At 44.1% G+C, this 262,594-nt stretch overlaps 9 protein-coding genes and 1 long non-coding RNA gene across 17 annotated transcripts; 4 read left to right on the plus strand and 6 right to left on the minus strand.

The window, feature by feature from the left end:
* Positions 1 to 772: 772 nt before the first annotated feature.
* Positions 773 to 1,375, minus strand: tmem229b (transmembrane protein 229B). The gene has a single exon (XM_030117003.1). It carries the CDS (start codon positions 1,370 to 1,372, stop codon positions 800 to 802), a length of 573 nt encoding a protein of 190 aa, XP_029972863.1. The 5' UTR covers positions 1,373 to 1,375; the 3' UTR covers positions 773 to 799.
* A 16,546-nt stretch (positions 1,376 to 17,921) lies between these two features.
* mta1 (metastasis associated 1) lies at positions 17,922 to 52,965 on the minus strand. The gene is made up of 17 exons (XM_030116798.1): positions 52,606 to 52,965; positions 42,813 to 42,880; positions 40,291 to 40,384; positions 30,672 to 30,798; positions 28,072 to 28,135; positions 27,754 to 27,871; positions 26,364 to 26,466; positions 24,844 to 24,943; positions 24,414 to 24,602; positions 22,761 to 22,835; positions 22,541 to 22,599; positions 22,081 to 22,259; positions 21,024 to 21,175; positions 20,408 to 20,597; positions 20,049 to 20,138; positions 19,733 to 19,888; positions 17,922 to 18,057 (listed from the first exon to the last, which is right to left on the minus strand). The coding sequence occupies exons 1-17, from the start codon at positions 52,631 to 52,633 to the stop codon at positions 17,948 to 17,950; spliced, it is 1,902 nt and encodes a 633-aa protein (XP_029972658.1). The 5' UTR covers positions 52,634 to 52,965; the 3' UTR covers positions 17,922 to 17,947.
* A 166-nt stretch (positions 52,966 to 53,131) lies between these two features.
* Positions 53,132 to 86,769, plus strand: crip2 (cysteine-rich protein 2). Its single transcript, XM_030116563.1, has 9 exons — positions 53,132 to 53,138; positions 68,508 to 68,591; positions 79,736 to 79,830; positions 83,348 to 83,405; positions 84,264 to 84,395; positions 84,668 to 84,736; positions 84,852 to 84,946; positions 85,165 to 85,222; positions 85,421 to 86,769. The coding sequence occupies exons 2-9, from the start codon at positions 68,549 to 68,551 to the stop codon at positions 85,486 to 85,488; spliced, it is 618 nt and encodes a 205-aa protein (XP_029972423.1). The 5' UTR covers positions 53,132 to 53,138; positions 68,508 to 68,548; the 3' UTR covers positions 85,489 to 86,769.
* LOC115406489 (uncharacterized) lies at positions 85,547 to 109,942 on the minus strand. Its single transcript, XR_003933542.1, has 3 exons — positions 109,915 to 109,942; positions 106,360 to 106,362; positions 85,547 to 85,640 (listed from the first exon to the last, which is right to left on the minus strand). It is a non-coding gene; the product is annotated as an uncharacterized LOC115406489 (long non-coding RNA).
* On the plus strand, positions 109,828 to 114,135 carry crip1 (cysteine-rich protein 1). The gene is made up of 5 exons (XM_030116564.1): positions 109,828 to 110,016; positions 113,116 to 113,210; positions 113,333 to 113,390; positions 113,774 to 113,817; positions 113,934 to 114,135. Exons 1-4 carry the CDS (start codon positions 109,977 to 109,979, stop codon positions 113,812 to 113,814), a joined length of 234 nt encoding a protein of 77 aa, XP_029972424.1. The 5' UTR covers positions 109,828 to 109,976; the 3' UTR covers positions 113,815 to 113,817; positions 113,934 to 114,135.
* A 16,341-nt stretch (positions 114,136 to 130,476) lies between these two features.
* Positions 130,477 to 150,137, minus strand: mideasb (mitotic deacetylase associated SANT domain protein b). Of its 7 annotated transcripts, none has more exons than XM_030116704.1 (13): positions 150,070 to 150,137; positions 145,900 to 147,731; positions 144,262 to 144,534; positions 143,463 to 143,802; positions 143,299 to 143,365; positions 140,682 to 140,824; positions 140,418 to 140,521; positions 138,002 to 138,077; positions 137,302 to 137,390; positions 136,741 to 136,884; positions 135,854 to 135,973; positions 134,420 to 134,619; positions 130,477 to 133,425 (listed from the first exon to the last, which is right to left on the minus strand). In XM_030116704.1, exons 2-13 carry the CDS (start codon positions 147,448 to 147,450, stop codon positions 133,188 to 133,190), a joined length of 3,345 nt encoding a protein of 1,114 aa, XP_029972564.1. In that variant the 5' UTR covers positions 147,451 to 147,731; positions 150,070 to 150,137; the 3' UTR covers positions 130,477 to 133,187. The 7 variants fall into 7 exon arrangements, with proteins under 7 accessions (XP_029972564.1, XP_029972561.1, XP_029972563.1 ...); XM_030116701.1 differs by having other exon boundaries at positions 134,420 to 134,622; positions 135,854 to 135,976; XM_030116703.1 differs by having other exon boundaries at positions 144,262 to 144,537.
* A 5,075-nt stretch (positions 150,138 to 155,212) lies between these two features.
* Positions 155,213 to 159,311, plus strand: LOC115406408 (lysophosphatidylserine lipase ABHD12-like). The gene is made up of 12 exons (XM_030116424.1): positions 155,213 to 155,516; positions 156,104 to 156,206; positions 156,325 to 156,444; positions 156,553 to 156,583; positions 156,656 to 156,701; positions 156,845 to 156,974; positions 157,074 to 157,111; positions 157,194 to 157,273; positions 158,016 to 158,098; positions 158,191 to 158,269; positions 158,362 to 158,495; positions 159,174 to 159,311. The coding sequence occupies exons 1-12, from the start codon at positions 155,408 to 155,410 to the stop codon at positions 159,199 to 159,201; spliced, it is 981 nt and encodes a 326-aa protein (XP_029972284.1). The 5' UTR covers positions 155,213 to 155,407; the 3' UTR covers positions 159,202 to 159,311.
* pygl (phosphorylase, glycogen, liver) lies at positions 158,527 to 166,991 on the minus strand. Its single transcript, XM_030116420.1, has 20 exons — positions 166,663 to 166,991; positions 166,100 to 166,201; positions 165,924 to 166,002; positions 165,507 to 165,610; positions 164,815 to 164,946; positions 164,524 to 164,635; positions 164,261 to 164,343; positions 164,022 to 164,159; positions 163,615 to 163,707; positions 163,395 to 163,541; positions 163,135 to 163,298; positions 162,826 to 162,940; positions 162,488 to 162,589; positions 161,577 to 161,724; positions 161,340 to 161,398; positions 161,127 to 161,268; positions 160,839 to 161,046; positions 160,622 to 160,756; positions 160,465 to 160,531; positions 158,527 to 159,835 (listed from the first exon to the last, which is right to left on the minus strand). Exons 1-20 carry the CDS (start codon positions 166,903 to 166,905, stop codon positions 159,647 to 159,649), a joined length of 2,562 nt encoding a protein of 853 aa, XP_029972280.1. The 5' UTR covers positions 166,906 to 166,991; the 3' UTR covers positions 158,527 to 159,646.
* Positions 166,992 to 172,756: 5,765 nt separating this feature from the next.
* On the minus strand, positions 172,757 to 202,054 carry trim9 (tripartite motif containing 9). Of its 2 annotated transcripts, XM_030116421.1 has the most exons (11): positions 201,112 to 202,054; positions 191,475 to 191,570; positions 190,922 to 191,044; positions 182,315 to 182,425; positions 182,058 to 182,211; positions 181,704 to 181,849; positions 178,228 to 178,366; positions 176,802 to 176,840; positions 175,104 to 175,407; positions 173,410 to 173,572; positions 172,757 to 173,009 (listed from the first exon to the last, which is right to left on the minus strand). In XM_030116421.1, exons 1-11 carry the CDS (start codon positions 201,946 to 201,948, stop codon positions 172,932 to 172,934), a joined length of 2,190 nt encoding a protein of 729 aa, XP_029972281.1. In that variant the 5' UTR covers positions 201,949 to 202,054; the 3' UTR covers positions 172,757 to 172,931. The 2 variants fall into 2 exon arrangements, with proteins under 2 accessions (XP_029972281.1, XP_029972282.1); XM_030116422.1 differs by lacking the exon at positions 176,802 to 176,840.
* Positions 202,055 to 232,870: 30,816 nt separating this feature from the next.
* Positions 232,871 to 242,071, plus strand: tmx1 (thioredoxin-related transmembrane protein 1). The gene is made up of 9 exons (XM_030117481.1): positions 232,871 to 232,899; positions 235,399 to 235,617; positions 235,934 to 236,049; positions 236,873 to 236,918; positions 238,269 to 238,397; positions 238,508 to 238,553; positions 239,362 to 239,463; positions 239,816 to 239,882; positions 240,040 to 242,071. The coding sequence occupies exons 1-9, from the start codon at positions 232,871 to 232,873 to the stop codon at positions 240,285 to 240,287; spliced, it is 1,002 nt and encodes a 333-aa protein (XP_029973341.1). The 3' UTR covers positions 240,288 to 242,071.
* Positions 242,072 to 262,594: the final 20,523 nt, after the last annotated feature.

Raw genomic sequence — 262,594 nt, forward strand, 5'->3', positions numbered from 1 at the left:
CAGTGTGGCTGCTAAATGAGCTCCGTAAAAAAATGCAGATTACACTGGAAGACTCTTTTTCTTTTTTCTTTTTTGTTCATGCACTTTTTTCCCAGGCATTGTGGGTAATTAAATCGACTGCAGGAAAACATTCTTCATGGCATATAAGCGGACACGGGATGCATTGCTTCTGGGCGGACGGGATGTTTTCAGGAGCCTCTTGTAGCTACATTACTACAGTACTTCGATTAATAGTATTAAGGACATTATGTACATGTTAAAGACATTTTGCAACTGCAGCTACTTTTATTTATTTTGATCCCTATGCAGCAAGCGCTTTGCTATATTTTAAACCGATGTGCCCTTGAATAGAATAGAAATCCTTCTTGATCCCTAACAGGACAATAATGCTAATCTTTTTATATACTCTTAATTATTTTCATTCTGCTGGAGTCTGTGGAACGGAGGAGGGGGGGTTGAAAGTGGCTGTAAGAAGACGGGGACGTCAGCACCCAGCGTGGAAACGGGTGAATTATGAGATGCAGCAAACGCAGCAGCAGCAGCAGCAGCAGCAGCATGGAGTCACTGCGCCACCGTGCTAACAGTGAAGGACACAGTGAGTGATTTGGGCATTTTGAAACCCCCAGTTAGGCATTTTGTTTTCCAGCTCTTTACACCTCTGCACACCAGCCCAGTCTGCACAGCTGTCCGTCTTCGCCCCACCTGAAGGGGGGGCTGCTTATGAAGAGTGGCTGGGGACGGTCGAAGAGGTGCAGCAGAGTGATCGAGCTGGTTTTTGTCTTTGCATCTATTTGTCGACTCAGTCAACTTTAAGGTAGCCGTTCGCGCTGTTTTCCACCCCTCTTCTCCTCCCGCCTCCTCCTCCTCCTCCGCCCCCGGCGTCGGACCGGTGCTGGGACCACCCGTCCTCGGGCCCCTCGTGGAAGCGCAGCCGCAGGGTCTTGCGGATGACCAGGCGCTCCACGATGAAGGAGGCGCAGAACCACGGCACGGCGTACTCAGCCGTGATCAGCCCCATGAAGTTGTAGCGGAACTGGGAGTAGTCCCAGGGGCAGGCGTCGAACTGGCGCAGCAGCAGCCCCGTGCCGAACTCCCACAGGTACGTCCACAGCGTGTAGATGGTGCAGCGCAGCAGCACGGGGCAGCGGCCGCGCAGCCGCAGGTACATGCGCTCCACGATGAGGATGCAGGTGCCGTAGATGAAGAGCGCCCACACGCTGGTCACGCCGGGGAACTTCCAGTTGCAGTTGACCACGAACTCCCAGGCGGCGGTGAACATCACCTCGCAGAAGTAGCCGTGGATGGCGTAGAGGTACCAGCGCGAGAGCGCTGTCAGAGGAACCGGAGCCTCCGGGTTTTCTGCCGTCACCATCCTTCCGCTAAAGTTCTACGCCTTTCGGATCTACAGGGGGAAGAAAGAGAAAGCTGTAAAGGACGGATGTGATCGTGAAGGCAGAACAGATAACCAAAAAAAAAAGAACAGAATAGGCTGTGAGAGGCACAATCACGGTAAACTGGAGATGACGTGTTGGTAAATAGAAGAGTCCATAAATCTGATGAAACGGCAGGGATCGGCTCGTACGTCCACGCCATCGTTTGTGACTTTCTGATGACAGGACGTCCGCACACACTTATCCACCAGAGAGGAGGCGACGGAGCAGCCGGGCCACACACTTCTCCTCCGGCTCTCCTCCTCCATTGTTACAACGCGATTAGGGGCACTTTCCATGAGTGCAACCCTTCGCAAAACTATCAGTGTCTCCCTGCAGAGAGTTCCTGACAATGTTACGCTGCGATTATAGAAAACTAAACAGCCGAAAAATACTGCCTCCTGAGTTAATGTCCTGATGTCTACAGTAATAACAGTTCTACCAAAATTCTTCAGGATTACAGCTTTAATTGACATTTAGCTGTAGTTCAGCTCAGGACAGGGAAAGGAAACACTCTCCTGACATCAGAAAGATGAAATTAGACACCGGCGGAGCGGAGAGCACTTAAACTGAGCGGCCTTTCCTCAGTTGGAGCTATTTACTGACTGAGGGGGGGGTTCTTATGTAAGGTATAGCTTTATCATCTGACTGCCTACATCATGCGCTCTTTTTCCAAATCCTGCAGCTTGACACGCAACAGGCTTTGGTATCGCGTATCAGAAGGCCCACGCAGGGTCGGACGCTTCCTCTACTTGACTTATCGCACTACGTGTACCATAAAAAAACAACAACACAGCAATGCACCAACAGGTTTGAAGAAACACACCACAGAGTATATGAATATACTACACAATGCCTCCAGAGGAAACTGTGTCATAGCAGCAACCATTATACAATGGATCATAACTGCTCTGTAAAATGCAAGCTCTGAGAGGTTAGGAGTACAAAAGCGTGTTTGAAGAACAAAAGCAGATTTTTTTTTTTTTTCAGGCTCGTTTTGTCTTCAAAGGCTGGCTGGGGCCCAGAGTGGGTCCATGGGGATTAGCACATTTCTGCCAAACAAGGAACAAGGGTTTCATGTGAGGAACTGGGCCACAGCAGTGGACCAACTGACCTCCCTAAACCCCCTTATACCATCCTTTCAGAGGCTCCCTGGGAAACTCGCTCCGTCTCATCTTTCCAAGCAGGACCGGGTCGGGCAGAACTTCTCCAATCTCGTGAGCGTGACGCTTTGGCCTGTTATGAGAACCGAATGCTGTCAGTGGGTTCACTACAGTCTTTTAACCACACTGTTCCTCTCTGTTTACTGCACGGTGTTTTGATTTCTTGCTTGTAAAGCACATTGTGAGTCTGTCTGTACAAACTACCGCACTGAATAAATATATAGAAATACACGAGCTGGATGGTTTGTGATGGGTTGGTGGTGCACTCTGCCTTTTAATCAGCTTGGATCGGCTCCAGCGTCTTGTGACCTCCAACTTGGGGTGAAGGGATTCTACGGCAAACATCGTGTGAAACAGAGAGAGATGGAATTTCCTTTAGGGATGAATAAAATATTTCTATTCTGTTCCATTCATATATTGGCAAGTTTAAGTCAGAAATTCACCTAATATGCATATCGCTGGGATTATATGAGGATTTTAGAAGAGAAAATCCATGCAAAAAATCCATGCATCTACAAGAAAGGAACCTAAGCTTGGAATTGAACCGAGGATGGTTTTCCTGTGAGGCAAAAGAGCAAACCACTACACCAAGTGTACAGCAGTTCCAAGGCCCCTTTGCAGCCACACAGGATTTGTCATCTGTCCTACTGGCACTGCAGTAGGACGCATTTCACCCTAGTGTGAAATGCGAAATCCAGTTCGATAAATGAGTGGATAAAAACTGTATTTTCACAATTTCAAGCAGAAACAAAGGTCATGTGACCTTATGATACCGAGGTCTTTGTCAGACCTGGCCTCGCGGTGAGAACAATGCATCTGCTCGCTGTACGTCTGCTTCTTTACACATTTCAAGACCGTGTGTTTGAGGTTAATTACTGACTCCTAATTGTTCCTATATTTGAAAATGGGTGTGTGTTTGCCCTCACACCCGTCACCGACCTGCCCCGGCTTGGCTCGGATGGGTCCCAGCTCCTCTTGACACTTGATGGTACAGACCGAGAGTATACGTCTGGTTGTTTTCTTTTACGTTACATAAACTGCTGTTGCACAAGATTCGCCCCTCGTGGATCAAACACGACTGAACTCGAGCTCTTCTCAGACTCTCCGCATCGCTTGCAAATTCCACAAACAGTCAAGCAGACCCTTCAAACCGTTCAGCGAGATAATATTTGCTTTGTATCAGACTTGTGTAATAGATCCAGGCACGCTGTTCCCCACCTGATGCGTGTCCCTTCGCTTCCATCTCTCACCAAAGGATCACATGCCTCCAGTCTCCCTCCCACTGCTTTCACACTTCAGTTCCCCCCTCGATTTTTCCCTGCTCGTCTCCTCACCCATCGCCTGCACACACACACACACACACACACACACACACACACACACACACACACGCACCATTTATTCGGCACTCGCACGCCCACTAACCTGCTAATGATGAAAAATTTGGACTGCGATAATCAGCCGTCTAACACCCGACCTCCTGCCAAAAAAACCCCCATTGACAGATAATAGGAGGTGGGAGAAGACGGCTCCTAGCGTGGCACAGCAATCACAATCTAATGCGTGTTGGATGTTTGCACTCCAGTGCTTGATGACAATTACATTGAATTGGTATTTCAGGTAAAATTAAGTTGAAATTGCAGGAGCCTTCTGCAGGAAAAAAAGAATTTTTACAGCACGCATTGAAAAAAATGTGAGAGATTTCTTTCACTTTTTGACATCTGCTTTAACTAATATTCACTTTGTATACCTGCATCTCATGTCTTTAGCATTTCTTGCATGTAAATCAAAACACATCAAGATTATCAGAGTAAACACTATCAGGAGATCTGAAGGCTCTGCCGTTTGTTTCATGCTCACTGTATTTCATCTTATCAAAATGCAGATTAACGCTGACATAAAATACTGACAAGCAAAAACATGACACACTCCGTTCTACGGGAAAAAACTGACACCAGCCATTGTTTTTATGATCTAAAGAGGATTTTAAAAGCTGAATTTACTTGATCTCTTTGTTTCTGTTGCACATTCTGCAAATTAGGATCCGTTTTGCTCGTTACATAGCTTCATAAGGTGTCATGCATTTGGCTGTAGAACTGCATTTGTGAGATTAAAAAAACACGAAAACCAAAACTGCATCTACACATTGTCAGATTTGATGAAACCTTGCATATCACAGCTATTTTAGATGGATACAAAATTGACGGATCTCTATTAACTTCTATAAAGGTGTTGCTAATTTGAGAAAATTTGTGCAAGCAAAGAGAAACCATGCAAACTCCAAAGAATGGTTAAATCAGCCGGCAGACAGAATCTTGCACTGATGCAGCAGTGTCAATCCCTGACACACTGCACTGCTTTAATACACACTATTTGTCCATAATTTACCTGCAAGCAGCTCGAGCCCATAGACCTCTCCTGCAGAGCGTTTAGTCTCAACAACAGTAACATACATCTTCTAAAAAACAGGTAGAACATGTAAACGCCACACAGACGTGTCTGAAGCCCAAAATTCATTTGTCTCATCAGTTTATAGATAAAGATGTCTGAAGTAAATTAAACTGAAGATGAAGACTGTGTTTATTATACCCCCAATAAATTCTAATCCACAGCAGTTTTGGGTTGTTTTTAAAGTTAATTTAGCCTCTTTGGTTCGACTTAATAACTGACCATGCATCTCATGAACAGAATAACGTCTCTATCAATACCTCTAAATTTTAAAGCACATGCAGGCAGCGGGTTGTTGTGGTGTGAAGCTAAAAGCTCCCGTCGGACGCCCCGGGCGTTGTTCCCTAACCTCCACTCTCTCTTTTTCTCACAGCAGGGAGCTGACAGGAACTCATGAGGGAAATATTGACGGTGACACGTCCAGGCGTCCCCGGCTGGACTCTAACGGGGGAGTTTTCCTTGATCACACGGTCATCCTCTAAAGACCAAAACGCTGACCGGACTCCCCTCCTCGACCTTCGGAGGTGTGTATCCAGGCACATCTATCGACCTGTTGCCGCAGCGTGGGACGGTCCTCGCCGGCTGTTATTTGATTCTGCCGTTGTTGCAGCTGTTGCAGGATCCCGCCCGCCAACCCGCCGCCCCGCCGGCTCTCTCGTCGGCCTGAGGTATCGATCGGCGTGGCTCCCGCCAGCTCCCGCTGCGGCGACCCGCTTCGCCACCGCGCTGTATTGACCCTCGCTGTGGAGCGTCACAGGGCTGAGCTGCCCGCACAGGCGGAGTTAATCTGTGCATGTTCAAATGAAGAGGTCAGAGGTCATGAGCGAAAAACAAAGAAACCCATAAAGAATATATATATATCCACGCCAGAGGTTGAACGCCTTTACAGAGCTAAAGATAATCTCTCCTCATGTGCTCCGTCTGTCTGGCTGCTGCTCGGATTTCACTGCAGACTTTTGAAAGGTCGTTTCAGGAGGTCGAAGCGTTGTGGTATAGAAAAACACCGTCGTCCATTGTGACCGAGCACGGTCACCTGATCACCAGGAAAAAGCAAGCAGCCTGACCTTCATTAATTACTGATGCAAAGAAAAAAAAAAAGGCTCGTACTTTCTGGTTGCTAAAATACCTTCAGTTTCAGGTTATTCATGGAGCAGCGGGTGCAAATTCATCCATTTTTCTTTACCCCATTTTGTCCATTTAAGGGCAAGCTGGAGCCGCCGCTCTCTTAAAATAGATGAGAAGTCAGGCTCGTAAAGTGAGACACATAATCCCACCTAATGGAGAGAATCTCGAAATAATCAGACAGTCATAAAAAAAAATCCACTCATGCATATAGGAGGAACTTGCAAACTCCACAGTGACGGAGGCCGTGGACGCGTGGCGGAGGGCAGAGAGGAACGGGAAGTTTCTGAGGCAGCACAAAATAAACTGATAGCGATCCATAGCAGAGACAGGTCCATTATCCCTGAAGCAGCAGGCTGGCACTCACTCCTAATGACAGCTCATCACCCCCCCGCACCCACAGGGAGCCGCGGCCAAAAAGAGCCCGCTGCATCCCTCTGAAGGCTGAATCTGCGTGAAAAGAACAGCCGCTGTCATCAAGTCGCTTCTGAGTGCATCAAACTGCTCGTAGCTGAAAGCGTGGAGGCGGGGGGAGGGGGGCTGAGACAGACTCCATAAACGCCCTAAACCTGAGGCTCAATGGCGCTCAATGAGCTGAACTAGTTTGTAAACACAGGTGGAAACTGAAGGTGTTAAAAAAAAGAAATCATACAGCCATTCAGGTCATCCTTTTTCACACACATTCATGCAAAGCACTCGCTCAGCTTTAGAAGCAATTTAGGGTTCAGTGTAAAGACCGAGATCGAACTTCCAGCCCTGGGATTAGAAAACAACCAGCCATGTCACCATGTATCTATACCTACTGAAAAAGTGCGCTCAAACCTCAACCCTGATCAAACATTCTCTGGTGAAAAGCCGCCTGAGTAATAAACACAAAGGGAAAACAGGAATTTCAATGTAAATCTCGGATGTTTCACCAAATCTTATACCACGTATCTGACTGTAAACCTGCTGAACACGTCAGATGCTGCGGTCATTCACATGTGGAGTTAATCCTGCGAGAGGAAAGCTCAGATTGGAGCAGATCCCCGTCAGCTGGCGGCAGCGTGACACCGATTTCTTTAAGAGTAATCTAGTAATCTGCTCTCGGCACAGCGGCAGCTGGCAAGATGAGGCTGGAGTCAAATTACGGGCGTTTGGGGTTGGCAAGTGGAATTGAAGAATTAAAGCAGGGAGGAGCATCTGGAAGCGACTGGACAGACAAGCTAAATACTGGAATTTTAATCCGGGGTGTAAACATGATTAAAGAAGGAAATCAGACAGAATTTATCAATCACTTTCAACATGATCAGCCCTCTGACGCCAATGAAGATAAAGTTAGAAGTTGAAACCTCAAACAGCCATCTGATCCTAATGCAGATTACCAATGAAAATATACTTCCTGTTCTAAGGATATCTTCTTGTGTCGCTTATGTAATGGTTATAAATCCACAGCAGGCCACAGATCCGCACGTGGAATGACGTTTATTCTCGATATTTGTTTTCCTTTCATCTTGAAATGTGTGATCGGAGCATAATGAGCTGAGACAAAAGAGCAGCGTCCCATGACTCATTGTTTTATCTGTCTTTGTTTTCAAGACACGAGCTGCAGCCTCTTGTTTTTGTACTTTCAGCTCACTTTCTCTTTCTCAGAAAATGCTCAAGTTAGTTGAAAATTCAGGTGATTTAATTGTAATTCTACTAGAGAAAAGTCTGATAACTCATCTGTTGATCCAGGAACTGATGAAGACTCATGTTGTGTAACCTCACATGAAGACAAACAGCAGCTTTGACACAATGAAGCTTATTTTTGTCGATGATTATTGCGAGAAAGACGAGGTGGGGATAACCGTAAAGAATCAAAGAGAGAATTTTCATGTTTTTGTCAAAGTCTGTAGCTTTCCTCATACTGAAGTAGAAGTATCTCAATGAAATCTTTCATAATCACAAGTTTCAACAGTTAATTTCAAATGTGTATTTAAACATTTCAATCAGCAATTCTGCAGCCACCTTGTTCATTTTTTTTAATCTTTTATGAGTCATATATTTCATAGAACAGTAATGAGGTTGATTTCATCCTTGTGACTGTTTACAGCTGCTAAAATTGACTATTTTAGACCATTAATAGAACATGAAATCAGTTTCATGGTGAGGAATTGGCCAAATTCCTCACCTTTTTCCACCTTGTGTGAGCTAAAAACTAAACCAAATGCTCCTTCTGACGGCGTCTTGGTGCTTTAGGCGAACGCTCACGACGTTCCCAGCACGCGTTCGCCACAGCTCCTCCCCCTCCATCCACACACTCCCCCCCGAGGCCCGTAAAGTATCTGAGCTTCACAAACAAGTGGAGTTTCTGACGGAGCTGCAGAGACGGCAGCAGGGCTGAGACTAAAAGCCTGACGGCAGAGGCTCATATAACTTTATAGGAGGCTTCTTTTCTATATATGAACGGTGAAAGCAAAACAAGAGGAGGAAGACTGTGTGTAAACAGACGCACTTTGAAAAGTTTGTGTCCAAAAACGGCTGTATTGATCTGAAAGAATTAAAACCAGAGGTCATAAGAGGTTTTATATTACCTCTAAAGCAGTGTGGGAGATGCATCAGTGAGACTTGAATGCATTAATCTATATTAGCTGTCAAAATAACTGTTATATCACTTCATCAGTCAATTCACTGGGAGGGAAAAGGGAGAGTCATTCTATAAGATTGGTTGAGGAATTTTGTTATTATGTCAAATGTTGCAAAATTTGTTCAAGTAAAATTGAAAAATGCTTTGAGAATGCTGCTTGGGGTGTTTTTTGAAATATGGTCTCCCTTGTCACATCAAAATAAAACACTATTCAAAGTTTATTTAAGGCTTCTCGTGGGTGAGATTTGATCATGAAAGTGCAACAAGCTGATAAAAGATCAAAAACTGTGCAGTTTTCATTTATTTATTAATATAAATTGTAATTTCTGCCGTCGTTCCTCCAGCCGCCTGCTGTTTTCTGCACATCGTAAAGACTCGACAGCCGTGCAGCCGCGGCGCACACTCCCTCCTGGAAAGCATCCGTGGTGGCGTCCTCGGTTGTACTCATGAAAAGTGACAGAAATAGCTGAGGAGCGTCGAGAATGAAACCAGAGATGACACTTCCAATCCTTCCTTTCCATTCTCACCTCCGTCTAACGCGTGACTTCCAAAGCCGACTCTCCGCAGAGAGGTTCTGCATGGAGGAGCGTTCCTTCAAGTTTTCACATTATAAACAGCACAAAAAATAAAGGCAATATGTGGTAGTTCTTCTAAAACTGTTGCCACATTCGTAAGGAGCCATAAACTCTTGAACGAGGGGTTTTCCTTGCAGGAGAGAAGAACACTCAGCGAACACTACACCGGCTACATACTTCCTCTTCTGCATAATTACTTTTACTGCAGACAGGGAATAAAAAGCATCTCCTCTGCAGAGTGATTAAGGCCACTTCAGCAGCGGACCGGACAGAAGACGGCATCATGAAACCTTTCCCAATCAAACTCACCTGATTAACTCAAAACTCTGCACATCCCAAAAAATGCATGCTCTCTACACTGTGTATCTCAACTACTCGCACTCCTTCCAGCTCTTGAGCTGTTTGCAGTTTAATGACAGACTCTAAGATGTGGGAGCTAAGCCCTCTGTCCTGAATAGCCATGTGGGTCATGCCCGTAGATTAGAAATCTTGGAGCAGCTACAGACAGAGAGAGCAGATTTACTGACATGGTGACGGCGGCGCGGCGGGGAGTAATGCCTCTAATGGAGGGATGCATGTGCATGTTAATCTGCTATCAGAGAAAGAAGCTTTATAATCAATCATTGACAATGCATAATTGATGCGGGCCGCTGTGTGAAGGTTTCCAGTGCAACAGATCTTTGCAATAACAAAAGCTGGCGAGAAGTGGATAGTGCGGGAAGTGATTTTTGCCCCAAAATCTGGAGGTATGGTTTGATTTTGGTTGGAAAAAGTTATAGAGGTGAAGGTCAAAAAAATGTAATCATTCCAGTTAACAATCTATGTAATGATTGTTTCCCATAATATTTTTTTTTTTGACAGATTTGCAAAGTAGTCATAATAAAATGTGATAATATAGCATTAAGCAGCTATTTTAGAAGTATTATCAATGTAAATATAATGAAGACAGATTAGAATTATGAATGAAACAGATCCAGCAGTAACTGTGTGACTTTTCACTTTCACACATTCAACCTAACTTTACGACACTGAAGTGAAAGTTACTGACAACTAACTTTAACGACTGAATACTAATTTAACTTTTGTGCATATTCAGGTGTGAGTTGTGATTTCTTCGTGTAGTAAAGGAGATCACGTGGTGTGAATTGTTTCTTAATGTTTCATAATAATCTCAAAAACAGTTGAGTTGATTTGAGTTGTGGTTTGTTGGATGCACCTCTGAATATCCTGCCCATGCATCGCCACAAAGAAGAAATAAGTAAAAAAAAAAAAAAATTGAATCATTCAGACCTGTATTTCTTAATCAGAACTAATCAAGACCACAAAACACAGTTTACTAAGGTGCATAACTACTTTTCCTTTCTTTTCAGGACAGATAAGAGCTTGCATTCCTGCATACTGTCAGGTACCAGCCTCCTTCAGTGCATTAGAGCTATAATGTCCAGACAGCTGAGGAATGTTTTTCTTTTAAATCGGTGTTTCTATTATGGGGTCATTTTGGGAATCCTTGGAGGCTGCTGCAGTTTATAAATAGGTCCAAAATGTCAATACTGTCTAGGCTGAGGGGGATATAGGCTACAGAGGCAACACGGCAGCAGGGATTATCTCTCACCCCTCAAATGATAGTGAACCGAAGGCCTTATATGGAATAAATCGATGAGGGATTTTAGAAATCCAAAACCCTCCAGCAGCAGACACTGGAACTTTTCAGCTAAAAGAAAAAAAACAAAACAGAAAAACAGACAGAAACAACTCTGTGCTGCACAAGTGAGAGCATGACAGGAATAAATCTGACTCTCTGCGTGAACTCTGCAGGTTGTAATTACCCTGGATGGCCGAAGTCATCACGTTTGGTCCCTGGAAGCTCGGGGCCGCGCAGTGCGCAGGCCCGGCCGCCGGCCGGGACTCCGCTGCAGCATCACGGAGCAGTGCGGTGCGCCTACCCTCCGCACGGGATGCCGTCCGGAAAAATAACCTCACACCCGGCGCAACGAGCTTAAATACACTTTTACGTTGCCCACGGGCCATTTCTGAACGCAGGAAAACACGTTTACACGCGCAGCAAATCCATCTGGGCTTATCCATATTTTAACAGGTGCAGGAGCCGCACGGTGAACCGAACATGCCAAATAACCAAACACTGCAACCTGTTTCATCTTTTAAAAGAAGAAAACAAACAGTTTTATTTACAGCACCTGCAGAGGAATGAAGTGAACGACACGGCTTTGCGCGACCGCCAACCCGGGCGCAATGCAATGTTGATTTATGGTGAGCTAAGTTTGGAAAATCCACTCAAATACGCACCGGTGTGAATGGATTGTGACACGCTGGCCCTGTGTCGCAGAGTCGGCTCATAAGAACGCGTCGTGAATCATCCTCCGCAGTTGGTTTTACCTTCAGACGGAGCTCTGCGGCGTCTCCCTCAGCTCACAGGCCGGCTGATGAAGCGCATCCCCCGGTGCGATGGTCCTGATGCCTCCGTGGTTGTCTGCGTCTCTCTCTCTCTCTCTCTCTCTCTCTCTCTCGCTCTCTCTCTCTCTCTCTCATTCTCTCTCTCTCTCCGATGGAAATTGACACATTTTCCTTCACTGCAGCAGCGGCACCAGCAGCACATGCTCAGACCGACTCTTCTTGCATCTTGGGTTAACCCTGTGCGCGCCGGAGCGCAGTGCGCACACTTGTTTACAGGACCGGAGGGTTTCTCTGTCACTCAGCCTCCACCTGCACATATGTTGATGGAGGAAACCTCAGTTCGAAGCCTCAGAATAATCACACACACAAACAGGACGTATCTATGAAAAAAAAAAAACTTTTCTCCACAGAGTCAATGCGTTTTACTTATTTTAAAAGACTGTTAATGTTTCAAATGCAATACGCTTTTCATTACAATTGATGATTTGATCATTGCAACATGTTTTAGTCCAGGGGTGTCAAAGCTACGGTCCGTGGCCTGCCAGATGGCCCTTTACGTGAAATTCCAAAGACAACAACGTCAGCTTGTCGTTTCCAGGAGTAGAAACTGTGAAAAGACAAAAAAATCTTTCATTAATCAGAATATACAAATAAAAGCATTTTTAGGAGGCAAATATTTTCTTTTGTTTTGGTTCGTTAGTTTGTTCGTCTGATCACTCAAAATCTTTCCGACAGATTTCAGTCAAATTTGGCAGACTAACAGATATGCAAAGGAAGAAGTCAGTTATTTGTGATGAAGATCTGGAATATATTCCAGTGGTGTTAAGCTCTGTGGCAACATACACGTGAAGTGATACAGTTATGTAGCTTGGAGCTTATAAATAGGCTCAACTTCTGCTTATAGATGAAGGACACTCAATTCTCAGGAAGCAAACACATTGTTCAAACATCCATTGTTTATATTCACACTGAGACTCTTGATCTCACAAGGAATTTACAGGAAAGATATTTATATATTTATATGTCGCTTTCCTGCATTTCTGGATGCATGTTTATGTTCATTCTTGGCCAGAACAGTCACACCTGAGCTAATAATAGTGTGTTCTTGTTCTACATTGACTTTCTTTTATGAAATTTACTGCCAGATGACTTTCAGCAGAACGAGTTCGACTACAAACAAAACGTCGGGTCAGTCACTGCAGGATGGGTTTGATAAACTGTGCAATAACACAAGGAATATTGTGTTGAATTATTAAAGTAGATGGCATAATGCAACCAGGATGGTGAGATCCATTGTGCGGTGGTGAAAACTCATCTGAACCAGCCTGAGTGATCCATCACTTGGTGATTGGACCAACTTGATTGGATCATTATTGTAATGTTATCTGTATTCTCGGGAACATCGCCGACCAGCTGCAACTCATCCTGGACATTAATGGGAGATCCTGAAAAGCCTCATAAAACTGAGAGACGAGAGCTCGGCCACAGGCATTACCAGCATCGTCCTGCATGTGAGACGTCTGCAGTTGGAAACTCCTCCATGATGAGCAACAGTCTGCAGGTTCAAGAAATATTGAGTTTGTCTGATGCATCTGCAGCCTCAGACTGAAAGGTGGCACTTGTAGTCACCAGAAAAGCTCAAATCGGACAGTAAAGAACTTCAGAAAAAGATCCACGGGCTAAAAAAATTAAATAAAATAAAAAAAAAACAGCAGCATAATTGTGTTTTTACGTCGTGACGGATTCTGCAAGAAAATCTGGAACTTAAGGAACTTGTAAAGGGAAATCTCTTTCAAAACCCACAAGAGCAGCATGCCTTGCAGTGCAGACCTGTGAGAACATGCAAACTCTACACAGAAATAGCCAGCAGGAACAATCCCTGTGCAGCTGACAGTGTTGTCAATTGCCCCACTCCATTGCCTGTAATCATTATCCATCCATCCATCCATCTTCCTTATCCGGGACCGGGTCATGGGGGCAGCAGTCTGAGCAGGGATGCCCAGAGTTCCCTGTGCCTAGACACTTCCTCCAGCTCTTCCGGGAGGATCCCAAGGAGTTCCCAGGCCAGTCGAGAGACAAAGTCTCTCCAGCGTGTCCTCTGTGCTCCCCAGGACCTCCTCCCGATGGGACATGCTGAAACACCTCCCCGGGGAAGCATCCAGGAGACATCCTAAACCGATGCCTGAGTAACCTCAGCTAGCTCCTCGAGATGTGGAAGAGTGGAAGAGTGGCTGTTCTACTCCGAGCTCCTCCCTGGTGACGGAGCTAATCACCCTATCGCTCAGGGAGCGCTCAGCCACCCTACGAAGGAAGCCAATTTCAGCTTCTATCCGTGATCTTGTCCTTTCGGTGAAGGTATGGGAACGTAAACTGGTCAGTAAATTGACAGCTTTGCCTTTTGGCTCAGCTCCCTCTTCACCACGCTTCATCCTTCCCACTCATGAACAAGACCCCGAGACACTTACGGTAATCTCCTCCACTTTTTCGGTTTCTCCACCAACCTGTAGGGGGCAGACCACCTTGTTATGGTCAAGGATCATGGACTCGGATTTGGAGCCGCTGATCCTCATCCCCATCATTTCACACTCGGCAGTGCATGCTGTAAGTCCACGCTCGATGAAGTCAACAGGACGATATCATCTGCAAAAAGCAGAGATGAAATCCTGTGGTCCCCAAACCGGACCCCCTCCGGCCCTTAGCTGCACCTGTCGATAAAAATTCTGAACAGAACTGGTGACAAAGGGCAGCCCTGCTGGAGTCCGACATGCACCGGGAACAGGTCCGACTTACTGCTGGCAGTGCGGACCAGACTCCTGCTTCGGTCATAGAGAGTCCGGACGAAGAACCTGGAGAACCTACAGAGGTTCATGCATGCACAGGGATAACATGCAGTTTGCTCATAAAACATCCCTCAAACGTGTTTCTTAAGGTCATTCTCAGGTCACTTCCTGTTTGTAAAAGTCAGATTAGAAGCGCGACTGATGTGCTTTCTTCTCGTGGCTGTGTGACCTACTTCTTGGTGATTCATAAGTAACGTTCTGCAGCTGGTGCTTCCACTGAGGCGTGGCTTTCAGATGTTGATCCTGGAAACCGGTTGAAACTCGCTGTGGATTAACTTTTTAAGAATGAGATCTTTCATTCACAAGATAGATGACGTGATCCCTCATCTCACCCTGAACATTGGGGGAAGACACCGAATCCGAATTTGCTCCTGAGCAGGTGGAGCACCGTGCGTGGGAGCCACCGTCACTGACGTGTGTGAATAAGACGACGACGGCGGTTCAAGAAGGGCTTCCTCTCTGTTGAACTCTCACCAGAAGCTGCCGTGACGGTTCACAGCTACACACACTAATACCGAGTAAACGCAGATTTAGCTCCCTGGGTTTTTGACAGGTGACCGATGTTGAGCCGACTCTGTTTTTAGAGCACGAGTTCAAGCAGGCGTCAGTTACAGAAGAGGTTTGGTTTGTTCAAAAATTAAAAAATCTAAATCTTCAAACAGAAATAGTTTGAATCAGAGCCTTACAACTCCTCTTAAAGACACAAGAGTTTGGATTGAATAGCAGTATTTTGAACCCACCAGTGGAATTTTTGTAACACCCACCGAAAAAAGAAGACAAAAAAAAACCTTTTGGGTATTATATGGGATAAAATCACCAGCAAATATGCATAAAATGTGAAAGGAAATATATATTTTCATTCTAATCAAACATAAGTTTGTCTTTTTATCAGATTTGGTGATGGGAAGTAGGTACATTGTGTCTGAGGCCTCTGTTCTATGTTATGCTTCTTTTTCTGTGAACAAATGTTTGTTTATGAATCAAATCTCTTCAATTTTCTCCAAAAAAAAATAGAAGATAAAATGAGTCTCTCCTGACATGCCTGAGAATACTGTTTCATGGCCACAGCATGCTAACCTTGCTATATCTTCATCTCCAGGGTCAAACTGTTGATGTGAACTCACATTACCAGGTGTTCGTACCACCTACTGTTAAGAAGCATGAATATCTTTTTCCTTGTTTTTAGTTTGCTGTGGAAAAGGCCAGAAGTGAGCCAGAGACCCACTTTAGGGCCATGACCCACCAGTTGAGAATCACTGATCTAAATAATTAATAAAACAACTGGAGTGGAGCCAAGGAGGATAAAGGATAAACGGTTTCCATAAGTTCAGATGCAGCTTGACCACTTGCCACTAAACTACTTGATCTTTTTTTTTTTTTTTTTAATCTGTGCCACATATCTGTCAATGACATTATCAGTGAACTATTTCCTTCACTTTCTATCTTCCAGTGCCAGGAGCAGGATGAACCATCCTATCAAAACTCTGACATGCTTTGATGCCTTTTCAACCACTGAGGCAAAAACGTATTTAGTCAGCCACCGATTGTGCAAGTTCTCCCTCTTAACATGATGACAGAGTGAGAGAATGAGGAATCAAAAACAACAACCAGGAAATCACACTGGAGGATTTTTGAAGAATTTATTTGCAAATTACGATGGGATATTTGGTCAAGAAAAAAAGTTCAACTCAATACTTTGTAATATAACCTCTATTGGCAATGACAGAGGTCAAAGGTTGACTGTGGGTCTTCAGCAGGTTTCACACACTCCAGCTGGTCTTTTTGGCGCGTTCCTCGACGCCGGAAAACACCGACTTTCAACTCCCTTCACAGATTTTCTCTGGAGAAAAATCCCTCCGTCTTCATTTTAAGTGCCAGAACTTGCACAATCGGTGGCGCTTGTTTGCCCCACTGTTGGGTGAATATGAGGAAGTCTGATACGACTCCGGACAGTTTCACAGGGTCTTTTTGAGCAGGATTTACTTTCAAAAACTGTTGGAGCCACTTTGACCGGCGTGTTCAGTGCATTCAGAAAGTACCGGTGCCCCCTTAACGTTTCTCTATTTTTGTATTTTTACAGTTTTAGCATCAGGCTGCAAAGAAAAAAAAAAAACTAAGAAAAGTGAAGAGTGAGTGAGTTTTGGTGTTCATGAGTTGGACGTCAAATAAACACACCGACAACCGATTGAACATGGAAAGCAGGCCGCATTCCTGCTTTTTAGTTGTTTTGCTTACAAAAAAAAAAAAAAAAAGAACACATTTCCTGTTTGTGCAGTAATTCTTTTCTAATACTGATAACGTAACATAGAAAGCAATAAAGGAATGAAAAGTTTCCGTTATTTTGCATATACCCTGTTTGCATACCTGCGCGAGTAAGAAAAACAGGTAAACACCAGCTTGAAAATAGATCATTCAGTGCAAGTTTAGACACCTTTCACCTCCGTGCACGGACACCAAAAAGATGGGGGGGAGGGGGGGAGGGGGGGAGGGTCAATTAACTTCTTTTCTTTTTAATTACAGTATTGAAGCATAGATGCATTACTTGTGAAAAAGGTAGAAAAAACACCCAAGTCTTTCTCAATAACTTAAACCTGTCTGGCCACAGAGCGGCGTCGGCTCGAGCGACAGAAACGTTCAAATTCAGTGAACTCAAAAGACAAGTCGGACTCGTGTCGCTGAGGAAAAAAAAAAAAAAAAAAAAAAAAAAGTGCGTCTTCTTTTTGACTTTTAACTCGTTCGAACAAACGAACCAAAAAAAATAAAAACAAAAAAAAAAAAAAAAAGAGGAAAAAACACAGAAGATGCAAGTGGCTTATGTTACTTTTCCTTCCACCCTTCTCCACAGGGTTTCTGCAAGCAGGTTTCATGAAACTTCACAAGTTCCACCGTTTGATCGACAAACAATAAGCTGAGTTATAGTTGGTAAAAAAAAAAAAAAAAGAAAAAAAAAATTATAATAACAATAACAATAATTACAAAGACAGTAATAACGAGAAATGTAAGTAATAAACACAGTCCTGTACAGTCAGGCTGGTGGACCTCAGCCACGCCGATCCTTTCAGGGCCTGCTCCTCAGCAGACCGACCGACGAGCCGGCTGAAGGAAAGCGGCCGACGCGTCGCCTCCTCGTCGTCTTCAACTCCTCTCAGCTGCCCTCAGCCATGGGTTAGTGGAAAAAGCCTTTTCCATTCTGCCTCCCTCTGCTGCCGGAGGGAAAAAAAAAAGAAAAACACTGAGGAAAATGTTGCTGTCATCACGGCAGATCAAAAACATGCGTATCCAAAAAAAAAAGGAAAAACGGCCGGTTCTCACCTCGCGGGGGGTTTTTTTTTTTTGCAGCGGAGGCCGTTCAGTCCAGCTCGTGCACCTCGTCCTGGAACGAGGCCGAGGCTCGCGCCGCCTCGCTCACCCGTTTGGCCATGATGTCCCACTGTGGAGTCAGAGCTTTGGATTTAGTACCTGGAGGAGGAAGAGGAGGAAAGAGAACACATGAGGATGGAGCAGGAAACACAATCATGACCTCCCCTCTGAAGAGCGCGTTTCTTCTGCCACCTGGTGGCTGCACTGAGTACTTCTAGAGGCAAAAGACAAAAGAAAAGGCTTCAGCTTCATTACATTAATCTGTCATCATACTCCAAGGATGACAAAGACAAAGATTCAAGGTGAACTGGTGACTCATGTGATCAGAGTTCACCCTGTGACGGGTTTATATGAAGGCTGTAAACTGTGTAATAATGAGTTTGATGCACATTCGATGTCAATGGCGAACAATAACTTCACCCACAGTCAGCTGGGATCTACTCTCAGGGCTCGTTTCCATGACAACGATCGATTAGAAATAGCATCATCTTTCGCATTTCAGCTTCAGGATGATTTCACATCAAGACTGGAATTAAAAAAAAAAAAAAAAAAACTAAATAAATCAACACTGCTGTACGCAGAGCCCAGGACGATGTAAACATTCACGCTGAAGCTGCATTTCGTGGCGTAAGCAAACAAGTTTACAGCTTTCACCTGAAAACAGTCGAGGTAGAGCGGCACAGACGATGGACGGATTACTCTCGACTTCTTCTTTAATACATAGTTTGGTTCTGTCTCTGTGACTGTGCAGCCTTCACCGTGTGAGACTGGACTGAAACGGCGCCAACGCAGGTCGGACGGCTTCACAATGAGCCGCGCGAACCCGGGGAAAAGCGGCTCGGTTCCCCGAGTTCATCGCTGCCGGCCAACTCTCCGACACTTGTTATTCATGATGGCGGCTTTTACTCGGAGCACGAGGAGAGATGGCCTTAATTCTGAGCGAACGGGGAGGAGCCTGATATCAATAAAGACGACTGCGGCGCTAACACCGATCTGTCAACGCGGAGCAGTAATTACACGGCAGACCTCCAATTTAATTAGTAGGACAAAGGAATGACACATTATCTGAAAATAATATTAAGAAACCATTTCCTATCATTCGGTTAATTACAAGAGATGAATAACTAAGTCTGTAAGTGTAAAAAAAAAAAAAGTAACAAATCAAATAAAAGCTGCGTATCTTTGTTTCGGTCTGGTTTCAAACTCAGATCTCCGTCTGGTGTGTGTTATTATCCCAGCCCGGGCCCGAGGTGGGCTCACAGACCAGTGGAGATCCTCTCCCTCAGGATACACTTACCGAGCCCCTCTTCCTCTTCCTCCTCCTCCTCCTCTCCGCTGTTACCATGACAACACAGACCGTAGCCTCCAGCTACAGCACAAGGCCGATCCGATCCTCCCGCAGTCTCCCTGCCGCTCCCTCTCCTCCCTCGTCTTTCTCTGGCGAGCTCTCGCTCTCTTGATCTCCCAGTCTGTCTCTACCCCTCGCCCGTTGCACGGGGAGTGCGAAAGTGGGACGTAACCCAAAAAAATATGAGCCCCACAAAAAATAGAAAAAAAAAAAAAAAAAAAAACTCCTCGCTCGCCGGCGTTGGGTCTCCACTGCGAGCTCCAGCCACCGAGCGAAAAGAGCCGAGAAGCTCGTTCACGTCCTCCGAATTAAATATTCAAATCGTCTCTGCTGAACGTTATTGAGGCGGAATGCTAAAGTTTTACACTGACTTGTGTGTGCGTGTGTGTGTGTGTGCGTGTGTGTGTGCGTGTGTGTGTGGCTCACCGTCCAGCCCGTTGTGCTGCTCGTAGGTGCGTTTGCCCAGGATGGTGGGTGAGCCGTTGTTGAGGATGGGGGAGGACTTGATGGGCGTCAGGCTGGCGGTGGAGATGGACGGTCCACGAGGCGGCGGGTCGGGCTTGGCTGGACGCGGATGTGCTTCTAAAAACAGGACCGGAGGCGGAAAGAGACATGAAATTCATGCCAGTGCAATAAAAACAAGTTTAAACGATAATTAAGAAAGCTCTGGTCCAAAACCACAACAATACACTGAATCCCAGACGACAAGCTTTCCAAACACGTCGCCTTTATGTCCTGTTACCTAAATATCGAACCACAGACTCCAGAGGTTTGCGGTCCACGGGCTTCAGCGGCGAAGGCTTTTTGGGCTTGTCTGGTAACCGCAGGGCGCCTGCGGAGAACAGCGGAGAGGAAACACGTGTCACAAGCTTCATCTGAGCTCTAAACTTTGGCTGGGGTCGTCGTTACACAGGAGGCCACTGCTCCTGGAAGAAGGGATGGAACGGTGTAAACGACGCTGTCTTTACACTTCCATGTGTCCAGTGGAAGGAGTGTTTGGCAATCACTCCACTAGAGGGCGCAGCAGGCCAACTGCCAACAGGAAGAGACAGTTTTTGTTTTCTTTTTAAAGAAGAAAAAAAGTTGACAATGCCGTCTCACATTCTGCTTTGATGGCTGCTGTGTTGACGGGGAGGTAGGGGTGCCGGGCCAGATATCGCGGCCGGATGATGTCCTGGCAGAGGCGGCGAGCGACCCGCGTCAGGGCGGTGGTCTGCAGGTAGAACGCCTGCCGGGTCTTCACGGCGAACTTGGGGCTGCCGCTGTGCCTCAGGGGCAGGCCGTGCGGGCTCTGAGTCAAACACACACACACACACACACTTTACACTGAGATTATGATCGTGAGGAAGAAGACGGCAAAAAGAAAACATCTGGACGGCGCCGACGTCTGGAACGGATCTGCCGCCGTTGGTAGGAGCGGTGGAGCCACCTGGAAAGCTTCCCAAAAATACACCGGCCTTTTAACACACTGCTCAGACTAATGTGAGCCACACAAGTCAATTTAATAGCTCCCAATTTACTTCAGCGCAGATCGATAAGATTCCTTCATCAGATTGTCAACTGGAGCACTTAATCTGATTCTCCTGCTTACAACGTCAAAGTGTAGGACCACCGTTACTGTGTTACCAAACTGTTTGCAGGCTTCGATCAACATCTATTTAATACAGAACCGACCTAGCTTCTACGTTTCAGTGCGTTTTAAAGCGTGGGCTCGTACCAGGTTGTTGCGGTTGGGCCCGGGCCGCTCGCCGTCCAGCCTCGTCGGCATCTTCAGGCCTCCGTACTTCTTCCAGTAGGTCCAGCAGGAGGCGCACAGGCGACACTGCATGTTCGGCGGCCCCCACGAGTACCACTGGTAGGAGCTGCTGGCTGCGTTGGGCGAACACAGAGACGATCACTGCCATCTACTGATGAAGACTGAGTGGTTTGAATTTTTTTTTCTATTGAGCAGGAAAACCCAAAGAAAAGTTGAGAATCGTTGCTCTAAATCAAGCCTGAATACAGAGATGTTTGGAAAACCGTTGATGGCATGTTTGGTAAAGATGTCTGGCTGAGGATCAGCTGCGTTTTTTCTTGTATTCATCAATAAAGGTAAAGTCATCAGTAAAGGCCAAACGCTGCAGGAACGGCACAGACTGGAACCGAACACGGGATGCGAGTGTTTTGTAAACCATCGTCTTTCTGCCTTTTTGCCTCATTTATACACACAAAAATACCAGCACAGTAACACAATGGGTGTATTTAACCCAGCTCACAGCGTGGTAGAGAAGAATAACTGTTCACCAGGAGCGAAACGAGAGTTTCTGGCTCAGCGTTGAAACTAAGATTAAAACATCCCCAACATGTTTGAAAAGAAACTTAATATGCATCCATATCGCACAGGTTAGAAAGTCACACATTTTAATCAAAAATCCTTTAAAACTTATGTTGAAGTGGATAAAGCAGAGCAGACGGATGCCTTTCAGTGCATTTGTGAGAGCAGCCTTGCTGCCTTTAGCTCTCTTTGTGATATTAAGCATCCATACGGTTCAATACACGGCTCTGTGATGAGAAGTATGGATGTTTTGAAAGCCGTGCTTATGGGACGGTAAATTACACTTTTGAGCAGGAAGAAAAGTCAAAACTTGTAAAGAATCTACTTTTAATTCAGGCACTGAACATGAGTGCGCCCGTGAATGCCACAGCGATCATTCTGCCTCCGTCAGGTGCGGCTGGATCACCGGGTTTGTGTTTTATCACGGTATCAAACCCCGCAGTGTGAGCGAATGGCTTACTGTAGCAGCTCTCGCAGGCTCGGCCCAGCCCGGGGGTCGGCACGGAGCCCGGGGGTCCCGGGACCGCCGCCGCCGCCGCCGCTGTCGTTGCCGTCGCCGCTGCTGCTGCCGCGCCCGCCGCTCCGTTGACCAGCGCCGGCTTCACATTGTTGCTCAGCTGGTTGGGGTTTGGCTTGTTACTGGAAGAAGGACACGTGGACAGAGGCCGAGTCAGCGTCGCAGCGCCGAGAGAATAGATTACATTCATCAGCCGGCCGCCGTCGGAGACAGCCGTTACACCAAGACTGTACGGAGAGCCGGGCTGAATACTAATACGCTGAAAGGAGAGTCTGTGCAAACAGCGGCAACTTTAATGTAGCAGACAGGCTACTGAAACTTACTGAGCCACGCTAACTTAGTGAATATTTCATGACTTCTGCTAAAAATCCACGAATCAAACAGGTTTTCACTCGGTACTCACTAGTTTGGGATGTAAACCTGCTTCAGTTTGCTTTCCGCTTCAGCTGCTTTTAATCGTTTCTGGAGTGAAGACAGATGACGGGGAGCAGGAGGTGGAGAAGAAGAAAGATCCAGGATTAGGCTTCAACGGATCCAAACTGCCATGAGACGTCATTTTGGAAGAGCTAGCACGTGACAGTGACAGTTTGACTGAGGCCCTGCTGAATAACGGAAGCCGTTACCTGCTGTACGTATCTATCTGTGGTCTTCCACATGTAGTAATACTCGATGATGCTCGTCAGAGACTTCCAGGGCAGCTGCAGGGGGGAGAGAGAGGACCAGACCGTTACTCGCTCTGGGGTTTATTAAAGCGGCGGCAGTAGATTTCCGTCGATTACATCCCCAGACTGGGAGAGTAAATCTCGATGAAGCAGAGGAACAGGAAATTAGAAGTGAAACAATTAGCTGTTGAGATGATGAAGCGACTCAACAGAAAGGTTATTTGCAATTAGCGTGATATTTGAGGAACAGCTTTAATTAACTGTGAAAGTCAGGTCAGGCTCCACCTCCTCAGACTGAAGGATCTGCTGTTTGCTGAACGCTAAATATCAGGTTCTTTAAATGTTGTGTCATCCAGACACAACATGTGATCGCTGCTGTCGGAGTGTCTCAGTGAGACGCTAAAGCAGCAGAATTGTTCAGAAGTTCGAGCGGCAAACGAGCTGTCAAGCGGTGGCCCCACCCATGATGGCGGCGCGGTCCTGTTGGTGGGAAAAAAGGCCTGAATGGGGGGGGAAGCAGAGCGGGCGGCACTGGCGGCGGCCGGCCACCAGGTGGAGGAGTGGCGCTCACGGTGGACTGCTCAGCACAAAGAGAGTGAGGGAAGTCCAGAAGGGAACCTGCAGCGCCATTCTCCTCCAGGCTGAAGGCCCAGAGGAGTGCGAGCGAGCGAGCGAGCGAGCGAGCGAGCGGCTCCGGCAGACAGGCATCGCTCTGTTGGCCGCTTGCGTGCGTTCAACACTCCTGACCACGGGGACGGCTGCAGCGCCGCTTCACAACACTGCTGTTTGTTGTGGAAAAAAAAAAAAGTTGCATAAAGGCTAAATCAGCTAAATGAAGTCCAAATGTGTGGCGCAGGCGCTCGGCCTCTGAATCTGAGGTTTCTTCTCTGGGAAACTGTAATTACAGGGGCGCTAAACGCCAAACAAACACATCTTTGAGTTAGATTGCGGGCATCTAAGATTCTCAGTGGGGCTTCCCGTCACAAGGACACAGTTTGAAATCTGTTCATCTGATATACCAATAACGGCTTTACATCTTCACACTGTGAGATCAACGAGGGTCACAGCAGGACATTCCCCTCATGTTTCAACAGGTTCAACAATGTGCTACTAAATAATCTTTCAATATTTTCTCTCTTTGTATTTTTTTGTTGATTTACAGGCTGTTTTTTTCACTAGTCATCATATTTTATGGTGAATATTTGTGGTCCTTATATATATTTTTGCAAAACTAGATCTGACTTGACAAAATCTGTATTCTATTAAATGCAATTTCCATCATTCTGATACTATTATCACACTGAAAGTGACTCGTTAAACCCCTTTCAGGAGGAAACGCTGCTCTGATCTTCACATAAATCCTCTCTTTTAGATTTTTCCTCAGCCGACCGAGGTTGATAATCATGCTCACCTTCAGTAGCACCTAAATAATTAAAGTGGAGCCATGAAATTAGGTTTTTAATGACTCTCGTGATATTTTGGGGGAAATTCGAGAATTTATTCAAGCTGTAAAATGTATTTTTTTCTTAAAAGATTATTCCTTGGCTCTTGTCTCTGTGAAGTTAATGGCTTGTCGTTTGTATGCCGTCCGCCCTGAGCCGGGTCCATACTCACGAAGTCCTGCTGGATGTCGGTGAAGTCTTTGCCGTACTTCTCCAGCGCCTCCTCGAACAGGTTGGCCTCCGAGGCGCTCCACTCCTCCATCTCGTCCCTGCAGAGGACGGGCCCGCCCTGGGGCACCAGCGCCGCGATGGCTCGGGTCATGTCGTAGCCCGTGGCGTGGAGCGTGTCCATCGCGTGGAACTGAAACACAAGGCGGAGAGATCTGCGTTGGCGAGGGGCGTTTCCGGGCGTCTTCAGACCGGGCCGCTCTCCCATCTCATGTTTTATATATGAGGATGAGATCTAGGGCAGAAAAGAAACCCGCTCCGGGGTTTCAACAGTCCCTAGAAGAGGAGCAAACACACACACTTCTCCCTGATTCAGAGCAGGTCTTCTGCGCTACACACACGTTGTAATGCCGATTGAACTCTGAGCGTCTCACCAGGGTGATGTCTCTGGAGGCCGCCGCCGCGCTCATGTGGAGGCTGGGCTGCCGGACAGAACTGCTGCAGTCCAGAGCTCTGGCGAACGTCCCCACCGACCTGAAGCACACAGATGTGATGCAAAACATCGCAGTTTATCCGCCACGGACAATTCGGCAGGAAAGAAATACCAAGTGAACCAGCAAAGTCATCATTCCGCCGCTTCCTGATGAATAAAATATTCCGTCTCTAAGTTAGACCAGGAAAATAAAGCACCTCCAGTGAAATCACACAGCAGACGCAAACCGCTGAGCAGATATGTCCAGTTAGGAAAACAAGAACATTTACAGGATTTTCCTGTACAGACACATTGCGACAAAAAATAATATTGATTAAGATATTTTTGAAAAGTTTCAAGCATTTTCAAATTTTCATTGTGGTAGTAATGACATCTGGCGAAAAAAATATGAAATTTGAAACAGAATTAAATTTTTTCAAAATGAACTTCCAATAAATGTCTTTGAGATGCACCGTTAAACTCACTGCTTATTTAGAGTTTGTAAAGATTTATCTTTTTACTGTAATAGTAAAAGAAAAAATTAAAACGCCGTTGCATACCAATTATTGTCTGATAAAACTGTAGAGTAAAAATTATGAAAATTGAGCCACTTTTACCCTAAAATGTACAGAAATGGTCTGAATTTGATATTTTAAAGATCATACAACGTTCACTGATTTACTAGTGTCAGTTTGGGATCAATTAAAGTTACTAAAAATAGACGCTTGAATGAAAATAGCTTCAATGGAAGACTGAAGCTCAAAAATGTGGTTGAAAACAGGCTGAAATGATGCAGTTTGCAAATTGCATTCAATTTTTTTTTGTTTAAGACTCACTTGCATTTTCAGTGGTCCTATTTCGTTAAGTCAATGAAAACAATCCTGATTTCAAATCTGCAGCCTTGGTAGTTTTCAAAGAATTGCAGTTTAAGGTTGACAAATACGGTCCAACTGGACTCAGTTCAAATTTTTCCACACCGCGGGATGCGTCACGTCCTCCTGTCCAGCTGCCTTTTAATGCAGCTGACTTGATGTTGACCTCTGACCTCGGTAAACTAACTGTGGATGAAGCCCAAAGAAACTCAAAAGGCTCAGAGGAAAACGGAGAGCTCAATTTAACCGACTCATTTACTGTTTCCTTTGTTTTGACGGTTAAATACGTTCTGCCCGGCGGGTCGGGGGCCGGAATGAAGGCCGCTCCAGGTTACTCCAGGCCTTCCTGGACTAAAAGGTATGGATTTGCTGAATCGTGCTGTTCACTCGCTTGCAGAAAATTTAGATGAGATGACAGATGTTGCTGGACTGAATTGCTCAGCATAACTTCCAAGTTGTTGGTTGGACTTTATTTTTAATATATCCATAAACCTTAAAATGTCCCAAATGGACTTCAAAAGCTGTGGCTGGCTTGAGATTCACAGGTTCTGTTCCTTTTCTGTTACTCCTTCGTGTGTGCGTGTGCATGTGTGCGTGTGTGCTCACGTACCGAGCGACCACTAGAAACTGGTCGATCTGTTTCTCTGTGAGCGAGCTGTTGGGGTCCCACACCTTCTCCTCCAGTTTCTCCAGGTCTCTGCAGTCCTCCTCATCTGAACGGAAACACAGACGATTCTCACACGACGTCCAAGACCGCCGCGCTTCCTCGATACATGCAGAGAGTTCGTCAAAGCCCCGAGCAGATCCCACTTTCCCTCTTTATTTTTTATTTATTTTTTTTTTTGAGCAGTGCCTTGTGTGAAGCTTTAATGAATCCCAGAGTTGAAGAGGTGGGCCCTGTCAGGCTGCCAGCCTGTACGCAAGCAGCCAACCTGCCTAACACATGTACAAGAATTTCATTAACATGGGTTTAATTAGAGAGCTTATTGTCCCGCAGTGCCTTAATTGCAATTTCAGAGGTTTTCCACCTGCTAAGAATAAAATCCTGGCAGAACACCGAGCCCTAAAAATCTGGCGGCGAAATAGTCACTTTTTGAAAATGATTGTCTGCGGAGGTTATTGGCAAACGAAAGTCTGGAAATATCTGTCGAACTGTTTGAATAGAAATACTGACGGATTTCAATAGTTCAGACATGTGGCAAAGCAAAAAATAGAAAAAAAAAAAACATGCGCAGGGTAGAATTTGTTTACTGAAAGCTAAACATAGAACGGTAATCATTCATATTTATGCACACATATAAATGTGTGTAATATCAACATTAATAAAAATGTAATGGGAATGGTTTCTTTGTGTCAATACTTAACACTGAAAGATGAATGTTTCAAACTATTTACACAGAAAGAGAAATATTTAAAGCCTTGTTTTGTTTTTAATTCTATTAATTAACTCGTCAAGGTTTCCATTTTTTGAGACGTATCTTTCCATACTTCACATTTCATTGAGTTTAAAGTTTATTTTTTATCTGAAATCAGAAATGGCATGTGTGCATGTGTTTTGTTTAGGACAGAGAAAAGTGTGGAGCATTACCGCTGCCAAAAAAGCAGTTGTTTCTCTGTGGGTGACTGTAAATTCATCATTTGTGTAACACACAAGTGAAAATCTGCTATTTTAAATGCTTTGATTATACATAATCACAGAGCTGCACTGTGATTGCTATGGTAACCCAGGTTAGGGTTTTTTCCCCCCCCCATGATGTTACTTGTTGAAGAAAAAAAAAAAAAAAAGCCTGATGTAAGTGGTGGCTTGGGGCTGAAAAGTTACAAAAGTTCATGAAATGTTCCCTGAGATTTGAGAAGCTGAAGAGCTCCGGCGGCTCAGACGGCTCTACTCCTGCATAAAAAGAATCGGTCGGCAGCCGGGTGAGCGGGTTCCCCACAGGAGAACCGTAATGTGCTTTTCTGTGAATAAAGTTGTCACAGAGCGCTGCAGTCGGGTCTACCTTCCTTCAGGAGGTCGGTGATGTCTGCCTGGTATTTGTTCCCCACGCGGATCTCCCCCTTGTCCGCCAGCAGGGTCTTTTGTTGAGGGTCGTACACCAGAGAGTAGAAGAAGGCGTCCTGGGAGAAACACAAACTGTGAGAGCGCGTTTGCCTATTTTCCCCCCCTGCACTACTGGTCTCTGGTCTCCTCATTACTGTACGTGCAGAGAACATTCTGGGTCAACACGCTGAATAATTCATCTGGAAACAAGAATCTTTAAACTTATAGCGCTCATCGAGACAGGCCCGGAAATCTAAGACCCGGCGCGCAAACGTACCTCTCTGTCCAGGTAGGATTTGAGGGCTTCCGTCTCGTTCAGCAGCGTCACGCAGCACTTCCCTCTGGAGTCCAGAAAGAGGGACAAAAGACGGTGAGACGGAGCGGATATTTAACATGTGAAGCACAGAGGAGCCGACAGGACTCGGGAGTCGTTGGGACGGCTGGTTACATAAGAGTGAGATGAAAGCTGCTGCTGCTTTGGCCCCGACTCCTCTGCAGGAAAGGAGCCGAGACGAGAAGGTGTTTGTTGTAGGATGCGGCTCAGAATCTGCAACGGCGATATTGATCGGGCTCCAGCTCTACCCTGCCCGTCATTTGGCTAAACCTGGTCCGGCGTATTGACAACCGGCGGCGCCCGTCTCCGTCCCCTCACCGCCACCGTCTGAATTCTGATCATTTACCAGCTAATTAGTCAAACCTCCTAGCTAGAAGCAAGCGCCACTTGGCAGGGTGATAAATTCAGACACATCGTGCAACCTTGCTCCACACTGGTGTTGAGTTCTTCTCCTTCTTCTTCTTTTTTTTTTTTTTTAACTTAATTAAGCTTGAATCCTCACCAAGCAAACAAACTGCTCTTCGGAGTGTTTTTTTCCACGAGCAGATGTCAGTTTGCTCTTCCTGCTACTCCTCAGAAATGTCAAGTAATAATGTGGTAATGATTAGGTGGGCGTGTCTGGAGTCAACTGATGAGCAGCGGCTGGTCTATATGTAGAAACAGCTTTCTGATCACTGTAACAGACCAAACACTGGCACCCGTGAAATTCTTTTAACACTGGCTGTTCCATATATTTACAGTCTCCAAAATATGTTATTTTTATGTATTTACTTAAATCCGTAGGAACAGAATCTACCTTTCCTCTGCGTGATTTAAACTACATTAAAATGCAATGCTGCTGCATGGAACGTAATCCAGGTTAACTATATCTCATTGACATCAGCCCCGCTGTTCAATTTCATTCTTTTGCTCGTCTAAATTGACCATTTCACTGGGCGAAAACAGATTTGTAGCAAAACTTGTGAAAGAGTGCAGAAAATATCTAATTCCTCGCCTTAACTCGTGGTGTGATTCCCAAATGTGTGGCCCGAATGTTCAGACATTTGCATGCCTTCTCTCTCCCCCCCCCCCTGCAAAAACAGTCTGACGACTGTCTGAACAACCGTCTCAGACTTCTTTCACATTACTTTCTACAAATTGAAAAGACGGAGAAATGAGCGTGGTCTGGATGCAGGTGGAGGTCGTCACCCGGCAGCTTCTGGACCAACATGAGCCTCATCCTGTTTGACATGTGTTGACTGAACGATCGCGGGACCGGAGAAACCCCGTATTTATTCTGTCAACGATTCTCAGCCGTGTCGTTTAGCCGTGACCGTGACATGACGTGTGTGACTGTAGCGAAGCGTCAGTGCGAACGATTTGTGATTTTGTCAGATGAATGCTGGAATTTTCCTATTCAAGTGAAAAGGAAGCTTCTCAATAGACACAGAAACCATCAATTACAGGCTGATGCACTGGGTTTGTGGGATCAGAGCTAATCTTGAGTAACCAGGGTGCACCAACTTCTTGGAGACGCAATAAAAAAAATGAAAAAAATTAGGGATCGCGCTAAATTTGCTCTTCGCAACTATCAAGTCAATATTGTGGAATTGTCCAATATTGTGTGAAAGTCCAGCGAACATCATGCAAATGTCAAGCAAACAGCGTGGAAATGTTGACCGAATATCAAGAAACTATCGTGCAAATGTTAAGAGAATATTCTGCAAATGCCGATTGATTATCATGCAAACGTCGATCAAATTCCTTCCATACGTTCAGCAAATATCGCGCAAAGTTCAAGTAGTGACCAACCGAACATTGTGCAAATGTCAAGAGTGTTGTTTGACCAAGTGTGTGTTTTTTCAGGTTTGCAACTTAGTCTCCGGGTCGTTGCAGCCCAGAAGCACAGGGCTCAAGTGCAAGTGTGTAAGTTGAGCTCACTTAAGCTCATTGGAAAAATCCCCCGTTCACGAGGAGGAGAGAGTCCCGGTGGAATGTGCACGGCCGTGCTGAGAGGGAACGGCGTGGAGAGGAGCCAGAGGAGCTCACCTGAACAGAGCTGGAAACACAGCTCACATACGCTGCACTTTTCGCACCTTTATTCATTCACTTTATAATATTTGCTGCTGTGTCAGTTTTATTGCATGCCTTCTTGTTTCGTTTTTACAATGTATTTCTTGAATAAACTCAGATTTCTGCAGTGTAAACTCCACCCATCTCCATCAAAACCAGAGAGAAGTAGCTTTTATTCTTTATTACGGTGTAGCTGTCACTCCAGTCTGAGTCGGCTGTGATCATTCATCAAAACCATGTCAGTAAGACAAGACATGAGGTCTTCTTCTGTCAACAAATCCTAAAACTGTACGTTTATATTCTATCACCACTGTCAAATGTGTGTTTTTAAAACAAACGCACTGTGATGAAAGTGGGATATACTGACTGCTATTGAGGGATTTTAAAAGACATTTTCGTGTTGGTGAGTCGGTTTATTAGAGCAAAAAAAAAAGTGAAAAGAAGGATCAGTTCTGTAAACAGAGGTAGGGTGGCGGTGTAATGGAGTGTACCTGATGTGTGTGGCTGGTAACGACTCCAGCTGGCGGGACAGGAAGAGCTCTCGGTGCCTGAGCTGGTGTTTCTGTTTCTCAGGGAGATCCGTCATCTCTGGATTCTCCATCTCTTCCTCCAGCTCCCCTAGGTGGCAGAGAGGGGGGGGGTAAAGGTCAATTACATGAGGCAGAACAATGGCGTCCACAGGGGGACGACGGCGGGGAACGCAAATGTATCTGCTGCAGCCACACACACTCGGTCTCAGGTGCACAACAAGCCGGCGCAAAACACCAAAGTGCACACTTGATGAGCTGGAACAATGAAGTCCCCGGGGAGAGCCAGGGGAGCGGATACATACAAAAGTATTTTACATAAATATCGCAGCCTTTTGTCCACATGAAAGATGTATAAAGAAAACAAGCAGGACCCTTATGTCTAATTCTGCATTTCTAGCCTTTACAGTTTGGGTTTCACATTTCTCTTTGCACCCGCAGGATTCCCCTCCCACTGCGTCGCCGCTATATTACATTTCTATTATCTCTAACGCTTTAACCACGCAGGCTCCAATAACAAGGCAAACAACACTTTAAATACAGCATTGTTCAGTGTACTCTTTGTGAAAACAGAACAGCGAGAAATCTCACAATGGGGGACTAAAGTATCGTCATTCAAACGCTGAACGATTAACATATGTCCATCAATCAATCTAACATTTCTCAAGCTATTTTAGAATGAGCATATATACATATAATATAAAACATGTAGACTTTATTCCTTGGATATTTTAGAATAGCTACAAATAATAATTTTAAATATTTTTAAGCTTCCGTCTTTGTATTATTTCTAATAGTGTCTGAAAATATAAGAATATTTCATGTGATCAGAAGCCGTTTCCTCTATTATCTAATTGGAGGACATAACACAAAAAGAGTAGCTGAGCGGTATCTGAGCTAACTATTCATGCTGGGGATGTAGACATTAATATTAATTTTTTTTGGAGCAGAAAGAAAAGAAAATCACAGAAAATGCAAACTGTCAGAAACTAAGCCTGGCTGGCTTTGTTTCTCACACCGGCTTTTCTATTGAGTCGTTAGTAGCTTCTCAGTTCATTTAAGGCAAAATAAGCATATATTTTGTGTGTATCCTCCACATTTAGAGAAAGATTTGATTATTTGTGGGCTCTGATATAGAAGGATCATAGAGGACGTGGTGCTGAAATAGGAATGTTTTAACATCTTTGATTAACAACAACACAGGTGTTCCAATATTAGAAAATTTTGCTGAGTCCACGAAACAATAAATCATTTAAATGCACATTAAAAATCAAATCAAGACCCAAACTTTTGTACTTATCACACTGCTGAAGTGATTATGCAAACAGCATAATGTGATACCCTTGATCAGATAACTGCTGTCATCTGATTATGAAAAATCAGATTAACACCTAGATTGCTTCCCATTGGCAAGACATCTCTGTGCCTGTGTAATCTGATTCATATCAGTCTTTTATATGTGTGCATTTGCAAGCAGCCAACACAACAACAACAACAAAAAAAAAATCATTTCAGACTCGTGTTGGTGATGAAACTAAATTTCGAATTCAGGTGTTTCTGCGTATTGTCTTGGATCATCTCTGCGACCCACATTTAAAATCCAGAAAAAAAAAAAAAAAAGAGAAAAAGAATGAATGGACAGAGTGACTGCTGAGGAGATAACGGCTCATTTGAGTGGGTCACGCGTCTGAGTCATTCTTGGAGAACGGATTCAGATGCCGCTGGAAGACGACGTCCCCGCCGCAAAATTCCTCCCCTGGTCGGCGCACGAGGAAGACGCAGGGGGGGGGGAAACAAATGGGAGGCGCGCAGCGCGGGGGAGAGGAGGGGAAGAGGAGAGGAGGTGAGACGGACGGGGAAAACAGATAAACAGAGAGGCAGATAAAACAGCCCGGGAGAGCACCGAGGGGGGAATGTGTGACAAAAGTGATAAAGAGAAAAGGAGCATAAAATGAAGACGGAGAGACATAAAGACAGCAAGAATGACAGAGGGCGAGGAGGAAGGGGAGCAATAGAGAAATCAGTGGGGAGAAGGAGAGAGGGAGAGCGGGAGGAGGCCGGCGAGAGAGAGCAGTCGCTACGTGCTCCAATTCATTTGGAGTTTCATTAGAGGGAGCGAGACAGAAAGAGGGAGACGGGGAGCAGAACAAAAGCAATCAAGGGATTTTCAGGAGAAGAGATGTGTGGCCAAAATCAATAAGTACTCCTTCACTCCCTCACTCTGCCCGGCGCTCAGCACCCGGCAGACGCGCCGTCAATGCCCGGGCAGGGACGCGCGTACGCATGCGCACGCACACACGCAATTCCGCCTTCTTCTTCCATGTGAAAGCAGCGGAACCGGAGCGGAGAGACAAAATACCAGGTTCTGAAGTGCAACAGCGAGCTGCCGCCACACGGAGCAGAAGCGGTCTGATTAAACGCCAGTCCGATTACAAGTGCGTCATGTAAACTCTTCCAACAGTGTAACCTGTTCATAATCCCGTCGCAATCCCTGGAAGGGGCAAATCAATTCCCAGCTCTCGGGGCTTCTCGTACAGGTCTGCTAAGTAATGTCAAGACGCAACGCTTAATGTGAGGCGTTTGTTTATAATTTGAGAAACAGCAGTCGAAATGCGTGCGTGTGTGTCATGCATATAGATAATTCCTTAATTTCTCTTCAATCTGAACACCAGTTAAACTGAAGCATGACAGAGTCTTAAAGAAACAAATGACAATGTTAAATTCCTGGTGAGCAGACGCTGCTGCCTTTTTGACTCTCCCCTTCAAAGCTCGTCCGGAGTCGGCGCCACACTGCTCTGATTAACAAACACAAAGTTAACTAACAGTGCGATGGATCGATCACTCATCTGATGAGCTGAATCAGACACATCCACACACACACACACACACACACACACACATCTCGCCGTCCCGTCCATGTTGTCACCGCACAGCTGCTGCCGGGGCTCCTCTCTTTTACTGACGGCTGTTAGTAAAGATGTGACACAGAGTCGGAGGAGAGGGATGATATGCAACAAAGCACAGCAGCCAGACACAAAGCAGGGGCTCTGCGGTTCAGGGTCTGACCGGGATGACAGATCAAATATTCCCCTGTTATACGGCAGAGGAAAAAAAAGGATGGCAACGCTTAGGAAACCGTCTTTTTTTTTTAATTATTTGGACATAAAATGGGATCTGATCTGTATTCATGTCTCAGGTATGAACAAACAAATGAGGGAATATGGAGGTGAATTCCATGAATTCACAAAGCGTAAAAAAAAAAAAAACCAAAGCGTAATGATATCAGGGATTAGGAAATCTGCAGTGCAATAAGACGGGCTGAGGTTTAGATTAAGTTTGGACCAATCCCATTCAAACTTTATAAACCACGCCTCATTAGAATGAGATGAGACGTCAAGAATTGTTGATCTGCATGAAGATGAATGACTTTTCAAAGAATCGTGGCACTCCCTTGTCCAGTTTAGATGATTTGCCTACTAACAAAAATGATTTAGCATTGTGGCTCCTCTCAACCGGCTCACAGGCAGGCCGAGGCCATACAGGACGCTTGGTACGGCAAATAAAGTTGAAATATATGCAGAGGAAACAGAACGTGTAGGAGGATTTAAAACAATTACATTTTCAACATAGTTCCAACATATAGACTAAAAATATAATTAATCTGTATTTTTTTTTCTAAATTAAAAAAAACAAAAACAAAAAAAAAAAACAAAGGATACGTTTAGAAAAGACTCTCAGGAGGCGCCACAGCAGACCATGTGATCGACATGTTTGATTTGGTGTAAGTTTACACACCAACAGTGCGCCAGCCGCCTGACTCGGGGCTCTACAGGGACTTTTCTCTAACGTGGGATTCAAACTACCAAACTTCTTGTTAGCTCACTGCTGCCACAGCTTCATGAAGCATCTCTGCCCATTTCAGCTTGAAAACTGAAAATGATGGATGAAAAAAAAATAAAATCACAGATCGCCTGAAATATCTTTGTGTCAGGGCTGACCTCTCGGCTGTGAGTCACTCTGCTGCTGTGTGTGTGTGTGTGTGTGTACATACACACACTTACATGGATACAAGCACATGGGCAGGACTGGATTATGTAGCGGTCCATAAGCAGGCCGGCCCTGCCGGTCGGCCCCCCGGCCGCGAGTCCTTCAGCGGCGACTCAACTCCCCGGCCTCCGCCGCCGAGCCAATCTCCTGGCGCTGCAGCCGCACCGTACTCTGGACAAATTGCCTCTCCATCTCACCTGTCCCAGGCAATTATCAATTATTGATGAATGGGTCGCCTTACTGGGCTGAGAGACGGCGAGGGGGGGAGGTAAGGCAGAGGAGAGAGGAGGCCTCGGGGCGAGGAGAGCGCCGCTGACTGTTATTACCTTAACAAACCCACTGCTCCTCTATGATATGGCGAGTATTTACGTCGTGACGGACGAACTCCTGCTGCCTCTCAAATATCAACACGTTTACTCAGAACTCTGACTGGATCCGTCTACCCTGTCCACATGAGCAGCGCTCGTTTTTTTTTTGTTTTTTTTCTCCTTCAGTAAGCAAATTTATGGAACTTTCCCCCCACCAGCTTTAATTCCTGTGTTCTAAACAACAAACACCTTTAAGTCTAGTCAAGGGCGACATAAGCAAACAAACAACAAAGAAAAGGGATTTTCAACACCTTTCCTCCTCGCCGGAGTGCACGGTGGAGATATTTCTTTCCGTTCGCAGCGTGCTCTGAACAAGAGCGAGACAGTCCGCAACTAGAAAAACAAGACGGCGCGCTGCCGGAGTGCCAATCATTTTTTTTTTCCTACCTTGCATCACGATGACAATGAGAGTCAAACACCGGTCTGCATTCACTGGAGTTTTTCCTGGCGTTTTTTGCCCTCTGGCTTCAAAACCGTTGGAGCAGAGCACCTCCTAAACTAATCAATGCCCTTGGGGCAAACTGTTTTTTCTGCATTGACCGTCCGATTTCTAGAATGCGGAGGTCCGGCCGCATTACGGCGCTCCGGGGAGCCGATGGGTGTCAAGGGTCGTGCTCAGCGGTGACCCGTCAGCTGTGGGATTTCAACCTGCAATCGCAGGTCCGCCCCTCTAAACCCTGGGTTCTCCACTGCCGTGTGAGGTTAACAGTCATACAGGAGGCCTCTCAATTTTAGGTTTGTGAAGTGAATTACAAATACCCAATGTAATTCAGTCTAAAGTCCGTAATGTCTACTGGGATTTCCTTGTCTCTGTAGATCTTATTGAAAAGTAAAAAACTAAGATTTTATTTACTGACACAACCTGTTTTCTGACAGAGACTTTCCAGCTGTGGGGCAGGGTCACGTTCACAAACAGAGCTGACAGATGCCGGTGCCAGCCGTAGAGAAATGCGTTCAGTAGTAGGAGAGGAAAGTGCTGAGTAGCCAGCAGTTTGTAAACATGAGGGAGCGAGAGCGGAAAATCACACACGTTGTCACGTCCTCAAAACTACCTGCTTTATCGCGATTTCAGAAAGTAGTCTGGCTCAGTAGTCTCAGAAAACTTTAGCGCTCGCACGTCAACGTTGTCAAAACGCCACGTGTTTGACACCGCTGCAAAAAAAGACAAATTCATCCCGTCACTGCAGGCCTTCGTCGCGCAAAGCGTGGAACAACACATCATGATTCTGTCGAATAGAAAACAGCTGTATAAACGGTACAGCGTGGCCCCAGGTAACTTGACAGGTTGAGTGGGTTGTTTCCACATAAGGGACTCCCCATGCTGACAATGTCTTCACTACATTCAAAACAATGAATGCAGCACAAAGAGAGACGTGGGGCAGGCTTGTGACGCCCTTTCCCGCCACACGCATCGCTGTAACGGGATGTACTGAAGGCCTCGGTCGAACTTGCTCAACCTTTGTGCGTCGCTTCACGGCCGATTGTTTATAGGAGTGAGGAACCACATCTCAAAAATAGAAAAAGGTTTTGAGTCATGGCAAAATTCATATGGCTGAGAGGAGGGGGAGGGGCCGGGGAGGTGAGATGCCAAGTCCGCCACGGGAACTGACCACTCAGGAGGCTGCTTCAGGAGCAGGGGAGGGGCCAACGCCGGAGACGGAGGCCCCGGCGAGGGAGCGCTCCGAATCTCTGCAAGCAAAATATTTGATCAATGAGTCACAGCAGACACACATGAAGACACACACTGTGTTACAATCACACACTCACACACACACCAGACACACACGGCTGCCATTCTCCGCTGATCCATAACGAAGCCGAATTAAAAACGGCCCTCCAGCAATTCCTCAGACATGGCCCAGAGCTAAGAACTCCAAGTCCATCATGCAAATACAAGAACATGTGTATATACGTGCGCACAGACGTGCACACACACACACACACACACACACACACAGACACACACACACCATTCGCTCAGAGAAAGCTCGACTGCAGCTACACGAACGCAGACAGGATGCAGCCCACACCCATGCGGTGCACAGCCATTCCTTTTTTTTTTTTTTTCTTCTTAAATTTAACATATTGCAAATGTCTAGAAGCCCCTCACCGATCTGCAGCTGGCAAAGCACAGGCAAAACCCAAAGGCCTGTGTAGGAACAACCTGTGCAAACATCACTCCACCCCAAGATACGGCGCCCTGCGACATCTGCCGGCGCGCCGACACTTTCAGGTGAAGACGTCTTTGTTGCATCTGCTTTTATTCCTGCCTTAATTGTAGCTAAAATACCCATGTTTACTGAATAAACAACTAGAAGGAAAACACAGGAAAATCACTGCCACAGAGAGTTGTCTTTTTTTTTTTTCTCTATGTAACACAGGGAGATTTCTTATTAAATAAAAAAACTAAGTAACAAAATAATGTGATGTGCAGATTAAGTAGCACCATGTCCGAATCCATCTGCACACAGACGCTGCTCGAAAAGAATCACAGACTTTCTTAAAGGGACACACACACACACTGACGAGCGGATGATGTGTGGTCCAGCAGAACAAACAGTCCTGCTTCGCCATGGATACACCCCCCCACCCCCACCACCCCACCCCCAAACCCCCCTCAGGCCTCCTCCGTGGACTCCGCGGTTGGGAGTCATACAAACACACATGCGCACTTTGTATCGCTTAAACACACACACACACACACAACGAGATACTTGCATAAAAGATACACTTTCACACCCAGCAGGCCGACGTGGAGCCGGCCACACCCAGCCCGAGTGGAGGAGCTGGTCTGCACCGTTAGCCAGACTGCAGCTTTATAAACGGTGGAGTTTAATCACACTGTGCTAGAATCAACCAAATGTGTGTGCAGAGTCGGTGTGTTTGATGCAGGCTTGTGTAGAAACGCCAGCGGTTCACTGGGCTTACTTCTGTCTGTATGTACTATACCGTCAAGACTCTCTGATCCTGTTCTGAAACTTAACAACAAAAAGGACAAAACGACAGTATGATTGAGATTTTATCTTCTTGTGAGTTTTAAAAGCCTTATAACCGACGATCAGATGAATCAGAAGCTGGACATTCAGGGGAGTGCTTCCAGATCCCGCTGGAGAAGCAAGCAAACAGGAGATCGAGCCCAGAGCAAGCGACTTTCTCTGCAAAGTACAATAGAAAATTAACTGCTAATAAAAATAAAAGATGAATAAGGAAATAAAGCACAATTACCATGAGGGAGACTTCCTCAGAGCATAAAACCATTAAAACATTTAACATTTCACAAACAATATAAAACAGAATAGCAAATCAAGCTTGGAGTCCTGCTCAGAGTAATCTGCTGATTACTTTTGTTTACCAAAAAAAAAAAAAAAAAAAAAATCACCCTGAATCCTCATTAAACCATTTTCATGTGCACCACTTCCTTTTTTCTTTCAGTTCCAGTAAGTCAAACCGTCATATTGTTCACCCAGTGTGTTCCTGTCATTTCTCATTTAAAAACCCTCCCTATTGGTGAAAGACGGGCTGCGAGATATGAGGTGAACATCTGATGAAAGATAATGATGCTAATGGTTATAGCTCTGTTAAAAAAAAATAAACCCGTTTGCTGTTCACTGTGCAGCCATTTACCAACATTATTAAGTTGTGCAACTTAAAAAACATTCCCTACGCGGCTTCTTTCTTACACATGATTTTACCTTACACTCATTTACTTTACCATTACTAAATGACTTTATTTTAAACTTTTCTTTTTACCCTGAAGGGGATTCTTATGCTCAACGTGGCTTAAATAAATTAAATACTTCTATGCATAATATAACCGTGATAAATATAATGCATGCAAAATTCATGTTAGTACCAGTGCCGAATAAAATATTGCATGAAAAATACATTTAGTGTAATAATGCAGCTGAGTTCATGAGTTATTGAAAATATATTCTGGTGAAAATGATTTCAGGGTCTGAAACATCAGGATGAACTGTGATACAGCATGTGAACACATGCAGAGTCTGTGTATTCATCCATTCTTCACTAAATATAGCACAATTCTAAATAAAAGAAGTTCAGTAAGTCTGATTCAATCAATCAATTTTATTGTTTTGGAAAAATTACAAAATCTGTCAGGATGTGAACAGAGGGTGAGTTTCCTTCTAATTTCACATAAATATCAATATATTTTCCAAGACAAGGCTTCCCAGCTCATCAGTGACCACAATTAACATCCTGCTGGCATGAAAATATCAGATGACGGTTGTTAAAGAAGGAACTTTTGGAGGTCAGAAGAGCGGACTGGAAGGGAAGCAGCAGCACCATAAAAGAAGGCAACCCCTTCAAGTGGAAATAAATCCTGTATCCCTCTCTGCTTCTTTGAATCCAGGCGCTCTGGAACGGCGCCCTGAAGGCATCGTTTCCACCTGACCACCGGGGAGGCGACCCAACAGCCCAGATGGCCGCGGCCTTCAAGCGACACACTTTTCGTTAGCCCTTCCACAAATCTCCACGGAAGTCCCTCGGAGCCTCTGTATTTCTATTTCCCTTTCGCCATTTTTAAAACCATTGTCTGACGGCTTCTCCGTGTCTCGGGGAAAAAAAAAAAAAAACAGCGAGAGAAAAGGAACGTCCTCGCACCCTGAACATCAAAAGGCCATATAATACAGCTGGAGGTAGAGCCCATTCAAAGTCTGCCAGCTGTTCCAGACATTACACAGCTCGCTCCGAGCTCCGGAGGATAGCAGCACATTCAAGTAAAAGGCTACACACCCACGCCTCGACAGAAAGCGCGCACACACACACACACACACACACGCTTGTGCACAAAAGGTGTCGCCATATTGATATCAGAGCAGATCGAACTCTGTCTGCAGCGAGGTCTGCCAGAGGAGGGGTTGGAGTCTGGAACAGCTTGGTGAGCAAAGCGAATAAACTTTAATTTTGTTTCACCCTGTGATAAAAACAAGCCGCACAGCCGAGCCAGGCGGCGGGGAGAGTTGACGGAAATCTGGTTCCGTTGGATGTGAAGGCACGGCAACTTTTGCAAGCAGAGGAAAAATAAAAAGCGGGCGGCTGCCAAAAAGAACAGTTGTCTGTTCTGGTTGGCGTGCGCTTTGCTGTGTTTTTTTTTTTTTCCCGGCGACGTCTGATGCTGGCGGGCGGGGTTACGGTCGGTCACTCACTTGCATGTTTGTCTGCCAGAGCGATGAGTGTGCTGGAGATGTCCCTGCGCCGGTAAAAACACACCACTTTGGCCTCCACGTTCCCATTGGCTGTCTGCAAAACCGGAGACAATCAGCGTTACCACGGCAACAAGTTGGTGCCGCACACTGAGCAGCCAGCACGCGCATGCACGCACACACACAGATGAAAAACCCATGGCTGAGGCGAGCTTTTTTTTTTTTTTTCCTCCTCCGAACTTTGCCTGAAAACAAAGTGTGAGCCTCTAAAATCATGTGTTGCAGCGTGAAGCGCCTCTTCCCAATAACACTTCATTAGTACGGCGATACGAGACGGATTTTAGATTAGAGGCTGCTTGACAACGTTTTACTGGACACTTTCAAAAGAGGAGGAAACTAATTCTCGGTGTGCCTCATTCATATCGTTTTCAATCTTAATAGTTCAGCGTTAAAGAAAAAGCAAAACCCTCATTACGACGACCAGTGAGGCTCAAAAACCAGAGCCACGTTTCAAGGAAAGAGAGCAAATATTCAGCAGTGTAGACATATAATATTACATCTTTACATTCTGGAGGCATTTCAACACTGCAGACATCCCACTTTGAATTTCATCAAATAATAATTAAAACCCAATTTTCCGTTTCTGTTTTAGAAAAAGGCTGCAGAACAGACGCAGGATAATTGGCTCATTTATGACTGTTTTCGAGAGCAAACTGGAACACTCTTCTCTACAAATGAATTAAGTTTTTAATGAAATTTAGATGATCTATTCATCAACTTTTGCTTAAATGCGTTCTTTTTGTTTACAGGACATCCAGCCTCAGATCATCTTAGCATTTTAATCATCAATTCCGAAGATAAAAGGACAGTAGAGCCTAATTTAGGCCTCCTAATATTCACAGAGAAACGTGTTAGAACAGGAACAAGACATATCTGTGATCATCTGCACCATGTGCATCGATGAAGCCCAGATTCATTTTAATTCGTCTACAGGAACGTATTATTCCTTTACATTTCAACATTTCCTAAGAGGTTTAACCAGGTACAGCAGGATGACGGAAAAGTAGATATCGGCTGCAAAAAAGGTAAAAAATTACAAGATTACTGATGTGTGTGTTCAACCATGTGCATGCAATCGTAATGGATGCTTTAGGAGGGACAAGAAAAGAGTAAGAAAACACCCAAAAAGAGTCTGAAACTCCCCTGCTCTGAGCAGGCTTTGGGAATAAGAAGCTCTGCCTGCCGCCTGGACGGGCTGCTGTGTGCGGACTGGGTCAGCCGTGGCGCTTCTGGGTGGAGGAGAACTTTATCTGGCAGCAGCCTGCACTTATTGCAGCACGATCCAAGCAAGAGGCTTGAATATAAAGTTTGAAAGGATGAAAATAAAGTGAAAACGGAATATAAAGCTTTCAGTTCCACCAACTTCTTTTCAAAAACAAGTTTTTTTTTGTTTGTTTTTTTTTAATTTGGCTAATTATCATTCATTTTATGTCTCTAGCTGATTTTGAGTGTATCGCTGTTTTACAGTTTCCTTGCAGCTTCCACAAATTTACATGAACATAGATTTTTACTTAAACCTTTACCTTCTTTAACAATGATTCACCTGTTTGCCTGATATGAGAAGGAAGGAATTTTAACCATGTTGAAAGAAACACGCAATGGAAATAGCTAAAACTGGTAAAACTGTTTAGTAGGAGTCACTGTTATTTGAAGTTCTTACATTTGTAGTGTAAAAAAAAAAATGGTGGAAAGAGGGCAGAAATTGAGGCTGCAGGCTTCTGGTTCAGAGTGAAGTCCAGCAACTCCTGAGTCTATTAGAAGCTATAATCACTTGGTTCAGTTATTAAGTTTTTGATTGCTTTTTTCTAACGAACTTCTTGTCTATACAAAATCAGTCATTCTTTAGGGGAATCTCCCTTTTGATGTGCTAAGATTCACATTTCCTTATATTTCTTCCACATTGTCAATTAAGAGTAATCAAAGTGATGGTGTATTATTACTGGCTGCTTTGAAGCTAAATCATTAATCTTTGCTTTGCTGGTGTTTCTCTTTACAGACTGAAGTGTTGATTTTTCACTTTTGCAGTTGGAACTTGTCGAGTGTTTTTTTTTCTCCCCCCCCCCCCCCCCCCCACTCGCGCTGCTGTACGTCCTTAACCTGCAATTCAGATCTTATAGAGGAGAAACCCAGAGATCCCCGAGGAGCGGAGAGACTGACAGTGACAGGCAGAATAGAGGGCTGACTCTGAGCTCGGTGTCAATCACATTAAACAGCCGCTGTATTATCCAGCACAGGCCTGCAACGGGGGACAGACAGCGGGCACCTGTAAGCAGTCTGCAGAGACAAGACTCTCCTCCTGCTGGTTTGACTGAACGATGCGCGAGGCAGTGGGACGGGAGCGACCCGGCGCCTTCTAGAGGCGAACAGTTAATGCAACTAACGTTGAAAGATCGAAACGGGAGTGCGGAAGCAGAGGCGCCGCACTGAAGGGGAAAACTTAACCTCGCACACCCACACTCACTCACCTTATTCAGCTCCTCTATCCTCCTGATCAGCAGTGGGTTACTGGACGAGTTCTCAAAATAAACATAATCTGCAGAGGAACAGCCAGAAAGAGCGGGAGGAGGAGGAGGAGGAGGAAGAGGAGGGGAGAGAAAGAGTGGTGAATGGGAAGGGGAAAGAAAAACAAAAACAAAAAAAAAAAAAAAAAAAAGATGTGTCAGTCAACATTGCAAGGTCATTCAGACACGCGGGGCAATTTCCAGCAGGACCGCACAATGACGGCTTAATTAGTCAACAGGAAAGTGCAGCGCAGACGTCCACGAAATGTTGATTTGACTCGATTAGGCTAATTTCATACACAGCGGAGACTGTTGTAGTTGGGAGGTCTGACTGAATGAGATGTTGATGTGCTCATGTGGACACATACACGCACGCACACACAGTCACAGGCGCGCGAGCGCGCACACACACACACACACACACACACACACACACACACCAAATCTGGCTCTCCAGACCCTCCATTCAGGCTGCAAACCCTGTATTTCCTCAGCCCGCATGGTCCCTTTGTCTTATTGCTCCATTCATTCTCCCCATGTGTGGTGTTGTTTGCATGCACAATGTGTCTGCATTTGTGTGGGTGTGTATTAGAGACTGCACGAGATTTACCACGCGTGTGTGGCTCCACTCTGCATTCACGTAGTGTGTGTGTGTGTGTGTGTGTGTGTGTGTGTGTGTGTGTGTGTGTGTGTGTGTGTGTGTGTGTGTGTGTGTGCTGGCATGATTCCAGACCCATTGGAGGCTTAGCTCTCACCAGGATGTCCCCACAGGCCCCAGTCTTGGTAGGGTGCCTGGTCTTAGCCCTGCATGTGTCTTGGCTGAGTGCTGTCAGATTATACCCCACACTTGGTAGGTTGCCTGGAGCTTGGAGCTATCCTCCCCTCACCCTGGATCTTGCCCCCTCCCATCCCCCCAACGCTCAACGCTTCCCCCGGGACCCGGCTTCTTGACCGACTAGGCCGGAGATCGCCCGAAATTCCACCAGCCCGACCACGGCACGCACTTGACTCTTGCATCCATTTCCTGATTCTCATGTGTTTCACGCTAACTGGTTTGGGCATAGAACCATCACGTCAGTACAGCCGGGATCTGCGCTGACATCCACATTTATTCTGTTATTCCGTCGCTGTCTGGGTTAATCAATTCGCTACAATACAAAAGCTGCTAAAAGTGTAAAACACTGTGGATAGAAGTCTCAAATAAACTCAGACGTGAGCCCACAGAGTTATAACCTCATTGTAAATAAATTATAATGAAACCCAGACCCAGGTTAACCTTTAAGCTTGTAAACCAATACACCTCTGAAGGCGGCTATACTGAGGCTCTGCTTATACAACATTTTCAAGTTAAAATGGAAAACTTGAGCCACTGGTATTGCAACTTTTTGAAAGCGGCTCGCAACATGGAGCTTTCTGAAAACGTCCTGAATCCATCTCCATGAAAACAAAGGAAACAGCGACTTTTAATAACCTTAATAAAGAGTTCTTCCACACATGTGCGAGTAGCTGGACAATAACATCGACAACCTCCAGAGTGGCACGACTTGAGGTCTGGATTGAAACGAGAAAAAGTGTTTTGTTACACAGTGAGTCTCACAGAAAGCCAAAGATAATCTTCTAAAAGTATGAAAAAAGGATAAACCTGCCTCAGTGTGGATGAGGCAAGAGTAGAGAACAAACCCAAATATAAAACCCCTAAAACTCCAGTCTGCTGGAGCCTCAAACAAAGCATCTATATGGCTTCTGTGATCCAATGCTGTTCATCTAATGACATCAAATTACAGCTTTCACAAAGTCTAAACACACATGACGACCCAAAGTCAAACTGTCTACACATTTTACCCGTAAATGATGATTATTAGCAGATTTCAATACTCAGTCAGACGGTGAGAAGTCGAGTAGCTGCAGATACACTAATCTCTCCGCCTACACTGATCTTCAGCAGGCTATAATGCAAAGCAGTCTGTGCATGCCAGTAAGGGGCAAACCTTGACTTCTCCAATGGAAAACCTTTCGACTCCACCATTCCAATTGGTATTCCTCTCCCCGCCCACACACATACACAAACATATTGAATCAAAGAGGTTCACACCCATTCTTTGGAAATTTCCCAACCAAAACTACAACCCGTCTCCGTCTCCGGCTGCTAAAAGCTGACAGCGGGTCGCTCCGGTATAAACGTAACCGAACAACTCTTCCATATGTGCTGCGCAGTGAACCACCAAATCATTACACTCTGTATGAATATATAAGGATTTAACACTTCCTCTGGTGGGTTAACCGAAGCAGCAGCAGCAGTTCAGGAGGCATGTAGGGTGCAATTTCTATGACAGCTTCTTCAGGCAACCGCAGACACCGATTCAGCGCGGAACATCGCTACGAGATGGGAAACGATCGTCACATCACGCCTGTCTACTCTTCACCCTGTAACAGCTTGTTACTAGACTCCACTGCCACTGTGACAACTTCGTCCTGCTGCTGAATATCAAACAGGCCAAATTGAAATTGAGCAGCGCTGACACAGAAAATGAAGACAAGATATTGGACTTGCTCGTTTTTTTTTTTGTTTTGTTTTTTTTTCCCCCAGACGTACAGGCGAAGGCAGCAGCCTGGAGGTCAATGGTGGAAGAAACTGGCTTAAGCCGAGCTGTGATCGCCAGACTGGCTGTGAAACTGTGGGAATGTGACTGTCCTTCGAGCGCGCGTGGTCGAGGCGTCCTTGAGCAACGCATTTACTTAGCAGTAACACAATAAAGTAACTGCACAGCCGACTGAATTCATCAGGAGACGTGTTTTTAAATAGCAGCTTGTCCAATAATGCACTGAAATACATGTGGCTCCAGCTTAGAGTTTCAGACACCATCATAAACTGGATGAAGTGGAAAAGTTTCTGCATTAAACATATTTGAAATGATTAGAAATGACACTAAAGACCTTATCAAACAACTTCACAGGTGTCACAATGAAATGTGGGAGGCACAGAGAGCGGTGAATTGAGCATCTCGTACAAAGTAACTGATACAAAAATCAATTTTCTAAATTCTTATTGATTTGTTTTAATCTTGTGAAGTGAGCTAATCATATATTTCACTCATCTCTTTATTTTGGGATGAAATCAATATTGCTGAATTCCCATAAGGAGACACAAGTCTGAAGACTAAATCATAACTGAAACACACGAGGAAGACACAAATCAGCGCTGATCCCAAACATCCATTCAGGTCCTGAAGGTGGGACTGCTCCGGACAGACTGTGGCCTTCGAATGTTCGTCAGCTCTGAGGGGAGGAGAGCCAAACTGCGTCACCACCGTTTCAACATGGAGTTTTGATGTGGCGTTGGGTGTGAACCCGCGCCACACACCGAGACTTTCTCTATGTCGGCGACAGAACGCTCGATTTGGAGAAGGTGGGACACTGGGCACGGCTCGCCGTCTTCCTTTTTACTGGCCCGGGAACTTAAATAACCAAGAATGGAATCACTTTCAACTTCAACCCGCGTCTCCGGCAAGAAAAAAAAAAAAAAAAAAAAAGGGAAGAAAATGGTTAAATGAGTGTCAACGGCGGGCTGTGAGAGTTGGAGTTTCCACCATGCGAGGAGCTGAAGCCTGGTGGAGAAAAAGCTGGAGAGAAACTCAAAATGAGAGCAACAGAGAGAGAGAGAGAGGGAGAGAGAGAGAGAGAAGGCCTGTAGGCACTGAGCAGCGTCACTCAGTCTCTCCGTTCCCCATCAGCCCTCCTGCCGCCTCAACCCGCATACAGCCGCCCCGCTCTCCATCCCCCACTCCCGGCGTCCCAACCAATCAGGGGGCTCCGGCGGCCGCCACGTCACAGTGCAGTCAAATTTGGTGTGAGCCAATCAAGGCATGTTACCGAGCCCCAAAAGAGAGAGTCTGCTGGGCTGATTCAAACCAGGCCAGAGAGAGACAGACAGGCACGGAGGCAAAGTGATGAGAGGGAGAAAACAGGAGATAACCGATAATCAGCCGGGGCTGGGCGCGCACGGGCGGAGGAGATCCTGCGAAGGGTCACATCCGTGGAGGTCTGCTCGCAAAAAATCACGTCACAACTCCACACGGCAAAGTCACACTGGCTTTAATCCCGTCTGAACTCATCCACAGAGGCCCGATCAAGCACTTCCTTCAATCATGATCCGTGTATCGTTACCTCTGCATCGTCAACGCAGTGTTTTCAGAAACAAAGCCGTTTCCACCGTATTTATATTCAGCACGTAAAGCAGCACATGTGTCTCCTTTAAAAAGACAAAGTACCTGATATACAAACGACAGCAGACAGGAGGCCATTAAAGCGCATCTTTTAGAGGCTCGGCGAGGAAAATATATTGTGTTGTCGCTCCTAATTCTTACAAGTTGTTAGACGATGAATTTTAAGCGTGGCCTGAATGATGGGCCGCCTTGCAGAATAGGAGTTTTATATGCTGATTGCGTTGTAATAGCTGATGCTGGTACACCTTCGAGCAGCTGTTCCCAAACTGGTAGCTGGGAAGTCCCACAAGGAGCAGCGAGATGCACAATAATTCCCCCCACAACCCCCCCCCACTTTTCTAAAATCTCTGTTTATTGTTTTTTTCTTTTCCCTCTGGGACTCTAAACACGTTTAAACTGAAGCAGGTCCTGGAAGGAACGCTATGTTTTGGTAGTGGAGCTGTTCACAGCTCATAAAAACACGCATCTGTGATGAAAAGTTGAGGGCCAATGGGCCGAAGCCAAGAACCTACACACACCTCAAACACACCTCTCGTGGCATTTGGGGTTTTTGCGCACCGTATTTATCTACGACCAAACTGCTTTTTCCATTTCATTCATCCAACAACTGAAACCCTCACAAACGGCCTGCCTCTGCATTTTTCTCTGGTCTCAGTCAAAACTCTGCTAAGTTCAGGTGTCAATAAACTAGAAGTTTTGCAGAAAATGTTATAATATAAAGATATGATTTAACCGTCATTTCTGATGTCAAAATTGGGTAAAATCGTAAAACAACAGCTTTCTAGAATTCAATTTACTGCAGAACGGAGACCAATTTTCTCAACAGTTTTCACTCATTTCAGTCCTTTTTTTTTTTAAACAGTTGATCACCTTCCCATAAATATTATTACTTGAAATTTCATGGTATTATTTTACTGCCAAATTTCAGATCTGAGGCAGTAATAGAAGAGCAGTGACTAGGTAAATAAACATTTCACTCAGTCAATCAAAATAATTAGCAAACAAACGTCCCCGAATTTTCTAAAACACAAAAACAAAATAAAGGGATCTGCTGTTTCTTCAGATGTCACTGAAAGGTGTTTTTCACGGCGCGACCCTGAAAGGAAATATAATCAAAAATATAATCAGCAGATAAATTGATATTTTTAAACAAAGCCGGAGCCTCACTTGTCTGCACGTGAGAAGCAGTTCCACTTCAGCATCTGCCGCTCTGTCTGGCAACATCTGATCACCTGACAGAGCGTCGGCACAGCACAGTTCCTGCCACCGGCGTTCCAATTAAACAGTTGTCTCCCTCATTACTGCTGCACAATATGCTAAAATTTTAAGAAACGGCCGCCAAATTAAAGAGGGACGACGGCACGGGTGGGTTAGTCAAAGCTCCTCGGAAAGCGATCAATACGACGGGGTGGGTCGTTTGTTCCAAAAAAAGTGCAATCAAGTTGAGACCTGAGAGTGGAGAAGTACTGAAGCTCCACATGCATCTCGAGACAGGACAGCTTCTGCATGCGGCACGGTGTGCTATGACCATAATGAGAGACGGGCTGGGTTAGCGCCGAGCAGGGAGACGGAGAAGCAGGAAACGAAGAGCATGAACATCCGCCCACACTTGCCCATGCACACAAACCCCCCTCCACGGCCCACACCCCACCCTGTGCTTACTCACACACTGAGAGGCGTGTCTGTTGTCGTGAGCGGCTGCAGCTCAGACTGCCGTGGCATGAATTGGGGTTTCTATGGTAATGGCAGGTAATTTATTCTCCCGTTATCAAACTCGCACCTTATTTTTCGCACTTTGATAACAGCAGCGACCCCCCCCCCCCCCCCCCCCCCCCCGCCTTGAGACTTGATCAATGCCACTGAAGCTGTGCACATCTGTTCAGAGTGGGACCTTAGCATTCATCCACTGACCCACCTTTATCTTAAGTGGGCTCTGGCTCTATTGACAGACGCCAGAAATATGTCTTTTCATATATTTCCTTTCAGTCTTATAACGTGACAATATTTCATATTCAAGACAAGAACGCGAAAATATTAATTTCCCATAAATGTCAGTAGTCGCAATGAGGATGAGATGGAGTCAAGCTCATAAACAAGTAGTAGCAACTCCCATCTGTCTGGCACTCGCGCTGGAGAAATCACTGCAGCTTCTTCGAATGTGATAAATCAGCAGACCTGCACAGCATTTACACACAAACAAACGAAAAAAAAAAACATCCATTTCGGACCAGTTTGAAGTCCAACCATGTGTGGTCCTGCAAAACGGCACTCTGCAGATTGCCGGCAGCAACACTCTTTGACCGATATGTGTGCTGTTGGTGCTTTTAAGAAATGTGATGATGGGTACACTTTGTCGAATGGCTGTAATAGCCGTCATTCATCGACCAACCGGCCTTCCCGGGCCGAGCGGGACGGCAGCAGAGACGCCTCAGACCCCCGCTCGGCGAGCGCACCCACCGGACCCGCGAGGGAGAGACAACTGCCAGCGTGGGAAATCAACACCACCCAGCAGCTAAACAAAGTGTGGGCACTTGTCAAAGTTTGTGAGTTAGTCAGTTTGTGTATTAGTAAACAGTGCGACGCCTTTGAGCGCATGATGAATCATAACTGGCAGCCGGGAGAAAATCCTCAACCAGCCAAAAGAAATGTGGGCATTGACACCTAAGTTTGTCACTTTTTAAGTTAGTAAACACTACAACACATTTAGCACACTCTGTACACGAGCTGTCACACTCCAACACCCTCAGTAATTAAGCCAAAGTATTTATATAAGGGATAGCCTCGCAATCTTTTCGCATTATCTTTGAATATTGAATATTATTAATTGATGAAGCTCATGAAAACATTGTCTACTATGCACTTTGCTGCTGGTGATGGTAATATTTCTTGTGCAAATATAAGTTGGGAAATGTATGTGAAACTACAGCGTGCTTCCCCCCCGAGGCAGAAACACAGTCTGGGGAAGCGCAAAAAGGGAATTTTTCATGAAAAGAAAAAAATAAAAACGTTTGTTTTGGCTACACTCAAATCAAACTGAATGGAAGCAGTCAGCAACGCAACATTAAACGGGTTAAAAAAAAAAATGTAAAAAAAGAGAGATTTTGGCCTTATCCACTGCAACACAATGTCACCCAATAAAGCACGGCGATGGCCAATCACATTCAAGCCAACACACATCCATGGCAATGGCAGCCCTCTGGAGAATTGTCCGTCCTCCACCGACACTAATTCAAGAGCGTGGTTGTGTTTTAATTTTTGGAAGAGTGCAAACAAAAACTAGTGTGAAGATTTTTGTCCGTCTGCAGAGCATGCAGAATGCTTCAAATAGCGCGATCTTTTTACAATACACGGCAATTGCAGTGAAAGCAACATCCATTTGGAATGAATAACATCCATGCGTAAGAGAACATTAGATGCCATTTATATCTGGGGTTTTCATTAATGAGCTAAAAAATTATTTCAGTACCAGCGTTTTTCAGATTCCCATCCCATTTTGACAATATCATGATAATACAATGAACTATAACAGCTTTGATTGCAAAATACATAACTTTAGAATTTTTACATTATATGAAGCTGCTTTAGCAGCCAATCTGAAGGAAAGTCAAAATTCTAACTGTCATCTGATGAAGATTCTTGCATTTTACCAATAACACAAATGAAAGTCTCTCCTGACCTGGAGAGGCCCCAAAAACTACAGACTAGCTGCTCCAACATGCCCACCAATGATTAGTCACAAGTTAAGTCCATAGTCTGTACTCGGTATCCAACACTGCTCTGCATGTCGAAGAGGAAAGCAGTTGGAGAAAGCACTACAGGCACCGGATGAGTGGCTTGTGGCCTGCTCGGTAAAAACAAAGACATCAAGGCCCACGGAGCCAGCTTTTGTCCACTTCTCATTCCAGGGAAGTCATTGCTTTTCTAAGATGATCCTGTATTGTCTTGCAAAGTAGCAGCCATCTTTTTCAAGGGGGCTGCTTTGTTCTGACGTTGGCCTGAGGTGCTCCCAGGAGGCTCGCTGCTGAATTATGAGGCTCATTCTTGGCCCAAACCGTGGTTATTTACTGTTTAAATTATCACTGAAACCACAGAAGAACAATTTAACGTATTGTTTATTCAATACTGTGATTATATTAACTTATGTGATTTAAAAAAAAAAGAAAAACAAAGTTTATAGAACTGGTGAGATTAGCAGGACCCATTGTGATTAATTAAATGACTTTTTTTCTGGAGTCATAAAGTTTGGAGGCGAGAACATACCATCCTTAATCTACCAGGTAGACAAGCAGGGATAATCACCCATTTTCACTTCAAATTACTCCACTAAAACACAATGGGTGAGTTTATTTCAGTGTATGAGGCTGACAGAGCGGAGAGAAACTAAATGAAGCAACATTTGGCTGGTTAAGTGTTAACTTTCAGCCGCGGCCTGGACATAATCCTGCTGTCACCCAGGTAGGCCTCGATTCATTTAACTAAATACGAAGGCCGTGACGCTCACTGTGGGCTATTTCTGATGCTTGCATTGAAGCAGAGGAGACATTGCATGTAGGTATATTGCAAGTATATGTCGCATTCCCTCCTTTTTTCTTAGACAGTCTGACACACGTCAACAAAATCATAAGGAGACAGAGGGCCACCCTGCAAACTGATAGTCTATCGATATTCGTTAATACCTACATTAAAGCTATAGTGGTCTGCACTGCACATGAAAATGTCCTACGCTTGAAGCGACTTTTACAAAGATCTGACTCTCAAAGAAAGTAACCCCGCTGTATTTAAAGTGCAATACAGCTGCAGCAACTTTACTGGGACTATTTTTACACTGTACCTACAGGATGTGAATCAGAGCAGCATGGACACAAAATGAGTGGGAGGGGGAATCAGGAATCTTAATTAGACATTAGGAGGGGTTGCCTATAGGAAAATGGAAGAGATGCCCTGATGCTGGATTTAGATGCATCTCTTCTGCGAGCTCGTGCAAAATTTCAAAGTCCCCATTCTGCGTTTCACTTCATGCAGGTTAAATGTAACGCCTTTAACTTTCTGCTCACTTTAAAAGACTACGGTTCTTGCTGCTTTCCCATGAGGCTGAAGCGGTTTCTGCAGGTCACTCGGAGTCGAACTGGGTTGCAATAGTTGAATGGCAAAACTTTTACAATATGTTCGCCGCGCTCACCTTAAATCTATACAGGCGCAATGCACGGCGGCTCGAGGTGCAACCTTACAATCAAGTAGTTGTGTTTAAGTTACTGGGAAAAGGCAAAAAAGAAGCGAGGGAAACGCAGCTTTGTAAGAGAGCGACTACTCTTCATCGCCATCCTCCTCTTCATCACCATCATCATCATCATCATCATCTGTGAAGCACAAGGCTCTTTAGCTTTAGGGAAATAAAAGGAAAGAGCGACCACGCTCTCAATACAGAGAAAGATCCGCGGTGAATAACGGCGAGCCGTTATTTAGAAAAGAAAAAAAGAAAAGAAAAGAACAATCCCTTCGGTAAGGTCCCGACAATGTTACCCCGTCCGACTTACCTCCAACCCGGTACATGTTCGCTGCCATGACTGCCCCCGGTCCCTGGCTTCCTCTCCAGGTAGAGGGCTGGCTCTCTTCTCCGTGGCGCTGCCGGAGCTGTGTGTTAGCACTGCCGCCGCTGTGTGTTGGAAAATGGTGGATTGATCAATACGAAACAGACTGGCCGAGGGATCTTAAAGAGACAGTGCGCCTCTTTCTGAAAAAAAAAAGCTCCTCACCCAGATGGAAACGAGCCGTGAGAGAAATTAGCACCGTAACTCGGCTAATTTGGTTTAGCCGTCGTTTTCAAAAAACCGGACGACGTCATTATTTACCCAACGTCCGCGAGGAGAAGCCGCGCTCCCTCTGACGTCACCGGCTCGAGCAAAACCAATGGTTACCGTGGTTACTGAATTAAGATGTTTTGTCAATGTTTACGTGACAGAAAACAGTTTGAAACAACAGAAAGTCTGCATTTTGTTGTTTTTGAAGCGGTGACTTGGGGTTTGAAAGTTTGAGAAATAACTTGTTTTCAATTTGAAAAGTGAAAACCGTTAAAGAAACTGTCAATACCACGATGGACTGACCAAGAAAATGAAGATGTTTAGTTGTTTCAGTTGTTGCACAATAAGACGATATGACACGTTTTATATTTTATTTGTATTGTATCTGAAACAAAAGTAAAATCACTGACAAGAAGGTCACACATACAGGTTTAGACCGACTAGTATGGAATCTTATGAAATTTCAAAAATAAATTATTTTTAAGTGTATTTATCACTCCACTCCAGAATACAAGGGAAATAAAGTTGAAATTCAACTAAGACATGATACAATTAAATAAGTAGTAATAAATATTAATATGTACATGCTAATTTGAAGAAGCAAAGAAAGGATGGAATTAGAGGAAAACACAGCAAGCACTATTTATAGGGAGTAGTTAAAGAGTCTTATGGCCACAGGAAGGAAGCATCTCTTGTGTCGATCTGTAGTGCACTTGGGTGGTCTGAGTCTGTTGCTGGAGGTGCTCCTGCTGCTGACCGGGGCATCATGGAGATGAGAGACATTGCTCAGGATGAACCTCAGTCTGGACTGAATCCCTTTCTCAACAAATAAACTATTCACATCTATGTACACAACGTATCCGTCCGTCCATCCATCCTTCCAACTTTTAGGGTCACAGTGGCTGTAAGAAAAGCACATTGCTCAGAGATCCCTCTCCCCTGAAACTTCCCTATTTCTTCTTTGGGGACCCGGAGTTTCTTTCAGACGATCAGTCCTGTGTACCGTCCCAATTGGACATGTCTGATAGATCAGATGTCTGAACCATGTCAGCACAATATATCAAACATATAAACATGTTTATTACACACAAAAAAAGTACCCTGTTGTGTCAAAAAACTCCATCAATCTAAAGTAATGCACCAGACTTCCACAATCCATAACATCTATGCATCCACCTTTGACTCTGTTTCAACCAGTCTAATTTCACAAGGTACAGGAGGCACCCTGCAGGATACACCCTGCAGGTCATCAGGTCATCACAAGGCAAACACAGGCAGCCTAATTCCCACATCGTGTTAAGTGACGTACACATAGTTACTAAGCTAAGTGGATACTGTTATTCCATGGTCCAGCACCAAACCAGTATTAGAAAAATGAGTGTGTGTTTTTTTCTGATGAACCTTCAACAAGTAATGTGTTGTGTCCACTGTGGATAAATTCTGAGTTGGGGAGAATTGTTTGAATTGTTATTTCATCACATTATCTCATTGAGACAGTCAGAGAGACATATTATTACTGACATAATGAAACCTGTTAGAAATCAAATTATAAGAAGAACCAGAAATGGAAGTAGGCTATGTGTCTACAGTCTCTCACACTATTAGCTTTAGCAGGTATTTTTGAGGCACCTTGATGGTTGACTAACTCACCCGAATCTGATTGGGATATCTGCAAAATAACATTTCAGAAAACTATGTTCTGAGTCCAAACTTCTGACCACACAAACAACAGACAAATGCATGTCAACATAGTCAAGTTCTGCTTAAAAATAGAGACGTCTGTGTGTCTCCGTCATGTATTTGCATTGACACACAGATTTTTGCTCATATTTATTCATATACTGTGGAATAAAGACATGACAAAACCCGGACCTTTACCTATTGTGGACTGTTCCAGCTCCTTCTACAGATGCAAAAGAATCACAAAATAAATGTGGACAGGTTTTGAAGTACTACTGAAATAAACTGCTTGCCTGGAACTTTTTGCACCAGAAAATCTATCATCCCTAAAAAAAAAAAGCCATATGCTGCGATCCCAAATCCCTTAACTTGGTGGTGCCAGGGGAGGTCCATGGAGCAGCAGGGAGGAGGGCACCCCATGGGGTTTGTTATGAGGAGGAACAGGTTCTATTAAATTTAATTAATCTATGTAAGAATGGCACAGTTTCGTCTCCCCTTGTGTAATTGATGGGGAGGCATATGTAGTTGCTGCTGAATTGATGTGTGCAGGTTTAGAATTATTGTTTCATGGCATGTGGGTCTCTGTTTTAAAATATTTTGTAAATTCTTGCTTAATGTCATTTTCTGAGTGAGAGGTTAGATATTTGTACCATCAGATGTTTGCTCTGCAGCACAGACAATTGCTGCTCCTACACCTCATCACAATGTCGCTCTCTTTGAATCTTTCGCTGCACAATCAAAACATAAATCATGTCCTCATATGGTTCCGTGTACCACAGATAGCTGTTTGATAATTCCAGTTTTCACTGTGGGCACAAACGCTAGAGCCTCCCTGCTGGAGGAATGCTGTGGTGAAGGCTACATCTGATCTATACCATATGGAAGCCTCAATTACTGTGGCCTAACACAGGGGACTACAGCGTGTGGTCACATGACCACTATGGGCCAATCCTGTGTACTTACTGCACTCCTACTCAAGTGTGCAGTTTCACTGTTGGAACAGTGCTGCAGTGAAGGAATCCTGTCTTCTGTCCTGGGGCTCTTTGTGAAAAGGAATGAGAGCCACGATAGTGTGTGCTCATGAGCGTGCATGTGTGAGTGTGTGTGCATGTTTGCATGTAGTCATTTCCATGTACACTGTATCATTCAGGTTAGATTAGAGTGAATTTGTGCAGCATTTTGATGTGAGCTATAATTGTTTAACAGTGAAAAAGCATCATGATCTAATGGATGCTTTTACATGTTGTGGGCCACTGACATTTCTGCACAAAGCGCAGCTAGTGCTGCTTTTTACTTATTTATTGGAATATGTTTCATTGCAGTTCATGATCAATTAACCTTTGTTATTGAATATCCTGTGAAACATTTAAAATGTTTTGCAGTGGATGTAGGATTAATTTACATACATATACCAAGGCAAAGAAAGAAAATGTTATTGTCTTGTCCGGTATGATTGTATTTCTCATGCACATAATTGTATTGTCTTTCAAGCTGTTGTAATATCCCCATGAGACTCAGAGGGAAACAGGGCCAATACTAAACGTGGATCTAATTAATAACCCCCCCCCAAAAAAAAGGTGATCAAGAATCCATCCTTGTATTTGGGAATGGCTTTCATTTGGACTGTTTGTTTACTTGGCTGCTCGCTGCTGTGCAGATGTTCTTTTTGAATCCACTTGCTCCTCCGCCAGATGTTGCTGCAGTCAAGAAGACAAGCAGGCGAGCGTGCAGGCATATAACTCCACACTGAGCCGGGCGGTGCAGGTGTTCTCCCTGATGAGTCCCCCTCCGTCTGTGGAGATGGATTGGTTCGAGACGCGGGGCGTCTGTAGAAACTCCCTCCGGTTTGGTTGCAGTCCTGAAGGATGACCTCCGATGGCCTCCGTCTCTCTCATCTTCTCCACTTTCTTCTCTTCTCGGCATAGCAGATAAGTGCACAGAGAAGACAAAGACACAGAAGGAATCAATTAGGCCGATTTCCTGGCAGAAACCCTTCCATATCTTTGATTGGGCTTTCACATTTGTTCTCTCACTGCCGGCTGTGCTTGGAGCCAGAGACACTATGGGAGGTACAGCAAGACAGAGACAATTATAGAAACCATTTTTTTCCCTTCACACCTTACTGCTTATAGTCGTATTCTACAGAAACAGCGAAACATTCAGTTTCTTTAAATAAGGAAACACCTCTGTGATGGTGTTCTGTAGACGTGTCTCAGTAAATGGATTTCACTTAATATATCACACTTTTTTCCAAAACCCTTTAGCTTGTTAATCACTTTTCACCCATTCACTCACACACACACACACACACACACACACACACACACACACACACACACACACACACAAACACACACACACCAATGAATGCAACCTTCTGATTGAGAGACGTCCTACATACAGGATCTTTTGTGTCATAGGTTGGATATATAGAGGAGTGATTTCTTATCCTAGTGTTTGAATGCCGACCTCCTGCATTTTTTACGTGTGGCCTCAGTCCGACACATCTAAATGTGACGCTTGTTATCAGGCTTTGTGCCCAGCGTGATGATTCAGCAGACTGAGGTGTGTTGGACCAGTCGGCTCAAGAACATGCAGGACCGCATAGAGCCGAGTGGCCCGGAAATAAGCATGACTGTTTTTGAACTACCACTTCCTGCTGACGCAAAATTGCTCCAATAATTTTTTGAATAAAAGGCCATAAAGTAGTCCCACAAGTATCTGTTTATGTTTTATTGCATTGTAAATAAGACCAGTATGTGACCGTGTGTATTTTTATTCCTCTGAGAGCTGTGGGAAGTGGCAGCGGTGACGATCCTTATTGGGAATCTCTGTTTTATTGGATTGGTGTACACACTGGTGCAGTGGTTAGCACTGTCCTCAAACGGCAAGTATGTGCTTGGTGTCTTTCTGTGAGAAGTTAGCAAGCTCTCCCTGAACATGCATTTTTTGTGAGTTCCTCCCAAAAACATGTATTTGAGGTTAATTGGTGAATTTCAATTGCAAATAAAATGTAAATATGATTCATTGCGAGTCTGTCGACTTGTCTTGGATGGACGAATGTTACTGTGAAACGTTGTCAAACTCATTTCAGTTCAGCAGCATGACTTTACTGACAATGCTGCTTTGCCAGATCAACCCACCTGCCGCTCTGAACCCTCTTACGGCCCGGTTTTGGCCCACGGACCGGATGTTTGATACCAGTTGTGTAACTAATCTGACAAGCTGAGTTCAGGGCTAAGAATACCAGCCTGTAATGATATGCATCCGACTTCAGGGGGGGCTGTGCTCTTTCTTTTGGGAGCATGCAGCGTTGAAACAAAGGGAGCGTTGTTTTCCCACCTCATAAAATCAGATTTACTGTCGTCTGCAGTTTTTGATTAAACTAAACTACAAATTCATGCACGACAATGTTTGATCAATCGCGCCTTTTGTTGACGTTTTGCTGGGAAACACGTGCCCGTTGGTTGCACTGGCTGCAGTCTACCAGCAGGGGTCACCAACCGCAGTGTTTTCTTTGTCCTCGGTTGCTCTCTGAACAGTAGTCATTCAGTGGAGGGAAAATAATATAAAGCCCAATGTGGTCACTCTTAGTAGTGGAAATGACACATAAATGAGTTATGCTGTGAGTTCTGTTATGATGCCAAGCAAGGATGTCACACAGAACTGCAGATCTGAACTGCAACTGCATTGAATCTTCACTGTTATTCTTTTCTATGGGTTCAATTGGAAGACGTCTTTCAGTCTGTCATCTGTCGCATGGCTTTGATTGAAATATTCAGCCTCACAAGAGACCATGGCTCTAATCCAAGAGGGATTAGCCACACTGCACTTGTGGGTTATTGATACTATGACCTTCGCTGTGCGACTGAGGAGACACAGTTGGATGCAGACTGGAGAAAATGTATCGTCACCCACAGAGATGCTCTCAGGCGTCACACCCAGGCCTCACCTTGCGTGGGAATCCCATTTCAGAGTCCAGCGTCGGCTGCATGTGCCAAAATACCAAGAGCTGCCAGACGAGAGCAACACATTCTCTTTTTTTTCCTTCCAGAAAACAGCTGGTGAACGGCCAAATGTGTCTTCATCTTCAGAGAGCTGCTGGCGGTGGTGAGAAAGCCATGACATAGAGAGGGCGGGGGTGGGGTGGGGTGGGGTGTGACCCACAACAGTCAGACGCGGTGAAAGGAATTACAGGAATGACAAATGGCAAGTAAGCACCACGTACTGGATTTCAGTATCTTTCCTCCAAGAATTCTTGTCACTCTGCAGGGCGAGCTGCTCCAGCCCACATCAAGACACCGGTTCAGCAACTTGTGATGCATGTTCTTCATGCTAAACACACAGATGCCTACATTAATCATGGGTGCATTTCCACAGTTAAATCCATCCTGTAAGATTACAGTGCAGAACACAGATCCGTGGATTTATGCATTTTTTTGCAGCTACGCACAACCCAAGACCCATTTGATGCTTGATGAAAATGTGTTATTGTTGAAATCAATCAAGTTAAATTTTATTTGAAGCAGTGTCTTCAGCTGTCAAGCACCTGATATGACAACTAATCAGAAATCAGAAGGAGAGCAGAAATGTGCAGTCATGGATGAAATCAAATAAATGTTTTTATTCGTTTGCTGACATGTTGCTTCAAATGTTTTTTTAATGAAATACACCAGTCCTTTGAACGATTTTATCACCAGTATTTGCACATTTAGTGAAATATTGAAGAGGGAAAGTGTGAAGTGAAGCTTCCCTGAGCTGAAGCATTACAACACAAATAACTCCACCATAAGCAACTGACATTTTAATCTAAACTACCAATAACATATCAGATTCCTATTTCACTTTTATTTTCGTGTGGATCAATGATCATTTCCTTGTTTGCTGGTTTTTGTTGTTGTGCATTTAAATAATTAAGTTCAAGTTGAGTTCTGGAAGCAATTTCCCTGCATTCACAATAAAGCCACCGTCTCTTTACAAGCTTTGGGTCAAAAGTCAGCTTGTAACACAACAGAGCACACTTTATAACCATGTCATCAATACTTGACCTAAATGTTTTCTTTGTCACAATCAAATGTCCTCTGACCTGATCGATGAACCCATGACCTTTCAGATCTGATCATAAAGTCTTTAAAAACACAGATTTTGGGGTTGCTGCTGTCATGACAGTACTGATGTATAGGAGCTTTTTAATCACGCATCATTCAAACTTCGAATAATGTGACTGATAAGATTATTTGTGCTTTTAAACGCAATCACTGAGGTTCAATCTTTTGTAGATCGCTCATTGATTCAATGAGACGTTTGAAATATGCTGTGAAACCCTGCAGTGAGAGTATGACATGTAAAAAGCCAATAAAAACTTCATCCAGCTGTAGATTTATAGAACTGACAACAAACGGGATCAATTTCTTGTTGTACATGGAAGATTACTAGTACTGGAGAAATGTGTGTAAGCTGTATTTTTGATGCATATGGAAACAAGGAGCCTACAGTTCATCCACCCTGGTGCTGCACAGCTGTCATAGAAACAGAATTGAATAGATAGACTTTTTAAATACTGAGATCAATGTCAAATAATCCCATTTTCAGTTGAAAGTTGATTTTTTTTTTCCACTGTTAAACAGAGCAGGTCATTTATTTAGGCATTTTTAGTGGCTGTAAGATATGTGACACCTGAAAAGCTTCACCTAAGAGATCAATAAACATAAAAAGCATTACAGCCTCCTGATGTGAAAACGCGGCCCTGAAACATTGATGCATCCTGTGATGTGGGGTCATTGAATGGTGTAAAAAAAGCAATCGTGGATGATGCATATGAATGACTTGTAGGGACATCTAGAGATAAAAATATAAATGCCCGTCTCCTTGAAGCTCTGCGTGCACGGAACATGCGGATGCAGCCGTTTTCCACTGCAGCACCACCCATGTTGAAGGCGGTCTAATTATACACCACAAAGGCCCAACTGAAGGGTTCGCAGCAGGATTTCTTTACATCAAGTGGAACAAAACTTTTCATGTGCTGAATGTGAGCAGTCGTTTTTAATGGGGCCAAACCTGCGCGGGGCAGTTACACGTGTTCTAGTGAGAGAAACAGACAGGCTTTGTTAGATGATGAGGTAAAGAACATTTTCCACTGCTGAGTGATTTTTTTTTTTTCTCTCTAATTATAAAATTTGAGACCAAGTGGGGAAAACCTCGTCACGGTTTTTCACGAGCAGACCGAGTATGGGAGTGGCTGTCTGATGAAATGTATGGAGTGTTTGTGAATTCTGAAGAGCTACACTACGTCACAGTTTGCTTTTATGGACGAAAATATAGAATTAACAATCAGCCTACGATTTTTACACTATATTTAATCATTTGAATCAGTATCAATTCCCACCTTCTCTTGCAAAAATTAGTTTTAAGAAATTAAAATCTCCAGTTATTACATCTCAAAACTTAAAAAGAAGGAATCCCTTTAACCACATCAGCGCACATTACCAATGATACCACTCTTTTGTCTGTAAACTTTAAATCAGTTAAATCATCAAAATAAGTCTGCATAAAAAGGTGAACCAGGATAAATTATCATTGTTTTGCCTCAATGAGCCCCTACTTAAACAGGTCCCCTTCATCTGTTTGCTTATCTATGATAATTGTTTGCTGGCTGTGGCCTTTATATTTAGCCCAGAGTGGTATTGATTCTCTCTTCCAAGTGTCTGCAAGAGAGCGCATAAACCTATTACCGTAAATGTCTAATTGTAATGTTTGTGTCGATACGTTCCAACATGTAAAGGACGTGATTAACGCAGCGGCCCTGCTGCCAGTTTGCAGCCGATCTCCTGCTGACTGAAGCTCCACACTCACATTCATCAGCGCCATAACTGCTGACCGGACGCCACCGCACAGTCTTTAAGACGAATGAATCGCTGGTCAGACTGTATCGATTTCTGGTCATTTACACTTTAACAACATGCTGCACAAAAAAAAGCCCTCATTAACAGAGAGAACAGATTTCAGTGCATGCAAAACCAATTCTGTTAATCAGCTAACTATAATATTGTAACTTTTTAAGCATTAACAAGTTACCTGTTGCTACAATTGCTGCTACTTACAAAGAGGTATTACATTGTGTTCAGTGCACTGAGCTCATAAAATCAATAAAAACTGTATAAAATAACAGACCAAACACAGGGGAAGTATTTAACACTGTATATAGAGTGTAACAACAAAAGACACATATTTCATTTATAAATTGTTATAGATGTATGATTTTGCTCTGTTTTACTCCATGCAACAGATTACATGGTGTGCAAATGTTTTGAAGAAAGGTGACTTGAAAAATCTTAAGTGCAATAAATGAGAGTTACAAAAGTGTTGCAGATGTTACATAATTCACTACTTCTCATGTGCAGTGACTCCACTGCTTTCCAAGGTGGGAACATAAATCTAATAAACATTTCAGTTATTATCACATTACTGGCTATATGAGTTTATACAGTATTAGTCTGTGTGGTTTAAAGAGTGTAAAGTCTAAGGCTGAGACAGATCCTCCCAAACCTTCTGCCAGCTGCCTGCACCACACCCTCCCTCCCTCCCTCCCTCCCTCCCTCCCTCCACACGGCCCTCGTTAGGATCCAGCATGGCCGCCACGCCTTGATCCCATCCAGGCTGCGGCGGCACGGAGCATGTGGCGCTTCGCCTTTTATTGGTACTGTAAGCAAACACAAGCGGTGGAAAAAAAAAGTAAAAACGGTGTGTTTATTGAATGTATATATGATACGGCCTGGCTAAATATATGCTTTTATATCAGATGAGGGAGTGGTGGACGTGCGTGCAGCGGACTCTCCACCAGCAGCAACCAATGAGGAGTTCTGCCAAATAAAACAATACGTCTGCGATGCTAAAAATGGCCTTGGGTGGAATCTAAGCCCCTCGCGGTCCCAGAGGGAGTAAAATACTTAAAAATTGTCCGTCAGCGACCAGAGAAGACCCAGGAGTGCTCTCCTGTCTACTCTTAGAAACGCTGTAACGCAGCTACAAACAGACCGTTGTTATGTCTGCAGGAGGCGCCCCTGGGACAGGGTCAGACGTCCCGAGTGTGTGGCGGTGATGGGTCGGCGGCAGGAACGCCGCTGATTATAAGAGTGAGATTTGGCTGAGAGTGACGTGTAAACCTGGAGTGGACTTAAACAAACAGCGGGCTCCCATTCGGTGAGATAACTGATGATTATCAGTGTAAATCATTGGGAAATAGTTTCCTAATTGTCGCAAACCGGTGTGGCTGAGAGACCAAATACAAGAACCCATTGAAGTTAATTGCCTGAATCATTGTAGTGAAGCCTTTAAAAGAGCCGGATTGGGCCTCATTATGAAGCTCAACTCATCTTGATACAAGAAAGAACATAACTTAAAACTCCAACTCAAAAATGACATGTCACAGGTGAATGAAACAGGTGGTTTGAGGGTCAGTTCCTGGAAAGTCTCTCCAGGAGAAGAAGCAAACGTCCCACCGAAAGGTCTCCGAGCATGGAACTGAACCTGGGAGCTCGACACGGTGAGGCAGCTGCGCTAACTGCCTCAACCTCGTCGTCCCGAGGCCTGATCTACATCAGCACAATTAGGTTAAACCAAAAAATGAAGGCCCTGCCTTATATGGGGATTGAACTTCTGCCCCCAGCATTCCCCTGTCATGACAGAGCCAGTCTGCTCAACGGCTGCACGGCGGAGCCACCCTCTGAGCGGACGTAAATAGGAACTCATTCGTTTTCAGCTTATTTGTTTGACTCCCATAGTGAGACCTGGATGAAATACAAAATCTGTGTTTGAATGGGATTTGAGTGTAACTTCAGAGCCAGAGTCAGCAGTCTTCCCTTTTTTGCAGGGTAACAAATGTGATCATTTATTCAGTTGGCATCATGAGATTTTGGAATTCTTTACTCTAGTGTGGACTTTTTTAATTATATAATTAAATTAAAATGAGTATTTTTAGGACAGGAAATTACATTTTTGTAACTTGCAGCTGGTGTTCAGGGGCCGTCTGATCCTCTCTACTTACGCGAGCGACTTGTGTGACTCGAGCTGTTAATGTCTAATTAATAAGATCACATGCGGCACTGTGTGAGGAGCTTAAACGCAGGTAATTCACGACTGCAGACATGTTTGGTTGTGTTGTGGTTCGGAGGAAGGCGTTATCTCACTTCAAGAGAAGAGGACGGATAAAAACAGAGCTGCTTGCCCTCTCAACGTTATCCACGAGATAACACGTCCCTCCATTCAGGCCTCACCATCCTCCGTCTCTATACAGCTTATCGTCTGGAGAGACTGTCCGAACTGACGCCTGTCTCCTCGTACTGCTAAACATAGGCTTCTGTTTCTAAAATAATCGCTTCTCGAGACTCTGTGCAATGTGAACATTTCAATAATTGATTCAGTCTCTTTTTTTTCTCTCTCTCTCTCTCTCTTGCTCAAAGACACGTGTTCAGCAGAGCGATCACGTGTTCTCCCTCTTCAAACACTCCAGAAAACCTTCAGCTGTCTGATGTGCTCGTGCAGTTTGTAATGAAGGCCTCAGAAACCTTCAATCCAACCTAAATGATCGTGCCGGCTCGTTCTTGAGCGCCTGCCGGCTCACGGAGAGGGGACCCTGCGGTCTGGGGCTCAGCCCGGACGCTCTGACGGCTTGTCACGCGGATCCAGAGGAAGGAAGCAGGAAGGAGGTGATGGCAGAACCGCAGGATTTTCACTGTCTGGGGCCAAAGGCTACACCTGCTGGGCCTCCAGGCTCAGGGCTCGCGTAATGTGGTTTGGGGTGAGAAGTGTTGGGGACAGGTGCAGTGGTGGAATTCATAACCACCCCTCCGCCGCAGGCTGCGTCACCGCTCTCTGCCCGGTCTGTCGTCATAAAGGGTTGAGCACTGCCAGAGGGGTGTGTTGAGAATATGCACACCGTATTACTGTGATCTCTGCTTTCCCCGCACTGTCCTCTGCACGTTTTAGAGCTCTTGGAATGATTTTGCACCTTTTTATACAGTTTCAAATCATTCATGTCACTTTGAAAATCATAATTTTCATCCCTTAAGTCTCAAAGACACCTTTCAAGTTGAATCAGTATTAGCACTGAACCTGAAACACTGGTGACAAAATGTAGGAGTCAGATTTAAATAAATGTACACAAAAAGAAGAAAAGCATGTCTTAACTGAAATATCTATCCATCCATGGCTAAATATCGAATTTATCCAAACTGCAGTTAACAAGTATACTTGTCCTACATGTATGCAAGCAAATGCAGTTCCAATTTACTTGAAATTCACCCTCATCATCAAATTGTACCTTAATTTACATATTTATGCGCAGTATCTTACTGCATTTATTTTGGCAGATTTGACAGAAACATCATGCATGATGTTGTCCTCTGTCATCTATTCCTGTCCTCTTGTCGCTGGAAACGTCACGGGTCTGAACTGAGCTCTCAGATCAGAGACAAGTTAAAAGTGAGACGAGTGGCCTGGATGTGTCCAGCCCACTGTCTCCCCGGATGTTGCCCCCTCCTCGAGAGCATCCAGTGAGCGCAGCCTGTCAGCGGCATTCGTTTCTGCTCCATATCTTTCAACCTTGAAATCAATAAAATGCTCTCTATTTGTGTATGGTCTGTTTTTAGACTCTCATAAATGTTTGAGAATTACAGTCCTGTTCACTGACCGCTCAGTTCAGCCTGAGAGGTATTTGACCTCCTCTCCTCTGCTTCAGGTCTGAATTGTGCTCTGCAGTTGAACTGGCGACAAAACTGCAACCGCAGCGCTGAAGTGGAGGTGAAGAGCAACGAACTCATGTCCTCGCCAAACTATCTGGAACTGCACGCGGTGTACAGTTTTTATTTCCTTTATATTTTCCTGTGAGAGCACATCGTTGAGCCTTCAGTTAGCCGTTCGCCTGAGATCTGTTTTAAAAACAGTGAACTCAGAGATAAGAGTGAACCGGTCGCAGGCATGCTGACGGGTGCTAATCAGCCGGCGGGGCACAGATGTGGGGAATATCAGCATGTCTGTTCCTGGACCGGGACCTGCTCTGTGTCAACGGGCAGACACAGCAGACAGCACTGATGTGTGAAAGAGATGATCTCAGTGGATCTCAAGAGGCCCGGTGGAAAGAGGCAGACTCCCCTGCAGCAGGAACTGATAATCTCCTGTCAATTGGTGTTTTAATTAGTCACCATCAGAGAATTCAACAAGTATGTGTCATTCTGGATGGAGAGATTCCGGAGCTGTCTCTCCGGGCCTGCTCGTCTCTCTCTCTCTCCGTGGGCCTAATTTGTCACAAAGCCAGGAAGGCATCTCGGGGGAAAGCCGATCCACCCCAGCCACGTTTCAGCGTCTTCCTTTGCCTGGCAAATTCCTAGGAGTCACTCACTCTGAAAGAAAGCATTGTGATTCAGCTCGACTCAGCCTACTGCTGGTGTGGAAAAGGAGGAAAAAAAAAAAAAAAGGAAGTGGGTGTGCATTTGTCCCAGCGGACTGCCCCAACAGTTGCCCAAAAGCTTTCCCGCCTGCCCATGACTGGCTGAAGCGAACCACAGGCTGCAGCTGAGAGGAGGATAATGCATGCTGCCTTTAAGTGCTGCTCGTACCCCCTCAAATTTAAAATTCAGCTCTCAAGAAGTCAGGGTAGACCTGAAACATTGACAAAAGTTCAGTTCTTGTGGTCTAATCAACTTTATTTTTATTTCAAATGTCATATAGCTTGACATTTTTCAAAAACATGACAGTTTCTAATACCGTTGGTAAGAAACAGGCAAGCTTGTGGAAAACAAAAAAAAAAAACAAGAGTCAACAAAAAAATAAAGTATAGGCAGCAAAAACATGGCACCCTAATGGTTTTCAGGTGGTATCGGGCCTTATAAAATGGAGTAATCGCGTTTAGCATCTGTCCAGGAAGTGCTTTTAAAGTAATCAGGAAAATGCAGTTAATTGTAAACCCCACGCCCAGTCATGCTTCAGTCTGAATTTCAGAATGACAATAGATACTTCCATGAAGCGTGTGAAAAGGACAAAGTTCCACCTGTTTTTTGACCATTACGTTAGTATTTTTTGTTTGCGTTATGTTTATTATCGGTGAGTATGATTTACAATTGATGAAGTTGTTCCAGGGGATAAGAAAAGATACAGAAATTCAATTTGTGGAATCTAATTTGTCAACACCAGATAAAACAAGAACCGGCTAAACATTTACTTTGGTGGGAGATATTTACTCAGTCTGTTTATCTTTGAGGTGCAGTGTTACAACAAACTGAGTTAAAAAGGCCAAGTGGAGACAAAATGGTGAAACTGACTGATCTCGCCATGTCCTGATTCTGGAAATATCAATGAGACATGCAGAGGGAAAATGGACAGTTCGCTCAATAATCAGATGTAATGGATACTGGAAAAGTGAGAGCTAATGTCCTCTACTGTTCTGTGTTCATTATAATTTTCTTTATTCGGTACAATAATAACGGGACCATGATAAAGAAAATGGTATATCCATGAATATACTGAATACGATCCTTAAAGCCACAGCGGATTAACCATAAATTTCACCTTGTGTAGAATTATTCTTGTCTAATCCTTACTTAAACTGATTTTATGTTTCACTTACTCAGAGTGAGACTGAGTTAGTATTTAAGAATGCACAATTGTCACTGCCATTCAAGAAAAGACACAAAAGGAGTTGCCGACTAAAATGTCTTTATTCTCCTTTTCATGCCTTTCTTAATTGTCTTGTTTTAATGTAATTCATAATCTGAATTGCTAAGATTAAGACTCTTTTATATTCCCCTGTAAAGCGCTGTGAATTACCTTGTGTCTGAATGGTGCTGTATAAATCAGTTTGAATAGCCTCACCTTGCCTAGCGGCTATTGTCTCATAGTGAATATGATGAGTGCTAAAATTACTTGCAGGCACCTGGAATTTTACTGTAAATATAAAAAAAACCCTCTTTCAATCATTTTATTGATGTCCCATCCCTCTGAGCACTGGTTAGGTTTAATGATAGGTGATTCAGCTGTCCAATATTGTTATCAAATGATGGAAATAACAACTGTAGTTAAAGATTACAATGCTTGTTAAAGATTTCCGTCTTATGGTAGGTTTTCTTTTGAACAAGAGGGAGTCTGGTTAAAACACTTTTTGATAATACTTTATTATAAAAAAAAAATGTTTATATAGTAGTAGTAGATATTTGCCCATTGCTCACAACATTGCTTGATAAATAATGCAAAATCTTAGGAAGACAAAAATGCATTCATTCGACATCAAATGGGAATATCAAGAAGAGAGACTATATATTATTAATGCTTTCAAAAACCTGTATTACATAAAAAACATCCACATTTACATTTTAAGGACATGGCAACAGAAATATAATAAAAGTACACATAGACATTTTTCTGCCATTCACAATGGGGGATTAAAATTAAGCCGGTTTATAATAATAAAAAAAACAAACAACAAAAAAACATTAATCCTGTTTGTGTGCCTGTGGCAGCTGGTTCCACCAATGAAGGATGATTTTTAAACTATAGATTTGAATCTGCTGCCAGATTGTGCTGAGATGTGCCAACTGTGTCCTGCCTGAAACTGGATGGATTGACGCATGCTTGGAAAAAACTGGCAAATCCACAAGTCGCTAAACAAATACTACTTAGGTTGAGGATGGTTATTTTTTTCTCCTTGATTTCACCCTGCCCTTCAGAGATACAGCATTCTGGATATTTTAAAGCTGTTTTTTTTATTCATTCAGTTTATTTCGAATGATTTTGAACCGGTTCACTGAATAATCTTAATATTTCCCACAGCCGTGAAGCAGCCATAAGGAGGGGGCGGAGTTATGCTAATGAGCGGCAGTCAGTTGAATAGACGCTCCTGCCGCCGCTGCGCGCTGAGCGCGCGGGGACACTTGCTGTGAAGATCCGGATCACAGAGCAGAGAGGGAAAGCCGAACACAGACCACTCTCACCCGAACCGCAGCATCTCGACATGGCTTCAAAGTGCCCCAAGTGCGAAAAGACGGTGTACTTCGGTGAGTAATGCCCCGCTTACGGTCTGGCTCGAGTTGGAATGACTTGTGGGACAATGATAGATCCCGTTCGGTGATCGATCTTTTTTTTAATATGATTTGTTTTCATTTTGTTTGGACCTTTGATTACTGCTTTTTAACAAAATGGTGCAAGATATGTATTCGACTGTTTATAAGTAGCTCATGCCCATTCATTCTTTTACAATACAATTTACACATTCTCCATTGTTTGAATGGCCTCCTGAATGTAAACCTGAAAAACTGTAATGTATGGTTATTTTCAGTAATATTACAGAGAAATGCACTTTGAATATATTTATCCCAAATCCTTTAACAGTGGTCTGCTATTAGAGCCACACCGTTAAGCTTAATAAAGCCTGAGGATCATCATCATCATCAGCATCAGTGTTGAAAATGTGCAGCCTTCCTATACATCACAAAGTAATCTTTCACAAACTCAGCTGCATTGCTTAGATTACTCTTTTTTTAAGGCAAGTAGATGCATAGAAGGGTAAATGATTTACAGGGGCAAACTTTGGGAAACCCAAATGCTGCGCAGCCAAAGTAAACAAAAGATTCAACAACAAATGTTTCTATGAATCAATGCTTTTATGACATAAACCTGATGTGAGTTATGTAAGAGTAAACATACTCTCGTTCCTCACAAGTCTGGATGAATTATTTATCCCATTTCGTCGCTGGTCTGTGCCATTTTTAATTTGTTGTTGTTGGTAAACATCCAAGCTTGGCAGTTGAGGGCTGCAGAAGGAGGCACTTGCCAAAAGAGTGCAGAAAAACGCCATATGCTGAGATCGCCCATTCACAGAGGAGCACACGGCAACATCATGCTGCGTCAGAGGGATGAGATGAGAACCTGTGAAATGGAAATCTGTTTGCATCCTTGTAGGCAAAGATAGGAGGACAACAAAAACACCCACCTTGGCGTAGACTGGAACTTTCACTCACTCGGCGAGCAAGATGGCACTAAAACAGATGTTTGTGTGTAAAAGAGGGGATTAAACAAAAAAAAAAAATACAGCTGTTAATCTGTGTTATGCTCAGTTTATTTTTAGAATATATGCTGCTGCTGTCCACTTCACCTTAAGTGATTCTGTTTGTACCATGTGAGCAGAACGAAAAAAAACAAAACACAACAGAAACCTCTTCGTGCTGATCTTTTCCTCTCAGCACACATCAGAGCTGTCATGGGGGTCAAAACCAATTATGTGAGTGGATGGAAGCCCTCTTATGTAACAGGAGTGGCAGCAAACATCACAGCTGCTGCTCATCGTATGGGTCCAGACAGTCACTGGCATGGAATAATATCTGTGGAAGCAAGATTTACTCTCATGGATGCCTGTGTTTCCATTTGAATGTAGCCTTAATTCGGCGCAGCGCGTGAGTCACACTGCTCCTCGCTGATGTATGTTTTTTTTTTTTTTATGTAACGTGGTGAGATGCTGCCGAGCGGAGTTATTTTTGGTCGGGGTGTGTCGCACTGGGTGGAGAGCGCACGAGGCTGATGATGAGGATGATGAAAAGCTGCGAGGAGGAGTGCCGGGACGCGCTCAATTAGTGGCACACAACATGTGGAGGGGAGGAGAGAGTCAGGGGGAGGTGTTCCACAAGTCTTTGTTGAAACCCATGACAAAGCACAGGGAGGAGGACGCGTGCTGCCCACGGCCAGACGCAACAACATGACGGCCGTGATGCATCTGAGATATTGAGGAATGAGCTCAGCTGCTCCACCTACACCCTCCCTCCTCCACAGGCTCCACTGCGATCCCAGAAATTCAGAGCCGAGGTGAATTTTCACATCTGTGGAACTGTTAAAGTCTCAAAACAGGCACGAATGGGGGCGTAAAGTGAGGGGAGAAGGAAAAAAAGACTCCAGATCTCCACCAGGACATGTGTTACTGATGGAGAAAATAGTCTCTTTCCCGTCCCGGTTGGCGTTCTCGCGGTGGCGGTTCAGGGTTTGCCATATAGCTGCGGCCCACCCTGTTGTTTCCCACCTGGTCCTCCAGCTGGTTCGTCCTGATTGGAGTCACACTGATGAAGAAAAGCTCTTCAGCACTTGACTCTCCTCTTTTACATGTGCAGCAGCAACAACAACAAAAAAAGCGTATTTCGAATGGCGGTGGTGAGCCACAGTCTGGGATGGAAATACTTTTGGTTTGAGGGAAGCGTGTCTTTATGATTTTCCGTTCGCTGCTTTAATAGACAGCTGTTTCACAGTGGTGACGGTTCACTTTCTGTAAAGTCAGATGTTGACTACTGCTTTACAAGTTTCTGCTACCAGAAGTGCAGAAATAAAGTCTGTATATATAAAAGTAGTAGGAGAATGAGAACGCCTCCACTTTTTAAATGTCATGTTTGCTTACAGATTCCCAGAGTCCACTTAGAGGTCTCGCATCTGTCAGCTCCTGCAGAACAGACATGCTGATGATACACCAGGGATTGTTGGTGTACGTACGAGCGTCCCCTGTGGGAATGCATGGATGGCGTGTGAGCGCGGCGCAGCATGGCTCGCCGAGTCTCGCAACTCCAGACCCAAATTCAGCCGAGCGATTCAACTCTTGTGCATGACAAATGGGAGCAACGCATCTTTGTGCAGCTAACTGAATAAACGAGGACTTAATGGGAGCTAATGTGCTCTGCTGTGAGCGCGTCTTTCCCCTCTTTCATTCACCGATTCCTCTCTCGCTCTGGCACTCTCTCCTCCTCTTCAGTCACTCGGTGATGCCTCGGGCTTCGAATTCCTCTTCCCCTGAGTTTTTTTTTTTTTTTTTTTCTTCTTTCTCCTAACAGCTAGGACTGGGGGAAATGGGGTGAGATGGCTCGGCTTTATTTAAACGGAGACTCCCAAAGCGCCTCGTGCATTATAATGAGAAGCGACATCTCTATTCAGACAAGGTTCTCTCTGTCTTTGCGCACGTTTGTCCTCCTAGGCGAGACAGAGTACCTTCGTCCCCTTCACTTCGGCGGCACGGACCACTGCACAGTTCCCACACACCTCCTCCTTTTATCCAGTTTTTACCCCAAACATCCACACAATGCTCCTTTTTTTTTCCCTTTCCCCTTCTCTAATGTCAATGCTAGAGTACCCTGTTTTCCACTTGGCTGCCCAGTGGGCTGTGTGAATGTGCCTTGTCAGTTATGTAACATAATTTCTTGAGTTGTTGCCTCCTGCTCAGTGCCATTGCGTAACCCACCAGCTCCTGTTTGCCAGCCACCGAGGGTCCTTTTCTCTCCCTTTTTGAGGCACAAATATGATCCCCCCCCCTAATGGAGATGGCATTAGGCTAGGCGCTGAAAGTCGACCGCTCCGTCCTGAGCACAGGTGAAGCCTTCCAGCAGAGCGACCCGTTACATAAGAGCAGAAGAACAAAGTGGGTTGTGTGCGATTCATCCAAATGACCCACAAGGTTTTATTGTGTTGAGGCCCTCAGCCCTCGCTGTGGGTGTACAGGTACATACTGTATCCACGCAGTGCATCAGACTCGGGCCCAATAAAGGCTTCTGCTGGAAGTATGAGAGCAGAAATATTATGGAAGTCATGGAAATATCATTAGTCCCAAAAGATGTTTGTCTAAGGTGGAAAAATAAAACCGGAGAATACGTTAAGCTTGCAGATTATTGGTTTTAACCAGCTTAGCGATACAGAAATGCCATATGTTGAGCTCCTTTTCAATCGAGTGAGCATCAGTGTTTGCTCAGTGGGCAGAAGCTAAGGTTTGTTATGAATGGGTGAAATTGGACAGATCCTACAAGAATGTTGAGGCTGCTGACGTGAAGTGAATTCCCCACTCAGTTATCAAGTGATTGGGGGTAATTTTTCATCTCTGTTTAGAGTGTACCTTCCTTTTAAATGTTCGCTGGGATATTCTCCTTGTATCCCGATCTAGGATGCAAATGGATCAATAAATCCATGAATGGGTGTCTTGTTAAGATGAGCTGTTATTCACAGAATCGTAATGTTGCACTTATCAAGCTAAGTGTGATAAATCCTGAAAATAACCGGCCTTGTTGAATACAGGAACGTGCTGAAGAAGAAAAGTTGACAATCGGCTCAGCTTTATATGTTTGTCATTCATGGAAATTCATTCATTCAGGAGCCTTAATTGCTGAATCAACAAGAGCCAGAAGCTGTCATTTACGGACATCGCCCAGTGGCTTTTAAACATCAACAGATCATTTATTTTTTTAATAGTGGAAAAAAATGTGTCAATCATGTGTCATGAATAAAGCTATTTATATAAGACTTGTACAATGTAGAGACCGTTTGTGTGTTATTTTCAAGTAATATGATAGAAAACATTCATTTATTTGCTTTTGCAGTTTAGCTTTTTAGAGACAGATTGTAGGCGTTTCTGTCATTTCCTTTTTAACAACTGGAAAACACATGTTTTTTTTTTAAGCTGGCTAAAAATACCTTCCCGCCTTTCTCTTCCCCTTCTGTCCTAGACAGGCGAGATTTCTTCCCCAAAGGGCCAACGTGGGAGTTTTACTCTTTTTAAAAAAGCTTGTGATATAGAATCAACAGATTACAGCTATCGAGTTTTCCTTTGAAGCTCCTTCAGGACACCACGCTGTTGTCTCCTCAATTTCATTACGGCGCTTCATGAGATTCAGATGACTTCACTCCGAGCTGTAACGCTACATTTTCTGCCTCTGTCATGTGATGTCTGCCCCTCAAAGGCTCATTATCCAATAACCGTGGGGTGGATCTGAAAGCTCAGTTTGCTTCATCTTTTGTAGATACGATCTCCGGTCTGTAAGCTTCTCGTGCAGACTTTGGTGTGTTTAAAGCTGGGACATGATGTCCTGCCCGGCTCCGGGGACGATGTGTTGCAGGGAGAGCGGGGCTCAGAGGCGCAGGGAGGACGGACTGCTGGCGAGGGCGCGCTCCGCCTGCGGCTCCTCTGACCAGCGCAGACAGGATGCGAGTTAACTACACTCCGCTTTACGTCAGCCGGGCAGGATTCACGAGGTCGGGCTCTTTTATTCACTGAGGAGGAGGAGGAGGAGGAGGAGGGGGAAGGCCCAGGGAGGAAACCTCGCCTCGGCTGAGGCGACAGACGACCTCCAGAGCTCTGGGTTTTTGCTCCGGGGTTGCATCAGCCTGCGAGGAGAGACGTATCGGCTCTTCGGCGTGGCGCTCCTCCCTGCACCATCACAGCGAGGGCCGCGGGGAGCCGCACGGCACGCACACATCGACCCTGCACAAATCAATTCTAATGTCCAGCACACCACTGCAGAGGTCAACACTTTTACGAGACGGATCCAGCAGAGGACAGACTTTGAAAACTCCATTTCCCATTTCCGCTGATCATGTGCAAGTGAATGAATCAGTCTGCAGGGTTTTTTTTTTTTTTTTTACCAGAACTTTGTGTGAATTTCTTAGTTGTGGTAATTCAGTGTTTTTAATTTTGGATCCTATTCACCCAATGTTGAAAATAAACTCATACATTTAAATTTATTATATTTGCATTTTAATCACACCACTATTTTTAAATGACGACTCCATACTTTACTGAGAGTGGTTACACTAAAACTTCCTCCTCCACCGAGTTCTATTGGCCCCGGCGTGCTGGAATGAATGGCCATTGTCTTTAAGTTAAAGGTCACAAAGTCCCTGGACTCCAGAGAGCTGAATAGTTGGAGGATGCAGAAAAGGAAGCACAGGCTGCTTATTTTTTCCTCTCTTATAACTCCCGTGAGATATGACTTGCTTATTTATTGATGCATTTTTTCTAACGGAACGCGCCTCGCCGTGCCGCTGAGACCTCCAGCCGGCCGGTCAGGTGTGCTGTGTTTATCAGGACGTGCAGTTAATCACACCGCTGCGACAAAAGCCAGAGAAGTGAAACACCCGCGTGGACTCAGCTGTCACTGATGGGTGCAGGGAATGGGAAACAGGGCAGTGTGTGTGTGTGTGTGTTTTGGATGGGTTTATTGGAGAAAGGCTGAGCAGATGGGTCCATGCTACCAGAGGGCGTGACAGAACAGAACCCATCCAGCCATGATTCAGAGATATTTACAATAACACTGGTTACATCATGAATGTTACGAGGCGCTTCGGCTTTAATTCGCTGCACAAATTAAAGCAGGACAGCGTCGCATGTGACAAGCTGAGACACGGCAGTTTTAAACTTTGGGTTTTTATGCAGCAGCGGCTCCTTTCATGGTTTATCTGAAGTTTCTTCTCTCTTACGGCGACCATGTTGTTGTCCTCTTTTGCAAAACGCATTAGATTTCTCCCCCCGTCGCACCCTGATCGAATTATTGAACGATAAGAGAGCAGCCATGAGATTTCAATGACCCAGCCATATAGTGGACATCCCTGCCGTGTTGCATGTTGGGAGTTCAGCTGAATAAATGTTGATCTATGTTGATTTTGTTTATCGGTCGTAACTTTGAGTAAGAAAGAGAACAAATCATGTCCCGACCCGGAGTGAATCTCTTTCCACCAGACGCTCTGCTGTCCTGTGATTACTGACAATCAACCAGCTGCAATCAAATCATTTGTACAAATGAGGGCTTAATGGTTTTCCTTGGAAAACCTCCGTTAAAGTCCAGTTACAGTGTGTATGTCAGCCAACAACAGCTTACGGTCGTGCCTTTCTGCTCAGATCTGAACGTAACCTGCACCTGCTTCTCATGCAATTCAGTATATAAGTGCCTCCTGTAACTGAACAAACAAGAAAAATCTAATTATAACCAGCCTAAATCCTCTGATGTACTTGTCTTTGCAAGAAAAACACCTTTTCCTGTGCGCTGAAACTTGATCACACGAGTAATTCATTTTCAGAGCTGCTGAAGCTGTTGGATGTAGAAATGCCTTTTACCTTCGTGCTTTCAAACACAGCCTATGAAAGCAGCTTTCCCCTCTGAATTGCATTTTTTTTTTGTTGAGCACTCTTGTTAAGGCAGTTAGTTCATGCTGAGGTTGTGTTTGTGCAGCCATCTCTGAATGAAACTGCACTTGTTCCTCTTCCACTCTGACAGGAGGAATCAGCAGCAGCTGTCTCGCTGATTTAAACCATATTGGCGACGCAATCCTGGAGACGCAGCTTAGTGCAGGAATTTACAAATGAAGTTAAGCAGCTTAGAGTGATGCAGGTATCATACGGTTGTGGTTTTGACCTCTGTCCAGGACTCTCATCATGCTGTGCCATCTTCATCTGGTCAGATTTCGTGGAACTGGAAACATTTATTACGTCAGTGCGAAAAGTCCCCAGAAACTCAAATTTCAGAAACACTTCTGTCGGGATAGCAGATCTAATCATCCCGTTCAGACATACACTTTAAACTTGAAACATTCACAGAGCTTACGCGGAAATTAGATATATTGTTTGGTTCATATTGTCTGTTGTTGGTATTTCTCTCGATAATATTTGGTCATACGTGATCTCCTGGAAAAAGCCACCACTGGTAGTTCTTTGGCACAAACTTTTCGAGTGCATGAGACAGTTGATGCACGGCCTTTATCAAGTGTTGACAGCCAAGTACAACTTCTGACAACCAACTCATGAGCCAGGTGTTCAGTGATAAGAGAAACCTCTTCTTAGCTCATGAGGAAGTTTTATTTTTCCAGGCTTACCTTAAGGCGCTTGAGCGCCTGCCGCTTTCGGGTTTCTGGAGTTTCGGGTGTACAGAAAAGACCAGCTCTTCAGGTTGGTCCTGTTGCAGATGTTTTGCCAAGCGTCTTGTTCACACCTACCCTGTCACTCTGTACTTGGTCCCAAAACTCAATGACAACAGCTGATATGAAAGCATCTCAACGTGAGTTTGGAAAGACTGTTGCAGTCGTGTAGCTTCCTCTGACAGCCGAGCATCCGAACCATGATTCATTTCTCACGCTGATTCTGTCGACGGCATGAGTTTTTTCGGAGATGTCACTTCCTCTGTATACACACACTCGCAGATCATATGTCAGGATAGCGATCACATGTTAATATCCGGTGTAAATAGTGCGACGGTATCAGTTATCTGTCATCTGTTGTGGAAGCTTATCTAGATGCTGTTTTTCTTCAGGCATAAATTAAACTTTTATTCCTCTACTTTTGCTTGTCGATATTGACTAAAGTAAGATTTGAATTATAGGGTTTCCCAGCCGACACTGGGTCATATTTTATGACTGTGACTACAGTTGTCGACATTCATTCAACCGTGTAACTACGTTTTATTACGTCGTGTCAAATCTTCCTCAGGAGAATCTTTCTCAGCAGCGGCGAGCTGAAAAATGGCACGGCTGTGATTTTTCCTTGAGCAGGTCAGCTGTTTACATTAAATAAGTGGGGGATCCTTCCTGAGCGAGGGGAAATTGCATGTTGTCGTGAGAGAAGACGGATTGGCTGAAAGGATTTGGCATGTCCTCATCGGTGTTGACGGTGTAAAAGTAAGCATCCGGGGAGATTTCCCTTGTGAACGGGAGCTTGTTTGTTTACACGAGTGGGTGCATTTACTCTCATGTTGTTGCAGCAATAATGAGGTGGAGGAAGATGGGGCGGCTTTTCACACACTTCATTTGTGCCCACATGCTTGCTATTCTGGGACACTGAGACCTTTTATCAGACCTACAGTGCAGTTATTACATAATATTCATTGTTTTATATGCATATTTTTAAAAGCTTTACTGTGAAATAACACAAATGCAAATTTGACATCTTTATTGAAATGACCCAGGCTTGTGTGAAGGATAATAAAGATGGAGATTCGCTGAAATCTAGGGGTTAAAAACATCTGGGACAGATGTGGATCCCCTTTACATCTTTATCCCTATTACATTACTCCCACCACACATAATACACACAGACAATACAGTATAGCAGCTCCCCTTTAAAGCAGGGCCCTATTAAACAGTGTAAAGTCACACGCAGAGCAAAGAGGAGAGGCTCTGACGTCCGTCCATTCAGACCTCTCTGGGGGTGTGTCAGTGCTCATGGGGGGACACACACACAAGCACAATAAATACACACCACTGAGGACACACAGTCCCTGTATATGTTCACGGAGTCTAATTTTAACGCTTGCGAATGCCAGTGTGAAGAGGTATGTGTGCACGCTCCCATTCAGGAAGGTATAAATCACACCGGGCTCGCACTGTTAAACTCCGGTTGGCTTTGTTTGTACGAGCTGTGAAGGTGTTTGCGAATTGTTGCAAATCTTTTAAAGCAAGAATCCCTAGAAAGAGCTAAATTCTCACAAGATTTTGCTACAACGTGCATCCTTGCTTTGAAAAAAATGCGTTGAAATGTTGGACAATCTGACACTGTATGTGATGTTGTATAAACACCTAACCAGATAAAGTGAATTCATTTGAAGTCAGCTGCAGGTTTATTTTATTTTAAAACTGTTGATACTTCAACTGAAGCTTCAAAAGAGACCGCAGACTGCAGAAGGACTCAAGGAAAATAGCTTGAACTCCTAAAATGTCAAATATGGTGTAAAAACTTCTGTAAAATAGTTGTTGGCAGACTTTGGAATGGCAGAACCCGTGTCTCTTGTGTCCACGGCGTCTTTAAAAAATGTCCAACAGTAATTTACAATCTAATATAAATAGGAAAAGTTGAGTGGACATGAAATATTTGTTCATTTGCGACTGAGAAGGTCAAGCTGATACTGAAGAACGATGAACTGTGTCAACTAGTAACAGCAAAGTGGAGTTTCTGGTTTTAGGTTCTCGCTCTACATGCACACCTTTGTGAGTTTAATTGCCAGAAGGAATGCTTATTGTTGCATTCTTTACCCACACGGAAGCTAATTTGTTACACTACTGTTTGCATGATGCAGAACGATTCAACATTTCCGGCTTTTGGTTTTGTCCTCTTCAACATTCCTCTGCTCTCACATTAATAGGAGCCGCCGCCCTCTTCACCCTGCACCCTGCCTCCCCTCCCCATCGTCCCAGGATGCTCCCCGGGGTCTTGTTGTCGCCCATTTGTCTCAGTGCTTTCATTGACAGGAGGAACTGACAACAAAAAGTGATTGGAGAGTAAAGAGAACCCTCAGCAGGGAGCACTCAGACATCCCAGAGCCAAAGATTTCTACACTGTATTTCTAACGGATTTATTGTTGTGTCACGCTGAATTGGCTTTAACTGGCTCACTTTGATCGGACAGATGCAAATACAGCCTTTTTCAGGCTGCCGTATTTGTCACGTTCCATGTTTGATTTGAGTTCAGGGGTCAGTTTTTTTCTTGATAAGGAATGTCAGATGGCATTCTTGTTCAAAACCTCCAATGTTATCTTTGGACACTGGAATTCCACTGCATGTTTACACATTATATCACATGTGGGAACAAGACTCAAGACGGGAAGAGCCGAGGGAAGCAATCCTCTTTATGCCTGCATATATATATATATATATGTGTGTGTGTGTGTGTGTGTGTGTGTGCGTACTTTTGAGTCGGGGTATGAAGGAAACAGGCTCAAGTATCCGGTTATTTGTGCCCTGCTTCGATAAGAGAAGGTGTTTCCTCTGCTGCCGGCACGACTCCTTCGGGTCCATTGTGTGGTGATTTATTATTGGAAAGCGTTCTAACAAGGGTCCCTGGTTTTGTCTGCAGGAGCGGGCAGTCTGGCTAAATGAAGAAAAAAAATAATAAAAGAGTGGGGCGGAAATAGGTCCGAGTGTCTGTCTGGAGCAGGATGGGCTTACTGTAAACTGGGGGATGGGTGTGTGTGTGTGTGTGTGTGGATGTTTGGATGGGGGGAGCACAAAGGGATCTGGGTTAGATGTGGGCACCCCCCGCTGCTCCCAGCTGGACTGGGACTCACGCCACCCTGGGTTTACGCCGCTCTGACATCATGGCAGCATCCTGTGTGGCACTCGGGCGTTCTGGCTGCGCCCCGCCCCCGCCCTCCACCCCTCCACCCCTCCACCCCACGCAGGACACAATCGGTCAGCTGGCAACATGACAGGGTGTCTATCAGAGCGCGCACACACACACACACAGGGTGATCTCTATTGTGAGGAGTGAAGCAACGACGGACGTCATTCCTCCTCATTCTAACGCACACAAAGGCCGACACAATCGATCGGGGAAAATAAAGACTGTCGTTCAGACTCCTCTATATAAACGCTGCTTTATGCAAACGTCTTGGTTCATCTCCTTTTTTCTTTTGTCTTTCACGTGCAGCTGAAAAGGTGTCATCGCTGGGGAAAGACTGGCACAAACTGTGCCTCAAATGCGACCGCTGCAACAAGCTGCTGAATGCCGGAGGCCACGCTGAGGTCAGTGAGAGCAGACACAGGAGCCCACAGCGCGAAATCACTCATCCAACACTCGCTCTGATCTGCTCTGCTTCTGTAGCTGAGGATTTTCCGTCCATATATACAAAACTCCAGTTCAAGCACAACAAATGTTGGCCTGAACCAGCAAAATCTGAAAAAACTCTTACCAGTGGATTAACCAGTGAACCTTGATGGTTATCCTTTCCTTTTACTCGATATTGCATTTTTGATTCCTTCATAGAGAAGTGGCCTTGTGACCGTACGTTGACTGTCGGTCCTTTAACCCTCGACGTGTTCTCTCAGGAAGGACGTTCACCTCGAAAACTTGCCAAATCAAACATGCGGATCACGTGACCCGCCACAGCAGAGCAGAGCAGAGCAGTCAAAATGCATTCCCATTTGTCTTTGTATTTAGATTAAATGTTGAACATTCAAATTCAAGCTGTTGAATCCGGCTACAATGACGTTCTTTGGCCGTTCATTGATGAATTAACTCACTGGCAGAATTTCTGATGTGTTGGTTGTTTGAACTCTGTTTTTGAGTCTTTATCTGGCTGAGTCTACATCCTTTTCTCGTTGTGTTCCTTATTTTGTCTGTCAATACGTTTCATCCTCGCGGGAGCATGAACCCGAAGTCCTGCAGGATGCGCTGCTCTCAGATCCTTCCTCTCCGCCTTACATAATCGGACTGCAGAGTCACGTCTCGGCACAGATTCCCCGCTGCTCACTATCTGCCACTTTCAGCCCGGGGATTTTCTTATCTCGCCCTTTTTGATTTTTCCCTCTCGTGACCCAGGCGGACGATTCGGCGCGGGTCTTTCAGTACATGACTGGAGATCAGTCACACACCTCTCTGATTCTGCTGCTCTTCTCTCCGTTTGAGGAGGATGTGATCTCAGCCTCCTGTAAACAAAGGCGATTTCCCCCCCGCCGACCCCCAGAGGATGCCGCTCCGCTTTAATCTCTGCATGATTACAGTAATGTAGTCCGCCCCCCTCCTCTCCGTGGCCCCGCCCCGCCCCGGGCCGCGGCGTCACGTCACGTCACAAACCTGACTGGCTTCAGTAGGAAAAAGCCTTGATGGAAACGGAACGGAGCGTTTCGTGTTTTTAAAAACAGAAGCGGAGCGAGTGTGGGATCGTCTGGGGAGGCTGTTTGATGTCATCTGGCTCCTGGTATGCAGGAGGTTATGAACCTCCGCGCAGCGCCACGCTGCTTCTTTAAAAGGACTCGGAGGGGACGGGATGGAGCCCGGCGTGGCTGGAGGAGGGCAGCGGCTCTCCCCGAGGCTGCTGGAGGCGGCACCGAGCCAGGAGGGAGAGGACAGGCGGCGGCTCGCCGCTCTCCACCCGGATCGTTCCCTCACAGCTCTGACTCACTTCATCATAACACCCTACTGGAACATCTGGGCTTCATGAACATCTGTAAATCCCAAAGGTCTTGACATTAAAAATGCTGAAATTTAAACATTTGCTTCGGTCCTTGGAGAATTCTTAACCAGTAAGAGGAAAGTGTTTGGAAAGGGAATCCTGTGTTTGTGGATGAGAAGCAGTAGGAAGACTAAAGTCCCAGAAGTTTAATTCTGAGATTTCTTAGAAAATATTTCCAATTTGGAATAAAAGCGCTTTCTTTTTAAGATAATTCCAATCACTGATGCTTACATTTAGCATAAAGCAACACTGAAAGTCTATTTTCAAACTAACTATTATTTATCTATTGTTTCAGTAGTAAAGTGTCCATCTGTGTATGTGATGAACTTGGTGCAGTCAGATATGGGGGTGGAGCATTGTGTGTATATTCAGAATAGCTGGAAGCTTCTTGTCCTTTTCACTAATTAATTCCATATATTAAAAGATGGTTTAGTTCTTTCTTGTTATCTTAAGGACACAGTGTTGTACTGCATGGAAAAGAAGCCTAAAAATCATAATGAAAAGATGAAAATAGTTTGCAAATCGCCAGAGGTCAAATGTTGAACCACATCCACATTCTTTACTGCTTCCTTATCCTGCTGCATGAATTCCACTCAAGCAGTCTTTGTCCTTTTTATTCCACTTATATAGCACAATTTTTTGTAAGTCACTACACTGTTAGTCATCTTCACTCATTCATACAGAGTGTAGCAGGAGATGAAGTTCTGAAACCGCTGTGGGAGGGGCTGGAGTTACATTCCTCCACTCGCAGCTGTTTGTTTCCCCAGCGTCGTCCACGTGCGTCTCCACAGCAGAACTGTGGTGACCAAGCTGTTCAATCCTGAGATCAGAATTTGGGTTCAAGCTTCTTTTGTCCTGCTGGAAATCTTCCGTTTCAACGGCAACGTACCCTAGACTCAGGATGAAAATTAATCCCAGGTGAAAATTTGTCTTTAGTAACAAAAATAATTGAGTTGATGAACTCTGATGATGTATTTTCAATTATAAAAAATGTAAAACTTTCCATTTCCTATCAGGTTTTTGATAAACATTTAAATGCTCCTTTAAATGCTTTTGAAGCATGAGATCTTCGTGTCGAACTCTGATCTCCGCTGGAAGGTCATCAGGTGGAGACGATGGAGGAGACGGAGTTAAATGTGAGGAAGTGAGAGGCGGACAGCGGGCTGTGCTGCAGTGGATAATCCATTTTTCGGCTCTTTTCTCCACATCCGCAGCTGTACAGTTAATACTGAGCTCCTCACAATGCGGCCCTGTGTGTCCCGTCCTGACAAAGTCATCAGGGCGCTCTGCCGCGGCACGCCATCGCCGTCTGGCCTCTCACTGGCCTCGTAAACGTCAGTCTGGACGTGTGAATGGGGAGCGCGGCTGCTGTGGCGGTAGCTGATCCCGTCACGGTTAATGCATTATTAAAAGCTGAAGGAACAATCCTTTTATTTAATTGTTTTTAACCACCACATCCCTTTTTGGGTCACTTGAGCTTCTTTTTTCTTCAGAGGGCATTGTGGGTAGTATCAACCCTCTTTACCACCCAGATCTTGGCATCTTTCCACTGAATTTGCTCAGTTCTTCTCATCTATGGGCATTGGGATGTGGACCAGTGGCCACCGTGCCTCTCAGCCCTGATCCCCAACCCGAGCTGATCACATGCTCCCTCGGCGGACCGCCGCGTTCCCAGCATACACCAGCGACGGGCCATCTATGTCTCAGGCCAAGTCCTCTTTATTTTTTTTCCACCTCTGGAAGTGGAAACACCGGCGGCGCTCAAGCAGACACATTGAAGAGTGGCGTTAAGTTCAACAACAGAGGCCGGTCTCTGGGAGACGGCCGGTGGCATTATTATGTGCGGGAGCAACCTGGGACAATGACATCATCTCTAGGAGGGAGACAAGGAGAAGGGCAGCCTCCATTTTTGGACACGGTTGCTCCAGTCTCATCTGATCTGACTCATGATAGTCCAGAATCTTCCAGGGGAAATAAGATTTGTCAGAGCTGCCATGTCAGATTTTTCCTTCTGCGCCTGAACGTTTGTGTTTATGATAATGTGCCTGATCAGTCTGTTCCTCAGGATGCTTCTCTGTCTCCCACAGCACGATGGAAGGCCCTACTGCCACAAACCATGCTATGCTGCCCTCTTTGGGCCAAAAGGTGAACTGCAAGCGAACTCTCGACAGCCAACCACACACAACCTCCATCCTCAAACACTGTGTGGAAACCATAAAACCTTTTATTGCATTAGTTTATTTAGATATTTCAAGAGGAATTACATTTTTTCAAGAGCTCCAATACCAGAGTCTGTTCATGAAAATTCCTATTATAGTAAAATAGTTGTATAATTGGCAATATGAAGAAAATGGTTGCATAATTTCACTCTCATTCACGCTCTGTATGTAAAGTATGTATGACTGTATGACTCTTGTTTTGATTTAGCATGTTTGTGAAGGAAAGCTCCAAGAACATAACAGGAGGATTAAAGCTGTCGTTTTGTACCTACATATGAACACACATGTTCTTTGATCCGATGTTTTAACCTGTCAGAACATGTTTGTCATCCAAAGTTTAATTTTCAAAAAAAGTATTTAGAGCTGTAAAATATATCATACTATCTTATTTTGTAAAGCTTTCCCAAAAATAGCTGAACATATTAATGTAAACTTCTTAAAAAGGTAAGTTTCATAAAGTTTATACTAGCTTAAAAAAACTGTTTCAAAACCATATAAACTATCAAAGAAAACTGTGATATAAGCCAGGGTAAATTAAATATTCTGTTTGGCCAGAGAAAGATAAGCTTTTGATTCATGTCTGCAAGCCTAAATAAACATTTCTATATCTATTTCTACACTTCTTCCTTTAGTATTTTATTCATATGTACCAATAAAAACAAAAATATATTCTACTGATGCCAGACCTCATTTCAAACCAACATAAAGCTGTATTCATGGTCTACTGATATGTGTTGGCAGCTGCTTTTTTTAATTCCTCCCTTCATATCTTTTCCATTTTCAGGCGTGAACATCGGCGGAGCGGGCTCTTATGTGTACGACACGCCGGCAAACAACAACCTCTCGTCCACTAGCGTGGATTCAGCCGCCAAAACTGAAGAGAAGCGAGTGTTCGTACCCAAGGCTCCGTCAAAAGGTCTGAAGCGAGCTTCGTTTCGTCCTGTGACTGCTGTAAATGAGAAACTGACGTAACTAAAAGGGGCGTTTTTTTTAAATTTTATTTTATTTTAATAGTTGTCTCCTGTGGGAAGGAGTGAGAGAAGTGTTTGAATTTGGCAGGAGTGTATTTAAATACTCAAGAATTCCCTCTTCGTTTTGATAGAAGCTGCCAAGTTTGTGTGTCCACTGCAGTCATTCATGAATCATTTCCGTTTCGTTTGATTTGATGTGTGTGAAACGTGTCTGCAGCTGGAAGCATCACCACTTTCTCCGGAGAGGCCAACCTCTGCCCCCGCTGCAACAAGAAGGTGTATTTCGGTGAGCGGCCGCGCGCTTCCTGAGTGAAGGAAGGATGTGTGAACCTGCAAAGTGGTTTTCTCACATAACTCTGTGTGTGTGTGTGTGTGTGTGTGTGTTATGTGTGTGTGTGTAGCTGAGAAGGTGACATCGCTGGGCAAAGACTGGCACCGGCCCTGCCTGCGCTGTGAGAGGTGCAGCAAGACTCTGTCTGCTGGCAGCCACGCAGAGGTGAGAGGAAGGAAACTCAATGAATTCAAACACAAGTCATGATAGAAAAGACATCCTGATGATAATTTTTCTTATTTTGGATGCTGGAATGACCTTGAGAATACCAGCATTTTTCTATGTAATTCACTGATCTTCAAATTAGTCACATTCTAGACATTTTAATTATAGATGTCTGTCTGGACTCAGAACAAAACAAAGGGTGTGTTTTCTCTCTGCAGCATGACGGCCAACCCTACTGCCACAAACCCTGCTACGCCGTTCTGTTCGGGCCCAAAGGTAACCGCTAGGGGGAGCCGTCCTCCCACCGAATATCAGCTACACTCTGAAACAGAATGTGAACCAGTCCAGCTCTGAGCAGCTTCTGCAGCAGGGAGATGTTATTGTAGCCTGTACCTCTTCCTCCTCCTCCTCCTCCTCCTCCTCTTCCTCCCCCTCCTCTCTGTTCACCCGCTGCTCTCCCTGTGGTTTTTCCAGGCGTGAACACTGGCGGCGTGGGCAGCTACATCTATGACAAGGAGCCCAGCGCCGTGACCGAGCCCTGAACCTCTGTCCCCTCCGCCTCACCCCCTCTTCTCTGCAACACCACTGACCGTCAGCCGCAGTGTTAGCTGTAGCCTCCGTTCTCCTCCCCGTACCTGAGACGACCAGCCTTTTGCTCCAAACCCCCCCTCCTCGCTCTCTCTCTCTCTCTCTCCTGGCATCACAGAAATCATTACAAACACAGAGGTTTATAAATAGAACATTTCCAAGAGGGCACAGACGCCGTCGGCATTCCCACATTAGCGTTTTTCCAACATCCTGAACGTCACTGCAAAAAAACAAAACAAAACACAAAGGTCTTAATTTTTTTAACCTTTCGCCCACAGAGCGGCTCAATCATGCATGTTGCAAACAACTCACTGTGATTCTCAGGCATGGAAAGGTGCATTGTGGGTAAAAGTGAAGTGCAGCTTGGCCCTTGCATATGCACAGGTGGTGCTCAGGAGCACTTTGCCAAGAGATCTGTACTTTTACAAAAGCCATATTTACAGTTTGGCTGCCTGACAGCATTCCTCATGTAGGCAGAAAAAAACAAAATGCTTCTGTTTTAAAAAAAAAAAATCTCGACATATTGCAAAAAGATGGGGACGAGGCAGCTCCTTTATGGTTTTAAACCACCCAACAAGAAACTAAGCAACTTTAAATAATCTACTTTTGATAATAATGCAAGTAACCATTTTTATTTGTCAGAATTTGGATAATGAGACATTTTGCTAATTTAATGTAACACAAACGTCACGTTATTTTTTTATCTGAAAAGCAGGGGGGGTTGTGGGATCAGGCTCTGTTCAAACACTGACTTATTGCTTTAATTTATGTCCTATTAAATTTCATCAGCCATCGTACTCCCACCTCAGAGTGTGAAGAAAGTCAGACGAGGCGACGCGAGCTGTATAAATCTCTACGATCAAGATTTTTTTTTTATTATTGTTTTCAATGAAGTAACCCTGCTGTTATTTTCCGGGAGATGACGCGCTATTCGAAGTATTATATTTGTTGCCGTTAGCAGATAGTTTAGCCGGTAGGAACTCAGACACCGCAGACAAGTCATTCTGTAAGAATGTGCGTTTCACGTATTATTGTATGACTGTTACTGTTTATTACCTGTTGTACACTGTAGGGCTTAATAGACACACTGCAGGGCTGCTGGTAGGAGTCACACCTGCTGCGTTCGTCTTTTTAATCCCTCCGAGGAATATTTCTGAAACTCTTCATCGGTGTTACTGTTTGACGGATTCTGAACTTCTTTTCGTGTTCATGAATTGCAATAAACAAACACTAAAAGACTGAGTTTGTGGTGGTGTTTTGTGGCTGTTGTGCAGGAGGAAAATGATGTGGCAGTCTTCAGAGGTTATTTCGTCCATGCACTGATGAGGTCTCGTTCCTCCTTTGAGGTGGAAACCAGCGATCATAGGCTAAAACAGATTGGATTGCTAAAATCATGAAAGAAGCTCAAAAGGAAAACAGCCCAAAGAGTAACAGTTGCTAGGAACAGCAAAAACTAAAACAGAAATGACTAAAATCTCTGAATGAATCAAAACTGTGAACAGATGAAATGACCAAAGACATCTAAAACCACTGTTATATATATATATGTATATGAAACAGCTTAAACCACCACAAAATTTGACAAGGAAAAAGAAACATGGCAAAAAACTGCTAAATGCTGGATATATAATAAAAAAACTAATAACATTTGAGGATTCTCCTGAAATTTAAAAACATATGATACAGTATCGATACATGCAGCTAACATTTAACAACTTTTCAAACTGTATTACATTCATTTTGAAGTTTAATATGTCTTGAGGCTCCAGACAAATGTTTTTTACTCAAAAGTGGGTTAAACGACTCTTTTGCTCCTAAACTTTGTAGACCAGTTACTTCAATCATCACATTAAACGCAGCAGAGATAGAGAATGTCCACACAGCATGATAAAATAAGGCATGTCTGTAGCTTTATTCACATCAGTTTGGAATGTGTTCTACATTATGATTCTGCAGTAATGAGCACGAGCTTCTCACTAAGTTTAGAGTGCGGAACGCACAGAGAGCATCTGGAGATCATTTTTATTGTTTAATGATCGATGTGACATTTAAAATTGAGAAATGAATCAACGAGGATCTGTCCAGAGCTGACTCTGATAATAATCCCATCATGAAACATATTTCTCTGACACTGGGAGAAACTCTGTTGCATCTAAGCCAGTTGCCTTCATTCACAGGCTTGCTGGGTAAAACTGATCACAGCTGTGATCGTCCTGTTAGGATTCTGTCTCTGTTTTCACACTGTGTTCCTCCTGTGGTGTTCTGAGTCTCGTCTCGTGGGTTTTTGGTTCTCGTTTCTGTGTTGTATTGGACGCCTGCCCTCTGGTAGCTCTCCCATGCTTCTGTCTCATCTTTATTAACACTGAGTGTTGCCAGCTGTGCCTCATTGTCTCCCTTCTGCCGGTGTGCATCACAGCATGCGTTGTCTCTACTCGTGCTCCTTGCTGTCGTCCCGACTCCTCTGTGATTCCATTCATGTAACCCTAACCTATGTTTTCTGTGATTCATGGTATTCTTTAGTGAACCTGCCAGCTTGGTTTGTTTGTCCTCTTGGTTGATGATCCTCCGATTTAACCAAATTGAAAATGATTTTTTCTGCTTTATTTTGGATTTTCTTATCATTATCATTAGAGATTGTAAATTTTCAATCCTAAACCTCCACCGGGTAAAAGTCAAATACACTCTAAGGCCCCATTTACATGACAACATTTTCAAGTGAAAATAAAACATGTTTACATGCCAACTGTGCTCAGTGCCACTGAAAACAACGATTTCAATAAAGCTCCCAAGGTGGAACTATTTGAATATGGTTGAATTCAGGCTGTGTGGAAACCGAGAAAATGAAGCTTTTCTGAAACACTGCTGCCACACACACACACACACACACACACACACACACACACACACACACACACCAAGGCCTTAGTGAATAGATATACACATGGACAACACCAACAATGGCGGCCTGCAGAGTGTCATGACTCCCAGTCCATATTCTCCTGGGACTTGGTAGTGTTTGAGTTGAGAATCACTCGTGATAGCAATCCAAGTTTTGTCCGCGACCCCCATACAGCTCCTACTTTAAAAGCAGCATTTTCAGGTTTTCTCCAATTTCATCGGAAACAAACATCATTTTGTAAAACCTTAACGTGTACATGCGAAACTTTTACTGATATGAAAATGCAAAACTGATGCATTTTCACTTGAAGCGTTGTGTAAACGGGGCCTAAACAAAGTCACAGAATCAGTCACATTGGTTTTATGTCATCGTCACATTTATGAATGTAAAAACCTGGAAATGAAGGGATCTTTTTCAGCCACATTGCAGCACTAAACTTGGTGGACAATGTTTATTGCGTTGATTCAGATGTTCAGCGTCCTTCTGTTAATATTACTTTCATTTTCAGTAATATGGAGGTTCACGCTTCTAACGCCACACACAAAAGCTACACCGCTTTAAGCTACACGAAGCTAAACGTGGTCTTTCTTTATTATCTGCAAACATTAGGCAGGAGCAGATGTGTGTTTGAAATGTCTTTAGGTGTCAGTGAGTTTACACTTCACACACACCAATGTTCAAACAGTGACGAGCGTCGGTGAGCGGGGCGGCTGCACGCTTTCAGCCTGATGTCACCGTCGAGGAGTTTCACTGTACTCCAGGTGTGGTTTCACCGCCGCGCGCGCGCACACACACTCGGTCGCAGCTCACGTCATCGCTCCGAGTCATAAAATGGAAATAAGAAAAGCCCTCTTTTCCCTTCCTGATTCAGTCATCTTCGCCCAGCGTTGCTTGACCGCGCCCTTCGGGCCGTGCAGTCGCCTGGATACGAAACACACACACACACACACACACACATCAGTGTAACATGTGGAGCCGCTGTACTTCATACATGTGATCTGGTTCACTGTTTTCAGCAGACTGAGGCTCTGAGATGGTGACTGAATCGGTAAATCATCCCTTGTGATGACAAGTAGACACGGAGGACTTCAGCATATAACTGACTCCACCTGTCAGAAAGTTCTTGATTACAGTTATTTTCAAAATAAGAGAAGATCTGCTTTTAAGGTAAAGTCTTTTCCTGAATGTTTTTCCGATGAGGGGGACATCAAGTCCTCCCAGGCTCTGGCTTTTCCTGTCGCTCATTTCCTCTTTCATTGAGGGGAGTTGGACTTTGTCTCACATCGTAAAATAATATTTCCACCATCGAATGTTATTCCCTAAATAGATCCTGCATACTTCCACTGGCTCAACCCATCTAGCAGATGTCCAGAGGCTTCGGCACGCTGACCGGAGCAGCCGTGGTGGAGGAGAGGAGAGGAGGAGGACACGCTGATGGAACGCAGCGACAGAAAATCCTGGAGTGACGCAGAATAAACAGGAGCTTTGAGAAATGGTAACAAATAAGATGATAGCTCCATAATGGCAATGCTAAAGATAACAATTGGCAGGATGAGTAGAACCAAAAGAGGCAACTCCACTTTTTTTTTTTTTCCATAAATGCAACATAAACTACAACTTTGATAAATATTGGACACATTTATAGTATGTAATTGTATCAGTTGTATTATTGTTTTAAAAGCTGTATATTTTTGAGTTTCCAAACTAATTAATTTGACATGAAATCTGTAAAAATGACTCTTTAGGTCATAAAGTTTGTTAGTTATTCATATTAAGGGCACTTTCTGCTCAAATCTAAACAGCAGGATAAAGGTAATCAAATACAAATACATTATCTTTTTAAACTAATTTTTAGACCATTTTTAATTTAAAAAAATGTAGTGAAATATCTGTTTGAGGAGTGAAAAGGATAAAGACAGAAGTTTCTCACTGGAAGGTTCAGATCAGAAGAGAAATCAGTTCTGATGTGTTTTTAATGAATCGGTTGTGTGAATGTTTTCCATTGCTCTCATGAGTAAAGTGTCATTTTGCCTCTGATGCTATAAAGCAGCTGTGCGAGGCTTTCTGCACTCTGGATCTCACCCAGGTTAGATTAACTTCAGTCCCAGACCGCTGCAGAGACCCAGTTTGGTTTTCCAGTCATTTAGAGTGGCTGAATGAATTATTGAGGCGCCCAGTCGTTGATTAGATTCCACATTTCTCAATTCCAGCTGATCAGCTGTGATCACAGGGACCAGCTTATGATAACAAATTTGTTTTGCAGTTATGGTTATGATTTTACCAGCGAGCCCTCGCCGGGGCCAAGAGTCTTTAATTCATCCAGGCATCTGACGGGAGGTGAACACCTAATAACATAAATCACACACAGGCCTGGGTTTTCAATAAGGACTAAGTCTGGTTTTAACAGTACAGTTACATCAGATCCTGAGTATTAGGAAAAGGCGTCGGGGGCTTTATAAGCATTGTTCCGCTCGTCACACTGACAGTGCCATCTGTATCCTCCGCTCTTCTGATGGTTTTCTCAACAACGGAGGAGAAAGAGCTGCTTTTGTAATCTCCCTGTGCAGCAGCGGTCTGAGAAACGCGCATGAGAGCTTGAATCGCCTCTCCCTCCTCCGGCTCTGGACAACCTCCGTCAGGTCACACAGACACACGTCTGAAATGTGATAATGTTGCTTAAAGAAGCCGTTTAGTCTTGTGCAGGGTCGCAGGGCACTGGAGACAAACGCGTCTTACGATGGACAACAGCAGGATACAAGGGAGACAGATCGCCGGTCTGTCGCAGGACAAACACACAGAGACAGACTACCACACATTCACACCTAGGGGCAATTTCAGGGTCATCAAATTGACCTCACTCCCATGTTTTTGGAATGTAGAAGGAAACTGGAGTATGAGGAAACTTCCACACGCAAAGGTAGAACATGCAAACTCCAGACAGACTCCTGTTCTACCATGGGGCCCCGATTAGTCGATCAGTGGTAAAATCAGCTCTCGGTTTGCATGGTCCAAACCCAAAGACCCCTGTCCCACAACCTCCCTGCTACCCCGCCGGCCCAAAACCAGGACCTCCCCTCCGGGCTCCGGCCCCCAGGCCCACCCGGCAGGAACAATCGCTCAGCACAGGTGGGCCGACTGCTGTCTGCAACTGACAAGAGCAGCAGCAGAGAGACATGAAACCGTGGCAGGCTGCCATCGTCCGGGCCTGAAGCCAGGATTCCCCCCCCCCCCTTCTTCCCCGACACTCTGAATCCCCCAGCATCCCTGTCTCTCTCTCCCAGCGGTCCCTCCGGGCGAGCCCTGCCCACGATGAGGGGATTTTTATCATGCTTCTGGTAAATGGAGCTCCACGTTCACAGACATTTCAAACGGCTTTCCTTCCAGGTTATCTCACACCTACATGGCGAGAGGTAACAGGGGTGGGGGGGCGGGGGGGCTGGCGGCAGTGACACAAGGGACACGCTTTACTTTGGCTCAAACTCTGGTTGGTGCTGCCAAAACATAACACAGATTAGTTTCACAAAGGGCAGCCTCTTTGGTTGCAAATCCAAGAGCAACAGCGCAGCTTTGTGCTGTCATTTATGGGGTCTGTTGAAAGAAAGGACAGATAAAAGTTGGACTGAGATTTTAGAAAAAGAGTTGAAACAAGGATGCTCTAAACTCCTGACCTCCACGTCTGTCCGTTCTGCACTGTGTCAAGCGAAAACAGGCCGATTCAAAATGTGCTTTTCTGTGTTTGCTGATGTCAGATCTGTTACGTAACGCTCGGCCACGCCCTGCAGACGGGCGGGAAGCAGCTGTTACAGTGATCGCACGCCCGTCCCGACTCTTTCCTTCTTTTGTCACCTTTTCCTGTTAGTCTGCAGCTTTCCACCGGGCAGATTTAATTCAGCAGGCATGTGCACCTTCACCATCCACGGGAAAGTTCTCCACGGGGCTCAGAGTGATGGAAATAGCTGAGAGGAAGCCAAAGCAAGAAGACAGAACAGCAAGGTCTGCTGGGATCTGGTGATTGTCGGTGGGTTGCTGCGACTGGGCATTCAATATCAGGCGTATGTTCCAGGGAGGAGTTTATCATAACAGACATTTCATCATCGGTCTCTACACGACTTTATTTCGTGACCAAACACGGAAACAATACCATTTCCAGTAGATCGTTGTTGAGTCGACAGTCCTGATGCACACAAAACTGACTGTTTCCTCATGGGGTTATTTTTAGGTGATTACCCATAAAACTCATGCAAGCTGAAAGTACAAACTATTTATGCACGCTTTAGTAAATCATGCTCTATAAAAGCAGTGCAACAACCATCTTTTTTATGTCTACTAATTTCTAGACATGGTTCCAGGTCAGGGAACCAAGTACACGACTCAGGTGGAGGCTAAATAGTTTATTGAAGAATCAGGCAGCAAAGTTTGGCTGAATCAGTCCTTCAGGGAAAGGTAAAAACATTTTTCCAAAAGAAGTGATGGAGAGAAGGCGAGGTTATAACACAAAGACAACTAGAACAGAAGGAACGGCACTCCGACGTGAAAAAAGAGATGAAGTGGGGCTGAAGAGACCAAACATTGATACAGTAGGGAGGAAGTTTACAAACAGTTCACAATAATGAAGGATCAAGGGAGCTGCAGTGCATGAGGACATTAATTCAGGTCAATCACCTGAAATAAGGGAACTAGAGATGAATCATAGCCCAGAATTTAATGGATAAACTCGCACAAACACATTACCCTGGGGTCACTGACCCCCGATAGTTCTGTCCATTCTGAACACAGTTAAATAAAATGGGACTCAAGCAAAGCCTCAAGACTTGAAATACAAAAACTTGGTCATGACAATTGAAATTCATTTGGCTCATCTTGGATCAATCACCATTTAATTAAATATATGCAATGAACCAATGTTAATCTATATACATGCATTTGTAGCTATATAAGAACGTGTGTATAGGTGCACACAAAGGTAAACATAAAAGCACAAATATATTCAAAAAACAAGTACATAAATCTGTGAATATAGCATAAATATAAAATAGTACTTAAAGTGATGAAAACCATAGCAGTCGTCCATCATTCTCTAAACTTGTGTGATGATTTATGCGTGATTGCAGGAGCACTTCATCAAGTTCTTATCTGTAAATGAACTCAGATACAAAAACAATGAGCTAATGTTTGGCCTGGAGCCACTGTGCGCGCGCACACACACACACCAACACACACACACACAAGTCAGAAACTCAACCACAGAGAAGGAAACATCCACTTTCTTCTAAGTTTCCAGTTTTTGACACAACAGGCTCGTCCTCCTCCTCCTGCTCCCACTGACGTCACTGCAGCTTCAGTCTTTGTTGAGGAGTCAGTTAACGGGCGCCGTCTCTCTCCGCACAAAGGAGGCAGTGTGAACTCGGCCGGGCCGCAATGGAACAGGAGCCAGGAGGGTTTCTGAGCCCGAGCCCTGCGAGCGCTCTGTGGAGGAGGATGAGGGACGACTGGAATGTCGACGAGCTGAGACGAGAGGTCAAAAGATGAGAGAGGACCAGAGGAGACTGCAGTCGCTCCTCCTCACACCAGAGCCGCATCAAGTTACACCGACTGTCAGCACCTCAGAGGGAAGCTGCGTCCTGCGTAGCAAGTTCTCATGTGTAATCAGATAACATACCTAATGATACAACGCCGAACTGTTATTTTATCATGCAATACCACATGATACCATATTTCACGCCTCAGTTCGTCTTCAGACAAGATTAATCAAGCTTCAAATTAAGAAAGAGGAAAAAAATCAGAGTTCCAACGTCTTTAAAGCTATTTTACATGAGTGGAAACTTTACCTCCTGAGCTTCATGTCATCCTCTACTTGGTTTCTGTTTCTATTATTCCACAACAAAGCATTACTCTATGAAACTGGACCGACCGCACCAGTAACTTTCATCGTTGTGAGCTGCCAGATCGCATCATTACAGATGCATTGTTTTATGAGATGTGACTTTAAGATAAGATGATATGAGATGATGTTATTAACCAGAACATGCACTAAAGTTCAATTCATTTAATATGATGCAAAATAAAATGTTATTGTTAAAAATGATATCCTGTTTGTTCTTAGACTGAATGTTCAAGGAGTTCCAACTTTTTGACTCACAAATTATGTTATGTCGCTCGCTTGTTTTTTCACCAAAAAAACTCAACAATAATAATAAGATCAATATTCTACCAATAAACAATGAAGAATCCAAAACATATAGCAAACAACTTCTGAGACTCTGGAAGGACGACTTTCGACAGATCTTTTAACAAGAAACACATTTAACTCACAAGAGTCATGTATTCAAAATTCTCTTCAGCTGTTGATCTTAAAGCAGAACAGAGCAGGGAATGAACTGTGTCTTACTGGAGCTGCTCAGTGGCCCAACCTGCTTCTCTTCAGTGTTATTTGAGTCTTGCAGAATCATGCTGACGTCAAAGAAAACAGCCAGCCGCCCTGCTCTATACAATGTGTAGTCTAACCAGGATCAGGTGTGTGTGGGGGCAGGTCAGATTTCATGTGAACATCACAAAGGACCCCATCTATCAAAACTTCACACTTAATGAAAAAACACCTGATATTGAGCAAAAATACGTCTGGAAGCCGAATCTACTAACAGGACGCACTGAGGATTGTGTCTGACAGATCAATAAGCCTAATAGGTTAAAAACTCACTTCACTAGCCACGATGTGTTTCATGCTGTTATTCTTACACGTGTAAACTGATGCAATCTATCTGTGTGAGTCTGCAATTTCACATGCTTTTTTTTTTTTTTTTTTAATTGAACGAAAGCAGAACTGCCTTGTTTCCATATCACTGGCAATGCATCTACAAGCAACAACTCCCTCAATCACACACCCACAAACATGGTCAAATATGGTCGTAGACTTCTCATCCGTCTGCACTTCATGCCAGTCCGACTACCGAAGCAAAAGACAGCAGATGAATCAGAACAAGGCGGGGTTGGAGGGCGACTGATAGGATCATAACTCTGCACACTTCCCCTGTAAATACCCCAGCTGCTGCGCTCGTATTATTCCACAGACGTCTACAGTGACCGAGTGTTCCCACACACTGGAAGCCCACCTCGGGGGACCGTCCACAGCCCTCCACTTGGGAAAACTCCCCCCACGCTCCCCTTTCTATTTGTCTGGCCGGGGAATCGAGGCCTGTTTGTGTTATCAGGAGGCGGTTGCCACGGAGACGCGGGTTTCTCAGACGAGCAGCATTCCAAGTTATTTTGAACGTTTCTCACTTTTGTATGATTTGGATGAACTCTCTTCTGCTGAAACATGTCTTCGTCCCGACACCGCGGTTATGAGTCTGCTCTGGTTTATTCCTCTCAGAGTTGAAGACTTTATTAAAATCCCAAAGACTGACAGGCCTTTGTTACAAATCCAGACGCAAACGTGCCGAAATATTCCTGCACGGATACAAAAAACACACCTCCGCTGCCTGATTGTTCACCGCCGTGGGATTACAACAGGGTTTATAGAGCTGCCAGCTTCCTCGCGCCGCAAGAACCTCTACTTCATTTGGCTCTGAAATAAAGTGATCAAGGAAAACCACAAGAATGTAACGGTTCCCAGCGAGAGGAGAGAAAGCGGTCGGCCTTTAAAAAAAAAAAAAAAACCGAACAGAGTTCAGGAAAATGGCTCCGAGCGGGAGTGTGATGAGCATGACGAATCAGCTCCTCCATAATTGTCATGTTGAAGTCTTGTGTGTTTTATGAGGTGTTTTACTGCATGGCGGCGGTGGCAAAGACTGCTCTCTGTTTTGTTTTAAGCTTCTGTTAGATTTCCATATTAAGCTGAAACAATTGCATCTTTGTCTTGTTTTCTAAAACAAGCAGTATAAACCTGAAGGCTAAAGGACACAGTGCGATTAGATAGTCTAACCTGCACATTTTAGGAGATGCTTGATTTAGGAAGCAGGAAACCACAAATGGGAAATAGGGTCTTGATCTTTCTTGGGAAAAATAGAGAATTATCACACAGAGATTTCCTTTAAGGAACGGGTTTAAAGTTGGTTCATATGGTGAAGAAAATAACAATATATAACATTTAAAACAAAGCATTTTTACCAGCATTTCCCCTGGTAAAGAACAAATTCATGAACAAAAGGCAAGTGAGACACTTGATTTAATTTCCATTCTTTCTACGTTCACTTGTTATCATGATTGAGTGTCTTTAGTGAAGGCTGTACAAACACAGCAGATGTAAAAAAAACCCCACAAATGACCAAATTTCAGCAATTTTGCATCAGTACAGCTTAGTTAAAATTCAGAGGACTGTATTGACATTACTGTTTGCTTACTACTTGATGGCTCTACAAAGTTCCATTAAGCGCTGACAGTTTCTCCAACGCTGCTGCTCAAAGAGAAAACACTGGTTCAGTCGTGCTCCTGGATAAAAGTGAACACACATGCAGTACTGTCAGACTTTCCTGGACAACACCGAGGCCCAGAAACGCCATGATGGATCCATTAGCTCGCCCGGCTTTGTCAGAATCCATCTACGTCTCCGCGCACTTCAGAACACGCCCGAGCATCTGGCGCTGGACGCTCAGATCCTCTCGATGAGCTTCAGCTCAAACAGAGGCCTCGCTGACCTGACGGAGCCGAACCACATCACACGGGGCAATTACAAGATCTGCAGCAACAATTAGGAAACGGGGGGCAATCTTCAGCGAGAGCGGGCTGAGTGAATGGTTTTCTGCTGCAAATCTGAGCCTTGACAACAGAGTAAAAAGTGGAAAACTCTATTTCTCACGTGTTTCATAGGAGGATTAAAGAATGACATCACCCAGCTCATGATTTACCAAACCCAAATACAGCCATTTTTAATGGGCTGAGCAGAACAACAGAGGACCACAAACATGGCCGCCTGCCATACTTGTGGAGATAAATCTGGCAACAGCAAACAAAATACAGTCAAACTCCAGTGTCGAGTTTCCATAAATTCTTCAACACTGTTACGTAAAGGCCACCGTGTTCCGATCGTTGTTTATGAATCTGGAAAGAGACACCTGGGACACAGCGGCAAACCGTCAAAACACAACCATCCAATCTGGTATCGATATAGGATCTGGTTTTTTTGCATAATCCAACCTCTACGCTGCACTCATTGGTGTATAAACTCTCCACAGTATAATGTTTTTCGGTAGTGGGAGTGGTTCCATGTGAGTAGATAAACAGACATGAGCAGAGGATGATTTATGACCTTCCGACTGTATTTTGACGTCACTGGCGTTTGCAGATCCAACCCCGAGGAAAAGGCTGATTGGCCCTCCGACCACGGCGAATTATAAATATCATCAGATCTTACTTGTCTTCACTTTTCCACTCACTCAGCAAATCTCCCCTTTCGCCAATAAAGAACAGAGTTCACTCGTTTCGTTGCCATTTTTCAATCAGCCGGACCCACTGATCTAAAAATGGGACATGGGAAAGTTTATTGGTCTGTCAGAGTCATCGGCTTTTCAAGGCAGAGTCAAGCTCATGACAAACTCCCTGAGCAATTTGAATTTCAAATCATGTTTGTTTACTGAACACAACGTCCCTTCCTCTAGAGACCACAGCTGCACGAGAAATACGATAATTCTGAAATTAAACTTTCTTTTGGACTTGTGGGACTCCATGTACAGTACGTCTGTCATTTGCTGCAGTTTTATGAATGAAATAAAATAGATGTCTTGTTACTTCAGAGAAGCAGAAGGTGTTTTTTAGTGAAATTTGATTGATTTATCAATACAACTTCATAAAAAATGAGTTCCTGATTACACAGATGAGCTATAAAGCTGATAAAATGTTTATGTACATGTCCTCACTAATTCCCAGATTCATGGTTATATCTTACCTCTGAGAATCATGCCATGTTTTCCATTATTAGCTTAATAAACCACAATATTATAACTTTTTTAATAATACTTTAATGGCTGACCATAATGCATGGACGGTTAAGATTCACAGCCCTCCTCTGGTCACTGCCGCCTCTCTTCGCCATGACACACGGCGAGCAGGAGACCACAGACGTGTAATTTTGTGAGTCATTAGTGCGCCGATGCCTCTAAAGAGGGATTTCTGAGACGTTCGCCGGACCAAAATGTGACCATTCAAAGCAGTTTGGTCGATGATCTCTTTACAGACTTCAGGATTTAAGTGCAGTTTGAGTCCGGACTGAAGCTTTTAAAAGAATCAAAGGGAAACCGCTGGGTGATGAAAATGTCCTGTCAGGAGCGCTGGCTGCTCCCGCCAGACCCGCCAGCCTTCAGGAAGTCCGTGTGGATGTTATTCTTTGCAGCTAGACCTTTACTAAAACAGCAAAAATGAGTTATTTTGTTATCATCTATTGGCTCTTTAATAATATTCATCTGAATCAACAATTACTGAATGAACATACTGTTAGTTGTACAAGTTTTATTCACAAAATTCATCCATTGGGTGGAAAAATCTCAACGTTGAGCGATGACTTAATCGTGTTTTTATAGTACTGTAAACTTTGACATGTGTTGATGAGCTACTTTGGCTCAAAACTGCCGTAGAAATAAAGACCGGGAGCTCGATGTTTCATCACAATGCGACATCTCACTCTTTACAGACTTTGGAAATAATCAGCAAGTGTTGCAAAGGTCAATGAGCTACAATTTGTCCGAGTTGAAGCCCAGTTCAGCCACTGTCCGCCAACTGTAAACTGTAAAAAGGTTGAGAAATGAAAAAGAGAGCAGGCTCAGAGCTGCTCGTTTGGAAATGCTTACAGATGTGAGAGGGAGTTGAGTCCTTGCCAGATTCACACCAAGGTGAAACGAGACCCACTGAGTTCCTAAAAACTGACAAACGAGTCCTAATCTAACAGCTACGGTCCCGTGTTTGTCTTGGTGCGGCGCCATTTATACTCCAAAAAGATATTAAAAAGCATCTCCGAGGACTCATCTGTGCTGTAACGGGCTCAGTGGCTCTAAAATAAAACAGTGTGAGGCGACTAATGAGAAGAAAACCTCCACACATTCAGAGATTTGGGAAAGTAACGAACAACTGAGAGGCTGTCAGCAGGTGCTAAATTACAGAACCGCGGTCACCGTTTGTTTTTTGACACTTTTCAGTGAAAAGCAGCTGGATGTACAGTGAGGATGGAAGCTGCTGTGCCGGGTTCAGTGGGAGGGGGCGACGCCTTCAGGACCACGGGCCAGAGATTTACTGACTGGGCTGCAGGAGTCGTGAACAAAGAGTCGATTGTGCTGCTTCGATTGCTCGTTGAGATGGACGAGGGAACCTGTTCCAAGCCCGGCAAACTGTAAATATTTAACCGACGCAGTTTGTACTGTCTCATTTCTAATCAGCTACTGCAAGCGGAAAGTCAAAACCCATGGAATCAATAAAGCAAAGATAAATAGGGGAAAAAAAATCAATAACATTTCTGTTATTAGTGACATTTTTAATCAATTACAGCCTGAGTATATATTTACGCAAATCCTTATTTCAGCGTTTGCTTCTCTTTTTGACTAGAGCTTGCTGAGTAGATCACAAATTTTGAACAGTGGTTTCCAATTTTATTCATGGAAAACTGCAGCGGACTGTGATGTGCAGGCTGAGCTGAAATAAGGAGAACATTGAATCTCCTGAGCATCATTTAATTCTTCAGCTTGTTAAATCCATAAAATCGTGAATATTTTTATAGTCTTAACCTCCAAAGGGAAGGTTGTCTACAAATTTTAATATGCACATGCACATTTTTTAATGTTAATCCTCAAAGTGGGTCCAAAAAAAACAAAAAACAAAAAGAAAGACTGCATGTCCTGTTACACAAACAACAGAAAATGTTTCTAAGTTTGAAATGATGTAACATAGAAGAAAAACTGTTGCATACAGAAGATTGCATAAGACACAAGAGGCATCAACAACAAAAAAACAACCCTTCCTCCCTACCTGAAGACCCAGAAGAAACTATTTAGAAAACAAAAAACAGTAAATCTTACAGTCCTCAAACCATCCACAGTTGCCTGTCGCTGTTACGGGTCATGTTATTTCATTCTGGTTATATAAGCAGTTCATTTTTCCATGTATATAAGCTTGAGAAATAAAAAAACGGAACATTTGTTGGGCTGTTTCCAGTGCTGTGCATTGCAGTAAGCCTTTCAGCTGCTGGTAAACCTGCAGACCAGCGTTATGAGGCTTGTTTGTTGTGGACATGTGAATGATGACGAACCAGCTGCTGAACCATTAACTATCCCAGGTTACAAATGTTGTGTAAATGTTGTTTCACAATTATATAAGTTAATGCAGCATAATTAAATAAATAGTTGATACAGGGTTAAAATGAATGTATTGTTCATGTTAAGATTTCATACGGAGCTAAAATCATTTGTTTGTAGCGAGGGGGAAGCTTTTCAGTGTGGCACTCCCCAATGGCTACTTGGTGAGATGAAGGATGTTTATTCTTTCTCTTGAAGAAATATATTGATTTGTGTATTAAAATGTTAAAATTTCACATTACCAGATTGTAAAGAAGAAGAAACCTTGAACCTTGAAGTATTTAGTCTCTGTTCATGACAGGCAGCCCAACAAGGTAATATATTAAGCTCTTGTGTTTAATATGGGCACACTAAGCGTGGTATTATACATTTTAATTTGTTTACAATGTAATTTAAGTTTACACATCTGCTATGTTACAGTTCTCATGGCGTGAACAGCATGATGTGTACAAGAGTGGTCTGAATAAACGCCCGTTTTAAAGACCCGACCTGCATCTTTGTGAAGAGAGCTACATGTTGCCTGCTAACCAAACTGTTCTCCTGGATTTTTCTTGATGCAGTTCATCCTTGCCGAGTCCCAGAGTGGCTACAAAGAGATGTTCTGCCCTCTTACATTTGACAAAAAATTGAGGCATGTCATGTTCCAGTGTTTTGATGAAAGGCTCAGGGAGTGGGGGTGAATCGACTCAGTGCAGCAGGCATTCATGAGTAGGAGTTGGAAACAGAAAAAGGTCAAATCAAACCAAAATTTGCAACAACGTGCAGCAGAAGGAGATGAACGAGACAACGTCTGTGTTGAAAGAATGGCATAAGGCAAACAGAACACACTGTGAGGCAAATAAAAGGACTTTACCCAAACAGCAGCAAAACACACGTCAAATATTTCAACAGATATGTGGATGAATATTGTTTGAAGATGAAATGAACCATCTGAGCTGCGGCCATGTTGGTCGTCAGTTTAATTTGATGTGTAAAACCAGTTTATTTTTATAAGTGGTGTCTTTTTTTATGTAGTTTGTAGACTTTTGAATATCAACCAACAGTTGATTCACAATTAAAAAAACAGCCAGGTTTGCCAATTAGTGTGAAGTTTTTAGCACCAAGCAGATGACAAGCAGATGACCCCTCGGTAGAGAAGTAAAGCCGAGTGCTTTTACACTCCAGAAGACATTCACTTTACAATCTGCACTAAAAGTCATTGAAACATGAGTGATTACAGCAGATCTCTGCTGGCGCTGTCACTTAAATTAATCTCCCACCTTTAACTATTCTATGTAAAGTCTGTGGAAAACTGGATTCATGCTCATTTTGAATAAAAACAGTCCTAAATTCGACCCAGTAAGCTTTTCTACGGATATAATTCAGCTAATGACTTCCAGCAAAGTGACTTTTTGACAGCAGATTTGAGGCGATGTTGTAAAAAGTGAGGTTTAAAAATAAGAAAAGAAGCAGGTTTGGAGCTGTGATGCTGCTGTCGTCACATCGGAAAAGAAATCACCAATTATCTGTTTGTAACAGGAGTACTTTAGTTCACACCAGAGAGCAAAAACATCAGGCTATGCCAGAGATACTAGGAAAAAACACACAGACCCTCCAAGAATGAGTGAAATACGATGAAACACATTATATGGTGCAGTTTGCAGTGCGGCAAGTGAGTGCAACAAATCTCAGGGCTCAGGGGAAACTGAGGTGAGCGACTGCTGTAGCTTAAAAACCAGATGCTGACGATGTACACGCATTGCTGTGCGAGATATATCATCTACACAAAAGGCTACCTCTTTCCATTTTAGAGCATGTCAGATTTTTAAGGCACAAATTTACAACAGACGTCCTGACTAGGTGTTCATGACATAAATGTGCTTTTAGTTTCTTGGAATTAACTCATTTAAGCCCAGAGGAACTCCGAGATGCACAGGCGCGTGAACACACACAGATACAAAGTAACTCAGGCTGAGAACAAAGACCGACTGAACCCAGACGGACCGACAAACCAGAGCAAAGAAAGCCGGGCCCTTTATAAACCCAACACACCAGGTGACGACAATCGCACAATCAGGCACAGGTGAAAGACATCAGGGAGGGAACGGCGATCAGACACGAGGAGGGGAAGCCATGGAGCCTGGAATGAGACAGAAATACCACAAAAACACACCAGACAAACATCAACCCTCACATTCCTGCAAACTTTTCATCCAGACATTATATTGAAGAATCACTCAGTAACGTTTTGATGATGAGAGATGAGAGTGAATTTTCTTTCATGCCTTTAAAAGGAAGTCATCACTCAGCACTGTACACAGAAACATGCAGCCTCTTCATTTCCTGTTATTGACAAACCCGTGGTTGCCATGGCAGCGGACACAATCACCCTGACAAACAATCTGCTGTTGCCAAGAAAATTGCAGCCCGCCGCAGTGTTTATTTGTCTGACCTTTCTTTCCTGCGGAATAGTTGAGCCGCTGCCAGCTCCCAGCATTAAATGAGGCTTAATGGAAACGGTTTTCTGTGGCGCGGCGGGTTTAAACGGCTGCTTTAAACTCCTGCAGTCTGATTGGTTTTAACTTGATCTTTTTGTTCTGTTTTGTTTTGTTTTTTTGTAATCAGAAAACCGCAGCAGCCATGTTTTCTTCTTGATGAAGCCCGATCTGACCCTTTCCTCTCTGACAGTCACCAGTGTGCTGCACGCACGAGGAGCGTACTGAGAGCATCAAGATAAACATGGGTCAAACATCCTGTGTGTAAAATATTTTAGAGACACTTTTCTGGCAATGACAGGAAAGAATGCTCACATACACAACCGAGTACAAAAAAAACCCTTGATTGGTGGCTTGAAGGCTCAAATATTGTTCCTTTCAAACAAGTAAAAAAAAAAAATGCAAATAGGAGAAGGCAATGCCAAGCAAAGGGAACGTCTTCTACAGTCATGAAGGCAGCTGGATTTGTTTGAAGGTTTAAGTTTCTCATCAGGGAACCGAAAGTTTCACTAAAAAGGCTTCAGCAAAGCTGCAAAGCAAAAGGTCTTCTTTTCCACGGCTGTCCTTCACTCCTGGAGCAAGAAAGGAGAAAAAGCAACAACTCCAGATACGTTCATGACACTCATCTCAATGTGCGATGACCTTTGTGTCTGAAACTCTTCAGTGAAACTGACAAAATAAATGAGGAAACGTGCAACTTTTACTGGGAGTGATTTGACCTTCCCCCTCGTGTGGTTGTGCAGATGATGCATGTTAACAATCACTGGTCATGTAGCAGCATTCACTTGGAAAGAATAACATTTGCATTGCATACGGATGGAGAGCTGTTGCTTTTATTGCTTGTTTTTAATGAAAGGGGAAATTAACACAAAAAAAAATCACATTTAAAAGAAAGATGGCAGTACAGAATGAAATGTCTTATAAATGTCTTTTATGAAATGTTTCATAAAGAGATAAGATTGTTTCGATCTCACAGCAAGCTTTTGAATAAGCTGCACACATTTTCACACACTGGCAGTACTTCTTTGTTTCCCATCCTTACTTCTCAGGGATCTCATGCCCAGCACGTCTTAGATATTTATTTATTTATCCCTCCTGATCCAAATAAACTTTCGGTCACCAGATTTCTGCGCAGCAGCGTCAACAGTCATTTCTCTCCCTGATCTGGCTGCTGGTATGAGCAGACGATGGCTTCTACACGTCAGTAGTTTTAGCTGTCAACAGCTTCTCTGTTGTCATCGCGGCGCCTGAACCCACTCACTGTTACAGCAGCCGTCACTCACTTTGTCCAAACAGTCTCTTCACACATCGCTCTCGGGTGATTATTATTAGGTACGCATCTTAAAACAGCACAAAACAGTGACAGAGATGAAGAATAACTCTCTGAAGTTTGAGAGCATCAATCTGGCATTGTGGGAAACCATCATTATTACACCATTACTGATGCTTTTCTCAATTTATTCAAAAGGTCATTGCATGGGAAGCAGATCAGATTATTGCAGGATATCTTATTGAGTCAAAATATCTGCTCAAATGGGAATAATTGCAGTCGTGATTGTAGTGAGCCAGCCAGGAGATGGTCCAGAGTTTCTCCGTTCAGGTCGGATCACAGGAAACTGATGAAGACGGTGACGTAATGCCAGCTTCAAAGGGAGCAAAGATAAAGAGTACAGACTGCGATCCTGGAAAGATACAAGGGGAAAACCATTACCGAGAGGAAAGTAAGAGTTTAGGAGGTTCTCACGGTTTATGGGAAGGTGAGGAAATATGGGAAGCAGAAGAAGAGACTCGATCTTCTGAGGCGTTGCTGCTCTGCTTGACAGGGAAGAAAGACAGGCTACACCACGGACAGATCTCCTATCGCAGTTGTTTTGAGGAAAACTTTTGAATTTTTTACTTCTTTTAACCAAAAATGAGTCTCTTTGTTATACATTCAACATATTTTGTAAGTAAAGGTCAGAAAAAATGAAAATGCCATGTTGACGGTTGCTCCATGAGTACGCGTTAATGCCTGTGCATTTCCATTGGTCGGTTTTGACTGTGTGTAGTGACGAGTCGGTCGTTGTGCAACTTCTGAAAACTACAGCAGGCCGTGCAGAGTCAACATCACACTGAAACAGGAGAGTTCAGATGAAGGTTTTACATAAAAAGAAATAGCAGCAAACAGTTTTTCTTTCAGGTCTGTTTGCTTTCATTCACCATAGAGTTTGATGTGTTGATGGAGAAAGTTATTAAACACATTGGAGCCTTACAGGAATAAAATGTGATGCATATTGAGGTGCGCTGCTCATTACAATATCAGAAAAATCATACATTAATATTAGTGAGCCATCGTTTTCCAGTCAGTCCCCCTACCTGCTCTCAAAGCCACAATAAATTATAGAGAACATCAAAATGGAGTTATTTTTGAAAGGAGGTTTTGCAAGACTTAAAACTAGCCTCACTTTAAATAAACTGAACTGCACAGAGACACACACCCGACCGCAGCTGCTCTGAAACTGCTTCAGCGTTTCGCAGCACGTGAAGTGAAAATGAGCGGCTGTGGCTGAAGGGACACGGTGTCCTCCAGGCCCACTTCCTGGTTACATCCTCCCCTCAGCTCCGCCTCCCTCCTCCAGCGGCTACTGCTGTTTTCCTTCCCTCTCTGCGCCCCCCCCCAATATAAAACCAGATCATGTTTTCCTCATGGAGCCCGGGCCATCACGGTGTGTGATTACTCAACAGAAACCCCGAGAAAATCCAAGCAGCAGAGACGGAGTTATTTCTAGAACCACGACAAGAAATGTATTTGGCTCGTTTTGCTGCTCTGCAAGCAATTTTCAGTGGGTCATTAATCTCCCAGCAAATTGAGAGGCCTCTCTCATTTTTTTTATTATTATTCTCATTAAAACAGATGCAGCTCGGAGGTCGGATCTCGCTGCAGATCATGATCTCAGACCATGAGTTCGGCTCTCTGGAGACTCTCCTCACTCGCAGCAGCTCTCAGTAGTATGAAAGCTCAGAGGAGAGCACGGTCAGCGGAGGGGTGACCTCCCAGCCCCCCCCCCCCCCCCCGAAGCTATCTGGGTAACTGACACAGAGATAAGCTGTAGTCTTTTTAGTGCCTATGTTTTAATAGAAGTCATCCCTCGAAGAGAGAAGTACAGACTGATCGTCTTATATCAGAGGCTTTGGAGAAACTCCCTGATCAGAAAAACCTGCAGGAAGATAAATCACTGTGAGCCACAACTGAGGAGGATTCCAGTGTTTTTTTTTTACTTTGCTGCATCTTTATTGCTTCAGTCCATCACTCCTGTTGCATTTTTTCCAACACTGAAGATCTGTTTTGTCAGCAAACTGTTACCACGTGTTACATTCTCTAGTCTTTCTGTTTTGGTGCATTTTCTTGGTTTCGGGTCTAATTCGGAAACCTGCTGCAGGTCCTTCATCTTCTGCACTTCAGATCTACAGCTCTTCGTGTTTTTCCATGGCCTTATTTTCAACAAGAAAAGTCAGCTACCTTTATTATATTTAGCTTCATTTATTGATCTGTTGATGAGCATACATGAATGATATGAAGAAGGACATTCTTGCATATTAGTGTATGTTGAAGCAGTCATCACATCAGATATAGCAGAGGTCGATTATACTGTACCAAACATTAAGTCATAAACAAATAATCAAGTAGTAAAATTTCTTGAGGCTTTAACATCTCCACCAAAATAAAATACCATAACATTTAGTGTAGTGCGGGAACACAAGGTTATAATTCAAGCTTTATAACTACAACTGTATATTGAGTATAATTACATTTTCATTGCGTGACACCTGCAGTGCTAAAGAAGTGTTATTTCCTTTTTTTGATCTACTTATGCGTCGATCTCCGTAGAAATGCCAGTTTTATTGGTGTTGTTGTTCAGAGATTGCACCAATAAATTTTCTGCATGATAAGGTTGTGATAACAACAGGTTGTGTTTGGCCGCCAAGGTGATTCTGTCGGATAAGATCTTTGGAGGGTTTACAATCTTCTGGAAGTTATAAGAAAGCATGCTTTAATCTGAAGGTGTGTTTTTGTGTGTGCATTGAAATAAAGACTTTTCCAAATCACATGCACACCTTTGTGTTTTCCTGTGTTGTGAGACCGGTGCATTGGCTCCCTGAGCCTTGCTGACTCGGCAGTGTGTCCGTCCCGAACCTGAACCTGAGCTTGAAATCGTTTTCCATTTCCGAATGATTCCTTCAATCTTTGTCCCCCACAAGGCCAATAACGTGTCATATTTTGGGTGTGTAAACAGACTTGTGTCTCCACAACAGTAATAAAAATCAGTTTACACACTCGCACACACATACACACTCATTCATGTTGATTATCATTCAACAAAAACTTTCCAACCGGTCAAAGGTCACACGGGTTGGGTGCGAAGTTGTAATGATTAGACCGAGCCAGCAGTCATCTGACATCGCCTCATCAGGACCGTGCGCAAAACCAAACCGTGTGCAAAACCAGACCGGAGTGCAGCGTTTCCACAGGCGTGACCATCTTCAGACTCTTAAATCAAAGAGCAATGCACTTTTCTGAAACCTTTGAACAAGTAATAGTGCCAAAGAGTGTTTATTCAGCAGAACTGTGTTTGGATATGATCAATAAATGCAAAAATAAATAATTTTTCTTGTGGTAATATCTGAATGTCAGCTGCTGACTCCACAAAGCTCCAAACAAAGGTCTGTCTTCAGTCGTCTGCAGCTCAGTTTAGATTATTCATCAAGTGGATTATCTGGCCAGCATTGAAATATTGGCAGAGTCAAATATCAAGACGTGTGGGGAAGTCACGTTTCTCCCGTCACAGTCTGTTTTTTAATCACATGACCTCCATTTACACAGATCCGCAGCAGCGTTTCACAAGGTGAGATGTTGAAACACGAGGGGGATTCAAACATGCAAGACGCCGAAAGAAACGATTAATAATTCAGAGTTTTCTCCACAGATGCATTTTAATGAGTCGCCCAGCATTTAAAGTGCATCGTGGTAATGACCTGATTATATATCAGGTTTCAGTGTGTGTGTGTGTGTGTGTGTGTGTGTGTGTGTGTGTGTGTGTGTGTGTGTGTGTGTGTGTGTGTGTGTGTGTGTGTGTGTGTGTACGCAGGCTCTGCACTTCAGCTACAGCTTTAAAGATCTGTTTATATCTAACATATGCAAATGAAATAATGTTTTCCCCATTTTCAAACTGGATGTAAGCCTCAGTGTTCTCCTTCAGACAAAGTGCATATTCATTAATTACATTGCCCATAAGAATAGACTCATGAATTAATTATGAGTGGAATGTTTGGGCAGTGGATGACGTTCGAGGTGGAGCTGGAGATGGTTGGTGTCACAGCAGAGGGGTTTCTTTAGAGTAGATGCAAATAATTAAATTTGGGGGACATTATTAAATTTGCATTTTTTTTCACAACTATATGTGGGTTGATTATAGCATTCATTGTACAGTACAGTAAGAAGTGTTGCTCCTGCTAAATAGGACCAGTAGAAATGTTTAAACTGCAGGACACTTCTCATAATGAGGTGAAATGTGTAATATTCAGTTTCTTTGCTTTGTAAAAGCTCCCCTTACTCCTGGTTGGGGTGCACATCTGATCCATTTCACTTGAAAGTCAAAATAAATCAACCTTATCTGATTATGATTTATGAAGTTATAGTGCAATGAAAATAAAATATTTCAAACCAATTGCTGTTATTATTCGCATTTTTTATTTTTTTTTTAAGAGAAAAACATCACAGTGTTTAGAATCTAATATTTAACAAAGTACAAGATGCAGCTGCTGGAATTTTAGTCCATGAACAGACGTTTCGGAGATTTATTCAGTAAGAGAGTTGTGATTTTGGTCATATTAACTCCCGAAATGTCAATGAAAATCTTAAAATGAATTTTCAGGGTCATCTTAAGCTGCGTTGTAAATTTCGTTTAAGTTAGCAGTCAAATACGCAGCCTGAACCTGAACGAACTGGGCTGGTAAGTCGGCATCATCATGACTTTTACGTGATGCATCTGGAATTTTTAAAAAGATAACTACATTTTTGGTTGGTCCTTTAAAAATTTTTATTTGTACTTTTTTTTTTTTTTTAAAGATCTTTTTGTCAAAAAATGTGAAACCTTCTATCCTAAAGTGTTTCTTGGACTGATGTTTGCACAAGTTTGTCACTTATTCAGCATCTAGCGTGCAGATTTTCATATGTTAAAAACAATCGTTTTGGTTTTTGTTTCACTAAAGTTTGACTTAGTTCACTTATGAAAGCATAAACATGATCTGCACATTGTTAAACCTAATTGTAGATTCTTTTGGCCTTTATAAAACTTTGCTTTAAAGAAAAGGTGCTGAATTTATTTGGCATTGTGACTGAAGAACCGCACAGATTATGATAATTGTTTTTAAACCACATGTTCGACGTGTTAGTGTATCTGAGAAACATAAAAGCAAGCCATCTTTTTATTGTGTGGAAATAAAAGCTGACAGTGTTTGAGTACACGCTGCAGAATGGCAGGATATAAATGTGGCTGCCTCGTCTAATTAAATTTGAGTGGCCCATGTGATGTTCAGTGTTCGCGGACAGTGCCGTGTGCACAGGCCTCTCCCACTGTCGGCAGGAGAAGAAAAAAAAAGAGAAAAGTCTGAACTTTCCTCTGCGCTATAAATACTGGAGGGGCAACATCTGCACCTCGCAGCGAGGCGTGGTCAGTCTGACAGCGACAGGTGAACCTCTCTCTATCTCTCTCTCTCTCTCTCCATCGCTCCATCGCCTCGTCACTGCGCCAGCAAAAATGCCAAAGTGCCCCAACTGCCAGAAGGAAGTTTACTTCGGTAAGATCTTCACTTTTTTTTTTTTAATTCAGTTTAATTTTTGTTTGATTTCAGGCGCGTCTTTAAAGAAAGAAAAGCTTTGCGCTTCAGTCTTGATGCGTCTTTACGCACGAATGAGGAAACAGGAAACTGAGAAACGTGGTGCAGAGACACACACGAGTGCAACAAGGCAAAGTTAATATGGGAATTAAATGACTAAAATATGTCCTGGGAGACGAGTTCAGGCTATTTCTCTTTCTGAGATCCGTTAAATGCTCAAGTGCAAAGAAAAAGTACTGAAATTGGCGCAACGACGTTTGTGTTTTCATATAGTATTAGTAGCCTATTAAACAAATTAAGTGTGGAGGACATGATGTGTGGTTGTGATGTGGAGCACAACGTAGCAGCTTCCTGTACTGGCTGGTATTTTAATACAGGTTATATCGTGTATAGATATAATGATCATTTATTGAAATATAAAAATTCATTGGCTTTAGAAGAAAACAATAATTTCTTCCTGAAAATCATAGAAGATACATAATGAGTAATGAATAAAAGCTAAATAATCATGAAATTATTTTAATTTGGCAGCAGACGTATTCATGTTAATAATGCATTTGAAATATTAGCTTTTAATAAAGTTATTATACTCAAGCAAATAATCTTGACTGCTTTCTCATTGCTAGTTTTATAGTAATAATGTCCTCAATAGCTCGAGATAATAATCATATTTAGAAGAGAGTCAGTGAAAATACTGCAAACTGAATGGTCTGGAGTTTTAAATAGAAGAGTTTACTCCTACCAGAGAAAAGTACATTGAGTAATTACTGTAGTCTTTTATTTGAATGAGCTGATTTACTTGGCAGTGAAACTTGGCTTGAGTTCTCTTCGTGATGCTGGACAGCCTCACAGCGTATGATCTCCTGTTATCAGGTGACTGTTTGCGTGTAAGATCACGGCTCCCAGCAGGAATTAAGTTGTCTTCCTTGATGATTGATGGACTTCATGGATAATGAGCGGACGGGAGCTTGTCGGCTCGTCCCAGGAGGTCGTCATCAAAGTGAGGACCGATTACAAACATCCCAGGAGGGAAGTCGACTTTTTATTAGTGTCTTAATACATTTAGCACATTGTCTCTGGCTGAGTAGTTCAGCAGATAAGTTTTCTCCAGGGGAAACACAATTCAGCATCCAGAGCCAAGTCTTTGGACTGTCAGTCAGATGAATGGACCGTGTTCCCCATGTCCATGGATAAACGCCCCCTCCCGACCGGCACAAGCACACCGACTTGTTCCACCCAGAAGGGGTGAAGAGAAAGTTTATTTCCAAAACAGAGCTGGGTAAAAGTGTCCAGTATTCTCTTTTTGTGCACGTTGAACCGTGTGCACGAGTTTCCCCTCAATTCTCCCACATAAACGCTGTCCATGTCTCCACCGTGCTCGTCTCCAATCACGCCTCACATCTCCGCTGATCTGCCCGAATGTCCCGGAGCTCTCGGATGGAAACAATCAGGCTACTGCTGCCTGAGTGATGGAGGTCCGCAGCAGGAAGAAAAAAAAAAAAAAAAAAAAAAAGAAAAGCTACTTTACAGTGACTGGAAATGGGAGATTCTGCTCTCTGCTGCAGGAATGAAGGAAATGCATGAGTGTATAGTTGAACAAAGACATACTGGTGTCAAATAAATTGACGGAGAAACAGCTCTTTTATTTGCTTTTCTCCTTCCAAAACATCCATTAACCTTTAACAAACAGTGAAAAGTTTATAAAAACGTTTCCTCCCGAATTAAAAGAAAGGAGATATCTCATATTGTATCCAATATATCTGAAAGTGCTGGCATCCACATTGTATTACGTCTGGATAAAGATCGTCCAGCTGTTTCCGTGTTTCCTGTATTTATGCTAAACTGAACTGAACTGCAACTCCAGGCTGTAGTGTGTTATCAATTTTTACATCTAATTCCAGACAAGAGAACAAATATTCATACTCCTATAAATAAATACAGAAAAGTCCTGAAGCTTTGCTTTCCCACAGCCCTGGATGTCTGAACGTTCTCAACCTCCCCTCCTATCTTTAAGCGTGTCAGTGTGTTCAGAAGCCTCTCCATCAATCTTCCCTGAGTTGTGTTTTTTGCACTCAGATTAATGTGTTTGTGTGTATTGGACTGCTTCCATCAGGCTTTATTCACTGAGAGTGAATGCAGGGTGCAGATCGGATATCTCCTCTATCTGTTGCGCTCTATTTCCTGTCATATCAGCTGGTGAAATAAACCACAGACGTACAAATGCAAGCCCGACCAGCTTATTGACCAACCTGCATCATTATCATGACGTTGTTATGGCCGATCGGACCGTCTCTCCTCCGTTCCTGCCCGGTCAGAGTCCATCGTTCGCCCAGTCCAGTGTTTTGTTATTCATAGTTAAGTAGTGTAATTATTTCTGGTCAGGCTTGACCACAGAATATTTTCATGAGTCTGTCCCCGCCTTGCAGCGTTTTCTCTTGTTTCCGCTCCTCCTTACCGAACCTCATGCCGCATCGGGCTATTTTCGTTCTGGGATTTTTAACGAAAGCGGTTTTCAATCATTCATACATCATCCGCTGTTTTTAATTTTCTGCCTTCAGTGGTTTTCAGGAAATCTGCACACGTTTATCACATCGTGTACTTTTCAGTTTCGATGTTTCATCATGACACTTCTCTATTTGCAGCATTTCCTGTGGCCGGTCGGCAAGGTCGCACCGTGCGCTAGAACATCCCCTAATGCACGATCGCAGGCCTCAAAAGTCATTCAATCTCTCGCACATCTTCTCCAACAATGTCCTGAACAGCAGCGCTGCTGAGGCGGGTTTCTCCCACTTTCACGGGCTGATAAAGACGCTCTTTATCGGAGTTTACGAGTCCAGAGGAGTCCAGTTCCCTCAGGGACGCTCGGCTGTCAATTACCCCACCCAACAATGTTCCCAGACTTATCTGACAGAGATTAAATCTGGCTGATTTTCAGCTTAAAGGAGGTTAAAATTCACGGTGCAGTAAAACTTTCAGTGATCTGATCTGACCCACATGCGACCCTGCAGCACTTCCTGCAGAAGTTGAGAGAGGCTGTCACGGCTTTGTTTTGTGTTGCAGCTGAGAAGGTAACGTCGCTGGGGAAGGACTGGCACCGGCCCTGCCTCAAGTGTGAGAAATGCAAGAAGACGCTATCAGCAGGCTCACATGCTGAGGTGAGAGATGAGCACAGTCTTTACATCAGACTTCCACAGAAATTCGGCTCGAACTAAAGAAGGAAGAAAAAAAACAGATGTGTTTGTAGTTTCAGCTGTTTGATATGTAATATTTCTTACAGCATGAAGGGAAGCCTTACTGTCACAAGCCCTGCTACGCGGCGATGTTTGGACCTAGAGGTAAACATGTTTTCTACAAACAAACCACATTACAGATAGAAGTGACACTATTCATTAATTTTAAAGTTGTTCCCTTCCCAAACATTTACACTGTTCTTTGGCTCAGATCATCAGCTCTGTTTGACCCACTGGCATCACAATCCGCCGTCTGACCTTTAATCCTTACATAAAAACATGAAGGATGTTGTTGATCTGCTTTGTTTTGAGCCACCCTGGAAATGTTGTGAGGCTGTAAATGCTTCTTATCGAAGCACACTGACCGTAAACCACTGAGACGTATCTTTAATCTACTACATCGTGTGTGGGGAAACACCTTCGTTGGATTGTTTATCTCCACTGATAATTTGTAATCGAATTGCTCTATTTTTTACGTTTGTTTACAGGATTTGGACGCGGTGGTGCTGAAAGCCACGAATATAAATAACAGGTACAGCACACAATACCTCATTCATTTATTTGCATTTCTTCGTGTCTTTTACATATTTAAAGTAGAACAGATCTGAATGTTTACCTCCTGACATGTTGCCTCTGCTCGGTTTGCAGCCGTGACGTCGTCTGGAAACCAGATCGAAGAAACCAGCGCGCAGCAGACGCCCCAATAAAAGCCGGCAAACAAACAGTGTTCTCGTTCAGAAAGAACATTTTGAGTTCGTGAGCTTTTATCCTATGGATTCTGTTGTTTGATTTTGTATTCCTATTAACTGTAGTCTCATCTTGAATCTAATTAAATCATTTGTAAAACTTGTGTGGATTTATTTTTTGTGTCCCTGCTGAGTTTGTGTGGAGGAAAACTCAGAATATCAATTCATAATGTACACAACAGGTGAATGGGAAAGATTAAAGAAACGTCATGAAATAGTTGATATCTAAGGGGAACTTTTTCAAAACATCAGATAAACATCACAAAAATAGCAACAAAAAGGCCGATTTCTGGATATAAACACTTGCTGTGATCTTTCCTCTTCATATCCATGGAAAACACTTATTTCATAGTTTTTGCAGGTACTGGAATGAAATTAAATTTGAATATTGGAGTAAATTGTAACATAGATACAGTTCGAATAAATCTTAGGTAATAAGTGGAAGATAATTCAAGATCAGATTATAATATCATACTAATTATGCAGCATTTCAGTCAACTAGTACTTTGTGAAAACTACACGGAAAATTGACAGCATACTGCCTTAAACTCACAGGTCACTACTGATTATACACACCATTTGAGATTCTTCATTTTGATCTGTGTTTAGCACATAATTATTTGATTTCAAACAAGATCATTCCTGATTTGCATCCTCATTTGTTTACAAAAACAATTTACCATGAAGTTTTTTTTTCACTACCACTCATGAACACAGTCTGTGTCTCCAGGGAGATTATAAAGATCACGTGATCCACAGCTCAAAGCTACTAAATGGATCGCTTTCGGTCTCAGTAGCAGTGATGATTAATTTCCCACTGTGATATTTTTAGTAACGCATTTATTTAACAGGAACCAAAAACTAAATTCCTGGGCTCCCCCCATCCCAGCCTTGCCATCACGGCCCGCCGGTTGCCGCAGAAACAGACACAAACAAGCCTCAACAGAGCGAGTGAGTGAGCGAGCGAGCCGGGCATCGCCCTGTCAGTCTGGCCATTACCCTTTTTCCTCCGCGGCACAAAGACGCTCAGTGTGGCAGGACAGAGGAAGGAGGCCTCAGACACAGAGGCAGCTGATGGGAACATGCAGACGATGTTTGGCAGGGAGAGAAACGCCTGTATAGATGAGAAAACATGGCGTCGTCGTACGTTCTTAATAGATTTCATGCTGTGAGAGTAGAAGGTAGCGCTTTCAGCAAGACGTTAAGCAGTTTAATCATCCATGTCCAGCACGAAAAGAACTCTTTCAGAGAGTCATGTTTTCAAAATTTTAAATGAGCACAACTTCTGGTTATAATAGCAGAATGATTTTAACTCTTTAACGCTAGAGTGTGTAACAGGAATAACAGGAATATGAATTCATATCTGTAAGTTTGCAGCAAAAAGAAAATGTTCCTGCCTTCAGTTCTCTGAAGGTTTCTGTTTCACTTTGACCTGTGTGGAGCATTGATTCCTCCCCTGATACAATGCTTCTCACTTTTGCATGCAAAAATGCATGAGCTGTGTGCAGCGGAAATGCCACTCTGCAGTCGCTGTGAAACCTGCAGCATGGCGGTGAACCCGCTTTGAGGTTAAACACACCACAACGAAAGTTCAAAGCCAAACAAATGCACTCAGAGGAGCTCAGACCTGTTTCTGCCTCCCGATTCATGATGCTTGAATGTATTAAACTGAGTATAATTTCCTGATATGATCATAATGAAAAAAGCATGTGCATTTATGATGCACTTAGGCTGACTTACGCTGCACTTAAAGTGAAGTGTTGCTGATTTTTTTCTTTTTTTCCCTGTGTGGAGCAGTGAGGGAAGGAAAGGCCTGCTGCGTCAGCGTGAATCTGAAGCTCTCAGTCATGAAGCTGTAAAATTAGAGCCATTAGTGCCTGGAAAATAATCCTAACAGCCATCATCAGTCATGCACACAGACATGGGTGGGCAGCGTTCCGCAGAGATCTCTGTATGAATGCAGTATGGAGAGCACTGTGGATGGCATCAGCTCTGGTTTGACAGGATGCAGTATAAGAAAACACACTCATAAAAGAGAGACTGAGAGACTGGAGAAGGTGGGAGCACCGCATCCAGAGAAGATCTGGTCTCATTGTGGAGAGAGGAGCATTAGGAGCCATACAGTCTGCCTCTGATGCTCAGTAAATGTTGGAATATCAGAATTATTTTAAGTTAAATTTCAGGGTATGAATCAGTGGTGGAAGGAGTTTGAGTCCTTTGACCGTCTCACTCTAATGAAGGATGTGTTGTTTGGTAAAACTCATGTCTGGTCAAACATGCTGATCTGGAGCATCTTCATCTGGACATGTGAGATTGTAAAAGGATTTATCTGACCTATGAAAGAACTTAAATGGACTTCCATTTATCATTTGCCATATTTCTCTTCACAGTCACATGAAACCTCCGCAAAGGGCTTTATTCGAACTGTGTATTCACAGACAGCTGTCATCATGCAGCACAAGGAGCGATTCATGTTATAGCGGTTGCTGACTTCGAACCCGTGTCTCATTTAGAACAGGGTGAAACACATTCCCAAGTTTAACAGTACATTGAGTCAAAGGATGAGTCCAAATCTTAGTTAATGTAGAAGTAATAAGTAATATCTGACTAGAATAAAAAATAAGACATATGAGAATAGATCAGCAAAAAGTGTGTGTCTCATACAGCAAAAGAGAGAAAGATAAAAAACAATGTGCAGACTTGGTGTGGTTTATTAATCTTTTAAAGTTCACAACTGTTTGAGGGGGAGTCCCATTACAGGTGAATTTAATCATTTCTCACACAAGCACACCTAAAAAACAATGGAAACTCTGAGGATGTTTGGAGCACTCGTGTCACTAATTCCTGAGTAACCACGATCACTGGACCAGTTCTCGGTTCGAATTGAGTGGGGAAAAGTTAATAGCACACCAGGAATCACTGATGACAAAAGCCGGCAACTTTACTTAAACTTTTCACAAAAAAAAACAAATGAACAATCATACAATCATGAAATAAACACCACTTTTTTTCTTTTAAGAATGAGCAAAGTTTTAACTCAGTATTATTTGAAAAGATTCTTGAATTCTAATTTGGTTTCTAATAGAAATTATGTTAATTCCTATATTTTTTTTTTTTTGGACCGGTCAAAATAAATTATTCTATTTTGTCTCAAGTGAAATGAGTAACATCTCCTTAATTCAGCTTCCTTTGAGTTAACTCTTATTTTCGATCTTTGTATTGCAAGTAAATGGAATCTTATAAATCACCTCCTTTTCAAGTTAATTTAGTTGTCCCCTTTTTCACTTCTGCTTCCTTTACAGAACACAAAATATGTCACCAATTGACATCACAATACAAAAAGAAAAATCAAATTGATCAGTGTCAAATTCACAGTTCAAGTTTATCCTGAGTCCAAATGCTGTCTCAGATCCTACCGCAGAAGTGATGCAGAAGCTCAGCTCAACCGAGCTTGAAAGAAATGGCGCTGCAGCATCTCTGCTCAGCACGTATGCATGCATCCACAATCATGAGGACTTTAACACAACAGAAAACATCATGAACTCACCAAAACCGGTGTTTCCAAAAGCATGTGAAACGATCCCCGTTTCACAAAGTGTGTTTTTATCCCTTTCAACGCTTTTTTCTCCTTTTCTCGCTGCACAATCCTGCAGCTCTCCTCGCTCGTTAAGCAGCATGGAGTTTCACCGTCTTTTTTTCAGAGGGAAGTTGCATCATAACCCCAAAAAATATATTAAATCATTTAAATTCTTCAAATTGCAAAAATAAAAAATGAATTGTTTTTTAAGGTTCAAGCCAAATGAATTAAATAAAATATTTATTCAAATTAATGGCTGTTTCTTTTTTTCTTCAATTTTAAAACTTTATTTAAACCGGGGGTGACACGTTGTCATGGCAACAGTGGCTGAGGACGTTGTCATGAGAAAAGAGGCAGATGACATCACCAGAATCCATCTCACATCAAAGCACCTCAGACCACTTGAAAGCAGCCTCATTCACACACAGCAGCAGTCAGATGAACAGCAGCTTCTTACAGAGCAGAGATCTTCTTGAATCACTGAACATTATGGAACACGGGCTTATTGGTAGAACGCAGTCAGAAAACACAATGGTATCGCAGACTGAAATGAACCGTCGGAGGCTGGAGGACTTAGAGAGACTGTACGTTCAGACAGAACGTGACAGGGTGAAGAAAGAAATGGAGGTTGAGCTTTACAACAATATCATTGTGAGCAACAAAGTCACAATGACGGAAGAAAGTATGTCAGCCATAATAACTGACATACAAGAGAGACTGAGAAAGCAGATGGAGTTAAAGTCTGCGTACGAGATGGCCGAGAGAGACGTGAACACACTGAAAAGGAAGGTGGCTGAAGAGAGCAAGAAGCTGGACATGAAACTGAGAGAGCAGGCGGAGCAGATGAAACAGATAATGACACTCCTGAGTCCAGACATATGGACCCCTGAAGTAGAGTCTTCTGATGTGCAAAGTCCTGCAGACAGTGGAAACAGCGAAGTCAGTCACTGGGAAGTTAAATACTTTGCGGAAAAACTGCAGCACGAATGCACAAAAATCAGCTTGCTTCAGAAACAGATAGACATGTTTCACAGCATGCTGAAGGCTTTTCCCAAATATTCAGTGTGGGCCATGGTCAATGAAGGTCTGACCAAACTATTGGCCACATTTGGTGAGAATTACGACCAGCACCAACAAATCACAATGCTGCGGAACAAGGTGGAGGAGGACTTGCACAAAAATTATGAAAAAGCAGCAGAGGTGGAGGAGAACCAGGCCACCTTGAGAAGCTTCATATGTGTATTGAAGCCAAAGGTCAAGGCGATCAAACCTAAATATTTAACAAACACACCTGCTGACACACCTTTAACGGACACACAGAGACTGTACGTCAAGACAGAATGTGACAGGGAGAAGAAAGAAATGGAGGTTGAGCTTTACAACAATATCATTGTGAGCAACAAAGTCACAATGATGGAAGAAAGTATGTCAGCCATAATAACTGACGTACAAGAGAGACTGAGAAAGCAGATGGAGTTAAAGCCTGCGTACGAGATGGCCGAGAGAGACGTGAACACACTGAAAAGGAAGGTGGCTGAAGAGAGCAAGAAGCTGGACATGAAACTGAAAGAGCAGGCGGAGCAGATGAAACAGATGATGAGAATCCTGAGTCCAGACACATGGACACCTGGAGTAGACTCTTCTGAGGTGCAAACTCCTGCAGACAATGGAAACAGCGAAGTCAGTCACGGGGAAGTTAAATACTTTGCGGAAAAACTGCAGCACGAATGCACAAAAATCAGCTTGCTTCAGAAACAGATAGACATGTTTCACAGCATGCTGAAGGCTTTTCCCAAATATTCAGTGTGGGCCATGGTCAATGAAGGTCTGACCAAACTATTGGCCACATTTGGTGAGAATTACGACCAGCACCAACAAATCACAATGCTGCAGAACAAGGTGGAGGAGGACTTGCACGAAAATTATGAAAAAGCAGCAGAGGTGGAGGAGAACCAGGCCATCTTTAGAAACTTCACATGTGTATTGAAGCCAATGGTCAAGGCGATCAAACCTCAATACGTAACAGACACACCTGCTGATACACCTTTAACACAGGCACCTGCTGACAAACCTTTAATGGACACACCTTCAGACACACCTGTACTGACTGGGGGGGAGGGGGTTGCGCGTACGGTCGGAGGCTCGATAGGGGTGCGTGTGTCCGGTCGTGGGCCTGGGGAATGTGTGCGTGGGTGGTGCGTGGGTGCATGCGTGTGTGCGTTGCGATTCAGTCATGGGCCGGATTGGACGTTTTGGTGCGCCGAACCTGCTAACACACCTTTAAAAGACACACCTGCTGACACACCTTTAAGGGACACACCTGCTGACACACCATTAATGGACACACCATTAACGGACACACCTGCTGACACACCTTTAACACAGGCAACTGCTGACAAACCTTTAACGGACACACCTGCTGACACACCTTCAGACACACCTGTACTGACTGGGGGGGAGGGGGTTGCGTGTACGGTCGCAGGCTCGACAGGGGTGCAAGCGTCCGGTCGTGGTCCCGGGGAGTGCGTGCGTGGGTGGTGCGTGGGTGCATGCGTGTGTGCGTTGCGATCCAGTCACGGGCCGGATTGGACGTTTTGGTGGGCCGAACCTGCTAACACACCTTTAAAAGACACACCTGCTGACACACCTTTAAGGGACACACCTGCTGACACACCATTAATGGACACACCATTAACGGACACACCTTCTGACACACCTTTAACACAGGCACCTGCTGACAAACCTTTAATGGACACACCTTCAGACACACCTGTACTGACTGGGGGGGAGGGGGTTGCGCGTACGGTCGCAGGCTCGACAGGGGTGCAAGCGTATGGTCGTGGGACTGGGGAGTGCGTGCGTGGGTGGTGCGTGGGTGCATGCGTGTGTGCGTTGCGATCCAGTCACGGGCCGGATTGGACGTTTTGGTGGGCCAAACCTGCTAACACACCTTTAAAAGACACACCTGCTGACACACCTTTAAGGGACACACCTGCTGACACACCATTAATGGACACACCATTAACGGACACACCTTCTGACACACCTTTAACACAGGCACCTGCTGACAAACCTTTAATGGACACACCTTCAGACACACCTGTACTGACTGGGGGGGAGGGGGTTGCGCGTACGGTCGCAGGCTCGACAGGGGTGCAAGCGTATGGTCGTGGGACTGGGGAGTGCGTGCGTGGGTGGTGCGTGGGTGCATGCGTGTGTGCGTTGCGATCCAGTCACGGGCCGGATTGGACGTTTTGGTGGGCCGAACCTGCTAACACACCTTTAAAAGACACACCTGCTGACACACCTTTAAGGGACACACCTGCTGACACACCATTAATGGACACACCATTAACGGACACACCTTCTGACACACCTTTAACACAGGCACCTGCTGACAAACCTTTAATGGACACACCTTCAGACACACCTGTACTGACTGGGGGGGAGGGGGTTGCGCGTACGGTCGCAGGCTCGACAGGGGTGCAAGCGTATGGTCGTGGGACTGGGGAGTGCGTGCGTGGGTGGTGCGTGGGTGCATGCGTGTGTGCGTTGCGATCCAGTCACGGGCCGGATTGGACGTTTTGGTGGGCCGAACCTGCTAACACACCTTTAAAAGACACACCTGCTGACACACCTTTAAGGGACACACCTGCTGACACACCATTAATGGACACACCATTAACGGACACACCTTCTGACACACCTTTAACACAGGCACCTGCTGACAAACCTTTAATGGACACACCTTCAGACACACCTGTACTGACTGGGGGGGAGGGGGTTGCGCGTACGGTCGCAGGCTCGACAGGGGTGCAAGCGTATGGTCGTGGGACTGGGGAGTGCGTGCGTGGGTGGTGCGTGGGTGCATGCGTGTGTGCGTTGCGATCCAGTCACGGGCCGGATTGGACGTTTTGGTGGGCCAAACCTGCTAACACACCTTTAAAAGACACACCTGCTGACACACCTTTAAGGGACACACCTGCTGACACACCATTAATGGACACACCATTAACGGACACACCTTCTGACACACCTTTAACACAGGCACCTGCTGACAAACCTTTAATGGACACACCTTCAGACACACCTGTACTGACTGGGGGGGAGGGGGTTGCGCGTACGGTCGCAGGCTCGACAGGGGTGCAAGCGTATGGTCGTGGGACTGGGGAGTGCGTGCGTGGGTGGTGCGTGGGTGCATGCGTGTGTGCGTTGCGATCCAGTCACGGGCCGGATTGGACGTTTTGGTGGGCCGAACCTGCTAACACACCTTTAAAAGACACACCTGCTGACACACCTTTAAGGGACACACCTGCTGACACACCATTAATGGACACACCATTAACGGACACACCTTCTGACACACCTTTAACACAGGCACCTGCTGACAAACCTTTAATGGACACACCTTCAGACACACCTGTACTGACTGGGGGGGAGGGGGTTGCGCGTACGGTCGCAGGCTCGACAGGGGTGCAAGCGTATGGTCGTGGGACTGGGGAGTGCGTGCGTGGGTGGTGCGTGGGTGCATGCGTGTGTGCGTTGCGATCCAGTCACGGGCCGGATTGGACGTTTTGGTGGGCCAAACCTGCTAACACACCTTTAAAAGACACACCTGCTGACACACCTTTAAGGGACACACCTGCTGACACACCATTAATGGACACACCATTAACGGACACACCTTCTGACACACCTTTAACACAGGCACCTGCTGACAAACCTTTAATGGACACACCTTCAGACACACCTGTACTGACTGGGGGGGAGGGGGTTGCGCGTACGGTCGCAGGCTCGACAGGGGTGCAAGCGTATGGTCGTGGGACTGGGGAGTGCGTGCGTGGGTGGTGCGTGGGTGCATGCGTGTGTGCGTTGCGATCCAGTCACGGGCCGGATTGGACGTTTTGGTGGGCCGAACCTGCTAACACACCTTTAACGGACACACCTTCTGACACACCTTTAATGGACACACCTGCTGACACACCTTTAATGGACACACCTGCTGACACACCTTTGATGGACACACCTGCTGAAACACCTTCAACGGACACACCTGCTGACACACCTTTAATGGACACACCTGCTGACACACCTTTGACGGACACACCTGCTGAAACACCTTCAACGGACACACCTGCTGACTCACCTTTAACGGACACACCTGCTGACAGACCTTTAATGGACACACCTGCTGACACACCTTTAATGGACAGACCTGCTGACACACCTTTGATAGACACACCTGCTGACACACCTAAATCTGACACACCTGCCACAAGTGATCCTGTAACATACACAGATGCTGCATACACAGTTATAACAGACACACTTAGTGGACTCTCATGGTGGTGGTACTGATGGCTGTGGTGGTGAGGGGTGGGCTCGATGGTGGGGAGGCTTCCAGGGAATCTCTATTGCTTGAGGGTCTGGCATAGACCTTCAAACGGGGTCAAAGACAAGGAGCAGGAGTCCCCTCTAGTTTTGGAAGTAATTTTAATTTCTTAATGTTTGCCTATTGTCTTCAGGGGCCACTTTCTCAGTGACACATATTCACACGTTGCCTGAATGCTGAAGAACACTGAAAATAGCTTCTCTAAAAATGTTACTGGCCTGGCCAGTCCACCTAAAAGAAAGAGAGTTTGGCAGAAATTTACAAAAAGTCAGTTCACCATGGAGTTTGGACCACATGTGACTTTTCCACAGGAGACGTGCATGTCAAAGCATGACAGTGCTCAATTCAAGAACTTCGGGTATTCAAGCTCCTTTTACAGCTCCCATAGCAACAGCAGAAATAGGAAGGCAAAACGATTTTAAATAATATCATCAGTTCCAGATTGGACCTCAGCAGAAGCAATAATATAACCAAAAAATAAAAAATATATATAAATAATAAAAATAAATAAATAACATAACATATAAATAATATAACCAAAAAATAAAAAAAGTTACAATAACAAAAGAAACACAGGGTCTTTGTTGTCAATCCTGTACAGTGAAATAATTACGTATGATGTTAATGTTGTGTTGGGTCAAGACGAGGTCGACCGATATGGGTTTTTTGGGGGCTGACACCGATGCCAATGTTTTCCAAATTTGGGCAGCTGATGCCAAAATGCATAGCCCGATTTTTCCAATTTGATATTTTTGGCCAAATTATACATATATTTATCACATTTTTGTGAAACACAGCAATTTCTGAGGAACTAAAAGAAATCTATTACAACAAGTGGTGTCCAGTCCTCTGAACATTTATTCAGCTTTCAAAACAATGAAATATTTTGTCTGGGTGAACACAATGTAACAAGCAGTAGTAAACATTCACACTCTTCTTAAAGTGTCAAAAAAGAAATTTAAACTTTAATATAAATTTAACAAAAGTAGTCAGAAACAAGGCTGTAAAAAAAGTCATACATACAAATAAAAACATAACTCCAGTCATGCATTATGTGAAGGAATTTGCGGGTGGCTAATACATGTTTGAGAAAAAGCCCCATGATTGATTATTTACTGCTTTACTCTCGCCATTTCCTCCTATTTACTTTGTTCTGTTGTTAACTACAGTAGTGATGTGTTTTCACCAACACGGTTGAACGCGCACAAGTAAAGTCAGCTTATACCACGCTAATCTCTTACTGATAAAACTTATCACAAGGTAGCATTTGAAGTTAACAATATGCAGGGTTTCCGCCAGACCTTTTCAGTCTGGGCGCCCTGCCCGCGCTAAATTGTGCAGCACCAGAACAACATAGAAGAAAAAAAAACTCTCCTAGGCTAGAACACGGCAGCGTTAGCCGCGTTAGCAACGCGGCACCACGCGGCCAAACTTTATTTCTGCAGTAAACACTGATATGCTGCAGACTGGAGAGCCATAGAGCCACAAAAACGTTGAAATGTTCAACAAATCCATTATCCATTGCAGATGCAACAGGTGCAGGCTATTTCCACAGCCTGGATTACTCCGAGCACACTCCACTCTGACGGAAATGAATGCAGCAGCGTGCCACAGGGGTCCTTTCTTGAGCGGCAGCTTTAGCTGCCCGCACATGTGCCTGATCAAAAATTGCGTCATTTTATAGAACGGATCAAAAATCGGCTTTTTAAAAGAAAATACAGCCGATGGCAGATGGAGAAGAATGTTTAAATATCGGCCCGATATATCGGCCGGCCGATACATCGGTCAACTCTCGTCAAGACTAATGTAAATGAACAAGTATATATATATATATATCTCACAGAAATACACACACACACACACACACACAGTCTTGTATTTCTATCCTTGTGGGGACCGTCCATTGACTCCCATTCATGTCTAGCCCCTAACCCTGACCCTTACCCTAACCCTAACCCACACCACAACAAAGCCTAACCCTAAAGAAATGTTTTTGCACTTTTACTTTTTTCAGTAACAACAACATGGTCAAGAAAACACTGTTTCTCCTACTTAGGACCGGAAAAAGGTCCCCACAAGGCACGTCGTTCCACGTTTTGCTATCCTTGTGGGGACATTTGGCCCCGACAAGGATAGAAATACAAGAACACACACACACACACACACACGTACTGTCTTGTGTCATCTGGATTCCGTAACTTTAGGTGAAACGGGACGGGCTGCTGTGCTCCATGCAGGTTTTGCAGGTGATGCAGTTGAGGGATTTTACCAGTCACATGTGTATTTCCTCCAAAATGCCAATTTTTTTTTCACCAAATCTCATGAGTGTGCCATGTTTGGTAACATATCGAGTATGTTTGGGGCCTCAAAAACAAGTTTGCTGTGCTCAGATTCTAATAGAGAGGTTTGAAAGGCAGGTGGGGTCATTCTGATTTTAGAATTCCATCAATCGAAACACTAAACAGGCCTCAATGGAGGAAAGAAGTGATCCAAATGAAAGCTGGCTATGTAAATTAACACTGGCATTTAGATGAATACATTTTCTTGTAAACATGTAAAATTTATCCACACTGCTGTGGGATAAAAAAAACAACAACAGTATTTTGTATTTACGAGTATTTTGTATTTCGTATTCATTGCATCAGGCATAAAGTATCCCAGATTAGTTTGAAAAAAACATTCTTGGTGTTCATGCTGCAACAGAGGATCTATAAGGTCTTTGAGGCCTCATTCAGGAAGATTTCCACATCATGTCTGCTCTTCCTCGCTTTACAACGGGATATTCCTTCTATGACCCTCAGTTAAAAAGAGAGAGAGCCAATAGATGAGACAATCCAGTCGTGGAATGATATTAGATTTGCACCAAGTGTGGATAAACTGTATCAGATGTGCAAAGTTGGGGAAGTCGTAAAAACTGAGTCTGCCAGTTTATACGGACTGACACACACACACACACACACACACACACACACACACACACACACACACACACACACACTGCTGCCAACTTGCCAGGGTTGTAGAGAACATCTGTTTTTCTTACACCCAACACATAAAAATTATGAAGTGCGTTGGTGAAAATAAGTTTTACACTGGTGGCTGTGTGAGCATGCACTCTCCAACTTTCCAACCAGTTAGAGAAGTTTCAAATGATCAGACGGAAATCAATGATACACTTTTTACTCCCTTAAAGAAAAAAAAAATCCTCAGACATAATTACCATTAACTGTAACCTGTATCTGCAATTTAACTGAAAATTGACCTTTGTTGCCTGAAATTGTTCACAAAATGAAATAAAGAATTTGCTTTAAACTAAATGAAGTCGAAGTTGTTAATTCATCATTCAAATTAGTTGAAGATTGACTCACATTAGCAACATTGCACTAACGGGCAATAATTGGAAATCAGTATGTCTTCCAGTCAAAAGCATGGGAATTTTTTTATTTTTGCTTCTATTTCCGCAGCAAGGCTGCTTGCTGTGTGATTAGGACGTGATGAGAGAAAGGATGTCTTTAAATCACTGCGTTGTTCTACCCCTTCTTTCTCCCACGACTGGGGCTGGAGTTGATAAGCGGATGTGTATAAATGGACCCTCTGGCGTTGTAACTGCTAATAAGGATCCAGCATCTGCGTTAAGATGAGCTGGGGAGGTGGGCGATCTCTGAGCTGGGGACATAATGAGGCCAGCAGACCTTTGGGTCTGGCTTCAGATCCTGAAAGAAAAAAAAAACTGTGTCAATGTTTTTTTTTTTTTTTTTTTTTTTTTTTTCAGGATAAAGAGTCTGGCAAATATGCATCTCTTCCCATAAAGCCTTCAAACTGCTTCACAGCTTTTAACAGGAGAAGTGTTATTAATCCAAACCTTCCCAACAGCGAGCTGAAGCATTTACAGTAACAGCATCAAAGTGCTGTTTGGCAGATGTAAAGCCGACCACACTTTTCTTCTTTTTAATTTTTGAAAAATGTGTGCAAACATTCATACGTTTGGCCTCGCAGGTCCAAATGTTCCTCCTCACTCTGATGCCAGCCGACAGTTTTTCTGACTGTGTGTCACTTCACACTCGCCTCATGCTGCAGTTATTCGCCCGCTGAGCTGAACGGAGGCCAGAAGGCAGCTGCGGTTTCACGTCTCTTGTTAAGGCGGCAATTTTCTGCCCCATTTGTTTGTCGTTTGAGTGCTGAACGTGTCACACGTAAAAGAATATTACATTGTGATTTGAGTTTGGTTATTTACAACCAATTCATATTCAGAATTTCTGATGATAAAATGGAGAAAAAATATTAAAAAATGGGAAATCAGTCAAACGAAGCATCTCTTCTCACAGACTGCTGACACTTCACACACTCTGCTACCTGCAGCTTGAATCACAGCCTCACTGAATACAGGTGTGACGACTCTCACACCTGCAGACAACACAGGTGAGACGAAACAGATCTGAAAACAGAATGCACTATGGTTCACACACACACACACACACCTGCGCAGTATCCAGTCCTCAAATATACTTTAAAGGTGCATTAAGGAGTTTTACAACCTTAAAAACTTATTTTCCCACCATAAATATGTTACACATTTTTAATGATGGGTACAATGTGCCCTGACATATCCATTACAAGTACCTCTAACAGCGCTAAATTGTCACTTGAAAGTTGCAGTACCGGTCCGGCACCAGCATTTTTTGGGGAGAATTTGAAAGGAATGACGTAATGCTCGCTCCGGCTGGTTAAGTTTCATTTTGTCCGCAATTACTCCGCCAGATGCTTAGTGAGCAACAACTGAGCAGGAGCTTCCAGAAAGTAAGAAAAGACCAGCTTCTAGCACTGCCACAGCTCCAGCACAGACTCCACCAGGTAAAAGAAACTTAAATCTTACTTGAGCGCTACTAAACGAGCGAGGAAGGAGTTCCCCTCTTCCGTGCACGCGAGCCACAGGCACGAGTTTTTCACTAAGCTGCATTACGCCCAAGGCCTGCAGGGGGCGCTGTTTCGCATAAAACGTGCAAACTCCTTTAAAATTAAACTGTAAACAGACATTTAACATGTTCTTCACACTGATCGAGACGCTGAGGAATATGTGCCTTAATTATATGGCCTCATTACATTCACCTTTTACTATTTGCATGTATTTATTTTATGCAGTGTGTTTTTAGCAGACCATACAGTATGATTTATATCTGTATATATCCAATTAATGATAAAGTGATACTAATTATTCACTAATATCTATCAGCTTTTCTTCTGACGTGCATTGGTCAACAGTTTGTTTCTTGAAAAGCTTTTACTCATTTAATGTTTTCAATAAATGGATCAATAATTGACCTGAAAATAGAGATGTTGTCTGGTTTGCTTTAGCGGATCTCTTCAGGGTTTGCTGGATGGATGATGATGAGTGGTTTGGGGTTTTGGGCTGTTATAAATAACCCATGTTTCCATGTGATCGATGCTCTACAACAGCAGCTGGAGCTCAGTGAGTCAGAGGAATCTCTCAGATGTGAGATTTTAAATACAGAACATGAGAGATGGATGAGAATCAGCCTGATTCAGTGTTTCTCCACTGAAACCTCCCAACGCTGCACTTGTTCAGATAAAGTCTTGTTTTCCTGCTGAGGGACTCCTTCAGTTCACATCATCCAATCTGCCCTCCTCCTCCTCTTCGTCCTCCCACGAGCTGGAACAGGCTGAGAAGACAAGAGGACACATCTGAGCTGCATGCTGCTCCTGTTTGCCTTTCCCGTTCTGCCCTGCTGCTTGTTGGAGTCATCGTTTTATCTCCACTGTCAGATCTTCCAGCGCTAAAGTTGTCTCTGAACCTTCCTGTACAACAAGAACACATGTCCACGTCTTTCCATGATGCTTTCTGGAACTGCACTTTTTCTCACAACAGGGTACCAAGTCCTTACCCTTCGTCTTTAACCACTTCGGTATGTTTATTTTGCTTTAGAATTCGTCTTCTCGCCTCACTTGGCTTCTCTAACCATCACTGTGTCAATGATGCTTTGAATCATGTGAACATGAATGAAAAGTGCTTCGTGAATGAAGTTTGATTTAATCATCAGGCTGAGGAATACAGAGCTTCTCTTATTCTGGAAAATAAATGCTGATTGGAATGAAAACGATGATTGGAAATCCATTCAGGGTGCAGGGAAATACACCCTGTGCAGATTGAAAGAGAGAAAAGAAATGCACTACATGTGGTTGTGAAAGCTGCACATTTTAGAAACTGGTCTTAAAAAAAAAAAAAAAAAAAACCTCCAAAATGAACTGGAGCCTCCACACGTGCATAACATGCATCTCTGGCTCACAGCGCCCCCCTCTGGTCTGTCTTCACAACCCAGTGCATTAAAAACTGCAACGATGGCGCACCCTGCTGGACTTTTATGGAGTAGCATCAGCAAAAGCAAGACCTCCACTTTTAGTTTCCAACCTTTAATTAGCTGAATTTACTGAAGAGGATCAGTAATGGCTTTTAATTCTCAGGTGATGTGCCGGGAGGTTCGGGACACCGTTGTGGAGAAGATGACTGAGACTGAGAGGCTCTGGGTATCTGCTCTGAATTTTGTGACCGCTCTGGCTCTTCGGCTTCATCTTCATCACTGGGGAGCTCCTATGCAGCCAGTCAGGGATGAGCTATTGTAACCACTATTGGTATGATGGGTAAAGACGACAACCATCAGTGCAGCAAACACAACATATGCTCTGTAAATTAAAATAAATGATTTCATCATCCAAGTTGCCAAAATTGCATATTTCTGGAAAAGATACAGGAAGAGTCTCCCTCCTGATTACACAAGCCCATGAAAACTGGGTCAAGCACGTGGTACTAATGAGATATTTATAGACACTTCTGATGGCAAATTTAAAAAGTGTTTTTCATGGATGCCAATAAGGGAGGTGAATAATCAGATGGGTTTCCTTTTATTTATAAGAAAAGGTAAAACTAATGAACCTGTGTGCAGTTTGCATGTTCCCCATGTGTCTTTGACCTGTCAGTCCTGTGAGTTTATGTTCGTGTGTGTGTGTGAACTGCCGATGCAGATCAAACCGCAGTTCCAGGTCTTCTCTTCAATGTTGAAAATGTTTTTCTACGACCACTGTATGTGAGAAACTTGTGTTCCGGTTCCGTTGTGGCTCTGAGCCTGCCAGACCTCTTCCTCTCGGGGTTTCGGTTTTGAAATGTCTTTAGATGGTGATGGAAGCTGCTCTCACACCGAGTGCTATGGTGGCGAGAGGAGGTCGTCGGTCATCCAGAAAAGTTGGAACAACTGGAGGAATTAGTAAAAGTGTCTCAGATTTTCTTCCAGTCCAAAAATGGATCCTTAATTGAATCTAAGTGAACAGAGGATGGATTCAACAGTTTTTAAATCAACTCTTCAGGGCCGTCAGGGGATCCTTAAGCCCCGGGAAGCTTTTAATCTGTTCAGAAAGGCTTCAGCGTTTCAGCACGGGAATGAAAACGGAGCCACTCGACAACCTGCAGGATATTTTAAAACTTTAATATACAGTGCATCGTAAATCATTACTAAAAACACGGGTGGTAAAAATCAAATCAAAACAAATAAGTTACACTGTAGTAAAAAGCACTTTGAGATTCCTTTCTGTTTTTTGTCATTAGTGTGAACCCCATATGAAAATAGCATAGAAAGTATGCAAACATAGAATTCCATTCATATTTATATATATATATATATTTTCTAATCTTTAGCTAAATAAACCATTTGTCCCCTTAAAATTCCCTTAACCAACCGGATGAAAGTAGGAAAGTTTACAGCTGTGTGTTTGCGGCCCCCCTCTTTCATCCAGACTGTGAAAACCCTTTAGCGTGCGCCCCCGCCCCACAGCGGCCTCCAGACGAGCCCCGACACACAGGAAATATAAATTAATACACCAAACATGTGAACAGTCTGCAAACCTTTGTTTTCTTTTTTTCTCTCCTACATTAACTGGCATACAGTTAAACATTTGACCTCAAAGCACTCATTCACCCACACACACACGCACACTCTCACTCACACACAGTCTGTGCATAGACCCAGGCTCAGCTCGGGGAGTAACTGGTAACTGGAGCCCTCCAGATCCCCCACCGTGGTTTGTCCTTTAAAGGAAAGCAACCCCCCGCCCTCTTTAACCCATTTGTTGCTGGCTCCGGGCTGAGAGGCTTCAAAATCGCCATACGTAGTGATATGCGAATTCATTCGGCGCCTCTTATCAGCCGCGGGGTAAACAGGGGAAATAAAAAGGCGACCATAGATACACACAGCAGGGTCAGACGGACCGAAACATCCAGCCGAGTTTGCCCTTGAGCAGCCTCATTTTTTTTTTTTTTTTTTTTTAAATAATCGACATAAACATTTTGAAAATGCATCCTTGTAATGAATATATTCATGTAGATGTGGAATGTGCCACTAGTTTGCACATTTCCTTGGCCGTGCCCTTCAGCGGCCGCTGACCCCACACAAGAGGGGCTCCCGGCGGGGCGCCGAGGTGTCACAACAGCCCTGCTCCTGCACAGCGGGACACCCCGCCTTCCTCTTTCTCCCCCGACAGATCAGCTCTCGCTACAAACAGGATTTCGGCGCAAGAATGCAGAAGCTCGACGTGAAAACTTGCAAAATTTGAAGACTTTTTTTTTTTAAAGCCCGGCCACAAGCTATACGTGTAAACAGTCGAAGAGTTAAAATGGAAAACGGCAGAATTATTAAGCATAAAACTTATGAGAATCAAGAAGGAAACGAAGGCTTGTGGTCATGACGGTCACATGTTGCCAGTAATGTATCTTCAGTCATCAGAATCTAAAACCCTTCAAAATCTTAGAAATTTTGAGTTTGCACAAATTTAGTATATTACTTAAAAAAAAAAAAAAAAAAAAAAACCCAATCAGCAGCAGTCTGTGGAAGGCATGAGGAGCAAAATGCTGAGGTAGAGAGAATTGATCTGATTTTACTAAACAAAATCTTATTCGCATTTAAAATATGTCTGTGGAACCGCGTCCTGACAAAAAGTCAATAATTTACTGGCAAAAAGTGACAGAAGAAGAGTGAAACAGTCAAATGTGGATATCTAAAGAGCAGGTTTGATGTGCAGTGAAAAAGAAACAAACAAAAAAAAAAAAAAACCACCTCTGCACGCTTGTCCTGAAACACAGCTCTGGGTCGATCTGTCCCGTCTGCCGCCTTGCCTGCTCTGTTTTGTGTATCTATAGAGACCTGTGGCTTCAACAGTCTGAGTCAGTCCCTCCTGTTAGTGACAAGGGGGGGGGGGGGGGGAGACAGAGTGGGGAGGAGGGGGGAGGGGGCTTGTTCTATTGCACATACATTTCTGCCTTTTTCTTCATTTCTGGCTTCCCAAAAGAAACATCTCACAGTTATAAACAGGCAGCAATAGCATTTCTTTTGTTTAAATAGAAAAAAAAAAAGAAAAAAGAAAAAGCGATGGACAAAACAGGAAAGCACTCAATTAAATTGCAGCCAAAACTCGAATATAATAATAATATTAATAATAATAACCATAGACGGGAATATTCACAAAAACAACAACAATAACCATGTATAGCTACACAGGCAGGAAAAGTGATGTTCACCTGTATATATGTTCATAGAAAAAACAACAACAGTGTAAAATTGATTGTCATTTTGAGATAAAAAGCATCAAAACATCCAAGGCATCAACAGTGGGGGGCAGACTGGGGGCCGGGGGGGGGCTATAAAACTTGACGAGGGCTGAAGGCGGGAAGGGGTTCACAGAACGAAAGCCCGAAGAAACAGTCATGCGTCTGAAAGAGCGTTTGGCAGCTTCGAGTGCAGGAGAGCGGCGGAACAGGTGATCCGTAGATCCCATCCTCCGGGGTGGGTGGGGGGGGGGGTCGTCTGTGGAAACGAAGCAGGGCGAGACTCAAAGTGCAGAGGAAGGCCTCGGCTGGGGGGGCAGGAGGCGTGGCGTCGCCCGGAGGAGCGGCATGGCTTTGATTTGACCGAGCCCTGTGACCAAGAGAGGTAAACTCTTGAGAAGCTTTTCAAGCTAGAGTTAAAGGGGAGTTTGTTTGTTTGTTTTTTTTTTAGAAAGCGCGCGCTTGTCGGGTCCACGCGTTCACAGTTAAAACGCCGACGACAGGAGTCCTTCTGAGGTCGCCTTGATCCACAAAACATGCAGGAAGCTGAGGTGAGGGTTCGGTCTCCGCCCCCCCCCCCCCCTCACTGCCAGTCGTCGTCGTCGTCGTCGTCGCCGTCCGTGGAGTCGTCGTTGGTGCTGTCGCCGCCCATCTGCCGCGTGCCGTTCTGCTGCCGCGCCGCCAGGATGGCGGCCGCCTCGGCGGCGGCCTTGGCCGCGGCGTGCTCCTCGGCCTCCTTCTGCCGCAGCGCCGCCGCCTTCTTCTCCTGCTCGGCGTGGCTCTTCATGTGGGCGCTGCGGCTCTTCACCTTGTAGAAAATCCTGCGGCGGGAGAAGGAGGGAGAGGTCAGAGCAGCTCTCGGCCTCGACGGCGCTTCATTCAAAGCGGGACCGAAGCCAGGCTTCACCATCATCTGCTTCAAAGCAGGCGACACGTGCAGAGAGGCAAAGCTCCCAGCGGCGCTGCCACGCTTGGAACGCTCCCCGAAACTCCAAGTGGGTCAAGCACCATCTGGGATGGAGTGGGAAGAGGAGCGATGGCCGAGCTGGTCCAGGACGGAAATGTTCGAAAGCAGAGAGCAGCATCGGCTCATAATCAGGGAATTTACTGAGATTCTTAAAGTTAGCTGGATGTTTTCAACCCTTGAGCTGTCTCACATACTGTGCTGTGGTTATTTGGTCTTTTTTTTTTTTTTTTTTTAATTTCAGCTCTGGCCTAAAAACCAAACCACATTTCCCTTTCGTGCACCATCGCTTCCTGTTTCATGAACTCCTCAGGTGATCAAGAGATGCAGAAATCTTGTCGGACACTGATATCTGGGTGTGTTTTCTCCACACACGTCACATAAAGATGGATCAGACGCTACAGTAATGACTGTCAGGTCACACCGATCGCCCAGCAGGTGGTCGGCTGGCCGTAGCCACTGAGTGCTGCTGGGTAATGTGCGACCGGGCCACTCCGAGCAGGTTCAGCGTGTGAAGAGCGAGCGGCGCTCTCGCCGCAGAGCAGCGTTGACGGGAGGTGTGAGGTGTTGTGCCTGCTCTGTGTTTCGGTTGCTAGGGACACGGCTGGCAACAACAGGCCCGGTGCTGCCAGAGGACGGGCTGTTATTTAATCAAAGCAAGACACCGCCGTTTGATTCCTTCGGGCAGAAATCACAGGAGTCTTGCCTCTATTTATTGACAGATAATCCGAGTGAGCAGCGGCGGCAGGATTCCCTGCAGCATGTGTTATAAGTAGACGGACCGCCGCCAGATTCCCAGGGGTAAACAAAAGCCGATATCTACGACCGAAAGGACGTTTCTGACCACTGACCTGCCGCACTTCTTGCAGGGGAACTCGCCCTCCTGCCCGGCGGAGGCTTTGGCGCCCGTGGAGGGGGTGGTCCGGCGCGCGTTGCCGTCGAAGCGCGGCTTGGAGCTGGGCGGAGGCGGGTGGGGAGGGTGGATGACCCGCGGCAACGGAGGCTCCCTGCCCAGGTCCTCCTGGCTCTTCATGATCAGGACGGAGCCGGGCTGCTGGTGGGAAGAGACAGGCGGCGGTCAAAACAACGCTCCAAACATCTCTGAACACAGTCGCTGGGAGCTAAGAGGAGGCGGAAGATGCTGCATGAGCAGCTTTCATGTTTAGAAAGAAACTTATTCTCCGTTCTGTGTCCGCTGCGTCATTATTTATCAAGAGAAGACAACCGAGTTACACAATATCAGGACAGGAGGCTCAGGAAAAGGCGTTTCCCTGAAGCTCCAGCAGGGGGCAGCAGAACCAACACAGACACACACACACCTCAAATCTGCAGAGTTCAAAAGGACAAAGTGTCAAGAGTGATGAGGCCAAATGACGTTTCTAAGCCGGGATCACGAGGACGCTGGTTGCAACACATTGTGCATTTAAGTATAAAATATACTGATCTCTAGTCTCCACAGTGAAACCTTCCTCTGTCTGCCACAAGAGCATTCAGAATAATACAAGAGCGTTATTTTACAAATACGTGTAAATCTACACTACAGAAGAGCTAGAATTTATGGGGCAAAAAAAAAAAAAAAAAAGTAACAGAACAGAGAGAAAGTGGGAAAACTGGTAAAACAAGCTGCGTAACCAGATTGATTTCCAAGATTTGAGAAAAAACAAACAATGACCTAAATTAGAAATTGTATTCTCTTGAAAATACAATTACGGCATGAACTTTGGAATTTTTTTTGACAACCACAGATAAAAATAGTTTTTAATCCATCTTGTGTGTCTCTGTGTATTTTTAAAATCTGATTTTCTCATCATTTTATCCAAATATAGAACAGTTAATGGATTTTAAGATCCATAGACTATTAAAAGCTCATGTTTGTGAAAGCCTTTTGATATGAAATTACAATTCGGCAAGTTTTCTCACAAGAAACTCAAAAAAAAAAAAAAAAAAACATACAACAAATCTTGCCTCTCTTTTTAAAGCAAAAGTTCTTCTGAAAAGAAATATCAAGATAAACATTCGGGGAAAAGGCTCCCCTTGACCCTAACATTTTATTTTGAAAACCACAAATATAACTTTAACACGCAAACAAGAATATTTGCAGAAAAGAATTAAAAAAGAAAAAAAAAAGTTATAACAAAAAACATCTACAATTATTGGACAACCAGAAGTTGGACAATCCTCTGAACTTTCCCTCATTAGGAAACTCCACATTGTGTCACAGCGGGTTAAACAGTGACTGGAGCCCTTAGCGGAGGAAGACGCGGACCTGACGTTCACACACTCACATTTTCGGAGGACTGCAGTGTTTGCGTCACGCCGCCGGGGCAGACGTCCGTCTTCCTGTCAGCTGAGCCTTCCCACTTCCGGCTGTCGTCCTCCCGCTGTGGCTCCAGGCGCTGCGAGCCCTGCCGGTCCAGCAACAACAACAACAACAACATCTGTGTCTGCTGCAGCCAGAGAGCAACGCACAGATTCTACACAGAGAATCTGAGTTTCATATGGGTTGTTTTGCGTGTGTGTTCATATGATGCATCCAAACTATAAATCCCCAACTGCTATTAAGAGTTTAAACATGCCTCACATTTCTTTTTACTTAAATACAATTGCTTTTGTTTTACTTCTATTTTAAAAAAATGAGTAGGATCTGAGTTTTCAAAGTCTGTTCACACAGCGATCTTTCACTTCAGCGACGGGCGTCTTTTTGCTCACTCTGGAGAAAACACCAGCGTGAAAACACTCATTACTTGCTGCCATACTGTGTATTTATGGAGCTTTTAATAGCACGGTTTACGAAAAACCTTCTTCATCCATGATATAGTGAAGGTAGAATACGTCATAACATGCAGGGTGGAGATTTTTCAGTGACTCGGGTTCAATGTTCAGTTTTTTAAATAGGGATTTAATGAGCTCCGTCGTTTCCAAACACACGTTTCACACACACACTAATAAAACGATTATACCATGCTCAAGCAGATAACCGCCAGTCATTTTGATATTTATATTAAATCATAATAACACTCAGACTGAAGATGATGCTGAAGACTGAACAGTTAAGAGCTTTAAGAAAATAATAATAGCTCATCTGTTTGGTTTTTTTCCCATGCTTTGCGTACAGGCTCTCTCTCCTCCCTTCACCCTGCAGTAGATGCATCCAACCCGACATGCGTCTGACCTTGTGGTCCGTCTCCTCCTCGGTGGTCCTGCTCTCCAGCGGCTCCGCCTCGCCGTAGACGAGCGCCCCGTTGCGGCCGACCTTCACGTGCTTCTTGTGCGTGTAGTAGAACTCCACGCACTGCGCCACCGTCTTGGTGGACACCTGCCAATCACAGGCGCCGCTCAATACCGACTACTGGTGCAACCCAAGAGCCAGCAATGATCACAACTGATGGTTAATCCAATAATCCCGTCACATCTTCTCCTTTTCTAGAAGTTTTCAGTGAAAGAGTTAAATAAATCTGAGGAGCCCTCATGCCAAATCCTCCGCGGTGATTCACCACAAATAAATCTGCCCTGCCGTGGAAAATCAATAACCGACAGTGATATGGCAAATAATCAAACAAAAGGAAAACAATGTTCCACAGTGACGGGGTTTCCCTTTTCCCCGCCCACTGAAAGGGAGGAAAAGATAATATCGTGTTCGCTGTGAAAGGTCTCACTCGGTGGCCCGGTCTCATTAGCACTGCAGTTGGGAGCTTTTCATTTCCTTCTCTTTTGTTCCACGGCAGCGACGTACCTGTTTCTGAACCATGAAGAAGTCCTTCTTGTAGGCGGCGATGCCTTTGTTGAACTGGCGTCGCTCAGCCGCCGTCCAGCTGTCTGATCCTGAAAGAGGAGAGAGAGAGAGAGAGAGAGAGATGGAGAAATGCTGAAAACTAATGAAGTGCAGCAAAAAAAACGAGTTTAGGAACGCTTCACAAGCACAAAAAAAACTGTTTGGTCTCACAACATTCTGGCAGGGGAGGAGAACCTGATAAATCCAATCCCACCCCCACCCCAAACACACACACATTCAAATCACTGGATAAACAATGGCTCTCCTGTCTTCTGCTTGGGATTAACCACATGCTGTAAGCCCCCTCCCCGTTCCCCCACCCACCCCCCCTCCCTCCCTCCCTCCTTCCTTCCCTCATCGCGTTGACCCTGACAATCCTCCACAGTCACCCACTAACCCACCAACAACACACTCTCGCTGCCGCAGCTGCCGCCGCTTCGAGGCCAGGCACGGAGCGCAGGAATCCAGCCCCGGTTTAACCGGGAAAGGTTTCATTTCGACAGCATCACGCCGATGCGTGAAGATGGAAACACCTCGAGAACCGACTAGACCCGACGGGAAAAGACATGCAAACTCCACAAAGAGAGGGCAACTGCCGTAACATCATCATCAAGCAGCATCTTATCACCATAAACAGCTGATTTGTTTGCCGTTGACGTACCTGAGTAGTGGTAGCTGGACAGATGGTTCGACTTGGGGAAAATGGGATTCCTCAGCATTAGCAGGGACAGAGCGGCCTGGGAGACGAGAACATTTAAATATCAGTGAAAAGCGAGCAGCTGCTGCACGGCAGCGGCGGCTAGCGCTCTTTATGCAGCCTGAAACCGATGCCAAGCAAGTCCACTCCTGCCCCGTGACACCATCCGACCGCGCTTCATAAACCTGCGAACTGTACACAAAGTGAAAACAGAGCTTTACACGTCACCAGGGAGGGGAATCGAGCCTCCATTTTTTCATTTTTTTCCTGCACGTACCAGGGAGCAGAGAGCTTTGCATGGTCATTATGCTCTTCGGACGGTTTGTGAAACAGGAATTAACTTTGTGGCTCTTTGAGAAGAAACCGTCTGACTGCACATGAATGCTGGGAGACGGCAGGTCGAGCCAGACTGCTGCAGAGAGTGGGCACTCTGACAGCCCACCCCCCTCCACACACACACACACACACACACACACACACACACACACCACTCGATCCCCTCGTAGTTTCCTAGACAACGTTGGACTAGTGCTGGTCACCAGGGCCGGTAATCTCCACCAGTGGAACCATAAAGCTCTCTGCAAGTCAGCTCGTGCTGGTGCATCTTCACTAATGGAAGTATTGATTTAAGATTTCGTGTACGATCCGTTCACTCTGCAAATGCAAGGAGAGTCCCTGACTGTCCTCTTTATGCAAAGGTAAAACAAACAAACACAACAAGAGGTGGCAGACGGTGGTAGGAGTAGCGGCAACTGAAGCTATAGACTAGATACTAGGTGATGATATCAGTACAAATGATTGTGGTGGGAGGAGCAGTAACAGCAGTATCAAGAGTAGTAGCAGTTTTATTATTAGTACTAATAGCAGCAATAGGAGCCGTTTGTCGAACAATCTTGCTACTCAGGATTTTCTCATAAAATCAATATATTCAGTAAATAGAGCTGCATCCTCTGTTCTTGGTATACTGATTATATCAGTGGAAAAGAGAAACCAGTAAATACATCTGATTTGCTGGTATCTTAAGAATTTCCCAGACCCTGAATCAAAAGAAAATGAGGTTTTCTATATAACAGACAACATAAATAAGGACATAAAAGAATTCTGTTCACTGCAGCTAACCAGTGGAAAACTGATTTATTGTTCAGATCAAACTTATTGTTCTTATATTTTCTACTTCTGCTTTATGCTCATTTTATTACATGAAATTCTTAACTGACTTTTGCCTTTGATTTTAATGAGCTGTATTGTTCCTCCAGTGTTTTATTTCCAAGGTATTGTAAACCATGGTGAATCGCCTCATGCTTGAATGTATGAAAATGAACTTTGCCTTGCCTGGAGACGCTGCCTCTCAACAAGTCCAAAACCTAAGACAGGTGCAGTCAGTGTCTCGTTATTCCAGTTTACTAGATCAGTTTGATTTGCTTGATAAATCAGCTTGAGAGTTGTATGTTTAATGCATCAATCCATCACATCTATAGATGTCTGTGCTGTAAAAAATAAGCGGTGATGTTTTCTGGGATCTCCCAGGTCTCACTGGTCCAGTGAGAGAAAGCAGCTGATGATACATCTCTGCATCTAGAAGTTGTTCGAGCCCGGCAGTCGTGGACATCATGTGCAACCGTCTGCGGCTCGGCGCGGCCCCGCCAGCCCGCCTCTGGCTAAACCAGGCAACAGTTCTCTACTATCTCAGTCATCTCAGGCCGCCGCAGAAATTCAGTCGAGCAAAGTGAAATTCCACAGATCAGTCACTTCCGCTGAGTGATCAGTGAGAGCGCTCACAGCCTACATCTGAATGCACGCACGCGCGCACCCAGGCTATTGGGAGATATCGGGTTCAGGCAGGAAGTGGGAGAATGCATGTACATGCACTGCATCTCCACATTTACTCTGCACTGCACCTTTTAAAGGCAGCAGGTGCATGAACAAGAATCCACAGTTTCACTTTTTTTTTTTGAAGTGAGGAAAGGTTTGGCTGCATGTTTTGAAAAGAATTCCATGAATAATTTGCAGAGGCTGACAGTGCATGTGCAAACATGTCAAATATGTAAACTGGATGTGCAACCATAGAACCTTTTAATACCGATGCAGAGATGCACAAATCCCAAAATTTTCTACAAACTGCATCTTCATTTAGCTTGAGGAAATCAAGCCTCATCACGAGATGGAGACATCACATATTCTGATGAAACCACAGAGGACTGAGCACCGAAGTTAACCATCAGGAGGAAAACAGGTTGGTGGTACATGTGTGGGTTAAGAAGAAGAAAAAAACCTGGCATGAGTCCGAGCAACGCAGAAAACAAGGCTCCCAGTCATTTTTCTATTATTCATGGAAGTGGCTGCACAGCCAGTCAATACGGCTTGTTCTTTTCGCACTCACCATGATGTCCCCTTTGCACTCGAACAGACAGTGATGGGCTAACTCCTGGTTGGTGCCTCCTCCACACAAAACACTGGAGCAGGCCAGGTGCATGAGGTCCTCCACTGAAAGAACAGTGAGCCAGAGAGGAGGGGAATGAATAGTTATACCTGCATACAGGGAAGGACAGTTTTCTGTTGAGTTTACTGGAGAAATGGAGGTGATCATTTAGCTCCACACTAAAAACCAGCTCAAGAGATGCTGAATTAGATTGATTTTTCCAACCTTTTTGCTGGAAGTCGGGCTTTTCGTCCAGCTCGTCGAGCGGCGCCCAGACCAGGTCGGCGCTGTGACGATCCGACTCAACAGCCGCCCGCTGCCTCAGCTCTGGCACCTCCGCCTGATACCGTGACCCAATATTTATCCGTCTGGGAACAGAACATCGGCATGAGTAACAGGGCTGGAAACGCTTCAATTTGGATTAAATCCATTGTTAATTCATCCTTGGGTGTTTCAGCAAAAACAAAACAAAGGTCTTCATTCAATCTTTAATATTTCAGACACTTGCATTGTCAGCATTTAGATTGATTTCAAACTGACGCGCGCGTGTTATTTCTGAGGTCATATTTTTGTATATGCTTGCTTCTCTTTCTGCCATGTTCTTTAAATAGGTACATAGAAACTGTTGCAGCACTGAGACTCTGAGCAGGCAGCTCTTGTAACGTTGAAGCATGCTGCAAAAAAAATGCAATGATTTTCATTCTGTTGTGGAAAAAGTGAGAACCGAGCCAAAAAGAACGCACAACGCAAAACAATGTGCCTCTCCCAAATTTAACATATCAAACACCAGATGTTTCAGTGTGAAAACTCTGGAAATACAATCAAAGATCCTGCATTTCCCCTTGTGTGTTTTCTCCCGGCTTTCCCCAGAGAAGACAGGCTGCATGGAGTTTTCCTGTGACGGATCGTATTGGGTTTTGCAGAACGCCAAACCCATCTCAGAGCGTGATTTCTAGGAAGCCTCAATAACTCGTCTCTGAATAGCTCGCAGAGAGGCTGGCATCAGCGAGGAGGCAGCTTGCACAATGCACGCTCATAAACTGCCCCTCAATGCCGGTGCAATAAAAAAAAAAAAAAAAAAAAAAAGGTTTTATAAGGGAAACATTTCAGCTGTAATTGGCTTTGTTTCTGCTGTAGCCGAGCAGGATGTCATATTTCAGAGGTTCTTATCTGCTTTGAGGTGGTTAGAAAAATGGTTAAGCATGTTTTTCAACTTTTTTCTGCAGCTGCTCTTCTATAAACTGTTTTTTTCTTTATCATGGTGACGCATGACAACCATTGTTATCGATATTAATCGGCCTGATAGCAGAAAAAACAGGTCTGATTTGTGCCAATAACTGAGTTTTATATAAACAAAACTGGACAAAACTGCTTTGAATTGGCTTCATTTCTGAACGATCTCTTATTCAAAGAGCTTTGTGTTCTTGTTCTGAGTTCAACAGAGACAACATCATTCAATAGTCGCTTCTCTGTAAAGCCTTGTTTTTTTGTTCTCACACCACACATTTTCAGATTTTTCGGTCATTCTAGGAAAGGTCAATCCCATTTTCTTTATTTATCGAGCGATCACAGCAGGTGGGAGTCTGAACCATTCTCAGCCCAACTGCGCTTCATTAATTACTGTTAACTCTTTCTAGAAACAGCTCATGAGGTACTGTCCCTCTGTTTAGAGGCAAAAGAAAAGAGAAAGCAACAAGCAACCAAAACGTTCTAAATGACATGTGATCAGTACTTCCAGCTAACTGCGACAACAAATGAAGCAATCGCATTTCTAAATCAAGAAGGAAATAAACAAACACACAGAGGCTGCAATGCTCCAATTCTACTTTCTTTTTGTGCTTTGGATTGCAGAGCGCAGAAACGCTGACTTTAGTCCCTCATCTTGCGTTGCAGTGGGGACTGCTGTGCAAGGGGGGTAATTCCCCTCAAGAAAGTCCCGTGTCCGAGCAGTATCGAGTTACTACAAATGCAAAGCAAACATTTCCTGCAGCCGGTGGCACATACTAAAGGTGTTCTTTCACGGGGGGGAAGCAGCCGCAGGCAACACGGTGCAGCATCAAATGTGTCACAAATGCAACGGCAGAAATGTCTCGTTCCAGGTTTTCTTCAGCAGCAGAGTGACGCAGCACAGCGGTGAGACGCAGGGCTGCAGGTGAACGGCTGCATACCTTCAACTCCCCCAGCAAGGTATCGGATCACAGATTATTGACGGACTTCTTTTTTTTAAAAACAATGGCGGACTGGCTGCTCTGCAAACAGATACACCGGACGCTCCCGTGTTCGCTACAGTACTGTCCCTGCCTTCGCCGTCACCATGGCGATCAGGCTCGTCTCTAACCCAAATCAAACACGTTGCAACTTGAAAAGCAACAAGAACCACGTTTTGGAAGTGATTTCAACGTATCTTTTTTCCCCTCTTCATAATCCAACATCTGCACAACGCATCGAAGTTACTGAATAACCTCAACCGCTCTTTTTGAACGGAAAGACAGGAATCACTACAGAAGACGCTGACAGTTTTCATCTGTATGGTTTTAGGTTGACAGTTACTATGGATTTGTTATTACAGGATGTGTTTTACAGAAAGGCTGAACGCTGGCGTGGATGACAGGGCCAGAGATTCCAGCGGTAACCGTGGCGAGGCGAAGGTCCGCGCGGAACCACGGGTTTAGAGTTTGGAGGAGTCCGACTGAAACCACTACTAAGATTTTCAGTAATCGGTTGCAGGACATGAACTCCAGCTTTGACAGTGTGTGCCAATGAGAGCGCCTCTAATTTCTCCTGACATTAACCGAAACCTAACATTTCAATGAAGAGAGAGGATGAGGGGGGAAACACTCACGGCTCAATGCTGACTGGAGTGGCCTCGCTCATAGCAGACAGAACTGGCGGCGTGATATCGCAGCTGTCTGAAAGGGCAAAGACACAGGAAATACTTGATGGTAATGACTGATCTCCTATATTGCATTATTTATGCAAATTACAGAGATTGCGTTTTTCACTTACTGGAGCGCAACAAGCTGCGTGTGGCCGACTTCGGCGTCGCCGGGGGAGGCAGGCCCGGGCCGCTGGCCGCGGACGACGACAGGAAAGTGGCGAAGTAAAGGCCCGAGCCCTCGCGGACGGGGCTGAGGATGGGCGGGGGCGTGTAGGGGGGTATCGTGAGCGGGTTGTCCGCCAGGCGCACCGGGGAGCGCAGGTGGCTTTGGTAGGACGTGATGCTGGAGTAGACGGGCGGGGCGATGAACAAACCGGGCTTCGGCGGCGGGATGAAGAGGGGTTCGGGCCGGGGACGCCGTTTGGACTTTTTGCCGTCTTCATCTTTGTCGCCCTCTGTGGCGTCAGCCTAGACAGAGAAGTTCTTTGTTAGAGGCACATTTAGAGGCTTATATACAGCAAGTTCATATCCGAGCTGTTTCTTTATGCAGAGGAATCCAGCAGAAAGGATAAGGGACCCCAGCCCTCCACCGTATGGCACATAATGTACAGTATAGCTAAGCTGAACCCTGCTAATCTGCCTGATCTGGGACAGGGCGAGCAGTTCACCAAATCCAGCCCCCAAATAAATGAGGGAAAGGGAGAAAGCTGCAGGGCTGAAGTGGGGGCAGGGAAGACATGGAGCGCGGCGGGGGGAAGGGAGAGGATATTAATGGGGCGATGTGGTGGAACTTCAAGGATTTATGGTTGGAATTAAACATACAGGGGGAAAAAAAAAAAAAAAAAAACAGGCCAAGCATCCCTGACACTTGTGGTGATTGAGGTCTAGAAATGAAAATGAAAACCAGAGGACCAACATTGTGCCCACCTGCTCCGAGCTCTCTGACAGCGAGTTCCTGAGCGAGCGTCTGCGGGTGACGATGACCGACGGCTTGTGGTCCGAGCGACCGAGGTCCAGGGGGTTCGAGGGCCTGGGGGGCCAGGACGACGCCAGAGACGCGGGGTCCCTGCTGGGGGACGACGGCTCCTGCCTCCGGACCGGAACCGACACGGGGATGACGAGCGGGACGAGGTTGTCGTCTCGAGGCCGCTTGGCGTTCATGCCCTCCGATTCGGTGGGACTCCACGGCCGGTGCGGCTCCTGCTGCGGAGTGAACATCGAAAGTAGCAGTCATGTAAAAATATCAAATCAATATTCAAACAAGGTGTGGACAAACACACTGATACCATTAAACACCGAGTTTACTCACCATAAATGGAAGAATATCACAAAGTAAATGAACTGCAGTAAAAAAAAAAAATTAACAACTCAAGACAACAGATGTCTTGGCACAGTCAGCAGGCCGGGTTTTTAAAACCTCCGCACCTTTGGTTCATTACTGCTCGCTGTGGCGCGTAAGTGACAGGCCGTACATGGGAACTGTCCCCAAAAGCCTTCTTTACATATTCTGAGCGGAGAACCCATGACGAGTGGACAACGGCAGGCGCTGCGATCAACTGTGAAGCGGCTTCAAAGCCGTCTAAAACACCACATCAGAGGCCGGTGGAAGGCAGATCCGTGCCGCCGCCGCTGCATCTTGGTGTTCAGAGAGGCATGCAGCTGTGTGGCTTTGCTGGATCTGTGCTCATTATTGCTGGTGGAAAACTCCAGTCCTGACACCAGAGTGGTGGAGAGCTTTTCTGCTGAGCACGGCACCCCCCAGCCCCCGCCCTATAGAGGGCTGCGCTGGGGAGGGGGGCGCAGGGGGCGGGCCGACGACCGGAGGGAGTTTCTCTCCGGTTCCCCTTGAGGGAAAATCAGCTCACAGCTGTGCTGAACTACTGACTCAGTGCTGTTTGGCAACAAGAACTTGTTGCACAATGAAGAAATTCAAATAAACACAGATAGGAGTGTGGCTTCACGTGGGTATAAACACCATAACCCACACACCTCTGACATTTAAAGCATCTTGTAAGAAAAAGCTCAAGCTCTCAATCAAGAAAACATTCAATACGCTTCATCTAAAGTCTTGTTTTAGCTACAGACTGTCCCCACAAAGCAGAGTTGCGTTGTTCAATTCTGTGGCGAATACTTTGTTGGGCGCCGATTACACTCAGCATCTCTTCCAGCAGCATGTTAATCACAAACAACACAAATTCTGGCACAGTTTTCCTGGCAGTAACACTGAGCTGCTTGCTCCAGTTCCCGCTCCTGCTCTGGGAGTTGAAGTCCCAGTGCAATTATGCCCGGGGATAATACTAAAGAAACTGATTTCGAGCTCTCGCTGATATATTTGCAATTAAGGCTTCCGGTTTGTAGCAATGATTTTAGATTTAAATTCCAGTGCAATCACTGGGATTCAGAGCAGTTCTCGTTTCTGAGGTTCTTATGCTTGATAGAAAACAGCTGAGAACAGAAAATGAAAAAAGGGACAATGGAAAATTCACAACAAGAAAAAGGAAAGTGGGGAAAAACATTAAAGGGTGAGCTGCATGTTTATAGAGTCTTCTAAATAAAACCACTAACCTTAACAACATGTGACGGCAGCGACTCCCTCTCCGAAGCCTTCTGGGCGAGAGTCTCCAGGTTGACCTCCTGAGACACCCTGCGTTTCCTGCGGGTGCTCTGGATGACGCCCGTAGGGGCGGCCTGAATGTCACGGGCGCCGTTTTGGGAGCCCTGTGGACCGGCGGCCAGCTGCTCCGAAGCGGCAGGAAGGAAGGGGTTGTCGGAAGGCGCCCCGCCTTCCTTGGAGAGCCGCCGAGATCTACGAAGACTCGCTTGGGACTGAAGCTGCGACTGAGGCTGCGACTGGGACAGGGCGTCGGGCTGCAGGGGCGGGTGGAGCGGGTCAGACGGCTGCTGGGGCTCTGGGGTGATGTCCTGGATGATGGGCTCCTGGATCGTCGGGGGAGCCGGAGCAGAGGACTCCTGGGAGTGCACCACGACGGGCTGCGGGTGAGGATGTGCATTTTGTGCACCGGGGTAATAGTCAAGCACATGAGGGTTTTGTTGTTGCAACTGCTGATGTTGCATTTGCTGTTGAATTTGGAGCTGCTGCTGCTGTTGTTGCTGCTGCTGTATCTTTTGTTGCTGCTGCTCGTGCTGTATCTGCTGCTGCTGTAGCTGCTGCTGCACATGCTGTTGGTGCTGAATGATCTGTTGCTGTTGCATTTGTTGTTGATGGTGGTGGTGGTGCTGCTGCTGCTGCTGCTGCTGCTGAATTTGTTGCTGAATGATGTGGTGTTGCTGGCGCTGGATTTGTTCTTGCCTCTGCAGCTGCTGTACCTGATGCGCAGGCTTGGGGTTCGCCGTCGAGTAGTTCGGAGGGTTTGGCAACGTCGTCCTGTTCCCCTGAAAAGACTGATAGTAAGCCGGCAGGTGCTGCTTGGGCTGGCCAAAAGCCAACTGAAAGGGCTGCAAGACTGAACTCCCTCCTGGGTGTGAGGAGCTCTGCGACTGGGTGTTCAACACTCCGGGTTTCAAGGTGTCCGGAAAGCCTTGCGGCTGCTGCTGCTCCCACTCCAGGCTGCGGGGCTTCGCCGGATCCCTGTACGCTTCCACTCCAGGCTTCTCTCCACCTCTGTTAGTCGGCTGCTGATGCGGCTGCAAGCCAGTAGACTCATGCATGGCCTTCACAAATGCATTCTGGGTCCTTGAGTCTGAGACATTAACGCCACCAATGTAATTTGCAAAGTTCTGCCCCCAGTTGGGCATGGGATTCCACGAGGCGGCCCTCTGCTGCTGGGACAGCGACGGCTGCGGCTGGCTCGACTCCTGGTGAGCCCACTTCATCGGGACAGTCTGCTGATAGTGACCTCTGCTTTGGTCGCCCTTATCTGGGCTGAAGATGACAGAGTTGAGGTACATGTGGGTACCCTCTGGATTAGACGTAACAGTACTGGCGGCCTCACTCTGCCCGGGGTCGGAGGAAGTGCCGCTTGTGACGTAGTAGGCGCCCTCCGGGTGCTGAGCGGTCTCCTTCATAGCTACACTTTGATCGGTGAAAAAGGTGATTCGTTTCCCTGTTCTTTTGGCGCTGGGTTTCTGCTGGGCTGGTACGCTCATGACGGGCATGAATAAGCCGAGGCAGGTGGTTATTTCAGTCCACTAACGCACTATTACTCCACTGGAGGTGTCTTTATGTTCATAAAGTAAACAAATGTTCAGAACACCCCTCTAATGGATTTCCGTAGTGCGACAGAGCTGAGAACTACAGTAAGATCGGGGGTGATGAGGAGTTGAGTCATTCAAGATAATCTTCTCCTCTGAAGTTCTCAGTGACCCGCTCCGAGGTCACCAGCAGGGAGCTGAACAGATCAGAAGTCAAGGTGCGTTTCCCATTCATTGGTGACACCCTGTACAGAGAAAAAGAGAGAGGTCAAGCCTTGAGCTATCAGCCTAAAGGGGTCCCAACAGAGGAGGGGGGGGGGGGGGGCTCATTAGCATCCTGCCTCAGCTAAGTAAAAACTCGCTGTTTGCTTTTTCAACAATAGGCCTCCAATGAAAGGTATCGAGTGGGTGAATAGAGCAGGGGAGGGGTGGACCTATTCGCTAAGCTCACATGACACAGGGATGATGACCTGTAGGAAGGCTAACACACACACACACACGACCAGACCTGCATGTGCTGCTGGGAACATAAAAGATAAACAAATCAATAGTTCCAAAAAAAATATCATGACTTCATATTATCGTATTGTGCGACTGTACTTCTACCATAAAACCCAGTATGTCTGACCTGTGGACGACCTCTCTCTTTAAACCCTAAGTGACTGAACGGACACAAACCTAAACGTGACAGAAAACACTCTTTTACGACTGTGTGACTCATTAAAAGTAGGGAAAAAAAGAGTGAATCTGTGCCCTTTGACCCACTGCTGCCATCTTCAAAAAGGAAGAACAACTGAAAGTGGACAAACATGAGTCATAATAAAAGAATCTGAACGACAGGGAAATAAGTGAGAGCAGAAAAACGTTCGGATCGCCTCACCCACTTGGGTAGCTTATAGTGGATCTTGGCAATTGTCATGGCAACCCATTATGGTTATCAAAAATATTATCCGATGGTCAGGTTTCATAACAGATTTTGACACAATGCAGCCTGCCAAACTTCAAGATGCACGCAGATCCTGAATGTTTCTGTTAAAAATTCAATCCATGCTCCATCTGTGAGACTCTCCATAATCACAGGACATAAACGAAAGGCTCATGTTGCACAAGAGAATCTGACAAGACGACTGCATAAATTAATACAAGAACCTCTACAGCATGGACCTGGCTTAGGCGGTCTCCGAGAACTTAGGAAGTAACTGACAATTGTCACCCTTTACTCTGGTGGCCTGGTAAGACACACACTTCCTAAAATAGCCAGCTGCAGCTGTTCAGATCCTGCACTGGCTCCAGGGCACCGCTGACAGAGGAAAGTGAATGGCTGCTATGTGGCGAGCAAACACTGTGTGTGCCAGTGTGTGTACATAAGCAATGCCATGTGATGCTGCACATGCTGTAAAACGGGGGTGGGAAAGGTGCGGGAGCGGCGCTCGGTCCTGCAGAGCGGCCATGCCTGAGATTACATGAGCATTTAGAGCTCCATCAGAGGTGAGGGATCACCATGACGCATCACAAGTGCAACCTTACACAAGCCCGGGGTTTAGCCCAATAAACAAACTAACACGTTAAATTGGCTTAAAATAAATGTCAAGCACCATTAGCCGCTCTAATCCACCCCCCTCGCCTGATTTAAATCACCCCGCGTGGCTTCGCTCGTACAGCGGCCTGCATCCGTGCTCGTGCACAGATAGAGAATAAATGTGAGCGGAGTCAACATGCTCTCCTGCACGACAGGACTCTCTCTCTCTCTCTCTCTCTCTCTCTCTCTCTTCCTGGACCCCCTCCCTCCCTCCACATCACTTTCTAAGGCCAGCCAGCAAGCTCAGCGCTATTTACGAGAAGCCCTTTGTTGCAACAAACGGATTATCCAGTCACTAATTCCGTGTCCCGCTGCAACCAGGCGAGCCGACAATGCAGAGCCCGCACAACTCCAGCGCGTAAACAAACGCAACTGATCGATGCAACTTGTCAGGAGCCGAACACGTCGCGCCTCTTTTTTCCGTGCCGATCCGCGCACGCTTGACGCGTGAAAAAAAAACAAAAAAAAAAACACGATCGACAAGAGCAGGGCGCGCGCCCACGTCGGGGGTATAAACAAAACTTTGCCACAATAACATGCAGTGTCGAGCATAAACAACAACGCCACAGTCCCAGCCAGCGCGGCTCGATCGGGCTCCAGTCTGCCCGGATACTTACTGTGTTTGTCATGAAAGCTGCCAGTGGCGGCGGCTCGGCCCGCAGGAGCAGGAGCGCACACCCGCAGCTCTGTGCGCGGACAGCAGCGACGGCAGGCCCCGCACAATAACAGCGACCCGCGAGGATGACTGCATACATCCCCAAGGTTGACTCATGCTACGCTGCTGACCTCACTCGCTGGTACTTTTTCTCTAAAGCCCCCCCTCCGTCCCCCCCTCCCTCCCTCCTTGCTTACAAAGTCAAGAGGAAAAAGGGGTCGACGTCGCTGCGTAAACAGAGCACTTCCCGGCAGGAAACTGCGCGCTAATCTGCAGAAACGCGAGCGCAATGGCTGCGCTGTCTGTTGCACATTATTGCACTGCGATTGCACAAAAAAAAAAAACTCACGCTGGCAATGCGGCCTTCTGCTGTAATATCCAGTCTGTCCGTGTCTCTGCTTGTCTTGTGATTGCCCCCCCTCATCCTCCTCCCTCCAACCCCCGCCACCAGCCCGCTGGCCACACCCACTTCCATGCCCATATAAGGCCTTCCTCTGACATGCAAGGCGCTGTAATTTACGGAGCAAGATCCCTCTCAGTCCATGCGGGAAATTCCTGCACACAGGGGAGGACGCACCCGACACACTTTCCCTTCACCACATCCACGCTCTCCTTTCTCCCGTTTTCAAAGTCAGGAGTGTGTGTTCGAAATTCAGATTTGCATATGAGACAGCAAAGGAGCCTATTCCTGTAAGCAGCAGAGAGGCCTTCACAGGGCGTGGAATAAACAAACACCACTGTTTATGTTTAAGAGCTGGGTTATCTTTTCAAGATTTCTGTAGTTTTTTTTACATAAAATAAATGAGGAAAATGTAAATATGAGAAAAAAAAATTTTTCAGATTAAATATTTCATATATTTGCTACAACACAAATGCAAATTATTACTGATTTCAAAATAAGTGATTGTAAAAGCTCTAAAATACATTACACTCTGTAAAATATACTTAAGTAGAAGTTAGATTGCAAAATAGAAAAATATGTGTCATCTATATCACAGATTGATTTTGTAGCTCTACAAAGCACAAATATTAGAACAGGTGTGTCAAACTCATTTTAGTTTGAGGGGCCAACATACAACCCATCTTATTCTCGACAAATTTCGACACAGTAAAATGATCCCATCTCTGACCATGCCAAATATGCTCGCAGACATTGCACTTTATACAACAATTGGAAAATTGTGGCATAAACGTCCTTTCTTAATAAAGTTTTTTTTCCAGTAATAAACAAGCATTTGTGACCCCCCCCCCCCCCAATTTTTCACACTGTTTTTAAATGAGTCTCAAGTGGCTTTACACTTCTTACAAAAGCAGTAAGACAGATTTATTATTCACCTGTATCTACCACTGCTGTACTGATGCGCTAAACTGAATACACAAATTGATGGACACTCCACAGGATCCATAAATCACTGTCTGACAACATAAAGTAAAACACACTGCAGCATAAAATATTATTGATAAGGTTAGATCAACAGTCATTTTCCTTTTGCAAAAACAGAGATAATGAGATAACACCTGTACTCATAAGATTTTGTGAATCAATAAAGACTGATCTGTGAAACAATACAAAATGTACGTCAAGTTACACCCTGGATCTCACTGTAGATGTTCTATCAGTGCACAAATCTTTTTTGCAGTTAATATTTTAATTCTCATATTTCTTATAATGAATATTAGCAGAAGGATCCTTACAAGACCAAACGCCTGTGTGGACACTGGATGATTCCAAGTCCACCAACTGTATAGTGAGAGATGCTGCAGACGCTGCAGTCTCAGAACTGGACATTACAGAGCATGCGAGTCTCTCTCCCCGCCTCTCTCCTGCTGTGGCCCTTAAAATAAAGTGCAAAGCCTGAAAACATTCACAGATGCAGCTGACAAGCGGTTGAGTCAGACATGACATGCCTACCTCTGATGACACTGTCGCTGCACTCTGGTCTCAGTCTCAGTGTGTTTAACAGATTGATCTCTTTTTATCCTGCAAATACATCAATAATTTTAATGATGACATCAGTAAAATTAGAATTTGTGTTATTTGTTGTTTTAGTGTGGAAATTACATTTTCAAGCAAAAAAATATCACCTTGAAAACTGTATTAAGTTGCACAGATCACTTTTTATTTCTTACTAATAATCAGTCAGTATTGATCTGAATGGATCACTATTGGTTATGTGAATGACATAATACTTGTACCGAGGGTTTTCTTCTGCTACTGCAGACTGTTCATGGTAGTGGGGTGGTAGAGCCAATCCTAGGTGGAATCTAAGGTGGGCAGACCCCTGGACAGGTCCCCAGTCCATCACAGGGCAAACAACCAGAACACTGACACCTAGATGCAATTACAGGTCCTCAATTAACCTCAACTGCATGTTTATGAACTGTGGGAGGAAATCCAGGCAAACTCCACACAGTAAGGCCCAGCCAGTCTTTGAACCAAGGCTTTCTTTGCTATAAGGCAAAGAGTGCAAACCACTGTGCTGTTGTAGACCTCCATCTTCAGAATTCCAGGTTGTGTGAGGCAGTTTTCTGCATACCTTAGCTGCAGCAAGTTATTTGTCTAATACATGTTGCGTAATTTCCAACCAGCCAGTCTGACCTTTCACCTCTGACACCAAGAAGTGTTTTTCACCCTAATCACGAGATGCTTTCCTTTTAGGACCTTAGAGACGTTCGTGCATGAAAATCCCAGCACATCAGGATTTTTATTTACTCAGATCATCTCCAACCATGCTACATTCATAGTCACTTGAATCACATTTGCATCCAATTTTCATGCTGGCTTCATCTTGACCAGTCCGCAAGCCTACATGCACTGAGTCGCGTCCATGTGACTGGCTGATTATCATGAAATAAGAGTAACTACTGAAGCATCCAGCGAGTGTACATGTCGGGTAAAAACTGAATATCCACTATCTGATTTACATGCAAACATCCGGTGTTCTAGAGGTTTTCATTCATCCTGCATGCAAGAAGCCAGAAACATAACTCAAACTCCGGCTGAATGCAGCACGCTGTGGATGATCATGCGGTTTTTGACGGTTCATCAGTGAGTGAGAGTGTGTTTTTTGGGGTCATGAGGAGGGAAGGTGGCTTCAGGTCATCCGCCACCGCTTCTAGTGCAAAAAAAAAAAAGCAAGCAATAATTAACATCCTTACTCTACTTACATTAAACTCCATTTTCGTTCCCTCGCAGCAGCTGAAGTTGTCGCGGTGTCAGCGTCACTGCAGAAATACCTCCAACTTTTCTTTTTTTTTTTCTTCACATTCCTCCACAAAGCGTCACTTCCCGGGTGAGACAGCCACTAATCGATGCTGCTGCAGCGGGACCCGCCTACAGATAGCTTTGATTGGGATCGGGCGGCGCTGTAATTTCAGTTAAATTAATGACTGAGCACGTTCGGTAAATATCTCCAACCGACGTCCAATGTCTCTGATGAAATGTGGAGTGATCATCTGCAGTTCCTGACTGGAACGTGGCCGCCGTAACGGCTCGACTACACGCGCTAAAGCTCAAGATGTTAATCTGCCGCTACACCAACACATCGGGCGACTGAATTATAGTCAAATACTGCGGTCATAAAATGCAATAGCGGTTAAATGGACAATTTTGTTACAAAAGGCATGCAAAAATACTGTTTACCCTCTATTCAAAAGCAAAGAGAAAAAAATACCGCTCAAAAAAGCTCTGGGAGGGCGAAATGGGACATAAACAGAAACGGAAGTTGGCAGGAGAGAATCCTCTTGATATCATCAGAGATGACTCAGTCAACAGACGAGATTCATAACAATAACATCGCATCTTATCTTGAGAATTCATAGCAAGTGCTAATAGCGAAATAAACACTTGTATTATTTTGGTGTAACCCTTCAAATGGTTCAGTGGTTTAGTTTTTTTCGTCGTACTTGTATGATGACAATAAACGCATTCTTTTCAAAAGAAATATTATTCATATATAGATAGAAGAAATTCAAATAGTTTTCATAGACTAAACAACAGGAAACACACATCAGATGACATGAGGACTTCTGTGAGTATTGAGCTGCCATATACTCTCTGATATAAATGCTTCCAAAGGGGCAAAATGATCAGAGCAGTGTTTAGTTATGTACCATCTGCAACCTGATACTCCAATTTTTTGACACACTGCGCATTTAATAACCAAATTTTACAGTCTCACTTGTGAAACAAATGGATATAAACTGAAGGCAAAGTTCTGCTGAACAGTAAATAAACTCCTGTCTCCTTTCATGTCAACAATTGTGTTACTGAAACCAGATAGAGGAATATTCCTCGGTCAGAGGCATTATACTGAGGGTGTCACCTTAAAACGAGCACGTCCACAAATGCATGGAAAAAAGTAGTAAAATACATCATCATGTTTGTTACTTTATTATGCCCTCAATTTGCCTCTGACATAATCAGCACACCATCTGCAAATCAAGGCACGAGGTTAACGCAGTGCGACATCTGCTGGGGAGGATTTGTAATTACATCTGATGACAGGGTTTGTTAGCACACTCAGTCAACCTGATGGAAATGAAGGGTCAATCCAATAAAAGTCTGCTGCAAGAACAAATGGTCCACAAAACAGAGTGAATTCTGAGAATCTGCTCCATTTGAAGACAATGAATAAAATTATATATGCTCAATCAATCACAAAACAAACTTATTTACACACCATTCTCCAAGAGGCTTATTAATAGGTTATTTAACAGCAATCAGCAATACAGCATGGAAATCATGAGACAGCCTGTTGAGGCTCATCACTATGTAAAATGCTCTGCATCCACCCGTTTCTACTGACACATTCATTTATTGATTTTGCAAAAGATTATCAAAAAGAAAGAAACTTTTTGTTTGTCAATTTTTAAAATTGAAGATATTGCAAAAAAGTAGCGAACTATATATTGCAATTGGATATCATAATTTTTATATACAGCATTTCTTTGTTCAAAATAAAGCATGAAACTCGAGAACTGCAACTTTTTAGCCTGTCTGGCTTGTGTAACATTCTCCTTGAGCCTTTAAAAATCAAATCAGAAATATTTGACAAGAATATAAAACCTTCAACTAACTAAATTACTACTAAAACTGTAAAAATATTATTTATTCTATGACACCACTTATTCAATTTGTGATTTGCTGAAAATATATTTAAAGTGCAAAACAATAAGTGTAAAAACTATCACAGTTTTGACGTCAGAACCTGAATGAAAAAATGAAAACAGGTGTACCTTTCTTTAACATTGTCAATTTTTTTTTTTTTTTTTTTGTCCTTGTTGCTTTCAATAAAGAGAAAAATCTGAGTTTTGGTTTTAATACGGAAAAAGAACTCCATTACCCATGATGCATTGTGGTGTGGTTTTATTGACAGGAGCCGCTTTGAAACGCACTTTAGCCAACGAAAGGTAGTTTACTTTCCGTGCTTTAGGACTCTTTCCGAGGTTTCTGTGCTCAAACAACTTAAATTTCGCCCTTTATTTCGTATTTGTGCGTTCTGCTTGTGGTGTGAACCCTCACCACCAGGGGGCAGAGTTGGCTGAACCTTGCCCTGCTTCCTCTGCTGTGTTCTTCACTGGTCTCGTGTTGTCAGGAGCTCATGTGCTTTTTTTCCCTTTCAGACAGAAGAAAGACAGTCATTTAGAAATCCTGTCGGCCAATAGTTGCTATTATCGCTGTAGAAATGAGGATGAGGAGAGCCGTGTCCGCCCTTCTCTCCGTGTATGTGTCAGTTCCTGTCATCCTCTACCTGTTCCCCTGGATCCTGGGACAGCTCATCTATGCTCACCTGGGTAAGTTCCGCCTGGTCTTTCTTTCAATCTCCAGAATGTTCAGTGAGGGGAAATGCAATATCGATTCATGCATGACATTTGATCCTATCACTACAAGAGGTCGGAAGAGTACTGTTTAAGTGAAAACTTGCAGCTAACGTGATAGCATGCATTCTATTAAATGTGCATGCATGAAATAATCATGTCCAAAACACATTCTTGACTACAATTTGCTGAAAATTACTCTGCTGAAAGAGTAAACGCATTGGCTGCAAAATGCAGATAAAAACACTAAGTAGCAACAGTGATGCCTGATAATGAATTAAAACTTCACATGAAGTCACAATAAATAAATAAACTTATGGAATGTGTTGCTTTAATGTGTTGCAACCCAACATTGCTAATGCTGAAGGGAGTGGCCTGAGCTGGTGACCTACCTGGCACAATTTACCTTGCAAAACAACATTGTAACATGTGAACTTGCATGAATCAATGAGATTTCACAAGTTTCGTATAGAAACACAGGCATGCTGTGAGAGGAGACAGGATGGTTCTGTGACTAACTCTCACACAAACCCACCGACGTTGTGTGTTCTCCTCTGCTGCAGTGAGGTTTCCATTCTTCGTGGATCTCAGCCAACCTGAAGACCTGCTGAACCACACACACAACTTCTACCTCGACACGGAGGAAGGCGTCTCAGTGGGAGTCTGGTAGGACATGCTTTAGTCCCATTGTGTCCATTCAGGTGAAATACTCAACAGTCTCTCATATATTTGTTTGGAGATATTCAAACTTGGTTTTCTGTCTTTCTTCTCTTGTGGGTTGAAGGCATACGCTCCCTGCCGGCCAGTGGGAGGAGGCTGCAGAGAAAAGTGCGGAGTGGTATCAGAGGACTCTGGGACATGGTCAACCTGTTATCATCTACCTCCATGGAAATTTAGGAACCAGGTAGGTTTGGGGTACCAGGAGAAAGTTCCTTTGGCTCAGTATTGCTAGATAAACGGATTATCCATAAGCTGCTTATTGATAGTTTTTGCCCTCCTTTCATTTCTGAAGGGCGATAAATCACAGAGTGCAACTGGTCAAGGTAAAGTATGATGCATTTAGTTTTGTCAAATGCTTTGGGCTTCAAGATAAAATCCACAATGTTGAATTTCAGATCTTAAGTGCAGCAGGATACCACGTCTTCTCTTTGGACTACAGAGGTAAGATGTCAACTGATGACTTTTGTTTTGACGTGAGTTTCAGAAGTAAGAATAATAAGGTAGTAACAGAAGTATCAGGTTATCAGATCATGAACCATCGAGTCGTCGTGACTTCAGGCTGGTAATCTGTGTTGTCTGTTGAGGTTTTGGAGATTCCAGCGGCGAGCCCAGCGAGGCTGGACTGACCCGAGACGCCGTCTCTCTGTACCACTGGGTGAAGAGTCACAGCGGGGTGAGTCTGGTCTGTCTGTGGGGACACTCGCTGGGCACTGGGTCTGTTCACCTCCTACAAGCTAAACTGTCATCATCCAGCAAAGAAGAAGGGAGAAATCACTGTAAATGTTAAAAAACTGTATGTATTTTGTTTTGCAGGGTGGCGACAAACAGCGCAGTGAAGATCCAAGAAGAAGGTGGGTTGAAGTGGTCTGCAAACGTTATTAGGATTAGTTGACATAATTGTAATAATTTTCATTTCACTCTCTGTAACATCAGGGTCTGCTGTTGATGCTTTAATCCTCGAAGCTCCCTACACAAGAATCGGAGACGTCGTCGTCAATCATCCCCTCTCGAAAGTGAGACCAGTTTTTTCTGCACCTCTCTAAACACAGCGGCTGGAGGGGAAATCACCACCTTCTCTAACGCTGCAACAAGTGTCTGTATCGAAAATGTTAAGATGAGATGAAGCCAACAGATGAGTGAGCGTAATGATTCTTTTTTTTTTAAACTTATTAATCCTAGTTTATTTTACTTTCAAATTTAACAACACAAAGTATTCTGAATACTTTAAACCAGAACATCTACGTCACAATTCAGTTTCTTTAGGGCTACTCTCACTAAAGAAAAAGAAAAAGTGTTCTTACCATTTGTGTGGCCTCGGGATTATTTAATCTCTCAGCGGAATTACAGAAAGCGGTTGTTTCTCATGATGGAGAATAATTATGTGTTTATAGAAGAGAGAGATAAACAAGGCAAATGTGAGCTAAAGTCTCAAAGTCACAGTCAGAAGGGTTTAGAAATGTTTAAAAATTGAGTCATTTCTTCTGTGATTTCAACACAAACTGAAAACCTTACCACATTTTTTTGACATTGTACGAAATGGAAAAAACATGAGAAAATATTCTAACATTTTTAATGACTTAAAAGGTAATATAATGAAAAAAAGCAATGAATATTTCAATTTGTTGAATAATGTATCTCCGGCATATATTTAATTATCTTATTCATAGTTTTATAGATGTTAGTTTTCACTCTATATATACATATTTTAGATTTACTACTGATATACTGATATGTATGCTCCATCTTTTCTTGCAGTTGTACACGTTCCTCCCAGGAGCTGAGAGTTTGCTTTGGAACGCCCTGGAAAGGAACAACATTGTTTTTGCAAATGACGAAAAGTGAGAAACATCCCTACTTATCCTAGTGCAATGAATCATTTCAGTGTCACGTCTCTGCTGTTAAGCACTCGGCGTGTCATTTTGCTGTGTAGCTTGAAGACGCTGAGCAGTCCGCTCCTCATTCTGCACGCAGAGGACGACTACATGGTTCCTCATCACATGGGTCTGAAGGTACAGCCGCCACAGTCCGCTCTTCCGACGCCGTTCTCCTGGTGGATGTCGCTGCCTCGGTGCAGAAGTACCATCTCTTTCTCTCTCTGCAGCTTTATGAAATCGCACTCCAGGCCCAGAGAGAACGACACACCGGCGTTCCGGTGGAGATGATCTCCTACAAAGCCGAACTGGGATACTCCCACAACGACGTGTACTTAGATCCCAACTTATCAGACATAGTGGGGTAAGTATGAAAGAATCCTATGAGACCCAAATACAACCACTATCGGTACCAGTAATTTATTGAAGAATTTTTAAAAACAAAAACAAGTGGAAAACATTGAAAAACTTATGTAATTTGTCATAGTTAAAACACACGATATTACACAGCAGATGAGGCACGTTCACAGTCCAGCTCCATAAAATGTAATTTTTTTTTTTTTTTTAGGGCACAAACAAAATGAATGAACTTATTTTAGACTCATGGTGAATGCATGCCCGTTATGTAATGTATGGATTACAACCTTTACTATCAGCTGTTCTGTTATGTGGACCAGCAATGATTCACCAGCTGTATGTTCACCTGGATACCTCCTCAAATATTTAACCAACATCAGGCTGTCTGAAATTATGTAATCAGAAGCTTTGAGTTACTGGCAGACAGTTAATCAGAACTAAAATAAGAGTAATCATAGATATAAATGACAGCAGCTGTATGTTAATGGTCAGTGGAGACCAAAATTAAAATTAAAGGGCAGCGTTTGTCTTATGTGCATTTTTAGGAGCAACTTTTCAGCTCTGAAAGCACTTTGAAATTGCACTTGAATCAAAGTCTTAATTATTTTGCACTATTTTTTTTCCCCTTTGTAAATCTCGTCTGTAATCTCAAATAAGAATCATTGCTCCTTTTGTTTTATTCCAGGAATTTTCTGCAGAAACTGAGACCGTGACATTTTGTTCCTGGGACTGACCGGGGAAAAAAAAGAAAGAAAAAAAAAAAGAAAAAGCAATATGTTCCCTTTCTAACGTCGAGATGGACTTAAATAAAAAGTCTTTAAATGATATCACGATTAATGCTTTTATTTTAGCAGCAGGGAGAACAAGTGTGGAATCAAGCAAAATTGAATCTGTGCTAGTGAAACGTGCAAAGAACAAAAAACAAAAACAAAGAAAAAAAACCAAATTCCGGCTGCTGATATGTGTAACACTCAGGAATGTAAAATCCGCTCCCTGCAGCGACTCCCAGTTTACCGACTGAACTGTAACAGTGCTTTGACTCGAAGCTTCAACAACAACCAGGCAGAGGAGCGGCTGAGAAAGCTCCTCCTCATGTCAGAAAGACAGAACTGACTGAGTACTGTGTAAACATGAGGACCTCTGGTCGCGGGAACGGCCTCACATCTTCTTGAGGGCGCGGGCCGTTTCCTCGATGGCCTCCCGGGGCTCGTTGGGGGCGGGGATCTTCAGGTCGGTGGGCTCCACCCCCCACACCTCGGTGGCGTACTCCGTGATGGTCCGGTCGCTGGAGAACTTCCCCGTGGCGGCAATGTTCCGGATCACCATCTTCGTCCACTCCTTTGGGTTCTGGAACACAAACCGATCGCAGTTTGTTTTTTTTAAAATCAACCAATGCTTCTCTGAGTTTCTCGTCTCACCTTGACCGTCATAGCTTGAGAATTTCTTCAGTTATTCCTGTATAGATTCGTTTTCAATCACAACACTACTGTATTACTTTGTATGCAGCAAAACATTCGAAAAACTCCTCAGAATTAAAGTTTCAACCGTCACTTCCTTTAATACAAGGCTGAGGCCTTCATCGTTCATCTTGTACTGCACTTCATCTTTAACTCTGCACTTTTTAAACATTAAAGCGTTCAGAAAACATCTTTTATTTCACCTTTTCATGACTTCTTCGGTCTGCTTATGTGAAGCTTGAAATGTAAAACACAAAGCTGCCTTGGAAAAATGCTTTAGAGAGGAAGAAGTGAATGTAAAATAACATCGGTTTCTTTAACACCAGAAATCATAGCTAAAAGAACAGCGCGCTCTTTTCCCTCTCAGTGGAAAAAGATTTAATTTAATTAGTCAATTGCATAATTTTGTGGATTAATCGTGATTGCTGCCACTTCAGTTTCATATTTAAAACCTGTTTTGAGTTTTCAGTGCATGGAAACGTTCATCACCCTTCAGTCAGATTTCTCTGTAAATGTTACCTGATAGAGGTTGTTGACTTTCTCCTGGCATTTCAAGTAGTCTTCAAAGTCTGCAAACACTTTAAACCTGAACACAGACAAGAGCGTGGAGAAAAAAAAAAACTTAGAAATCAACAAGCCTGACAAAATGCTGAAATACATGCAAGTTCTTCCTCACCGGTCGTGTTTGAAGAGCATGTTTGTGAGATCTTTGAAGAGATCTGGGTTTTTGGGACAGAAGAATCCGCTGGTGATCTGATCCATCACCTGTTTCAGCTCGGGGATGGTCTTGTAGTACGTCATGGCGTCATATCTAACAGACAAAATAGGAAGTTGGTTCAACAGTGTCACATCAGTCACAGCAGGTAGAGAATCAGGTAAAGTGTCTCCTGTACCCCTTCTTGTCCATCTCGGCCACGTCCTCCACCGTCATGCCGAAGATGAAGAGGTTTTCCTGTCCGGCCTCCTCGGCCATCTCCACGTTGGCGCCGTCCAGCGTGCCGATGGTCAGCGCCCCGTTCAGCATGAACTTCATGTTCCCCGTTCCCGAAGCCTCCGTGCCGGCAGTGGAGATCTGCTCCGACAGGTCTGTGGCGGGTATGACTGAGGAGAAGCAGATCCAGATCAGCACTAAATCCATCTTATCGATAAGAGCTGTGCTGATATCTTGCTGTGAATGAGACCTTTCTCAGCCAGAGACACTCTGTAGTTCTCCAGGTAGACGACCTTCAGCTTGTTTCCCACCACGGGGTCGTTGTTCACCACGTCGGCCACCGAGGTGATCAGCTTGATGATCATCTTCGCCATGTGATACCCGGGAGCGGCCTGCAGGGGGCGGAAATGGGTTACCGCCGTTGTCAGTGATGCAGTTTGATTTTTCTTAAACTGAGCTCTACCTTTCCTCCGATGATCACTGTCCGTGGAACGAAAGGTGCATTGGGATTCTTCCTAATGCCTGGAGAAAGATGAATGAAATTAAAGTCTTGTTCATTACATGGAAAATTTCCACGTCTAATGGAACCGACAGCGTTGTTGTTACGCGGATGTCTGGGGGATTTTTCACACCGGGGCACGTCAGACTACATCACGAAAGCCGTCGCTCGGCGCCGCGGCTCGGTAATGTTGAAACCTACGGTTGTACATGGCGATGATGTGCAGGCAGTTGAGGAGCTGTCGCTTGTACTCGTGGATCCTCTTGACGTGGACGTCGAACATGGAGGCCGGGTTGATCTTCACCCTGTACTCCTTCTCCACAAACTGGGCAAACTTCACCTTGTTGTCCTGTGAGAAAACAGATCAGATATAATTGAGCAGGGAAAGGGAGCAGTCAGGACGACACCGATTCGTTCAGGTGGGAGCTGTCCGGACATGCAGCGTGTGTTGCAACACAGCTTATCACAATAAAATGATCATGCAGTGAAGTTATGAGGAAATGAGGAGCAATTGGCAGTTACTGGATTTCTGCTGCAACGATGCAAGCAAAACAAACATGTGACAACTGCATGAGATCTGCAAAAATAGAGCATGAAAATCTACCGGCAGCGTTTTTAATAGTCTGAGAATCCGAGCTTCTTCTGCCTCTTGATTTAATGGCTGCTTCCACCTTTCTATCAGAACCACAATCCACTTCTGCAGCCATGATGTTACGGAGGAATGGTGAATATTTTCTCTTTCTGGCGCTCCAAGTTTGAAGGAAAACAGAATTCTTGGGAGGAAATGGCGATTTAAACTCATCTGATCTAATTTTCCTGAATTTCTTAAGCTTGATTCAGACTTCATCCTTCTTAACACACAGCACAACTATATATATCTTTATATAGTGAAGTCCAATCTAAGCGCAGTAGGATAAGTATATTCTATACAAGAAAAGTTATTTTACTCTTTCATCCGAGTCTCAAACCTGTCTGCAGTATTAGTTAAAAATCTTTGGACTGTATTTTTTGGAGAATATATGTTTTAAAAAGAGCATAAACGCTGCCATACAGACTGACGGAGGAGTAATTTTGGGGTGCTTCTATAAAATGTAGACTGTTTTTGGCTCCACCTGTTTCACTTTGCAGACGTCTCGGATGAAGGCGGCGTCTTCCACAAAGTCGTTCAGCCTCCGCAGCTGGCTGAGGTCCTTCACATAGTCCTCCCCGATCACCTGGAAGACATTTATACTCACTATATACAAATATCTGAAAACCAAACAACAATTTCCGCTGTACTCTGCTTCTCATATATATGTCTGGCTGAAGCTAACAGTCTGAGAGGGAAAAAAAAGATCTGCCAATATTTGATCTGCCGACAGCTGGGGGATATATCTGCAGATTCAGGGTTCTTCTACGCGACTCGGTCTCTTGGCGCCGGCCGGTTTGTTCCTTTCCCGCTCAAACAGACCTCGGCGATGAGCTCGGCCAGGCCGGGGTTGCAGAGCAGCAGCCAGCGTCTGGGAGTGATGCCGTTGGTTTTGTTCTGAAACTTGTCAGGTTCCAGCTCACTGAAATCACGAAACCTGCAAAAGAAAAGTGAAAAATAACATCCTTCAGGCTTACAGGTATGCAGACAGACATGGTTCCTTTGTGCATCAACCTTCAACTGCTTCCTCAAAGAGGTGATGATTCAATCCTGTGGCAACATGAAGCAACTCTCGACTTGCTTGGCGATTATGTTCAAACTGAGCACAAATCATGAAGAAGCGAGTCTTACACGTCGCTCTTGATGATGTTGGAGTGTATCTCAGCCACTCCGTTGACGGCGTGAGAGCCCACAATGCACAGGTGCGCCATGTTGACCCTCTTACAGCCGTCCTCTTCGATCAGAGACATCTTCCTCAGTTTGTCCATGTCTTCAGGGAAGAGGGCTGCAATCCTCTGTGCAGAGCAAACATGCATTTATGTTGTTAATATGTAGATCATTTGTGGGAATTTAGTTTTTTTCCCCCCCATTTTAAACCGTGTTTCTCGTACATCGAGGTGGGCCTGGTTGATCTGGTAGATGATCTGCAGATGTCGGGGCAGCAGGTTCTCCATCAGCTCCACCGGCCAGCGCTCCAGGGCCTCGGGCAGGACGGTGTGGTTGGTGTAGGCGAAGGTGCGTTTGGTGAGGTCCCAGGCCTGCAGAGGAGGAAGGATCCATCCAGTCACCGGCAGCCTCTCTCTTCAGCGTCACAGGGGAAATGAAACCCACCGTGTCCCAGTCCAGCTTCTCAATGTCCACAAAGATCCTCATCAGCTCGGGGATGGCCATCGCTGGGTGAGTGTCGTTCAGCTGGATGGCAACCTGGAAGACAGGACGTCGTGTTGAACTGTTGCTTGGAAAACTGGCTCCATGAGTGTTTCGGCCAGATTCAATAATCTCTACTAAAGGACAGATCAGACTGACAGATTATTTCTGAGCAGAATATAAATACAAGGCTTTATTGTTTAGCGAGATAAAGATACCATCAGTGAGCAGCACTGCTTTCAGGAAGGGAGGACAAAAAAAGCAGAAAAGATCTGGTTGCAACCGTCTGTTACAAAATAATTTAGGTAACACGCCTCACTTCCACTGACAAAACAGCAGCTCTGCTTCTGCAGGACTGATTTTAAATCTACCTTATCTGGGAAGCTCTCGAAGGAGGTGCGGCCAGGGCCGCCCTTCTTCGTGGTCTTGAAGCGGCGGATGATGTCTTGGAGTGTAGCCGCCACGACGAAGTACTCCTGTTTGAGGCGAAGCTCTTTTCCTTCGAAGAACTACAACATAAGGAAGAAGCACGAAGATTACCAGACTGTGTGGAAACCCTCCTCTCTATCCCCCCCGCTGGCGTCCAGGAGCATTACATCGTTCCACCTACGTTGTCATTGGGGTAGAGCACCCGGGAGATGTTCTCCGCCAGGTTTCTGTCCAGCACGGCCTGGATGTAATCTCCAACATTGACTGGAGACAGAGACAATGGTAAATTCAACGTGCAGGAGGGGAAGTAGTGGAGATATGTTGCAAATAGGCTGAGATCCAGCAGCCACTGCAGAAGTTTGGTCATTTTCCTCTGATGCAGGCTAAAATAGGAAAGTTGCAAAAGTGAATTTGTAATTTGTTGCAGGAGGATATTGGACTCACAGTCTCTCAAGTTGAAGTCATTGGGGGCGCGGGCGGACCACAGCCTCATGGTGTTCACAGTGTTGTTCATGTAGCCCGGGATGGGGGTGTCGTAAGGCATGGCCAGCACCACCTGCACAGACAGGAACCAGTCAGACATCAACAGGGACAGTTTACAAAATACACTAATGGTTTATTTCATGTAGAGACGTACAGAAATATCCTGAATGAAGAGGCGAGCAACAAACAGAAAAGAGGGTCTCTTGATGATTTATCAGTGTATTTCATGCTTGAATCAGGTGTATAAAGTACCTGAGTGTCGACCCATTTGGGGCCGTCCTTCGTCTCCTCCACCCGTCCGTAGAAGTGAACCGGCAGCATGTACTCGGGCCGGGCTTTCTCCCAGGGGTTCCCGTGCCTCAGCCAGTCGTCCGCCTCCTCCACCTACACCAGGACGGTGACGTACAGAGATGAGTTACAGCTCGACGGCAGAGAGGTCAGCGAGGGCACTTTCCCCTCATGACCTCCTCAGATCGGGGCTTTGATTGAAGAAAAGAGGGAATTGATAATCAGGTGGACGACATTCACTCTGCAAATACCTTGCTACAGCTGTTAGAGATTAGATGTGCAAGTTCATCCACCCCTGTGCAGAAAAGCCACAGTGTGTGTGTGTGTGCCGAAGTGCATGTTTACACTGAAGGTCTGAACTGCAAATAATGAGCATGACTCAAAAGGGCAAAAGCCGCTAGATTTTGGATTCCTTATCACAAGAGATGCAATGTTTATTTGACCAGAAAGCTGCAGCCACTCTGCAGGAGGATGATCGCGGACGAGGTCCGTGTTAATGATCAACCGGAGCTGGATCCTGACCCAATTTTTGTCCACTTTGAGAAGAGAGTACTGATTTTCAAAAGTGAAAGATAAGAGAGAAGTCTGAGCCGAGCTTCACTCAAACTTAAATTATTAAATTAACATTCCTCCTTCAATGCAGAAGTTTCCTTTACCTGCCAGCCGTCTCTGATCTTCTGATTGAAGATGCCATACTCATATCGGATGCCGTAGCCGTACGCCGCGAGACCCAGGGTGGCCATTGAGTCCAAGAAGCATGCTTTGAGTGTAATAAGAAGGATCACGTGCAATCACACCAGAAGTTCTGTTATTGGGAGTTTAATTGCACACAGTCTTTTGCAACCTTCCTGTGGCTGCAAGTTGCTTCAAATACACAACAGGCACTTCAAGGTATTTGATGGACAACTGCCAGAGCAGCACGGAAATTAGAGGGTAGCACTGTGGAGTTGCAGTTTCCTCCTAGATATGTGCTGGGCCTGACTGTCAGTTTGAGGGGAAACTATTTTTCAATTTCCTGTCTTTCCCAACAATCTCAAAGTACCTTAAAATAAACCACTTGAGCTGTATTTTACCTGCCAGCCGGCCCAGGCCTCCATTCCCGAGCCCCGCATCCTCCTCCATCTCCTCCAGCTCCTCCATGTCCAGCCCCAGCTGCAGCACAGCACATCAGGACGGGACGCCATCAGGAGCCGGCGTCAGGAGGAATGAATGAATGAATGAATGAACGACCCGCAGACCGGAATCTGACCTGGTAGATGGCTTCATCGCAGGCGTTCTGCAGTCCCAGGTTGATCATGGTGTTCTGAAGCGTCCTGCCCATGTAGAACTCCAGAGAGAGATAATACACTCTCTGCAAAGGCGAAACACACACACACGAGAAAGGTTCATGTGGTTTAGAGTAACATGGATAAAACCTGAAACAAGCATTTTAAATGTTGGTAGAACAGTTGTTAGAAAGCTTCTTGACAATAAATCATACTCATTGGTTTTCAGTGTAGATGGAAGTTAACTTTTTCATGTCTCCTGTTATGTTTTCTCTCCCCTCATGATGCAGTGACCTTACAACACAGGACCTCTTTGTAAAGCGCAAATGTTGATGCAACTAACTTACTTCCTCATTTGAAAAAACCTGTTCAACTTTATGCTATTGAGAGAAAATAATGGCTTATGTGTGAAAACAGAAGGAAATGCGGGTAGTGCGTAGAGAGAAAGTCTGTTCCTGGTTGGAGGAAAACTTCGGCTCCCAGATAAAGTTTGACCCATTTTCTCTCCGTTACGCAACAGAAGCCGTGTCCGGAGTCCAGACGCTACCTTGGGGTCCGCCTCATAGTAGAACTGCTGCGTCCGGATCCAGCGGCCCACCAGGTGGTCCCGCACGGTGTGCGCGAGCGCGAAGTAGTAGTCCCGGGGAGTGGCGATGTTCCGGTCCTTCACCAGGGTGAAGTGCAGGTGGCGGTTGAAGCCCTTCTTCAGCTCCGCCACGTTCTCCACCCCCACGATGCCCCTGATGCTGATCTGCTTGCGCTTCTCCTGGTCGGTGAGAGGGGTCGCCATGACGGCCGAGCGGGGTCTGCAGCACAGTGGGGGGGTTTCGGGTTCGAGTCCGAGTGGAGCGAATGGAAGGTGAGGCGGCGGAGGTGGAGGAGGAGGAGGTGGAGGTGGTGGTTTTCATGCACGAGTCTCCTCCTCGCGCTGGTGGTGATTGGCGCGTGCAGGGGGGAGGGTGTTTCCCTGTCCAGCCCCCCTGAAGGCTGCAGCAGGAAGCAGTGATCACACACACACACACACACACACACACACACACACACACACACACACACAACTCAACATGTTTGTTTATCCTGATGCAACAAAAGATAATCTGAATTTAAAAGTTAGAAGGTCAAAGTGGAACTGTACAGACCTCAAGCATTATTATTAAATGTGAACTTCTAAAGGAGTGTTTTCATCTGAGATGTCAAATAATTCATTGCATCCATCATGAATGAAGAAAGTCAGATGTTCAGTTTCTCATGTCCTCAAAATTGCATCTCTACCAAAACCAGAGTTTGAATCCCTCCCCACAACCGTTTGTCTTTTCTTCTATTCTTCTAACCCCAACAGGAACAGAAGTTCTCCACCCTGAGTCTGGCTCTGCGGAAAGTCTCCACCTCCACCTGCTGGTCAGTTTGCATGTTCTCCCTGTTTCCTGTCTGCTGTGACTCCCACAGGAATCTGTGGAGATGCTGTAGCATGCTTAGAGAAGGCGCAGCGCTGTGGAGGCATTTGACACATGAGTGCAGCTATGTGCATGACCACTGCTTCCTTCTACACACACTCTTCCATGCAATGAATCTTTTCCTGCTTGTGTTGTTCTCTTCACCTCCGGTTGTAGTTGGTTAATAAAAGAAAAATGCTGCTGTCTGGAAAGAAATCCACAGTTTGTCTTTCTGCTATTACTTGAAACTAGAATTCGAAATCCACTGCATGCACACACGCAGCCATTGCAAGTTCACTTTTACAGCATTTTGTGAGTTTGATATGAGCTGCTGATGAGGCATCATTTATAGGCTAATCTTCCTCAAGAGGTTGCCGGAGGCTGCACCGAGGAGTGGATGGTGCTCATGGAAGGTCATGAGTTCACATACTGACCGGTTTGTCCGCTTTCCCTGAGTGTGTGTGAGAGTGGGTTTACTCTGCATGTGAGGTGAACTGGTGACCTGAATTCACCCCGAGCTGTGTGTGTGTGTGTTGTTGACTGTTCTGTGTGAGCCAATCCCTCCACAGTCTCAAGACAGGCCTACTGGAATTCCTCCCATGTAGATTGTTCTTGAAGCAGTCACCTTAAATGCTCCTTTAGCTGAATAAGGGCCAAACAAACCCTGAACGCCTCCTTCTTCCGGCCACAGATCTGTCATCGGGCTCGAGAAGTCTTCAGTACTTGTCACTATTGGAATTTTGGACATTGCAACGTGAGCTTACCTCTTCCTGTTGTTTGTTATTCTCGTTTTTCTAATAGTTATTTTCTTACTTGTTTGGAGAATCATGAAGACAGTCATGAACTCCTTGAACGTGAAGAATTGACTGAAAAGAAGTCTCTACGCGGTGAGTGTTTACAAACCAAAGGTTAACTTACTGGAAAATACTTTAACAAAGATAGATGGATGGATAGGCAGATCAATAGATCAGTAGACTCCACATGTAAAACATTTTGTTGACACCTATTTATTGAATATTCACACATACAGAAACACAGAGGCTCATATTATACTTCAAATAATCGGAATATTTGCTGTAACATGGCAATGGTAGACATGTAATAATAATAATAACAATAATCGCAGTAACCATACTGTGTTAAAATTATAGTGGTATCAATGTTCTTCTTATTTTCATAAAATTCTTCATAGAGATATTTCAGGTTCACTGTAAATAATAAAAATAGTAGTAATAATAATAGTAATATAATAATGATCATAATAAATGACATTCCACCTCGCATCAAACAGGTCTTAAAGAATCACTTAAAATGAGATTATAATGCAGGTACAAATACACACACATACACACACTGACGTGTGCACACACACACACACACACACACACACACACACACACACACTCTCACGCACGCACACATATATACATTTGAAGATAAACCACACGGCGTCGCCCAGCGAGACTGTGTGTGAGATTTCACTACTTCTGAAAGGTTGGATGAGGCTGGACGATAGAATTTAATCTTCCCCCCGGGCTTCTTTTAACATCATTTAGGTGTATTTGGCTCGTTAAGAAAAGAAAAAAACATCGCAGTCACACATTTTTTCTCAAAAAATGTGAGCAACCTCATGTGTTCCGCTCTGAAACACACGTCTCTATTGAAAAGGTACACTTGTGCACTCAGGTGGAAAACTGATCGCAGTGCGTCATATCACACTGAACTCACTAAAAAAATACTTTCATTACCTGAATTGTTTCCAAATTGTGTTTGGAAATGGCTGGGTGATGCTTTGGATTATGGCTGCGTGTGTGTGTGTGTTTTAGGTTTGTAATTAAAGGCCAACAAACTGGCTCTCCTTGAAAAAACAAGCAGATAAATGATGTTTTAGCTTCGCAACTCGCTGAATATCGGAGCAGCCTAAATAGAGTATAGTTTACAATCACTGTAAGGTTCCAAGGAAGGCGGGGAAAAATATAAAATCCGACCTGACTGAGGGGATTCCCTTCATCACTGCGGCCGATACACCCACAGCAAACCAGATGAACTTCTGCCCTTGTAGAATATAAAAGATACGTAGCAGCAGGTGAAGTCAGGCATCACAGATGTTACAGTTGACTCTGCTGAAGCGATGAACTCAGTTTGTAGCAAAGTTTCATTAAGATTCTGGTTACTGAAAAGAGGAGAGAAGGCACACCCATGAAGCTGAAACACAGGATAGCACCTTATGTGTTTGCTCGACATGTATGTTGTATGTCTCAGGGCTACGATGCTCAGGGGGGAAAAGTTCCCGGCACCTCCGGAGGCAACAGCTCCCCCAACACACCAACCCAGAAACCCTCTGGGTGGATGAGAAACAGATGCAAAATAACATCTGGGGGATTTATACTTTTGTTAGTTGATCACAACGTAAAACTAATGCAGTGGAACATGGCAGTCCTGCAATCAATCATCCTCCAAAAAATAACAGTAATATATGAGGTAACCTGGGTCCAGTTTATGAAGGTTTTTTTTTTTTTACTATATCCAAAGATCTGCAACATTTATGTCTTAAGGGGTTATTTTTGAGATATTTTAGTGAAGAAAAAAAACATGGTTAACCTCTTAAAATTGGGATAAAATTATTTTCCATACAAAATTGTAATTAAGTTGCATTGATCAGTTTACATAACTCCAATTTAGAAGTTCATAGTTCAGCACATTTTAGGCTCTTTTAGATGTTTTACCATTTTTTCGCCATTTTGATCTTTTGCAAAAAGGTAGGCAGTTTTTAAAATCTTTTATATTGTAGCTGAGACAGTTTTTGGTGTTAAAGCACTTAGTCTTTCTTCTAGACGACTTAACATTTAATTCATTTTGGTGGTTTAGGTCAATTTAGCCAATTTAGCTCTCTTGTCCATTTCTAACAATTTCAACAATTATTCCTTTTTTATCTGGTGATTTTTGCTGCTTTAGACATTTCTGTAGCTATTTATTTTTTATTTATTTATTTTTTTGTCCTTTTTACCCAGGAGATAAACGTCCTTGAAATATAATTAAAATATTCATTTACATCTAATTTGTGACAGAAATAGGGAGAAACTACAGGGGAGCGACTGGCTGCAGACCCTCGATCGGGTTTATGTTGTCCTGAACTGGAGCACGTCGTCCTTCCATGTTGCATTCTGGCCCCAGAGGGTCATCTTCCTCCGATAGGGGCGTTCCTGTCCGTGACCCGGAGCAGAGGGGTCGTTCAGTTCAAAGTGTTTATCTCCGCCTGCCTGACTCATTGATCCTTCATCCCACTGAGTTCTGCGGGAGTCAGACTCTAAAATCCATTTAATCTTTTGGTGATTTTTCACAGTGTTTCGTCTGCCTTATCTCTCCGTCAGCTCCACTTTCCTCTGGTGACGACGGCTGCTGCTCGTCTTCTGACCTCTTTTCACCACCTCCGTGTACATTTTATTATAGATTTTAAGATTCCGCGCGTGATCTGTCCAGTCTAATCTTAACAGTGAGCCCAGCGTCTGATGCCTCTGAGGTCGGTTCACACAGGGGAGGAGGCGACTTCATGTTTGTTGACCTGAAACTGTGGAACAAGCTGTCTCAACATGTCAGGCCGGGCCCTGCAACGCCTGTTGTTTTCACGTTTGATTTGCTGATTTTACGTTTGACACGGACTGCTCTGTTCAGACTGCATTAATATTATTCAGATCTTCATCTCGCTCCATCATCAGGCCGACTCTCTGCACTCATGATCTGCTTATTCTACACACTGTAAACAGATTGTGGTGCAAAAGGATAAAAAAAAAAACAACTGTGCTTCATCGTCCTGAGCTGTGCTTTACATGATAAAGAGCTACCAAACGTTGCTTGTGAGCTACGTAAAGCTTCATGAACGCCTGTCGTCTCCGGTCGTCGCCCCTCGGGGAGACTGTTGCCCCGCCGTCGTGCCACGAGAACCTCCCGGTGTCTCACTGTTGTGTCTGTTATAAGAAATAAAACCCAAAAGCCTCTTCAAGCTGGAGAGCAAAACTCCAAACTACATTTTTAAAGTGACAAAAACTTTTTTCTCTCTCGCTCTCTCTCTCTCTCTCTGTAGTAACTATACATCCACTAAAGAAACAAAGATGAATTGTCATTTGAAAAACTCTGAACATCAATAACTTATTAAGCTATACACCTCTTTGCAATAGATCATTTCAATAACAGTATTACAAAACTACCAGTATTCAGTCACCTACGGTAAAAAAAGGAAAAGGGAAAAAAAAAAAAAAAAGCCAGGACTAAGCGAGCTGCTGTAGCACCTTATTCAAACATCTTCACAGTCGTTATATTTAACCTTTGACCTCACTTCTCTATGATACATCGGACCAAATCTCTCCCCCATGTGGCGAGCTGAGCCGCGGATAAAGGCTGCACGGAGTTGAAATCTCAACGTCTGCGTCGCACTTTTTGCCTCTTTTTTTTTTTGTTTTCTTCTTTTTTTTACAGACAATACAGATAGTTCACACGAGCTAAGCCACTAAGAAAAGCTTCTCATTTACACGGATGAGGGAGAGACAGCGACAAGGCCCAGGCGCTCCCAACACACACCTCACACACTCGTAGCAAACGTGATGCAAAACCTGCCAATAACATCATACATTTGGCCAGTTTTAGTGCAATAAAGCCAATAACGTCATAAAATATTTGAATTAATTTGAATAGGTTTTCACATCATTGAGTTACATTATTGAAGCAGCACTAAAAATGGTTTTGAAATGTAACTGCAGCCAGTAATGTAATAATACATATATATCTATAAGTTTTTTTGCTTTAAAAAAATATCGATAAGATTTGAAACGGAGGAAAGTATTATGTTATTGGCCATTATACTGCTATTAGTTGCTACACACACTTTCACGCATACACACGTGGGAAATGACCCCTGGTTGAGAGAATCGGTAAAAGATTGAGATAATATAAGACTGAGTACAGGAAGGGAGGGGCCTCTTTTCTCTTTCGCTCATTTACAAAAACTTCTACAAATTCGTCGTTGGGCAGATTTTTTTTAGCTTTATCGTGGAGAGTCGGATGAGAGGAACCCTCATCCGAATCTCAAAGAGAAAGCAGATGTCAAGCTCTGATTTTACAACACACCAGTCCATCAGCTGGAGGTTATTTCCCATATTTTTTAGCTACCTGCATCGCATGAAAATAAAGTGTTGACCGAGTCCCGCAGAGGCTCCAGACACCCGGGGTCTGGGCACGACAAAGGCAAGGCTCGTTGCTCGACTCGGCCTCTCGCAGGGATGGGGGGGGGTCGTGGGTGAAGAGGCGATTCGGGATGAGATCAGAGTTTGTTTTGACTGGGCAGGATGAACCCTGGAGCGTCCTGGACGGGTTTTCAGGATCCCAGTCTTCAGCAGACCGAGCTGGTGGGATCTGCCTCCCCCGGGGTGTAGAAGTCGGGGATGGGTAGACCTGTGTGCAGAGTGACCTGGAGAGGGGAAAAAACATGAATAAATTAGTGAATAAATGGTGCTAAAGATGTTTGATGTGTTATCATCCTGCAGGTGGAGCTGTGGAGCTGCAGAGTGAGAGAGAGAGAGAGCGAGAGAGAGAACTGGCTCCAAATTCAAGCAACTTGTTGCTGAGTCTTTGAAGGTTCCTCTTTCAACTTTTAATCCCTTAAGCCTTTCTGAAAGTTAGAAATTAGGCTGCGATGAATAATAGCTGCATTTCTGATATATTCCTCATTTGAGACTAAAAACCTGTTGCTTTTGCTGAAGCTCACAATTCATTCCAACAATTAGACCCATTTCAGCTTTATTTTCATGTGAATGCAGACTAAAGGAGAGATCCTCACTCCGTCTGTCAACACATGACGTTTTCTGTACCTGGACGTTTCGGTTGAGGCTGATCGCAGGGTAATAAGCGCCCTCCAGGCCCTCGAAGGCCACGGGGCCCTGCTGCTCGTCGTTGATGAGGAAGATGAGGATCCCCCGCGTGAAGTCCAGCAGCACCCCTATTGTGGCTCCTTTGGCGATGCCGCCGTCCGTCCTGCCGCCGCCCATCACACAGAGGAGAGGCAAACAGTGAGACACCAATGCAAGACAGTAGCAGCAAACTCCTTTTCACCATTAAACTCCTCCTGTGTTTTCTGTTTGTGAGACCTGTTGCACACGATTTGTCTCACGCCAAGCTATTTTCCTGGTTGGACGCTGGAATTCAAACTGTTTTATTTGCATTATAATATATTATTGTTAATGAATGTTGTTGAACATCTCCATTTCGCTCATATCTAGTTTTAAAAATGTGTCTTTCAACAAGATAATACTCAGTTTTATCGCGTATTTATTCTCTTGCAGAGGTTAAGAAACAATATTGCTGAGAAAAAGGATTCACCTCTACCCTTAATCCTGTGACAAAACTAACAAAAATACATGAAAAAATTACCTCAATTCGACAAAATCAAACATCACTTCATACTTCATAGAACAACACTTTGGTCTAAGTTTTTTCAATTTTACTTAAAGGTGTAATATAGGATGTTCTATTTGCTTTGAGTTCCGGGTGGATCATCAAAATAACTGGTGAGTCTGTATGTCAATCAGACGAGCTGCTTTCGTAAAGTCGTTGTACGTGCTCGCTCCCAATAAGGTTCTCCCTTTGGCGCATGCGCATTCAGAGTGTTTATGTAGCCGGTGAGCTTCGGTTTCAGCTAGTGCTTACCTGAAACTGTAACTGTTTCGGAAAATAAGCTTTATGAGCGAGAAACTGTAAACAGAGCCGTGCACGCCCGGAGAAGACGAGCTCGCGCTCGCACGCTTCCGCCATTGATAGGCGTTTCCTAGGATGCTCTGGCGCATGTGCGTTTTTCAAAAAGCGAGTAACAGACGTTTGGCTTCGTCTTTTAGAGAAAATCCTATATTACACCTTTAAAGTTCGTGTCCGGAGTTATGAAAGAATAAGAGTTTCCGCCCTCCCTCTGCTTTCGTGAGGACCAAGCCACGGCCCTTAAATTCTGCACGCGCATTATCCGTCGGGTGAAAATGAGTGCCTCCTAGTCCGCAAGCATCCTACATGTTTAGCTGTTTACGGTGGATGTTCAGCAGACAGTGGATATATCCGAGGTAAGCGGGCCGGCTGCTGCGGAGCTAACACTCCTCTGCTGGGCGAGCGGCCGTGCTCTCTGGCTGCGCGCACACGTTGATTGACAGCATGACAAATCGGAAGCTTGAAATCTATTGGCTGAAGCTGACCGGCGCTTTTTTGGATAACATGGGGGTCTATGAGACGAAGGCGGAGCTCATATATAAATTTTTATATTGCTTTATGGCAACATTATATTACAGTATCGAACAAGATTAACACATGTAAGCTCTGTTAAAAAATGATGATGACGAACGGAAACTCCGGACACGAGCTTTAAAGGTGCAGCTTGTTTTAAATATTAAATACATAAAATGCCAAGTTTGTCCATCAGATGGCAGCAAAGAGTCATTGAAGCGTTGGAATTTCTGTCAGTTTGTTCATAGTTGTTTCCTTTATTGTCTTAATTTTAGAAGTTTTTTGACTAAAATTAGGTTACCTGTTTGTGTGGGAGTTGTTGTGCATGAACCAGGAGCGGTTGTTGTCCACATACATGGCCCAGGCCTTGTCGTCCTTCCCCAGCATCACGTCCTTCAGGACGTCGCCCCGCGCGATGCCGAAGGCCGGGTCCGGGTGGTTGTCGTAGCGATCGACCGTCATCTCCCAGTAGTGAACCCCCCGGGAGAAGGACGAGTTCCCCATGACCACCCGGTCGTCGTAGCTGTTGCAGGTGACCGTCAGGTTGTCGTTGGAGAAGATGATGTCCGGGTGAGCCGAGGCCGGGTCGAAGGTGAACCAGGCAACTGTGCGAGGACGGAGTTCGACGTGAATAAAGAGCACCGGCGGCGGGAAGGGACGAGACAACCGTGACGATACAGACATGGCATGAGTCGAGAAGCGGAAGGTTTTAATGAGGTGAAAACGGCACTGTTCAAACTCTACATGGAAAAAAAAACAAATATATTATGAGATATGAGGGAAAAGAGGGACTATCACTATGATCAGACATGATTAAAAACCTTAAAATCACTCTACGTGTCTAAACTTAAAACTCTACAGGCTTAAGAGCTCTATGATATTAAATCCTGTGACGGATGATCTGCAGATCTGGTGCCAGATTGAAGAAAGAAGATCATTAATGAGAAAATTACTGCAATAATTTCTTAGCATTGATATAGAAAAAAAAAAAGGTTCAGTTCACCTAAAGCACAATAAAAGTTTTTTTTTTGGATCATCGATTTCATTTAGAGTAGCAAAATGTCATTCTTACGTATAAGGTGAAACTCATGTCTAACTAAACTCAATATATTCTCAAACTCAAAGTTTTCCTCATACTAAATTGTAAACTTTAGTAAAATTCTGAGTTTTTTTCAAAATAAGTAAATATAATTCATAATTATCCAAACAATTAGGAATAAGTGACATCGAATGGCACGCGTTTTCTTATTTCTATTGCACTAAAATAAATATTACTATCTCTATCTGTGAGCTGCTTTATAATTTGCTGAATGCTGCTTGTCAGTCATCTAACATCAGATGGTGGAAACCTCATGGGATCATATCCATTTTCTTTGCGTGGATGTAGAACCCAAAACAAGAAGAAATATTATTTGATTGAAAAACTAATAAAAAACGTTTCAATAGCCAGATAACTTAAAGTTAATTATAGGTCATTGTTGTGCTTCAGATCACAAATGGGTTCTTACCAACACCTTCCAGCAACCCTGTCATGGCTCTGCTGTGTGTGGAGTTTGCATGTTCCTCTGAAGAATCTTTCCTCATCTGTTCCATCGTAATTTAGGCGAACTGGTCCTTTGCGCCGTTGCAGCACACAGCTCCAAGCTACGTAGCTAAATCAAATACCTACTCTAAAAGTGCAATAGCAAGTCTCTACAGTCTACAAATGTGGGAATTAAACAGGCGGGCAGTTGTGTTTTTTTTATGGGCTCCACTGGACTCGCTCGTCCGCGGCTTTCAACTGGCATCGCCGCACGCCGTAAAAGTTTCATTACAAAGGTTCATTTCCCGAGGGAAATAAAACAAAGACATTTATTAGAGGCCTGGATTGAACATTTATTAAGTGCAGCCCACAGAGCAGCAGAACTGCCCACCTGCTGGTTGGGAGCGTGAAGACGTTACTGATGAAACAGGCAAGTGACCTGAAGGAGGAACAGTCAGCAGTGAGAGCCGTCCATACCTGAGCCTATAGACTGAATATCACATGGAGGGATTCCAGCTGAAACGTGGAATGATAAGGGGGGGGGGTGAGGAAGAGAGCGGAGCGGAGCAATGAAGGGGAAGGGGTGGCGGAGAGGGTAAAAAAAAAAAAAAAAAAGCAGATTTGATCAGGGAAGCAGGTTCAGCTCGGTGGGCGAAAGATCAGAGGAGACGCCCCGAAGGAGCTCCTGGAAACGAAACGGCCAAGAGCGGAAAGGAACAATAAAAACAAAGCGATCTCGACAGAGAAAGTCTTGATTTCCCTCCTCTCCAGGAGAGGAATAACAACTGTCGGATCCGAAAGCCCGATCGTGACGGAGGCTGCAAAAACAAGTTAGATCAGCTGTGGCCGGTCAGGTAGGGGGAGTGGGTCTGGACCCTTCTGGTCCACTCAGATCACTCAGACCCCCGTCGACACAAAGCAGCATTTAACTAATGGGGAAGCAAACGTGGATGGATTATCCAGCTGCAGCTGGGTCACAAGCTCAGAATCCACATCCCGCCGCTGCCGGCGGACTAAAACCCTGTAACAGGAGTATTCTGACGGCTTTCACCGTTATTATTTGTTGTGTCACATGATTTATGCAATGGACTGTTCCGAGGCCTCGAAAATCCCTTTGAAGCTATTAATTAACTCAAAAAGCTGGCAGGAAAATGAACCCAGATTTTTGGGGGTTTTTTTCTCTGAATTTCTGAAAAGTTTTCTTGAAGAGTTACAAGGTTTCAGCCTGGCAGCAGAACTGGCATTCAATCAGCATGTAAAAAAAATAATAAACCGACCTTTGCTTTAATTTCTATGTTCATATGAGCGATTGGCTTCACTACATGTTTTGCAATGTTTTTATCACACTACACTCAAAGGAAACTTAGCCGGTTAGGGGAGAAATTACACTGCTGCTGCAATTAGACTGACCACAAAGCACCTGCAACCAGTGAGCCATAATCCATTATCATGCCCACTTCTGCTGCACGCTCCTGAATTGCGAGCACCATGACAGCAGATACAGTGAGCACAATAATCAATAATGTAAACAGGAATGAAGCATGTGCAAAAGTGTAGTGTGAAATCTGCTTACAAGCATTTAAAAGCAAACATGTGTAAGAAAATATTGATTAATTACATCATTTCCAAGTAGTTTCGAGCTAATTGTGTCTGTTTATAATCCTATCATGTTTAATTCACCCAGTTTTTGACTACAACCTGATTATATTAACATAATTCCCACTTTTTCCCCACATAAGATCCATTCTCCTGCATGTTTGAGCCACTTTCCGGAACATTCTGCTCCATATATTCTGCCTTTGCATCTCACCTCTCGGGCCTTTGGATGCATTTGCATTCCTTGCTCGACCACACCTGTTTTATTTGCGTGTTTGAACTGAAGAGGAGGAGAAGCTGGACGTACTCTCAGAGGTCTGCATGATGAGGGTCTTGCTGTACTGCCCCACGCCGCTGCCGTTGAAGGCCTTCACTCTGGACTTGTAGGTGCTGTTGAAGTGGAGACCGTCCACCGTGCAGATGGTCTCCGTCCCCACGTACACCTCCTGCGAAGACACGCAGCACTTCCTGTCAGATCTGCCACATACATCAAGCGCTTAGTCATGACCAAAGGGGAGCGGTCCGGATTTTTCGAGGCCTCTGAAGGGGGCGTCCCGATTAGATCTGCCCGTGAGGGGCGGCAAGCAAGACCGCGAGCTTGTACAACTGAACGTGGGCCCGGCGGCCCACGCGGGGATATAAATAGACCCGGGGACACAACGCGCCAGGCTGAACGTGGCGCTGCGTCGGTGAGGCTGAATGAGTCAGAGAGAAAACTTCGCTCACACTCTGGGAATCTGGTTCTGGGAAGATCAGACCATTAAAAAGGGGCAGGAGGTGAAAGCATTTCATGTTATGTCAACACACATCAAATATGAAACTTGTCCTGAAATGTGCTTCGAAATGATGAGTTCCAATGAATCAGGGAAAAAAAAGTGACAGAGTTGGCAAAGCATCTCGAGCTACAGCGAAATTTGGCTTTGTCCCGTGTTCCAATTAGCAGTTAGCGGATGCAGCGGGTGAATCGGCTGGCAGATTGGACGTAAATGACGGTCCTCTCATGGCACGGCTGTAATTAAGACGGAGGGGCGAAACAGGCAATTAGAAAACACAGAAGGAGCTGGAAGGATGAGAGATTATGAGCAGCTGGTTTTTGGCTGCAGAGAGATTAAATCCACTCCAGGTCAGTGGTTTCTCTTCCCGAATTAAAACAAACAGCTACAGGACGGCTCCCAACGCGCAGCCACACTTTAATGAGACTATTTTGGGAGGATTGTCGTAAACACACCGATGCCGAAGGTAACACGGAGTCAAAAAGTCAGAGCGAATAACGCTTGTTGTTGTTTTGTTTTTTAGGAGCTTATCAGCGTCGAACAGAGTTTACCTCTTTATGTCACATTAAAAATGGAAAACTTATTCACTGCATCATGTTTTCCACCAAAATCTAACTTAATACTTTTTGTGTTGTGTGGAATTTCAGTGAAGCCACCAGGATTCAGCAAAAACACACACCAGAATATGATGAGGCTGCTCTAAAACAGTCTGAACTGAGAAAATCAGACACATTTAAGTGTTGAGCTCTTAATATTATGACAGTAATTAATAATTAATGGGGACAGAAGTTGCTGCAGTGGGAAGTGGGGACGGCAACAGTTTAGGGATCACTTGGTTGTTTGGTGTCTTCAAGGCCATTTTTAATTAGTTTTTACAATTTTTATGTCATATACCTAGTTAAAATGTCATTTATTTTAGCAACTCTATTTAAAAATGTAAAGAGCCTGTCATGTCTCTAGTTGCAGTGCAAATGAAATGTGGATCAGTTCATGTTGAAACTGCAACCATTCAGCATTGACTCAGCTGTAACTAAAATTTTTGGAATCATCAGTGTAATAAATATAAAGTATGACTATATTTATAAACTACATAGGTATAAAAAAATACAAAGAAATCAGTCAGTTACCAGTGGCTCATTGTAGTTCTAAAAGGCTTTTTATACAAGTTGCCATGTTTTAAGTCAGTCTCACAATTAATTTTCTCAATTTGTGTTCATTTGCCAAAAGACAAACCAAACACACAATGTGTCAATGCCTCAATGCAACATCCTGATTTAGCAGAAATATGAACCGGAACATGATGAAACTGCACACACACAGGGCTGTAATCAGCCAAGTATGGAACTCTTCAAATCATGAGAGTAATGAATACTTAATATATATATATATATATATATATATATATATATATATATATATATATTAAGCAAACACTGTTTATTATGTGAGTGGTGTTATTTATGTGATTTTAGGCTTTTGTAGTCTTTTAGGTTTTGCAAAAATGTCCACTGATCATGGAGAAAGTGGTGCAATTTGGACAGTGTGCATTGTTTAACCCTTTATCAGGTAAATTCTCGTCTATCTTGAAAATATGACAAAAATGAGAAAAAAAAAGAATATTTGCACTTAACACAGAAAACTAATGGAAATGTTTAAACATTTTAAATATTAGGTTTAAAAGTAATGTTTTGCGTACTTCTAACAAAAAGTGTAATAGTGTACTCGATAACATATAAGCAATTTAATTCAATTTCCATTCTTCTTTTTGTTTACTAGAATACTGAAATATGTATCATAATGATCTATTTACGCAAGAGACTGTACAACTGGCATGCGATGGTGGATCTTTATGTGTATTAACAGGAGGGTTTTGCATGCTTTACAGCCTGTTTATACAAGAAGAAATCGGCTCAAGAAGATATAATTTGTGTGCTCAGTTGCCTGCTTTTGGCACTGAGTGATCGGATTGAACATTTTTTGTGCCCCACAAGTACAAAATGAATGGAGTTACAAGTAATGAAGGAGAAAGTGAATAAAAAATCTGAAATAAATCTAAAAAAAAAAAAAAAAGATGTGCAAAAAAGTCACGGGGAGCCAGGTGAAGAAACGATCAGGAACATTTCAATAATAAAAACCTGCTAAATGGTTTGTTTTCTTCATTCTGGTGTCTGTAGGAAGTTAGAAGACCAGCTTCAAGACGTGCATGTGCAATGTCATTTGTGCTCAGTTTTGTTTTTCTTAATGAACTGTTCTCTTATGAAGACACAGATCTCTTAGAAAACGTTTTTTTTCTCCTCCTGAACATTTTACTCTCCTAACCCTCATCCTGAGTTTGTGGTTCGTAGCCTTGGGGTTGTTGGATCTACAGAGTAAAACTTTCTCTCCAAAACAGCAAACGCAACTCATTTGTTCCAAACTAATAGAAGATGATTTTCAGAATAAGTGAGCGGGGAGCTTCAGCGCACGCCTTGAGAAAGTCTCGCCGTCGGATTGTTCCCAGAGTCAACAGGCCTTCGGTTCTGAGCCTTCAAGTAGAGACACAGATATCCTCGGGCTCCAGACCGTGAGGATTGTTGGGGAGGTTTAAGTTGCTGCTGAAACAAAGCGCAGATCTTAGCGTACGGGGAGCCGGGGAGGGTCTGGGGAGGATGGTTTACAGGCTTTGATCCCGCTTCCTGCCGGATCGTCCCGGCCGGCGTCTTTCACTGCTCGGCCACGCCGGTGTCACATGAGCGGAGCGGGATGGTATATCGCAGACCCACTCCAGGGAATTTAGCTACACAACGCTGCATTCACAACACATCCCCCCCCCTCACCCGGCTGAGCTGGTGTCGTCTCTGGCACCACATAACCGAGTCTTTGTCGAGAGAGAGAGCGAGGGAGTGTCCTGTAACGCTGAGTTATTACTCCAGCTGGTCATGTTTTTCTCTCTTTTGTTAGAAAAGAATAACACTTTCTCCCCAGGTCGGGGGCACCTGCAGAGGTAGGAGGTTGGGGGGGGGATACCTACCCTGAACGGACCCCCGTTTCCATCGTCCAGCTCCAGGATGTACCCGTCCACTGTGATGGTGGAGAGCGGCGGCTGTTTCCATGACAACGTGGCGCTGTTGTTCTGAGTGCAGCACTCCTCCAGCTGGAGCATGGGGGCAGCTGGGACTGGGGGGGGGGTTTAAAAACACGGGTAGATCAGAAATCTGCAGTACGCATCTTCACTATTTACTATTTATATAAAATAAATAACTTTCATAATGGTTCCAAACACTACAGGTACATGATTTAGTTTTATTACCAATAAAAATCTTAAAATTATTATCATTTCTAGTCCAAAACTATTAGAAAAAACTCCAGACAATGTGTGTGTTACCTTTCATCTGAACAAAGTCCAGCTGGTGGATGGTCTGCAGCAGCGGCCCGCTGTCCAGAGTCAGGTCGAAGTCGCTGGTCATCCTCGGGGTGAGGGTTCCCTTCCCCCACTGACCCTCGGTCATGTGGACCCTCCGGATCAGAGCGTCGGAGATCTGAGACACACACACACAACAAAACACTGTTAATACCACTGAACATAACCAAAAAATCCTCGGAGGTGAAGCTCTACTGTGTTTTTTGTTTTCTTTTTTCTACCTGCAGGAAACCGCTGGGGTCGTTCTCCTTGATGACCTCCAAGCAGTACTCCATCAGTCCGGTGGTCTGACGCAGCTTGACGGTGCAGTGGGAGATCTGATCACGCACCACCTGCGAACAGGGAGAGAAGGAGGGACGAGGAGGGAGATGAAAAGAAGGAAGAGCCACCGGAGAGCTGAGTTTTGCAAGTATAATGCGGTTTGTAGAAGAACCAGCAAACATACAGAAGATAATCACATGTTAATCATCAGCCGGTTTCTCTTTGAATCACACTGGAAGGGAATATGACTGAAACAATGGGGGAATAAAGTGTGCTAAATGTGGAAGACTGAAAGAAATGATGTGGAAATACCAGTAGTAGGAGATGTTGATGAAATACAGTGCAAGACCAATAAAGGAGTTTATAAAGTCAGTCTTATCGCATCTTATCTTATCTTATGTTCGGATGGCAAAAACTGGGGAAAAGGCTTTAAAATGTTCAAAAATAAGGAAGATAAAAGCTGAAAAAAGGAAAGAAGACAAAAGATAATAAACAGAAAGAGAGAATGGGTAGATATGAAGAAGAAAATGAGTCCCAAAAGGAGGAGGAGGAGGAGGAGGAAGCCTTGTTGAAACGAGCTGTAATGGATGAAGAAAAGCCAAACGAGGCAACCAGGAGGAATTCCAATAATGAGATTAGCAGCAGGATTTGTCAAAGTGATTGATTGTTACAATTTTTTATTTATTTTCTTTCTTTATTTACTCCTCAGACACAGATTGAGGGAGGCAGAGGAGGCCGAAGGACACCGGGAGCTGATCCTGTTATTGACGCTGACAGAAACAAAGTGACACTTTGCTTTCGCACACACGCACGTACGCACGCACGTGTGCCCAGTCATCGACAGCTACAGCAGAGCGGCTCGCTCCGAGCTGAACTGTGCCCGACCACGCTTCACACCGAACCAGGGGCAGCGTTTCTGATGTAATCAGTTTTGTCACGAAAAGTTTTTGTTAAAAAAACACTTGACTAATCACGATTGCAATCAATATAAACCCAAATGATCTTTATTTATGAGGCAGTGTTTACAGGCCGATCCATTTAAAACTACTGGAGGGATGATTAAACAATAAACAAAAAGTGCACGATGTCGGTTAAGTGTGGATTGTTGTAATCATGACATGACTTGCAAATACATCAGAATTTACACCAGCTGTCCCTCTCTTTGTCGCCAGAGAGGGACAACTGTTGGCCTGCGGACCACTTGCAGTCCCCATCGCCATCTTCATGGCCCTATTCACCAGGCAATAGGATGAATGGATGGATGGATGAACTGAGTAGTTATCCTACACAGTGATATGAAGGATTAAGTGAAGAATGTACAGCATTTAATCTGATCGGGTATCTAAAAGAAGACAGGATTTGGGAGATTCCCTCCGATGTTCTGTCGTTCCGTTCAGCTCTGACTGATGTCCACGGCCTCTTTACAACAGTGTGAAAGAAACGGAGGCGCTGGACGGAGCGTTGCTAGGAAACAGAAGCTGTAGTGCAGCTCGCTGAGGGGCTTCCAGGCTGAATGTGGAGGAAAATCCTTCCCGCTGCCGCTCGGAGACTCGAAGATGATTTACTGACGGCTGCAGTCGATGTGCAGGCGTTGCACCAACAGATACACAGTAAAATAATGAATGAATAAAAAAAACACTGATTATATTCTAATCAACCAGCATCCGATGTTCAAATCGGCCTGGGAATTTAAAAAAATCTATGTATTATTAACTAGCATGTGTAGCAACATTTCCAGGATGTAATCTCCTCAAAATGAGAGGAAAGTTGAGGAATGCACTGCGAGAAAAAGCATTAAAAAAAAAAGGAACATGCGGCTTTATGTTGCGAGCAATTACTGGATTATATCAAATCTCTTCCAAATCTGAGCTGAGAGCGGAGACGTGCACCTGCAGCACACCTGATGCAACGGTCCTGTAAGCCCAGCAGCGTCGAAAAGCTCTGCTTGTTTACTGCAGATAGCGCAGCCACGTACAAGCTGTAGCCATCGGGGCGGATTTAGAGTCATCTGCCTCCACCACACCTCTGCTGACATTTCACACCACATCTCCATGCGTAAAACGCTCGGCAGTAAACATCCAAACAGACGAATCGCACATTTCTGCCGACGGTCTGTGCCGTGAATGACGGGCGAATATTTTATCGGCGCGTTTGCTGAAGTTGTCGGAAAGTTATTCGGGATGAGTCGACTGGTAAACGGTGTCATTTCAGTGGTTTAAAATCAGCGTGAAACACTCCGTCTACCTTTTTATGCAGATTTAACTAGTTTTCACTGCAGAGCAACCAGGACTTGAATCCAGATCCACAATGAACCTGCTGCACCACCAGAAGGGCCTCATTAATAATTAGCTCGTAAGCTGCCGCTAAAACCAGCTCGATGCTGCAGGTGTTCACTCAGAGGAGAGACTGCTGCAAAACATCTGGAAGCAACAATCTGAGCCTCAGCTCCTGTCTGACGTTCCATTCATGCCGAGACGTCCTAATCCGACCTCCTACAGGATATTTATGCATCTCGGTGAAGCTTTGTTCTTGTGGGTGTTTCGGTTTGTAAAAGCTTCTCAAGCAAAAACTACTCTTACATCAAAAGTGCTTTTTTTGATTTTGTAAAGGTCACCTCAGGAGGCTGAAGGCAGTGTGGGCTTTCTGTGATGCTGACGGAGCCGGGATGTGCTGAACTACACAGGAAAAGTCTGTTTGACCTACATATGCTGCTGTTTTCCATGGAAGGCTTTGTAACAGCAGTGCATTTGATGTGAGATGACTTCCTGATGTAATAACATGACAATAAGCTTTTTTTTAAAAAAAAAAAAAAAAAGATTTTACATTAACTTTATTTCAACTAAGCTCTTCAGTTCAGGTTGTTTATGCTGCAGTCAGTTTTTTTTTATATATATATATTTTTTTTATCGAAGCTGAACTGGCTCACTGGATGCTCTCACTCTGCAGTGTTTCTGCTTTTCGGTGGAGCTTTTATCTGCTACAAACACCGGTAAATTCAAACAAAGCGTGCAGATAAGTCAATCGTGTTTACCCCGAGTTAGGGACTGTGGAAAAACTGCCAAAATCTGCGCAGTGGCGGGGTGAAGAGGCGAATAAACGGAGGCAGTGTGGACTGAAATGAACCGCAGACGAAAATGCTGCTTCTCCTCTGAGAACAAACCGCAGGCCTGAGTGCTCTTCCAGTGGATTAATATTTACAGAAATGCACCTCATCATTCTGTAATGACTCTCTGGTTATTGGGCAGAAATCAATCAGCCAGGGGAGCGTGTTTAATCTCGCTCTCCGCGCAGATAAAGGAAATGCCGCTCGCTTCTGCGATGCCGTGGCCGAGAGCCAGGCTGCTGTGTCGACCCTGGAACACACACAGCCCTGCAGCGGCCGCCTGGCAGCGCTCCAGGAGTTTCACCCCGCCGCCCGTCTCCGCCTGCTCAACAGTCACCTGGCTGTCGCTCCTCTGCACGCACCATCTCCTCCTTCTGCAGGGGAATCTGCCACAAACTTTCATTGTATCCCTCCGTCTTTTTATTTTTCCCTTTTTCTCTCTCGGCATTCCCATAAAAAAAAAAAAATCTGCTTTTAAAACAAGTCTCCCAGTAAGACATAAACGCCGCCACCGGCAATACCACTCTGCCAGATGATCACTGGGTAATCAGCGCAGGGAAGATTTATTCATGTGAATTTAACTGGGGGGGGGTGCAGCAGCGGCTCGGGGAGGGGCGGCAGACGATGAAATGCAGCATCTTGATGAGAGTTTGATGTGAGAAATTAAATGAGGAAGAGGAAAAAAAAGAGGAAACCGGAGAGCGAGCGAGAGCCACGAAGTGCCTGAAAGATGGTGAAGGAGGGCAGAGGGACGCGGCTGGGGGGGTCATGGTCACCAAATACACCGTCACAGGCCTTAAAATACACTTTACACGTCAATCAATCCTCAACATTGATGGGTTTCAGTGTATATTAAACAGAGGAATGCTTATTGGCCTCTGTCCCCTCTGGAGATGCGACATGTCACCCGCTGAGCGCTGACCAGGTAGATTTCGAAGCAGTCGGTTAGAAAACGAGCTCTAAAAGTCCTTTGACCTCCTTGGGTATATTTATGCTGTAATTATTAGGTCACTGCGACAGTTCCGGCCCCGTGAGTTACTGTGGCTGCGGCGTCCCGACCCGCAGCGTGACGCAGCTTTCGCCCCGACCGTGAAGATTATCAGAGGACGAGCCGGACGACTTCTCTCCTGAACGAGAGACGTCAAAAGAGGAACAGGAGACGAGCTGTCGGACGGGGAAGTGTGACTAACGCGGCGCCGTGACGGTACGATGGAGTGACAGTCGGCCGTCAGTGAGGAGCTTCTACTCGGTACCACGGCGAGTGACAGAGCTCAAACAACACAGCCGCTGACTACAGGCGCACACCCACACACACACACACACACACAGATGTTGGACTGTTATTTTACTCAAATCAGTTAATACTTTCTGCTCTGTGTGGTTAATCAGAACAGCTGCCACTGATGTTTACAGGCCAATGACGGAAAAACAGAGAGAAATATTTCAGTTTTTGTTGTTTTTTTTATTTATTTTGCTCAGCAGATAACTGGAGGGGTAAATACCAGACGAGAATCTTTTTCTAATTGGGTTAAAGCTACTGAGGGTTTTTTTCTTTTGTTTTGTTTTTTATATTTCCTATTTTAATGAAACAAACAAGGGATAATTTCATAGTTAAATCTTTTAGATCACTAAAAGGCTCAATATCGATCAACAAGATTATGCTTTACTATGTCCCTTTAACATATTTTACTGCATTTCAGTCATTTTTGACAACTTTAAAGGTGAAGCCCATTAAATTCAACGCAACTTCAACCAAATGTATTATTTACAGTTCTATAATTGGTTGTTGATGAGTGTTGAATGCCAGTATTTCACAGAGAGCCTGAGTGCAGTGGTGAATTCCACACAGGCCTGGACTGTGCCTGCTTGAATGGGAGGAGAACCAGGGACCAGGGACCAGGGACCAGGGACCAGGGACCAGGGACCAGGGACCAGGGACCCCCCCCCCCCCCCGGAGCAAAGATGCTCAGTCAGAAGACGAGGAGTCATCAGGAAATGACTCCACTGGAAATGAAAAACAGCTGTACTCATTAGCCATCGGGGGCCGGCCGTCCAGGGGATGAGGCATTCAGAGGGAGACGCTGCTTCTGATTCACTTTGCGCGGCTGTAATGAGCTCCTCCCTCTGGAGGGAGGAGCTGACAGCAGCCACAGCCAGCCGGGGCTTGATCATGTTCAGCAGATCCGCCGCGCTGCACTGGAGGCGTGTGTGAAAGCCAAACGGCCTGGCAACGGGAATTTATCTCAGAAAATTTAATCAGCTTGAGCTTGAATACTTTAAACTGTCAGAAGATTTTAGAAAACATACCAGATCCCAGAGTCACCAGTGATCATCGAACAACTAGATCAACGGTATATTCCAAAAAAAATGTGGAAATTGTGCTGAAAATTCAGGGTCAATAGCAACTACTGTTAAATTGCTTAAACTCTGCTTCATTACATGTTTATTACTCTCATTGAAACTAGTCAAGTAAAAATACAGAGCAATTTTTACCCTTATTTAATTGCACTGTTAATCGCAGGCGTTAGATTTAATGCAGCTGCATGAAACATCTGTTTAAAGCACGTTTCTGGACACACAATAAAGTGTAGATTTATTACCCAGCAACTCATTTAAAAGAAAATGAGACATAGAACAGGAAATTTGCTTTATAAAAGAGCAGTGATTAAAAGATTAGAAATGTTGTGTGTACTGAAGATGAGCAGCAAAATGAATGGCAATCTGTGACTTAGATTTCAGTAAAATTACACACTTAAAACAATAATATTACTCAACCTGAAGCTACTCTGTAAACACAAAAATAGACTGAAATGCTACAGATGAATAATCGACGCTCACAAACAAAAAGCCATTATCACCCACGTGACTATTTCATGACGGATTCTCTGTGTACATGTCTTTAAGTGCTTGGATGTTTCCAGCATCTTTGTGACGTGTGCAGTGCTCAATGGGCCTTTGTTGAGCCAACATTCCAGGAAAAACTGACTCTAAACTGTGAGAAATGATCAATTAAGCCAAGTCTAAAGGCTCTGCAAGTTGGTTTTCACATCTTTCTGACAGAAACTGGGTGAAATGAGAGCCTGGGAGGAAGAATCAGTTACAAAAAAACAAAAAAAGCTGCTAGAGCAAAATTAGGTGTCAACAGAGGACACGAAGGGAGCTGCAGAATACCCATCGTGTTTGAATTTGAGGTTTGCTGCTTAAAATACGGAAAAAATATTGCAGACACACTAAAAGTGTTCACTTCAGCTGTTTATGTTCTTTAAATGTTTTGATGTCTCATCCAGATTTATATTTAACGACACGATTTCATTGTTTCTGAATGTTTTTATCCTCATGTGTTTAAATTCTATGCATTTCTTTACATTTTACAAGCTCCTTTCAATGTACTGTTTGAATAGTGCTTGCCGAGCGTGTGCTAAACAAGCTAAAAACCCGTACAAAAGAAGATCTTCCCATAACTTTCACAGTTTTTATGCTGTCGAGGTGGTTTGAATAAATTTCGAGGGATAAAACACAGAAACCACGGCTGGCTGGTTCGCCAGACTGAGACTCCTCTGGGTATTTGCACATGACGTCAGTATTTGGGAAATCCATGCAAAGAAGTGGGAACATGTAGATTTCTGCTTCTCTGTGCGAGCCGGGAGTTCAGGAGCTTCCATCTGCAGAAAGCCATCTATATCTGCTCTGATCCCGCCTGTCCTCTCTCATTGTGCTCCACGCCGCCCTCCAGGAACCAATACGAGAGGAAAAAAAAATAACGTGAATCTGCGATCTTTTCTGCATGGTTAAAGACACAGGAAGCAGCGGCTTCATACACGAGATCAACACTGAGGAGTTCCCGGAGTATTAGGATTCAGCCGGCGACACGCGGAGGAGCCCAGCTGACAGGCGGGGATTAAATCTGCACAGAGCAGCGGCACATTAAAATTCCTGTGTTGGAGGTGTAATTGCGTCCAGCCGCCCCACAGGACGCTTCGGCCCAGCGCCACAAATCCAGCTATTAACAGGATGGATTCTGTTTAGAGAGAGCGACACAAAGCCAGAGCGAGCTTCTTCTGCAGGAGCCACAACCTTTACAGGCGGGAGGTTTTAGATATTTTCCAAAACATTAAATTTTTACCACAAAACATGTTTAACCCTCGATATGAAGATCACATTGGAAGATATTTTTTGTATTTACCAAAATAATACGATGCAAATGAGGTCTAAATAAGCTGTTTCAGCTATTCCAGTGTGCTTTTAGCTCCTGCTGCTACTTTTGCTGATTCATCACTTTTCAGCAGATTTGTGTATTTTAGCTGGAGTTAGCTGTTTATTCTGTTATAGCCATGTTTCTGCTTTAGCTATTTTAGCCATTATAGCCGTTTCTTAAAAAAAAAAAAAAAAAAAATCCAGCCGTTTTAAATCGAAACAATTTTAAATTGCAACATGAGTTTTTTTTTTTGTCTGTGCATTTTTTCTTCAAATACCAAACACAGTGTTAAACCAGGGTTCTGCAGACTCTCCACATTGAATCAAACATTATTGTCCCATCAAACTTTGATTTATTCATGGTTATTTCGCCAAAAGGCAGCAATCCGGTGGCGTATTGGGATGTGACGCATGTTTCAGATGAAGTTTGAACAGTTGTATCACTTTAGTGTCAGATTTACTGCATTTAACTACAAAATGAAAACTGTTTTGAAAGGCAATCAGGTCTAGATTCAACAACTTTGGTTGGAAAAAGCTTGGAAATGGTTTTATAGATGAAAAAAAGAGATAAATTCAACAGTGTCCCTTTCAAACAAAACCTCTGCCATTCTAATGTTTTATCATTTAATATCCAGTCAAACTGACACATTGATCTCTAATTTGCATGAATAAGCCTTTGATTAGAGGAGGTAAGAATATAAACAGAGGACAATGCAGCTATTCAGAGGCTACAGAACAGGCCCGACAATAACAGACTTTCACAGCTCTTCTTTTGGTGAAAACTGTGTTTTTTTCGTAATGTAAATAAGTGAGCATGTGAGAGAGAGAAACCAACGTCCATGAAAGGCTTCACACCTAAAATAAATCTTGTAAAGAGGACAATCGTGTGTGTGTGTGTGTGTGTGTGTGTGTGTGTGTGTGTGTGTGTGTGTGTGTGTGTGTGTGTGTGCGTGCGTGTTGCATGTGAGTGCGCTCACATGTTGCCATCCACAGGCGGTGTTTCTGAAACCACCTACACGTGTGAAACCTTGATTCTGCGGGGCGTCCAAGCATGAAATTGGATGCTGTACAACACAAATGTATCTCTCCCACCTCTCTTCTCACTCGCATCGTCCCTTTCAGCGCGTCAGAGGCGGCTGAAGTGCTCTGTACTTTAGAAAAATGTAGCGTTGACGTTACAGTTTTTTTTTTTTTTGGTGAATTTCGCGATGAGGGCGGGGCCTCATCGATCGTCGCTCTGCAGCGTGCGCGCCTCGCCATGCTCGCTCACCTTCAGCTTGTGCTCGTGCTCCTTGTTCACTTGAGAGAGCAGCTGGGCTTTGCGCCGGTTCAAGGCGTCGATGAGGGCGTCGCACTGCGCCACCAGGCATGCCTCAAACTCCACCCCGTTCTCCTGAGGAGACAGAAAAATCACAAAAACAGTCAAAAAGATAACAGAAATTTGAAATAATCATGAATAATGCTTCCATAACATTTCCACCCATCTCAGACTTTCCCTGTTTATCTGACCCCTGGAGTTCGCTGCGCACGTTTTAGGGTCTCATTGTGTGCCGATTGTCAAAGCGAGCATTTAATCCCACCTTCCTCCTAATCACCCTCTTAAGATGACCGCAGCTTTGTCCACACGTGAGCGTCTAAATTTAGTTTAGACCTCATTCTGAAAAAGCAACTCTGTCTCTCCTCTGTGCACCAAACTCTGCTGCTCTTCTATATCTTGGCAACAATTTTCTTAACTTGTACCTCTGCGAAATGTTTATCAATCAAAATGAACTCTGGGACAAACCCAGCCGTCAGTGCAGGTCTGTACAGGTGTGCTGAAGTACCTGGATGTGCTGCACCATGTTTCTGAGCTGCACCAGGAACTCCTTGGCCTCGGTGGCTCGGTCCGACAGCCCGTTCAGCGCCTGGGAGAGCTGGCCCTGTGGAGAGCGGGGGGAGAGTCAGAGATCCCGGACGATGCTCTGCTGTTACACACTCTTGACCACTCTTGTAATGTATTTGGCAGAAACCTAAACAGCTTTTATGAACAATTTGATAAAAATTCTCAACAAACGATAAAAACTTTTGGATCCAGCTTTGGTGTTTCGTCAGTCGCCCCAACGACACAAACATGTTTCACTCCGAACTCAAATCACTTCGTGTTTTCCTTGACATTGAATGCGACGGCTGATATTTCCCATCCGAACATCCTGTTTTATAAAACGGCTCCATGCGACCTTTAACACCGACAGGAAAGACACATGCGAGCAGCGCAGCGGGACTCCTTCAGGACTCCAGCTCTGTGCAGTTTGACATGCGCTCTATATCTGCCCCGTTTACTGTGAGGAATAAAACCTCGGAACTCTAAAATATTTTCAGCCAAAATGTGGCGAACTTAGAAAACAAAGCCGCTTCTCTCCGCAGCTGAGAATCTGACATTTTCCAGAGATTTCTCCCTCGTTCTCACACCGAAATGTCACCTCCAGCTAAAAGTGAGACCACTTATGCGAGCATTTAATTCTTGCATTGTCATTGTCATCACTGGGTGTGTGTGTGTGTGTGTGTGTGTGTGTGTGTGTGTGTGTGTGTGTGTGTGTGTGTGTGTGTGTGTGTGCAGTGACACAGAAACGTTAAACAGACCAGCGGTTCATGTATGTGCGGTGAGGCTGTGTGAACCGGGGGGGGGGGGGGTGACACAGCCAGGGGGCGTGGCCTGACCCTGTGGGAACGCCGCTCGGTCGAGCGAACAACCGTCAAGTTGAGGGGGGGGCGCATTGTCTTCTGGGAGCCGACGGGGGCATCGGTCAGACGAAAGGCGAAAAAACCTTCAACTCCGGAAGAGAGCAATAAAACCAGCAAATAGCTGATCCAGTGGAAAAGGCCCGTCGCAGGCAGCCGCTCAGGAATCTGCTTCTGGAATCTGACGTCCGCCGGTCGGATGGGAATCGGTCCGCGGGGGCCGACAGCCGACCTTTGACCTCGGCGTTTGGGAAACCGTGACAGCTGCCGCCGACGCGAGCAGACTGCACAGGAGGGACGGTATGAGCCGGCAGCAGCTGAGCAAAGATCCAAATGTAAACTTTCCGGGGTTGTTTTAGACTTGAAGAGCTTCCTCTGTCAACGGGAGAGTCGCATTTCAAAAGAACGAGAAAGACCGAAAAGTGAGTTTTGTTTTTTGTCTTTCAACCCTATGAGAACAAAATCTGAGTGAAAACAATGCAGCAAACACATGTTGGCTTGTGGTGAAGGGGGGTAATTCTACTCGGTGTCTGAAATCAATCAGCTCCACTCTGTAGGGGTCATTAAGCTGCCTCCCTCGCTTCAAGATCCCGTCAATCACACACAACCCGTCCAAGACGCTCCCTCACACTCGGCTGGTTTCATCACAGATCAAGTAGGTCGCTCACACCTGCCCTTTCACTGCTCCGAACTGCAGTTATCTCTCATTTTCTGGGCTGTACGAGCGACGTGGAGGAGCCCCGGCCTCCTGGGAGTGCGTTCGGTGCCCGAGCTCATGAAATGAAAAGCGCTCCATTTGTCTGGAGGCGTTTTTCCGCTGCGTCTGTTCGGGAGCAAAGCTCTGTCCTCAAAACCGGGTCAGAACACGCCATGAAGGCCGAGGCTGTCTTATCTCGAGCTGCTCTGTGACAGACGCGGTGACGACGACGATAAAAACTCCAACGAGACCCAAATCCGGGTGTTCTTCACTGTTGGGTTCTCCTTTAGAATGCTCGAATTTTTATTGATATGCTGTTAAATTCTCTGTAAAAGCTCCATGTCTTAACCTGGGATCTTGGATCAAGCTCAGGTTTACACTGATTACACATCTAATTTGTGGCAAAAAAAAAACATTTGAGCTCTTACTTGATGAGAATCCTCTTTGCTTGTTTCTCTGTTCCAAACACCCACTGGCCCACTTTCCCCACAGTGTGCAGCGATCTTCTTTCTCCTCATTAAAGAACTTTAGTTTAACTAAAAACTTCTGGTTTCATGCTGCATCCTTGTTCCGTCTTGAGCTGGGTTGTAGCCAGGAAGTAACAAAATCTTACAAAAAACATCAGAGGCTGAAGCTGCAGTTCTGTGGCGAATTAACAGCATCTTAGTCAGATCAGTCATCTGGATGCAGGCAGGTTTAAATCAGCGCTGAAGCTGGTTACCTTTCTCATTCCTCCCATTCTCTGAACCACTTCATCCAACTGAGCAGTGAAAAAAAACACAAATACACTTTCACACCAACAGGTAAGTTTAGAGTCACCAAATCTCCTTTAAAAATTACCATCCTTCTCCACACAGTGAACCACCACTGGTGTGCGACATGATGATGAATCCAGCGTTGCTAAGATGATTGATGAACACACTTGAGCGATAAATTATCATAGAGGATATTTACATCCTTTCGTACAGCACATTTGCATTTTCATTTCTTGCAGCGGGGAGAGCGCCTACCGCCACACTGTGATTCATGCTCGGGGAATAGCAGCTCTGGTTTATACTGGATCTTCACTGAGAAGAGGGCTTCAAGAGCGCCTCTTGTTAGGACAGAGAGATCAGGGTGCAGACGAGCAAACGGGAGTGTTTTGGGATGAGCTTGTTGTGGTTCGCAGGGGGGGGGTCTTAGGATGTCCTTGCTATTTGGGAGCACTAATCATCCCAGTAATTGAGCCAAGTGGGAACACGTGCACGGCATGAATAATTCACCGGCAGCTCCGGGGCCACTCCGCGCGGTTTACATTCGCTCTCTGCAGCCGAGCGAACGACCCAATCTGTCACAGGGAAGCGCGAATGTCAGAGAAGCGTCGGAGCCAATTTGGCATCGAGTCGCGGGAAGCGCGAGGACAGGAGGAGGCAGGTATAATGTCACCGCTAAGCTTTTAAAGCCGCACAAGCAGAAACGTAAAGCACCTCTCTTCCAGCTAATTAAAAAAAATCACAGACATCCATGAAATGTTCCATCACTTCCACCACAGAGGTGGCTTTTAAGCTCCTGTAACCTACTTTCAAAAAGCAGCAATTCCTCACACAGAAACTTTGAGGTGGAGCTCCAGGGTCAGGCACCATCTCGCCTTCCTTTAGGCTCGCTTAATCCTGTGTGCAACAGGCTGCTGTAAACAGATGTAGGCTGACGGTAAGGTCAAGTCGTGGTTGAAGAAAACACCAAACAAACAAAAATAAAATCCCCTCGGCACTCAGATGAATTAATGTCATTTTCCACAGCTTGATTGCTGATTGATCGTCTCCCTACAGAATCGGCGACCGGAGACTCCGACATGAAAGGTTGCGGCTGTTTACAAGAGAAGCTCCGATCCTCGGAGAGCGCAGTTTGAAATATTAAATAGACGACACGATGATATTTACCCTCTCAGGATCATTTCCATTGTTAAAAAATTAAGCCCTTACATGTTGTTGGAGTTAAGACTCAGCCAGATTGCAATTCTCTGGCGTGTTCAACAAGATCCCACGTGAAACCGTCCTCCACAAGTAAGACCTAAATGGATGGTGCATTATTCATTGCATATATCTGCTGCCATCAATAATGAAAGAGGAGTCGTTAGCTATCCACACTCTGAGAGCGACGGCGCTCCAGTAATGCTGGTATTAATGAGGGGTTATGCGCGCTGCCACAGAGGAGGGGAGTCCATATTTGACGGGCACCTGGGACTTCGCAGCAGCAAATGAGGCAGAAGTAATCTATTCTTATCAGCAATGCAGTCGTCCACTGTGGTGCATCAAGACGCCTCCTCACTGGCCTAATTTCACTTGACCAAATAAAGCGCTTTGAGACCACTGGAACTTTTCTGCATTGCACTTGAAGCTGTTTCTTACTGGAGTAAGAAAAACAACAACAAAAAAAACAGCTTCTACTACTACAACTGCTCACGACTGCCCAAACGGGGGATGAGTGGTCGAATTCAGTGAGATCCAGTGGGATGAGTGGTGCGTTGAACTGATTCCACTTGGCTTTTACAGGTGATCATTAATAATGACGTAAGAGACATCATGCGCATGCACAAGTATTCAAATGAGGGTTTTAGGTGCAGCACTGCTTGTGTTTGCCATTGGATCAGACACTGATTTTTACAGAAAATAAATCTTAATTTGTTAAAAAAAGAAAAAAAAAGACGAAATGATTAAATGATTGGAATCCCAGAGACTGGGAGGAAATGAGCATAAAGAAAAACTCTTGCCATGAAGTTCACATTTGAAAGTTGTGGAGGGCCAGCTGGGGAAACGCCCCTCGGCTGCAGCTCATCATCACTTCCTTCTCAAACATGTTAAAAAACAGACACATGATCATAGATCGCAAAAACTTCTTCAGACGCTGTGAGTCACATTGCACATTGGAAATTAATCCATTCACATAAATTCTCACCATTAGTTTGTGCCTTCAGATGAGCATATTCACGAGGCACTTACATTTTTTTCTTCTGTTAGTTTGAGTCGTTAAATGCGTCTCACTCGTATACAAACTTCCTCCTGTGTGCGTGCAATAGCTACATAAGCGATAAAATACAATACATTATTTTATATTTCTCAGTCGATCATGCCGTAAGTGGGATATTTACCAATTTAATTGCAGCATTTATAAAAACACAAGTCATCTCGCAGCATCACAGTGATCGGGACAATAACAGTGATGAGAAATATCCAGTGATAAAGATAAGCACCACATTAAATCTGCCCACGTTTCAAGTTGAGTTATCTTATAAACACAAACGGTGTCCTTTAATGTAGGTTGACTGTATGAGAGCAGCCAGATGTAACCAAGCATAATAAATTATGCCGTTTCAAACACTTGAAGACGAAGAGAAAAACTTTTTTTCTGTTCCCAGTTGGGCTGTGAAGGAGAAGCTGGCACAGTTGATTTTAAGGCAGTTATCTCTCTCCGGTCTCATGCCTGGAGCTCGCTAAAATATTCAGCCGGTCTGTGTTTCTACCCGAAGAAGTTACACAGAAACACGTCAAAACAAAAATACTCGCCGAGCCCGAGCTGATGCCAGTGTCTTCTCTGCGCAGACAAACCGCAGATTAAATATTCCCTGTTTCGCCTCAGCTCTTCGTTCACGTCGGGTCATTCAGCCGCCCTCGTTTTCCTGCTCTTTATCTTCGCCTTTCATTAACATTTACACAGCTAATCTCTTTACATGGCAGCTCCGGGGGTAAATATTACTGCTGGTAATGGAGCGGCGTCCTCCGAGCCCACACCCACTGTGAAAATCCATTCTCCATCGGCCTCGGTCCCCACTCTGACCCCCGTCTCACCACATCAGCGAGCCTGCGACTGCGGCTTTTATCAACACGGACACTTAAAGCTGAGAGGACTTACTCGAAAATTTAGTTCACGCCATCACCACAGGCTGCTCTACTGATTTATCATTAACAGAAACTACTAAGACTTGCCCAATGAAGTTATTCTGTAAGCTATTCTAGCTAAGCCAACGGTTTCCTGCTGCTCTCTGTGTTTTTGTGCAGGCACACAGAGACACCGGCGATGGGAACAATGAATCCAGGCTGACAGTCAGTCTCATTATCATCAGTGCAGGGAGGTTAAGTCAGGAGAGGAGGAGATCCCGCAGCCACTGTCTGACTTTTTAAGGCTTCTCTCCGTTCCGTCTGGATTCACGCGGGGCGGCAGGTGAAAAGAAAGAGCTGCTCCCGACAACATCACCATCATGATTGAGACCAGATCTCTATTATTGCCCTGGCCGTCCTCATTATCTGGCTTTTTTGGGGCGTCCTGGGTCGGATCCTGCAGAGAATCCATATGAGGAAACACAGTCGGAAACCTTGAAGATCAAACACGTGGTGACACTGGAGCGTATGTAGACTCAGGAAAGGAAATACGAGTAAAAATCCTGGAATGGTTTTGGAGTTCACTCCCAAATTCTTGAAAGTGAAGGTTTCATCATCTCCTGCCAGTTGGTTATTTCTGCTCCTTTACCAAGAGGAAGAAACCAATTTTTCACAGCAATCTGCCACTTGGCCTCCCGCCCATCTTCCCAAACTTCTTCCTGAATAATCAGCTCTGACTGTCACCGAACACACCGTGGCGTGGATCGCGTGACGGAGCGTGGATCAGATTGGTTGTGACCCCTTGTGATGACCGTGAAGAGTGGAGGCCCCCCCGTTAAGCCTGGATCTGACACTGTGACGATCCCCCTTTAACTCCTTCAAATGTGATTTAAGCAGATTAGAACAGACGTCTTGTCACAACCCCAAAAAAAAAAAAAACTGAATCTAAATCTGACAAGGCAGACCGAGCCCCAGCTCGCATCTCTGGTGCTATTTATTCTTCCACTTTAGAAACATGAAATTGATTACTACTGTATTGTGATTTAGACAGGGTCATGTGGTCTAAAACGTGGGGGGTGGGGTGGCGGGGTGGCGGGGGTTATGATCTGCTGGCAAATTGGAGAAAATGAGCGTGAAGAGCACCAGTAATGATCCGAAGCAGCGTTCATCAAGTGCGCAGATGAACGCTGAAAAAAGAAGTAGGGGAGGACTGTAAAAGCATCTGGGATGATTCCTCCCGGGGTCCAGTATCTTAGAGACCTCTGCTGCTTCTGCACAGCATCAAAAGGGATTTGGTTGCCATGGCGGCAGGTGGTTCATGTCCTTCCCCACGTAAAACGGAGTAAAGTAACAGGCGGACAAAGGGAGCACAGTTTGTCTCGACAGCGCAGATTAAGAACGTCGCGGTAAATCCCACTCGTGAGACAGAAGACGTCTTTTGAACTAACAGAACCGTGGAACCACAAACGTTCTCAGATCTGAAGTGGCAGCGCCGCAGGTGTGGATTCATCGGCACGTTCCTTCGCAATGATGAAAAATGCAGCAGGACGATCACAAACAAGCACACATCAAACAGCCGTCAGCTCTGATCTGATTAAGTATGAATTACATCTCGATGTTCGTGAGCATTTTGCTTGGTGTTATGGGCGTATAAGTGAGAGAAACGTATATCTCACTACTGCATCGTCTTGCATCCTTCTAAAGATTAAGATTAAAGCTCATCTAACTGTCATTTTCGGTCATGAAACGCCTTATTGTAAACATTTCAGCTTCTTGTTTTGGTGGTAAGATCCGCACTAAGTAGCTTAGCAAGCAATCCATCCATTACTTCATTAAAAACATAAACTGAAGTAAGAAACAGGGGTGGAATGGAGGAGGACTCAGACATATTTCTCTATTACTCTGCTCGATTTTTCCAAAGCACATTAATGAGCTGTTGTTAATAACTTGTAGTGCTGCTAACATGTCAAAACAGACAATTTGTGCAGCTTTAAGGCGACACTGTGTCCAAATTAGGTCAAACCACTGCTGTACAGGAGGTTGCAATGTTGAGTTCTGGTCCTTTTTCTTGTCTCAACTGCAACAGTTTTTGATAAAATCAGGATTTGAACCCAGTCCATATTGTTTTGCAATAACCTAACTGTAATGAATGTCTCAATGCACCATCTGGTGGTTAAAACTAGTACTGCAGAGCTAAATGAGTCATTGTCTTTAGATGGTAAACCACAAACACAACACAATATTGGTTAGGAAAATGGCAGTTTTGTCTGATTCGGCTTCTAAATATGTGCCGCATTGACTTACAAATGCTGCCAGGTCAAGAAAATAATGTCATTTAATTTATGGAAATTGTATGAATAAATGTGACATGCTTCTATATGTTAACACACCTTCTAAACTTTTTTAAACACTGTGAAATATATATTTTGCCTGTACTGATATATTATCAAAAAGACTCAGATGAACTCATGAGATATTTTTACATCACTATGGTGTATGTCTTTTGATCATTATCAATCGTGGCAAATATTGCGCACACAATACAGGATTTTCTGTTTGTTGAAAAGATAATTTTGACCACCTAAAAGTGACTTTCATGAGAAAATTAAGCATTTTGAATGAATGGATGTAACATTTCTAAATGTCATATTTAAATGAATACAAATGTCAATTCATCTTTGCAGTAAAGTGACAAATCACTACATGTATTATGTATATAGAATACATCAGTAAGTGGGTTTTGCAATCAAGTGACGCACTGGAGCCGACACTCTATGGGCAGAGTATGTAAGAGCTAGTCATATTTCTCCCCGACGAGCATCGCAAAGAGAAGGAACACCCCGAAGCTGTGAAATCTGCCATCTTTAACTCTACCCGCTCCGAGCTCTCAGCCATCTGTTCCAGCTCGGTGGGCAGCAGCTTCAGTAATAACCAGGTGCCAACGATGAGGGCCAAAAACAGGACCACCGGCGGAACACTTCTCCCCATGTCATCAGATGGTTTTCTAAAAATACTCCGATTTTTTTTTTTCCCCCCAATTTTAGATGGAAGAAAGATAAAACTGGAGAAAAAAAATCAACAGCTATGGTAATTCTATGTGACTGAAATGTTCACACCCCCCCATGACTTTTCCATCAATCTCACAGCTGCCCCTCACATCAGAGGTGACACAATATCTCGCCATCATCTGGAAGAGATGATTGGACTGTTTTGAAGATATATAAAACCAGTCATGGATGTGAACGAGGAAGATAGCTTATCTTCAGGAAGATAACTGTGTTTATATATGTATGTGTGTGTGTGTGTGCACAAAATGTCATTGCATCCACTTCTTTTGTTTTTGAAATGCTGTTTAAGGCAGGAGAGATCAGCATTATGCATCATTTTGTATTTTTCAAGGCCTGAATGTGGCTCAGCATTCTCCCTCCTCACCGGGAGCTGGAGTGTGGAGGTGAGGGCTGTTGCTGGGAGTTACACTCCGCTCTGCCTCAGGCACGGCGTCTCCCTGCCCACAACAACTCTGCTTCAAAAATAGCAATCTCAGTCCAAACTAAAGTCTTGCATCTGCTTTACTCCTGGCCTTTATGAAGGCATACCTCCAACATTAGCCATGCCTCATGATCTCCAGGGCGCCTGCGAGCTGTCTCAGCTCAGGAGGGAGTGGAGCATATATGGAGTGGAGGAATTCAATGCATGGGAGTCCGGGAGACAAATGTTCAAGAGGCTGTGTAACTTGAGGCTGTCATTTAAAGGAGACGTGCAGATGTGACTGGAGCAGTTTTTGAAGGCCTGCTGCTGGCTGTCCACTCGTGAACTGAATATCAAATAGAGCTGCCCGCATGCTGACAGGCGGGAAGACCAAAAAAACAGGGAAGCCCCCCCCCCCCTCCCCTCCTCAATGTAAGGAGGTTTTCTCCACTGGATGAAATATACATCCAATTTGTGCCAGGGATGTACATTCATTGTCAGACGGTCACTGAAATCCAAAGTGACATGATGAACATTCCCACAGCTTTGTATGCCTGCTGGATGCTAAGCAGAACTGACAAGAGGGGAGGATTTTTTTTTTCAAGCCATACTTGTTGCTCAGCGCAGAGGAGGATGAATCATTGTAAGGAGGCTGAAACATACAGATCAGAAAAAAAAAACGCGCATCTAAAACAACCATTTTGCGTCTTTTTACGCACGTACCTTATGTAGTTTCCACATCGCCCCCAGGGCTTTGACCTCGTGCGTGCCGTGTTTCCCCTCCTCCAAACACTGGTAGCACACAGGTGTTTTACACTGCACGCAGTACATGCTGAGGTTCTCCAGTTCGTGCTCCGTGCAGGTGGAGATCTTGCGGGGACTGGTGCGCCGGCTGATCCGGCCCTGCGCCGGCGGCACCAGGCGGTGCTTGGCGAGCGGACCGCGGGGCGGGTGGCAGCGCAGGCGGCACGGGTCGCAGTAGAAGACGTCGCACTGCTCGCACATCACGGTGGCCTCCTTGGGGCTCTTCTCGCACAGCTGACACTTGAGGGCGGCCGCCTTGCTCTGCTGGTACCGGTCCACGACCCCCTCCAGCACCCGGTTCTTGGGGAATCCGCGGAGACCCCGGTCGTCCAGGATGAGGCTGCGGTGGCACTGCGGGCAAGTGATGCACGAGTTGCGGGGGATCGGCGGTAAGGAGCCCGGCTGCGGGAGGAGGTGCTGCTGCGGCTGAGGCTGAGGAACGGCCGGGGGGAACACCCGGACCCCGTTTGGTGATTTTTGGCAGGGGGTGGTCGGGGCGCTGACGAAGCCTCCGTACGAACCGTAGCCACTGTCCGCCTCACTGTACAAACTCATTTTATCCAAATCCAAGTAATCATAATCTGAGACCCCGGATCCGGAGGCTCTGCTGCTCTGAGGAGACTCCGCATCGGGGGTCTGCACGAGAATGTTCCGGGCGCACGCCAGGCAAATGTTGTGCGAGCAGGGCAGGATGATGGGCTCCCGGTAAAACGAGCCGCAGACTGGGCATTTTAACTCTTCCTCCATTTCATCCATGGCTTCCTCGGTGAGGTGGGAGATTCCTCTGCGGTGTGCAAATACAAACAGGAGGAGTCGGAGCAGAGCGTCGGACCGGCGGCTGCGCTCTGTTCGTGCGTAAAGCTCCGGCGGCGTCCTGCTGCTGGGACCGACTGCAAGAGCAACCTTGACCAGAGCAAAGGCATCAGCGGCGCTCGGGAGGCAGATAGACGCTTCTCACCAATGAGGAAGCAGCATCGGCTCACGCCGGGCCTCTATTGGACAATCAGCGGATTCCCAGCAATCATTGGACGACTGCTCTGTCAGTGTGAAGGTCCGCTAATGGGCTTTAACAGCGAGATGCGCTGCGGATACACGAGTCTGTGGACATCCCTGAACATCAAGGCTAATTCCAATTGTTCAGGGGATTAGGGAGAAGAATACAATAAACAATACAACGGTGAACAAATGAAAGACTGAATAATGCATGCATACCACTGCACGGACTCATTGCTCATTTATGTGTTTGTGTCTATAAGGAGCTCCAACCTAAATAAACGAAGGATAAAGATTGTCGAGGAAATATTCTCCTAATCGGATTAGTCTGTAGGTGGAATAAGTATTTAAGAGTATTTAATGATAAGAATAAGTGCCACAGTGTAAATATTTAACCATAGCTCCTGCATCATCAAAATAATGATGCATTAAGTGGTGCTGGACTTGCATTTTTGGCAAAAAAAAAGCATCTTAATGTCAGATAAATTCAATTATTTGCTAAAATGATTGTGTCAGATCTTAAGGCTCATTGTTTTGAGTAAAAATGACCCCAATGGTGCTTTTTAGCATTTAATCTTGAGGCAATTTTTTAAATTATTTATGAAATAAATAGATAGGAATCATTTATAAGCTCTCTGACAGCTGTAAACTGTTTGCTCTGACACTGAATGGATGAATAAACAGACCAATTTATTTACAAATAGAAGTCCTCATGCAAGCTGAAAATAATACATTTGCCTTTACTGACATTACAAAGATTGAAAATACAGAAAATAGATATTGGAAGCGTGTGTGTCTTTATGGAATAAAAAGAAAAGAAATAACACTGCATCATGATTCCAGACATTTTTTGTCAGGTTATATGGATGTCTTCTGTGTGGAGTTTGTGTACTGCAATTTCCCACCCGAGTGTGAGTGTGTGTGTGTGTGGCAGCCTGTCCAGGGCTGATTATGACTTTGGACATCTTCATCTCCCTGCAGCAAACCACAGTTCTGGATGAAGAGAGAAGATGGACATTTGACTGAAAAGACCACAGTTGCTGTATTATTGAAGTCAACCATCTAAAATTTATGTAAAGCAGTAAATTTACATGCGAAGTGTGCACTCACGACCTGTCCATGCTATTTTCAAGTAAATAAATCAAAGAAATCCATATTTCTGCGATCAAAATCCTTGAAATTGGATGAAATATGACCCGAGGAAAGAAGCAGATGTAAAATTCAGGATCTGCATATAAAAATCCTGCCGCTTTTCAATAACTGCTGCATAATACAAACCTGCAGCATTTGGGCTGTTTGTTGTTTGCCTCTTTTCAACTGCCGGGGGAGCAAAGATCACTTCCAAAGAAGATTGAAAACATGGAAAGTGACACCTTGTGAGATAAGATAAAGCAGCAGCTCTGCGCCGCGCTCACAGGAGGGATTTCTCTGCTCTCTGCAGTCCAGACCGTCCAAAGCCTCATCGTTTCTATGGCCAAATAGCTCAGTCATTTCTGAGACGTCCATGGCAACGTGAGCTGGAAGTTTCAGTCTTCAGCGGGGCTCTTGATGGAGAAATGAAAACGATATAATCCCGTTTAAAGGAATGCTTGTGTCTCAGAGCCACTGAGGGCGGCGTGAGGCCACTCTGTTTGATTACATTTGCATATTGTGTAAAGCTGCCTGAGAATAGGAAAAGCTTTCATATGGAGGGTTTACTCTGATGAAGACAATTAGTTGAGACACTCATAAATGCGTTACAGCCGACGATGAGAAAAAACCCCAAAGTGTAAATGTAAATAATCCTATTCAAATACATTTTTTTTAGGAAAGTGAATTCCAGGAAAAGACTAAACAGAAGCCTCCTGTGGAGATGCCGCCTCTGCCCAAATATACAACAAATGGCAAGTTTATCCGTGTAAATACATCCTAGGATTAAACCAAATGCATTGTTGGTTTAAACCAAATGTTTGTAACGAGCTATTTTTGGATGCGCGCTCGCCTGACGCCGGCAGCACCATGATGTTGTTCTCTGTGTTTTCTCCTCAGTTTGGGGCCAAACTGCAGCGTCCTGTTAGTCCACCGCTAAAATCTTCATTTCATCTTTTCTCTTTCTTTTTCGCTGTTTGGAGTCAGTGCTCTCCTGCTGCCGGGACACACACACACACACACACACACACACACACACACACACACCAGAAGAAGAAACTTGTTTCTTTAAATGCTTCTGAATGTGTGATAAGCTGCTTTTTTTTTTTTTGGTCCCCAGCATAAAACTAATGATTTCGTTCAGGAATATCAACAACCACAAAAAAAAAACACAAAAAAAAAAAGGGTCAAATTCATTTTAGTTCAGATGAAACAAGCTGCCCTGTTTGATCTCAAACGAACTGGATCAGTAAAGTCAGCTTAATAACTAATAAATCTTCACGTCTTCCAGCTCTTTAAGAGAAAGAGAGCAATGGAGATGCTCCAATTTCCCCCAATATTTCAAAAAAATACATTTGAGGCCCATTAGTAACTCGTCCATTGGCTTGCTCTGTCCTTTGTGTTTCTCACCTTCTCCCAACTCTAAGTTAAACACAGTAGCAGGAAGACAGAAAGATACAAACTTTGTTGTATCTTGTAGTTTGTTGGAAAAGCTGTGGGTGATTGCGCAATCAAAATATGGATCGTCTAACACACTAATTCACATCCATGTCTTTCAACTTGGAATAGGTATTTGCCTTCAGCACACCTTCAGACCCCCTTCCATGACTCAGCGGTGAACCCGGCCAGCTCCGACTGATGCGGGATAAAGTCTTCCCTCCGAGTTGATTCCACAGAGTCGCTCTGCAGCTCAGCAGGCATCAGGCCATCTGTGTAAAGAAGCTCACAGACTGCAGAAGCTTTACAGCAGAGCTCGGCTAGACGGGGATCCGCACGTGACGGTGATGGTGATACTGTCGGGTTATAAACAGGAGTGATGATGGCTGGTTTTGTTCTGCAGCGATGAGTTTTGGAAAGTTATGCTTTTGTAATTTCGCAATGCCCTAAAATGGTTGAAAGTTTCAATAGTTTCCCGTTAAACTGAATCATTGTTAAGTTTCTTGTTGCTTTTGTTCACAGGAATAATAAAACTTTGAGTTTGTCCTCGCACTGGAAACACTTGAAGGCCAAAGTTACAACCTTGAGTTACGCAACCTTCAGAGTGCACCGACAACTTTTAGGAAGACGACTCAAAATCATCGGAACTTTCTCCTCCAGGAAAAGTTTCTTTATGCAACAGTTCCTGCGCGATCACCATCTGCTGTTCTGATCGCCTGCAGCAGAGACGACACGCCGGACAAAAGGCCGCCGTCATCCGCCGACTCCCTGACATCTCGGCGCACTGCAGCTCCCTCCCAAACCCTGAACGGACTCATGTTTATGGATTCAAACCCATCTGCGCCCTTCGCCGTGACCCCAGAAATGCCTTCTACTGATACAATGTTTGTAAATTATGCCTTCGGGGAGAAACAGTGAAGCTTCTTATTATGAATAATGCCGCTAACTTCAGAATTAATGACGGTAAACACAAAGCCGGGATGCTTCTTTCTGAAGTTGTCAAGTGCTAATTTTAGAACATCCTTTGTCATTCTCAAAATAAGACGCATTGAAGGAAGGAGAGTCGATGAGTGAGTATAATTTTTGGTGTGTTGCCTTATTTGACAGTCAGGAGGCAGAAAACAAGTGCAGAGAGAGAAATATAGAGGGCAGATATGAAGATCAAAACATGGACATCACTGTTATACAGTCGTGCATGCCTCACAGGGATGAGAAATACATCACACTGAAACAAAAACAATCAAATACCAGGAGAACACGCCAGAAAATGGAACGTCTACTTTTGAAGCTTTGCATCAAGTGTTTTCTGCCTCTCGTCTCTCTTATCGGCGTTAAAATCGGTCTGCAGCAGCTGAAAAATCCAGCCGAGATGTTGGGCCGCTGCCGCCGCACTCAGCCTTCCTACACACAAACCCAAGGTCAGAGTTATTGTGAGTTCCCTACAAAACCAGAGCGCTGGCTGCCTGGCTGATGGAGAGCGGCTCCAGAGAAAGTGCAGTCGTCATTTTAGTGGATGTGTGGGCTGTCTGAAGAGACATGTGAGCCCGGGAAGGCCTCCACGTGCGCCGCCACTTTCCGTTCCTCCAGAGCCAGCCGCCAGGGCTCTGAGGGGAGTTTTTGCTGCAATTAATAGCTTAATGATTCTTTTTTTTTTTTTTTTTTTCCTAAGTAGGCTGGGGGTTTTGCTACTAAAGCCGTCTCTCCTGTTGCACAGGGACCGACGCCATGTTCTGCTAACCCAGAGCAATCTGAAGAATTGAGAACAGAAGGAGGAATATTGATCTTTTCTCTGTCCTTAAACATGTAATCAGTCAAATCTAAAGGTTTCTGAGCGAAAGCGTATAAATGATGTGGCACATATTTTGAAATTAGCCATGCCGCGTAGGAATCAATGAATATTTAGGGATCATTCATTTGAATAATACAGACGTGCGGCTCGGCAGGGTTTTAGTGTGAACTCAATTTATTGATCAGACGGGCCTTTTCCTTTCACCTCCGAGGGCTGATTCCAAATAAATACCACCGATAACTCAGCCAGGTCAAGAAAATGAAGAGTTATAGCATCGGCCCGATGGATTCGGGGATCGTATTAGTTTCCACTTCCACTCTGTTAGGCTTTCCCCACCAATTCAAACCGTCCCCACCCCCCTCCCAGCATCCAGCAGGGCTAATGGAGGCAGCTCTGGTTACCGCAGGCCCGAGGACTTCTTTGTTTACCTCCTATATAGTGAAAACAGAGCAGGTACAGGAAAATGGAGCGCGACAGACGACGCAGCGGTTTGTGTACGAGGACGCAAAATTAATTCTGGCACAGTGAATGTTGATATTTTTTCGCGAACTTAAATCACGGGAGCTCTGAGTTGAGTCGTGTCAACAGAAGGAAAAAAAGGACAGAAATGTAAACCCATCGAATACTTTAATCAAATATGAAGAGCCCTTATCAGCAGTCAGTGTGCACAAAACCTCAGGGAACAAAACTCAGGGCTGGTGTTATTTCAGACCTCAAAGGGGAGAAGACGGCGGTTTCAGAGTAACTGAACGTATCATATTGATTTATTTGCGCCGTGAAAAACAACAGTGCAGTCTAAAAACGAGGAGCCGAAGCAAATAAGCATATAAAAACCCTCACCAGGTGAGGAGAGACGCGGCCTGTTCGCTGAATCACTCAGCTGAGCGTTTTCGCTTTGACGACTTTAACAAGTTTAAGGAGAGAAAAACACAGCAGAGTCCAGCGCGAACAAACGATAGAGCTCTAGTTTTTGATCCAGCAAGTAATCCATTCATGCAATCAAATCAAAGGTAGATTTCCCTGCTCAGTCTTTTCCCTTTGTTCTTTGTTTCTTTCTGCTCATCCATTGTTCATCGATGGCCACGACCTCGTAAATCGCCTTTTTCCCACCACAGGGAGTTCCCCTCTTACAGACGCTGGATGGGGAACAGGACAGGTTGGCCTGGTGACCATTGATCTACTGAGCTGCTCAGTGACGCCTCCCCCATCTGGGTAGCAGCGGCCCCCCAGGGAAGCAGTAAAGCCTCAATGGGAACATAAAGTCATGTGGCCAGAGACATTTTCATGATTGAATTGCAACAATTTAATTAGATTTATGTAAATATATACAAAAAAAAAAGTCCATATTTGGTGCTTTTTCTCATCCATTTTTGTGAGACAACCAATTAAAAACATTTATTTCATTTTGACTGTGCGTCCAAATCTTGACTCGCTATAAAAATTCATACAACCAAACTCCTGTGTTGAGCAGAAAAAAAAAATTAGATAAAAACAGTGAGTAAAGCAGTGCGTAACACTTTTCTTGAACACGCCGGTACTTCTTGTGAAGCTACATGAGTACACATTACTTTCCCTCACTCGGTGCGATTTCCGGCCAATTTTAAAAGGCAGCGTATTCTAAAATAGCAGCCGCTAAGAGGCCAAAAGGAGAAGAATTTGTTGGAAGAGTCCTTGTTCCTGCACTACAAATGACAACATGGAGCATGGCTGAAAGCTTTAAAATGTCATCGTACAAGCAGATCTAGACCACTCACACTGTGCTGGCACTGAAAAACAGGAAAAAGTCAACCTCTCTCATTCATATTCATTCATATTTTACCTACATGTTAAAGTCATATGCTCATTTTGGTCTTTTTTTTTTTTAAATAAAGGTTAATTATCCCTTTCTGACTCTGTCTTGTGCCCTTTTCTTCATGCGTGTCAAGTTCAAAACAGCAAATCCCAAACCCCCGAGATCTTAAAAACAACTCAGTGCTTGGAGAAAGGCGTTGAGTCGCATTTCAAACTAGCGAATCTAAACTGTAGGCTCATGGGGGTTTCTCTCAGGGATGAACTGGGGTTACAGCAGATTGCAGCAAAGAGGGAGAAAAAGAATAACAGCCTGGTTTTAGCTGTGAAGAAACCAGCATTTGATCTGAGGATGGATGTTCTCTCAATGAGATTCTTAAACTGTGATAATAACGTCAAGACAACATGAAACAGACTTTTTATTTCTCTTGAACTCCTCGCTGAAGTCTCGCAGTGAGACTCAAACACCACCAGCCGAAACAAGAACAAGCCATTTAGAAAAATGGTGCAATAGAAAAAAAGTACAATAACAGGGTGAAAATACTGGCTTTGTGCTGGGAGGAATCAGTAATGTTATAAAGGATCATCTGCTCATCATTTGTTCAAAGTTCTAACTGTTCACTTCTTAAGAATTAGGTTGTGATTTGGTTACAGCATGTGGATTCATTACAGCTTTAGATTAGATTTTTGAACCCTAAGATTAAAGCTAAAACTTAAAAAATATATAAATAGATGATGAAATTAAAAAAAAAACTGCGAACTGAAAGTAATAGGAATTATAACAAGCTCCAGTTCATCTACTTTCATCACAGTTTTCTCTATTTGTAGGGCGATATCTCCCACCACGACACCTCTGTTGTCGCTTTGCAGGTTTGTTTAACCCTGTTGGTCTTCCTCTGGTAACTTGTTCATGCTTTCGGTGTCTTTAAAAACTCTTCTTGGACATTTTTTTTTTTTCAAGATTTAAGATTCAAAAGACTGTTTGATGTTGAACAGGACATTTAACCAAGGACAGGATGTTGTGTTCTGCTTTTCCTTCCTCTTTTTCACCTGCTGGATCTCAGGAGGGACTGAAATTCAACTAATAGTCGATCAGCACAAACAGTTCTTATTTAGCTTTCCATTTCTCTACTTTTACCTTCGTGACCTTGTTTGTGACTCCAAGACTATAAAAAACATTGTTAAAATGTCCAAATCCATGCTTTACAGAATATGAAATTATGGGAGTTTCCATTGGTAGAATATTGGCACAAGAGACATAAAGAAATAATAAAGAAGCTAATTTCTGTGCATAGATTATGCATTTGGTGCACCAAGAGTGAAAAATCAAATTAAGAAGCACTGCAAGTCTTTTCTGTTTTGAGTTTCATGAATTATTTCTCAGTCTTTTGACACGATTAATCCGGAAGCTGCTCTGCTCCAATCAGACCGCCGAAGTTTTTATTTTGGAGATTTGTGTGAAAACTCAGAAATAAAAGTGTGATTTCCTCTTTTCTGGGCTGAGAAAACAGTGAGGCTGGCATGCTGGTGGCAGAGGAAGCACATCCACCCCTCCTCCACCACAGACCGGATCCTTCACTGAGCCATCTGCATAAATCCATCACTTGCTTGCGCTCAACACACCGATATCTTTGACGTCACATCCAGAAGAAGTGTCTTTGTCAAAGGAATGCGTCTATTTCTGTAAAGAGTCCAGATTTACTCATGCACGTTGCTTGAGGCAGGAAGCCCGTTACATAAATTTACTTTAAAGGCTTTTGATGAGCGTCCGCGTGGGCGTCTGTCCGTGAATGATCGTGCCGCCGCGCCGCCTCCCACCTCTTGCTATTTGGGCCGTCTCCTCACGCCCGCCCGTCCCCGTCCTCCCACTGTTTCCGACAGTCCTTCCTCCCTCTCAGACACCGGAGGAGGCCTGCGTGAGCATCATCCGCCACTGAGTCATGAGTGGCTCGTCTTACATGGGCATCGGGAGTTCTGGAAAGCGAGGAAACCCACCTTACGTAAGGTCGCCTCGTGTGTATAAATAAGTATGAGTGGAAGTGATGGTAGCACCGCTGGAAAATAAACAACAGGACTTTGCTTTGTTCTATTATATTTCCAGTGAGTGATGATTATGGCTATTTTCACTCCAATATAAAAAACTGTGACATTAAAACACTCGAAATCATAGAAAAATGGGTTTTAAGTGTTTCGGTAGACAGGAGTTCAGTGAAATAGTAACAGAGTAGCTCCTCTCTGCAGGTTTCTAATGTTTCAAGAGACGATTGTTTGAAGATCTTAAATAAACCAGGAGGTAAAGAGACGAACAGCTGTTCATGTCTCTCGACAGACACACATAGCTGCGTGTCGTCATGTGATCAGACCGCAGGGAGTCACACGAAGAGACGGACAACAGGTCGACAGCAAAAGTAACAAGCGCAATTATTGACAGCCAGTATTAAAACATATACAGTCAGCCAATTTTAATATACCTCCAGAAATGCAGAGGCTGCAGGCAGATGCTGAAGGAGGCCGAGGAGTATTCCTTTATAATCTAATTTTGCAGAGTCTGTCGGTCCCGTTGTGCCTCGACAGATGAACAGTCGTCTGCGCCGCTGCGCACGTCTCCATCATTAACAGCAAATGAGACACCGCAGGACGCCTTTTGTGTCACTGTTTTTTTAACGCCACACATGCTCGACACCTCTCGCCCTCACCTCCAGATCTGCTAAGTGTGGATAATAACGTGAGCACGTGCGAGCGCTAATGGCCTCCTCGGAGCTCGCGGGCGTTAATGCCTTCGACGGAGCGCTGAATCGTTCACGTTCGAGTCCCAAACAAAACAAACGGCGAGGACAGAGGCGTCGTTACAACTGCTTCTGCCTCTGAAACGGAACGTGCGATTGCATTGTGAATCTAAATAATGGTTATTTGTCTAATTCGGGGGATCACAGAGATTACATGAGGAGGTGATGTGGAGAAAAAAACAGTGTAATAATGTATTGATCACCTGGTTCAGCATGTAGTCAGTATTTCTAACCAACAGACAGATCCTGGCGTTACTCATGTGGAGTAGAGCCGGGATAATACAAACTGATGCCTTCAGACAGTAAAAAGATGATGTGACAGGCTCCATCCTGCCTGCAGTTGCTTAACAATGTAAATTTTATGTGGGCGTCGAGTATCTGAACACAGATTTGCTTATTTTCTGACAAATTCCGGCGCCACATCCTATTTTTTTTTTTTTTTTTTTTTTTTAATAATCGCTAGAAGACAGGAAGAAAACACAAGCATAAACTGTCTGCTCCTCATACAAAGACACACACATAGATAAGTGGATGTGTCAAACATACTGATGGAGGCTGATGGAGGCTTTTATATATGATCCTTAATGCAAAAGCGCCCTGACGTCTGACAAGGCCAGTCTAACGAAATTCAACTAGAGATGTTGCATTCATATCACATAAAAGCAGAAAATAATGGAAGCAACTGCTTTTCAGTGCGGTCTAGAAATCTTCCCACCTCTGTCCTTCAGCAGCTGCATGTCTGAAACATCCGGCGTTCAAATGTCGGCGAAGGGCTGGAACATTTCGCTAGTTTCAGACATTACCAGAAATCCCACTCACAGCGAAAAAGATGTTTAGAAACGAGGAGAAGGAGTCTGCTTCTATCTGCGCTGTTCCTGCAATGACTTTTTGACAGACTGCATTAAAAATTTCAGCTTGTCATGTAAACTCACAGTGGTACAAACAGTCTGAAAAAAATAGATAAAGCAAAACACTAAACGGTCCTTCCTTGTTTGTTTGTCACATGGAATGCGCAGATTAGTAATTCCTGGTTCTTCTCCAGCACGTAAGTCAGGTAATTGAAATGGTTGAACAATAGACGAGTCCATGCAGGATGAGCGGTGTGGAGTCTTTTGTTCCAAATGAATCCAGGCCTTCTTCCGCACGTGCAAATCCAATTATAGAGACCAGAGAAAGTTGGCTTTCCCCCCGCTGCTGCCTGACACATTTACACAACCTCATAAAGGCTGCAGTGTTAACCGTGGATGCTCCTGAAGCAGGAATCGCAGTGAAGCTTTGTAAAATAAACAAAAAAAAACAAAAAACAAACAAGAGCATGCAAGCAAATGCACTTGGTGCTTCTGTTGCACGAATAGCTGCAGCTGCAGAGTTTACTTTTAATTTGGTCTGCACTCAATGAAATAAACATCAGAAGCAGAAGTACAGATGAAATCGCGCTAATTTGAATATCTCTGACCTCATTTTTCTCTCGAAACTGTTCTCCAGCACCACACGAATTCTTCAGCTGTTCCCAGTTCACATTTTATTGATTTTGCACACAGGTTTATTAATCCGTATTGATCAAAGCTAAAGATCACAGATGTTCACGCTTTCTGGGGACAGATCACAGAAAAGCTACTACACTCTGGGGAACCCAGCGTGAGTTAATCTCGAGGCCATTCAATTAGATTTTTCCTAATTTATGCGTCAGAGGGAGTAATAAAGTTTCACCAAATGTCAAGGCTGTAATGTCTGAACGCTGCCGGTCTGGCGTGATGCAACTCAGCAGAATCCGCGGCCCACTGACACACTGTCCGACTGATCCAGTTTCAGCAGCGGCACCTCCTCCTGTTAAGTCACTCCATTTCCTTTTCCTCGCACGCCACACTGCGACACAGCCACTCTGCAGACTGTACACCTCTCGGCAGTGCGGCGTTAAGCTCGCAGAGTCGCCCTCTGCAGAGGCTTCCTGGGCTCGTGCAGGACCCACACAGAACCGCACACTCATTGTCAGTGAGGTGCAGGAAAACGCACATACAAATAAGCTCACGAAGTCTATAGGATGTTCAGTCACGTGCGAGAAAGTGCGTCATAAGCCGGGCAATGCATGTAACATGCATTTTCCACAACAAGACAGATGCATCTAATACTATTGACGAGGCTCCCTGTCAGATTAAACTAAACCTATTAAGTAAATTCAATTTAACACTGACCTATGCTCATCCAGGCTCTGACCTGCAGGCAGACTGTGGTCAAAATGATGCTTTCTGTGTGTGTTCTGTGCGCTTTGTTCCCCTGCAGGCGACGGATGTCTCCTACCCTGCACTTTGTTCAAGTGGCTCGCCGTGTAATATGAATTTATTCCACAGGAAATCACATATTGCACTGAAGCGTTCATGGTTATGAACGGTTCTTTCATTCCTAAAAATTGCAATCATAAGTCACATTCAGAGGAAGCTTGTCTCCTGTCGTCAGCTGCTTTGCAGAAGCAATTTGGCAACCAATCCGCAAATTTGAAGTCAAGGCTTTCTGGAATTATTCTGTCTAGTTTCAAATTCCAGATTTAAACAGATACTGAGCATCATGTAACATGATCAAATGCCTGTCCCGACTTTCATATGGTCAGAATAATTTCCTCCAAATTCAATTAAAGCAGTTCGAATCTAGAAAAATGTCATAAATCTGACTAAATTTAGCTTAAACGCACTCAAAATAATGTACTGTTGCAAACCAGTAATGATTTGTTGCAACTTTGGGCAACTTGAAAAGTTGGTGAAGGGGTTTCTTCTTCTCAGAGGCAGCCTTTGATGATTTCACAGGAAAAAGTCAGCATGAAAGCAGCGATAGAAGAGACGATGCAACCAACCAACCAACCAACCAAGCCCCCGAGGACCTGCTGGGATGATGCCGCGCTGCACAATGTTGTGTCTTGTTTTCATGACTACAAAAAAATCTGATGATTATTAACAGTTATTGCTGTAAAAAAAAAAAAAAGAAAAAAAAGCTGCTTGCTTGTTTATTAGGTGAGTTGTGTTAAATATTTTGTTGACTTATAATATGCGCTTTCCTGTAAATGCCACATATTTGTTTGCCTGAATGGGTTTTCTCCAGACACAGTTTAAAGACAAGCCTGTTCGGTTCACTTAATCTGCTCTGGAGATCCGTACATGAGCTGCAGGTGACGCTTCTACTGTCAGTATTATTAGCTGTATGGTGAACTGACGACCTGCTCATTATGTACTCAGCATTGCGGGTCCAGACTCAGTGCATCTCATCTGAATGAAGATGGGTGGGTGGCTGGGAAATATCTAGTTCTCAATTCAGTAAAAGACAGTATAAGATACATGCATGAGTCTTCGTGGTGAAACACACAAACTGAAATGAGCTGAACTATTTTCTTATTCAGCATTTGTTGAAGCAATTGTCGAAAAGAGAATCAAAGCTGTTGTATCAGGACATCAGTTTGGGGGAAGGGACGGAGTTTAAAGCACGTCGAGAATCTTCATCAATTGTTAAAGACTTTTCACAGTTGGGAAGTTGTGATTAACTGTTAGGCTGCTCACAGTAAAGACGGGTGCATGTGCAGCATTTTAAACGTCCTTTAACAAGCCGGCGCCGACAAATTGAACAATCTTTTCACATTTGAGCTAAGATTGTTTTTCAGAGACGTGTTAGGTAATTGCTTTTGTGTATCTGAGTGCCTATCCGAGAAGTTTAATTAATGCAACACCAACGAGAAGCAAACAATTTATCATCCAAGTCGCAACTTATCCAAACGTGGCATATGGGCTGAATCCTGCGTCGGCCCTCAGGTGAGGAACGGAGGAAAACAAATGGCAGCCGAGTGGCACCTTAAGAGCAGCGAGGCGGCTCATTAATCAACGGCTGGAGGGTTCCAGCTTGATGCTTTGACACTGCTGTAGGCTCCTGTTCTATAGTCTGCAGATACTGTTTGCACTGAGTTCACAAATGAGAGCCGGCATTAAGCTGGGGAGTCGTCGGTTTGGGGACGCAGAGCGATTTATGATTATTTTATGAGCCGGAGCAGCAGCGGCAGGAGGAGGAGGCGCGTATCAGTTACAGAGGCAATTACTGTAGTTTGGATTTTACACTCGGGGTGGAAAAACTCGTAATGGTGTCACGGAAAAAGGAAGATTGGTGGAGAGCTTAAAGATTAGCTTTTATTATGAGTTTTAACATTGTGATAATTGACTGAAATTTGAACCTTTGTTAATCCTCACATTTTCATTTTGCAGATTTTCAGGTGCGGCTCAGGTTTCCCTGCTTTAACCAAAAGTGTGCCAGAAAATATTACTTCAAATAAACTTATTAAAAATGCATCAACTACTCGTGACAATCTGCCACATAATTATCACTGAATTTAGTTGTTTTCGGTAAACTGTGGTCGTATCGCTGCCTGGAGCTGGGAACGTGTGAGCAGTTGGCAGCTGGATCCCTCTGGAGAGTCTGAGCCACAGGATGTCCCCGTTGTGAGCATAAGTAAGACGTACGAGAGGACATGGGGCAAAATATGAATCCTCACAGGTAATTAGGAGCGCTCGGCTGGCTCCAGATGTTGATGGTGATGCTGGAACAGCTGGTATTTGGCTGTAATTGCCACGCTGTGCTTCTCTGCTCTCAGGTGCGTCTGGGGTATTTCTCTCCGCCTGCTGGGAAACATCATGTCTGTATCGCCGCTGCTGGCATAACACCTTTTTCAGGGAGTCATCCTGGCGTGGCCGTGTGTCATAATGCATGGATGTTGCTACAGGAGCTTATTGTTGCTTCATGCACACGGTTGATTCCAGCTCCTCCTCTCAGGTCACAGGAAGAAAGCTACATTGGTACGAGGCTGCCGAGCCACCAACAACCCAGGTTATTAGAATGTTCACCATCAGCTACAAGAGAGTCACGTCACAATGAAAACCGAGAGAGACGGACCACCACACACACTCACTGGCAATTTAAACCAAACAGGAAGAAACACAACTCTGCATTAATACAACATGCAAACTTCAGTAGGCCCCAACTGGACTTTCAGTTCAGACTAAAGTTAAATACGGTGTTCCACAGGGTTCAATGTTCGGACCCATACTTTTCACGTTATGCATGCTTCCTTTAGAGAATACTATTCAGAATAGTTGGGTTTTTCTCTGTGAGACTGGTTTGAGATGATTGTTGTTTTCGATGCCATATAAATAAAACTGAACAGAATATTATCGAGAACACTCATCACTCGACCAGTTTTATTCTAATGAAGCGCAGCTCTGTTGCTATTTTGCTAAATTCCTGTTTGATTGGCTTCATTCATCCTGAAGGAGCATGAAAAATGTTTCTCTCTAACTAATGTTAGGAGTCAAACATGAATTCATAGTTTCAGTAAAATCATGAGCATCTTTTTGAGTTTTTTTACTGGTTAATTGGTTGAATTGTATTAGATTTAGCATTAAGTAAAGTTTTGTCTCCAATAAAAAGGAGCCCTGCTGCTATTTAACTAAACTTCTGTTCATTGGAAAAGGAGGTTTTTTTTTGTTTTTTTTTTTGATGATCCTGAACCACCTCAGTCTTTCTCACATCAATATAAGTCTGGATCAACAGAAACTGAGTTCCATCAAACTCTTTAGACAACTGTCTGCTTACTTGGAGCTGTTTGTCCACATGTTGGAAATTTGTTTCGTTAATTTTTTTTGCTGAAGTCTCTGTCTTTTTTCTCTCTCAAGAATTGCTACATGCTCATGATAGAGAGCATTTTCTTCGAAATAACAATAATTACCAATAACCAATGTAACTTTAGCTGAACTTCATGAATCAATCTCTGACAAACAGCTAAGCTAATGCTCACAGAAACCCCACAATCATAGAGATGTGTGCAAATTATACTGTATATGTATTAATATAAGTATATCCGAGTGCTCGCGTGATGGCTTCACTGTTATCCTGTTTCTCTTTCATGAGTCTATTCTCTTTAGTGTGTGTTTTTTTTTTTTCCTTGGGAGCAGCTGGAAGCCATAAAATATTCCACGTGAATCAATACACACACGGCCAAATGAAAAGATCTTAAATGTTGAATTATGAATGTGCTCTTTACAGCAGCTAACAATGAGCTATTGTGATTGAGTTGATCCACACGCCTTCTGCATCGGCAGGATGAGCAAAACAATCTGATGATTCACTGTCGGTGCTGTAAAAACACACCGCTAATGCATCGCGTCGCTCGGTTAGCACAAAAGTCATGTTTGGAGAGGAGAAACAAGCGGAACACCCGGTGAAATGGTCGATTGTGAAGTGCTGTGCGGTGCAGCCGGTGTTTGTGAAGCTCTGCTGCGATTCTCTGTGAGCCTCCTCACTCCCACGCTGCGCACGTGAGTGAAGACCATCAGAGCTCCATTTTATGTGCTACTGTACTGTCACACATTAACTCGGAGGCCGTCTGCGTGACGGCTGACGGATCCCAGTGATTTTCAGATTTCAGCGGTGGTGTGTGAGGATTGGCCTTGAGTAATCCGAGTCAGATTGAGGCTGTAGTGAAGACACAACTCAATGAAAAAGGCCAGTCATGTGCGATGGTGGTTGGCACTCCGGCTTCGTGGGGAGAAAATCTCCCGTTTGGCTCTGCGTTAAGAGGCCTTTCTGCTCAGAGTTTGCATGTTTCCATGTGCATATAAGTTTCACATTATGTACATTAGTTTCTCCTATCAACAAAAAAAAAGGTGAAAGTAGACGGATAGAAAACAAATATTGTAACTAAAACTACAAAATGAGAAATGGAAGAAAAGAAAAAAAGGCTGCATTTATAACTACTTGTCATAAAATCTATACAGCTTGGTCTCAGTTTAATGTGACAATCAGTGTTTCTTACCGTAAATACAAGTCACCTTTGGATATGGTTGTTGGTTTTATCCCTCAGATGTCTTCTTTAATGAAAAACAAATGAGTCTTCTGTTGAGATTATTACATAAGACATCAATAATTCATGTTTCCCACAGTGAAAAGGTCACATTAGCAGTTCAGTCTGCTCAGCGCTGCCATTCAATCAAGACTAGAGGTGCTTTTGTATCCGATAATAAAATATTTAAGGCAATTAAACAACATTGTCAGAGCTATTTTAATCACACCTGAGCTGTGTGAGGATTTTTGTTGCTCTCTGCCTTCTTTTCCATGTTCCACTGCAGCGGATTTTTTTTTGCAAGTCACTACATTTATCCATCCATACCACTTTGTCCAGTGGTGGAGGCAGGACAGACATTGGAATGGCTCTCAGTTCATGTTGTTGGACTGTGAGAAGAAACCCGAGTATCCAGAGGAAAAGAACAAGTATGCAGAGTGAGCATGCAAACTCCACACAGATACACCTGGCCTTGATTTGAACCAACAAGCTTTTCATTATGAGAGGAGCTGCTCAGCTCCTACAACATATTCGGCAATACGCTGCACTATTAATTTGTGCTTTTGCAATACTTCAGTCTGGTTTATGCACAAAAAGGGAAGTGGAATAGACAAGATACAATAATACTTTAATATTTTTGTATATTTTATGTTGGACCAGGAGCTAAGTCACCCTTGTTTTAGTTCTAGGTGCATTAAGTTGCACCCACAATGCAATATTTCAGTAGATTTGAGTATGTAGATTGTTAACAATGAAAAACTAGAAAAACAGGATTTTTGGGGATCTAACTTCCAGGCTGCTTCTTATCTTTAAGCAAATGCTCCAAATTCAGAGGTGGGAATTCCCAACTGGGACCATTCGGATGTTGCAGCTTCATGCGTGCTACATGAATCATGAGGCCTCCTGTTGAACGTCGCGCAGATACATACAGGACCGAGGCTGCTCGTGCTGAGAGGAGGATTTGTTCAAGTAGAGAACAGTTCAAGGACCGCAGCCACAGAAACTGTAACTCGCATCTGCAGGCAGCGGTTACCATGACAACAATCACCCTCTGGCCGGCTATCAACAGTTTAATCAACAGCAAATTAAATGTAAAATTAGAAAAATCTTGTGCAGGCAAGTGCATGTTTTGTTATCGCATTACTGGGTCTGTTAGATAAAGCAGTGCGTGAAAGTACTGATAGTGTTAGGGCTTTTTAAAAAAAACAGAGGGAGGAATTTATTTGCTTTTACCACAATATTCCTGCCTCAGTCCAGCAGTAAACTGCTGCTAGAGTTTGAGGGAAACAACACTACAGCGGCGACCCCTCCCCTCAGGTGCTTCACCTCGCTGCCAGATTCAGTTTACTGGAGAGGAACAGAGGACGGGCGAGGAGGGAGAAGGTCTCATTCTGCGCTGTAAGTGGAGCAGAGCTGATGGCTGGAGAAAGGGGGCGACGGCAGGGGCACAAAAGGATGTCATCTGCGGGGTATTTTTAGAGTGTGAGGTGCACTGATAACTGGCTGCCAGTGCAATCTGCCTGCAGGTCCGTGGCAAATAATAACTGCTCTCGTTCTGCAGATTCACTCAAAGTGGCGTCATCTTCTGCAGAGCAACCACACTCGGTTACACACACGCGTGTGCACGTACTGCATGCAACATTATAGGGGCTAATAAAAATGAAAGTTGTGAATCTGACAACAACAGGACACACTTGTGTGTGCAGAATATGCAGACGTCGGTCTGAGCTCAGACTGATATTTGCATTATTTTTGCTGTGGTTGAAGTAGAAGACAAATGGATTTGCTTGACCTTTATAAACAACAGAAGCTCACAGAGATTGCCCTGCATTTTTCCAAACTTTAATCAACATCACTGCTACGCTGCTATTTTCCTTTGCAGAATATCAGCATTGGATCAGTGTAGGGCTGGGCGATATGGCAAAAAAAATGATCACGATTTTTTGTTTCATATCATTCAATCTCGATTATAATCACGATATGTTATATTGTTTTTAAACCAGTTTTAAAGCATCTGCATTGAAAACTAGAACTATAGAACAGTTTAACATTTTATTAACAAACCAAGTAAATAGCAATGCAAATTAAATAATATAAACATAGAAAAATATAAGAACAATCTCACTTAACAGTGCAGTAAATGGAAAAAAAAAATCAAGGACCAAGATAATAAAATCTTGCGATGCACCGCTTTTTCAGTAAAAGAGAAGAACTGAACGATCGTTAGTTAAAGTGTGACAGTTTACAGCCCTGAGGATTTTTGTTGCTATGAAAGATGAAAAAACTACAGAAACCCTCTGGGGATAACGAAGGTGATTTAGAATGTAAACATTATTTTGAAGTTCTGATGCTAAATATGCTGCTGCCATTATTAATGCTTGAGTCAAATGTACAACATTTAAATAATCTAGACTTGACAGATTAGATTTAAAATGTAACAGTACAAAACTACAATAATAAAAAAAAAATAGACCAAATTAATCGTTTTTCTCCTCTTACAATGTTGCTCGTATGGTGCAGTGGTCTGAAAAGACGACACTGGCTACATTTACGTGCAGTCAATATTCGTGTTAAGATAAATATTCTGGTTTCTGAAACATTTGGAATAAACTCAGGGAGATCCTCATTCAGACCACGGCCACAGACGACGCCATGACTGCATTTGCACTTCCTGCCACTACGTGTGCTGTTTGCATGTTCAACCTTATTTTACACAGACACCACAGAAGAAGAAGTTCGATGCAGGCGCTGCAGGCTCTCTCTGAATGTTGTTAGAAGAACAGTGTTAGCGGCAAGACGTGGTGATCTGTTCAATGATGCGATGCATCGTTTTTTCAGTAAAAGAGAAGAACTGAACGATCGTTAGTTAAACTGTATCACCAGTAGTTCCTGGACTCAAAAGACCAGATTCCTTGCGGATCGCTGTGTTAGCAGCGGTGTGCTAGCAGCGGTGAGCTAGCAGCGGTGCGGGTGGAGCAGCCTTTCCTGTCACCAGCAGCCTCATCTTCAGAGGATAACTCCGACGCATTACTGACTTCATCTGCTTCGCTGCCCTCGGCTCCACGTTCAGCTCCATCTCTGTTTACTTCTCAGACAACTTACAGGCGGATGTTCAGCAGGAAAAAGTCGACTGTGATTGGCTGTGGTCACGCACATTTCTGCCATGTCTGATCGAGTAAATGTGCCCACAGCTGATCACCGTGATCGACGGGAAATTAATCGTGATCACCAATCACGATCATATAATCGCCCAGGCCTAATATATATACATATATATATATATATATATATATATATATATATATATATATATATATATATATATATATATATAAATTGGCCAAAATATCAAATTGGAAAAATCGGGCTATGCATTTTGGCATCAGCTGCCCAAATTTGGAAAACATTGGCATCGGTGTCAGCCCCCAAAAAACCCATATCGGTCGACCTCGTCTTGACCCAACACAACATTAACATCATACATAATTATTTCACTGTACAGGATTGACAACAAAGACCCTGTGTTTCTTTTGTTATTGTAACTTTTTTTTATTTTTTGGTTATATTATTTATATGTTATGTTATTTATTTATTTTTATTATTTATACATATTTTTTATTTTTTGGTTATATTATTGCTTCTGCTCATGTCCAATCTGGAACTGATGATATTATTTAAAATCGTTTTGCCTTCCTATTTCTACTATTGCTATGGGAGCTGTAAAAGGAGCTTGAATACCCGAAGTTCTTGAATTGAGCACTGTCATGCTTTGACATGCACGTCTCCTGTGGAAAAGCCACATGTGGTCCAAACTCCATGGTGAACTGACTTTTTTTAAATTTCTGCCAAACTCTCTTTCTTTTAGGTGGACTGGCCAGGCCAGTAACATTTTTAGAGAAGCTATTTTCAAAGTGTTCTTCAGCATTCAGGCAACGTGTGAATATGTCTCACTGAGAAAGTGGCCCCTGAAGACAATAGGCAAACATTAAGAAATTAAAATTACTTCCAAAACTAGAGGGGACTCCTGCTCCTTGTCTTTGACCCCGTTTGAAGGTCTATGCCAGACCCTCAAGCAATAGAGATTCCCTGGAAGCCTCCCCACCATCTAGCCCACCCCTCACCACCACAGCCATCAGTACCACCACCATGAGAGTCCACTAAGTGTGTCTGTTATAACTGTGTATGCAGCATCTGTGTATGTTACAGGATCACTTGTGGCAGGTGTGTCAGATTTAGGTGTGTCAGCAGGTGTGTCTATCAAAGGTGTGTCAGCAGGTGTGTACATTAAAGGTGTGTCAGCAGGTGTGTCCGTTGAAGGTGTTTCAGCAGGTGTGTCCATTAAAGGTGTGTCAGCAGGTGTGTCTGTCAAAGGTGTGTCAGCAGGTGTGTCCATTAAAGGTGTGTCAGCAGGTGTGTCCGTTGAAGGTGTTTCAGCAGGTGTGTCCATCAAAGGTGTGTCAGCAGGTGTGTCCATTAAAGGTGTGTCAGCAGGTGTGTCCATTAAAGGTCTGTCAGCAGGTGTGTCCGTTAAAGGTGAGTCAGCAGGTGTGTCCGTTGAAGGTGTTTCAGCAGGTGTGGCCGTCAAAGGTGTGTCAGCAGGTGTGTCCATTAAAGGTGTGTCAGCAGGTGTGTCCGTTGAAGGTGTTTCAGCAGGTGTGTCCATCAAAGGTGTGTCAGCAGGTGTGTCCATTAAAGGTGTGTCAGCAGGTGTGTCCGTTAAAGGTGTGTCAGAAGGTGTGTCCGTTAAAGGTGTGTTAGCAGGTTCGGCCCACCAAAACGTCCAATCCGGCCCGTGACTGGATCGCAACGCACACACACATGCACCCACGCACCACCCACGCACGCACTCCCCAGTCCCACGACCGGACGCTTGCACCCCTGTCGAGCCTCCGACCGTACGCGCAACCCCCTCCCCCCCAGTCAGTACAGGTGTGTCAGCAGGTGTGTCCATTAAAGGTTTGTCAGCAGGTGCCTGTGTTAAAGGTGTGTCAGAAGGTGTGTCCGTTAATGGTGTGTCAGCAGGTGTGTCCATTAAAGGTGTGTCAGAAGGTGTGTCCGTTAAAGGTGTGTCAGAAGGTGTGTCCGTTAAAGGTGTGTTAGCAGGTTCGGCCCACCAAAACGTCCAATCCGGCCCGTGACTGGATCGCAACGCACACACACATGCACCCACGCACCACCCACGCACGCACTCCCCAGTCCCACGACCGGACGCTTGCACCCCTGTCGAGCCTCCGACCGTACGCGCAACCCCCTCCCCCCCAGTCAGTACAGGTGTGTCAGCAGGTGTGTCCATTAAAGGTTTGTCAGCAGGTGCCTGTGTTAAAGGTGTGTCAGAAGGTGTGTCCGTTAAAGGTGTGTCAACAGGTGCGTCTTTTAAAGGTGTGTTAGCAGGTTCGGCCCACCAAAACGTCCAATCCGGCCCGTGACTGGATCGCAACGCACACACGCATGCACCCACGCACCACCCACGCACGCACTCCCCAGGCCCACGACCGGACGCTTGCACCCCTGTCGAGCCTGCGACTGAATGCGCAACCTCCTCCCCCCCAGTCAGTACAGGTGTGTCTGAAGGTGTGTCAGCAGGTGTGTCCCTTAAAGGTGTGTCAGCAGGTGCGTCTGTTAAAAGTGTGTCAGCAGGTGTGTCCCTTAAAGGTGTGTCAGCAGGTGTGTCTGTTAAAGGTGTGTCAACAGGTGCGTCTTTTAAAGGTGTGTTAGCAGGTTTAGCCCACCAAAACGTCCAATCCGGCCCATGACTGGATCGCAACGCACACACGCATGCACCCACGCACCACCCACGCACACATTCCCCGGGCCCACGACCGGACACACGCACCCCTGTCGAGCCTCCGACCGTACGCGCAACCCCCTCCCCCCCAGTCACTACAGGTGTGTCTGAAGGTGTGTCCATTAAAGGTTTGTCAGCAGGTGCCTGTGTTAAAGGTGTGTCAGAAGGTGTGTCCGTTAATGGTGTGTCAGCAGGTGTGTCCATTAAAGGTGTGTCAGAAGGTGTGTCCGTTAAAGGTGTGTTAGCAGGTTTGGCCCACCAAAACGTCCAATCCGGCCCGTGACTGGATCGCAACGCACACACGCATGCACCCATGCACCACCCGCGCACGCACTCCCCAGGCCCACGACCGGACGCTTGCACCCCTGTCGAGCCTGCGACTGAATGCGCAACCCCCTCCCCCCCAGTCAGTACAGGTGTGTCAGCAGGTGTGTCCCTTAAAGGTGTGTCAGCAGATGAGTCTGTTAAAGGTGTGTTAGCAGGAGTGTCCCTTAAAGGTGTGTCAACAGGTGCGTCTTTTAAAGGTGTGTTAGCAGGTTCGGCCCACCAAAACGTCCAATCCGGCCCGTGACTGGATCGCAACGCACACACGCATGCACCCACGCACCACCCACGCACGCACTCCCCGGGACCACGACCGGACGCTTGCACCCCTGTCGAGCCTGCGACCGTACGCGCAACCCCCTCCCCCCCAGTCAGTACAGGTGTGTCTGAAGGTGTGTCAGCAGGTGTGTCCTTTAAAGGTTTGTCAGCAGTTGCCTGTGTTAAAGGTGTGTCAGCAGGTGTTTCCGTCAAAAGTGTGTTAGCAGGTTCGGCGCACCAAAACGTCCAATCCGGCCCATGACTGAATCGCAACGCACACACGCATGCACCCACGCACCACCCACGCACACATTCCCCAGGCCCACGACCGGACACACGCACCCCTATCGAGCCTCCGACCGAACGCGCAACCCCCTCCCCCCCAGTCAGTACAGGTGTGTCTGAAGGTGTGTCCATTAAAGGTTTGTCAGCAGGTGCCTGTGTTAAAGGTGTGTCAGCAGGTGTGTCTGTTACGTATTGAGGTTTGATCGCCTTGACCATTGGCTTCAATACACATATGAAGTTTCTAAAGATGGCCTGGTTCTCCTCCACCTCTGCTGCTTTTTCATAATTTTCGTGCAAGTCCTCCTCCACCTTGTTCTGCAGCATTGTGATTTGTTGGTGCTGGTCGTAATTCTCACCAAATGTGGCCAATAGTTTGGTCAGACCTTCATTGACCATGGCCCACACTGAATATTTGGGAAAAGCCTTCAGCATGCTGTGAAACATGTCTATCTGTTTCTGAAGCAAGCTGATTTTTGTGCATTCGTGCTGCAGTTTTTCCGCAAAGTATTTAACTTCCCCGTGACTGACTTCGCTGTTTCCATTGTCTGCAGGAGTTTGCACCTCAGAAGAGTCTACTCCAGGTGTCCATGTGTCTGGACTCAGGATTCTCATCATCTGTTTCATCTGCTCCGCCTGCTCTTTCAGTTTCATGTCCAGCTTCTTGCTCTCTTCAGCCACCTTCCTTTTCAGTGTGTTCGCGTCTCTCTCGGCCATCTCGTACGCAGGCTTTAACTCCATCTGCTTTCTCAGTCTCTCTTGTACGTCAGTTATTATGGCTGACATACTTTCTTCCATCATTGTGACTTTGTTGCTCACAATGATATTGTTGTAAAGCTCAACCTCCATTTCTTTCTTCTCCCTGTCACGTTCTGTCTTGACGTACAGTCTCTGTGTGTCCGTTAAAGGTGTGTCAGCAGGTGTGTCTGTTAAATATTTAGGTTTGATCGCCTTGACCTTTGGCTTCAATACACATATGAAGCTTCTCAAGGTGGCCTGGTTCTCCTCCACCTCTGCTGCTTTTTCATAATTTTTGTGCAAGTCCTCCTCCACCTTGTTCCGCAGCATTGTGATTTGTTGGTGCTGGTCGTAATTCTCACCAAATGTGGCCAATAGTTTGGTCAGACCTTCATTGACCATGGCCCACACTGAATATTTGGGAAAAGCCTTCAGCATGCTGTGAAACATGTCTATCTGTTTCTGAAGCAAGCTGATTTTTGTGCATTCGTGCTGCAGTTTTTCCGCAAAGTATTTAACTTCCCAGTGACTGACTTCGCTGTTTCCACTGTCTGCAGGACTTTGCACATCAGAAGACTCTACTTCAGGGGTCCATATGTCTGGACTCAGGAGTGTCATTATCTGTTTCATCTGCTCCGCCTGCTCTTTCAGTTTCATGTCCAGCTTCTTGCTCTCTTCAGCCACCTTCCTTTTCAGTGTGTTCACGTCTCTCTCGGCCATCTCGTACGCAGACTTTAACTCCATCTGCTTTCTCAGTCTCTCTTGTACGTCAGTTATTATGGCTGACATACTTTCTTCCGTCATTGTGACTTTGTTGCTCACAATGATATTGTTGTAAAGCTCAACCTCCATTTCTTTCTTCACCCTGTCACGTTCTGTCTGAACGTACAGTCTCTCTAAGTCCTCCAGCCTCCGACGGTTCATTTCAGTCTGCGATACCATTGTGTTTTCTGACTGCGTTCTACCAATAAGCCCGTGTTCCATAATGTTCAGTGATTCAAGAAGATCTCTGCTCTGTAAGAAGCTGCTGTTCATCTGACTGCTGCTGTGTGTGAATGAGGCTGCTTTCAAGTGGTCTGAGGTGCTTTGATGTGAGATGGATTCTGGTGATGTCATCTGCCTCTTTTCTCATGACAACGTCCTCAGCCACTGTTGCCATGACAACGTGTCACCCCCGGTTTAAATAAAGTTTTAAAATTGAAGAAAAAAAGAAACAGCCATTAATTTGAATAAATATTTTATTTAATTCATTTGGCTTGAACCTTAAAAAACAATTCATTTTTTATTTTTGCAATTTGAAGAATTTAAATGATTTAATATATTTTTTGGGGTTATGATGCAACTTCCCTCTGAAAAAAAGACGGTGAAACTCCATGCTGCTTAACGAGCTAGGAGAGCTGCAGGATTGTGCAGCGAGAAAAGGAGAAAAAAGCGTTGAAAGGGATAAAAACACACTTTGTGAAACGGGGATCGTTTCACATGCTTTTGGAAACACCGGTTTTGGTGAGTTCATGATGTTTTCTGTTGTGTTAAAGTCCTCATGATTGTGGATGCATGCATACGTGCTGAGCAGAGATGCTGCAGCGCCATTTCTTTCAAGCTCGGTTGAGCTGAGCTTCTGCATCACTTCTGCGGTAGGATCTGAGACAGCATTTGGACTCAGGATAAACTTGAACTGTGAATTTGACACTGATCAATTTGATTTTTCTTTTTGTATTGTGATGTCAATTGGTGACATATTTTGTGTTCTGTAAAGGAAGCAGAAGTGAAAAAGGGGACAACTAAATTAACTTGAAAAGGAGGTGATTTATAAGATTCCATTTACTTGCAATACAAAGATCGAAAATAACAGTTAACTCAAAGGAAGCTGAATTAAGGAGATGTTACTCATTTCACTTGAGACAAAATAGAATAATTTATTTTGACCGGTCCAAAAAAAAAAAATATAGGAATTAACATAATTTCTATTAGAAACCAAATTAGAATTCAAGAATCTTTTCAAATAATACTGAGTTAAAACTTTGCTCATTCTTAAAAGAAAAAAAGTGGTGTTTATTTCATGATTGTATGATTGTTCATTTGTTTTTTTTTGTGAAAAGTTTAAGTAAAGTTGCCGGCTTTTGTCATCAGTGATTCCTGATGTGCTATTAACTTTTCCCCACTCAATTCGAACCGAGAACTGGTCCAGTGATCGTGGTTACTCAGGAATTAGTGACACGAGTGCTCCAAACATCCTCAGAGTTTCCATTGTTTTTTAGGTGTGCTTGTGTGAGAAATGATTAAATTCACCTGTAATGGGACTCCCCCTCAAACAGTTGTGAACTTTAAAAGATTAATAAACCACACCAAGTCTGCACATTGTTTTTTATCTTTCTCTCTTTTGCTGTATGAGACACACACGTTTTGCTGATCTATTCTCATATGTCTTATTTTTTATTCTAGTCAGATATTACTTATTACTTCTACATTAACTAACATTTGGACTCATCCTTTGACTCAATGTACTGTTAAACTTGGGAATGTGTTTCACCCTGTTCTAAATGAGACACGGGTTCAAAGGCCTGAATGAGGCCTCAAACACCTCACAGATCCTCTGTTGCAGCATGAACACCAAGAATGTTTGTTTTTTCAAACTAATCTGGGATACTTTATGCGTGTTGCAATGAATACGAAATACAAAATACTCGTAAATTCAAAATACTGTGTTTTTTTTTATCCCACAGCAGTGTGGATACATTTTACATGTTTACAAAAAAATGTATTCATCTTTAATGCCAGTGTTAATTTACATAGCCAGTTTTCATTTGGATCACTTCTTTCCTCCGTTCAGGCCTGTTTAGTGTTTCGATTGATGGAATTCTAAAATCAGAATGACCCCACCTGCCTTTCAAACCTCTCTATTAGAATCTGAGCACAGCAAACATGTTTTTGAGGCCCCAAACATACTCGATATGTTACCAAACATGGCACACTCATGAGATCTGGTGAAAAAAATTGGCATTTTGGAGGAAATACACATGTGACTGGTAAAATCCCTCAACTGCATCACCTGCAAAACCTGCATGAAGCATAGCAGCCCGTCCCATTTCACCTAAAGCTACGGAATCCAGATGATAAACCACAAGACAGTACGTGTGTGTGTGTTTCTGTGAGATATATTTTCATTCACTTGTTCGAGAGTTCGACCGATGTATCGGCCGGATGTATCGGCCATCGACCGTATTTTCTTTTAAAAAGCCGATTTTTGATCCGTTCTATAAAATGACGCAATTTTTGATCAGGCACATGTGCGGGCAGCTAAAGCTGCCGCTCAAGAAAGGACCCCTGTGGCACGCTGCTGCATTCATTTCCGTCAGAGTGGGGTGTGCTCGGAGTAATCCTGGCTGTGGAAATAGCCTGCACCTGTTGCATCTGCAATGAATAATGGATTTGTTGAACATTTCAATGTTTTTGTGGCTCTATGGCTCTCCAGTCTGCAGCATATCAGTGTTTACTGCAGAAAAAAAGTTTGGCCGCGTGGTGCCGCGTTGCTAACGCTGCTAATGCCGTGTTCCAGCGTCGGAGAGTTTTTTTTCTTCTACGTTGTTCTGGTGCTGCACCATTTAGCGCGGGCAGGGCGCCCAGACTGAAAAGGTCTGGCGGAAACCCTGCATATTGTTAACTTCAAATGCTACATTGTGATAAGTTTTATCAGTAAGAGATTAGCGTGGTATAAGCTGACTTTACTTGTGCGCGTTCAACCGTGTTGGTGAAAACACATCACTACTGTAGTTAACAACAGAACAAAGTAAATAGGAGGAAATGGCGAGAGTAAAGCAGTAAATAATCAATCATGGGGCTTTTTCTCAAACATGTATTAGCCACCCGCAAATTCCTCCACATAATGCATGACTGGAGTTATGTTTTTATTTGTATGTATGACTTTTTTTACAGCCTTGTTTCTGACTACTTTTGTTAAAATTATATTAAAGTTTAAATTTCTTTTTTGACACTTTAAGAAGAGTGTGAATGTTTACGACTGCTTGTTACATTGTGTGTTTACCCAGACAAAATATTTCATTGTTTTGAAAGCTGAATAAATGTTCAGAGGACTGGACACCACTTGTTGTAATAGATTTCTTTTAGTTCCTCAGAAATTGCTGTGTTTCACAAAAATGTGATAAACAAATATATATATATATATATATATATATATATATATATATATACATATACATATACATATATATATTAGGGCTGGGCGATATGGCAAAAAAAATGATCACGATTTTTTGTTTCATATCATTCAATCTCGATTATAATCACGATATGTTATATTGTTTTTAAACCAGTTTTAAAGCATCTGCACTGAAAACTAGAACTATAGAACAGTTTAACATTTTATTAACAAACCAAGTAAATAGCAATGCAAATTAAATAATATAAACATAGAAAAATATAAGAACAATCTCACTTAACAGTGCAGTAAATGGAAAAAAAAAGTCAAGGACCAAGATAATAAAATCTTGCGATGCACCGCTTTTTCAGTAAAAGAGAAGAACTGAACGATCATTAGTTAAAGTGTGACAGTTTACAGCCCTGAGGATTTTTGTTGCTATGAAAGATGAAAAAACTACAGAAACCCTCTGGGGATAACGAAGGTGATTTAGAATGTAAACATTATTTTGAAGTTCTGATGCTAAATATGCTGCTGCCATTATTAATGCTTGAGTCAAATGTACAACATTTAAATAATCTAGACTTGACAGATTAGATTTAAAATGTAACAGTACAAAACTACAATAATAAAAAAAAATAGACCAAATTAATCGTTTTTCTCCTCTTACAATGTTGCTCGTATGGTGCAGTGGTCTGAAAAGACGACACTGGCTACATTTACGTGCAGTCAATATTCGTGTTAAGATAAATATTCTGGTTTCTGAAACATTTGGAATAAACTCAGGGAGATCCTCATTCAGACCACGGCCACAGACGACGCCATGACTGCATTTGCACTTCCTGCCACTAGGTGTGCTCTTTGCATGTTCAACCTTATTTTACACAGACACCACAGAAGAAGAAGTTCGATGCAGGCGCTGCAGGCTCTCTCTGCATGTTGTTAGAAGAAGAGTGTTCGCGGCAAGACGTGGTGATCTGTTCAATGATGCGATGCATCGTTTTTTCAGTAAAAGAGAAGAACTGAACGATCGTTAGTTAAACTGTATCACCAGTAGTTCCTGGACTCAAAAGACCAGATTCCTTGCGGATCGCTGTGTTAGCAGCGGTGTGCTAGCAGCGGTGAGCTAGCAGCGGTGCGGGTGGAGCAGCCTTTCCTGTCACCAGCAGCCTCATCTTCAGAGGATAACTCCGACGCATTACTGACTTCATCTGCTTCGCTGCCCTCGGCTCCACGTTCAGCTCCATCTCTGTTTACTTCTCAGACAACTTACAGGCGGATGTTCAGCAGGAAAAAGTCGACTGTGATTGGCTGTGGTCACGCACATTTCTGCCATGTCTGATCGAGTAAATGTGCCCACAGCTGATCACCGTGATCGACGGGAAATTAATCGTGATCACCAATCACGATCATATAATCGCCCAGGCCTAGATCAGTGTAAGTAAAATTAAAGGGTTAGGTAGGTTAAGTTAGGTTAATTAAGTTAGGTTACTCCATGAGCATTAATGAGTTTTCTGGATGTAACCCAAAAACATTTTTTTTAAACTGGTATTTGAAACTGTGTGTGTGAGAATGTGAGTGTGTGTGTTTGTTCACAGTGCATCTACCTTCACCCATAGTCAGCTGTGGTCATCTCCACCAACCCGAAATTGAAGATAGGCCAACAGATGGATGGTTGAATGGAACTTGAATTAAAAAAAGAAATAAGTACAGAGATCTGAAGAGGATCATAATTACAAAGAAGGTCTCAGGTTGCTCTATTTTAAAAGAAAGTTCATCCAAAACTCCAGTTATTCAAGATAAAAACGTGACAACAACTTAGTAGTAGTTTTTTCTTATTGGCATGGTTTGCCCATCTGGCCATGATGATAACTTTAACATTAGTTTACTGACAGGGCTACAATTATCCTTCAAGTTCAAGTAAATTGACCTTTTCAGATCCAAGTGTTGAACTTTTGCATTAGATATATTTATAAAGCACAATTTCACCTTTTAACAGAGCTGAGAATATATAACAATCAGTGTTTAAAATATTGATTTAGTTGTTTTGTCTCCATTGTGCTGCGTTAAATCCTTTAAAAAGGGGTGAAAACATTGTACTCTGAGCATTTAGTCAATGGGCTGCCATATGCACAGCTCCATTACTTCCTGATGTTCAGATAGCACCTTTATTTCCTGTGTTTCATGATAGGATGAACTGATTAATGCAGGTGTGTCTGACCTCAGTAAATGGCCAGACACACCTGGATTAATCAGTTCATCCTATCATGAAAGACAGGAAATAAAGGTGCTGTCTGAACTTCAGGAAGTAATAGAGCTGTGCCCAGTTGATTGCAAACGACCTTCGATCCAATTTTGATCAAGAAGTCTTTGTGGAGGATTTGTAAATCATAGTAAATGGCAAAAAAAGTTACAAAGAATTAAGCTTTTGAGTTGTTTTCTCAGATAAATGCAAATCCTCTCATTTGCATAAATGTCGACAAACTGCTTGGAACTCTGTGCAGCCATTTCAACGAGTGCATGCTTAGATCAGCTGTGTCTATAAGACTGATGTAAGCTAATCAATAACTATTAATTAATTTCTCTTACAGCGTGTTAACATTTAAAAGCACATTTACCACAAAGTCCAGTTCCAGCCCAGGATGGCGGCCTCTCTTCACTGTTACTTCAGGAGCAACAGCACCACCTGGTGGTGAGGAAGGATGACAGTGAAGAAACTATGATGATAAACTAACGGGGCTAAAACTGAGCACCATTACCAGTGCTGAGTGTACTTTCTCAGAAGATTCAAATCTTTTGAAATGTTTCATTTCAGTTTTAAAATTAGGACAACGATTCAGAAATAATATTTAAAGAGAGATACAAAAAGTTTTTTTGTGACGGTTTGTGGATTTCACAAACAGGTCAGTCACCTCCCAAGAGATACCAGAGAGTCATGGAAAACTGCACATCAAATAACAAAAAGCAGATCCTCCATAAGAAGATGCAACTAGACAAGAACAGTTCCTTCTGGGCTACATGGGTTCAGTCTGATATTCATGTTCTTGAAGATGTGATGGAAAATGCTGCATTCAGATCCTATATTCAGCACAGTTTATCTAAAATTCAGGAAATTTCTGTCTTAAAATAGAATATAAGAACAGAGACGCATCAAAATTTTATGAATTTATCAGAAGTGCAAAACTGGTTTGCCTAAAAGTATGTTGAAATGTGGATCTGGATCAGGAGATTCCAGATATACACTTCATTGTACTGTTTCTTACATGAAACACAGTCACATTTGTTATAAGATACAGAAAAGATCCCACTGGAATCCTTCCAATGTGGCAAGATGGAAAAATCAGAAACAATGGTAGTTGTTGGAGATGGAATAGAAAGGTGGGAACTCTGGTCCATACATTACATGAGAGTTATAAAACAACTGGCGTGTGGAATGCAGGATGTCTGTTGTCCATTGCTTTGACTCTTTTCTTGAAACAGAAATTACATTCTCAAAACAACATGGACAAACCTCCAAACTACAGTGGATATAAAAACTCTACACACCCCTGTTGAAATGCCAGGTTTTCAAGATCTAAAAAATGACAGCAAGACAAATAATTTTGCAACTTTTTCCACCTTTAATGTGACCTATAACCTGTACAATGCAATTGAAAAAAAAACTGAAACCTTTAAAAGGGAAAAATATAAAATCAAAAATCTGAAAAAAACCTGGTTACATAAATAAGCACACCCTTAAACTAATACTTTGTCACAGCACCTTTGGCTTTTACTACAGCACTCAGTCTTTTCGGGTAGGAGCCTATCAGAGTGGCACATCTTGATGTGGTGATATTTGTCCGCTCTTCTTTGCAGAACCGCTCCAAATGTGACAGACTGAGAAGGCATCTCCTGTGCACAGCCCTCTTCAGATCAGCCCACAGATGTTCTGGGATGGGAATGAGGTCTGGACTCTGGGTGGGCCGTTCCAAAGCCTTAATCTTATTCCAGTAATACCATTCTTTTGTTGATTTTGATGTGTGCTTTGTTGTGCTGAAAGATGTCATCTTCATCTTTCTAACAGAAGACCGAAGGTTTTGTGCCAACACTGACTGGTATTTTGAACTGTTCATAATTCCATCCACCCTGACTAAGGCCCCAGTTCCAGCTGTAGAAAAACAGCCCCAAAGCATGATGCTGCCACCGCCATGCTTCACTGTAGGTATGGTGTTATTTTGGTGATGTGCAACCTTGGTTCAGACCATAACACATTTTCCCACATGTGTTTGGGAGATTTCAGATGTCTTCCTGCAAAATGAAGCCGGGCTTGGATGTTTTTCTTTGTAAGATAAAGCTTCCATCTTGCCACCCTACCCCAGAGCCCAGATATATGAAGAAGATGGGAGTCAGTACTTGCCAGAAATTCCTGTAGCTCCTTCAGTGTTGCTGTTGGCCTCTTGGCAGCCTCCCTGACAAGTTTTCTTCTCGTCTTATCATCAATTTTGGTCGAACGTCCTGTTCTTGGTAATATCACTGTTGTGCCATATTTTGTCCTTTATGATGACGGTCTTCACTGCGTTCCATGGTATATTTATTACCTTGGAAATTCTTTTGTAGCCTTCATCTGACTGATATCTTTCAATAAAGTGGAAAAAGTTGTGAAATTATTTGTCTTGCTGTTATTTTTTTTACATCACGAAAACCTCGCATTTCAACAGGGATGTGTAGACTTTTTATATCCACTGTACTTTTACTACTGCTATGTTTCTACTGCTGGATAGAGCTGCTGGAAATGTGAATTTCTCTTGAAGATCCTAAATATTTTTTTCACTTTTTACCTTGTCAAACATTTTAATTTGTAATATAAGATCAGAACTTTAACAGTTTATGTAACAGTGATTTTTTTTTTTTGTATTCATTTTTGGGGTGTATTTCATTTTATTTTTCAAACGGAATAGTCTAACAGTATGGAGTCGCTGAACGGATATGATGAAACGATTAGTCTTTGTAACCACAGCAAGCTTGCTGCTTTGTCACATACATGGTTGGACTAATGCTCAAACCACAAGAACCATGTTACCTTAGTAACACAAAGTGCTCTGGTGCCTTTACCTGCTAATGAAAAAAATGTGAATGAAATTGCTCATCTTGCTGTGTTCACACTGCAAATTACAGCAGAAAAAGTTCATTCTAACATGGCAGTATCTTGATGTTTTTGGGGGTTTTTTTGTAATCCATAGGCAGATATGAAGCTTCCTATGGTCACTTTTAAAATGTGAATATGTAGTTTATGTGTGAGTGTCAGCTGAGGACTACCTTTTCCTTTTAATTATACAGAATAAACCACGATGAGAACACATAAGTGGATGTTAAAAGTATTGTTTATGTATTGTGTAATTTTTGTAAGTGAGTGCAGGTATTCCAGTTTCTTCCCACAGTCCAAAAACATTTTACCCCTAGGTGTGGATGTGAGTGTGTGTGTGGTTGCCTGTCTGTCTGTGTTTGCCCTGGGATGGACTGGTGACCTGTCCAGGGTTTAACCTGCCCTTGTCCAGAGTAAGCTGGGATTGGCTCAAGCAGCCTGTAATCCTGACCAAGATAAGATGTACAGCAGACAGATGGATGTGTAATAGAAATATTTAAATGAAAAAAAATACTTTACTATAAAATCACAAGTTGTTATATGTAAAGACTTTACAGATATTCCAAATTACACTTTTTTGTAAATTTCCATTTTAACCTGCCAGTTGTGATAAATGCTTTGTCAAACAGAATAAGTCCAGAAATTAATGTATTGAAAATTTGTTGAAATGTATCACAAGAAACATTTCTTTTATATTATAAAAGTAATTTTTAAAATAAATACCACCCTGCGTCACCTGTGACGTAATGACGCAGAGCGGAAGCGAGCCGCTACCTCTACCTAGCGTGTGTGCTCGCTCCAAACTCAGCAATGTTTTCCTCACCCCGGAGAGCAAAGCCTCACCTGTGGATATGTGTTCTCACTCTGGGGGTGTACTTGTCGTCCGTGCCCGTGTCGGCCAAGCCGGACAGCTTGAGAGAAGTGACGGACGGGAACTGGGAAGAGATCCTGAGCGGAGAGTGGATGATTGAATTGTCAGTGCTAACAGGCTAACAAGCTAGCTAGCGTGTTAGTTTGTGTTTCTAGCTACGGACAGCGAGACAGAAAGTATCTGCTCACCTGAGGATGTTGATATTAATCTTTTTATAGTCAGAGACCTACCTGTCTTTTGTTAATCTATAAAAGTTGTAAAAACGTGCAGAAAAGTGAACTGTCGCCGGGTTTTACTGACAGCCTGCAAGAGCTAAATGCTAACCAACATGCTAAATGACAGCTGCAGGCAGTTTATTTACACATCTGTGTGTGTGCGGTTGTGCTCCGTAAATGACCCTGAGTGTTTACGTCCCTCAGCTACGCACCCTGGTGTCCGGCATGCCAGCAGCTCCAGCCGGTCTGGAAGGAGTTTGCAGATTGGGGGGAGGACATGGGGGTCAACATAGCCAAGGTGGACGTGACAGAACAACCCGGTAGGCCTGCGTGATCCCAGCTGACCACAACACCAGTTCCTGGTCTTATACAGCTAGTCACAACATGTAAACCAGTTTAGAAGATCCACACCTGGTAAACACGAGAATTGCACGATATCATTGTGATACAAGAAGGAAAAAAACTGATTGGACTGCAGTCCTACCAGTGTTTTCCTGATATGTTTCCATGTACTGTAGATTATATATAGATTATATATTGTATTAATTATGTCGATGTTACATCTTATCTGGTGGCAACAGGCAGAAGTATTAAAAATTAATGAAAAGCAGCTGGTCGGAACTTAATCGAATGAAAGAGAAACAGGCGGGATGTCATTGTATTTGCTTAAAATATGATAAAAGATATTCTTGGATTGAAGTTTTTAAAATAGCTATTTTGAGGTGGTAATGAAATGATGTTGTGATTTACTTTTAAGGGCGTGTAACATATATAAAGTCAAAGACTATACAGAAACATCTTCTGACTGTTCAGTGTATTAAAGTAGTGTTTAATGCCACTTAATTGAAACTTTATAAATAGCTTATTGTACAAAACATTTTTTATTGGTCTGTGACTTCTAACAACACTTCTAAAACTAAAGTGTTAACCTTCTTTTAATAGCCACCGGAGAGCAGCATGTTCTCACACAAAGTGTGGTCTGAACAGTCTAAGCTGCCAGTTTGTGTTGGGGTGTTTTGTTGTTTCAAGCTCTGTGTCAGATGTTGTAAATAATGTTGCCAGAGATGAATTCAGCCCATCTGCCTGCTCTGAGACTCCCAGTGAAAATGTTGCTTCCTGCACTCTGTTTCCTCCTTCTTTTAGGTCTGAGTGGGCGGTTCATCATCACTTCTCTTCCTACTATTTATCAGTAAGTTCTTTGGCTATTTTTAAGACTTCCTCTTTTAAATGTGTCAAAGCTGCTGTACAGATCAAAGAACATTTTCACTTTAGAACCACACTTTCTTTCTTAATTCATCATATACTGCCAAATAATTGGTGTGGGGAAACAGTGACTCATTTTTTATGATTCATGCTAGTTCATTCATCTGCTGAAGGATAAAGTGGCACAGATGAATTGCCTTAACAGTTCTGCATCAGTCTTCATGGTAGAAATATTAGCTGGTTTACATGTTTAATTCATTTACACTTTCAGTAGTCATAACAACTTAACAACTTGTTTTTCCTTTTAATTGACTTTTTAGAACTTAGACTTCTCCAAAAAAGTGGGGTCATCGACAAGTCTTGAAACCGTTTGTGGTGTTATTGGCATTAGAGCACTTCCTGTTTCTTGTGCAGCAGGTGCCGTTGTTGAGCTTTCCCCTCCATCATTACACTGCCGGATTCAGCAGCTGCTCTTAAATGCAGTCGAAGCAGGAGACTTTCATATTTTCTTCTCATAAGAAATGAAAACAAAGTATCTTTTCTGCTGTTATAGATTGTCATATAATCACGTCAGTGCAGCACTGCACATTATGCACAACCACATTCTCCCCAAAGTGAAGCTGCACAGAATGGTGGCTGCCGCTGCGAGCACTGCTATCCGCCGTCAGGCTGGTTTGACATCATTTACCCAGAGAGACTGCGATCTGAGACTATAATGCAGCTCATTTTAAAGACCTCGCTAGAAATGCTTCCACTTAACTCCGTTGGTTGTGAAGGCTGCCTTTAGGAATGAGGTGGAGTGTATTGATTTTGAATTAAACACGTTGTATTTCGACTGGTTTCCCTTTGAGACCAGTGGACTAGTTCTGATCGACTTAACCAAGAAAGACTTCCTCTGTACAAAAACCACACCAGTGGCCAGTTATTTTCCACTGTGTGCTCCTATGTACGCACTGAGTGTACAACAGGATGTTAATCTGAAGTGAGGCGTTTAAAGAACAAGTGTTTGACTTTAGTTGTGCTGAGGAAAGAAGAAATCTATTCCAGCTGAAACTCAGTGTAATGGAAACGTTAAGTAGCATGTGACTGGATGGATCGGGAGTTGGACACACTGCACACCAGGATTTAGAAATCCCATCTGTAGCTTTTCATCGCTACTATACGCCTGCGTGTTCCCCTATGGGTTTCTTTTGCATTGTCCACCGGGAGGATGATGTTTCCTTCATTCATCAGAACAGTGAAACTCTTTGTGAGGCTCCCGACGCCTCCTGCTGCTCGGTGACAGGATGTTCCTGAACGATCCTCTCGTTTACCTGCGCTCCTTTGTTTGTTTCAGCTGCAAGGACGGCGTCTTCCGGAAATACCAGGGAGCTCGCACTAAGGACGACTTCCTCAGCTTCGTGGACGGGCAGAAATGGAAAGCAGTCGAACCCGTTTCCTCTTGGTTCGGCCCGTCTTCGTTTCTGTGAGTGTGAACTGTTGAGGTTCATAAGAGAGTTTGGTGCAGTTTGGCTGCAGTTTGGTGCATTTCTGTGTTCAATTACATGCCGTAATCCCCCCTTTTTCTCCTGGCAGAATGAACTCAATGTCCGCTTTGTTCAAGCTCTCCATGTTTATTCGGGTAAGTGAGGATCTCTGTGATGCACTGAGGGTGATTTTTATACAGTGAAGTCTTTGTTTTGTTTGCGTGTGTTGCCCAAAGTTGTAGAAATCAGACAAACTTTCTCATGCGAAGTCCAGACACTTCACAAAGTACAGAGCTGGCACAGTAAACCCACAGCAAATGCCAAGGAACGATGGCAAACTGACGAATATCAAGTGTGACTGCGAGGCCCGCTGATAGTCTGTGAAGAAAAACAATACTAACATTTGAAGAAATGTTCTCAAAAAGATGGGTTTTTTTCATGAAACGTCAGTGAAACAGAACAGAAGACGCTTGTATTCAAAACATCTGTAAATCTCTAATTCAGTCAAAAAAAACTAACTTTCCCCAGTTTTTTTAATGACATTTTATATATATTATTTGTATATGAGAATGTATATATAATTTATTTAATTTATAATGTTTTTGTACTTAAAAATGTCAGAAAAATGGTGCAAAATTGGTCCTTAAACTTGAAATGTGGCTTCTTTTTGTGAATAATGTACTTGTTCACTTCAAAAATTCGTTCGAAGAGCAGGAATTAGACATTTTTTCTATTTCTCAAGACCTGAAGTAGGAAACATTTGAGTTCTTACAGAGAACCTCTACGTGTCACAGCAGCACCAGAAATAGACAGAATGTGGAGAGAAGATAAAGCGAGTTTCCATAAACACATCCAGCAGCTCCGCTTCTCACCGCACATTTTCACCTTCCTGACAAATACTCTAAATATTCGCTTTTTAAATGTGACGTGTGAAAGCGGCTCTTGTCATTCTGTGGTTTCCAGCGCTGTCACAACTACATGACGGAGCAGCTGGGGATTCCTGTTTGGGGCTCGTATGTCATCTTCGGCCTGGCCACTCTGTTCTCTGGACTCGCTCTGGGCCTCGTGAGTAACGCCAGCTCCCTCCGTCGCTTTTCAAAGAACCAGAGCCAAAACAAACGGAAGAAGCTGGCACCAGCCACACTCGCTCTGCTCATTCCCAAAAGTTTAGAAATGATTCTTCACATGGATTATTCTGTTTGGTAAATTATTAGTCACAGTGTTTATCAATCCTCATGTCCCTCATGAATAATCTTTATTTTTTTACTCGGTGAGACTCTTGTAATGATTCCAGTCGTCCTGTGGGCCACTTTAATGTGCGCTATGTGAGCACAAAGCCGTATTTCTCTGCTTTGACTGGGAATGAGGGGTTGAAGTTGGCTCTTATAGAGCTTCTCCATGTTCTTTGTCTCTGCAGTTGCTGGTGTTTATCGCAGATTTTGTCTTCCCCTCGAGGCGGTTTTCCTCTCCTGACTACTACCAGAGTGAGTTTCGTGTCATCTGTCATTGGTTTTATTGATTATTAGCGGTTTTGAAATGTACGTATAGAAGAAAACAGTGAACCGTGCTCTACTTTTCTATTATTGAAAATAGCTTAAAAAAAAAAAGCCCTCGACTATTGTTGTTGTTCTCGTCCTGCAGAGAAGCAGACGATGGAGCAGGCGAGGCTGATCCAGCAGCAGGAGGACGCCCACGAGGCCGACGGCGAGGATGACGACGACGAGGAGGAAGAGGAGGAAGACCCGGACGAGGTCTGGAAAAGACGGAGGGGGTCTCCGGAGGGCCGCCCGGAGCCCCGGGGACAGGGCTTCAGCGACGAAGCCCTGAGGAAGAGGGTGGTGGGCAAGCGCAATGAGGAAGAGGAGGACGACGAAGAGGAGGACACCTAGAGAGCCGGCCCGGAGCTTCACATGGCTCCTCTCGCCTTTTTGATAAAGAGCGCCGCGGGATCAGCACAGTTGGAGGAGCCGTGGATCCTGAGCAGCAGTGTTTAGAGCACGGAGTTCAAAATATTCCTCCTCCTCCTCCTCCTCTTCCTCCTCTTCCTCCTCCCCTTGTTTCGTACCAGGAGTGACTCCTTCTGACTCACCGAAGCTCCGCGAGCAGCAGGCTCCACCCGGAACAACAACCACACTCCCGACACGCGTTTCCTCCCTGGAAATGTGAGCTTTGCTCATGAAATGCAGTTCAGCTGGAGTTTTGCGACGCCGTTTATGCTATGCATTGTTTTCGTTTGTTTTGTTTGTTTTATGAAAAATACGTGTGTTGTTCTATTTCTATCACGGAATTGTTTATACCAGGCTTGACGTGTTTTGTTGACGAATGCTACTTTTTGGTGACTTCCAGGTTATTTTGTGTTACGTATGAATCGCAGAGCGGTTACAGCGACACACACACACACACACACACACACACACACCGCTTTGATTTGAAGCCGTTCGTTTTCCTCAGAAGTTGTTTTCAAAGTGAAGCAACAGGATGAAACATTTGATCTGAATTGTAATAAAACCTCCAATTCTAAATTAAACACATTATGTAACCCTTAAGCACTTCATTTAAATTCATCTGTACATGTTGGAAACTCCTTGATAGTACAGTAAAAGCAGAATCCAGTGATCAGCCATAACATTATGTCCCTTGTCTGTCAGGCACTGAACAGTTTCTCCTTGCGGCTGACGAGTCCTTTGAAAAGAGCTTCCTGTGAGGTTGGCTGTGGTGGTCAGTGTCTAGATTGGGCATGTTTTTGGACACTCCTGTTCCCTTCGTAATCCAAAAATGCCTAAAACCTTCAAAACTGAAAGGATCGACTGAAGATATTTTATATTCACTAAATGAGGATGAGGCTGGTGGTCATAATGTTTTGGCTGATCAGTGTCAGACGGGACCCTGTTCACAGTAACAATGAAGTCAGAATACTTGAAGCTTTTGTGGTGTCTAATTAAACAGGGTTTAATCTGTAGCATAGTGCTTTTGGTGCAGGAACCCGCCTGAAAACATCACCCGGCGGAAAAGAGAAGAAAAAAAAAATCCACTTTAAATAAATCGCCTGGTGAATGTTGTTCTGTAGATACTGTCTGTTCCCACGTTGTTCCATCAACCCGATAATCGACGAATGTGATCTCTGATTTTCTAATGTTTACTAGTGATTCTGCGATGTGTTTATTGCTGATCCGGGGTGTGTGTGGCGAGGCCGGCCACTCCGGCGCTCACACCGGGGCTTCCTGGCACATCTGTCCGGGGTTCGCCTCAGCGAGCCGTCGTTGGATTTTGCTGTCATGTTCGTTTTTGAACCACTTCCTGAGGGTCTTCTATCTGCATGAGTGCCGCTTCTTTCCTCTCCCTGGTGTCTCATTGAAGAGTTCGGCGCTTTGAGAGGACCCTGGTACAGTTCTGTGTTGTAAAGCAAAAAAAATAAAATAAAAAGGACCTTTTTATGTGCGGTTTGTCAGAGAGGTCAGTGTTTTAATGCAATTTCAGTTTTGTTTTTCACAAGGCCTAAAATGAGTTGTATCGACTTTGATTTTATTTTTATAATGCATTTATCCTCTGTAAAAGCTAATCAACAGTTATTTAGTTTTTTTGATCTATTTATGGCTTGTAGCATTCTCACTTTACCCCGAGCCGCCCGTGCTCCTCATCGTTTCTTTAAATAAAGGGTTAACTATGAAAACCACAACAGTCTCACATGTTCTGTGTCTAAAAACGGTAATCCAGTGCTCATATAAAGCAGTGAAATATGTGTTTCGGAAATGACTCAGAGAATCAAAGGTTGCCAGTGGATAAAGTTGCTACAACAGCTAAATAAAGAAAGATCAGTTTATCTAGCTCACAAATGGCACAAACTATTTTGATAATCCAAATCTGAAATAGACTACAGGAACAAATTATTGAAACATCCAAAAATCTCAGTGTCAAGGGACAATTAGCAATAAAAATTATAGTATGGTGAAACACATGAAAGATAGTAGATATTGTAATGTAAGGTTTGTGTTTAATATATTTTTTTTTTATTATAAGCTTTAGATATTAGGGATGTTTTGAAGTTAAATTTGTCTTTTCTAAGTCTGTCTTTCTTCCACTCACCTGTAGAGGGCGCTTGTGTTCCACCACAGGCTGAGAGTCACTTTCCACCACATGAAACATGTTTAACCATGTTAAACAGTTCTTTTTTTAATAGTAACTTTGGTTTTCTAGCTGCTTTTGACATTCCAACTTTTAAATTTTGCCCTTTTTTTTCTGTTTCCAGCCATTTTAACTCTTTCCAGCCAATTTTAAAGACATTTTCATGGTTTTTACTGACAGTTTTAGACACCCATCAATCCGTCCATCTTCTATTGCTTCATGATATCCAGGGTCACGGGCTGCTGGAGCCAATCCCACGAACTCTGGGCGACGGCTGGATACACCCTGGACACGTCGCCTAACACACACATACCTAAGGACAATTTAGGGTCACAAACGAACCTCACATGTACGTTTTTGCACTGGGAAGGGAGTATCCAGAGAAAATCCATGCACGCACAGGGAGAACATGCACTTCCTTCTTTACCGGCAGATGTCCCTCTTGTACACATTTATATTCCTGCCTCCTCAGGACCCTTTTGTTTATGCTGAAACACTTTATCAGTGACACAGGGCCTCTGTGGTGGCACTTTCTCTAAAGTGTAACACTACAGTTGACGTTGCCTCCCTTCTCCCTTCCTGTGCGGCCTCCTCCCCGCCGGAGCGGTGCATCTCCCCCCCGGATTAAAAAGGGGAGCCTGTTTCTGGAGGAGATCTCTAATCAGCGCTGTAATTGCAGGCCCTCACACACGCTCTGTTTAGCAGGGGTTAATCTCCTGGAAGAGGAGCAGAGGAAGAAAGTGTTTGATGGGATTCCCCCTGCTGTACTGTACCAGCCTGCTGCAGGCCTGCTGGCTGTTTCTATGTGTGTGTGTGTGTGTGTGTGTGTGCACATGAGGAAAAACACACAGCAGATGCTTGTTAAAAAAGCAGCAGCCTGCACACTCGGCCGACGCCGGCCCTGATTTATCAGGTACATGTGTGGATTCCTCTGCACTGGACGGGCAGTTCCAGCGCCCTGTGATGTAAAGTGAAGGCAGATGGCATCGCTGCAGGTTTACCGGGTTCTGTTCCTGCTCATTTAGCTCGCTCTGGTTCATGTGGTTTTTCCTATCGTCCTTGTTTTCACTTTAGCGAGAAAGTTCCACCGAAGTGGCCTAAAAAAACGCGGCGGCGGAGTCATGATAACGCCACGCTTTCCACCAGGACACCTGACAGCAAAGTCGCTGGGTGAAGCTGCACAGAGACGCAGAGAGGAGGCCTGGAAACGTCCGTCTGCTCGTCAGATTTATTTGAAACTCACAACACAGAGACATTTCACACCGATATGAAGAGCGATCCCACCAGCAGCCGAGGCTCCCAGGGGGAATATCTCCTTTATATACAGAGATTTTAATCATGCCATCTATAAATAAAACTTTAAACAACTTTAAGTGTCTGCTCTTATTTGTATCATACAGTAGGTTGTAGTTGATTTGTGTTGAATCTGTTTTTCTTTGTCTTTATATAGCTTTCTTTTTTCTTTTCTTTTTTTTTTAAAGAACGTTTGGGGCACCTTTGCATTTTTTGGGCCAATTTCCACCAGTCTTATTGAGTTTTTTTCAGGATTTCTCATTTACAGGTGAATACCCGGGCCCCATAATCCTCTGGGTCTGAACCCATTCAGTTTTTCATTCATGAACACAGATTCTCAGCTGCAGAGATGTAAAGAACTTATTCCCCTCGGCAATGCTGCACTGAATGTTAAAAACTCTGGTTTTGGCAAATTGTGGATAACTGGATTAGAAGTGTGACATAAATGTAGTTTTTCCAGCTGCAGTGATCTCAGAGTGTGTCGATCAGGTTCTTCTTTATCTGCCGTCGCTGTGAGGATGTCCATGTCTCAACCTGACTCACTTTTTCCAGCTCTGCGGCGAGCGGCCGACCACAAACAGAAAGAGAAACGCTGGAGCTCTGTTTTCCCACACTTCTCTCCTCCATTTCCATAATTCATCCGATTCTCAGTTGGAATCAATTTCATTTCCATTTTGGCAAACTGCGTATTTCTGCTGTGTCCCATCACAATAATGGGAACTTAATCCAACAAATGATGAATTACAGTATACCAGGCAAAGTGCCTTCTCTCCTTGAACTCTTTTAAAGTTTTACTATATTAAAAAAGGAGCGTGCAGGATCAGGAAGAAGCGTTTTTTTGGACCGCTCCCTTTTAGATTTAAATCTATGGGCCGGTGGCCAGAGGAGATTTTTCGCTCAAACCACAAAAATCCATGAGAAAAACAGGGGAGTGTTACAGGATCCTGCCTGGACTGAACGCCAGCGAGGTGTGAGGCTGAGCGCTCAACAAGGCCGCGCTTGTTCTCCGAGCTGCAGCGTCCCCTCGCTGTCCTCTCCGTGGCGAGGCCATTAAAGCCCATACGGAAGATAAAGGGATTGAGATTCCTCCGGTTGGGCTTTTAATGCTGATTTATTCATCGATCTGAAATCTGGCGGGAAAGTCTTACAAAAGACTAAGACAATAGAGCAGCCAGTGTTTTTGTTCTCTCTTGCCTCTAAGATGAAATTTGTGTTGTGTTGTGTAAAGATTGTTTTCTGTTGTTCTTCTGAAGAAGCTCTAAAACTTTGAGCTCAAAACAGCGACATGTAACAAGCTCCGGCTACAGTTCAACTACAATAACCTCCTCATACAGAACACTCCTTGTGCCATTCATCTAAAAGTTTGACTCTTTGGTGACTAATTTCTCCTCCGCAATGATTTCGCTTGACTGAAATGATTTCTTTCTTCCACAAACACCACCATCTACCCGCCTGTGTTTACATCTCCAGGCCGTGTGTCACTTCCTTTCAAACCAGATAATTGCACGGTGGCCTGAGTAAAAATAACGGAACACAAAGGTTTGTTGTTGTGTCTCCCCTCCTGTCCGCAGCGTGTATATTCTCAGGAATACAGTGCGGTGAAGCCAAAAGGGAGGGAGGGAACGCTGCCCCTTGTCTTCACGTGGACGCAGAGATCCTTCTTTCAGTGTGTGAAGGAGACGGAAATAGCAGCAGCGGCTCCCTGCAGTATAAACACAGGAACATATACTCAGTGGACGCACAATGTGCCAGCCAGGCTCAGGATGAGGACTGAAGCAGAGGAACCATCCCAGCAGGATTAAGAAGAAGAAGAAGAAGAAAAAAAAGGATCATGCCAGGGTCCACAGGAAGAAGTAATAAATGCTCACCGCTTGACTCATGTGAGAGAAAACTCCACGGCTCAGAACAGACTTTGGTTCATTTATGTTACCACTGGTTTCCCACACAACTTGCTAAGTTCAGTCTAATTTCATTTAATTTCATACTTGATTTATTGAAATACTTGAAATGTTTGTGATTCCATTTATTTCTCCTGCATGTCGTCCACAAAAGAGGAAATGAAAAAAATGGTATTAAATCAAGTTTTTCCAGTCAGATTCCATTTTCTGCATGTTTCTTTCAAATCATTCAAAATGTCGCATGCTTTGGCATTATTCTTCCAACAGGTTGTTGGACCTGTTTCATTAATGACCTTCATATGAATAAAAGACCCACCTGGTGTTATAATGCACACATTGAATCCTTTGTAAATGCTGTAAAACAGCTGAGTGTAAATGTCTGTATGTGCAGGGGTAACGAGGGACTGCTGCTTGCATTTTGTGGTTCTGCATTGTTCAGATCTTCATTTTGTAGCGGGCAGGAAGTTAATGTTTAACTCAAACCCCAAAGTTGTTTTTTTTAAAACCAAACTCGCCCTGGATACGAGGGTTTGTTGTGGAGCGAGTCACCTGATGTGAATCGCACATCTGGTCCTGGAGTCCCCGACGCTCCCACATGAAGCAGCCCAGTTCAAATATTATCACGGGTCAACAGAGACTGCGAGATCTGGCCGAGTGTGCGTCGGGAGTGGGTGTGTGTTTAGACCTTCACATTCTTCTGTCACATGTTCGCATGGAGGAAAACGGGCTCCAGTCGTCCTGAATCTCTTCACAGCAGCTCCACAACAAATACAAGGAAACGGCTGAAGTCTGTGTTGGTGTCAAGAGATGAACGGCCATGTTTTTTTTTTTTTTTTCCTGTCTTCCAACTGCATGAACAACAAACACCCTTTGGCTTGATTACAATATAACTTATTCCTAGTCAGATAAATGTGTTTAAATATCAGCACTGAATACAGGAAACAAATACATCTTTTGTTAACGATAAATGAAACATTGTTCGAGACATCTGACCAACTACAGCTGACCTGATTCAATTTCCTTTGCAGTGTTTCCTATGCAGACTTCCTGAATCACCGAATGGGCCTGTAGCTCTCACAGGAAACGTCTAAAAGGAAAAATATACCAACTATATGCCTTTGAAGTAATCTATTGATCACTGCAGTAATTTGTACTTAAGAGGAACTCCGTCCATCTTCTTTGGTGGTTGTGGTGGAGCTGATTCAGGTTCACTGAGAAACCTTTTAACTCTTGGTCTAAGCTGAGATTCTCTCAGGTTTTTGGTCATTTTACACCCTGCTGGACAGAAGCAGCTGATCTACTCCATAAACGCTGCTGAAGAAGAATCTGTTAAAAGTATGTAAAAAGTCTGAAAAAAACTCGTAATTTATGAATTAATTAATTAAGAAATATCTGCTGAAATATTGTTATTTAGCAACGGCAAAACCAGAAGTGAGAAAAACAGCGGGCTGAGACACGTCACGTTGCTCTCATGTCACAAATATTCATCGCTCCAAGCGAATCATGTCTTCTTCTGGAGTATTATGTCAGATCAGTCATCTGCAGGTGATCAGCAGGGCGGGGATATGAGGAGCAGCTGGGAATTTCAGAAGCAAGTTTCATTTTTGAACACAGTTTCAGAGACAAAGAATAACTGACTCTACACCCACATTTTAAGAAATGGCCAAAACCTTTGTCTGATCGGCTGAAACGGAGAAACATTCCCACTTTAAAATTCAAATCACGTTCTGGAGAAAAAGACTGAAAAATATGCATTCAGAGTTTAAAACAGATTAGTGTTTGCTCTGTGAGTTGATTTTAGAGGTCACAAGATTATGTTGTTTCTTCTGTACAAGCAAAAGAAAAACAAGCTGAAGTTTTCTTTCTGCCTGACGTCTCCTCCTCGGTTTGTTTGTTGTTCTCTGACCAGCTTCTTACTCTGTTATTAGCCAGTAAGTCCAGATCTGGTGGAGGTTTCCCCTCAGTTATTGTCATTCTTATCAAAGTGCCATGAGACCGTTATATTGTAATATGCTATTTATAACCAAACTTAAAATGAATAGATGGGTTTTCTCTAAGTCTTAAGGTGAAAAATGGGTTAAAAAGTCAAAACACATTCAACAAAACAAACTAAAAATTCCATAATCCACCTGAACTCCACAGTTCATGTTTACACTGATCAACCACCTGCCAAATACTTGACAGGTTTATGAAGCAGGAGCTCCATGCGATCACATGGATCATTGATTCTGACCTGGATCGGGGAGTCACTCCTCTAGCCTTAAAGTTTAGCCTTGAATCAAATCTCTGTCCGCTTGATGATAAAAACCCTGACTTGTAGCCCGCTAACAGGTGCCATAATGAAGGGATAGTCTGTAATATTCACGTTCCCTTCCAGTTTACAAGAACACAAGCTAAAGCCAGTCCAGTGAGGAATGCTGTTTGTACTGAAAGCTTTTCTTTCACATTGCACATCCCAACGCAACGTCCCTCTGATGCCCTCGTCTTCGAGGTGGGCCTCGGCGCGGTTTCGGCCGCGCGGCACCGGCTTCCTGTTTGTATTTGGAAAACAAAGTGGCAGGAAGGCGCGGACCCTCGGAGCAGGAATCCGACAGCGGTGTATCTGTGGCGAGCCGCAGCTGCCGGGGAGGAGAGACGAGCTATTTCCGTCCCGTCCTGACAGCCCGGAGGAGAGACGAGGCTTCGATCACCATGAGGTAATTACACGCTTTGCAAGCCGGGGGAACAATTACCCAACTTCGTCAGCGACTGTCACCGTGTCTCGGAGGCAGAGGCCTTTTAATTGCAGGGCTCCGGTGTTTGTCAACATGTATTTAAGGTGAAAGGCTCAGGAATAATAAAAGGGTTCATGTGAGTCTATGGGATGTGTAAAATCCATATCGAGCTGCGTCCTCAGCAGTGTGTCAGCAGATCCGGGGTCAGAAAATATAATTAACCTTCTGTGCTATGAGATTGTTTTTTTTCAGATCGCCAATTGAAACATCTCAATGAGGAAAATGGCAGCGTGCTGAAATGCAAACTTGTTTTGGGGTTTTTAGGAGACGTTCCTGTAATTCTGACTTTGCAGTTTGGTCACATTGTGCTACGCCTCTTCAGTTTATTTGCATGTAACCGAAGCCTCAGAATGGACTGAACGGCCATCCGACCACAAATAACAACCAAGGCGCCTCTGCTGTAAATCTTCTGTCCTGTTTCCTACAGCATTCAGTTCTGTTCACAGAGTTTTTATGACCAGCATGTGAGCTAAACTATTAGAATTTTTTTTATATGTAGGCCTGAGACAGTCTGACTGTGTGAGCCGGCTGCAGCCCACAGAGAAGGAAAATACTCCAGAAATCACTCAGCCTGGTTTGAACGAGAGCGAGGAAGGACTTTATGACCCGCTAATTAGAATTCAGAGGACGAACAAGGACCTTAATTCACCTCCGTAATGAAGTTATGGGCGCTGCGCTCATGTTTCATGTTGTCTGAAGTCCGCAGGACTCGCGCTCTGCATTCAGAGGAAGATTCAAATGAACTAATTCTGTCTTTGGAGGCATTTATTACTTTCAGCCAATCAGCGGATATATTACAAGGTCGTCTTGTGTCTCTCACTTCATATGCACCTGAAGGAGTCAACGCTGCGAGCATCAAGGTTAGAACGCAAGGACGGATTAGAAAAACTAATGATGGCATGATGAAACATGGGAGAAGTCATCTGGAGTGTATGGGACGCTCTGGAAAACTGGCACAGACGTATATTATGGATTATATAACACTGTTGAGCTCAGTCGAAACGGGGGGACAAGCTGTGCCTGCAGGAGAAGTTCACTCAAGTTAACCAAATAAAGTATCTGTTAAATAATAAACAGTATCAAAAAAGCAGCTCATGTTATGGTTGATTTGTTCGAACATTTCAGGAATAACAAACATCTGATTGTGTTTGAAATGTACATATTTAGTCAGGAAGGACGCAGAATCCCCACATAATTTCCCACAGTACAAGCTGATATGAAAGTTGATCTATAAATTGAGAAGGACTGAACTGGAAATGACGACTCGGTGTGTGTCGCAGCGTGTGTGTGGAAATGTGTTTCCAGCTTTGTAAGTGGGGGTTCATCTTCACCCCCCCCCCCCCCCCCCCCCCCCCCCCCCCCCCCGTCTTAAACTTAATGAGTGTTTATTTGACACATGATGAAGAGAAGATAACACTCTTTAACTGGAGCTGTCTGATAATCCGGTGGCTCCTTACCTGTCTTCCTCAAACCCCCCTCACACACACACACACACACACCTTTATCCATGTACAACACAACTTTCTGCATCACTGCTCTTATAAAACAATCTGAATGAACATGTCGCTGCTCTCCAGACCCGCTGCGATGGTTCACAGGGGATGTTTTATTCATCTCCAGTCAGCGGCCGTTTTAAATCTGATCACGAGTCGACATGGAGGCGACGCGATGAGTGCGCTCGGTGTGTGTCGCAAACAGACTTTGAGGAGTCTCTTTCTTTCCCGTTTGTGAGTAATTCATAAAACGCCGCCACGCCGCTTCAAAGGCTGCGCTTGCAGAGATTATGAAATGTGACACCGGAGCATTGTCGGGGCTGCAGGCGCCATTGACAGCGATTCAACTCTGCAGCACATCAAAAGGGCTGAGCTGTGTCACCCTGCGAAGTTCATAAACTCTCTGCTTTAAATTCCAGCCGCCATCCAGAAGGAAGAAGACGACACTATTGAGAGGGCGAATAAAATCTGTCAAGTTTTTTTTTTTTGTCTTTTATATTTTTTTCTAGTAAAAACTCTTCATATACTGAAGACGGCCAACTTTAACTATTAACATATATCTTGTTCTCTCATCTCTCCCTGACCGGGAGATGGGCAAAAGACCTAAACTGATCCGAATGGAATGCATAGCGTGTGTGTGAATGAGTGAATGTGTCAAACATTCTCTTGGCTCATGTACGTCATATATCCCATAGTTCCTCTTGAAAGTGTCCCTGTTTTCCTTTTGGGACATCCGCTCATGCTGTTCGACAGGGAGTGTGGACAAGGGGCCTCAAATCAAAGGCAGATGGAGATGTAGAAAAAAAAAGAAGCAAATTTTATCAAACTGAAGGTGGAACAATGGATCAGACAGAAACACAGATGGACGATCATGATCTGAGAGGAGAGGAGGAACAGGTGAGTACATTTAGGAAGTAATCAAGGTGAGAGGAATGGAGGGCGGAGCAACAAGACATCGGCTCGAGAGTAGAGACAATACAGACATGAAACCAGACAGGAACTTTAACAGATATCAATCTCAAGATCCTGGTAAAACAGATAGAGCCAGATAATACAGACAGACAACATGTCAGGACATTAAACTGACTGACCACAGACGTACCAAGACAGGAAGTGACAATGATAAGCTGCGACCTGTTACACTCCGGGAGGACGGGGTGAATAATTCTGATGAAATGTTCCCTCTTCCTGTAAAACGGCGGTGATTAGATAATGACTCATGCTGTATCTTTTTCTCACATGATGTGGTTTTCGAAGCGCTGTGATGGATATGCAGCTCTGGTTTTAGGTGTTATCGTTCCGTGACATAACCTCATTGACCTGCACTGTGTCTACAGACAAGCAGATTGAATTCATGCAAAAAAGAAGGAAAAAATCGATCTCATGTTCATACTTCAGTGTGAGTTTGTACATTCAACTCAAAAGTCTTTCAGTTTAAAGTAGTTTCATCTATTTTGCATAAATAGATTTAAAAAAAAAATTGCTGCAGGACAGCATTGGAGAAAGCACATCTAAAAATTTACTGAGAATTTGCTCACAGCGCTTTCTCTCCAATATTCCAGCTCTTTTCTCGATAACTTACAAACCCTGAAGAGACTGAGGGGAATTTCACAGGTGCCTGCGTTTCTCGGCTCCCGCGGGGGAACTCCAAACTGTCTGGACCACCGCATTCCTCCTGCAGCATATGGACCAGTCATTTCCCCTGACCGACGGGCCTCCGCCTCGGGCTCTCAGACTGCTGCTTCCACGGCGGCGGGGGGCGGCAGGCCGTCAAGAGGTGGGAGGTCGAGTCTCCAGCAGCTGAGGTCAGGAGGGTCGGTGGCAGCGTGTCCTCATCTCCTCGAAGTATTTCCTTTTGAAAAAGAAAAAGTCACTTAAGGAACCTGTAAACATGTAATGATCTGTGAAGGCTGTGATAGTGTGACATAAAGGTTTGATTAACTGGTGACTCCAAACTGCCAGTAGGCCTGAATGTGTGTGGGAGTGATTGTACTTCTGTGTTTGGTTATGACAGACTGGTAAACTGTGTACTCTGGGTTTACTCTGCCTTTTGGCCCACATACTGCTCGAACCGGCTCCGGCGTCCTGCAGCTCTCAGCTGTTTGAAATGAATAGAGACGATAAATAGATGGACAAGTTTTTAAGTGAAATACTTAGACGTTTGTGTGAATCGAGAAAATATAGAATCTAAGAAGATGTGAAGATAACAATTCATACAGGCTGATATCATTTGAACAGAAACGTTACAGATAAAAATTCGGTAACACTTTACTTGAAGCCCCTCTTTATAACACATTATAAGTAGTTATAAACACTAATACATGATCACAATGCTTTATAACTCACTATACAGCAGTATACAGCATAGGATTAAGGTTAGGGTTAGGGTTAGGGTTAGGGTTAGGGTTTGGTCCTGGCATTGTGATCATCTATGAATGTTTATAACTACAGCTACACATGTTATAATGGCATTATAATGCTTTATGAATGTACTTATAATGTGTTATGCAGGGGGGCTTCAAGTAAAGTGTTACCAAAAATTCTCATGTCCTGTAGGACTGTATTGTATTGTATTGATTTGCATATCTGCAGAATGCATTCCCAAAGTGAACTTTAATTTATTATAAATTTAAAACTTTCAAAGTTTCATAATTTTTGCTTTCAAAGCATAATTTGGTAATAATGCTGACAAAAAGGCTGAGAAGAAGCTTCACTCTGATATAATTTCATCTACATCTCAGTAGAAACTGAAAAGACGAGTCCATGCTTCAGATTTCAATCTAAATATTAAAAGTGCTTTTTAATCATTCCTAACTTGCTTTTATTACCACTTTGCATTTTGCATAATTTGTGTTTACTTGCCAGCAGGAGTCGAGCGAATCCATCAGCCTGAGAGAGAGAGAGAGAGAGAGAGCGTAATGTGAGCACATCCATCAGACTCCAGGAGCTGTGAATCCCTTCCAGGATGTGTGTGAAGCATCCATTCACGTCCCGAGCCTCCCAAACACCTCGGCTGACACTCCGCTGCCTGTTTATTGTTCACCGTCGGCACACCTGCAATCGAACCGCCACGGCTGCTACTCAGACCTGAAGCTTGAGCCCCTCTGCCCCCCAAAAGATGAGACCGTTCCTTCCTCCCTTTGGGTCGTCGGAGCGGATTGCATTGCGGGGATTTCACGCTCCACATGGAGACGCATTCCTACGTGTCAGCTCGGATCCAGGCCTCTAAATGCAGGACAGGCCGTAACCTGCTCACAGCTGTCCTGGCGGTCCGCACCCTCCCTCACAGCTCAGGAACACAATCGCTCACCTGTGGCTGCTTTTTTTTCAGCGGTCACACTAAAACTGGCTTTCATGGAAATCAGTGATCAAATGCCTGAAAACCCCAGTGCTCTTCTCCAGCTCGTCGGTATCTCTTCCCCTTATTCTCACTCGTATTGAACAGAACTGATAGGATCTGCAAACCCGCAACAAAAAACAAAAAGGTCAGACTGCTTCGCAGGTCCATCGTTTGAGTTCGCGTTTCGGTTCAAGTCTCCTGCAGGTAGAGGCTTGCTGAGCAAACGCTCAGTTCAAACTTCTAAAAGACTCGCTGCACAATAGTGGAGTATTTGGATGATTAATATAATTTGTGCAACCCCAGTTTTTGCTGCATTTGCATCCCACGGGTCTCTGCAAAGACATGTTCGGTATGTTGAGCATGAAATTTAAAATATTCAAGTGATGAGAGTAAATACAGACAATCAGACGGAAAGAGGATTTTGGGAAAATTTTAGGTAAAAAACCTGAAACAAGCACCATGAGAGGGAAGGACATTAATTAGAAAGGTAAGTGACGTTGACAGGTCAGAACTGATGAAGTAAATTGAAATTATATGAAAAATATCTGATCCTATAAAAATGAATTTAAAAAAACCCTCTTCTGTTTGAATGACCACGGCTGCTAAATACTTTGAGCAACTCAGAAGATGTTTAATAAAACTGAAACCTGCCACATTTTGAAATGTGTGCATGCATCAGTAACAGTTTCAACATTAAGACACACACATACTGATACTTTCCTCCAGTCATACAGTTTCAGTAGGCTACTGATTTATTTTGATGTATGGTGAATTTTGAGGATTGAAAAAAAAATCCTGATAAGCCCTGTAAATATATAGTATTTAAATTGTACTGTAAACATTTTTGCATCACTATAAATACAGTGAAATGTTTTTCTGCCGCCGTGCTTTTACGCTGTATTCCTGAACGCCCACATTAAATGACAAGTGGGAATTTCCCGCATCTCCCGAAGAGAGGGCGAATTTAAAACTCATCATCTTCTTTAACAGCCGGCTATTTTGAGAGAAGGAATCTGCTTCTCTCTGTGGGCGATCCAGAAACTATCAGAGCCTCAGCAGGCGCGACAGATGCATGACATGCTCGGTGCCAAATAACCCTTGTTATTTTTGTTGTTCTGTTTGTGCCAGCGCCGGCGAACGATAATATAGAGGTTGTATGAACACAAACTCGGCTGAACATGGAGCTTCAGCTCAGCGCTCTGGGATTTGTACGAAGCTAATTATCTGGCTTTCACTTTGAATTTTGGTTATTTAGCTCATAGTTGTAAATAGATGAATCCGCTGCGGTGGGGAGCAAACTTATGACCCCCTCCGAGGACGAAGTGCAGACTCAGATCTGCGCGCCACCCTGTCGAGGTCGTATGAATCATCTTGGTCATTATTGGTGGTCTGCCTCTAATGGCGAGGGGGGGAGCATGACGAGGACAAACCGAGGACATGGAGGAAAACGAAGGGAAGCTTGAAATCCTCCTCTGCACATCCAGGACTCGCTCTTTGATACAAGATGAACTCTTCTTTCCCGCAGTAACCAAAGCCGCAATTTTTTTTAACTCCTCTTTTATTTCTTTGGTGTCGAGCCTCAAACAAATTTCACTCTTCCTGTGACCTTTGAGAGTTAACGAGCGTCACATGTCAACTCGACGGGCTTTCCAGCTGGAAATATTTGAGCGTTAAGAAAGTTCGACAGTGTGTCTGAGATCTGAAGTAGCTTCTATCAAAAGATGGAAACAGAAACAAACAAGTGAAACCAGGGTTGCTCCTCAAATGGTTTTATAGTGAATTAAATCAGTTAAAACTTCTCTCTAACTCGCACAACATATTTTCAAGTCGGCCTCATGGAGATACTGTATGATTACTTTAAGGTGAGTAAATCTCTTCGCTTTGACATTATAGTCATTAAATATAATCAGACCGTTTTATTGCGTCTGAGAAAACAGAAAATACTTTCAAATCGACGTGGAGTGTCTTCAAACAATCCTCACGACGGCATAAACGTGCCTCAAAGACCCACATGGCAATTTATGCATATGCAGTTATATAATGGATGTAAATGCCCGCCCAGTCGGTTGTGCTGTGTGTGTGTGTGTGTGTGTGTGTGTGTGTGTGTGTAGTCACAAGGTTCTTCTACTGTACGATGACAAAGCTGAAGCTTGTGTACTGTAACACAAATGGAATCTGGACCGCAGGCACAAGCGGGGCAGCTCCAGTCTAATAGATCGTCTGTGGGTTTGGAATCTGGGGTTTGACCGGTGGAAAGTGCTGCGTGTGTAGTTAGCGGCAGCCTGAGAGAAGGCCGCGCTCCAACCCACCGGTTGTGTAACGGCAGGCTGCTCGGATCTGCGGCGAGAGCGACTGGAAGCGACTTCCTTCTCAGAAGAGCGAAGGGCGGATCCAGTCAAGTCCCCGCAAACTCCACGCTCAGTTCAAAACGTCTCCCCGAGAACGGACAGATGGCGAAGGAGAAAAAAAAAACTGATTCCACCCAAGAGGAAAATGTTTTGCATCATCTAATAATGCAGAGTTGGACTTGTCAAATGAATAAATGATGCCGGGGAAATGTGAAAATCTGTTGTTTTCAGTGAAAATATGTGGAGACTACATGGAGACTAATCCCATAAAGTTGTTGCTTCTCCAAACTTTCTCAGCCCAAGTTTTAGATTACAACAAAAACATGTTTCTTCTGCCAACACAGCCATCAAGGTCTTCAGCTCCGAATTTATGGGCTGTCATTATCGCCTCAGGGCTTACGAAATATCAAGGGGCTCACTGTGTTCTTGATTCTTGATTTTAACACAGTATCACAGAAAATGAAGATTTCTGTGAAATCTGTTGAAAAACCATTTCTTCGTCTCCCAGAAATCAAACCGATTTCCTGCTGTGAAATAACTTTCTGCCTGGATCACCTGCAGTGTGTTTCAACATCTATATTCAGAGTCAGTCTTACACACACACACACACTGCAGAAAGTGCTCAGAGTTGGTGACAGGTGAGTTAAATAAGACGTCGTCACTGAAATGAACACACCTGTGAGGGATGATTGGCTCGTTATCAAGCTTTCTGCAGAGCTAGAGATTCCCAGTCCTGGTCTAATGTCTGCTATGCTGTTAAAAGAGGTTATGTTTTTATTATTTAATGTGTGGTATAAGCCAATAAACTCTCCAGATGCAGACTGTTGCTGTTGTGAGCTGATTGAAGCAGCAGTGAAAGTGGCAATAGTCATAACTACTACTACTTTAATTCAACTTAATCAGTTGAATTCAAATATAATCAGTTTATCACCAATTATGCAACTCATACAAGATACTTCTTAACTCGTGATAATATCATCAGGACTCCTCGTGTTTACCGATGTGCATTTTGTATGAAATATGATCTTTTTGAACACACTCTGTCGGAAGTTGGCATCGTATAAGCCGCAGTTGAAATAACCCTCAACTCTGTTTTTACCATAGAAACTTTGTTTTTTATTGTCAATCGGGCAATTACTCTGCTTTCCTCAAAATAGCAAAGCGCTGCCAGTGCATCTGACCGCATTTTAAAACCAACACGCCCATGAGTGCACAGCTGCGTGCCAGCGCGACGGCTATACGAGCTGTGTGGGTGTTCATCTGAAATTAGCAAACACTCTCAGAGTGTTGTGATCTGTAGAGGAGGGGAGTTTTTCTACTGCACAATGAACAGATAGTCCAGGCCAGCAGCTCCTACACCCAGTTTTTTTCTGAGGACCCTGATTTCCTTTTAAAAAAAAAAATCGATTTTATTCTCACCAATTCCTGAATCAATTCCACACAGAACAGAATAATTATTCATCATTGAGGCCGTGTCAAAGCAAAAACAAGCCTGATCACACACTCCTACTCCAGTTACAAACGTCACAGTCACCAGGTCGCCTCAAAGACGTCACTTCAGCCGCCCCGGTGGTTAATACCCTTCAAATTAAACGCGAGTTTTGCTGAATAAAGGCTCTCAGGCTGGGAAATAGCTGTTCCTGTGAGGCACAGGAAGAGAGCTGTTTTGCTAGGGCCTGAAGCTGGGGCTGGTTTGCCTTGGTGACGCCTTGGGATCGGCCCAGCCCAGAGCGGGATCGCGGCGCTCTCCGGTCTCCAGCAGGAACATCTGGTTCTGTTTAGGCGCAGTGTTTATTCCACGCGCCGTTCCAGGGACTGTTTGCAATGCGTTTCTGCGTCCGTGGAGTCAAAGAGGTCTCAAAGCCGAGAGTTCAGCCATGAGATAGAGAAGTGAAGGCGCTTCCTTGTTCTTAAAACTGTCCCAGAGCTACGGCTGAAATAGGCTGGAGCCCCTCCGTTGCTGACCCCTGGATAAGATCAGGCCTTTTTATATAATGAGCTGGAGTCTGGGTCCGCCGTGAAGGCAGGTGGTTAGGTTCTGCTTTTGGACGGGGAATTTCCTCACTCAGACTCAGTCAATACTCTCATGACCACTCGTTCAAAAAGACTCCCGCGACAAAGGAGGCTTTTGTTCTAGGAGAAGAAAATTGCACTGTTTAGGACTTGAAATAGAAAAGCAGAGGGCATGACACGTATTTATTTCTGTTGCCTTTTTCGAGTCGCTCCCAAAAAAGCTGAAATACAAAGGGATTCAGAGTGGCTCAGGGCTGTCATTTTCTTTTATTTTAAGGCTCCTGTTGTGACTGAAACAAGGCGACAGAAGCCGACTTCCCCGTCCCTCTGCCATTAGCCGTTATGATTTCAGCTCCACCTCAGGCTCTGACCGTAGTCCCAGTCCATGCCGTTCAGCGCTCCCGCTTTAACCAGCTTCCTGGCCCAGTTTATCACCACTGCCGCACTGATCTTACACACAATCGGCAGGAAATTCAGAAGAAAACCTCACCCAACTTTAGAACGAGAGCTGCTGAGACAAAATTAACTGTAAATATCTCTAAATACAGCTTAGGATTGTTTGCTGTTGGCTGACATTAACATGTTTCCTAAAGTGTTGCTTTTGCTGACCAACAAAAAAGTGGATAATTATTGAAATGCACTTCAGAAATGTGACATAACTCCCACCAAAACAGGCACAAACTGCACATTTTCAGTTTCTCCTTCAGTGCCATCGAGACTTTTTGTATTTGTAATGTAACGTGCATTAAATGCTCCCAAAAGAACATCATTTATCTTTTTTCTGAGACCAAAGACTTTCATCAATGCCCCCACGGTGCAGTCGAGCTAAAAAGCCGGTGAGAATTAGTTTTCAGACTGAGAGTGTGGTTGTGTTGAGGGAGGAGTCGGGGGTGCAGGTGCTTTGAAGCTGCCCTGCTCAGTGTGTGAGTGTGTGTGTGTGTGTGTGTGTGGGAGGGTTCAGGGTTTGATCACTGGAGTATTATATTGTTGATGAGAGGGGAGAGTGGGCAGGTTGAGTTGACATCACAGAACAGGATCACACAGCGAAAGCCGGAGGTGGAGCAGCTCGGAGGCACCAGTTAATCATTGCCTGGAGTGTTTGGATTGGAGGCACAACAATTGGTCAGTGGGTTCATTTCACGGAAAGACAAACGTGACGAACCGTGAATAAACTGCATGTGCTTCCTTCAGTTGGCTCCATGCACTGTGTTCAAGTTCTCCGATGGAAAAAGAAGTGACAATTAAAGGTCAGGAAATATTATGGACTGAAGGACTGAGTCAGTTCTATATTGCTGAGCTTCTGTCAGCCCAGTGAACAGCAGGTGAATAAAATGGAGCAGCTCTTTACTGGATATAATAACAGACAGCCGGTTCAGGATAAAGCTCTCCATCTCCCATTCAAACTTTATCGGCTGTTACTGCGAATCTAATTCATAATAATGATCCGTTACTGTTGGGATGATGCCAGAACGAGTGGCATCACAGTAAAGCATTCTCACATCATAATCCACATTTACGACCTTGATCAAGCCAAACAGTTCGGGTTGTTTGCATAAAGAACACAATCGCGTGAAGTGTGTGCTTACTTTTAATCACCAGGTGCTGCTGGTTAACACTCATCAAGCCATTTCCACTTGTATGCGCTTTTCCTACTGGCCTGTAATAAAGCAGGATTCTCTGGGAAAGCAGCAAAGTTTTCTCTGCATCATTAAAGTAAAGGAAAAAAAAAAAGAAGCTCTTTGAACCCGACGTCCAAGTTCTGACAGCAGGTATGTTTTACAGCGTGGTACACACAAGGTGGGTGGCACTCCCACGGGTTCCCGTTCTCCTTAATTAGCCCATTACCGCACGGGAGAGACACAGGTTGACCTGCAGGAGATTAATAGCCCACAAAAAAGTTCCCTTTGTTGATTTTTTTTGTACCCCTCCAGCTCCCATCCTGCCAGATACGGTGAGGCTCATTTACGATGGGAGGAGAAGCTGTAAAAAAAGAGCAGAATTAAAAAACAAATAAACAGTTACCGGGCTGGTAATTACAGCCTGACACACACTCACACAGCAGCCCGCGGATCGGGAGTTTAAATACGAGGCCTGACTGATGATCTTGGCAAGCAGAGACAAGCAGGTAAATATTATTATGCAGCAGAACCTCGCCGTCCTGCTTCATCATCACATCCAGATGAGTCTTCGGCGTAGCTCCAGCGAGCGCATCGCCTCATGTCCTGTCATGCAAATGTAAGTCAGAGTGAGGACAGTCGAAGCTGCGTCGCTAAGTTTAAAAAAAAACACACACACACAGAGATAACCAATGGAAAGCTGGGATCGCTGCCTCAGTGGTAAACACCTGACGAGCCTGCAGGCCTGATTCATCGCCGCGATGTTTGATCACGTAAAGGGAATGTACCTTCAGACGTGTTTTTCTTTCCCTCCGGTGAGCCGGTTGTGCAATTCTTTTGGTGTGTTTCATTAGAAAATGTTGAAAGCTGAAGGCTCCTCGAAGCGCAGTTAGAAGTCAGTGAAGACCATCCTCACTCTTGATGTGGTCGGTTCAAAGACTCAGCACACTCTTGAACAGCATCCGCCATTTGCCCGTTGGTTTCTTGAAAAGTTAAAGCTGATCTGCGAGCATGACGATATGCCCCGAGAGATCTGAAAGCATGAGCCGGTTGCGGTTTGACGTACAGTGCGTTGAGGATGCTGTTTAGACGGAGCGACGAGCAGCTGCCGAGCCGGGCGAGCCTCCTGCACGGCGTGACTCACCCCAAGCTCATTTCATTCACTCAGAGAGCCATAACTCTTCGGTTTGCTCATTACGTCTGACGAACAGCCAGGGAACTTGCACTCATGACTTCGCCCATCGGGCTTCCTTGTCATCAGTCTCAGATTGTGAAGCCTGTTGCTCATTTGGGCGAAGCCCAAAGCGTCTTCGCTCGTGTCCGTCAATGAAAGAAACATATTGTGCCCTGTTTTCGAACAGGCCTTCTGGGATATTTTGAGCAAATGGGGTGTAAATTAGAGCAAGATTCCAAGCATCAGCATAGTAAATAAAGTCCAGATTTATTTCTGACGCCCTTTAAGAAAACACACTTTAAACAAAACGTGTTTGACAGTGAGCAAAGGCTGCGAACAAAGAGCGAGTCCAGCTTTAAAACTGCGAGACAGAACAAGCACATTACAAACTCTGATGCATGAAGACCCAGGCTGTGCTGGAGTCTCTAAATGAATGAAAAGCCAATCGTTTCTGGCCGTTAGCTCCAGTTTCCTCTGCTAATAGATGCACCCAGTGATGGAAAAGCAGATTAAACGGGGAGTTCTATTTGTGAGGGCAATGACAGGTGAAATTACTGACGGCAGCAACTTCTAACGAATCAACCAAAGAAAAGCAAGCTGCCTCGCTTTCTGTCTCCTGATTTATTTTATCAGCATGTCGTAAGTTGCCTGTTTTTTTTTTTTTTTTAAAGCATGTACTGGATTCTGTTCATTTCATTTTTTATGCTATTTTGCTACTTTTGCCACGGCTGCAGTATGTGGTTAGCACTGCCTTTTGTATATTGTCTTTTTATGTTTTCTTTTACTTACATCTTTGTCTTTACAACACATAGCAGATTAATATTGCAAGTTTAATTTCTTTAATGCTAACACATATTTGATAACTTCCTCCAGCAACCCATCCAGCTCCATGCCGGCTCAGCGCTCCATTCAATCACTCCATGATGAACCCCGAACACCTAAACTATCCCTTTCCAGCAGGTAATTCTTGTGTAAACATGTGAGCAAAACCCTCAGTTACATTTGCTCACGATGTGACTGATGGTGTTATCTTTAGATGATCACTTGCAAAACACGTGCAGACCAAAACGGCAATCCACAAGCGTGCAAATTAGCAGGAATTTTACAGAATCTTGGGAAATCAGACCCTGAATTTTGTGAAGCGGCATAAAAACTCAAACAGAAGTATCATATTACAAAATCAGAAGATCCCTCTATCCACAGTTTTCATTTATTGCTCTGTCGTGCTGCAGTCAAGAGTACATTCGGACCTGCTGTCTTTATAAAGCTGAACGGACACTGTGCTTTAAAACCCTTCATTACCACAGCCAGACATCGTACCCTCCGCTCTGTCTGCCCGTGAAGCCGTGATCACAAGCTCTCAGCCCTGATTCGCTCTGTTCTCAGCACTTTTAAAGTTTCACTACGTCCACCTCTCTCTCATTGGAGAGAGAGGGAGCTGAGAGTGAGATCTTTGTTTTGCCACAATGGCTCCACAGTTGACGTCTTGCTGATCAGCATCTTGTTCTGGTGTAAAGTCACTGCAGAGAGGTCCGCTCGTGAGGGGAGGCTGGAGAGTTTCGCCAGATGACGTAATCTGGTGGTGATGTAATCCGCAGGCAGCGTGGCCGGCCACCAGCACGGCGAGCGTTCACGACTCCACCGCTCCCCTGATGTCTGCCGTGACCCGGTGCTCCGTCCGTGTCAGGCCTCTCTATAATTACTGACCACAACAAACCATCAGGTCTTTTCTTGGCTCGGCGTTGAGCGAGCTCAGCTGGCACCAGATTGAGCAGGATGAGCGAGAGTCTGGGTCAGTCCCTCATTAAAGTCAGACGTCCCCATGCAAGACAGTAACCTATACTTACATTTTTATGTTTAAATAATAAAAAAAAAAAAAAGATTTGGATTCTTTCTAAAAGATTTTTGAACTCTGAGTACAAGTGCATTATTGCCATCTCTATTTTGCTTGTTCTGTCACACAAATGACAGTAAACTCAATTGATATAACTCTATTTTACAGTGATTTCATGAGAATCCTTTCAGTTTTGTGCTCGGATCCTAATCAGCCAGGCAGAGTTATTTCTTGGCTCTTAACCCTAATCACCTCCCTGAACAGCCCTTCTGTGTGCTTTACATTACTGCT

Source organism: Salarias fasciatus, chromosome 19 (genome assembly GCF_902148845.1).
Source record: "Salarias fasciatus chromosome 19, fSalaFa1.1, whole genome shotgun sequence".
NCBI classification, from domain to species: domain Eukaryota; kingdom Metazoa; phylum Chordata; class Actinopteri; order Blenniiformes; family Blenniidae; genus Salarias; species Salarias fasciatus.

Coding starts and splice junctions, on each gene's coding strand:
- tmem229b (XM_030117003.1), bottom strand. CDS start 1,372: ATGGTGACGGCAGAAAACCCGGAGGCTCCGGTTCCTCTGACAGCGCTC.
- mta1 (XM_030116798.1), bottom strand. CDS start 52,633: ATGGCAGCGAACATGTACCGGGTTGGAG. Junction 26,467..27,753: donor CACCGACCTCCTGAAGGAAG/GTAGACCCGACT, acceptor GTTTCCGTTCAG/ATGAGGAGGACTGCAGAGAC. Junction 22,836..24,413: donor CCGACATCCAGCAGGACTTC/GTGAGTATGGAC, acceptor TCCCCCCTGCAG/CTGCCCTGGAAGTCTCTGAC.
- crip2 (XM_030116563.1), top strand. CDS start 68,549: ATGGCTTCAAAGTGCCCCAAGTGCGAAAAGACGGTGTACTTCG. Junction 83,406..84,263: donor TGCCCTCTTTGGGCCAAAAG/GTGAACTGCAAG, acceptor TTCCATTTTCAG/GCGTGAACATCGGCGGAGCG. Junction 85,223..85,420: donor CGTTCTGTTCGGGCCCAAAG/GTAACCGCTAGG, acceptor TGGTTTTTCCAG/GCGTGAACACTGGCGGCGTG.
- crip1 (XM_030116564.1), top strand. CDS start 109,977: ATGCCAAAGTGCCCCAACTGCCAGAAGGAAGTTTACTTCG. Junction 110,017..113,115: donor CCAGAAGGAAGTTTACTTCG/GTAAGATCTTCA, acceptor TTTGTGTTGCAG/CTGAGAAGGTAACGTCGCTG. Junction 113,211..113,332: donor CAGCAGGCTCACATGCTGAG/GTGAGAGATGAG, acceptor TATTTCTTACAG/CATGAAGGGAAGCCTTACTG.
- mideasb (XM_030116698.1), bottom strand. CDS start 147,450: ATGCCCGTCATGAGCGTACCAGCCCAGCAGAAACCCAGCGCCAAAAGA. Junction 140,522..140,681: donor GCCCGACTTCCAGCAAAAAG/GTTGGAAAAATC, acceptor CTGTTCTTTCAG/TGGAGGACCTCATGCACCTG. Junction 134,623..135,853: donor CACTGCAGTCCTCCGAAAAT/GTGAGTGTGTGA, acceptor TCTTCCCACCAG/CAGCCCGGCTCCGTCCTGAT.
- LOC115406408 (XM_030116424.1), top strand. CDS start 155,408: ATGAGGATGAGGAGAGCCGTGTCCGCCCTTCTCTCCGTGTATGTGTCA. Junction 156,207..156,324: donor GGCGTCTCAGTGGGAGTCTG/GTAGGACATGCT, acceptor TGTGGGTTGAAG/GCATACGCTCCCTGCCGGCC. Junction 158,270..158,361: donor CTCATCACATGGGTCTGAAG/GTACAGCCGCCA, acceptor CTCTCTCTGCAG/CTTTATGAAATCGCACTCCA.
- pygl (XM_030116420.1), bottom strand. CDS start 166,905: ATGGCGACCCCTCTCACCGACCAGGAGAAGCGCAAGCAGATCAGCATC. Junction 162,941..163,134: donor AACATCATCAAGAGCGACGT/GTAAGACTCGCT, acceptor TTTCTTTTGCAG/GTTTCGTGATTTCAGTGAGC. Junction 160,757..160,838: donor GCCGAGATGGACAAGAAGGG/GTACAGGAGACA, acceptor TTTGTCTGTTAG/ATATGACGCCATGACGTACT.
- trim9 (XM_030116421.1), bottom strand. CDS start 201,948: ATGGATGAAATGGAGGAAGAGTTAAAATGCCCAGTCTGCGGCTCGTTT. Junction 191,045..191,474: donor ACATGGTGCAGCACATCCAG/GTACTTCAGCAC, acceptor CTGTCTCCTCAG/GAGAACGGGGTGGAGTTTGA. Junction 178,367..181,703: donor GAAACGGGGGTCCGTTCAGG/GTAGGTATCCCC, acceptor GTGTCTTCGCAG/GAGGTGTACGTGGGGACGGA.
- tmx1 (XM_030117481.1), top strand. CDS start 232,871: ATGGTAGTTGTTGGAGATGGAATAGAAAG. Junction 236,919..238,268: donor TCTCTTCCTACTATTTATCA/GTAAGTTCTTTG, acceptor TGTTTGTTTCAG/CTGCAAGGACGGCGTCTTCC. Junction 239,464..239,815: donor CTGGACTCGCTCTGGGCCTC/GTGAGTAACGCC, acceptor TTGTCTCTGCAG/TTGCTGGTGTTTATCGCAGA.